We start from the raw sequence: 233,911 nt of genomic DNA on the forward strand, positions 1-233,911 counted from the left end.
TAATTTTGTAGTAAGCTTTTATATTAGGAAGTGTCAGACTTCCAACTTTGTTCTTCTTTCTCAAGATTGTTTTGGCTATTTGGGGTCCCTTGAAATTCTATATGAATTTTAGAATGGAATTTTCTATTTCTGCAAAACACTGTCATTGGGAATTTTGCAGCAATTGTATTGAATCTGTATATTGCCTTTGGTAGGATTGACATCTTAATTGTGTTAAGTTTCTCAGTCCTTGAACATAGGATGTCTTTCCATTTATTCAGGTGTTCTTCAATTTCTTTCAGCAATGTTTTATAGTTATCAGTGTACAAGTATTTACGCCTAACTATTTTATTTTTTTAAATAGATTTTATTGATTTTTTACAGAGAGAAAGGGAGAGGGATAGAGAGTTAGAAACATTGATGAGAGAGAAACATCAATCAGCTGCCTCTTGCACACCCCCTACTGGGGATGTGCCCGCAACCAAGGTACATGCCCTTGACCAGAATCGAACCTGGGACCCTTCAGTCCGCAGGCCGACGCTCTATCCACTGAGCCAAACCGGTTAGGGCTACACCTAACTATTTTATTCTTTTTGATGCTATTGTAAATAAAATTGTTTTCTTAATTTATTTTTCAGATTGTCCATTGTTAACTTGAAGAACACCTAGACCATCTAACCCTAATTTTTGTGCATTGACTTTGTATCCTGAAACTTTGCTGAATGTATTTGTCCTAACAGGTTTTTTCCATGGAATTTTTAGGATTTTCTACACATAAGGCCATGTTATGGGTAATCAGAGATAACTTTATTTCTCCCTTTTCAGTTGGTACTATTTTCATCCTCACTTTATAAGTTAGAAACTGAGTATACCAGATAAGAATGCATTCTGGAAGTAACATAATCTACTGGGGCTTGACAGATGAATTGTTTGTTTTTCTCACTGAATGAGAAGTCCGAAGTCCAGAGCTGGTGCAGAGGCTCCATAACACAGTTCAACTACTAGTCTGTCTGTTTTCCCTCTCCCTTCTTAGCATGTCGACTCTCTTTTCCAAGCCACGGGATGTTTGCTGCACCTCTAAGCTCATGTCAGCACCAGGAAGGAAGAGCAAGGAAGAGTTTTCTCCTCTCAGAGATTTGTCTTACATTTGGGATGGATTCTGCCCCACCTCACTCATCAGCTGATTTGCCCTTACATCTCTAGCCATAACTGGGTCACGGCCCACCTTTAGATTAATCCCTGGCCAAAAGGAAAGAGATACCTATGACCGTTCTTGACAAATCATGATTCATACCCTGGGGCTGGGTAAGATATGGGTTCATCTGAGGTCAGCGATGTCTTGCCAATACTATCTGAGCAGATTCATGTTCTGTAGGCAGACAGAAACTAAGAGATGGCTCTTGGAAGCCCAGGGTATCAGTGAAACTGAGGCACAGAGTAGTTAAGGGGCAAAACCAAGATTCTAATCCAGACAGTCTAACCCTGAAGCCTGCTCTTCTAACCAAATACACAGCGGAACAGGAGGTCTGGTATCCAATAAACCAAACCAAGACAATGATTGAGTGGGTCTTGTTATCTTAGGGCATGCATGGGAATACCAAGAGAAGTGGCGATACCAGAGTCCCCTGGAGGGCTTTTTCTGAACTACAGCTCTCCCCAGACATTCTGGTGTGACCCTCCAAAAACACATGTGGCCCATGGCCAACCCCCATGGGAGTCAGTGCGTTTGTGAGCCACTGCTATCAATAGTTCTGTTGAATTAGGGGAAAGGTTAAGAACCACTGTGATAAGGAATATGCAAACCATGCATGAATTCAGTGTTATACTTTTTAGTTGATTTTGAGAGATTTGCTTTTGTCTTTTTCATGCTGGGTGACACTTTTTGTTTGCAGGAGGAACTTCATCGGGGATGGAGGAAAATTCCAGCCAGTGGGTAGAGATGAGAATATGGTTTAGCCTCTGGAGAGAGAAAGCTGGCAAGAGTCCTAGCCATACAAGCAATGATTTATAGCTCTGCCATTCAGACCAGACATACAGTGTGGGTGACAGAGAAAGGCTAGAGTTGGTGGCTCCACTGGTATCAGGTTCAATAAATACCCATCTTGGGGAATGGCAGAAAGTCCAAATTCCTACCTGTGGTGCACGTGGGGCATTTCACATGCTACCAGGCTTGGTAAACATTGACTTAGGAGCTGAGCCTATGGGTTGAAAATCTTAGATCATACCCTTCGCATTCATGGATTTTTTTTTTAATTTTTATTTTTTTTTTAGTGGTGGTTAGCTTGTCGCACAGCAAAATGCACAGAAAATCAAATAACTCAATTACAAATAACAACAACTCTGTCTCTCCATGATACGAGAGGGAAGACAACAAGTAAGTGCAGAAAAATTTGGGGTAAAAGGGATAGGACTTGATGAACTTGGTTTTGGGAGTAAAGACTTTCTTGCAGGCACTGATTCAAGCAGGCTTATAAAATATTCAGTAACCATAGGCATCAGTGAAGAAGAGCTGTCTGTCTGTAGAGCACAGTAGTTAAGGCAGCATAGTATAATGATCACCGGCAAGAACTGCAGCAAGACAGCCTGGGTTCAGATCATGGCTCTGCCACCTACTGGCTGCTTGGCCTCGGTATTCCTATTTGCAAAATGAGGGTATAATAGTCCTAGCTCATAGAATTGTGATGATTAACTGGGTTAAATTTTGAAAAGAGTTGAGAACAGTGTCTGACACACAGTAAAAGTTCAAAATCATCATTAAGGCAGGGGAGAGAACCATCAGAGGGTCCAGAAAGTGAGAATATTTTAGGATCTGGTGAATTAATGAGTCATATGGCCCAAAGCAGAAAGGGAAGAAAATAAAATGAAGCCAGGATGGGAAGACAGGCTTGGTGCATAGGGGAAAGTCAAAAGGAAAAGAATGAGTTTGATAACCACAAGATAATGGAAGAGGTAGACCAATATGGGTATTTCAGAATTTTAGTTTCTAGAGATGACCCATTTGGAGAAATGGCAAGTACCAAGATGCAACGAGGTAAGTAGAGGTGGCCAAATGGATTGGAGATGAGTGTTATTGAAGCAGAAGAGCTGGGGGGAGGGGCGGAGAAGGGGGTCAAGAATCTGGGAGGATTGCCTGGCTGTGTGGCTCAGTGGTTGAGCATCAACCAGGAGGTCACGGTTAGATTCCTTTTTGGGGCACATGCCGGGTTTTGGGCTTGATCCCCAGAAGGGGCATTCAGGAGTCAGCCAACCCATGATTCTTTCTCATCACTGATGTCTCTCTCTCTCTCTCTCTCTCTCTCTCTCTCTCTCTCTCTCTCTCTCTCCCTCTCTCTGCCTCTCAGAAATCAATAAAAATATATATTAAAAAAAGAATCTAGGAGGTCAGGGATGTTAGGTGACTGGTCTAAGGTCTCAGTGACAGTAAAAGCAAAGCAATAGAAAGCCAATGCCAAAATTCGGTGGTCTAGCTTGCTCTTCCCACACGTGTCCTCCATCCTTCCCCCATTTCTAAGGCACCCGAGGATCACACGTGACATGTTAATAGTGTGTGAGCTTGGGGGTCAGGCTTGTGTCAGTCCTGACTCTGGCTGCTATTTATGTGCTGCTAACATAAATTTCTTCACATCTCTATTTTCTCACACGGGAAATGGGACTCATCATATCTGCCTCATAGAATTGTAAGAATTAAATGAAATAATATGTGCAAAGCACCTAATGCATAGTTAGTGCTGAGAAAGCAGTCATGCTCATGTTGTTCATAAATAATCTCACTGAACATAAATAATCTCACAAGACATTGGCACCAGACAAGGCCACTCTGAGACCATGATAACATGCGACAAAACAAGGTCACACTACAGCCCACAAGATACCAAACGTCCCCCTCTCTCTGCTAAAATGAGCAGCTGCTACTTTTTTTCTAATTACAGCTTTGTCCCCTGTTTTAATCTACCCTCCCTGGTGCTCAGATTTACTGAAATGCCCAATCATAGGACTGCCCCTGCTTTCTGACAACATCCAATCTAGAATGGGCCCTGGCTTCATTAGACCCTCCCCAAGATTACCCCACCAAAGCCCAAGTCCTAGAATAGGATCCTTCTAACGCCCTCCTACTGGGATGCCCACGGTCCCATGTGGTGTGTGTTCTCCCCGCCTGCAATGAGCGCTCAACACAGATTGTTCATCCACGGTGTGTTCCCGGTGTCCGAACCAGCTCCTGTTGCTGAAGGACATCGACAGTGTTCAATTCATGATAGTTATTATGTGGAGAGTTTGTTTTTCTTCCTCTTCTGATGTGGGAACTTGTTCACAGAATGTAAACATGCTATTTGTCCTGGGTGTTAAATTGGAAAATCGAAGTTAAGCTTAGCTCTGTGGTTCTGAAAGTCCGTGGTTCTAAATTTGACACTCCCAAAGATGAATTAAACTCATTAACTTATTCAATATTATTTGAGTTACAAGCATATAAAGAACAAGCAACTGCCCAACTGGCGTGGCTCAGTGGTTGAGCATCGACCTGTGAACCAGGAGGTCATGGTTCCATTCCTGGTCAGGGCACATGCCCAGGTTGTGGGCTTGATCCCCATTCGGGGGCGGGGGGGGGGGGTGTAGGAGGCAGCCAACCAATGATTTTCTCTCATCATTGATGTTTCTATCTCTCCCTCTTCCTTCCTCTCTGAAATAAATTAAAAAATGTATATTAAAAAAAATCTCACCAATATGTCCATGTGCAGCCACTGTTCTTAGATTTTGCTATAGTAAAAATAAATTTCAGAAGAGTGGTCGAACCCCTGTGTTCTACATTATGATATTGTGGGTTGGTTGTGCAAAAAATAAAATAAAAATAAAATCTTGGTGGTATTTTTAATCTCCTCTGGGGTCACTGAGTGCTGACTTAAAAAAAAAATCTCAAGGTATTGCAGAAAACATTTCTCTTTATCTAGAATTCCCTGCACAGCAAGTGCCAGATTATTATTTGGTTCATAATTACTCAGCCCTTGTCAGTTCAGTATGTCCCAGATTTGATATGATACCAAGCGTTAGCCTTGTTTGTGTAAAGGCCCATTCTTGAACCTAGTACAGTGATAGCCCCATAGGGCTGTAGGGACATGTTGGTCCCTTTGAGCAGGGAGGGAGCCAGTGACCTTGGCATTATGAAAGGACATCTGAAATGACTGTGGATAGACTGCTACCACTCCCACTCGATATTTTTTCTCTCATCATATCCACTAGAAGATGAGTAAGGTTCTTTCTAATTCTAAAATGCCAGAAGCCTAGTATTATATTTTAAGGCCATTGCCCTAACTTGATACCATTCTATTTTTTCTTCGCCTTACACTATGAAATAAATTCAGCAAACATTTGCTGAACACCTACTACATGCAAGGCACAATTTTAGGCAATATAGAGACTATAAAGATGAAAAAGACTTGACCTCACTCCAAACAAGCGAGAGAGTGGGAGGCTGGGGGAGGGTGGTACAAGGATGCAGACGGTTTCATGCAGAACGGGAAACGTGAGTGTGTGAAGGTGCCTTGTTGGAGGGAACTTGGTATTGGTTATTGCTTAGTTAATTGAAAAGAATTAACGAGAATATGGTATCATAAGAAAAATTATAAATCCCTTAGGCATTTTTTGAATTTAGGACACATCATTGTATATGGAGTCACCATTCAATTGACACACTATAGCCAAGGCCGTTTATTTGAATCTAGGTCTGTGATTAGAGCTCTGTATCATGTTTCTAGAATCAACCACGCTCATAAACCATTTTGTGGGCAGAATCCTTCCGCGGCTTTACTGTATTCCTCAACCCATTACACTAGTTTGCCCACATCTAATTTTGCAACACTTCCTTTTAGCAATTCACTTTCATGGAGTCTTCTCAAAACACTCCCAAGGCATTCAAAAGAGGTTTTGCAGAAACAAATCTCGTTTGGCACTTATATGACATTGGTCTGGTACGGCTTAATTATGTAATTATAATAAAAGGCACAACTGGAATAAAACAGGTCTGGGGCCAATTGCAGCTCAATGGGTGAGAACAGAAGTGTCCAGATATTTGACATGCCATTGGCATGTCATGGGTGTCTATCTGTATGTTTTAAGAAGTAATGGAGAGTTGAGTTCAATCAGATGGATGGGTTAAGTAGACGGGAGTTAGTCCTGCTTCTATGAAATATAACATGAGTTGCATTCTTAATAGATCCAATCTTGTGAATGTTCCTTTGGCTTTATCCCATTTAATCTTCTCAGCAATCAATGAAGTGAATGTCATTATTATCTTCATTTTAGAAGTGAGAAAATTGAAGCTCAAAAAGATTGTCATTTGTTCAAGGACCCACCAAGTTAGTACATGGCAGTAACCGAATTTTAACACAGAATGTCTTACTCCAAAACTGGTGTTTTTTACTGCTTCTTTAAAATATTCCTTTTTGAGAATTTTGGTGGTAAACCAGAGGACAGAGACAGGTTAGCCTCAGGGGTGTAATGTAAACACAATTGTTTTGCCCCTTGAGAATAGCACCCTGATTTTCCTTTAGGATAACACACCTTTCTTGTACCTCAAATAGGATCTACCTTGTTTCCATCTTAGCTCTAAGAGTCAATATGTGACCCAGAGATGTCCAATGATAGTATTGTACTTCATCCTCCTAACCACAGTGATTGGTTGAGAGATGGGCACATGACTCAAGTCAGTCCAATGAGTGTTAAGCCTAGACTGTTCCTAGCAACATTGGAAGAGTACTTTTCCACCCCTTACACTCCTACCCCTATGTTCACTAGCAAAGGACCACGGAAGCAGCAGACATCACTGCTGTTTGCAAAATCCTGTCTGACCATGAAGTCAACACAAGAAAGCAAAGCCAAGAAGTGGAAAGAAAGAGACCAGTCATTCATCAGTCATTGAGCCTCTGGATCCAGCCGTGCCTGAATTCGGACATACCAGTTCCTGATGATGTTCAAAACCCAGTTCCTATCCTCAAGGACTGGCGGTGGAACTCAGATCTCATAAATATGTTTAACTTATATCAAACAAAAAAATGTTTAAGTCATATTTCATTGTCTGTTTTTATTTACCTCCCTTTTTCCTTATACTTCTCATCATTCCTATTTTACCTTTCTGACTCCTCAAAGTGGATAATTAGAATTTTTTTTTTGTCTGAAAATACTGTATTTCTGGTCTAAGCCTACAGGAAGATGTATATGTACAAAACCACAAACAGTTTGGCTGTGGAACCTCTTTTCAAATGAAATCTTATCTGGAATTCCAGGATATAAAATTGTAGCTCTTCAGGTTGAAGGTGGCACAGGGGACCTGAGGAGCACAGACTGATGACCCGTGCTATGACAATGCTGTTGTCTGACAAGTCCTTGTATTTATAGTACATGATGGCAGGTCTTGACAAAGTACAGAATAGAATTTTAACAAACCTAACCATTTTTGAAAACTCTTTGTCAAATCTTGTCATACGTTATGAGGATCCATCAAAATGACAATTTGCACATTCTGCCACATCATTATTTCTTTAAAACAAAGAGAAAATTCATGCCATTAACTGTAAAAAAGAAAATGTAAAAAGACATGTCTAACATCATCTCTCTCTCTGTTTTAACAATTATGTGTCTTATAAAACAGAAGGTAGGTATGGAGCCAACACTGTAATTTTACTAGGGCAAAAGTTTCAAAAAGACTAGAGCAGAAAATAGAGCGGGGGATTTTTGGAGAGTTCGGGTCTGTATTTTAAGTCCCTGTGGCTGCAGCAGCAGCAGCAGCAACTCAAAAGAAAAATGAACAGCTGTAATGTTTTAGGGCAGGCAGTTTTAAGCAGGACCTTAACAACATCATCACCACCATCATTACCTTCATCACCATCACCATCACCATCACCACCGCCACCACCATCATCTTCTCGAATGTTTTGAGCTTGGAGCCTGTGTCGGACATCATGCTAAGTGTGTTGTGTACAGCAACTCACTTCATCCTCAGCATGGCCCTCCGAGGGAAATACTGACATTTTCCCTGAGTGATTAAGTGACTTGCTCAAGGTCACATAGCAGGTAAGTGGCAGAACTGAGACCAGACCTGAAGTCAATCTGGCCTCAAAGTTCTTCAACGCAGTCGAAGCGTGTGAGCAAATATTGGACTGTGAGGAACAAAATATCCCAATGCAGGTCCACCAGCCAATGCAGGCTGGTCTCACCCTCTTACTCACCCAAGGAGAACGGCTGTGAAGTTGCACGAGTCTGAGATTCATGACACCTTATGCGTGCCATTGTATAGTTCAAAGACCTGGAGCAAAGGTCCTCTCCTTCATTTTCTCAGGAGTTCTCTCAGCTAAGGAGAGATCGTTTTTGAACTCATAGAAATAGAACAGAATGGTGGCTGCCAGGGGCTGCAGATGGAGAAAATGGGGAGATGCTAAGAAGATACAAACTTCCAGTTATAAGATGGCATGGTGAGGATAGTTAACGATACTGTATTATATGCTAGGAAGTTGCTAAGAGAGTAGATCTTAAATGTCTTCACCCCTAAAAAAAGTGGTAATTATGTTAACAGACCTTATGTGTTAATCATTTCACAATCTATGCGTGTATCAAGTCATCACATTGTACACCTTAAACTTATACAATGTTATGTGACAACTATATCTCAATAAAACTGGGGGAAAAAAGAGAGAAAGGTTTTATTTCTTACACGTATTCTAAAGAAGAAAAAACAGAGACACAGGAGGTGGTGAACCTTTCCAGGCCACACAAGAAATTCTTACTCCTTATGCACATCTCTCTGTCATAAGCCACTGGGTACATGAGAAAGGACTTTTGCCCTGATCTCTGATCTTTCTAGTTCCAACTTTGTGTATTCCAGTAAAGGTGATGGCCAGAGGGAAGGGAGGGGCAAGGGCTGGGTAGAAATGGGGGTAGAGGAATAGTGTCAACAATAAAAATAAAGTTAAAAAACTTAAGAAAAAAATAAATGGGACCTTAAGAACATGATTATAATAGCTAATATTTGTTGAGCATTTACTATGTGCTTTATATACATTACTAGAGGTCCAGTGCACAGGTTCGTGCACCGGTGGGATCCCTTGACCTGGCCTGTGCCTCTCACAATCCAGGACCCCTCAGGGCATGTCGGACTGCTGGTTCAGTCCTATTCTCACAGGCCAGGCTGAGGGACCCCATCAGTGCACAAATCTGTGCACCAGGCCTCTAGTATGCATATAAGATCTTTGGTTAGCTCTTGCCAGGCATCCTCGTGGGAGTGACATTGTCTTTAAACCCTGCGTGGCAATCCTTGACACACCGCCGTGATGCCCAGGGAAGACAGGGTGACCTGGAAGTCCAACTACTTCCTTAAGATCGTCCAACGTCTGGATGATTACCCAAAATGCTTCATTGTGGGAGCAGACAATGTGGGCTCCAAGCAGAGGCAGCAGATTAGCATGTCCCTCCGCGGGAAGGCGGTGGTGCTGATGGGCAAGAACACCATGATGGGCAAGGCCATCCGAGGACACCTGGAAAACAGCCCAGCTCTGGAGAAACTGCTGCCTCAGATCCGGGGGAATGGGGGCTTTGTGTTCACCAAGAGGACCTCACTGAGATCCGGGACATGCTGCTGGCCAATAAGGTGCCAGCTGCTGCCCGTGCTGGTGCCATTGCCCCGTGTGAAGTCACTGTGCCAGCCCAGAACACTGGTCTGGGGCCAGAGAAGACCTCCTTCTTCCAGGCTCTAGGCATCACCACTAAAATCTCCAGGGGCACCATTGAAATCCTGAGTGATGTCCAGCTGATTAAGACTGGCGACAGAGTGGGAGCCAGCGCAGCCACCTGCTGCACATGCTGAACATCTCCCCCTTCTCCTCTGGGCTGACCATCCAGCAGGTGTTTGACAGTGGCAGCATCTACAGCCCGGAAGTGCTTGACATCACAGAGGAAACTCTGCATTCCCGCTGCCTGGAGGGTGTCCGCAATGTTGCCAGCGTATGCCTTCACATTGGTGGCCCAACTTTGCATCAGTACTCCATTCTATCACCAATGGGTACACGCGAGTTCTGGCTTTGTCTGTGGAGACTGATTACACCTTCCCACCTGCTGAAAAGGTCAAGGCCTTCTTGGCTGACCCATCTGCTTTTGTGGCTGCTGCCCCTGTGGCCACTGCCACCACTGCTGCTCCTGCTGCTGCTGCAGCCCCAGCCAAGGTGGAAGCAAAGGAAGAGTCGGAGGAGTCGGACGAGGATATGGGATTTGGTCTCTTTGATTAATTACCAAAAAGCAACCAGCTCAACCAACTCTATGTGAGAAACAAGGAAATAAAGCTTACTTCTCTTAAAAAAAAAAAAAAAAAATCTTTGGTTAATCTCTTCCCACTCTCCCCCTCCCCCATTCCCTCTGAGATTCATCAGTCTGTTACATGTTTCCATGCCAGTGCATTGACTGTCTGCCCCCTGGTGGTCATTGAGCATCATAGCTACCGGTCAAACAGTCGAACAGTCTAATGGTCGCTTAGGTTTTTATATATATAAATATCATTCATATCTCACAGCAACCCTCTGCAATAGGTACTCCTTTCCCCATGTTAGGAAAGAGAATATAGAGGTTTAGAGTGGTTAAGAAACTTGCCTTAAATGACACAGCTAGCTGGAAACAGCAAGGATTTGAATTCCACTCATCTTACTTCTCATTCCTGCTCTTAACCTGGTACAAATCAACCATGTTCAGTGTACACAAGGATTGTGTTATTTTCATTTGTTTTGACTTGGAACATGTTTTCTCATAGAAACAACTCCTAAAAGGACTCCCAGATCAATGCACCGAGGCCTATTTGTGCCTTGTTGTTTAAATTCTACCTGCAGGAAAACTAGCAGGAACAAGATGTTTCAATGATGGTAATGAAAGTAAATATGAGGGCAAATAAACAAGGGATTTTTTTAAATCTTAAATATCTATGTTGGGGAACTCCAAAATGACTATAAAAGGTGAAGGAAGAAAATGAACATTTTTGCTAAGATTATGAGAATTCCTCCCAACCAATTTCAAGCACTTTAGAAGTGATTACTGCTGGCCTTTTGTTTTGAATTTCCTGTTCCATGGTCCTGTTGCAGTAGTAGCACTAATCATGCGCCTCAAAATAGTAATAATAATAATAATAAATAAATAAAGATTTTTTTTCAATTTTGCACACAAGTGAAAATATGGTAGTATAAGAGAAAATGCATGAACTATGGAACCAAACACACAAGAATTAAAAATCAAATTTCTGCCAAATAGAGAAGCAATTAAGAAATCTCAGTCCCTTTATAGGGCATGAGTTTGTAAGGGGAAATACATTTTGGGTTTTCTTCTCATTTCTCTGAACAACATAGGGTTGAGAACTTGGGTATCATATGTAATAGATAGTTTGAGTAATTGGGTGACTAAGTAAAAAGACTGAAATACCATGAGAAACAGAACATGATATCTAAGTTAGGAGAAATGAGAACATTAAAAAAATCAACTCTGACTGTAGGCTTGAAAGAAATCCATCTATGAACAAAATGAATATAGTAATGAATGCTGAAAGGTGAGCCTGAATTGGGACTTTTCCAAGATGCCACATGAGGATAAGGAGAAACTGAAGAGTGGACCAGTTATGTTTTCTGGTTCTGGCTCCAACTGCTCTTATATCTCACCAGAAACCAAGTCTTGGCCCATGGCTTCTTAAAAATACTCAGAAAAGCCAGGCTGGTGTGGCTGAGCATCAACCTATGAACCAGAAGGTCATGGTTCGATTCCTAGTCAGGGCACATGCCCGGGTTACAGGCTCAATCCCCAGTAGGGGGCATGCAGGAGGCAACCGAACAATGATTCTTTCATCATTGATGTTTCTATCTCTCCCTCCCTCCCTTCCTCTCTCTCAAAAATCAATAAAAACATAGATATAGAGAGAGATGTCCTACTGTTTCAAAAAAAACATACTCAGAAGATAGTGTAAATCCTTTCTCAAGAACAATCGCTAAAAGTAGCATTCTTTTGAAACCTCAATACTGTAATCACCTATTTTTATTGATCCTTTCGCCTTCCTTTACAGTTCGTACTCTTGCAAAGAGGGTCTTCCATAATGTCAGTTGGGAGACTGATTTCCATTAAAATCCAAATCAAATTCTCACTCTGAGATTCAAGAACCACTCAAATGCAGATATTTGCAGCCTTCTTTTTTATTTCTATTTTTATTGATTGATTTGAGAAAGAGAGAGAGAGGGAGAGAAATATCAATTTGTTGTTCCACTTATTTATGTATTCACTGGTTGATTCTTGTATGTGTCTTGGCTAGGGATTGAACTTGCAACCTTGACATACCAGGACGACGCTCTAACCAGCTGAGTTACCAGGCCAGGATCTACAGCCACCTTTTTTGAAATACAAAAGCAATTTTAAATGCCACGGGACTTTACTCAGCATGTCAATAATATCTTAGTGACCTTATTGACAAAAAATAACATTGACAAAAAGACTAAAAAAAAACCTGTAAAATGTCCGTATCTTTTGTCTAAAGGGTACTTCTTAAAAAGATATTTCTTTTTTCCATTTGGAAAACAAACACACAAGTAAATCAAGAGTTGATATTTGGTTCCTGCTAGAGGTTTTGTGAAACAATGATGATTTTCTCTTTGGACAGCATTCTTCTTCCAGGGACAGAGTTTGTTATTTAGGAATGGGTGACACAGAGCCGCAAGCTGAGAAGAGAACATGGAGGTCTTTCAGGAGTCTTGAGATAAAGGAAACCTGCAACCTTCCTATCTCCTCAAGTCTCCGGCAAGGGGAGGAGGACCACGCCCCCAGCAGCTAAAAGGCTTGAGTTGGGGCTTGCACATAGGACTACACCACAGACTGAGGGCAGAGAGCTCTCTGAAGTCATCTGCCAGGACTTTTTCAAAAGGTGCTTAAAGCTCTGGGAATAACACTTGAGATTCTGTTTGTGTTGTATACTCATAATGGGGTGCTGACCTGACACACAAATGTGTGTGTCAGATTTTCTCCCGGTGGGGTTGGGAATACATTACACTCCCAGATCAAAGTACCCCTACTTATGCACTCAGTAAGAGGGTAGTTTGCCTGGTCTCATTACTCCAAGAATTAACAAATACAAGAGGAGGTGAAAATAGGTTTGCATATCAGCTAATTTGTTCAACACCATACTTGCAATCTATCCCTAAAAAAGGGGCTCTTTGCCCCATTCACATTATGCAAGATTTGTTCTTCAGCATGAAAAGGACCCAATATTTCAGGGGTAAATCAATGGAATAAATCAATTATTAAAGTCTAGCCAAGTTTCATCATTGAAAGTAAGGAAAGCTATTGTATTCTATTCTTTCCTTCTGGTTCCTCAGGGCTCTCCCTCCCTCATTTCCCCCTAATTCTTTGCTTGAATCCACTTATTTGAGCCAACAATCTCTTGCCTTCAGCTGAGAATACTCCCAGCAGTTGTTTTTGGCTTGTGTCTCTTCATTTCTAAGAAGTTTCTCTTTATCTGCCAAGATCCCAAGCAAGTTGCTTTCAGTGAGAATTCCTCAGACCATGCCTATACCCTCTTTTCTAGAAGGTTTACTCATTCCTTCTCCCATGTCTAATAAGACTCCGTAACCACCACTGGTACAGCATATAACACATTGTATTATTTTTATTGGGAAAGAAACCATTCTTTTTTTTTTTTTTTTTTTGTATCCCGGTGCCTAGATTTCTGGCATGTGTGTCAGTGCCACGCATAATGCTGGGCCCTATTTACTGAATTAAAAATAATACAGTGAAGTGTTGGGGACCTTACTTGAGGTCTCTGAGTATGAATATCATGGGGAGAAATGGATGGGTATTTGTGACAGAGACTTGTTTTCCGCAGTCATTTCCCCATTCCTCCACTCTGAGAGAAGCCCTGATTTTTGGCTGGGCATGTGGCAATGCAGAATACAGATTGAGTTTTTCAGCCTCCTTTGCAGCTAGGTAAGGCCATGTGACTCAGTTTTAGCCAATGGAAGTGTCATGTGGCAGCTTCCAGGAATTCTCCTTCAAAGAGAGCTGATATGTACGATACTAATTTTTTCTTTGGAGCTTCCTATTTCTTACTGCCTGGAATATAGATATGAGGGCTGGAGCTGAGCAGCCCTCTAAGGCCATGAAGTAGTGACCTAGGGAAGTTAAGTACAGTGGAACATCAAGACAGAGAGAGGAACTGCCTAAATGTCCATCAATGGATGAATGGATAAATGAAATGTGGTATAGATATAGATATATGATATATGGTATGTGATATATAATAAAATATTACTTTGTCCAAAAAAAAGAATGAAATTCTGCAATTTGCAATAATGTGGATGAACCTGGAGGGCATGATGCTAAATGAAATAAACCAGATAGAGTAAGACAAATACTGCATGGTATCACTTGTATGTGGAATCTAAAAAATAAAATAAACCAGATTCATAGAAACAGAGTAGAATAATGGTGCCAAGAAGTGAGAGGTGAGGGAAATGGGGATGTGTGTATCAAAGGTACAAGCTTTCAATTGTGAGATGAACAATCTCTGAGGATGTAAGGTACAGCACGGGGACTACAAGTAACAACAATGTCGTGTACAATTGGAACTTGCTAAGCCCGTAGATCTCAAGTGTTCTGACATGCAGACAAAGATGACTTTGTAAGGTGATGAATGTTTTCATTTGATTGTGGTAATCACTTCACAATGTATGTACATAGAAAATCATCAAGTTATACACTTTAAATGTATAAATTTTGATCTGTAGATTAAATGAGGCCCTCACAGAGGAAAGCCACCATACCAACCCTACACTACAAATTCTGGACTTTTATGTAAAAGAACAACTTCTATGTTGTTTCACCATGATTAGTTGAACTTGCTGTTACAGCTAAACCTAGTCCTGGTACTGTACTGCATCTTGCGCTTCGTGGTTGGTGTGTTTTGTAATTTCTCACATTAAAAAAAAAAGAATCTTCCCCCAGAGGTTTAGATGAGTCATATCTGGAATCTACAGACTGGAAAATTAAATGTTTCAATATCATCAATCAGGATGATGTGCACACAAGCACACACATTTTGGGCATCAATTAGTAGCTTTTGTTATTGAGTGCTTTCTGTATACCAGACACTATGCTATATTTATATGCATTATTTTACTTAACCCTCATAAAAACCTTATGATGTAGGGACTTTTATTATCTCCACCTGATCAGTGAGGTAGCTGTCGATTAGAGAAGCTAAGTAAACAGCCAGCCAATAGCCAAGGCAAGGTGTCTTCCCTCTAAGCCCATGCATTAACCACTCCAGGGTACTTGCTGCAGAAGGGGCTGCAGGAGAGACCCTGCCTCTGACCACCAGAGAGCTTTACCTGCAAATCCATTAAGCCCCATGCTGCGAATGCCAAGTTGTCCAGGAATGGAATTCTACCGGCAAGGGGACCATTGGGTACCCCTTGGGAGAGCGACGGAGAAAACTGAAGAGGAAGGAACTCCTATGCTGGACTCTCAATGAAGAGCCAGAGGCTAGAGAGACTCATGTTTTCATGAGTAAGTTGGCAGTGGGAGGTGTGAATATGGGATCGAGTGGGGTCTCACTGCACAGCCACACTGTGGCACTGAAGTCCAAAGTCAGACATAATGACACCGGCACTTGGCAACCAGAAAATCACATTTCTATATAATAGACCAGAGGCTCAAACACTTGAAATTTATATTCAACAAGAAAGGTATTCAGGAAAAAAAAGGATTTATACATTTTGCTACTCTGACCTCAATGATAACACCCCAAACATCCTAAAAGAGTAATTAATTTCCACTCATTTCCCCAAGTTATAAACACTCATTCATTCATGACATATGTATGGAGGCACTGCCGTGTGCGTGGGCTGTGCTAGCAGGGATTGGGACACACAGTGGAATGAGAGCCCCAGATGGCGCAGTCAGTGGTGGGAGATCCACCTGTAAACAGATCTTCACGGCGCAGGGTGCCATGTGCCCTAATGGAGGTATGTACAGGGCTGTGTGGACCCTAAATGAGAAGCACTCATCTCACGGAAGGTCATGGAGACGATGGAGCAGAGTTTTGAGGATGACCAGGACTTATCCAAGAGAAGGGGTGACAAGGAAGAGAGATATTGTTCCTGAGAAAGGGAAGAGCAAGTGCAAGGCTCAGGAGGGCCTGTCACCTTCCAGGAAATGTGCTTCCCTCTAAGGCTAGAGCCTTAGGGGTAAGGAAAGAAGAGGCAAAGAAGAGAGTGGTTCTTAAAGTGATCAGTTTAATGGTAAGCTGTATCAAATTTATATTCATGTAGTCGAGCAGCATTCATAGTACTTCTCTTTGTTTTTCACTGTAGTGGAAAAGGTAGTGGTTTCAAACCCCAGTCCTCCAAAGAACAAAACAATGAACCATTGTCTGCTAGTAGTGCCCAGGCCCCTCCCCCGCTAACATACTCATTTCCCAGCTCTTCACACGTGTCCACTCCTACCCCACGACTGGAGATGTTGCTTCATGTCCAGGTTCAGGGGTGGATTCTTGCTAGTCTAGGGCAGGGGACCGCCCATGGGCCTACTACCTGTTTTATAAATAATGTGTATTTGAAAACAACCACACCCAGCATTTCCTGTGGCTGCTTCTGCGGTGCAACCGCAGAGTTGAGTGACGGAGACTGTATGGCTAACAAAACTAAAATATTTATTACCTGGTTCTTTCCGGAAAATATTTGCTGACCCCTGATCTAGGCCAATCAGAACACTGAATTCCCCTGGCAGATCTTATTGGTCCAAAGGTGGGCTTGTTGCTTACACTGGCCAATCATATTAAAGGGAAGAACTTAGGTTTTATGTTTGCCGCAAGGATTCTCTCATTTCCCTCCATTGTTGCCCCAGTTGCTGCCATGGCTGTTCTGATGTTCATGGCAGAACCACGAGATGGAAAGATCTGGGTCCCTGATAGCACTGTTGAGCCATTAAATCAAGCAACCCAGCAGCCTGCCCTATCTCTGGACTTAGTGTCGTTTGAGATAACACATTTCCTTATTGTTTAAGCCAGTTTGAGTGAGGCTCTCTCTCACTTGGAAGTGAAAGCATCCATTGTTGTGGCCTAAGTAACGCCATCTTGATCAAAGGCACTCTCACAGGCTGGGCCCTAAAGCATAGTCACAAACCCAGAATTAAGCAGAGGAAATAATGGTAAGAAGTAAGCACCATCAGAAGCCTGTGCACACTGCCCTTGGGGAGAGTCTAAGGGCAGCCACACACCCTACCTACGGTTGATTGAAATTTTTTGAAAAATAAAGTTTCTAATTCAATAACTCAAGATGGTGTTCAAAGAATAGCAGTGTAGATATATTGAAAATTGGGGGGATGGGGAAGTATCTAGGAAAAGTGACAGCTGACTGCCTAAGAGGAAGGAGAAAGACAGAAGAAACAGATACAAACAAACGAACAAAAAACATAAAAGTAGATCATGCCAGTTAATACAGAGGAAAAAGCTCCTTGTAAGTAGCCTGCAATGGCCCCAGGAGTGACACTATGTTAGACAATCACAATCCGTGCTTATAAAAACTGGCCTTGACACGCCAAAAATAGAATTAGTTGTGTCCAGTCTATTCTGTTTAAAACACACAAAGAAGAATGAAGGCTCTTTTATTCCAAGATTTTCTGACTCTGCTCAAAAACGTTTTCTCTTAATCACAAAATGACAATTCAATGATATGGGAAACACACCCTGTTCCTCAAATGCTAGATCAAAGGAATCTTTGCAAGAGGAGTCCTGCTTCATGACCTAGTTCCACTGTGCCCTGGGCCAGCAGGATGGTACTTTTCTAACATCAAACATTGGCTCAATTATATAGCACCCCTGAAAGCAGGATCCAGGTATGGGATCTCACATTTGGTACAGAGGCCAGTGCAGTTCAGTGAACAAAGCACACACACTGGAGTCAGATAGATCTGAATCCAAATCTCAGTTCTGCATCCAAACTAGCTATGTGGATCTCTGCTTCCTAACTTATAAGACAGGAACAATGATACATTTCTCGCCTGCTTATTGTAAGACCTCAAATATATATGTGTGTGTGTGTGTGTGTGTGTGTGTGTATACATACACACACACTAAAGGCCTGGTGCACGAAATTCCTGCACAGGTAGGATCCCTAGGCCTGGCTGGCAATCAGGACCAATCGGAGCCTTCCTTTCCCCAGCTGCCAGCTGCTGGCCCGGGCCATCCTTTGTTTTGCACCACCCCCTGGTGGTTAGCGCACATCATAGAGAGCTGTCAAACTCCCAATCTGTCGAACTCCCAGTCGATTGAACTCCCAAGAGGACAATTTGCATATTAGCCTTTTATTACATAGGATATATATATATAGTTGGCATCTAGCGTAACACCTGACATGTATTAGGCCTCCATTTATGGAAGCTATTACTGTCTGTTATTGGTATTGGTATTATTATTATCATTCTATCCCAAGTATTCTAAAACATTGTATTTGATAGGCAAATTTGCTATAGAAATATTTCAAGCCAGAGAGGGACAATCCCAACTGCCTTGTTTAAACCTTCAGTGACCTTCCTTTGGTTTCATTGGCCCCAATGCATGGAGTGCAAGGAAAAAACAAAGAAAGAGGCAGACTGCTCCAGATTGGCAGGGGGAATTTAATGAGCAAGGGAACTTACTGGCAAAGCTTGTCTTGGGTGGTAGCAAAAGGAGGCGATCTCCACACTCACTGGCCAGAACCTTAACGTTTACACAGAGGCCTTCTCTGTGTTCATGTATATCATTCAGCGGTTCTCAACCTGTGGGTCGTGACCCCTTTGGCGGTCGAACGACCCTTTCACAGAGGTTGCCTAAGACCATCCTGCATATCAGCTATTCACATTACAATTCATAACAGTAGCAACATGACAGTTATGAAGTAGCAACGGAAATAATTTTATGGTTGGGTCACAACATGAGGAACTGTATTTAAAGGGCCAGAAGGTTGAGAACCACTGAGATGGTCTTGAGACCTTGCTCTCTCAGGCTGTGTCCTTGAAACAGCTCCCACTGTGGGAAAGGTGGGGGAGTGTATATTCCAAAGACATGGAGGTGTGAGGAGGCTCTGGTTGCCCAGGTCCAGCTCTCAGGTCAATCAGTGGCCATATCCTCCTGGGTACCCCCTCCAACACCTTCCGGGGAAGCAGAGTGAGCCAAAATGCTGTGACGAAGAGCTGCGTCCTCCATAACAGTACTTTATTCAGGAATAAGAAATCCATGAAAGCCTAGTTCATGGATTGGAAATGAGTTTAAGTGGTCATTGGATCCAGCAACCCACTGCCCCTTCCAATGTGTCAGAGGTCAGATGGGGCCATCATTTAAATTAATAAAGTGCAGTGAATGGCTGAGGCAGTTGATGTGGTCCATCTAGCTTCTAATATGCCCTGAATGGTCCCACACTATTCAACAGTAGGATCTTCAGAGGACCCAAACTATTCGACAGTGACCGCACTTAACAGAGGCGTGTGGAAGTTAATGATGGCCTCAGGAGGCTAGAAAGTCCAAGATCAAAGTGCTGGCTGATTCAGTTCCTGGTGAGTCCTGGCCTTCTCACTGCGTCCTCACAGGGGGAGAGGGGATTATCTCCCTCTCTTCCTCTGTTTCTATATAAAGCCACTAATCCCATCCTGAGGCTCCCATCCTTAAGACCTCCTCGAATCCCAATTACCTCCCAAAGGCCCATCTCCAAATGCCGGCACATTGAGGGTTTGGGCTTCAGCGTATGAAGTTAGTGGGGGCACACAATTCAGTTCATACTATGACCCTTTCGCCGCGTCTTCATCTAAAACATAATTTCATTCTCTATGTCATGAATAGTCTTTGAAGTGACTTTTCTCAGATTTTCCAAAATTTTTCTTCTTTTAGCCATGATTAAGCATAAAGAATTTCATCTCGGCTGGGAGAAGGTTGGAGAGAATCAGCTCTGTAGGAGTAAAGGATGCTTTTATAAAGGAAGCCCTCGTGACACTCTTCTCCACCGAAGAACACTTAGAAATTACATGAGGCCAAGGGAGGTCAGGGATAAGGGAAAGGAGGGTGGAAAAACAGGCTTATGTCAGCAAGAACTCAAGCATGCAAACAATGGCCTGCTCTCTCTCTCTCTCTGCTTAGCCTGAGCTGAGCTCTGGAGCCAACCACGCTCCAACTGAGGCTTTGATTACCAGATAGGGTCTGTGCTACAAGGAAATAAACCCCAAATTTGTGAGAGAAACAATTAGGTGAGGGGGAAGAGATTGAAAACAGTAGTCTGCATTTAGTGACTTTCTTGAGCCTAAGTGCAATAATCTCTGGAGTAATTTCATAAGAAGGCCCAAGCTGGCAGGGTCTAAAGGCTGGTTTTGTGTTCATTCTATGTTGACCTCTGCAGTGGTTGAAAACAAAACAAAACAAAACAAAACAAAACAAAACAAAACAAAATGACTCTGGCAAGATCAAACATCCATCTCTTGGTACCTGAGAATGGTGCAGAGAAAGAGAATCCTGAGCAGAAGGTGGAAGCAGAGAAAGTCTTAAAATATGTATGACTGATTCAGTTACCTCTTGGGAGGCACAGGGAAAGGAGGAGGAAGTAAATGACTTTTGCTGAGAGCCAAGGAGAATGTAAGGTCTTAGAAGGAAAGGACCCTGCCTGTCTTGTTTCCAATGACTTCCTAGCTCCTAACGTAGGCCTTGACGTGCAGGAGACACTAAGTATTTGTTTCAGGAAGGAAAGGCATGACCCAGAGCCCATTATATAGTAGGTGCTCAGCAGGTATTTTTGAAAGAATCAACTAATGAATGAATGCCTACTGTATGCCAGGCATTGCTTCATTCTTTCATTCAATTCACAGGGATTTTATTGAACCAGGTCTATCCTGCCCCTGAAGAGCTTACAGTGTTGGGGAGATAGGCACATGAGCAATGGCGATGGCGATGCAATATGCAGGCTTCACCAGACTGCAGGCAACATCGGAGAAGAGGATCTCAGTCTCCCTGGGAGAGTCAAGGCAGTCTTTACAGGGGATGCAGCCTTTGAGCTGAAACTTTAAGATGAGCAGAGGATCTCAGACATTTCAGACAAAGAGAATGGTGTGAGAGAAGATGACGAGAAGTTCATCCTTGCAGGAGGAAAAATTCAGGGGGCAAAGAAAGTGGAAGAGTACATTGAGAAAGGAAAGAGATGAGGCCTAGGCCTCACTCCATCATATAGGGTCTGGTATTTCATTTGAAGTAGTTTGAACTCACCTTCTAGAAAGTAGGAAGGAGGACCAGCTTCATGGACATGTGACCTGCTCAGTCCCACAGTACCCCATGCTCAGAAGGGCCCTGTGCTTGCTTTACTGCTCTGCTGTTGGCTGTCTTAAAATTCTCAATAGTTTTGTCTTTGAGTGTTTGTTTTGTAAGGAAAGTCCAATGGGACAATGAAGCCAGCCCATGAGCAGAGAAGGTATTTGCATTATGCATTATCTTGCTGCTTCATTCACATGTGGGATTCATGAAGGCCCGAGAGCACTGCATCCCCGCAGACCTACTATGGGTGGGAGTTGAGCAAGTACAAGGTAAGCATATTATGGAAGCCACCAGCTCCCACGGACTATTGATAGTATGTGTGCATACTAAGAAGTGAGATAAAACAGTTGGGTTCGTTTTGTGCAGGGGTCCTCAAACTATGGCCCACGGGCCACATGCAAATACAAATATTGTATTTGTTCCCATTTTGTTATTTTACTTCAAAATAAGATATGTGCAGTGTGCATAGGAATTTGTTCATAGTTTTTTTTAAACTATAGTCCAGCCCTCCAACGGTCTGAGGGACAGTGAACTGGCCCCCTGTTTAAAAAGTTTGAGGACCCCTGGTTTTGTGCAAAGGGCTACAAAGTACAAGTTGTATCACATATGAGTTAAAGGCTCCCATATTTGCATTTAAAACTAGCATTGCATAATATAAAAATGGACAATAAAGTTTGTGCCATAATTTATAATTTGAATTTTTCTTTACATAAAATGGCAAATAAGAACACCATGACAAGTTGAGAGAGACACTACAAAAAAAAATGGAAAGGAGGAAGTTTCATATTTTAATACATTTAATGGCATTTCTCCTTGCTTTCTAAACATTTTGCACTGAGTCCCAGAAGTTATGTAGTTGGCTTTGATGCAGAGCCATTAAAAAATCTCCCACCCCACCAGCGTGGCTCAGTTGGTTGGAGCATTGTCTCATACACCAAAAGGTTGCAGGTTTAATTCCCAGTTAGTACGGGAAGGTAATCAATGGATGTTTGTTCTCTTCTCTTCTCTTCTCTTCTCTTCTCTTCTCTTCTCTTCTCTTCTCTTCTCTTCTCTTCTCTTCTATTCTCCTCTCCTCTCCTCTCCTCTCCTCTCCTCTCCTCTCCTTTCTTCTTCTTCTCCTTCTTCTTCTTCTTCTTCTTCTTCTTCTTCTTCTTCTTCTTCTTCTTCTTCTTCTCTCTCTCTTTCTCTCTCTCTCTCTCTCTCTCTCTCTCTCTCTCTCTCTCTCTCTCTCTCTCTCTCTCCCATCAATAAGCATGTCCTCAGGAGAGGATTAAAGAAAGCAAAAAAACAAGAAATAAAAACTGTTGAGCAAGGAAGACACACTACAAGACTATTTTATTTTGGAAAAACAATTCTTACCAGAGTGTGTAAGTTACAAGAGAAGGAGATATAACAAGGAGAAAGGTTGATGAGGTCTCTGTGAGAGCAGGGTCAGGGGGATGGAGAGAAAAGGATGCACAAGGAGTTGGTGGGCAGAGTACTAGGGACAGTGATTCATTCCATAGGAGAGGTAAGCAAGGGGGAAGAATATAGCTTGACTCCCAGATTTCTGGCTTCAGCCCCTGGCTGTTGCCATCCACTGAGATGTGGAGTAGGAGGAAGAGAGAGTGTGGGATGGGTGAGGGAGGAGGTATGGGTTGAAGGTAAAGGTTGGTGTGGGACCTGGGGTAGATTTCTCATGCTTGGTCCATGCAGTGCTTCTCATTCCACTTCCTGATAACAGACCACTCCTCCTTTGGCCTCAAGGGTGTTGCTGTGACCTGGGCTGGGGCTCATCCTGGTTCTTGGCCACAGCTAGTGGTCCAAAGAGTGGGCCGGTAGATTTCCTAAACCAGGATTATCAGAGCCCTTCCCTAGGATTTTTCAAACTAAAGCTGGGAGGTGTCCCAGCACCAGAAGTGAGTGTGCAATTGCCAAACAACCTGGTTCTAGTGAGCCTGAGACATGGGTCAGAATGAAGCCAATACAGAGAGGATGAGCAGTGAACCCAGTGACTCTGAGTTCCTGGATCCCCCTTCATTCTGCCCTTTCAGGTAACAGGATCTAAGAAACCCAGCCTCTCTTCATTCCCCTCCACCCTTTCCCAGCCTTTTATGTTTTCCTTAAGCTAATTGGAGTTAGGGCTTGGTCACTTTTGACTGAAAGAGTCCTGATTAATATAGGACCCGTGCCACATGCCCATGAAAACAGTTTGTGATAGATATTATTCCCATACCATGGAGAAGTGAACCTAGGCTCAGGAAGGCTAGAGAACTGCCCAACCTCTCATGGCTAGCAAGCCAAAACTCGAATGCAGGTGTGTCTAACTCCAAAGTCAGTCATCTCTCCACGATGCCACACTTTCTTCCTAATCTGTTCTTTTTTTAAAAATATATTTTATTGATTTTTTTACAGAGAGGAAGGGAGAGGGATAGAGAGTTAGAAACATCGATGAGAGAGAAACATCGATCAGATGCCTCCTGCACAGCCCCTATTGGGGATGTGCCCGCAACCGAGGTACATGCTCTTGGCCGGAATGGAACCTGGGGCCCTTCAGTCCACAGGCCGACGCTCTATCCACTGAACCAAACTGGTCAGGGCAGCTCTTTATTCTTACTTTCCTTTCTATAAACTCAGGACTTCAAATTTAGGGACATTCACGCTACTGAACTTCCAAGTTTCTTGCTTCATGACACAATGAGACCAGATGATGAGTTCTCTGGAGCGTTTCCCAGTCTCTGACTATTCCCACTTTGAAAGGCACGGGTACCAGAAGGCCTACATGCTAATTTTGCAGAAGTTTAAAGTCAGTGGCCTATCACTGAAACCTTAGTTTTCTACACTTTGTCTTGTTTTATGAGTTCAAATGGAAATTCAAGTCTTAATTCCTAATAGAGTTACAAGGAGGTGATAACAAACGGAGCCCAAGGCTTCAGAACTTGAGCAGAGCTCTCCGTGACCTTTTCTCAAGCCTGCCTCTCTGTTTGTCACTGAAAAAGTTCTGGTTACTCCAGAACACACAGATAAGTGTCTATGGAAATAGCTTGCGTCCTTCTCCCCATTAGTCTTCAATGGGTAAGAGGCTACAGCTCCATAGAGTTCATCCCTTCTCTCGCCAAAGGATATGGCAGCTCTAAATTGCCCATAGTTGTACTTCCTGTCACCAACCTCACAGCCACCCAGCGATTTCAGACACAGTTGGATGAATGTTTGAAATCCATCCTCACAATAGTTTAATAGGGATATATACATACCCTTATTAACATACATAAAAATATATTCCCCACCCAAGGACGTGCTTATTGGTTTTATTTTTTTATTTTATATGTTTATTGATTTCAGAGAGGAAGGGAGTGGGAGAGAGAGATAGAAACATCAATGATGAGAGAGAATCATTGATTAGCTGCCTCCTGCATGCCCCCTACTGGGGATGGAGCCCACAACCTGGGCATGTGCTCTTGACCCCAATCCAAGCCAGGACCCTTCAGTCCACAGACCAACTTTCTGTCCACTGAGCCAAACCAGCTAGGCCGCGCAGTGGTTCTCAACCTTCTGGCCCTTTAAATACAGTTCCTCATGTGGTGACCCAACCATAAAATTATTTCCGTTGCTACTTCATAACCTTAATGTTGCTACTGTTATGAATCGTAATGTAAATATCTGATATGCAGGATGGTCTTAGGCGACCCCTGTGAAAGGTTCGTTCTACCGCCAAAGGGGTCGCGACCCACAGGTTGAGAACCGCTGAGGGCAACTTACTGGTTTTAAAGAGAGGGGAAGAGAATGGGGGCAGAGGCGGGGGGGGGGGGGGGGGGGAGGGAGAGAGAGAGAGAGAAATATCTATGTGAAAGCGAAACATTGATCAGTTGCCTTTCCGTGTGTCTCAGCTGGGTTTGAACCCCCAACATTTCAGTGCATGGGCACACTTGATTATGAAATTTTTCAAAATGACAACACAGGAGCCACGAGGATGAGACCTAATCATAGCGCTCAAATCCAGCTGCTGTGGTTTCCCCAAAGCGATTACGTCTGATTACCACAAATGACTTAGTCCTCCAGTTACCTGAAAACTAGGTGACCCTTCTGTCCTCAGAGCTGTTTGGGGGGCACTGAGATTTACCTAGAAAAAGTGTGCACGTGGAGGGTTTTCCATTAAAAAAAGAAGTGGCGAATCACAGCAGCAAAATCTGTTCGCTCCCAGGTCCTCGGATTCAAAGGCTTTCTGGGCAGCCACAGCAGATAAGGCCTTATCTTCCGCCCTCGGTTCCCTTCTCGGGCTCTCTGCACTGCCTGGCATATGCAAGGGGCCCCTAACCGCGGAGACCAACGCCCCAGAGGCAGCGGGGCCACCGGCGGGTCTGCGGCTTCCCGCAAAGCCAGGGCGCAGCGAAGGGGCCGCCACACTTCCGCTGCCCGGCCCGCTGTTGGCCACACTTCCGGTGGCCGGCAAGCGCTCGCCACACTTCCTGTTTTCCGCGCGGGAGGGGAGGGGAGGGGAGGGGAGGGGAGAGGAATGGAGGGGAGGAGAGGGCTGGGAGGAGGGCCGGGAGGCGGCGGCGGCCCCTGTGCAGGCGTGGCGCGCGCGGGGCGGTCGCGGGCACAGAGCGTCCGCCTGGTCTCCGGAGCCGGGAGCAGCCTCGGCGGCCGCGCCTCCTGCCCTGCGTCCTTCCACCCGGCCCTCGGCCCCGCCGCGCGGCACGATGCCCGCCGTGGACAAGCTGCTTTTGGAGGAGGCTTTGCAGGACAGCCCCCAGGTACCTCCCGCCGCCCGGCCCCCCTCGCCCGCCGGCTGAGGCCGAGGAGGCCCCTCGGGCCGCCCCGGGGTGGAGGCTGGGAGTGCTCCCGGGGCCCCCTCGGGGGCGAGGGGGGCGGGCCCGGCCCCGCGTCCTGAGCCCGGGTGTCCCCGGAGGGAGCGTCCCCCTGGCTGAGTGGAGGACCCCGGCAAGCCCCCCCGAGGCCCGAGCCTTTGTGTCCTGACCCCTTTCCAGAGTCCGCTGAACCCGAGGCTGCCCGGCCTGGACTCGCGCTCCGCCGAGCACTAGCCGGGTGCCGCGGGCACAGAACTTAACCTCCCGGCGCCTCAGTGTTGTCATCTGTAAAGTAGGGACATAATTACACCCGCCTCTCGGGATGGTTAGAAGTAAATAAGGAGACGCCTGTAAAGTTGTTAGAGACAGTGCCTGGTGCATTGTTAGTGAGGAGTCGCCTCTATTATTATGTCTCTACTCAGCGATGTCATGGGACCTGGTGGACTTAGGGCCGGAGTGAGAGGCAGAGCCTGGCTCTCCCCCGCGGTCCCAGGCCTCCCTTTGGCGCTGCTTTCCCATTTGTGAAGAGAACATTAACAATAGCAGCCCTATTTGTCTCGCAGGAGGACTTCATTAGCGCCCCGAGCTGAGAGCCAGGTCCCCTGAGCTCTGCAGGTGAAGGCTGGTGTGTGCGTGCGCCCAGCAGCTGAGTGCAGAAGGATGGCATTCGTTCGCGATTCAGTGCGCCTTCGCCCAGGGAACTCTTCTCCATTAACGTTTCCCAGCTTCATATCTACTCCCCTGCTTCTGCCTCCCTGGTTATTTAAATAAGTCTGTTCCCTGGAGTCCCAACTCCTGAAAAATTAGAATGAGATTGACCTCTTTTCCTTTCCCAGTTTCTCTTGTCTTCCTGGGTCCTTTCCTTTTCCTTCTCAGTGAATTGTAGTCCCGGGGTGATCGTTTGGGCTTAACCTATAGCCACCCTGCATCTCTCCAGTTCAGAATACGTAATCAAAGGGCCTGTGTGTGCGGGCTTAGCTGCCTTGTGCCCACTTCTTTGTGAGGCATTGTAAGCAAGCTGTGATTTCGTCTTTTTAATTTGCATCTGCTGGTCTGATGGACTTTTCAAAGGCCTCTTTGAAGTCTCCACACGTCTGGCATGTGCTGGGACCAGAGCGCTTGGTAGAAGTCATTTCGCCTGTCCTCACACATATTGCGTGGGGTCGAAGACAATAGTGTAGATTGTCTAACTAACATTTTGAACAAGGATTTTCATATGCTTTGAAGTTGGAGAAACGGAGGTGCAAGGATGCATTGCCTTCCTAACTGACCATGGCGATGGCTGAGCCAGTTTCGAGGGGTTGCACTAACTGTTGCTCTCACTGATAGGTTTGTTACCTGAATTTTTATCTCTCACAAGCTACTATTTTTGGGTGGTTTACAGGATTTTCTCAGCTGGGAGTAAGTAGAAAGAGGCCTGGCAAACAAGACAGGAGACCTGGGTCCTAATTCTGGCTCGAACACTAGCTTATCATGTGATTTGAGCAAGTCACTTACTCTGTCTCCATCCTGGCTCAGTTTTCTCATCTGCAGAATGAGGGACATGGAGCAGATAATCTTTAAGGGGCTTTAAACGCTTAAAATTGTACTGCATCTGCATGGTTTATAACTCAGCTTGTATGTGGAGGAGGAGGTTTAGAGGCATTGTCATTCCTGTTTAATGTTCCTCTTCATGTAGGGAATTTGTCATTGCTTTTGAGATTCGGGTGTCACCTCACTAGGTTTCTTGGTGAGGTTGTTGAATGGATGCTAACTTTCAAGAAGGTCTTTGGTAATCATCAAAGCAGATTTATTTAACATTTTTGGATGGGGCATGTGCCTGGTGCAGCTTTACTCCCAAGGAAACTCATAGACTTGAAACTGGACGGAATCTAATCCGGCTCCTTTGTTTTATGTGTAAAGAATAAAAACAATAGCAAACACATATATCACACATGCCAATCACTGTTCTAAATGCTTTACGTATATTCATTCACTTAATCCTCCCAACAACCATCTTCTGAAGTAGGCGCTCTATTAAAATTACCAAGGAGCAGAGAAGTTAAATAACTTGCTCAAGAGTATACGCTCTCAGGGGGCAGAGTCAGGATTGGAACCCAGGCAGTCTGCCTGTATTGTTCACATTAGCCCAGCTACCTAACACCTGGCTTTTCTGTCATCAGTGACCTAAAATGTTGTTTCACTGAAAGGAAAAGATCCTAAGAAACCACCTATTGTTTGTTTCCTCTAGTTTCCTGTTGAGTAGTTATGAGGGTTGCTCCAGTAACCTGGTTGCACAGGATTCATTAAATGAACACAAAAGCTTTTGTATTTGAACATAGTGACCCAGGAAGAGATGAATAGCAATGCCGGACCTTAACCACATCTACTCAAGTCCTCCTTTTTAGTACCGCACGATGTCTCATACGGCCGGTTTATGTGCATACACATACTAGTAGTATTTCTGGTTACTTCTGATGCATGACATGGAGAGTTTTAGGCACTGAGATACTTGTCTCCATTGCTATTTGCTAGTGAGCCTCTGCTTCTCGCCAGGCGCTGCTAGATGCTGGGGAGTAGTGACAAAGGAGATAAGTGTGCCTGCCCTCCGCCGCTTCACAGTCTGTTCCCGAGACCGATAAGGAGAGCAGCAGTCCAGTACAGTGTGCATACTGCTGTGATAGGGACACAAACGCAGCGTTGAGCGGAGGCAGCCCATACCTCTTCGGGGGCTTATTCTCTTTTGTGTAAATGGTCCACTTTTGAGATGAGGTGAAGACAAAAGCACTATTGCTTGCTGTTCGGTTTTAACTTTTTGTTTGTTTCCTTTGCAGTTGGCATAACCGAAGCACAGAGAGATAAAAGGCTTAGTTCTGAGATTGTGCAGTGAGTAGTCCAGCTGGGAATAGCCCTCTCTCACCAAACCAGGCCTGTCTTTAGTCAAGCAAGATGCCTCAGAACACAACATGGTGGTTATGTCTTCATTGTGGAGGGGTTTCCTCCCTCTCCCACTCTTCTCTTTGTTTACAGTACATTTCCTTTCAGTAGACAAGGTTCTACTGAGACAATTCGCTCCCTCTGCCAAATGTTAGGCATCAGAGCTTTAATTGTTTTCACCTTACAAAATACTTAGATATATAATTTAAATATATATATATTTTATAATCAGAGCTATTAAAATTATGCCATTATATAATTATATGGCTATTCTTTAGTAAGAAATGTCTAGGATTATTTTATTAGGTAACACCCAGTTCCTATAAGATAGAGAGATGATGTGGAGCTGAGGCTGTGTCCATAGGGTGTCAGGTTTTGTGTTTCTGGCCAGGCATACTCTTGAGAGTATAGGGTAATAGAAAAAGGATGGAATTCAGATCCTGATTCTGCCACTGTTAACCTTACGCAAGTTACTCAACCTCTCTTAGCTTGTGTTTTGACATCTCAAAAGTTAGAATAAAAATAGGTACTTAATGGAATTCTTCTGAAGAATAAATAACATATATAAAGTGTCTTCATGCTTGCATGTCATTGTAACTCCATAAATGATTGCTGTTATTGTCTTTATAAGTGATATGCACCAATATCTTTCTGATATTTTTGTAGGATTTTTGAACAACTGCTATATCTTTGCCTCGTCGTTGGTTTCATTCCTTCTTTATGCCTCAGAACATTCCTGTTCCACATACAAGTTTAAGCAGATGTGGAGCTGGTAAATGATACTGTTAGTGGTGATGTTAGACCTCAATTCTTGAGTTCTGCAAAGAATGAATTCAGGGTCAAGAACTCTAGCACAAGAAGTTGACTAACCTTTTAGAAAGAAAGTTACAGAGGCAGAAGCAGTGAACCAGCTGGGCTGTGTGGACTTGGGAAACAAGTCACAAAGGCAAAAAAGGGCCTTAGAGCTTAGGAGAAGGGAAGCAAAGATACATGCTGAGGGAAGGAGGGGGGTGGGGAAGGCCTGGGCACTGGTCCTTTGCCTTAAGGGTTTTTATGTGTTTTCCGAAAGGGGGGATTTTAGGAGAAGTCTCAAGGGAGGATCTCAAAAAAATATTCATCAACTTTCCAGGTGGGTTTTTTCAGGGTCACGGTCTCTACTGATTGGTTGGCACTAGGGTAGGGGGGGGTCACTAGTCATTGTATCTGGTCCTAATGTCAGTCATGGTGTTGCTTTGTCTGGTTTTGCTTCTTTTCTGGGCAGGGAGCTGAAACATAACTGAGGCCTAGATGTTATCTCTACTTTGACCAAAACTCTGTCTCTGTGGTCAACAGACATGAGGCTTTGCTCCTAAGGTTATTTAATGTTGATCAGAACCTCATTGTCCCTAGAGCTTAATGCTTAAGGGAGTGGTCCAGCAAAGGAGAAAGAAGCAGGTGAGTCAGGGTGCTGGATGGGGCCAGTTTAAATCAGCCATCTGTCTCAGTTTTCCCCATTCTGCTTGCCAAGGAATTTTCTTAACTTTGTACTATGTTGCCTAATATCCAAACAGTGTCTGAGATAGCTGGGGATATTCTTTTTCCAGGGGAGATCATGGCCTAGTTAAATTACAAAGGGAAGATTGGAATTTTCTTGGCAGTTTTCATGGGTGTCATGGTAAATATGTCCAAAGAAAGAAAAACAACACTTGCGATATGGTTCTTGGCAGTTATCGTAGGTGAGAGCATGACAGTAGCCGACCAAAGAGAAGCCAGCCAGACAGCCTTTATCCTGCCTTCAGGCAGGACTGTGAGATGTGGACCAAAGGGCATGCCCACGGGTAGAACTTACCCTGCTGGGGGACGGATGCAGCCTCCCACAGTAGAGGAAGCATGGCGGTTGGGGCCAGCCACACGGGGGTTCACATCCCAGGCCTGGGAGGCTGAGCAAGTTTCCTAACCTTGATGAACTTCAGTTTCATTATTTGTAAAGTGGGGTTGGTTCTCATCTACTTCCGTTAGTTGTTGGAAGTATTAAATGAAGTAACAAATATTTAGTGCTCAGCACAGTGTCTGACACGTAGGTACAGAGTAAATGGTAGTTTTAGTTTTCTATCTTTTTTTTTCTTTCCCTGTTTTTATTTTTTATTTTCAAGAAAAACGATTTTAAGTATAATAATGTTACATGCAATAAACAATATTTCAAGGAAAACAATTTTAAGGATACAGCCTCTATGCAGTCTCCGCTTTCGCTCCTCGGGTGTCAGGGTTCTCTCCTGCGAGTTTTCCGTTGATTATTCAGAAAGTTTTCCTGTATTTTGGTTGTAATACCAGTTTGTTCCTGGAAGCATGTCCATGCAGCATCCACTTACTCTGCCGCCATTTTTAATCTCACGTTCCCTTCTCTCGGTTGCAGGCTCCTCCTTGGCGCTGTTCCTGGTCGGGCGCACGTAGCTAGTTTTCTTTCTATTCTCTTCGTGGAGGATATTTACAGAAGTTCTCTCTTTTCATCTTACTTCCCATTTTCCATTCTATTTTATTCCTAAAAGCATTGAAAACAATAAATAGGACGCAACTAAATGGATGTCAGTTGTAGTAAAAAAATTAAATCCAGTTGTATCCCTCTCTTTCCTTCCCATTCTCCTAGACATATTAGTTATAGCAAAGAAAGATATTAGAATCATAACATTGGTGGGCTCCTACAGCACTGGCACCGGGAAAGGTCCTCTACTATTAGATGGCATTTATGGACAGCTGCCTAGATAACAGTGTTGCTGTAGTGTTAAAATGAAATCATACATGTAAAGCCTTTAGTGTCCAGAATATAATAAGCAATGAAAATTCATTATCTTTTGTGTCATCAGTATCGTTTGCTATCACTATATGTCAAGCACTGGTAGGTGCTTTATGTGCACTCATTATCTCATTAACTCTGCAAATTTGGATCCAGGACTGATAGGGTCCCAGGTTGATCCCAGGTCCTTTGAGAGGGACCAGCAGACTAAGCTCCTGGAGAATGTAGAGTTGGTTCTCATCACCTTTGAGTTTCAGTTCCCAGCACGATGGTTCACCAGATACTGGATGAAGGCAGAGCTGCATGTGTAAATGAATGAATAGAGTGATAGACCATCCAGTGTAGGTTCTAAGAATGTCCTGTAACAATCGTTTTTCCCCCCAAAATAAAAAGTATACTTTAAAGAAATGGAAGGAAGAATTCTAAACCAATGTTTTTTTATCTGCTGGTTGATATCCATTAATGGATGATTAGATCCAGTAGGTCACAACCGAGATTTTATTTACAAGTGGAACAGAACAGAATGGAATAGAAAAAAAGTCTGTGTGTATGCATACTAATGATATTCTTTGGTAAAATGTGTTTTGTACTGTGGATTTTAATTGTAAAAAGTTTGAAGAACTCTGTTTTAGCAGACAAATTACACAATATTTTCACCCTGTGATATTTTGATCTCACTGAAAGCTTTTAAAAAAAACCGGTCTTACATTTTCCTTATTCATTGCATTCTGGTCCTGTGGATAAGGATTGTCCTGAGAGAGTACAGTGGTCTCAGAGTAGGTATTTTTAGCCTCAGTGATTACCTGGGGCAAAGCCAGGCTAAGCGTGTACTGCTGTGAAGGGCACCAGAGTTTGTAGAACAAACTCTCCAAGTGCCTAGGTTTCTGCTCCAGTTTATTGAGGTGCTTTGAGGTCAGTTATTGCTCTCTTACCAGAGATAGGTTAGAAGAAGAAAGAAGGACTTGGAACTTACTTGTAGGGAAATAATAAGCTTTAATGGATTGTTCATAGTAAAGTGCTTTGCTATCACCTCATAAAGGCATTTCCATAACTTACTCTCCATTCTAGGTCTGTTTTCTGAAATAGAGATCCCATGATTATTAACGTGGTATTTTAAAATCCCACTCTGCTGGGCACATTAACAGAAGTCCCCTGAGTAGATATGGTCTCTTTTTTTTTTTTTAAATATATTTCTTTATTGATTTCAGAGAGGAAGGAAGAGGGAGAGAGAGAGAAAAACATCAATGATGGGAGAGAATCATTGATTGGCTGCCTCCTGCATGCCCCCGACTGGGGATCGAGCCCGCAACCTAGGCATGTGCCCTTGGCCGGAATCGAACCTGGGACCCTTCAGTCCACAGGCCGATGCTCTATCCACCGAGCCAAACCGGCTAGGGCTAGATATGGTCTCTTATCTGATGCCTTGGTACTTCTTCAGACACCATCCAATGTATAACTACGTCCTTACTGCTCAGCGTGTGTCAGATAGGAGATACCTTTCACCAGTGACATTGCTCCCCCGCTCCCGGAACACTGAGGAGTTAGTCTTCCCGAAGAAACTGAACTAGAATTCTTGTTAAGTTGCTGTTTGAGTATTGTGCCCAGATCTACCGCTGGTGGACCCAGGGTACACAACATTCCTGGCTGTGAGTTTGCAAATTGGTTGGATAATGTATGACGAAAGACATGGAAATTGACTGTAGTACTGTAAGGGGAAAGAGTGACAGCCTCTTGCAAGATGTCCAAGACAGCAGAAACCAGACTGATGGTTAGCTGCTGGTGATGCAGTGCTGGTGTCCACGCCCTGGGTGCACAGACAGGCCTGACGTGGTGTTCAATTTATGGGCTTGAAGGGAGAGGCTGCCCTTTTAACACTTTTTTTTTTAATTGGATGGACTTACTGGTGCTGAGGTAGAGACAGATACTAGCCCTGAGTCTTAATCTTTAAAAGACTGGCTTTCCTTTGCTGGCCCCAATACTCAAATTGTATTGTTTGCCCCGGTTCTGTGGTCTAAAGGATTAGAAAAGGAGTTCTAAATTAAAGCTTTAGGAATCAACTTGTACTAGTACCTAAAAGAATAAAGTCAGAGAACAGGCACCTTCTCCCCTGATTTCTGTGTATGTGTTTTCTACCTCCTTTGTAACTTTTCCACTTAGAAATAGCATTGTTCTCTTTTCTTCATTCCTTGCAGACTCGCTCTTTACTGAGTGTATTTGAAGAAGATGCTGGCACCCTCACGGATTATACCAACCAGCTGCTCCAGGCCATGCAGCGCGTCTACGGAGCCCAGGTATCCTGCTGCCCCCCACCCGAGAGGCAGAGTGGGGGCCCTCTGCCCTCATCTGGAACTTCTCTCAGGAGGTTGAGAAATTTGAAATAAAACACCATTTAAATTTTTGAAATAAAATCAGATTTGTTTTTCTCACTTCTGTCCACCTTCAAAAACTGAGGACAATCTGTTTTCATTGCTGAAAAAAAGAGGGTGATTTCTCTGTAACTAGTAGAAAGGGACCACATCACTCTTTCAATTTTTTAAAAAATTCAACCCCAAAGGGAAACATCTGAGTCTCCTCTTCCTACTTGTGAATGAGTGGGTTCAGTATTATGAAACATGCCCTTTGTCTGTCTCATAAGTAGGCAGTCTTAGATGTCAGTGCGGGTGGGTAAAGATGTTTTTTCAAGCGCTTCTCTGAAAAGACTTGAGTCACAGTTCTGAAACTATTGGTGGCTTCTTTGTTTTGAGGAACAACTATCTGTGGCTTGCAAAACCATGGAAAATAAATTGCTGAGTAGCAAAAGTGAATCTTTTTAAGATCAAGAAGTGCCCATGTATGTTACTTTTCAAGAGAAGACGAGAGTTACTTAAAAATAAAATTCATTATGTTACACATCAAAATGTTATGGCAACTGATACTTTCGATTATTGATTTTTTTTGCTGATTTATAGCTGTACATGTTAATGTTTCTTTTCCTCATTGATGATTTCTAAATAAATACCACATTCAGAACATAGTAGCAATATATATTAATACTCATGTATAGTCATTATTATACTAGAGGCCCGATGCATGAATTTGTGCATGGGTGGGGTCCAGCCAGCCCACCTCGATGGGGGCCGATCAGGGCGGGCTGGTCAGGGGGTTGGGGAGGGCCAATCAGGGGCAGGGATGGCTGGGGGGAGGGGCCTATCGGGGTCCCTATTGGGGCGGTTGGCTACTGCTGTGCATGTAATAGTGACTGGTCATTCCGGTCGTTCTGGTCGCTTGGCTTTTATATATATACATATACATATACACATACATGTACATATATATATGTATATGTAGCTCTTAATATGCTATATAATCATTTATTATTGTCATCATTGTTTTATTAGTCATTTATTCATGTCATATGTGGACTCAGTCCTTGCCATTAGGAGCTTACAACTGGGCTGGGAGACTGAACAATTACTTCAGAGTGTTAGTTCTAGGAGAGAAGGGGACCCAGCGGAATTGTGTTGGGCACCTAAAAGGAGGATGATGGTGAGAGTTGAGGTTTATTGAATACTTTTACATGGATCATTTCATTTAAATTCTCAGCAACTCTGTGAGGTGGGTATTATTCTTATCCTCATTTTATATAGGTCTAGAGCAGTGGTCAGCAAACTCATTAGTCAACAGAGCCAAATATCAACAGTACAAAGATTGAAATTTATTTTGAGAGCCAAACTTTTTAAACTTAAACTATACAGGTAGGTACATTGTTATTAACTTAATTAGGGTACTCCTAAGGCTTAGGAGGAGCCACACTCAAGGGGCCAAAGAGCCGAATGTGGCTCACGAGCCGCAGTTTGCCCACCACAGGTCTAGAGGATTAAGAATTCTGTTGATGAGTAACTTGTCCAAGTCCATCCCATTAATACATGGCAGAGCAAGTCAGCCTGAAGTCAGAGCCCAAACCCTTAATACTAAGCATGGGAATGGTAGCCTGAACTAGGTTAGTGGCAGTAGAAATGGAAAGAAGTGGATGAATTTCAGAGGTATTTAGTGCGCGGATCAGGAATTGATTGGATGTGAAGGGGTCGGGTGGGTAAAGGATGAATCAAGAGTAATGCCCAGGTCTTTGAATTGAACATCAGTGTGGATAGTTGGGAAAACACAGGAAGAGGGGTGTGTGTGTGTGTGTGTGTGTGTGTGATGGCTGGGATGTCAGTCACCCAGAGGTCAGGCCAGAGATGTAGATTTGCAAGCTAAAATGTATAATGCAACTATAGCTTACTAATTGGAACTAATTCTTTGACCAAACGAATTGTGTTGATTTGTAATGTTGCTTGCTTCTTTGGTATGACATGCAGAAAGAAACTGGGCACATACTTTGTCAATTTTTTTAAGCCCTATTTATATTGTTATGTCTTCGTATTTTTTCCTAATTATTCAGAATTGAAGAAAATAGAAAATTTTTTTTTTTACTGGGCTTGTATCTGAACTTGTTTGCTGTTCAGCAATTTAAATATTGTCGTGAAATGATTTGTTTTCTGTTTAAGGTATAAGAACACCAAGACTTAAGGGACTGTGTCTCTGCCATTCCCAGGGGTCTCTGCTCTGCCTTTCCATATCTGTCAGAGTCATTTGCTTGGAGATGTTCAAGCGCTCTCTTACGTGTTTTGTCTTTTGAGCCAGAAAACTACGTTTTGCCAAAGCTAAGTAGGTTTTGCATTCCAAAAGGCTGTAACTGGCTTTTCATTCACACCACATGACCATCACATGGGTTCTCCTCCCAGCCAGAAACCCTTCCTCCTGCCTCGGCATTTCCTGCAGCAAAGGCTAGCGGGAACAGCTGGTTAGTGCTTCCAGAATCAGCAACAGCACCAAGCTTTCACATCAGCTGGGTCAGGTCATTGGTTTCTCAGGTTTAAAGACTTAGGTGTTTTGTTTTGTTTTTAATTTAAAAAAAGAAAACTTTCCTGACTCCTCTTTGATGGGTTTATTTATATATATGTAGTATTATTTCCCAATGTTTTCATTCAACTTTTTTCACTAAGTTATGTTTTCTTAACATTGTTCTATAAATACTTTATATCTAAATCTGTTGAATTAGATTGATTGTTTTATTTTTAAAAACAGAGGTGCTTATTAGCAAGATGTAGTTTTTCATTATATTTTAAAAACCAGGTTTATGTTTCTGATAAATGATAAATGTTCATAAAAGATATTTTAAATCGGGCCACATAGTAAATTGCTGTATTCTGATATAGCAAATGCCCTTCGTACCTGTTTGAGGAAGAGGAAGGGCAAGGCAAACTAGAGGAAAGTTATGTGTGCAGTTTTGCTGATTGTGGCTGGTTGGGGGAGATTTTAAATTTTATTTGGCTTAAGTGAATGAAGTGACAGTCTAAGCTGTCTTCAGCATTTTATAGCAGGCCTGGAGTCACATCTGATCTTTTCACTGTCAGGTGTGCCTTTGCACTTGGTGGGAATGGAGTACTCCATTATATGTTTTTCGAATGAAGGAAGCTGTACGCATTTCTCAGGCATTAACAAAGCAGAGACAGGTTACTTAGAAAGATCTGCTATGTTTCCAACTATTGGCTAACTAAGTTAAAAACCTCTGTAGTGTCTGAATAGATGCATATTCTTACCTGGGCTAGTGCAGCATTCTCCTAAATGGTCTTCCTGTCTTCAGGGAGGTGTCCCCTTCAATCCCTGCACCCCCCTACAGCTACATTTATCGCATCCGAACCGCCCTTTCCTCCCTGGCTTCAGATGCCTCTGTGGCTTCCTGTGACAGCGCAGCAGAGGTTCATGAACTGAGCATCAGCCGCTCCTTGGCTCTTCTTTCTATGCCATTCCTGCTGCCAGACACCCCCTCCCCCACCCCCTCTCCTGCCAAATGGTCTTCCTGACTTTTAAGACTGACCTCAAGTCCGAGATGTGCCTGACACCTTCCTTTCTAACTTTTCTCCCTTCCTGGCCAGAATGCACCTGTGTGCCCAGGTGCCTGTGTACTTGTTGGTCAGAGCACTTACAATATAGCACGTGGGGTTTCCTTGTCCTTCTGCGGACTGAGCTCCCTGGGAGCAGACTCTCTGTCTCCCATGCCCAGCACCATGCCTCCCCCCTGAATGTTGGACACACAGGTGTCGAATGAAGGACTGAATTCAGAACTCCCCTCCTCGGGTCCTTAGCTAGGGCGCTATCATCCAGACTAGAGCCCAGTTTTCTTTGACTCCCACCTCCTTCCCCACTTAGAACATGCTGCTGTTTTACCTCAGGAATACCCCGCAGATCTCTGCCACCTTCGCCTCTTTCTGGTTCGGGCTCAGACGTTTGTATCTCTCGCTTGACTTCTTCAAGTGGTCTCCTGACCCTCGTGCCATGGTCCCCTTCAGTGCTTCCTTCTGCCACAGCCACTCATGATTTTTCTTCTGCTCATGTCCGATCGTGTCATTCTCTTGCCGAACTCCCTCGGGGCTTCCGTGTTGCCTCCAGAATCAAGGCCTGCCCCAAACTCAGCTTTCTACCTCCGTTCCTGCGGCACTCCCCCTCCTCCCATGTGCCTCCCACCCCGAGGTCTCCTGAGCTAGAGCGAGCCCTGACCCCAGCTCTGGGGTACGCACTGGCACATGGGACTGTCAGCCCCTTGGGTGTAGGCAACATTATGGCCACATAGTTGGAGTAGGTCAAAGCAGATGCCTCCATTGTGGCTGACTGTAGTGGGTTTCCTCTGCCCCTGCTCCCATCCTCTCCCTCACACTCGGCATGGGTGGCGCGTCCGCAGAGGCTTGGGGGCTTTCAGGTGGCCTTTGCAGTTGGGAAGCGCTCTGTGCCACCGTAAGGTAAACACTCCTTTGCCAAAAGCTCGGTTTTCCTCTCGGGGTTGCCAGTCGCCGGTCTTCCTGCCTTGGTGACAGCCTTGGGAAGTTCTGTTTAACAGGAGATCCTGTCAGTAAACCCGTCACCGGGTCACCTTTTTAAAGGATTCTTAGGAGGCAGCAAGGAGCACAGGCAGTAAGCAGATTGCTGTTGCAGAACATGGAAAGAACCTGACTCTCAAACCCACTCAGGATCTAAGAGGCCACCTCTTTTGCTGGACCAGCTAGAACAGTGTGGGATCTATGTTCCTATCACAGGCCCTGCGTGGCCTGCCCGCTGAGCACTAACTAGCTGTCGTGTGGGGTTTGGGTTAGAATAGCATGGTGTTAAGAACTTGGGCTTTGGGTTTTGAGTCTGCCAGGTCTGACTTAAGTCTCTGCCTTGCCGGTTACAAGTTGTGTGATTTTAGAAAGCTGTCCTTTCTGATAGTCCCGCTCTACCTCGTAGATGCATTGTTAGGATTAAATGTGATCGTATGAAAAACATTTAACAGCAATGCCACTTGCTAGGAAGAACTCAGTAAATGTTAGCAGCTTTCTTTATGATGATGATGACCAATATTTACTCTTTACTCAAGCTCGTTTTGCAAGTCTTGCTGCAGAAGTAATTGTGTGGGCTTACCTGACAGGGTGTGGGTTAATTAGCTGATGATGGTAAACATTTCATAAACCTTTGTCTACAGTACATTAAGGTGAGTCAGGTTACAGCTGGTCTTGTAAGGTGCTCTGTACAGGGAAGGTTTGTTTCTTTTCAGGATGCGTGACGGGCCATTTTGTGCTTCTGGCTTATTCCCGGTGAAATTGTGCTGATAGAACAGAATCTTGCTGCCTGAAGTCACACACATGAACACATACAGCGTCTTCATACAGGATTTCTAGGGGAGACGTGGCAGAGTCCGCTGGACACGGTGGTGTTGGAGAGCAGCTGTTGTGTGCTGTGCCCCGCTTCCCTCCGCTGTGGCGAGCGTGTGAGCAGCACACACGTGCTCTCCTGTAGCCTGTGTGCAGTCTGATGCTGGCAGCTGCCTGGCCGGTTTTTCCATTACATTTGCAGCGCTTACCAGAAAGCTCGAAAGAAGAGAAGAATTCAAGCAGCCCGTAGCCCTTGCTTGTTTTGAAGGCAGGGAGGGTGGCATCATCTCTGTTGGCCAGTCTCTAAAGGATACAGATATGAGGGAGTGATATTTTAGACTTAGCCAAAATAAAAAAAATAAAAAAAGAATGAGGTAGAAGAACAGAAAATGATTCTTGGATCTGAAATAGTGTAGCTTAAAGGAGAGCCTGCTGATGGAGCGGTGGCAGAGAGGTGGGCCTTCTGAGACATTTACTGTCTAAAGCAGGATCAGCAATATCCTGTCCTATTTTTATTACTATTTTTTATTTTGGTAAGTAGTGTTTTTGGAATGAAGTTACACTCATTCATGTATGTTGTTGGTTTGGCTGCTTTCATGCGACAGCCGCAGAGTTGAGCAGTTGTGACAGAGACCATGTATCTCACAAGCCAAAAATAATTACTGTCTGTCCCTTTGCAGGAAAAGTTTGTCAACTCTAGCCTAAAGCAGAGATCTTCTCTACTATCTCTTAGCAGGACTTGGGATTTTAGAGAGTACTGTTTAAGCATCAGGCAAACTTGGATTCATATCCCAGCCCAGCTGCTGACTGGCTGTGTGGCCTTGGACAGGTAGCTTAACCTCTCTGTGCCTGTTTCTTCACTTGTAAAACTGAGTTAATAATTAGAACCTGCCTTACAGGGTTGTGAGAATGAGCTAAGGCCTGGAATGCACTCAGGGTGGCATCTGGCATGAATTAATTGTAAACTAATTGTAAATGTTAGCTGCTGCTGTTAGGGTGATTCTGTGGGTCTATGAAGTGTGGTCTCTATGGTGCTACCCCAGGCAGATGCCAAGGTAGCTTGAACAAATCCATTTTAAACCCATTGCCACTAACTCAGAGGAGTAAGAGAGTCTCTGATGTAGCTGAGAATTAGCCCAGTGGCTGGGCTAAGACCCTTGTTCCCATGCACTCTGATCTTCAAAACAACACTGCTGAAGATGGGCTGTCTTCTGGCTGTTGCTTCATCCTTGTCCAGTCATTTGTGACGTTTCCTTGTAGGATTAGGAAGTATTTTCCTCCCTGACACCATGATTTCCTGGTATTGTTTTAAACTTAGAATTCAGATGAATCTTCTAAACTTGTTCATTCATTCACCAAACATTTGTTGAGTGCCTGCCGTGTGCTGGGAACTGCTGCACATCCCTGTCTGGATGCTGACACAGTGCTGTGGACCGGTCCCTGGCCTTCCTCCTGGCTGCCAGCTCTGGCTGGTTTTGAAAGGGGTAGCACCCCAGTAGGATGCCAAAGCCAGGACCTTTCATTATGTTTGCTTGGCTTTATTTTGGGGGAAAGGGGAGAGGGCCATATTTCAGGGTCCATTAATGCCTGTTCCTTGGAGCAACTGAAAGAATTCAGGGAAAGGGTTAGCCAGCTGGCTGTAAGGAGGGTCCAAAAAAGGAGGATGAGGCTCTGCTGGGTCTTGCAAAGGAGGACCGTGAAAAATAGAAAAGTCTCTGCAGAACTGAGGTCTTGCCCCTAATGGAACAGCAAACTCAGGAGAACCAAGGCCAGGGCAGGCCAGCCCCTCCTCTCCCCCACTCCCTCTCCTCCAGGCCAGACCTGGTGGCTCTGCCCTTCTGTTAGGAATAAGCCGTGAATCTAAAGAGAAGCTTTAACCGAGCTTGGGAAACATAAGACACGTTTTCTAGGCTGGATGCGTTGGTGGTGGGAATAGTTACAGAAAACTGCTGTGGAGCCAGAGATTAGAGGGATGAGTAAGAGAAGAGGAAAATGGACAGTGAAAATTGGCACAAAATGGGCCTCCCCGGCTTTGCAGCCGTGCTTCTGTGTTACAGTCCATCATTACCAACCCAGTGCTGTTGGGTAGGATCGGATCATGTCCTGGTGCTGCTGAAATCCCCATTGCACCTAGAATGAAGTCTGAATCTGGGCCACCGTGTCCTGCGTGCCCTGGCTCTGCCTGCCCTGCCAGCCTCGTCCTGCCTCCATGCCCTGCACCCCCTCCTCCACCCCTCTCCCTGTATAGCTCTTCCAACAGGCTGTGCGCTTTCCCCACAGGAGGTCCCTCCTGGAAAGCTGTCCCCATGGCTCACTCCCAGTCTTTGTTCAGGGTCTGCTTAAAGCATCTCTTCCTTACGGACCCTCCGGCTCTTCCTGTCAGAACCCCCTAATGCATCCAGTATTCCCTTTGCGGCTCTCATTATGCTTACAACTATTTTTTTGATGTCTGCTTTCCCAGTAAGCCCTGTGGGAACACAGGGACCATGTCTTTGTTGACCCTGTTATAATTGTTCCTTACATTCATTTATTGACTCAGTAACCAGGAGCAATACTTTGTAAATGGTTGGGGGCGGGGCACAAGCTTTAACCTTTTATTCTACAAATAATTTCTGAACAAAATAATTATTTTACACACATATTTTAAAGGAATTCTCTGAGGTGCCATTTTTCAGTGACTGTACACACATTGGACAAGTCTTACTTGCTTTTCTCTTCTCCGCAGAATGAAATGTGCCTGGCCACTCAACAGCTTTCTAAGCAGCTCCTGGCATATGAGAAACAGGTAACGTGATACTTATATGGCATGTGATGTTGTGCTCAGGACTTTCTTAACTGGAGTTCTTTAAAAGAAATTCTCCAAAGGCTTTTTTAAGAGACCTCTATCCTCCTTCCCCCTTCCCCTCTTCTTTTTTTCCATAATCCATTTCCATTTTTTCTTGCCTTTTCCTTTCCCCTGATAAATTCTCACTGGTGATTATCTTAGAGTCTATATGATGCCTTCTCACTAGCCTACAGAAATAATCAGCTGCCCTTGAGGGAGGGTTCATGGTCCCTGAGAGACTACAAATGAATTGACACTAACAATTCCAGGAAATAAATGCAGATACTGTGATGTCTGAACAGAGGCTGATGGCCAACGAAGGAATAGTTTGGGAGGGGCAGTTGTGTGCTAGACGCTCTGGCGTGCCCTGCTCTTGGGAGAAGAAAGGAAGTTGGTGTGGAGGGTATGTGTGGTGGGGTGAGGCCGTGGTGCCGAATTCCCAAGCATTCCACAATACCTGGCTCTCTTATTCTTTGGTCTTAGAATTTTGCTCTTGGCAAAGGCGATGAAGAAGTAATTTCTACACTTCACTACTTCTCCAAAGTGGTGGATGAGGTAAGTTAGCAACATGGCAAAAAAAAAATTGTTTTATTCATTTTTGAACTTTCAGCTTTTACTTTGGTCCGCTTTCCATATTTAGATACCTACTTAAATATCTGAGATGTTATCACAACTTGTTGATATTCCAAGGTTTGTTTCATAAAAGAGATTGTATACTATCATATGTTTCCAGTTTGAGGGGAAGGGCTTTGATATATATGAGCAATAAACCAAAAGAAAGATTTCCAAGAATTTAGTTTCCTAAGGAGGGTGCATTAGCCTCTCAGAACTGCTGTAATAAATTACAAGTATGTGGCTTAAAACAATAGAAATTTATTTTCTCACAGTTGTGGAAGCCAGAAGTGTGAAATCGAGGTGTTGGCAGGGCCATGCTCCCTCCGAAGACTCTAGGGCAGTGGTTCTCAACCTCGGCTGCACATTAGAATCACCTGGGAATCTTTTTAAAATCCTGATTTCTGGGCCTCGTCCTCCAGAAATTCTGTTTCTTTGTTATGGGGTGGGGCCACAACATGAGTAACAAAGAAACAGAATTTCCGGAGGACGAGGCCCAGAAATCAGGATTTTAAGAAGATTCCCAGGTGATTCTAATGTGCAGCCGAGGTTGAGAACCACTGCCCTAGGGGGTGGGGGGGAGCCTTCCTTCCTCTTCTGGCTTCTGGTGTTTCCAGATGGTTCTTGGCTTGTGGCAGCATCACTCCCACCTCACCCTGCCTTCCCGTGGCCTTCCCGGATTCCACCTCACCCCCATGTTTGTTCTCTTTTCTGTGTCCTCTCTTCTCGTAAGGACACTTGTCCTTGGATTTAGGGCCCACCTGGATAACCCAGGATGATCTCATTTCAGGACCCTTTGTTATATCTGCAGAGACCATTTTCTCAAATAGTCACCTGTTCAGGGTGAACATTTCTTTTGGGGAGCAGGATTCCACTCACTGAAAAGGGTTTCATACAAGTGTTCTGGTAGCTGTATCGTATAATCCTCTTGGAAGGTTTGTGGAAACAGGTATTATTGTAGGAAAAGTGCATAAATCCTAATTGTAAAAAAAAAAGAGAGAGAGTTCAGACGCTACTAGTGCTGGGCAGAATCCTCTGCAAAGTTAGGTAGATTTAAACTGTTTCATCTTTCAAGGAGTTTGCAAACTTGTCATAGAAAATCATGACAAAGAATAAGCAAAAAAAAAGAATATGCAGATGCCACTGAACTGTTGAATCATTAATACGAAGTAGCACTATCTTCAGATTATAAAATGAGAAACTAACATTCATGTAAAATTGTACTGATAGCATTTTCACTCATTCAGCAAATCAGTCAAGTTCATTCGACAACCGTGATTGACCACCTGCTGTTTAGCAGGTGCTGTTCTGGGCACTGAGGATGCACCAGAGAACAAGTTGACCGGTTCTTTTTTAGCTCCATCCTCTACCTCACTACTGTGACTTTCTTTAAAATGTGTGTTAAAATGGATGGATAATATAATTAGAGAGGAGCAAAAAGTAACTTTTTTGAAAAGTGAGGAGAAGAATGTTTATTAATTAACAGTGAATAAATAATCCAGGGAAAGAAGCAAAAACTACACCCACTAAAGCCATTTGTTTTCTTGACTGGAAGACAATGGCTAAGGACATGTGGGTAGTCGTCAGAACCAAGATTTCCAGATAAAGATATCTACTCGCAACCATATTTTCATGGGCAGAAATGATGATGATTTCAGTGGAGAGTGAATCACTCTCAAAGGATGGGGGCCTGGAAGTGTGACTGCCTGGTGTCATCATGGCCTCCTGGAAGTTCAGCACCTTAAGGCGTTTTCAGAGATGCAAGTGAGAGCAGTTAGCTCAGGGAAGAGGGGAGTCGCTTTTGAGGTTATTTTTCTACCTGGGCCTATACCAGATTGAAAACCTTTCAAGACAAGTAGTTTGACTCCGAAGTTAAAGAAAACTCCAAATAAAAGTAGTTTGTGTGGCTTTTATTTAATAGGATGTCCTGGAAGCAGATCTCCGTGTAGTGGCATGCAGAGATTTTGGCATTGGTGATTCCCCCAAAAGCAAGGTTTCTTAGTCACTTTCTTGGAGTTCATCTGAGACGGGAAGTCGTCGTCATTACGGATTCCATTGCTGAGTGGGTGTCAGGCCCTCTGCTCTGAGAGTTTTTTACTCACGTTCCTGCTTTATCCTCACAGCAGCTGTGCAGGGAAGATGATGGGCCCCCATTTTCTCTGTGACACTGCTGAAGTGCCAAGAGGTCATCTACACTCTGTCCACTCTCCTCAGAGAAGACACTGTGTTTAGAAATGGTTGTCCCATACCTCTCCAAAGCCCCAGGGCAAAAAGTGGGTGACACGCACCCTTTGAACCTTAAGAAAGTAGGAAGAAATGAGTAGCTAGGAAATTTGCTGTTCCTGAAGTGCATAACCATTGGAATGCCACTTATCTCCCTGAGTTTTGGGTTCTTCATCTGTGGGAAAGCCCACTTAATTACGACGTTACAAAGATTAAATGAAATGATGTATATCAGATGTTGAGCCCAGAGACAGGCACATAGTAGGTGCACTTGTTGACTTTCACTCGATTAACTTAGTAAAAAAACAGTCCATTTCTTTTTTTTTTTTTAATTAAATCTTTATTGTTCAGATTATTACATTTGTTCCTCTTTTTTTCCCCCCCCATAACTCCCCTCCTCCCAGTTCCCGCCCCACCCTCCGCCCTCACTCCCCACCCACTGTCCTCATCCATAGGTGCATGATTTTTTGTCCAGTCTCTTCCCACATCTTCCACACCCCTTTCCCCCCCAAGAATAGTCAGTCCATTCCCTTTCTATGTCCCAGATTCTATTATAATCAACAGTTCATTCTGTTCATCAGATTATTTATTCACTTGATTCTTAGATTCACTTGTTGATAGATGCATATTTGTTGTTCATAATTTGTATCTTTACCTTTTTCTTCCTCTTCCTCTTCTTAAAGGATACCTTTCAGCATTTCATATAATCCTGGTTTGGTGGTGATGAACTCCTTTAGCTTTTCCTTATCTGTGAAGCTCTTTATCTGACCTTCAATTCTGAATGATAGCTTTGCTGGATAAAGTAATCTTGGTTGTAGGTTCTTGGTATTCATCACTTTGAATATTTCTTGCCACTCCCTTCTGGCCTGCAAAGTTTCTGTTGAGAAATCAGCTGACAGTCGTATGGGTATGCCCTTGTAGGTAACTGAGTTTCTTTCTCTTGCTGTTTTTAAGATTCTCTCTTTATCTTTTGCTCTTGGCATTTTAATTATGATGTGTCTTGGTGTGGTCCTCTTTGGATTCCTTTTGTTTGGGGTTCTCCGCGCTTCTTAGACCTGTAGGTCCATTTCTTTCACTAGGTGGGGGAAGTTTTCTGTCATTATTTCTTCAAATAGGTTTTCAATATCTTGCTCTCTCTCATCTTCTGGCACCCCTATAATTCTGATGTTGGTACGCTTGAAGCTGTCCCAGAGGCTCCTTACACTATCCTCGCATTTTTGGATTCTTTTTTCATTTTGCTTTTCCGGTTGGATGTTTTTTGCTTCCTCGCATTTCAAATCATTGACTTGATTCTTGCGCTCCTCTGGTCTGCTGTCGGGCGTCTGTATAATATTCGTTATTTCAGTCTGTGTGTGCTTAATTTCTAGTTGGTTCCCCAATATAAGATCGAGGGTCTTATTAGTTTTCGTGTAGATCTCATTAAGTTTATCGGCAGCTTCTAAACAGTTCTTGAGAGACCTTAAAAGTGTGGTTCTGAACTCTATATCTTCCATTGACAATTTTGTCCTGTTTCTTTGTCTCCGCATTTTGTTATGCTTCCTTGGTGCACCCCCTAGTGGTCTTTGTTCGCAGTCTTATAGTTAAATCTTGATTGTTGTAGCTAATTCCAGGGAGGGTTTGACCTCCAGGCCAAGTGGCTATGAGAATCAGCTGTGTCAGCGGTGAGAGAACTTCTGTCCTCTAGGGAGGTGCTAATCTAGCCTTTGCCTGAGGCTATCCGGCAAATGCCTCTGTGCAGGGCTTGGGCGGGGCGGGTCGAACAGGATCAACAGGGTGGGCCCGAGAGAGCAGTTATGGCGGCTCTCAGTCCTGTCCCCAGGGGCTCTGCCTCTCTGAGTCCCAGCACCCGCTGCAAAGCTCGGAGAGAAAGCTGCACTCGCTCTGACCGAAGCCAGACAGTCCCGCTTCTCCCGTTTGAGTCTGGGTCCCTAAAGACTCGCCCGTATCTGGAGCTCAGAGTCTGCGACTCCCTCCCGATTGAAAACAACAACCTCGCCCTCCGCCGCCAGCCCGCTCCGCGCACTCCGCACCTCAGAATTTGACTTCAGCACTGCGCCTCCTCTGAGTGTCCGTGTGCGTTTCTCTTTCCTCCTAGTTGTAGGACTTCCACTCAGCCAGCGTTCCTGTGGTTCTGGGTGATGTCCCTTCCGTTTTTTGGTTTCACTTTTGAAGTAGTTGTTCAAAGCAGCAAACTCCGGCGTTAACCTATGCCGCCATCTTGGTTCTCCAGTCCATTTCTTATTATTCAGGAAAAATCATTAACACAGTCCATCCTGATGGCTAATTTAGAGGCATGACTATCTTTGTGTATTTCCAGCTGGACAGAGCTGCCATGCCTTGGCTTGATTGACAGATGGGGAGAACATTAGCAGCTCGGCCTGTAGCTCCTTGCCTGGCGAAGGGTCGACCTTGGGCAAGGCTTTAAGTTTATCAAAGCAGCCTCTGCAGGAATAGCCCTGAAGGACCAGAGGACTGGGGAGGCCTCTGTGTAGAAGGAGACTCAGATATTACTGAGAGAAACTGCCCCCTGTTTACTCCACAAAGTGACTGCTGGGTGATTCCCCTATTCACCCAGCAGGAACCCTGGGGCATCCTCAGTAACCTCTGCAAGTCTGGGCCCAGGGAAGATCCCTTCCACTGTGTTTGTTTCTAATTGCTAGTGTCTGGCTGCCAAAACATCTGAAGTTTTTGGCAGCTTTGTGAGCATGAAAAAATAACTCTATCTCAGACAGTGGAATGGGAAGAGCATGGCGTTTGGATCCCAATAGCCTGGGATTAAATCCCAGTCATGCCACTTACTTGCCTATCTGTAAAACAGGGATAATAAATAATACCTAACTCACAGAGCAGGTGAGACTGAGAACTAAAGCATGGAAAGCTGCCCTACAGAAAATGCTCCAAATGGTGGTGCTGATGGGGTTCACTTATTTCTCCTTAACCACTGACAGCGACGGGCTTTAGTGAGGCCTTAGATAGACAGGGAGAAAGAGAGGAAGAATCAAGAGCTGTTAGAACTGTCTGGTGTGGAGGGTCACGCTTGGGTACAGTCGTCTCATTCTTAGAAAGGTTTTTTTTCTAAAGAGCAGAGGCCTGGGTCTGGCTGAGTTGTTTCAGTAGGGAGCTTTCTTTGCCGGAGCATATTCCCAGGCCCACGCCCGCAGCTGGCTGTGGTTTCAGGGTTAGAAGGCTCCCAGCGGGCCTGCCTTTCAAGTGTGACTGCAGCCCTCAGCGAGTGAGAGAGCTCACAGTGGCCTGGCGAGGCTGTGACTTGTGCTGAGCGCTCCACCCAGTGAGCTGTGTTCACTGCCAGCCCATCTCAGCGCTCTTTCCCCCAGGGGGTGTGGCTTAGACTGAGAACACTGAGCCAGAGTTTGCACAGTAAGCAAACGAAAACTATGGCTCAGACTCCTTTAGCAAACTTAACTGGTCAGTTAGAACCTCACATTTAGCGTTTAATACCTCTAGGCCCCTGGTCGGCAAACTGCGGCTCGAGAGCCACATGCGGCTCTTTGGCCCCTTGAGTGAGGCTCTTCCACAAAATACCACGTGTGGGCACGCACATACAGTGCAACTGAAACTTCGTGGCCCATGCGCAGAAGTCGGTATTTTGTGGAAGAGCCACACTCAAGGGGCCAAAGAGCCGCATGTGGCTCGCGAGTCGCAGTTTGCCGACCACTGCTCTAGGCCAACATCATTTACTGCTTTAAGAGGGTATTTATTTGCCAAAGAAGTATAACTGAGCTCTCTAACCACTCGGAAATGTTCATAGTGATTCCTTGGTAAAGTAAGATAGTTTCAGTAAAATAGTGGATATAATTTTCTTCAATAGATTTTCTCTTTCTTTTAGCTTAACGTTCTCCATACAGAGCTGGCTAAACAGTTGGCAGACACAATGGTTCTACCCATTGTACAATTTCGAGAAAAGGATCTCACAGGTAAAGTAACTGAATTCAGTGCCAGTTACCTTTAAAATATTACTTCATTTAATAATAATTCGTACTGCATTAATTTCTTTAAATGCGTGGATTACTGAGAAATGCCCTTTCTTGTTGAGTAGCTCCGTTTAACTAACTTGCATTGAATCCCCACTGTGTTCTTGGCTCAGCTAAAGGAGGTCACAGGCTAATAAAACAGACTTGGAGTCAGACAATGGTAACATCATGTGATGAGGGCAGCGGGACAGAGACGTTCAAGGAATAGCAAGGGGGACAGAAAGACGTCATTGCCCTTTTGAGGACAGGGTGCCAGGGCAGGCTTCCTGGAGAAGGTGATCTCCTAGCAGGGCTTTCAGAGGTGAATTCGTGTTTACCGAGCACACAAGATAGCAAGGCTTGTATTACTGCCTGGAGCATTTGTGAAGGCACGCTATTCTTAGAGATGTAAGGTGGTGGGAGGCTTGGATATCATTTTTAACCATCTGTACGCCATAAGCGTCTATAGACGCAAGCGGCGGACCTTTTTTAATTAAATTCAAAATATCATGGCAGTTAACTGGTTAAAAGAAATGTTCTGGAAAGAAAATAATCATCCCCTAAGACCTGGGTTGCCTTTTGGTTTTGTTTTTTTGGGAAGCAAACCTGGAATTGAGAGTGTCTGCCCACAGCTTTGGTGACAGTGGTCTCATGACTCCAGGAGAGCTAAACATGGATTAGGAATATTTACCCAGGATGGTGATTATTTTTTTTTTTAAGGAGAGTATCAATGAAAAAAGTTAAAGTGTCCTTTTCTGATGACACCAGGAAAAATTTGAAGCGTTGGTGCAGGTCATACTTGAGTTAGCATCAGAACCAGTTTAGAATCTGGCGCCTCCCACCCCCCCACACCCTCCATCCCTGATGGTGGTGTTTCATTTTGCTGCCTCACTCGTTTGCCCACCAATACAAGTATGGAATCTGGATGAGGGCCGCACAAGAAATATTAAGAAAGCTATTTAAATTGGTAAGGAAAAAATCACAGCTCTGCTCCAATAGGAAGAAAAAGGGAGAGAGAAAGAAGGGAAAATGCGAGAAAGTATCCTGATATCAAGAAATAATATGAAGAGAAATTGAAAAGCTGGAGGCAGTTTTGAAGTAAACTGAAAAGCAGTGTAGATGATGTGAAAATGCTGGGCTTTGAGGAAGTAGAGATGGAGAGTGTTAAAATTGTAAAGCATCAATTTTGTTTAGGTGTCTGTGTTTTTAAGTGTTTAACCTTGGACTCCCATTGCTCTCATTGATGTTTTTGGGGGGTTGTCTTGGACTTTGTTTAGCCACCTTTGTATGTGAAGGGGTAGCGCCCACGTGGGGTAATGGTTGTTGGTGTTGGCTTGCTGAAAGTACAGTACACTGGATTGCTTCAGATCTTTTTCGTTAAAACAAGCACCCCGTGTTCTTTTGTCAGGTTTTAAAATGGCAATGACAGGAAATTTCTAGGGTTTGGTATAGTCAGGGCGTTCTGAGGAGAGATGTCTGAGAACACAGTGGGGGCTGAAGAGGCGGAGCTTATACATACACTCCAGGTCTCCATGCATAGTCCCTGCCACCGTGCCCTTCACCTGGTCCTCGAGTGCCCTCTCCTTCGTAGATCCTCACAGGCTGTCTGGAGAGAACTGCTCCATGCTCCATGGGCAGTCAGGGTCCCTGGGTGTGGGGTGCAGCTGAAGCCACAAGCTCCAGTGAGACCAGGAGTCCCAGCCAGGCCAGGGCCCCATGAGGGCCGAGGGCCTGAGGTGCTGGCAGCGCCTTCCCGTCCTCATGGACGGCTTTCTTTCCTTGGGCAAGCACGCAGCTCTGGACCGGCTTGCTTTGTTTCTCTGCTCTAAGACATCTCTTTTCTCTTGTGCAGAAGTAAGCACGTTAAAGGATCTCTTCGGACTCGCCAGCACTGGTAGGCACCCTCCCCATTCTTGTGTGTGGGTTTAGTGAGTCTGTGGGCAGAGACACCGAATGAAAGGTTCTTGCCTTTCAACCTGTCTGGGTGCTAACATGTCTCTTTACTTTTAGAGCATGACCTCTCAATGGCAAAATATAGCAGGCTTCCTAAGAAAAAGGAGAATGAAAAGGTGAGAACACCTCCCTTACATGTTCTCACTTCTTACGTCACTCCTTTTGTGCCTTCCCTTGTGAGTTGGTGGCATTGAGGGTATCTTGGTGAATTTCTTCTCTTTTTTCCTATACATAGATTTTTAAATTTTTTATTCTAAATCCCCTAAAGTAGATTTTTCACTTCCTAATTCTAGCTTTGAAAGTTAGTTTTTAAACATCAACTTGGGACCATTGTAAAATTATAGTCACACTATGATTTTAACGTAAGCTGGGCACCTCACGTGATTGAGTCATAGGCACTCAGGCACTTGTTGGCTCTGACTCTTTAACTCACTACTTACTGTAAATAATAATGGGTATTTTCAGGCACGTACCTTTCATTTCTGTCACATGATTTCCTTAGAGTAGTCTCACAGGGGACCCAGAATGTGTGTGGCCTTAAGCGACTGGCCATGTTGTTTTCCTAACGAGTGTGGCGCTGGGAGTGCTACCAGGAGAAGGGACTGGCTCCACCCAGTACAGCCTCACAACATGGACATGCTATCCCTTTACTATTTTTAATTTGGATATTTAAACACATGAGGTGGAACCTTATCTGTGCTTCATTCTCTTTGTTACAAAAATGGTTCTCATGTAGAAATCGGCATGGTTTGGAGCTGCGTGCTCTTACAGAATTGCCACGGCCGTTAGCCAAAGTGCCGTTTTCCTTTCACCTCTTAACCAGGTGAAGACGGAGGTGGTGAAGGAGGTGGCAGCTGCCCGGCGGAAACAGCACCTTTCGTCCCTTCAGTACTACTGCGCCCTCAACGCGCTGCAGTACAGGAAGCGCATGGCCATGATGGAGCCCATGGTGGGCTTCGCCCACGGACAGGTAGGCAGTCCTTCCCCTCAGGCGTAGGACGTACGCCAGCTGTGGAGGGCAGCGCGGCCTTCTGCTGAGGGAGCACAGGGGCCGCACAAGCAGCGTCAGAGGAGGAAACACGTGCACAGCCTCGCAGAAGCTCTCGGAAGCTCGGCACCTGGAGAGCTTGCGGTGGGCTGGACACGCAGGAAATGATGGCCTTGATCCCGTGCCTCCTGTGGGCAGGAGCTGGCATGGTCCTTGTCTCTGATCCAATGACAGGAGGCCGGGCCCGATTGTCTGAGAAGCAGCTGCCTGTGCAGGCTGCGGAGCCAGGCTCACCAGCTAGGACTCCGCTGCTCGGTGTGGTAGTCACCTCGGTGGGCTGTTCTCGTGATGTGTGGCTGAGGCGAATGCCAGCACCTGGGCCGGTAGGACGTGGGGAAATGTTGCCAGTGATTGATGAAATCACTGCAGAGTGTTTGTGTGCAGGGAGGTCCCAGGTTCAGGATGGGGCCTTGATTGTGGCACCAGCCTGGCAGGGACAGGAGTGGTGGGAATGTGAGGCGAGTGGCACCAGCCTTGCCCGCCATCCCTGCCCTGCGTTAGCCCCACTTACATTGACTCCAGACTCACTCCGGCTTGTGAGAAACGCATCTGGGAACCTTCTCTGATCTAGGAACAGAAAGGGATGTGAGGAAGCAAAATGTTGAGAAGGAAAAGTCAGCAACTTAAAAACTTACGTGTGAGCACCTATTATTTTCATAATACATTGAAAAAATACATATTGTTTTTTATGTTAATCCTCACCCGAGGATATTTTTCCATTGATTTATAGAGAGAGCGGAAGGGAGGGGAAGAGAGAGAGACATCGATGTGAGACACATCAATTGGTTGCCTCCTGCACACATCCTGACCAGGGCTGGGATCGAGCCTGCAACCAAGGTATGTGCCCTTAACCAGAATCAAACCCGGGACCCTTCAGTCCACAGGCCATGCCTCTATCCACTGAGCCAAACTGGCTAGGGCTAAAAATACATACATTTTTATTTATTTTGTTTTGTTTTGTTTTGGTTTTTTTTAATATATTTTATTGATTTTTTACAGAGAGGAAGGGAGAGAGATAGAGAGTTAGAAACATCGATGAGAGAGAAACATCGATCAGCTGCCTCCTGCACATCTCCCACTGGGGATATGCCCGCAACCCAGGTACATGCCCTTGACCGGAATCGAACCTGGGACCCCTCAGTCCGCAGGCCGACGCTCTATCCACTGAGCCAAACCGGTTTCGGCAAAATACATACATTTTTAAAAAGCACATCACTTTCATTCAGGGAAAGGAGGAACAAGAGAAGATTTTTAAACATCCAAATTCAGTTGTCTGTCATCTGAATATGGTTATTACCTTGCTGAATAATGCAGACACTAAAGTCAGCTTATGCCCTCTATTTAATAGAACAGTGTAATCTTTCGGTGTCATCTGAGTAAGCTGGGTTAAGCCAAAAACTAGCACTGCCCAGCTGTGGGCTGCAGCCCTCAGCAAATCCTTGGGTTGGTCGAGCTTCCTCACCATGGGCACTTGTGCCCACATGTGTGTCCTCTCTGTTGCCCCCTCTCTTCTTCCATCAAACATTGCACCTCTGCCCTGGTGGATATCCTGTTGTTAGAGAATGCCAGTACCCTCTGCTCTCTACTTAACACCTGGGCACGAAGGGCGTGGGGAAATGTTGCCAGTGCTTGAGGAGTCATCCTCCCTGGACTGACAGGCCTGGCCTTTGGAGCAGTAATCCCTGCCCATTAGAGCCCCAGGGTCAGGGAGTGTCTGGAACTTAGTCTCAGAAAGATGCACGGCTGCAGCCTGGGAGCCTGGGTGGAGGAGGGTCCCTAAAAGAGCTAAAGGATGGGTTTTATCCGGTTGCTTTCACTCTTCATGGCTGAGAACTACACCAGTTCCCCCAGCCTGGACCTTTGAAGCGAATGCTGCTGGCCACAGGGGGCATGGGGTGGGGGGTGGGGAGGTAGAGGGACTATGGGCACAGCAGCACGAATGCGGCCCATGCCTGGGAAAGCAGAACAGAGCACACTGTTGTTGGGGACTGAGGATGGCACATTTCATTTTTCAGATGAAAAGTGTCTAGATTTTAAGACACAAGACCAAATAGTCCCTCACCCTGCAGACTTTTTAATCCTGGTGAAACTGTAGTTTCTCTTAGTCCAGGTTGTTGTCTAACCCCTGACTCTTTGAATAATTCTGAAGCAGCCCTTTTAAATCAGCGTTCGTTGAGCATCACCTTTGCTGGCTGCTGATCGTTTGACCATTGTACTTCCCACTGCTCATGAAGGCGTGTGAACTTTGGTCTTTGGATGACTTTCCTCTGAATCAGACTTCTCACCACCACCCACCATAGTGGAGGTTGTTTGACTCCATTTCTGCCTTCCCTGGCCCCAGGCAAACAGGTTTTCAGTTAAGTCATGACTGGTCCTCCCTCCTGCAAACCAACTGAGGCGTTGTCAGCCTGTCCAGGTTTATGAGGGCACACAAATGAACTCCAACGTAGTATTTGCAGGATAAGCAGTATGTGACGTGGCTGTGGAAGCCAGTATCTCATCCCTGCCTTCCACCCATTCATCAGATTTTTGAGGGAATACATGAGCCCTGCCCTAGGAGCTTAGAGGATAGTGGAGGAGCTCAGACATGGACTGGTGTGTGGAATTGAGGGAGGGGAAGGTGAAGGAAAACCAGCATGAAGTTGTACCCTTAGAAATGCATAATGCTCATTCAGTGGACTTTGATATTTAACATTTCAAGGATTCAGAATGCTCCTCTCTCTCTGATTCAGAGATCACAGGGCCAGAACCTCTCCCCGCGTGGATTACTTTGCATTAGGGTAATCCAATCATCATCTGTTTCTGTGCTGTGAGAACTAAGGACAGGTGTGTGCATGCCTCCCTGGCCTCAGGGCCGTGCCGGTGACTCCTGCTAGTCTCCTTGGGGTGAGAGGTCAGTGTCTGTGCTCACCAGCCAGGCAGGGGCTGCTTCCAGATCAGACAGACCAGCTCTGACCTGAGCGGATACCCATGTCCAAGCTGAGTGTTCTCTCTTTCTCATGACAGAGGTTTGCAACCATCACTTCCCTACAGTCAGGGGTGCAAATGGAGCGGCTCGCACCACATTCAGACTTTTAATGGCCCAGCCTTACAGAGACGGAAGCTTGAGCTTTTGGGGAGGGATGGTTGCTGATGTCAGAAAGGCACAGAGGTAGTCCTCTTCTCTTTCCCGTGCCCCTGCCCTTCAGGGCTTGTCAGGGACCCCGGCCTTCTGGGAAGTGAATACCCAGGAATCACAGAAACAAGGAATTCCTTCTGTTGTTTCCCAAAAAGCCAGCAATAGCAGTTTCATTTTCAAACTGTAGTCCTCAGGTCTCCCCTGGGCAGAGAGAGCACCCACTGTAGACATGGGAGCACCATGCAGTGCCAGGGCCGCCTGCTTCCTTCACGTACACGTCCCCCTTCAGCTGATGTCGGGGTTGGAGGAGCCTTCGGCCCAGCTTTCCCTCTGGAATTCCGCAGCCGTGTCGCCCTGCAGCCTGTGCTCAGAGCTGCCCGTGGCTCGGGGTGGGCCAGTCAGATGGCGGCCCTCGCCTCTCTGAGAACCTCCTGCTGCTTGTCTGTCTCTTGTTGGTGCTGTGCATGTTACTGTCACACCGATGTATCCCCTACAGATGCAAAGGTGAAGAAGACCTAATCCTTGTCCTAGAAACCCACTATCCAGAATTCACACAGGAAAAAGGCTGACAATATCAAAATGACCAGTAGTGATTACTGACACACCTGGTATATGCCAAGTGTTTCACTTACATGATTCCTGAGCTTTACAGACTTTTTACAGAATAGCAGGTTTCACCATCCCCTTTCTCCACACGCACTCGGGGCTTTGGGAATAACTCTCAGCCGGTGGGGTGGGGCTCATGGAGATGCCGCCAGTGCTGCGGGCGAGGAGCCGGGCAGCCAGGGTCAGCCGCGCCCGCTGTCAGTCTCACAGTCCATGAACTCAGCCATCCACTTTCCTGAACGATTTTCAGAATATCGTAATTATATCTTTCAGATTAACTTTTTCAAGAAGGGAGCAGCGATGTTTTCCCAAAGTATGGACAACTTCTTATCCTCCGTGTCAGACATGGTTCAAAGGTAATGCTGCACTCCAGTTGGGGTCTTGGTGCTTTTGCTTTCTGCCAAATCAGCCTCTCCGGTGGGGGTGGGGGTAGGGGGTCCCCTGCAGCTGCTATCCACTCCCTGAACTCCCAGGAACAGCGCCTTCTTAGCTCCCGACATTTGTGAATAGTGTGGTTAAAGGGAATGATTTCTGCATTTCCCAGCTTATGTGGAGCCCGCAGTCCTATCCACTACATTTACAGATTATAAATCAATAAAAGATTAAAGGATCCACAGGGGTACTTTCCTATTAAGTCAGAGTCCTTCGGATCTTCTTCCGTAACAATCAGGTTTCACATGTCAGAAGCCTCAGTCCGGTTTGGACTTGCTGTGGAGAGAGTGCCTTGTTCCTTTCTTGGAGAGCTAACAGGTTAGCAGCCAGAAGTGCTGCAACGTTTTAGGAACTTCAGATCATCACACTAATGTATGATAAACAAGGCAGTAAGTAAGCCTTTTTGAATTAATTTAACAACCTGGAGTTCAGTCTTGCGATTGCTTATTTTTTTTAAAAAATGCATCCTCTCTCCAGACAGCCCTGCCACCCTTAATGATGCTGTGGCCGCTCTGATTCCCTTTGCCTGCTGTTGTCAGCGCCTGTGATGGTGAGCTCAGTGGAGGCTCCAGGCACCCCCAGCACCGGGCTTATTTCATTCAGAAGTCAGACATATGGCTCCTTGAGTGCTTTTCATTATTTCTGGGGTATAGAAATATGTCTGTCTTGTTGGTGCACATGAGTATTTCTCTGGGGAGAAAATTATTACCTTCATCGGGTCCTTAGAGTTTTATCCCCCACAAAAGCGTAAGAAACTAGGTGTTTTTGTAAAGCTTTGGCTCCCTCCCACCTTCCTTCTCTTGTACTGCTGCTTTTCCCGCATATTCCATTCTCCTAGCCTTGGCAGTGACAAGCAGGGGTAGCTAATGAGGGTTGCTCTCCACCTGGCGTGGCCCCAGGCCATCAGCCATGGAGTCCCGTCATTTCATTCAAATGTCAGAGTAGCCAGCCCGCCCCTGGAAGGCGGCTTGCACCCAGCTGCTGCGTTAAACACGGTGCAGGCGGCGGACCTGGGATCTCCTACAGCAGAGTATGAGCGTGCAAGCCCAAACTGCCTTCACTGCAGACCCTTTGAGAGAACATCCTGAGGAACTCACTTGTGAAACACCAGGCAGCTGGCCCCCAAGGTCCCCTCTGTTTTAACATCTGTGATTCTGTCTTACCTCCTTCCACACGGTGGAGAATGGAACACGCCTCTAAAGTTTGCTTTCTCCGATGGATGGGCCCTGTTCAGGCCTTTGTAGCCCATCCTGTCACCACCGGGTGGGGCAGGCATGTGGCTGTCTATCTTAGAAGGAAGAGCATTGCCCTGGCTTTGCTGGTGCACCTTGGTCCTACTCCTGGTCAGTTTCCCCTCTCCAGTGGCCATCTCCTGGCTCTTGCCTAAACCAAAGTGAGCGGGAATGACTGCTGTCCTCGCCTTTCCGGCCCTTTCACAGGAAGCCTGCATGTGCCTCCCCTAAGAATGGGCTCATTGAAGCTTTTCTCCTAACGTTTGTATCGGCAGTTCTGAGCATGACACCTTTGCCAGCAGAGCAACTGTTTAGCTGGGTTCAGGCGTTGTCCAGTGGGACCCTTGTGTTGTTTTAAAACAGCAATCATGTGAGCACAGAATAATGCATCCCGGAGTGTCTAAGCTCCGGCTTCCAGGCCTAAGAGAGAGGTGGAGAGCTGCGGCTCTGCCATCTGATGCCCAGCGCTGAGTGGCTGACCGGACGGACACCTTCTGTCTTAAGCATTCAGGTGGAACTGGAAGCCGAAGCAGAAAAGATGAGGGTGTCCCAGCAAGAGCTGCTTTCTGTGGACGAATGTGTTTACACGCCAGACTTCGATGTAGCTGCACCACCGATCAACAGGAACCTCATCCAGAAGGCCGGCTACCTTAACCTTCGAAGGTGAGGATGCCGTTGCCCGCCCCGCGGAGTGGCTGAAGAGCTGAGTGCCCCATGAGAGAGTGTTGGGGGGGAACTCCCACTACAGCACCCCTCCTGCCTGGGACGTAGGAACAGTCGTATGAGTAAGAACCCAGCTTGTGGACTCCAAGACACCACAGGCCACCCCTGTTCCTGGTCATCATGGCCGTTGGTGGGGACTCGGTTGCCTCATCCATAAAATAGAATTGATAACTGCACCTGCATTATAAAGTTGCTACAAGGGTTGAATAAGGTTGTTTTTAGCAGGCAGAAAGCACTCAAATGATCGCTATGACCCTCTTTGAAAATTATACTTATTGGGGCAGGAAACCTAGCGCCTCACACATAGTCACTGCTCAGTAAACACTGCATGGGTGTGCATTTAATCCCCCGCACTGGAGGGTCTGCGCAGAGGAACCGTCGGTGGTTTTCGTGCTGGGAAGAGCCCCCCAAGGGTTTGTAAGCTTGATCACAGGCCGAGTGATAGAAAACTCCACGAGGTCCTGGTGTTCTTTGCCGGGAACTGGACTTTCCTCTTGTAAACAGCCCACAAAACAAGAATAACATCCAGTTGGGACAAAACTGAGTCTTGTGAAAGCCCCCGAGATTCTTATACCAGAGGTGACCCTGGTGACTGTAAGTAGCTATCGAGCAGTGCAGCTCCATGTCTTAGAGAAGTGACCTTCCAGGTTTCCGTTCCAATGGTGACGGACTAATTCTGTTCGTCTGGCTGAGGGGCGGGCGCACCGCTCACTTCCTGGAGTCGGCCCTGGGACTGGCATCCCGGGTGAGCTGGCCCACCATCTCCCAGATCCTCCAAGCTCAGTTGCACATCTCTGCTGCTCTGTGCACTTTAATTATTTCCAACGCAGTTTTGCTTTAAAGGAACCCATTGTCAAATGTGACTGATCCCCACAGAGGGCAGCAGAACTGTGGGTGCCACTCACGTTTCCCGATACCAATGGGCTTGCACACATCCTCGCAGTAAAACAGGGCTGGTCAGCACCTCCTGGGAGCGGCTTTACTTCTTCACCCAAGGCGGGAACCTCATGTGCCAGCCCAGGGGAGCCGTGGCCGGCGGCTTGATCCAGGACCTGGACGGCTGCTCCGTGATGGCGGTGGATTGTGAGGACCGGCGCTACTGCTTCCAGATCACCACCCCCAATGGGAAATCGTATGTCACGCGGGTTTGACGTGGGTGGAGAACCAGAGTAGTGACCGCACCCCTGCCCGGGGCCTCCTGGCTCATTCCTCCGTGGGAGCGGCTGTCTGGGCAGCGTGGCCCTTGGGAGGGTGGTTCCGTGTTCTTTAGGCACATGACCCATATGGGACCCAACCTGCCTTCCACAAGGAGTGCCGGTGACCGACGTGTCAGAGTGACAGAGGTGGCTGTGTGTGGGCACAGGTTCTGTTCTCACAGAAGGCTGTGGGTAGGCCTCACCGCTCCTTAGACAAGCATCTGTGTTTGTATTGGTGGGAGGCAGGGACGAGGAGGAGTCAGGAAGGAAGGAAGACCTGCCTGAGGAGTCGGTGTTTCCAGCTGAAACGTGAACAGGACGTTCAGCTGCGGGAGGGTCACTCCTCAGCATGCTGTCCCCATCCACCCCGGGCCCCGAGGTCCTCCTTTCCCGATGGCAGCCTGCAGTCGTTCACGTAGACCCCATCCCAGTGGGAGCCCTCACTTAGAGCAGGGCTCTGGCGGTGCTCCAAGGGATGCAGAGCCCCAGGGGGTAGGAGGTGGGCAGTGCTCTGGGTTCCCCTGCCTGGCGGAGAGGGTGGCCCGTCCTTGTCAGAGCCGCCCTGCTGGCATTGGCTCTGCTGGGGTTGCGAGTTGAGATTTTATCTGAACTCTGGCATCGGGAGGGTGGGCAGTGTTGGTAGTGTTGACCGGTTCCTCTCCCACCCTGGCAGGGCATCTTCCTTCCTCCCTGAGTGAAATAAAGTGCAGAAATGAGCTGGGAATGAAGATGCCCGGAATCTAGCCATGCTCCTAGACCAGCCGTGGGCAAACTACAGCCCGTGGGCCGGGTCCTGCCCGTTTGAAATGAATAAAACTAAAAAAAAAAAAAAAAAATGACCGTACCCTTTTATTTAATGATGTTTACTTTGAATTTATATTAGTTCACACAAACACTCCATCCATGCTTTTGTTCCGGCCCTCCGGTCCAGTTTAAGAACCCATTGTGGCCCTCGAGTCAAAAAGTTTGCCCACCCCTGTCCTAGACAGTCACTTAGTCCTCTGGGCCTGTTTCTCAGATGTGAAATGGGGATGAGGTCCCCCCATAGATGAGACGGGGATAGAGGAACGGGATGTGGAGCCCTTCAGAGTTAAACCCCCACAAAGGCTGAGCAGTAGTTCTTGTCTGTATTCCCAGCCCTCCTTATGCAGGCTTTTCCGTTCTTGGGGAGGAGTGGAGTGGCTGCTGTTCCTTCTTTGGGTGTGGTTGGGAGGGGTGACTGGTGGCCTGGGATCATCTAAGCGGGGCCAGAGGATGGTCCGCACTGTGAGAATCACAGGCCTGGGCCAGTGGGTCTGAGCCCAGCCTGCTCAGTTTACAGATGAGAAAGCCAACGCTCAGGGAAGCGTTTGTTTGTCCAGATGACAGCCAGACCCAGAAACCCATTCTCTCCTTCCCATTTTGCTGCCTTCCTGCCCTTTCCCCTCGGGGCCCCAGTGGAGTTCAGTTTTGTGGAATAATGGTCAGTCCCTGCCATCTGGGAAGCACTTACTTGGATGCACTTTATTTCAGGGGAATAATCCTCCAGGCAGAAAGCAGAAAGGAGAATGAAGAGGTAAAGATTTTGTTTGTTTCACTTCCTTCTCAATGTAGTGGGGGACTCCGGGATTCAGCAGGTTTTTTAATGTCCTCCACAGTGGATATGTGCAATCAACAACATCTCCAGGCAGATCTACCTGACTGACAACCCCGAGGTAATGACCAGCCACTTGCCCTGCACCTCACCCTTTAATTAGCCTGAAAGGTAAGCGGCTGCCTCCCGGGACTGAGCCTGTCTCCCTGTGGATTTTTAGGCAGTCGCCATCAAGTTGAATGAGACGGCTCTCCAAGCAGTGACTCCCATTACAAGTTTTAGAAAAAAGCAAGAAAGTTCCTGCCCCAGGTAACTAACGGACAAAGGAAAGCTAGCTTTTGTGGAGCCGAATTAGGAACTTGACAGAAGTTATTTCATCCTCACAAGCCCCCGGGTGGTGTCCCGCGGAAGCAGTAACTGGTCAGGAAGGTTCCCGTGCGCACAGCACAGGTGAGTGCAGCCGGGATTCAGACCTGCCTGCCGTCGTCCAGCCTTCCCCTGGACCGCACTGCTGCAGCCCGAGCTCACAGGACTCGCCCGAGGGCCCTGCTGGTCAGGAGGTCCCCCCGCATGTTCTAGCAGCATCAGCAAAGTTATTGAGGAACCAGAACACACAGTGGAGCAGAGCTGAAGGCTTTGAGAACAGGGGTGGCATAGTCAGAACCAGAGTAGCTCAGGAGGCACAAGACTGTCCCTGTGACTTACTGAGAACCACAGGAGTGCAGAGGGAGAGCGTCAGCCTGGCTTGAAAGGTCTAAAGAATGACTAGGAATTTGAGCTGGTGTTTGAAGTACAAGAGGGTTGGGTGAGCAGCGTAATAGGGATGGAGACAGAGAGGAAGAGCATATGGTGTGCTTGCTGTAACTATGGGGGGGGGGGGGGAACGCATTAAGGGAGTGGAGAAGGAGGCTCCAGGAGAAATGAGAGCCAGGTTGTGGTTGAATGCTAGGCCAAGAAATATTATTCATTCTGTTAACATTTCTGCTATTACTAGGTACCAAGTAATAAATATTATTTAGCTATAACCCCTGCCCTCAAAAAACTGTCTCCCAGGGAGACAGATACCAACAGGAAACCAGTTGTAATGCGATGAGCAGGACAGCAGTGCAGAACGCTCTGCAGCAGAGCCACCTGTAGGTAGTGGCGAGATCTGAAGGATTTCAGCCAAGGAATGAAGTTTTCCAGAGAATACTTGTAGAATGGTGTGAAGGCCTGACGGAAGTCTCCATCAGCATTCAACATTATTCACTGGATTGTAAAGGCATAGGATTAAAATGGATTTATTTTTCCCCTCTTCTCTCCTATACTCCAGCCAGAACCTGGAAAATTCAGAGGTGAAAAATGACAGCACTGTTCCCAAAGCAGCAGTCAGTGTACCTGAAGCTGAAGAACTGATTGCGCCTGGAACACCCATTCAGTTCGATATCGTACTTCCTGCGACAGAATTCCTTGATCAGAACAGAGGGAGCAGGTATGTGCCGCGGGAGGCCTCTGGGAGAAATGAACATAAACATGGCCCCTCCAGAGGCTGCGGCCATTCTGCCTTAGAGCTTAGTGCTAAGTGTCCCCGCACTGACCTGAAGTGACTCTGACTCTGCTCCCCCCAGGCGGATGAACCCTTTTGGTGAGACTGAGGATGACGCATTCCCAGAGGCAGAAGGTACGTGGTGTTTGGTATACTTACTCTCTCCTCCGCACAGTGGCCAGGGCACTCAAACAAGATGTGACATCACGTTCTAGAGAGCGGGGACTTGAAATATGTTCGTTGTTCTCTGAGAACTCATTAGGACTTGGGTACAAACTGACGGGAAGCTGTTGCACCGCTAGCCACATTCACACCTTCCGCCCTCCTGCATTGAAAGTTGCCCAAACTAAATTTGGTGTCAATTACAAAAACAAATTCAGAAGATAAAATGATCGCCTAAAAATGCAGCCTGAGTCACACGTGTGCTATTTCATTTCAGAAAACCAAAACCACAAATCATTCCTTCCTGAATTTTAAGATCACATGAATGTTATTGGTTTAAATTCATATCTTGTTTGGTTTACATCCCGATGTACATCAGAACATACTCAGTTGAGCTGACCATAACCTCCTGCTCCACAGAGAGGACTCGAGTTCCCAGCCAAGGCAACTGAGTAGCTAGAAGAGCTGGAAAGACCTCATTGAAACCCAGCGGCAGGACTGGAGCCTGAGAACACCATCAGAATGAAGTGCCACTTACTTACATGTAAAAGGAGGACTTGAGAATTGGCACTTCTTAACCCTTTAGGCAAAAAAAAAAAAAAATGTTGCCTCAAACCTCTTCTCCACTTATGTCTAGCTGACTTTTAATGCAGTCCAGTTTATGAACAAAAATTTTCAAACTTGTAAAAACGCTTCATATGGGAGTAACCATTTCAGTTATATTTTCCTAGGTTATTTTTAGGGGCTAGGATACTAATGGGAGGGCAACTAGGCAAAAAGACTTAGTTTAAAATGGTAGGTAAATGAATTATTCTGAGAGAAAAAAAGAGCTTTTAAACTGTCTTCATGGTCTGCCAGTTACTTGCCGTCATTGAGTTTTGTCAGGTGATACAGTGTCATCAGGAAGCCAGTACTGGAAGTTCAGGGACTCAAATAAGCACACTTAGTTTGCGATCTCCATTCGTTTGTGGAACATATCACTGCCCTTCAATCATAAATAAGACCCAACGTCAGGTCTTATTTTCTTCAAATAAGTTTTCTTTTATAAGAGGACTTAATCCATAGGCCAAAGGAAAGAATTTCTGTTGTCCAGTGGAAAAAGCCTTTTTTCAGAGAAGAGATATGGTGCATATACTGCCACCTTCGTGTACGCACCTAGGTTTGGTGCAGGAGGCTGTTTACCTGGTACCATGGTCTTAAGACCATGGAGAAAAAGCAGGGCTTTTTCTAGTATAAGGAAGTAGTTCCAAACAGATAAAGCGTAGACAACAGGAAGGAGATTCAGAGCTTCGGCAGTGTGCGTGGGGCTTGTAAAATCAGAGTATTCAGAGATTTGGGTGGAAAGCCCTCCATAGAAAGCAGACCAGTCCTGAGTTCTGGCAGCTGCGCTCAGACCAGCAGCCCTGGTGCTGGGTGCAGGTCAGCAGGCAGGACATGAGTGTGACCCTGAGCAGAAAATGCTCTCTTGCAGATTCTCTTTTGCAACAGATGTTTATAGTTCGGTTTTTGGGATCGATGGCAGTTAAAACAGACGACACTACCGAAGTGATTTATGAGGCGATGAGACAAGTGTTGGCGGCACGGGCTATTCATAACATCTTCCGTATGACAGAATCCCATCTGATGGTCACCAGTCAGATGCTGAGGTACATGCGGTTTCACTCTGACTTTCTTATAGCTTCCTCAGTCCCCTCTGAAGGCACGTTCCCCCACCTGCAGCTCATAACTAGAGCATTTGGTTGGATTAAATGTCCATTTCGATTCTGTAAGATGTACTGGGTAGAAGATGCTCCCTTAATGATAATCTAGGAATTTAGTGGTGGGTGAATCCTGTTGTTTATAAGATGGCCATCATTTTAGAGTTACTCTCTACATCTCAGAACTTGAAAATGGAAGGTGTGTTGTTTTGTTTTTGTCATTTCTGAGAATACTATTTGTAAATAACAACAATGAATATAGGACATAAAACTGCCTGAGATAACTAGACCACCACAAGAAAATCTGCTCAGTATTTGTTGGACTGAAAGTAAAGAAATTAAACTACCTGGTTTGGGGGCTCAGGCAATAAGGTCTTTATGAACATGGCAAACGACGGTCAGGACATGGTTAACTGTAAGAGGCTTCAGGAGCTGCGCTGTCCAGTTCTGTAGCTACAGGCAGCCAGTCTGAACTGAGATGTGTTGTCAGTGTAAAAACAGGATATAGCAAATCTCCAAGATCTCGTCCTGACCCCGAGAAAGAATACAAAACATCTCATTAATTTAATATTTTAGATTAAATAATGTAAATGGGTGCAGGAAAAATGTATGTATGAGGTTTACATTCTATTTCTATAGGACAGCAGCATTGCATTAGCGCCAGAATGGCTGGGCTTATTTCCGGCTTTGGCATTTACTAGTTGTATGACCTTGGGCAAGTTATTTAATCCCTGTGCCTTGGTTTCTTCATCTGTATCTACACCTCCTAGTGTTGTCATGAGGAATAGATATGAAACATTTACAACTGCAACTGGCACACAGAAACTGCTCAGTAAATGTTAGCTTCAAAAAAGTGAACTGGGTGTTGGCAAAAATCAGTCCTTTTCCTTTGTTATAAACCTTGTAAGAATTGGCTTCTTAAGAATAAAACTTATATTTATTGACAGCTTTTCTCCAAGTATGTCCTGGATCTTTTATAGGCATTGTTGGTTCATTGTTCTTATAATTTCCACACAAAAAATCAGAGCAAATATATATAAAAACACTGAGAAACTATACTGCATCAAAGAACACTATTAAAAAAGTACAGAGACAGCCCCACACACTCTTCTAAGTTTATCCAACGTTTGTGACATAATGTATCTGTTAACATTTCAGGTTAATAGATCCTCAGACTCAAGTATCCAGAGCCAATGTGAGTATCCTCACACTTGCCAATTTCAGTGATTACTTCTATTCATCTTTGTAACCACCTTAAACACAAGTTAAATGACTGCCACTAATAGTGCACTTTTTATGACTTTTTCCATGGAGGATGACATTGTCTGTTGTTTAGTTCCAGTTTGTGGCGTGATATTCAGTCTATTCTTTCTTTTTCCAGTTTGAGCTCACCAGTGTCACCCAGTTCGCTGCTCATCAAGAAAACAAGAGACTGGTTGGCTTTGTGGTCCGCTTGCCTGAATCCACAGGCGGAGAGTCTCTGAGCACATATGTTTTTGAAAGCAACTCAGAAGGCGAAAAGGTCTTATTTTTTTCATCTTAAGATTCCATAAGATCTAAGTATAAAAGGAAGCTATTTAAAGGGCATTTTTTACACCACTGCCTGGATACTTAGTTGATTATTCTCCAAGTCCCCATTGAGTTTAGATAATAATACCTCCTAGGAAGGCCCCACTGAAAACTGCCTGGAAGTAAAATTTCCCTCGGGTAAATACGTATTAACTAAAATAGACTGAACACAGAAGAACTTTAATGCTGAGTAATAATTGTTTAGTAGACCTACCAGTAATTGTTAAAAGCGGTTCCCCTCAAAGCAGAAGTTACAATCTAGTCTCAGAGAGCAAACCAACGGAGCAGACATCAAGAAAGTACATCTAAACTGTTCTCTTGTTTAGTAGAAAAACTTTGTGACTGCATTCGCTACTTAGAATTAATCAAATTTAACCAGTCCTTTTAGCAAGTGCCTGTTTGCCACTATATGTGTGAGCATGCAGTGGCTAATGTGGCCAAAAGAAAAAGGGAACAGCATCCTGTTAAGAATTTCAAACGCTGGAGTAATTTCAAGTTCCACTGGCTGGGTATTTTTTGTACGCACAGATTGGCAACAGGAGACCAGGGACAGTAGACACTCATGTTGACATGAGTAGACAGTGACCTCATTGTACTTCTATAATCACATTCTCCCCACCCCCCTAAAATTCTTTATCCTTTTCTACCTTTGCCAAACACCACTTTTCTTGTGTTTTGCAGATATGTTATGCTATTAATTTGGGAAAAGAAATCAATGAGGTTCAGAAGGTAAGGTCCACTTTAGTGCTTTGTTTAGCAGCTACTCAAAAGATACCGACCTATACATGTCAGGGTGTCGCTCCAAACGGGAAATGATGCTCACTTGGCAGTGTGGTCAAGTTTGGGATTTCCTTTCTATGCATTCTAACCACATTCTTAATTGGCAACACGTGTGGAGTTCTTAAAAACATCACTTCTGTAGCTCTTGCTTTACTTATTTGTTGCTTGCTGCTGTTGCCTAGATTTCCTGTCTTTCAAAGTAGGATGACACAAGCTTAAGCATCTATCATGTGCTCCTAAGCCTTGTTCCTTAGTGGTCCCAGGCCGGCAGCACTGACACACATCATCCAGACTTACTAGAAATGAAGATTCAGACCTCCCTGTCTTTCAGCAGCTTACAGTCTCATTCACCCAGCAAGTTTTTAAGAGCCCCATTTATAAGAAGAAAAACCCTGGAATTAGAGCAGTGAGCAAGACGATCAGTTCTAGCACTGGAGGGCTTCTATGAGTTACTGTCCAGGAGAACTTTCTGCAGTAATGGAAAACATGTAGCTCGAATGTGGCTAGTGTGACTGAGGAACTGGATTTGTAAATTTTATTTAAATACTAACGTAGCTAGTGAGTACCGTATTCCTATGGTTCTAGTCTACAGGGAGGGCAGAAGGACCAAGGACTGAGACTGATGTACATGAAATGACAAGCACTGCAAGTTCGTATTTTATGGTCTAGACCAGATGTTGGCAGACCTTTTTTGTAAAGGGCCAGATAGTAAACCTTTTGGGCTTACTATCTGTCTCAATGACCTCAACTCTGCTGTTTAACACAAATGCTTCCAGAGATAGTATGGAATGAATGGGCATGACTGTGTTCCAAAAAAATGTTTACAAATACAAGCCAGATGGCCATAGCTTGCAAACTCTTAGTGTAGATTAAAAGAGAGAAAACAGTGAAGAGACAAAAGACAAAGATATGTTGTGAGGGAAGTCCTCTTTGGACTCTTTCTGGGAAGATTATTATGACTTAGCTATGTAGTGATATTTTTGGCTGAGAGGAAAACCAAGGCCTATTAGATTCTAGGAATAATGTAATTGAGTTTTTTTCAGAGAAGCAAGGAAACCCACCTGAAGGCACACACATGGGCAAGTAAGAAGGAATAAAGCTAGACAGACTACAGAACATGAAGCCAAGCCAAAGGGGTGCTAAGTGCATTTTAAGTGTTTTCTTTTCTCCTTCTTAAACTCCCATAACTTCAGGATCCAGAAGCATTGGCTCAATTAATGCTGTCCGTACCACTAACCAATGATGGAAAATATGTACTATTAAACGATCAACCAGAGGACAATGATGGAAGTCCACGCGAAAATACAGGCGCAGAATCTGAAGCATAACTCATGCGCTTTTGGGGGAAGAGCACCCAAGGAGAGCTACCTCCTTAAGGGTTTTCAACTTCTCTGATACACAGGCACACGAACTGATTTCAGAAAGCTGACAATCGCTTATGGAATGGACTCTCGATGCCTTGGTACTGAGACTTGGGAGGGAAACAGTAAGAAATGGTTGACAACAGTCCTACCCATCTACAAATGTTATTTTAGGTGCTTTGTGGTAAGTCCTTTTCTTAGATTATTATTCAGCGCTCAGATTGAAAGTTATGAGAAAATGCATCGTTCACTTTATTTGAATGTCATCTTTTTTCAGTTTCCAGTATCCTTTTTTAAAAATGGCAAAAGCCTAGATTTATAATTAAACACTAAATATTTCCTATTAATATACTCTATTTTTGTATTTTACTTAATAAGCTTTAAGTGCCTGTCATTCTGAAAATTGTATTTATAATCAAGCTTGTCTCATAATTGGACCTAATAAGCATTAATCTGTGCAGTTAGGTGCCGAGCCCTGCTCTGAGGCTCAAGCACTAGCAGCAATGCAGGTCTAGTTTTGATCATTGTTCCAGGCATCATGCAATAAAAACTAGCAGATGAGTACCACAAAAGATATTCAGTTTTACAGTGGATCCTTAATGAACCAGCATTCAGAAGTTTACGATCCTTTAGATGTTACTGTTTTTATTGGTGGATCACCATGAACAGCTCTGCCAGGTCCTGTTTCTTCTGAGCCAGAGCCTCCTCAAGGAAGGGGCCAAGTAATTTTAAAACTCACTTGAAGAGCAGTTGGTTTAAAGTTCCTATTTCCACTCTGGCATCCCAGCCCACTCCACCATTCCCTTCTACCCATGAAATAAGTATAATGATCTTGAATTGGTACAGTGTGTTTAATTATAACCAAGTTCAACAGAATGTTATTGTCTTTGTAATAAATTAACCTAGCAATAAATGCTAGCAAATAAATCTATCGTTCTGTTTCTTTTGCTTTTTGTGGTTATTTTCTAGAACATCCCTGGAAGAAAACTAAAGTTGGTTTTATAGCTTTAACAGTTTTATTTGCAAAAACTAGGGCAGAATGAAATCACAGCAGAGAGGATGACTATCAAAAAATACCTATATTCAACCTGTGTAGAGTAATGGGATCTCAATGCCAAGTTTTTAACAGGTGTTGCTTTTAAAATGATGGGTTAATAAAACAATTTTTGCAACCCCAAATTAAGTTAATGTTATATAGGATCCATCTGAGGAATCCACTTCTACAATGTGTACCATCAGAGACATAGTGAGCTGGTCCAAGTCAGTATGAAATGACACACTAATGCCTTACAACATACATATCATAATGATGTCAGGTCAGAAGTTCTCTAACAGGCCGCAAGAGCCACAGTCCTCTGAATTTCTTTTTCTTGCTTAGAACTGTTCGAGTGGGAGGGGAAGAATCTCAAGTCATGAACAATGCTGGAAACTAAAATCAAGCTTTAAAAAATAATTTTTGTTTAAAGAAAGAATGGCTTAACAAAGCCACAAAGCATGCAAATCCTAAGAAAAGCATGAAGACTGAATTTCAGTACAGTAAGACTAATCACAAAAACACCTGAGAGAATGAAAACAAAAAATTAACTGAGCTTATTAGCAAGCATGACCCACAAAACATTAGTATTCAGAATACACAATTGGGATAGGACAGTTTCTTCAGTAAACGATCTTGGGAAAACTGGACCACTATTGTATACCACACACAAAAATTAAGTCAAAATCAAGACAATATAAAATCTGAAATCATAAAACTCCTAGAAGAAAAACAGAATAAGCTCCTTGACATAGGTCTTGGTGGTGATTTTTTAAAATCTGACACCAAAGCAAAAATAAACGAGAGAGACTGACTACAGATTTTGCACAGCAAAGAAAATCAACAAAATGAAAAGACAACCTACTGAATGGGAGAAAATATTTGCAAATCTTATCTGATTAAGGAGCTAATACCCAAAACATATAAAGAATTCATAAAACTCAGCAGAACACTCTGGTTAAAAATGGGCCACAGATACATGAAAAGATGCTCTACATTATTAATCATCAGGGAAATGCAAATCAAAAATACATTTCACAACTATTAGAATAGCTATCATCCAGAAGGGAAAAAAAAGCACTGGTGAGAATGTGGAGACAAGTGTTATTGGAGGGAATGTAAATTGGTGTAGCCACTATGGAAAACCGTATGGAAGTGCCTAAAAAAAAAACCAGAACTACCAAAAAATCCAGCAATTCCACTCCTGGGTGTTCATCTGAAAAAAAATAAATAAATACTAACTTGAAAACATCTGCACCCCCATGTTCACTGAGGCATTATTTACAATAGCCAAGATATGGAAACAACCTAAATGTCCATCGATGGATAAATGGATTGACAAACTGGTATACCTCTACGAGAGAATAGTAATAGTCTCCAGCCATTAAAAAATTAAAAAATGAAGTCTTGCCATTTCCAACAACATGGATCTCGAAGGCATTATGCTAGGTGAAATAAATCAGAGAAAAACATACTGTATAATCTCTCATGTGGAATAAAAAAAATAGGTAAAGATGAAAGCTCATAGATACAGATTGATGGTTACAGTGGGAAGGGAGAGTAATGGGTGAACTTTCTGGTTTCACTTACATAAGTTGAGTTTTTAAAATCTGATTCATTAATGTTTTCCCCTCATTTTAAGGATGAGAGCATTGCTATACAACAGTGATGGCGAACCTATGACACGTGTGTCAGAGGTGACACGCAAACCCTTTTTTGGTTGATTTTTCTTTGTTAAATAGCATTTAAATATATAAAATAAATATCAAAAATATAAATCTTTGTTTTACTATGGTTGCAAATATCAAAAAATTTCTATATGTGACACGGCACCAGAGTTAAGTTAGGGTTTTTCAAAATGCTGACACGCCGAGCTCAAAAGGTTCGCCATCACTGCTATAGAATGTTTCACTACACACAGATCTTACATATGTGTTCTAGAATGTATAATCCTTGAAGATGATCCCAGAATTAAGACATCAGATAGATACTGATTGAAAAATAAATTTCATCTACTCTCCTGAGTATGTCATGTCTCCACTAATGGGAACTGGAGCTATCAAGTAAACCAGGTAGTGAAGAGCCAAACTATTAAAATAGAAGAAAAAATTTATAAACTTGTCCATATAGACTTACTACACTACATGTAAGAACTTACCATATGAACAACTCCAACTTTGCCATCACCATCTCTCAGTTCACAGTCCTATGACTTCACTTAATCTCTACAGATTTCCCACTTATTCTGGATTTTGTTTTTAACTGAAATCTTTGGCAACCTGTTAAACTGTTCCTAACATCTAAAAACCTTTGTGAGGTTTTTTTTACTGTAGCATTAAAACTTTCTTAAGAAATGGAATACCGTCAGTCTAAAACTTACTCAACTTTAGCTGGGAAAAGAACTAAAATTATTAAAACTGGTTAAAGTCTACCTTTTAACACTTAGCCAACCCAGCATAAAAGAGAAACATGATGATGTCTGTGATGGTATTATCTCATCTTTCTCACAATCTTAAAAATGTAATACCTCAGAAAAAGAACATCAATTAGACTTCACCGAGGACAGTTTCTGCTGTTATTTAAAAGGCTCGTGTCTCATCTCCAGCCTAATATTTAAAAGGCACTCACTGCTCTGGCTGGGTGCGCAGACGGAGCATAGTCCCGTACACCAAAGGGTTGCAGGTTCCATCCCGTCTTTGATTCCTGGTCAGGGGACTACAGGAGGCAACCAATTGATGTTTCTCTCTCACATCAATGTTTGTTTTTTCTCTCTCCCCCTTCCTCTCTCCTTTAAAAATCAATGAAAACATATCCTCAGGTGAGGATTAAAATAAAAGGCACTCAATTATTGTTTTAGTTTGATTCATTGTTTGCAAATGGCATCTCAGTTATTTCTAACATTAAACACTGCAAACTAATGATCCCTTCCCAGGATTAGGATTTTAAGTTAATCGTGTAAGTTCTTTTTATATGAAAATAGCAAGCAACAGAAAGATCAAGAAGGTACAAAGGAAAGAAAAAAATAGTCTTCATTTGGGATGCACAGAGAAGAGCCAACAATAATCATACTTCAAATTCCTTGCCTATGTGCATGCAAGTATTTTTTTAAAGGTAGAGTCCATATACTTTACTAGATTAAAGGGACTCTAAAAAGGTTAATGTTATATATTGTTTTAAGGTATTTAATTTTGAGGGGAGAAAAAGATTTTTAATTTTGGCCTGGCCTGCATGACTCAGTGGTTGAGGGTCAATTCCCGATCAGGGCACGTGCCCTGGTTGCAGGCTTGAACCCCAGTAGGGGACATGCATGAGGCAGCTGATCAATGATTCTCTATCATCATTGATGTTTCTATCTCTCTCGTCCCTTCCTTCCTCTCTGAAATCAATAAAAATGTATTTTAAAAAATTATACCTATTAAGATATTTAATTTTGAACATAAACATCCAGGGGAAGTACATTTTTGAAATTACATTTATTGTTTTATTATACATATTGTATTCTATTAGAACTGAGGAAAGGGGTGGCCCCACTCCAGTAACAAACTTGCCATCTTTTACAAAATTTAATTAGAACTGACAGTGTTATGGTTAGCATTTAATTCCTGAGATTTTGAACATTGTTTTCTGTGAATTTACAACAAATGCTCACACTAATTTTAAATTACAGTATGTCTGGAAAAAATGAAAATAGCATTAATATGTTAGCAAGGAAAACAATCATCCAAATGTGTATATTAACTTAGGCATGAAATTCAAGCCCTGTTAACTCAGCACTTTAATAACATTTAAATATACGTAATCTTTTCAGAGATTTTACTTCAACTATGTGAACTTACTATAATTTATCCAGACTGTAGTGACATTATTTTGACTAAAGGCAAAATAATAACCTATCACTTTCTTCTCAACTGCCAGTACCCATACAGTCAGCATGTGAATTCTATCTAGGATGGATAAAAAACTGACATGTGGGGATAATGCACAAAGACACCTGATTCTCTTGTAATTACATTTTCTATCCCTTTTATATGAGATGATTTTAGGTTAGAGAAAAAAAAACCCAGAAAAGCAATACTTGCTACAAAATGGTGACTAATTTGACAGAATCCAATGCAAGATCATTCATATAAACATTTACAACAATGAAAATATAAATTATTAATTATGCAGCATGCTTTAGGGCCACTTCTACAGTTAGAATGAATTACAAATATTAAATGCCTTTAGTCCATTCTCTGTCCATAATTCGGTAAGTCACGTTTACACAGTTAAAAAATATATATTTCCTACCTATTCATTTCTTCTGACTTTTAAGTGAAAGCGTTTATCTTGGGCTGGGAAAACAACCCTGACTGTAACCGTGAATGGAGGGGGCATTGTACACCTGTTCCAAAAGCTGGAAATCAAACAACAAGGTTAGAATTACTTACAGGATTTACCTGAAGAAATGCTTCATAGGCAAGTGCAATGGAAAATCAAACATTTCCCAAAATGACGTTAGTATTACATGTAAAGTTTTAAACTTCCTTGTTTTCATTGTAAATGTATGAGTTTTATATTAAAAGATTATAGGCCATGATTAATAACCATTTAACTATTAACTGACATAAAGCTTTACAAAAATAAATCTAGTAGCTTGCTGGGAGCTAAATTTACTCAAAATCTTTCTATATTTTTAAAGCAAATGATTTATTAGAAACTTTATTATCACAGTGGTACAGTGCTTAATCTGATGTCTTATATTATACTTGGTTTAAAGAAAAAGTCTGCCCAAGCCATCACCAAGATTTCAGTTCAACCTAATGAAGAAGAAACCTGAGTTTGGATGTAAAATAAGCAATCATTCATTTTTCTCAGGTATCATACATGTGCCTTCAACCCAAAGTGAAGCTTTAAGCAGAACTCTATGGCTTTATCTGAATTTTCTTTCATCCTGTGTATGAAGTAAATCTTAAATTTAAAGCGGCTGTTAGAGGTTAAATGTTCTCAAAGCAATGTAAACTGGTATAAAATGTCTCACCAAGACATCAGTAGCTCTTGTGAATCCCATGAAATTAACAATGAAATCAGTTTATATTGTACATAAAGGGTACATAACACACTGTGCCTCGTCTCCAGTATCAACTCCATCTTCATACAGTCCTTTATAATATTGGTATGTATGCTTCATAAATTTCAGGCTCAATTCCTTTTGTTTAAACATGTATTTACTGGCTGTACATAGCATATGCATTGAATTTCCAATGACTGGACAAATATGAATCAAAGACCTATGCAAATACAAATTCTAAACATTCATGTAGATTACAAGAGATCTGAGGTGGCAGTTTAGGAATCTGGGTTGGCCCTTTTATAACTCCACTTCCTAGGCACATCTGGCCTAAAGTCCAGGCAAAAATCCAACTTTAAAATCTCACTCTCAACCTTTGAAAAGTTGACCCTTTGGAAAAAGAATGGACTTCTCCTTAGAACACTGCCTTAAAGAGTCCCAACATATTTCCCAGAGATGTGGCCTAGGAAACACTTGGTTAGCTTACTAACATCCATGCCAGTGGCAATAGTAATGACATTCCCATGCTGTCACGGGCACCGCATACCATCAGTATCATTTGACAACACGATCTGCAGACACAGTGCTGTCAGACAGGTCTCCATTGCTTGTTTTAGTCTCTTCTGGAAGCATAAGTGAAAAAAACAACGGACATATTTATGTTCATGAAAAATTGAATTAAGTAAATAAAAATTGAGAAGAGCTGTATTGCTAAATTTCAAATTAAGAAAATGTTGCATCTATCAAATATTTCTCTAATATCACAAATTATATCTAGATTACCTTAATTTAAAAAAAAAAAGAAGCTAAATATTGCAATTGTCATGTTTTGACTGCTTCTTAAAGGGAGTATAGATTTGTGAGAGACCAGAACAGCATCGGGGGTTGACAATGCATGTATGAACTGCTATTACAGTGTAGGCTGTTACAGAAACATGGCTGCAAATTCATTATAATACTGTCCAGACAGGGTAACTTATTTTTGTAGTTATAATTTACTTTTAAAATCAATTATTATGATTGTGATAAAATGAATTCCTGGTTTTCAGTGTAAAATGTCACATACACATATTTCTTTAACAGCGAAAAACTATGTGACTAACGTATTCAGCAACTATGACTTCATCCTTGAGCAACCTTTAACTAAAATAGAACAATCTAGGCACATGAGTGATGTACATCAACCAGAAAGAACCCAAAGTTCCTTAAGTCCAGAGCAAGGTGTTCCACAGAGACTAAAAGGTTTATTTGTTTTGCGTTAATGCTTTAGGCTTTAAAGTATATTAAGAACTGGAGACAAGGTTCTGGCATCATACAAAGCCAACTAAATTCTTCCAAATGGCTTTGTTAAACATTATCTTAGAACCAAAACGTAACATATACATATTTTCATTTAATAAATACTATCTTCCAGGTAACAGCCTGAAATAATTTTTCAAAAACAATTATTTACTCAGTCTAGATTCCAAAAATGCCTGTGTATGCTCCTTACCAATAAGTATTATTTAACTTATGGGACTAAGACTGTTGATATAGTGGTCTATCCAATTCAATCACCTCTATTCAATGTGAAAAAAGAAATTGTAAAATTTGACAAAATAAGATTAATTAAAAACATCTTATTTTATGAAATATACGTTTTGTTTTGATTTATTAAATACAAATAAAAAGTAAAAGAGAGCAAACATGAAAACTTTCAACTCGGTTACTTACTATACCTAATTTTGAGCTTCCAAGTGAAAAGGAAAACCTAAATTATGTAATTTCCATGAAAAAAAGGAAACATCCATTCCTCAGGGAAGACAACTGTTCCTAAATTTCAAATCTGAGAGAAATGTCTCATGGTGGTTGGGGGAATGGTGTCCTTAAGTATGAAACACTGAGCAATGTTCTTAAACATTAAAATATACAGATTGAGAAAAGAAAAAAAAAATCATGGATATGAACAACAAGGGGTTGAGGGGAGGTGAAGGGGAGGTGAAGGGGAGGTATGGGGGGATAAATGGTGATGAAAGGAGATTTGTCTTGGGGTGGTGAACACACAAGACAGTGTACAAATCATGTGTTGTGGAACTGTACATGAAACCTCTATTATGTGTTAACCAGTATCACCCCAATAAGTTCAATAAAAAGGAAAAAAAACATTAAAATATATAAATACTTTCCCATTGTCCTGCATAGAATACAATGGATAGAATCCTTTCCTAAATGACTCGAGCTCATTGCAATGACTATCGGTGATTATGTCTGTATTACACTCTGACTCTCCAAGGCTGGCTATGGAGAGCAGGAAGCCCTGCCTGTGTCACTAAATGGCCCCTGCCACGTTAGACCTTCTTAATCACCACCTCATTCAATGTCTAGTTACCAGTAACTCTGACTCGAACAACGTTTAGTGTTTCCCCTCCAAATTGTTCCTTCTCACTGATACAGGGTGAGGGGTGAAAGATAAACAATAAGCTTGTTAATTTTATTTAAATTAAGAGATGAATAAAACTGAATATTGAGTTACTCCAGAATGAAATATATTACTATGGCACTTTCTTTTCAGTTTCACAAATGACCTATGGAGGTTTTATTTTTTAAAAAGACATTTCTAGTCTGTGTTATTTTTCAAAAGGTAAAAGGAGCTAGAAGTCTGACCAGATAAAATGGGAGATTAGTGTCTACTATTAAGGAAAGATCTGTTGGTTTTTCCCAAACGTAAGCCACTCACTGACCTTCCTTCTCTTTCTTTTCTTGGTTTTCTTCAGCTGCAGTCTTGTCAGCTCTGAAGAAAATTCTTGCACTGCTCAGTGAGAAATAGAGCAACTCAAATTCCTAAGTAAATAAAAAAATTTGAAATAAAAGCTGAAAATGCTTATTATAAGCAGAATATCCAAAGCATATTTAATGTCTTTTTTATTATTTCTAAAAAGCTCCAGTAAAAATCATAAACAAGAAACTGAACTAAATAACCAATCCACTTTTAAGATCTGAGTCAAACGGCTTCCAAATACCATTCATTTTAAAATATATTCTAATTACCTCTATTCATCTCACTTATTAAAATGGAGGTTTTCATATGATTTATGTTTTTTCAGATATCAAAACATCAGAGCAGATTTAACTATTACTCTTGTCTAACCTGTAGGTAGACATCCAGTCGCTTCTGGGTAAGATTCATGGTTTGCAGTAGTTTTTCATCTTGACAAGCTGACTGCACATTCTGTTGTTTAGCAACTGCTCTTATTTCCTTCAGGTACTTCTCTCTAACAGACTGGAACCAGTGAAGTGAGTCAAATTCCCGGTACTGATCCAAAAGCTTTAGAATGTAAGCCACACCTGCAGCCATGAGCAAAACCAAAGCAAAATACAATGAGTATAGAAGTTGTGTTGACTCTACCAATAACTACTGCTAACATTAAGCTAACCATTTTGAATTAATTCTCTTTTAAATTACATTTTACAGCATAAGTGAGTAATTCTAGAAATGTGGCTTAATTCCTCCTAAAAAAAAATGTGCAAGTATAAAAAATGAAAAGCAGGTCAAGCAAGAAGAAGAAAAAACGGACATGGCCAGCCATGAAAATCACCTGGAAACAACATATGGCTGTGCCGGGAGCCGGTCCATCCTTGCTGTTTCAAGGGACCTGGCGTATATGGCATACGGTTCTTAATATGTTTGCTCACCTTCTTGGCGCTGTGTTTTAACCAAGGTCACCTCTCCGAGAAAGGTTGCTTCCCCAGGTAGGGATTTTCCCCTGAAGTTAGGGAGGGAATAAAACCCCTCAACTAAGTGCCAGGCGGGTAATTAATCACTTTAACTATGAACAATCATGCTTAAGCTACATAATCTTTACTCCCTGGAATGGAGATAAGAAATGCCCTAACCTTTGTAATAGAGATTGATAGGATTGAATCAACTGGTATAAATACAGATGTAACAAAACAGCAAGAGACAGAACTTAGAACACAGAACTTAGAACACAGAATTTAGAAGACAGAACTTAGGAGACAGAACCTAGGCACAGAACCTACACAGAACGTTCTCTAGAGACAGAAGAACTTCGCTGGAGAGAGCATGGCAAAAGATCCTGGACTGAACCTGACTACAGAAATTGGCAAGAGAACCTGACTAGAACCTGGTGACTGAACCTGGCTGGAGAACCTAGTACAGAACCTGGCTGGAGAACCTAGCGAGGGAACATGGCTACAGAACCTCGCTGGAGATCCGAAGCAGAACCTCTCTGGAGATCCAGACCAGAACTTGGCTGGAGATCCAGGCTAGAGATCCTGGCTAGGCTGCTGATCAACTGAACACTGTCTCCGTGTCATTCCTTCTTCGCCGACTCCGTCCACACCTTTGGGGACCCCTGGACCTGCTGGGGTTGGACCCCGGCATCTGGCGCCCGAACAGGGACCCCTAGGTAAGCGCCCCGCACTCGGGACGGATAGGACTCCACCATAGGAAGAGGGTGGATAGTCTTCACTGACTCCGTCCACACCTTTGGGAACCCCTGGAACAGGATTCCCCTAGGTAAGCCCGCCCCCCCCATTGAGAACCCCACACTCGGGACGGATAGGACTCCACCAGGGTACTGCAGACCCCCCTATAGAGGATAAGTAGGGTAAGAAGGTGGATGGTACAGAACTTAGATTGAGAAGATGTGCCATACTGAGTCCAAAGAAAGAAGACTCTGTATTGATTCTTAGATTGAGAAGATGTGCCATACTGAGTCCAAAGAAAGAAGACTCTGTATTGATTCTTAGATTGAGAAGATGTGCCATACTGAGTCCAAAGAAAGAAGACTCTGTATTGATCTTTAGATTAAGAAGATGTGCCATACTGAGTCCAAAGAAAGAAGACTCTGTATTGATCTTTAGATTAAGAAGATGTGCCATACTGAGTCCAAAGAAAGAAGACTCTGTATTGATCTTTTAACACATATGCTTGCTAGCAGAGGAATTAAGGTTACTCCCAGTCAGACAGAACGTTTTATACAAGAAGTATGTCCATGCTTTTCTGAGGAAGGAAAGGTGCCGGAAAGGTAAATGTAGAGGCATGGGAGAAGGTAGGCCCAAGGAGCCTTATCCTTAACCCCACTGCAGCCTTTCCACCCCGGGAAAGTGCAGGATTGGCAAGTTCTCCCTGGGGTGATAGATCAGGACTCAGGTACAGGTAATAGCGGAAAGCGCCAATCCTACTCTTAAAATGGATACAAGAGAGCATTTGGGGTTTTTCTTTTTAGTGCCTGCTTTTAAAAAATAAAAAAGGGGGAATTTGCCGGGAGCCGGTCCATCCTTGCTGTTTCAAGGGACCTGGCATATATGGCATACGGTTCTTAATATGTTTGCTCACCTTCTTGGCACTATGTGTTTTAACCAAGGTCAGCTCTCCGAGAAAGGTTGTTTCCCCAGGTAGGGATTTTCCCCTGAAGTTAGGGAGGGAATAAAACCCCTCAACTAAGTGCCAGGCGGGTAATTAATCACTTTCACTATGAACAATCATGCTTAAGCTACATAATCTTTACTCCCTGGAATGGAGATAAGAAACGCCCTAACCTAATAGGATTGAATCAACTGGTATAAATACAGATGTAACAAGACAGAAAGAGACAGAACTTAGAAGAGAGCCAAGAAGACAGAACCTACACAGAACCTACAGACAGCAGAACTTCGCTGGAGATCCAGACCAGAACTTGGCAGGAGATCCTGGCTGGAGATCCTGGCTAGGCTACTGATCAACTAAACGTTGTCTCCGTGTCCTTCCTTCTTCGCCGACTCCGTCTACACCTTTGGGGACCCCTGGACCTGCTGGGGTTGGACCCCGGCATGGCTGTAAGGATGGGAAAGTTCCACTGCTAACTAGACAATGAAGGAAGCTACTGGGAAACCAGGAAAACTAAACACAAGATGCTAAAACTGTAAATAAAGCCTAACTTAGTCCAACTATACTAAGTGGTTAGCAATACTAAAGGAGCATGAAAGATAGTTACAAATTACGAAAAACAAGTATCAAGCAGATGACCCAGCTAAAAAAAATAAACCGTAAATACTGCTCGTGAAAAACAAATTTACAAAGAGAACACAGATCTATTCTCAAGCAAATCTCTCTAAAAATCCAGCATAGGTGAACATAAAACAACAAGTTTAATGGGAAGACAATTCCATTAAACTTACCCATGGCAAAGCCATCATCAGTAAAAGCAGCTCCAATTTTATTTTTTTTATTCAATTTCTCCTTGCAACTAATGGAATGCTCTACGAAGTTGAGGGTCTAAAAAAATATGACAACATATTAGAAAAACAACTGTGCTAAATATCTTCAGAACTTAATTAGTAAAACAGAGATTTCAATAGGTATAAATAGGGTCTCTTATGGGTTCCTGTCCTTTTGATTTGAAACATTTGCCTCAGATAAAGAGCCTCTTGGAGAGGTCACAATCTGTGCAAGTATTTCTCTCAGCAGCTCTTTTTTCTAAGTTCTTTAACCAAGAGCCCTCCCCTTCAATCACTGCTTCCCCAAGCACACTGCCTTTAATATCATGCAGGTTTTACACAATAGAACTAGGAGGCTTGAGAGGTTCGGTAACTGGCTATACTCCAAGTGAAAGTTGGGTTCAAAAAACTAGGCCTGCCTTACTTCAAAGCAGCACTCATAAGCATAGCAGTTCTTACTCCTGCCCACCCAATTCATTCCAAAATACCATTATCATATTCTTGGGTAAAAACGAGTAGTAGTCATTTGGGTAAATGAATGCCCCAAAAGAGCACTTCCCTAAAATTCAGCTCTAATACTTCTCTAATCTTATCATTTATGCAACAAAGATTTGCTGATGCTTACTATATTCAGTAATTACGATTACAAAATGAATACTATCAAAAAGTTCACGCTCTATAGCAACGCTCTCAGCAATGTCAGACATGCTATATATCTTGCAGTGCCCAATACAGTAAGCCCCTAGCTCGTAGAACCAATGAGCACTTGAAATGTAGCTAGTAAAACTGAGGAAGTGGATTTTTTATTTTATGAAATTTGAATTAATTTAATTAGTTTAAGTAGCCACTTATATCTACCTACATATGGTAGCACAGCTCTAAAAGGATAAAGAGAGACCTGTTTAAAATTATGATACAGTGTGATAAGTACTATAATAGCTTAGGCTGGAAACAAAGAATCAAGTTTCACTTTTAGTATTGCTTATAAAACTTACTTGGCAATTAACTACATATTTGCGAAACCTTTATCTACTGTTATTTTAGCAATCTCATTTATGTTTGTCTTTTTTCTGGGATGGATCATAGACTCAAGCACAAGAAGTGTCCTATACTTCTTTGTAGTGCTCTTAATCCACCTGGTTTTCTCCATCACTAACTAAATTCTGACAGCTGCCCTGAAAACTCCACTCTTCCCCAGACTCTCAATGATTCCCCATTACTGTTTACTACGGCTTGAGTATACTGCCTTCAAATTTTAAAAAAATAATGGCTTGAACTCATCCTAAGGTAATTTACACTGTTATCAAAGTATAACTAAGACAGGCTCCTCCAGTTTGACACTAACTTAAGTTGGAAACATAACACTTATCAGGTAAATATGGACATTTTTGCTATATGATAATTATTGTGATAGAACATTAATGATAAATGTATAAAAAACAGAAAATTCATGAAGAAAAAAGCTGCCAATAGACCATCAGCTACTTTCAATGGCTATAACATGCAAGAAGATATGTGTAATTCAGGCAGCAATATAAAAGTCATTACTCTTAAAGTTAACCAAAAGCTACTAGTATATCTGATTAGTGATATTTAGATTTCAGATCTATCCATTTTAAAAGCAGCTTTATGTAAAAATTTTTAGGGAAAAATAACTCTTACCACTAATATATACTTCTCTAATTTCTTAACTCCATTTTCCCCACTGTAACAATTGCTTTTATAATGCAATTTTGGGTAACTTGAGCTATTTTAGATGGAAACTATAGAATTAGAATAGAACACACTAAATACCACCGGTGGTCTGTGAGGTTCAAAAGGTTGGCAACCGCTGCTATCTATACTAATAAAAGGATAATATGCTAATTAGACCAGACATCTTCCAGACATCCTTCCAGACAAAGCCACAGTGGCGGGGGCCAAGGCAGAGGCAGTTAGGGGTGATCAAGCAGGCGAGTGGTTAGGAGCCAGTGGTCCTGGATTGTGAGAGGGATGTCCGACTGCCGGTTTAGGCCCGATCCCGCAGGGACATCCTCTGAGGGGTCCCGGATTGGAGCGGGTGCAGGCTGGGCTGAGGGACCCCCCGCCCCCCAGTCCCTGTGCATGAATTTCATGCACCGGGCCTCTAGTATACTATAAGGAAGCACTAAAAATTTAGTTTAGATGTTAGTATTTACTACTGAATAGTGAGAAGTTGTCCTCTAACACAATGCTTTTAAGAGATGTGGCAGAGCCCAGCCATTGTGGCTCAGCAGTTGAGCTTGGACCCATGAACCAGGAGGTCCTGGTTTGATTCCCAGTCAGGGCACATGCCCCGGTTTCAGGCTTGAACCCCAGTAGGGGACATGCAGGAAGCAGCTGATCAATGATTCTCTCTCATCATTGATGTTTCTATCCCTCTCCCCATCTCCCTTCCTCTAAAATCAATTTTTAAAAATTTTTTTAAAGAGATGTGTTAGAAATAACTTCACGCTGTAACATGATGTAATTAAAGTTAGTCAACATTAATCACTTAAAATGCTTATGTGATATAATTCAGCCCCAAAATGATATATATGTAATGGTATACACTCATGTAATTTAAATCACACTAAGTTTCTCTAGCAGTTATCTATATATATAAAAGCCTAAGCAACCGGCCGACCAGTAGCTATGATGCGCACTGACCACCAGGGGGCAGACACTCAACGCAGGAGCTGTCGAGCTGTGGTGACTTGGCAGCTGCGGTTCTAGGGTGACGCACCCAAAACCAGAGAGGAGGGAGCCCGATTCCGGGGTGCATCACCCAAGAACCGCCCTCTCACAATCCGGGACCCCTCAGGGGATGTCGGAGAGCCGGTTTTGGTCCAATCCCCACAGGCCAGGCCAAGGGACCCCACCGGTGCACAAATTCGTGCACCAGGCCTGTAGTTAACAAATAAGAATCTATTTTAACTATAAATAAATCTCATTCTGCATAGCTAGTAAGTAAAAACTCTAGGCCATATTCACTGAAATCACATTTAGTTTTATCTACAACCAGAAAGGCAGTAGTAATACAGTCTATGTGCATTCTCTGCTGCAAAAAAATTAGATCTACTTATTAATACTTTTAAAAGTTCATTTTAAATACTAAAAATACTCACCAGGGGGGGGACAATGATATAGAAATTTCGGAGATGTATATTCTTTGGCCTTCGAAATTCTGGTGCAAAAACATCTACAAGCATTTTGAAATACTCTGTGCCTTCAGCAGAATTTCGTGTGTGATCACTGAGGACTGAATCCAAATGCCTAAAATGCAAAAAATTAGTTGGTACCTTTCTCAAAAAAAGGTGTGACTTTTTAAATCCATCTCTCATCAACTTAAATAAGAGCATGCAAAAGTACAAAATATTATAAGACATTTCTAAGTAAATTTTCTTAAGAGTTCAGAATGAATTCATTTTCTGACCAAAGCTGATCAGTATTATTTAAACTTAGTCCCTAAAATAGGATATGTAGGGCATCTTGCAGTTGAAATAGTTTGAGTTTTGTATTTCTTCTTCCGACAAGGAGCCCTGTAGAACTCCATTTCATTTAAATAGAATGCTCTTCATCTTAAATCCTGTCACTAATGCTTCTCCTCTACAATTCCTTACCTCAACTGAAACCTTGTTCTTTTTCAAGAACTTAGAATCCTATTCAACCTTCAGAAATATCAGCTGCTTTTTCTCCTGCATCCTTCATGTAGAGCTACTTTCAAATCATATACCATTTTCAAATTATTATCCCCCCAGCATTAGAAGGTAAGAAATCTCTGAGACTCACATAATCCAACTATATCCAACTACCTAACTACTTCCTCCTGTAGGCAGGCATCTTTACTAACCTTTTAACCACTACCCTACATTAATTTATCTTGAACTCTGAAACCTACTCCAGTTCCCCTCATGATTCTGGAAGATTCACTCCCCATTCAGATCATCGATTCATCATGATAACCCCAGAGTACTTAACTTCACCTGCCATGAACTTTCCTTCACTTGATGTTAGTCATCCATTCCTTTGCATAGATCTGGACATCTTAAAAGGCAATATTCTACTCTTCCCTCAATGAACTGCTTCACAATATTTTTTAAAGGTCATCGATTTTTAAAAGAATAACATCACTTAATAAGAGGTAAAATGGTCTGATTTTCTTCTTTGATATACAAGCCACAAACTCTTTTAATCATTTTAGGGCATGTGATTTCAAATAGCTTATTATCTGCTCTTGGCTTCTTTAATTTGGCAGAGAAGTAAGCTATCTAGCAGGATATTTCAGAGCAAATCTTCTGTATGTGTTGGGACCTTATTCTCATAAAAATGCACGCATGCATTTTCCAGCATATTTTCTATTTTTACTTATAAAAAGTTAAGTCTATCAAAAAGTTAAAATATAGTATAATGGGCACCTGTATACCTTTCACTAGTTCACCATTTAATATTTTGTTAATATTTGTTTTCTTTTATCATGAAATATTTAGAAGTTGCAGACTTCATGTCATTTAGCCTATAAACACTTTCATATGAATCTATTAAGAAATAAGACATTTCCCTACAAAGGCATAATACATTATTATACCCAAAAATAAAATAAATAATATATAACACATGTTCAAATTTCCCCAATTTTCCTCAAATGTCCTCCTTTTATCACTATTTTTTTTCCTTATCTAAGATATGATTAAAGATCATCCACTGCATTTGATCATCAGGTCTCTTTAGTCTCCTGACCTAGAATAGTCTTCTAGTCTTTTTTGTCTTTCATGACACGTGATATTTTTTAAGAGTCAAGACTAGGTGTTTGGTAAAAGGCCCAACATTCTGGATGTCTCCAATGGTTTCCTCATAATACATTCAGAATAAGCATTTCTGGCAAGAATACAACATAGGTACTTGCTATTACATTTGCAACAAGATGCCACATAATGTCAGTATGTCCTATTATTGGTGATGCTAAGTTTGATCATCACTTGATGAAGGTGAAATATAGCAATCTCTCCTGTAAAGATACTTTTCCTCTTTGTTATTAATAAGCTATCATGGGATAATTTTTTGATGAAATACTCTATTCTGCAAAAATATTTTAGAATTCACTGATGATTTTTGTCTGCTTTCAAGTATTATAGTAGTGATTGCAAAACAATTTTTCTGCCTAAATTTCCTCATCCCTTCTTTGTTAGCATTCTTCTGTAAAAAGGAACTTTCCCTCTGCTCCTCTAACCTTTATCATCACTATGACGCATGGTTTCTATTTTTTATTCAATGTATTAATGTATTTTATTCAATATATTACAATAGATTTCTATCATTATTCTTTCTGAAATTCAAACTGTCTCCACCTTGCCTTTTCATGCCTGACTCAATAAACTGTTATAATCTTATATAATAAAAACCTAATATGCAAATCGAACAGCCAATCCATGATTCTCTCTCATCATTGATGTTTTTCTCTCTCTCTCCCTCTCCCTTCCTTTCTGAAATAAATAAAGGATATATATATTCTATATAATAAAATGCTAATATGCAAATTGACCAAGCAGTGGAACAACCAGTTGCTATGACGTGCACTGACCACCAGGAGGCAGACACTCAATGCAGGAGCTAACCCCTGGTGGTCAGTGCGCTCCCACAGGGGGAGCGCTGCTCAGCCAGAAAACGGGCTCATGGCTGGCAAGTGCAGCGGCAGTGGTGGGACCCTCTCCCGCCTCCGCGGCAGTGCGACTGCTGGACATCCCCCGAGGGCTCCGGAGTGCGAGAGGGCGCAGGCCAAGCTGAGGGACCCCCCCTGAGTGCACCAGGTCTCTAGTTATTAATAACAAAGCTTAGTTTTCTAAAGTATTTCTCAGTTCTGCATTCTTCTCTCAAGTTTTAAATTATGTTCCAAAATCACTACTGACTCAAGTCTATAGATCTGCAAAGTCCAATAAGACAGCCATTAGCTATTTATTTACTTTTTAATATATGTTTATTGTGTTCACAAAGGAAGGGAGAGGAAGAGAGAAACACCAATGGTGAGAATCACTAACTGACTGCCTCCTGTATGCCCCCCACTAGGGATGCAGCCTATAACCAGGCTTGTGCCCTGACGTGAACTGCTGGTTCATAGGTCAAAGTTCAACCACTGTGCCACACCAGCGCCATCAGGGCCCATTAGCTACTTAAATGTAAATGAAATAATATTTAAAATTCAGTTCCTCAGTCCCATTAGCCCTACTTCAAGTGTTCAAAAGTCACCTGTGTTCGCAGCTACCATACTGGACAGTGCCGATCTAGGTTACATGGTATTCTAGAACAGTGTTAGCAAATAAAAATACAAAAAAAGTAAAAAGAAACAGGTGAAATTGATTTTATTAACCAGCTATTTGGCATTTATTTTATACTTTACACTTTGGCACATTTCCATTTGGACTAGCTACATTTCAGATGTTAAACAGCTGGGTGTGGCTAGTGGCTACTATATTAAATAGTATGTTCTAGAACAGCGGTCGCCAACCGGTGCTCCATGGACCACTGCTGGTCCGTGAGGTCCGAAAGGTTGGCAATCGCTGGTTTAAGGAAACTTTTGGAGCAGCGATTGCCAACCAGTGGTCCACAGACCACTGGTGGTCTGTGAGGTCTGAAAGGTTGGTGACCGCTATTCTAGAAGACCCCTTTTTATTGAAGTTGGAAAGGTCTCAGAATACTGTAGTCTTAAAAAAAAACATTATATAAATTGAGACCATAAGTATAATAAAAACAGGAACATATGTTTATATAGGTTGTCCCAAAATTCACACAAGAAGTAATTTTGATAGAAAACACAGGTTTATAATTAAAAGTTGTAAATTTTTTATTGATTCATAAAGTATACAGTATAGGGTTATGTATGGAATAGCACATTGGGTAAATGGCCTCCACAGCTTTGCTGGCACATATGCAAAGCCGTGGACTTCATTGGTCTTCATTGTCCCTGCTCCTGGGCCATAATTGGTACTTGGTAATGCTTATCAAATTGAAGGGACTGAAATCAAAGGGCAACAGATACTAGAATCTGATTCAATAAACCAAGTAAAATAGACTTTTATTTTTTGTTGTTGTTGTTGTTAATGCTCATGCAAAATTCAAATCTTGCGTGAATTTTGGGACACCGTATATAATTACCCCCTAGTCTTTCTTCTTAATTTTATATAAACATATACTTTATAAATCTCCAAATATAGGTTATTCCAAAATAAGATTACCTTGCTGCTTTTATTGTTTCTTCTGCAAGGCCTTCTTCTTTTACTAATTCTTCAAAATTTATAATATCTTCAAGATCAGGCACAAATCTACATAAGAATTTGAGAAAGAATTTATGAAGGCAAGATAAATAGGTACAATTGAAACAGAATAGTACTGTTGGACTCTAAATTTTTCAACTACATATTTGAAAAGAACTTTGCATTTCAGTTATATTACTAATATCATCGTTTCAGTTCCAAAGTTGAATTTTATATATAAACTAGAGGCCTGGTGCACAAAAATCTGTGCACTCGGGAGGGTCCCTCAGCCCAGCCTGTGCCCTCTTGCAGTTTGAGACCCCTCGGGGAAGGACCACCTGCTGGCTTAGGCCCGCTCCCCAGGGGATTGGGCCTAAGCTGTCAGTCAGACATCCCTCTGGCAGCCCGGGAGCCCTCGGGGTATGTCCACTTGCCAGGAGGGAGCAGGCCTAGCTGCAGTCAGACATCCTTAGCGCTGCTGAGGAGGCGGGAGAGGCTCCCACCACCACCGCTATACTGGCAGCCATCAGCCTGGCTTATGGCTGAGCAGAGCTCCCCCTGTGGGAGCACACTGTCAACCAGGGGGCAGCTCCTGCATTGAGCTTCTGCCCCTTGGTGGTCAGTTTGTGTCATAGTGACCAGTGATTCCCAGTTGCTCTGCTATTAGGGTCAATTTGCATATTACCCTTTTATTATATAGGATAATCAAATTTTAATCTTTAAAATCACATAATCTTTAGAACCATTTACAAACTGTACTGAGAAAATAAATTAAAAGAGCAATAAAGATTTTCCAAAAGTCTGCTATAATCTTAAATTTTAAGAAAAATATTTTAACTAGTAGAATTAATAGTTTTCTTCCATTTTTTATATCAAATTACATCAACAAGAATAAAACCTTCTATACAATTCTAGAATAGATTTAAGTAACATAAAAATTTTAAATGGAATAAACAAAGCAAAAGTGATGTTTTATCCATACCTAATGGCATTGCTGCTACAATGAAGACCACCAGATCTTATCATTCGTACATAGCCCATAGCATTACCTTGAAAATTGCACACACAAAAAAATCAGATATAGTTATATGTAGTAGTAAACTACAAGGTGTCCACTCCTTAGTACCAAAAGATTCAGCTGTATTTTATTTCAGTTCTTGCTCCATAAAAATGAAACTTACATATTTGTACACTTAAAATATAAATATACATACTTATATACATCTATATTAACTAATTTCTTCCCTCTCATATTGAGTCAGTCTATCAATTATTTCTGCACCAACAGTCTAATCATGCTTGAAAAACTTTTGATAAGTTACTCTAGTGAAAGAAAGCTAAGCTCAGACACTCACATATTACGTTATTTGTATGAAATATTTAATATATGAGATAGATTCTTGGGATTTGTACTTTATTTCCCAATACTGTGATTATAACTTACCAATTTGGCTGATGAGTTGCCTGAACTGATCAAGGTAGCTTTGCCCTTCTGGGGTTATTCCAAGTTTTCTGATGCCTCGATTGAATTTTTCTGCTCTTTCAAATGGATACTAGAGAGATCATTTAAAGACTACTTTTAGTAATAAAGACCCCTAAAATATAAAATGCCTACCAAATCAACCAGGCCAATACCACTTTCCTCTCTAATTTTGTATTTCCATTGTGCTTAACAAATCACTCAAGTCTAATAAGAAAATTTATAGCACAAAAACAACCAATGTTTAAAGTCAGTATAAAATAATTTTTTTTACATAAGCTAAGGGGAATAATTATTAATGTCACCAAACTTAAGTTTCTCACCACCATTATTAGTCTCCAAACACCCAACTATTCTATCAGATAAATAAATGAAACCAACTCCTCCCTGGAAACATTTGTTCAGAGATGTGTGAACGCATTTCTGTGGGCTGAATAGGTATTAGGGACTTATATAAACACACTCTTCCCAAATAACACACATCGACCAAGCTAAAATTTCTGGTAGCTATCACCAATAAGAAATAATTTTTCAAGTCTTAGGTGATTAGAAGATATAGGAAATGACTCATTTTTATTAATAACAAATGAAAACAATTCTTACACAATAATAGCATGGCTATTTCTTTGTCTGAATACTAGTAATTTCTATTTCAATAAAAATGAAAGTTATTATAATTATCTGATAACTTTAATCTATAATTTTATCATTTTATAAGAAAGCAGTATTTTTCTGCTCTGACATTTAAGAGAACTACCATGTAGTATATAAGACAGTTGGAACTAAGTGATGCTTAAGAAGGGTAATTAAAATAGTTCTGGATGTGGCAAATCAAATATATGACCCAACTAAGGCAACTGGTTCTCTATCCAAGTGGCTATGTGCCTCTGTACTGTTACCACTTACAATTCTTTACCGCTCTATGAGAAAACTCAGCGTGGAAGATGAAGAAAAAACAGCATTCTTATAAATTACTAGAGGCCCGGAGCATGAAATTTGTGCACGGTAGGGTCCCTAGGCCTGGCCGGCAATCAGGGCCAATCGGGGCCTTCCGGCTGCCGGCTGGGGCTTCCCTTCCCTGGCTTCTGGCTGCCTGCTGGGGCCTTCCTTCATTCCACGCTGTCAGTACACATCATAGCAAGCGATAGAACTCCCGGTCTCCCGGTCGAACTCCTGTGGGGGCACTCTGCGCATTGGCCTTATATCTATAGATAGGTTGGGATGTCAATTGGTACAGTACGTATCCTAATTTTAAATACACATATTCTTTGCCCTAAAAATTTCTCTTCAAGGAATATGTCTTTCAGAAATAGTCTATGAACACACAGATAAGGATGCTACCTGTAGCACTGTTTGTATCACTGAAAAATGATTTTAAAAAACTAAATATTCATCAGTGGGAGAAAGTTAAATAAATTTCGGTATACATCTTTACTATCAACTCTTAAAAAGAATGAGGTGGATTTATATGTACTGACATGTAATAAACACACTGTAAAACAATATATATAGTATTACTCCATTTTTGTTAACCATTTGCTATACACACAACAGTTGAACTGAACTACCTTAAAAAGATTATGTAAAATACCTTATGATCATTTTGGTCCTTGATTTCCCTGAAAAATCGAATATCTTTAATCAATCTGGATTTGATATGTTCATCATACATAAACTGGCTAAATATATAGAACTTCTTTTTCAAAAACTGGTACGTGAAATTAACCTATAAAATTGGAAAAATTAATATAAAAATTAATTTTAAATCAATATTATTGAGTAATTATTTATATCATAAAGTCTAATATTTATAAAGTCTAATTTACATTGGACCTGAAATATTTAAAAATTTTTATTCCCTAACTTTACAGAACTTTCTATGAATTCCTCTTCAATATGTTTACTACAAAAGGAAAAGAAAGGAAGAAATGGAAAATACTTTCATAATAGGTCTAAGAACTATAGAAAGAATCACAATACCAGATTCAACACTCTTTAAATCATAAGCCAGTCAGAAGTTTCTATGTTTCTCCATCTATAAGATTACTTATTACTAACATTCATGTCTAGATACTGAAAACAGTAAACATTCAATTATTTATCAAATATTTTGAGCATTTCTTATATGCAAGTTATGTAAAACACAGTTCTCATCACGAAGTTTATAGTCTAACAGGAGTGACAGACATTTTAAACAAGTATACTTTAAAGAAGTTATTAAATCTCAACTGCAATTTCTAAACTGAGAAGTGTAGGTGCTTTGAGAATGAATAACAAAAGGCCTCAACTAAAAACGCTAAAAAACTAAGATTTGAGCTGAGATAAACTCAAAATAACATAATTAATTGTGACCTACAGATGGAAGTCCTGTACTAAATTCCATCCCTACCACCTTCAAATACTAATTGTTTTAGCACATGTATGCCATTTTTAAGAGTTTTTCATTTACCCTGTTATAGAAATGGGTACTTTCTCAGAACTTCTCGTGGCTTAGTAGTAGCAGTCTTAGTAGAAACAGTCTCTTCTTTGTCTTCCTCACTCTTAACACTGGGTAACTGTGCCAGCCTCTAATCTTCTTCTTTGCTAACTATATCATTATCAGACACCACGAATTTACTTTCATTAATGTGATTAATTGATTAAACAACTATATCCCCTGCCAGACTGTAATTACTAGGAGAGTAGGAAATGTCTGTTTTTGTCACCCTAATGCCTAGCACAGTGCCTTACATATAAAATGCCTTACATATAAAATATGTGCATAATTATATGTTATATGAGTACTTGATAAAGAGTTTATTTATCCTTAAAGATTCAGACATGGCCTTTACATGGATGACTCCCTTATTTTAAATTTGAAACTCTAACTTTCTGTCTCATTTCCGTACTGGTAACAACTAACACAGAGCTCCAATTGTATCACTTATCAACTCAAATACTTCAATGGCTCCCCCACTATATACTACAAAGGTCCCTATATACTTTCCAGTTACATAACTTCTATTCCCTTATTCCAAAATATGTTTGTAACATTTTACTATTTTAGCATTCACATTCTTTTTTCCTCAAGAAGAAATACTAGTAAGTATGCCCTGAAAACCAGGCAAATTCAAAGGCTTCTCTTCTTACACAGAAGGAAAAACAGCATACAAGTGAGTTCTTCAAGTAATTGATGCCCATTTCTAAGATTCAAAATACTTTGAGTAAATTGCTATTCTTATGGATATCAAATAATTAGTATGCCCCCCCCAAAAAAAGCAGTAGTAATACTATTATCAATGATTCCTTTTCAAAAGCAACTTTCAGAAAATATCAGACAATCCACACAGACATATAAATTTATGCTGATGCTCTCAAATCTGTATTGCTTTTTATAATGATGACCCTGAGATGGCAAGATATTGTAAAGTACATTTGTGTCAGAGCTTCCATCACATCCAACACAATTTTAGTGCCATATATTTTAATTATACCAATCAGAAAAATGGAAATTCCAATATAATATAAATAAGTAGTAGTGTATACTGACTAGAATATTCTATGAAAAAACTATTTTCCAAAATAACAAATTAAACAGTGGTCTACTACCCACCCGACCCCCAAAAAAGATTCTTACTGTTGTATTCATGATTCCTGTGCCATGTGTTCGAATTGAATTAGCAATATGCCGAATATTAATAGTGTTCAAATGTTTGTTATTGCTTGTTCGTTCAATAAAAATCTGCAATGAAATAAATTTATGCAAAATAACAATACAATACATAGCAATCCCTGATCAGTTATCAAAAAATTTCAGAATCTATTTCATTAAATTTAATTGGAAAGTTATTCAAGAAGATAATAAAATCAAAGCAAAGGAATAAACAAGATGAACTCTAAACAATTATTTTTTGCTTTATTTTACCAATTTTCACTATTGAGAATCAATTCTTTACCCTTCAGCCTTCCTATTATATAACCACACACATTAAAAAAAAAAAAATTCTAAGACCCACTCACCTGATTGTTGAGATTATAGAGGTATCGAGACACAAATATATGAATGTTTCTCATAATTTCTAAAACATCCAAGCCCTGCAAAACAATCCACAGAAAAGCTCTATTATTATTAAGATAATCAGTAACACTTATATTAATACAGTGACTTACTATTTATATTCATTTCCCAATATAGATAGATAGATAGATACTGGAGGCCCAATGCACAAAATTCCTGCAAGGGGCTTGGCCCTTGAAGCCATGGCGGCTTGCCTCGGCCCTCCAACCAATCACATCACACCCGCCTTGGCTGGTCCGGCGCCAGTGCGTGTCATAGCGTGGTCGTCTGGACGGTCATTCTGCTGTTTGGCCATTCGGTCAATTTGCATATTATGCTTTCATTATTATAGATAAATTTAAGCATTTTTCCTAAGAGATTAAAGTTTATGTATTATATCTAGGTTTACAATCAGTTGTGTGACCTTGACTAAACTTTTTATAATTCTGCAGAAATCACCTGGATATCCCAATATGTTTCTGGAAAGCTATATCAAAACCTATATGCACAGGCATACCTCACTTTACTGTGCTTCGCTTTATTGCACTTTATACATATTGCATTTTTACAAACTAAATGTTTGTGGCAACCTGCTTGGTCAAGTAAGTCTACCAGAGCAGTTTCCAACAAGCTCAGATGATAGCATTATTATAGCAAAAAGTATTTTAAATTAAGGTATGTACATTTTTTTTAGACATATGCTATTGCACACTTAGATTACAGTATAGTATACACATAACTTTTATATGCTCTAGGAAACCAAAAAATTTGTGTGACTTGCTTTACTGGGCTATTCACTTTTATTGCAATGGTCTAGAATAAAACCTGCATATCTCTGAGGTATGCCTGTATTTCAAATGTTCACCAAAAAGTGAAGTGTAAACAGGAAGCCTGTGGTAATTTCTCTAAAAAAGCAAATTAGCACCATCTAATTTTTTATTCTTGTTAAGTACGAGATTTTATAAAGCAAATATTTTCTTAAAAAAATAAAGATATAATAATAAAGTTTAAAAAACAAAGATTTCTTAAGAAATGTTATGCTACAATCAGAAACATTTTATACCTACCTGTTCCAAAGTCTGACTAGGAAGATGTGCCTCTGTCATAACCAATCCATAGCGCTGAGTAGCTAAATTTCTCATTTCACTGTAAGTGGCCCAGTCATGAAGAGCTACTGTTGTAAGATTGTAGAACGTCTTATCTAGGTAGTGAGTTACATAAGCTAAAAAAAAAAAAAAATTTTTTTTTTTTCAAAAAATTTCAGATTCATGAAATGATAGAGAAGAGAAATAAAACTAAAAAGGAAACAACCTGTCTTTGAACATTAAATTTTCCTTTTTCTAAATAAGATGCTAGGAAAATAAAAATACACAAACAAAAAGGAATTAAAGAATGGACTAATACTAAAAAAAGATATAAGCCCAAAGTTTCATTTTTGTTATTTGTTCTTTTATAGTAAGGGCAAAAAGATATAGAATATGACTTTCAGAAGGAAAGCAGAACACTCACCTCGAATGTCAATGAAACGATTGAAAAACCGAATTGGATTCAGAGAGAAAAAAAGGGCCAGGTCTTTCATGCCAACTTTGAAAGGGTTTCGGTCATCCAGCTTTAAATGAGTATGCACAGAAAGGCGCAGATCCTTCTCTATTTCTTTGCACAACTTGTCCAGCAAGTGCTATTCACAAAATAATTAGTATCTTAATTTTTCAAAATTCAATTATACTGTTCTGTCTATGCTTTAACCATTAGCATTTTATAACCAGTGCAATGATAAAAATTTTGTCAAACTGGTTTAAGATTCCAAATACTCTATGGTAAAATATTATTTTTATTGGGAAAGTGAAAATTACTTTGCTCTCCATTTGAAACCAATGATTTTTCTGCCCAGGAAGCAGTTAAACTCTAATTTTTATTTTAATACTTTAACACCCTTGAAAGAAAATCAAAAGCTAATGCCAATGGCTTCATTACAAGAAACATGAATGTATACTATAAAGCATAAGATTTATGGGAACAAGCAACAAAAGAAAAATCTTGAGAAAATGGAAGAGAAGAAATATTTTTAAAGCTTTCTTATAATAATCATTAAAAATCACAAAACTCATTGAGCTAAAAGTAATGATATTAATCATCTTTTCTGGTCTACTATGGAGTTCTAAATACTGTCAAGTCATATTTTACTTTCTAAATAATATGTAATACAAGAAATTATGAAAATTCTCCATAACTTTATCAAACCTGAATAAGGTTTATATTGTGAAATTCACTCATTTTTAATTACTCTTTCCTAATAAAAATATCATTAGATGAAGCTTTAATTTTAAAGATAACGGTGTTTTATAATACTTCATTCAAACAGGGGAAGATGCACTATATTGCATTTGAATTATTTCTGCTACACAAATAAATCTTTCAAATATATAATGTCCTCCTTTTAGTCAGTAGCGCTCCAAATGAATTTAATAAGATATTGACAGTTAAGTTTAATATTTAATAAAATATTGACAGTCTTAAGTGTATATTAGTAGTAGCATTCAATATTCAAACCAATTTTGTGTTTGCATTCTTCTAATAAGGAGAAAATTTAAATATAAATATACTATTTACTAAAGTAAAGAAAATTTTCCAAATTTCTACTCTGGATCTCTATATAAAAAATTAGAAATTAAAGACCAAGTTATCACAATAGTGATACTATAACTAAAAATGGCTTCTTTGCTCTAGACCAGTGGTTCTCAACCTTCCTAATGCCGCAACCCTTTAATACAGTTCCTCATGTTGTGGTGACCCCCAATTTGATTTTTACAAACTGAACATAATTAAAGCATAGTGATAATCAGAAAAACAATATGTAATTATATATGTGTTTTCCAATGGTCTTAGGCGACTCCTGTGAAAGGGTCATTTGACCCCCAGAGGGTCACTACCCACAGGTTGAGAACCGCTGCTCTAGATAGTGATTTATAAATGATTGTAAATATGTGAAAGCCTGCTTCAATCCAAAATGTTTTTCCAAACATTGCATTCCAAATACATGTTCTAAGTTTTTCAATCTCATATATGATGTTACCTCATTTAAAATTTCCATAATTTCCTTGTCATAGCAATCCAGAAGTATTTCATACGACTCTAAATGTCTTGAATGCATCATAGCAGGTACACAGTCCCGTAAAGCACTGAACATGTACTAAGAAGAAAATGAGAATGTGCATAAATTTATAAAAACCAGGTCTCTAATCTAAATATTACAAAAGTTAATTATCTATCTTGAAAGACAATACCTCACTCTGAAGGCTAATTGCTCTTTTTATACATGACTGTCTTCCTTTCCTAAATGAGTCAGATTTTAGTCTCTAAAGTACCCATTCACTTATTCTTTCCTATTTTGAGCATTCAAATACATTTCTTTCCATACAGAAATACAAAGGTCTAAATAATTGTGACATAAACTAAAATCAAGAAAATGAGAATGATTAGCAATATGAGGGGAAGTGTTAAATTGTATATTAAAATTAATTTACTAAGTATTAATATGAAATTTAACTATAGCCTATATACCAGGTGTACTGGTTAATAATGTGGATGTTTTTCAATAGATGGAATTACACATATGTTGACATATATGCAATTTGATATGTATGTTATTTTGTTGTATTGACAGCAAGCTTCAAAACTTCATATGTCGAGAACCAAGATGGCGGCATAGGTTAACGCCGGAGTTTGCTGCTTTGAACAACTACTTCAAAAGTGGAACTAAAACACGGAACGGACATCACCCAGAACCCCAGGAACGCTGGCTGAGTGGAAGTCCTACAACTAGGAGGAAAGAGAAACGCATACGGACACTCAGAGGAGGCGCAGTGCTGAAGTCAAATTCTGAGGTGCGGAGTGCGCGGAGCGGGCTGGCGGCGGAGGGCACGGTTGGCGTTTTCAATCGGGAGGGAGTCGCAGACTCTGAGCTCCAGATACAGGCGAGTCTTTAGGGACCCAGACTCAAACGGGAGAAGCGGGACTGTCTGGCTTCCGTCAGAGCGAGTGCAGCTCTCTCTCCGAGCTTTGCAGCAGGGTGCTGGGACTCAGAGAGGCAGAGCCCCTGGGAACAGGACTGAGAGCCGCCATAACTGCTCTCTCCGGCCCACCCTGTTGATCCTGTGCGACCCGCCCCGCCCAAGCCCTGCACAGAGGCATTTGCTGGATAGCCTCAGGCAAAGGCTAGATTAGCACCTCCCTAGAGGACAGAAGTTCTCTCACCGTTGACACAGCTGATTCTCATAGCCACTTGGCCTGGAGGTCAAACCCTCCCTGGAATTAGCTACAACAATCAAGATTTATCTATAAGACTGCGAACAAAGACCACTAGGGGGTGCACCAAGGAAGCATAACAAAATGCGGAGACAAAGAAACAGGACAAAATTGTCAATGGAAGAAATAGAGTTCAGAACCACACTTTTAAGGTCTCTCAAGAACTGTTTAGAAGCTGTCGATAAACTTAATGAGATCTACACGAAAACTAATAAGACTCTCGATCTTATATTGGGGAACCAAGTAGAAATTAAGCACACACGGACTGAAATAACGAATATTATACAGACGCCCGACAGCAGACCTGAGGAGCGCAAGAATCAAGTCAATGATTTGAAATGCGAGGAAGCAAAAAACATCCAACCGGAAAAGCAAAATGAAAAAAGAATCCAAAAATGCGAGGATAGTGTAAGGAGCCTCTGGGACAGCTTCAAGCGTACCAACATCAGAATTATAGGGGTGCCAGAAGATGAGAGAGAGCAAGATATTGAAAACCTATTTGAAGAAATAATGACAGAAAACCTCCCCCACCTGGTGAAAGAAATGGACTTACAGGTCCAAGAAGCGCGGAGAACCCCAAACAAAAGGAATCCAAAGAGGACCACACCAAGACACATCATAATTAAAATGCCAAGAGCAAAAGATAAAGAGAGAATCTTAAAAACAGCAAGAGAAAGAAACTCAGTTACCTACAAGGGAATACCCATACGACTGTCAGCTGATTTCTCAGCAGAAACTTTGCAGGCCAGAAGGGAGTGGCAAGAAATATTCAAAGTGATGAATACCAAGAACCTACAACCAAGATTACTTTATCCAGCAAAGCTATCATTCAGAATTGAAGGTCAGATAAAGAGCTTCACAGATAAGGAAAAGCTAAAGGAGTTCATCACCACCAAACCAGGATTATATGAAATGCTGAAAGGTATCCTTTAAGAAGAGGAAGAGGAAGAAAAAGGTAAAGATACAAATTATGAACAACAAATATGCATCTATCAACAAGTGAATCTAAGAATCAAGTGAATAAATAATCTGATGAACAGAATGAACTGTTGATTATAATAGAATCAGGGACATAGAAAGGGAATGGACTGACTATTCTTGGGGGGGAAAGGGGTGTGGGAGATGTGGGAAGAGACTGGACAAAAATCGTGCACCTATGGATGAGGACAGTGGGTGGGGAGTGAGGGCGGAGGGTGGGGCGGGAACTGGGAGGAGGGGAGTTATGGGGGGAAAAAAGAGGAACAAATGTAATAATCTGAACAATAAAGATTTAATTAAAAAAATAAAAATAAAAAAAAAAAATAAAAAATAAAAAATAAAAAAAAAAAAAACTTCATATGTTAACTTTGCTGAAGGTGTTAACATCATAGATATTTTTAGGCTTAAAAATGTTGAATTTCGTGCCAAAAAAGAGCATTTGAAGAAAGTTTTAATTCATTACTTTATTTTGAGGAAAAGTGCTGCTGAAAGCTTCAGGAAGCTTATGGTGAACATGCTCCATCTCAAGATACTTGTGAACGCTGGTTTAAACGCTTTAAAAGTGATGATTTCAAAGTGAAAGACAAATAATGTCCAGGTCAACCAACAAAGTTTGAAGACCAACAATTACAAGCATTATTGGATGAAGATGCATGTCAATCTCAAAAACAACTTGCAGAAAGATTAAACGTTGCTTAGCAAACAATTTCCGATTGTTTACAAGCAATGGGAAAGATTTTAAAGAAAGGAAAATGGGTGTCACATCAACTGAACGAAGGCAAAAGGAAAACTGAAAAGTCATCAGTAAAATGTTGCTTCAATGGCACGAAAGAAAGTCTTTTTTGCATCGAATTGTGACTGGCGATGAAAAGTAGATTTATTTTGAGACTCCCAAACGCACAAAATCATGGGTTGATCCAGGTTAACCATCAACATCGACTGCAAGGCCAAAGCACTTCGGAAAGAAGACAATGCTCTGCGTTTGGTGGGATCAGGAAGGTGTGGTGTATTGTGAGCTTCTAAAACCAGGTGAAACCATTAATCCTGATCGCTACCGACAACAAATAATCAATTTGCACCACGCTTTGATCATAAAACAACCAGAATGGGCCAGAAGACACAGCAAAGTAATTTGCTTCATGATGGTGCACCATCACACACTTCAAAACCAGTTAAAGACATGTTAAAAGATCTTTCCTGGGAAGTATTAACCCACCCATCGTATTCACCAGACCTTGCTCCTTCAGATTACCACTAGTTCCAATCAATGGCACACGTACTTTCTGAACAGCACTTCAAAACATATGAAGTAGAAAATTAGGCCTCTGAATGGTTTGCCTCAAAACAAGAAAAGTTCTATTGGAATGGTATCCACAAATTACCTGAAAGATGGGGGATATGTGTGGCTAGCTATGGACATTACTTTGACTAAAGCACTTTTGATGTTTCTCTTGAAATTATCATGTTTTCTTTGATTATAAAATCCGCATTGTTAACCGGTACACCTAGTAAATGCTATTAAATATGCCTACCAATGTATAAAACAGCATTAACATTCAATTTTAAAATGACTTATTAAATCAAATGATCTATTTTAAAACTAATTAGAATAGTTTGTACAGGGACTAAAAAGTGATGGGTTTATTCTTTATATTATCCTTTACTTACATGTAATCTGGCTGCGTCAACGGCATTTTCATATACATCATCTAAATAAATTGGGAAGACAGCTCGATGCCAGTATAAAAAACAACAGTCGCACTGTGCTTGCACTCTACAATGTAAAGGAGTAATTAGTGGTACCAAAATTGAAGTACTCCCCCAAAACTAACTCCTTACTCATTTTTGTGTCCCCCTATATCACTTAATCCAAAATTAGTACGGAAAAGCCACAAAATGTTTTAAATTGAACAAGGGTAACAAAATACTCTAATACCTGACAGTTTCAGAATTCTGCACACATGATTTAGTTTTAAAGAATATATGAAAAACAATATAACTTTTAAATAGAAGATTTTAAAATACATTTTCAATGTCATCTGGTATGTCTACACTTTCAATACTTGAATCACATGCACTTTTTACCTGTCTCAAAACTGAACAGCAAAGCCTTTTTAAAAACTGTGACCAAAAGGAAAACAAAAACCAGTTACAGTTAATATGTCTACAATCTTTGCAACTGACTAGTTCTGACCTTATGGGGCATCAAAATGATCATTAAATACCTTATAAAGAAGCCGATTCAGTATTTCTTCCAGGGATGGGCTGTTAAATGCCACTAACTACAAAAATTTCAGCTTCTCAGAACAAAAATATTGTTGTAAATATGAACATTAAATAGAAATTGTGCTGTAACCTTAATTTGGCTGGGAATTAAAATTCAGAAAACTCGTTTTCCCTTTAAGAAAACTGCTTACTCTTTAGTTAAAAATAAATAAATAACGTCACAGGAGTTACAAAACAAGCCTTCCCAAAATTAATTCATCTTAATGACTGGCTACCAACAATGTAATTCAAATTCAGATCTCAAAATAAAATTACAGAAGACTATTTGACATGGATTTCTAAGTCTCTCATAAACAGATGAAACCTTATAAAAAAGCAACAACTTTAAATGTCCACTGGAGATACCCATCACAACAATCACGATGAGCATCAGGGTCTTCCAAATGCTTTCACAGCTATCACATGAGGTCTCCTGTGAATTCTTCCAGGAGCTATATCCTTACTATAGGAGCAAAGCTAAAGAAACATGATTCCTGGTAACAGTCTAATTCTAGTCATGCTCAAGAAATTGCAGAGAGGAACTAATGGTCTATCTGGGTTACATTTCTCCTCTTGCTATGCTAAAAAGACAACTGATGTCTCCATTAGCCCCCGCCTGGGTTTCTGATCACCGTTCTTCCGTCCTTCCCCTTTTGCCTCCCATCAGTGCACCTATGTATGCAAATTAACTGCCATCTTTGTTGGTGGTTAACCGCCATCTTTCTTGGCAGTTAATTTTCATATTGCCCTGATTAGCCAATGGGAAGCGTAGCAAAGGTACAGTCAATTACCCATTTTGTCTTTTATTAGATTAGACCAGTAGGCCAGTGCACGAATTCATGCACACTGAAAGGAAATTAATTAGAAGAAGTATTTTAATATCGCTATTCACCCTTTCTCTCTAATAGTAGTGTCAACCAAATTCACAATCGACAATGACAGATCAAAACACACAGGTGCGATTGGAGCTAGCGAGAGCTTTGTACGTATCGCGCATGCGCGAGTCAACTTAGCCTTGTATAGATATAGAACAAATTTGCTTAATCAGACATGCTTTCTGACTTAGGTAAATGTTCTCCAGTCCAGTGAAGCACCCCAACTTCTCTTTCAGGTAATTGTCAGCAACACAGCAGTAAATATCAACATGAAGAAGATTATTATTATAAATCACACAGGGAGAACAAAGAGTAAAATATTTAACTGCAGCAGTGTTTGACTATATTCTGCGCAGTGAGAAAACCTGAAGTCATTTTCTTACTTCCTTTAAGTTGGGTCAAGTTTCTAAGCTTTCTAAATCTGTTTTCCAGCTAATGAAAAGAAAATAGGATTCTATCAAGTCTCCTATCTACCTATTCCAGGATTTCCATGAGGATCAAATGAGATGAGGCTCGGGAAAACACGTCACAGAAACTTGGTTACAGTGTAAAGTGTTTGCACCTGGCTATAAAGCAAGTCGTGGTCCTGGGCTGAAGAAACTGCAAGGAGGCTAGTTGTCACTAGGGAGAGGAAGCCAGGCGTTGCTACATGACATCATTACCCGGACAGAGGGAAGGACACTTAGCATATTAGCCTTTTATGTATTATTTTTTTGAAAGAAAGAGGGAGAGAGAAACAGATGTGAGTGAGAAACGATCTGCTGCTTCCAGCATGCCCCCAGGCATGTGCCCTGACCAGCAATCAAACTGGCAACCTTTTGGTGCACAGAATGACACTCAACCAAGCTACACAGGCCAGGGCATTAACCCCACCTTTCGAGTATCATTATAAATCCCTACTTACCTTTCTCTAAGTTCACTGATAAGATCCAGCTTTTTCAAGACTACTTGAAGTGGAAAGAGTTCTTCATCTTTAAATGTTTTCTATCAGGGAAGAGAAAAAAAGGCAGAGAAGTTGCAGTCAAAGTAAGAACAGGGTCAATGAGAAGAAAATTATGAAATCTCAGGTCTTATTTTTATTACATAACTAATAGCAATACACTTACCAATTGTGTGCCAACACTGAGTGCCAAAGAAACAATAAGGCGTCTTTGCTTTGTGCTTGGTCCATTTAGAGTGTTTTCAGCCAAAACTAAAGCAGAGAGCACATCAAGACGCTGTTCGCTATATTTTTTGTCAGAAATTACTCTTTTCTTAAAGATAAAAGAGAAAACAGGACATATTAGCTTTATTTCTGAGGCAATAACAAAAGATTCAGAAGAACATCTTCTCAATAATCTTTTCCATGATTCGCTTTAAGAGAGCTTCAACAATACTTTCCCTGTTGAGCGTCTTCTGACACTGTTGTGTGCTTTATTACTCCTGCAACATTATCGACTAGCACTGTTAGAGACAGCAAATCTCTATCAGACACACTTTAAGATTTCCATTATTAATTTAATAAGGAAATATTTTCTTTTAAAAAAATACATCATAATTTAAAACTACATACAATATCATTTTTTAATGTGTTTATTACATGCTACAAGTTCGGAGAAAGATAACCCTGAGCACTCTAGTAAAAATCACAAAATACTGTGGAGATAAATAAACAAGAATATTATGTTTGAAGGAATGGAGTAACAGGCTGAACCAGAAAACACATACAAAGCAACAGAAAAATAAACTAAACAGCTAATTATGCTGAATATATAACAACTTTCATACCTTGGCCACAGAAATGGAATTAAGAGCCTGATGTTGAAGGTGCTGTGTTATATGTGAAACTGAATCAGCTACAACCATGCTTCTCCTGTAGAACATATGCTCTATGGCCTAAAAAAGACCAGAAGTAATTTTGAAAAAATTAACTTAAAACTTTTAGGCAAAATTACAGAATATTATTATTACCTGGGGCTAGGTAAAGAACTTATAAATGAGATGCAAAAAGCACTACCATAAAGGGTAAGGTTGGTAAATTCAAGTATTATACAATTAAAAATTTCTGTTCATTAAAAACCACTATAAAGAAAATAAAAAGGCAAGCCAAAGTATGAGAAAATATTTGCCACACACAAGGGATTAGCAGTTAGAATATTAAAGACCCCAAGTGCATGAAATATTTTTAAAGACATAATTCAATATAAAAATGAACGAAAGACATGAACAGATTTTACACAAAATAAACAGATACTAAATTTTGAAAAGATACTATCATTAATAATCAGAAAAATAAACATTAAAGTCATAATCAAAACCATTTATATACACTTATTTGTCAAAAACAAATAAGCCTTATAATACCAACTGGTCAGCTGGGGAACAATGGGAGGTCTAATATATTGTGGGAGGTGTGTAAAGTGATGTAACTACTTTGGGAAATAATTTGGCATCATCTTGGAAAGTTGACAATGTACATAACACAATCCAATCCTATGAAATACCTCAGAAAAACTCTTGGCACAAGTACACCAAAAGACATATACAAAAATGACAGCAACCCGAAAATTCATCCACAGGAAAGCTGCACAGCAATGGAAAGGTCAGAACTACAGCTATTCATCTCAATATGGACAAGTTCAGATACAAAATTTTGAGTAAAAAAAAGTTAAGTCAAAGAATAGATGAAGAATTATTCCATTAATATAAACTTCAAAAACATATATAACTGAACAATGAATGATCTATAGATTCATCCTTATGTGGTAAACTAAAAATACAAACAAGAGAATGATAAGCATAAAATTCAGGACAACAGTTTCCTGAGGGGACAGGATAAGATGCAATCAGGAGAGATAACACAGGGGGGTTTGAAAATATAAATAATACTAGTATTCTATTTCTTAATTGTGATGACAGTTTTTTAGTATTTATTATCTTTAATTAGCTGTTATACATTTCTGTATTTATATTTCTTAAAAATTAAATATAGCTGGTAACATTTCCTTAGAGAAAAAAACTAAAAATCCAAAGGCACAATTTCCAAAAAAAATCTTTTTCCTAAGCCAGTGATGGCGAACCTATGACATGCGTGTCAGAGCTGACACGTGAACGCATTTTTTTGGTTGATTTTTCTTTGTTAAATGGCATTTAAATATATAAAATAAATATCAAAAATATAAGTCTTTGTTTTACTATGGTTGCAAATATCAAAAAATTTCTGTATGTGACACGGCACCAGAGTTAAGTTAGGGTTTTTCAAAATGCTGACACGCCGAGCTCAAAAGGTTCGCCATCACTGTCCTAAGCTAACCTAAAAGCATTACTAGCAGAAATGTACAAGTATCTCTTAATTTCAATTTTTAAAAGAGGTTATGTAGACTCTTCTGCTTAAAGGGGCTTTTATTTTGAATTATATAGAGCAAGCTAAGAAATACTTTACCATATTTCCAGAAGTATACTCTGGTTCTTAATTTATTTGACCACTCCTATAAATACTACTAGACAACTATTCAAATCAGAAGATTACAGCGCTTCCTCTAAATTACAAAATAAACAGCCACATGTTTACTATCCTCATGTGCACTTGAACACCACAAAATAATGGATAATGCTCCATGGGTATTATTTTTTTAACTCATACAACATACTTAAACTTCCACAAGTAAATCCTTACTAATACTTAGGCTAACCTTTTCATTTTCTTTCTTTTCTGTCTCATTACATGTGAAATTTTAATGTAGTTTCAATATATTGGTCATTCATAGAATGTTTTTTGTTTGTTTTTTTTTTGTTTTATTTTAATATATTTTATTGAATGTTTACAGAGAGGAAGGGAGAGGGATAGAGAGCCAGAAACATCAATGTGAGAGAAACATTGATCAGCTGCCTCCTGAACACTCCCCACTGGGGATGTGCCCGCAACCAAGGCACATGCCCTTGACCGGAATCAAACCTGGGACCCTTGAGTCTGCAGGCCGATGCTCTATCCACTGAGCCAAACCGGTTAGGGCTAGAATGTTAATCATAAATTTATTTCAGTGGCTAATTCCTTTATCCAACTAAGAGATAAGTACATTTTCCCATAACTTGTTATTCTCATATAATCAGAATGTCAAATTTTAGAGGATCATCATAATTTAAGCCCGGGGTCATTTCTAAATTATAATGGCAAGGTAAAATAATCTAAAACCTACCTTGAGAAGTTCAACAAGCCTGCATAATGCCTTAACTGAGGTTTTGGTCATTGGCTTTTGCATGGACATGTAGAGATTCATTGTGGTTTTAATAATATTACTAATACTATATGCATATAAGAAGCCCTATAAAAATAAAACATTGATTATAATCACATAAAAATATTTCATTTCTTCACAATTTCAATCTCTATGTAATAATTATTCATCAATTTACCAATAATTAATATTTCTACATGTCATTTTAAAGTCACCTCTTATTTCTAAATACTCTTCATCCCCCAAAATGTTATACATTGTGGTTAAGTTTCAAGCAGCCCTTAGAAGATTTTTTAATCTATCACATGCCAGAAATTTAGTACTGTTGAAATTATAGTATATAATCACAGTTAAAAGAATCCTTACATTAAAAAAAAAAACACAAACTTCAGAAAAATTATTATAATGTCAGGAAGATACCTCTTCACCCATATCTTATCTGCCACACAAGAAGATAAAGGCTCCTATCTGCCTGAAGCTTAAGACAAGAGCTGAGGACTCTAAAGAACTAGGAATTTCAAAATGCTCTCTGGCCAATAAAGAAATACAAATGTATTTCTCAGTTTGAAACCACTGCCCCCTTTCCTTTTCACCTGGGCCAATACTCACAGTCCACCTGCTACCATGTTCCCTGCCTACGCTGGTGCTACTCAGGACTTTCTCTCCTCCCAGTCCAGTAAGAACAAACTCTTGCCTACCCTTCTATTCATGAAGGAAGCACATGGGTCTTTTGAGGTTAAAAAAAAAAAAATAGTGCTAATAAATCCAGGGAAACAGTAGGGCATAAGAAAATGGGACAAATATTTACAGTCAGACCCAAAAAGGACACAGAAACACAAAGATAATAATGGAGACTCTTTGAGTTTATAAAGGACTAAAAAAGATACACTTACAGGTTAGAGATGAACCTAAACTATACTACTATGGACATGTCCATGGAGCTCAGCTGCAGCTATATGCCAGTGATTCTGAACCTCTGTCTCCTGCCCTACCATATGTGAGATCAAGTACTCTCCCATCAGTAACAGTGGCTCACTAAAGGAGTGACACTCAATGTGGGGTGGGGGTTTCTCTGAACCAATAATAGCTTGGTGGTAAAAAGAGGTGCTAAATTAAGAGAATTAAGAAATGAGAGGGTAACATCCTAAGAAAATTGGCAATAAGACCAAAGCTTGGGGATTCATGCAGGACAGAGCCACAACCTTTCCTTGTCAGCTACAAGACTATAATACCAGACTTTGCCCTAGAGCAGTGATGGCGAACCTTTTGAGCTCAGCGTGTCAGCATTTTGAAAAACCCTAACTTAACTCTGGTGCCATGTCACATATAGAAATTTTTTGATATTTGCAACCATAGTAAAACAAAGACTTATATTTTTGATATTTATTTTATATATTTAAATGCCATTTAACAAAGAAAAATCAACCAAAAAAATGAATTCATAGGTTCACTATCACTGCCCTAGAGCAACACTGGGAAAGGTTAAAAAGCAGAAACAAGAAACAGCAAAAGCATAACTCTAAGGCAGGGAGAAAAAGGGGGGGCTATCTTTTGGGGGTAAAGAGGATACAGAATTCATGGGCTGATATCACACCACTCCCAGATAGATGGTCAATAATTTGTGAAGGATCTATATCAAAGCCCAGCGACCAGAATGGCAGAAAGACCGGAATGACCGGCGGCTATGACATGCACTACGGCAGCCAACCAGCCTGATCTGGGCTCCAATCGGCCAGCAACACCTCGATAGGGGGTGGGGCTGGCCGGCCAACTGCCCGCGGCCCCTCTCCCTGGCTGGCCTGGTGGGCCCCTTTGGGGTGGGCTAGCCGAGCCCCACCCATGCACAAATTATGAATTCATGCACTGGGCCTCTAGTATGTGTGTGTGTGTGTGTGTGTGTGTGTGTGTGTATGTATATATATGATGTATAGTATTTTAAAAGTATAAATGGGGAGGGAGATGTCGTGGGTCTGGTTTCTTTTAACAGCAGAATAAATAATTTGGACCAACTTTCCCACTGACAACTAGAAAATCCAGGAAAAACATTTTTAAAAACTTCTTGGAAGGCATTAAAGCTATCAAGAAAAAAGGAAATGTAAGACCAAGATCTGGGAGAATAAAGTGAGAGAACTGAGCTTGGTGATGGAGGCTACTTTCCCTTAGAGCAGTAATTTTCAACCAGAGTGCCATAAGAATTTTTAAAACATGCAATACTTATTTGGTCAGGGGCACTGACCTCTTTTCCCTTAGACTGTCAAATAAAAAAATGACAACAGTCAACACAGCACTAGCCATCCAGTGTGAATAAATCAAAAATTATATCTATTTTTTTGTTGGATCGGCAATATATTTTTTTGGTATGCCACAGAATTTTAGTAATTAATTAATGGGTGCCATGAGACAAGAAAGGTTGAAAATCACTGCCTTAGTGGCTTCTGCACATTCCAAACGAGGAAAATAAAGATAGAAGCCAAACATATCTTTCAACATCTCACAGGAAGGGAAAGAGAATAAAAGTAGGAGTTCATGGCCCATAGGAGTGGAGAGTATCCCGGTAAACCACTAGACTCTGGGTTGGGATCTTGAAAAACTACCCCTAAAAGGTAGCAGTGAACTGGGGGGGAAAAATAAACAAACAAACAAACAAACAAAAACAGTCATCATAGGTCCCACTTCAAATCATCTCAATGCATGACTGGGTTGAGATGACCTGTGTGACTAGTTGTCCTAGACTAGATGTGAAAGATAGAGTAGACTAGAAAGGTAACGACTCTCTGAAGGAATAAAAACAATATCCAGATACTGAAATTATATCTATAGTTTTTCATACATAATGTGTAACACTATAAAATAACCAGGCATACAAAGGTAAGACAAATCCAAGAATAAGAGAAACAATAGCTAATAGAAATACTGTATCCAGATAAAATTATTAGATAAAAGCTTCAACATAAATATGCTAACTATATTGAAGGAAATAAAACAAAATTATTTCATAAGAGAACTGAAAAGTACACAAAAAAGAAACAAACTGAAAAGTAAATTGATTAAAATTGAGAACTCCATAGATGAGCTTAATAACAAAGTAGACATAGCTGGGGGAAATTAGAACAAAGAGAAAATAATAGAAAAGTATTTGAAAATTTAATGGCTGAAATTTTCCCACAAATTCCAGAAGCTCTACAAATCCTAAGCAGCACAAACACCCACAAAAAAAACCCACATGTAGACGCATTAAAATATATTACTAAAAACCAAAAAGTAAATCTTATAAGCAATTAAAGAATGACATATATTAACAAAGCAACAAAACTGACAGCTGACTTCTCAACAAAAACAAAGGAAGCCAGAAGACAATAAAATGGTACCTTTAAAAGCTGGGGGGGGGGGGGGGGGGGAGCAGGGGAATTCCTACCATCCTAAAATTCTACATGTAGCAAAACTACCTTCAAAAATAAAGTTAAAATTAAGACATTCAGACAAAAAACTATGATTAACTCATCAACAGAAAGTCATTTTAAGTTAAATACTAACAGGTATTCCATAAATAGAAGGATGAAGAGATGCAGAAAGGAAGAAAATCAACAGAATGGGAAAAAATTGGGGTAAATCTAAATGAACACTGACTATAAAAAACAGCAACAGCAGCAATAATACCTTGTGAGGTTTAAAACATATAGAGGAACAAAGTACAGAGCAACAGCACAGTGAGAGGATGATAAAGAGAATTAAAGTGGTTTAAAATCCTTACACTGTCTGAAAAGTGGTAAAACTACTACTTTACGTTGGAGTTGAATGAGTAAATCGTGCATCTTAAAATCTCTGCAGCAAGCATGTCAAACTCAAAGGCTAATACGGACCAAATAAACGAGGCATGCGGCCCATGGGCCGCGAGTTTGACATGCTTGCTCTACAGTAACTATTTAAAAAACAGTATTCAAATTCAAAAGACAGCAAAAAAGAAAAGGGACCTAGAAGAAGTGAGACAAATAGAAAGCAACTAGTCAGGTGATAGTTTTAAATTCAAATACATCAGTAATAACATGTACAGAAAACAGTTTAATGAAAAAATAAATATGATCAGATTGGGGGAAATGTATGGTGCTTATAAAATACACACATTAAATATCAGGAGCCAAACAGGTTGCAAGTAAAAGAACAAAAAAAGACATACTATATAGACCTTAACTAAAAGAAAACTGTTACAGGTATGTTATAATCACACAAAATAGACCTACAACTAGAGAAAAAAAAGGGACATTTCATAATTTAATTCACAAGGAAAACAATTCTCAAAGTTATGCACTTACTTAGTATCAAACTATATACAACAAAAACTGACAAAGCTACAAAGATAAATGGACAAATCCACAGTATCAGTGGGAGAGTCTACCCCAATTCTCTCCATAACTGATAGACTACGTAGCATTAACAAACATGACCTATTTGACATATACAGAACAGTATAACCAACAAACGCATTACACATTCTTTTCAAGTGTCCATGAAATGTTTACCAAAGCTACCAAAGGCTGGGCCATAATGCAAACCTCAATAAATTTCAAAATACGGAAATTATTTTAGTACTGCTAAAATTAATAAAAAGATAAATAGGAAACCCTCATATACTTAGAAACTAATAAATCTCTTTCCGAATAGCCACAGATCAAAAAAGAAATCACAGCTCTAGCCGGTTTGGCTCGGTAGAGCATTGGCCCATGGACTGAAGGGTCCCGGGTTCAATTCCAGTCAAGGGCATGTACCTAGGTGGCAGGCTTGATCCCTGGCCCTCGTTGGGGCTCATATGGGAAGCAACCAATCAATGTGTCTCTCTTTCTGTCTCTCCCCTCCCTTCCACTCTCTCTAAAAATCAATGGAAAAATATCCTTGGGTGAGTATTAGCAAAACACACACACACACACACACACAAAAAAAAAATCACAATAAAAATTATGAAATATTTTGAACTAAATGATAATGTAAACACAACACATTGAAACATATATACAGCAAAAAAAAAGTCTCACTTTAAAGAAAATGTAGATTGAAATGCCTATTAGAAAATCTAGATTACAAAAAATAAATAAAACAGACCAAATGTAACCTATTTCAATTAAACACACACACACACACACACACACACACACACACACACACACACAAACGTATTCTATCCTTTCCAATTTTTTTGAAGTGTAACTTCTGTGAATTATATTAACAAATAAATGAGACCCAAAATATTCTAAGTAAGAGGATGCAACTACCTGTATAAAAACATTACATCTACTGGTGAGGTCTTCAGCAAATTTATCCATTCTTTGCTCTTTAGATAAAATAGATTCCATTTTCATCATCCATGAGCTCACAAAGACGTAGTAAGACTGTACATCTCTAACAAAGGAAAATATTGGGGTTACTCAGCACAGAAAATAAAACTTACTTCCATTTATTTGTATTAGTTGGAATATTTCCTTAAGTAGCCATTTCATCTTTCTGGTTTTCAAAATACAGATATGACATATATATATATATATATATATAATTCATTCACTCAACAAATATTTATTGAATGCCTATACAAGCCTATGCTGAGAACAAAAATGAGCAGTAAAGAAAATAGGCAAAAATCCCTATCCCCATGAAGTTTACATTCTAAAAAGGTGCATTGTTTAATAAAGAAGTCAATAATTAAACTCTAAGAAGTCAAATGATATGTGCTATAGAAAATATACAGTCAGCAAACGAGATAGGGACTGGGATAGTGGGTACAATTTTAAATACAGTGATCAAAGAAGGTCCATTGAAAAGACGATTTTAAGCAAGATTTGAAGATGAATGAGTAATCTATGCAAATATCTGAGAAGAAAATTCTAGTGAAGTAACCAATGAAAAACATGTTAAAACAGGAAGTGTGTCTGGCATGTTCAAGTAATACCAAAGAAGTCAGTGGAGCACAGAGAGCCTGAATGAAATCAAAAGGAGATCAGAGAGGTAGAGGGGTAGGAGCTTGGGGGAGCAGGAAAAGTGGAGAGTGGGGCAGGCCTTGTAAAGAGTAAGAACTTCAGTGGAAACTCACTAGAGGATCTGAGCAGAGTGACTTGATTTAACTTTGAAGAGGATCAATACACATTGGCCGATATGTTGAAAGGAAACTATAAAGGGAATGATGATAAAAGCAGGAAAACCACTTAGGATGCTACTGTGATAACACAGAAGGGGATGGCAGCTTGAACCAGAATGGGAGTGGAAATGGTCAAAATCCTATATAAAACCTAATATGTAAACCGACCAAACAGCAGAACGACTGGTCGCTATGACATGCACTGACCACCAGGGGGAAGATGCTCAATGCAGGAGCTGCCCCCTAGTGGTCAGTGCACTCCCACAGGGGAAGCGCCGCTCAGCCAGAAGCCCAGGTCATGGCTGGCAAGTACAGCAGTGGTGGCGGGAGCCTCTCCCGCCTCCGGGGCAGTGCTAAGGACTCCTCAGGGGGTGTCCAACTGCTGGCTTAGGCCTGCTCACCTCAGCCAGCAGTCAGACATCCCACGAGGGTTCCCGGACTGTGAGAGGGCGTAGGCCAGGCTGAGGGATCCCCCCTTCCCCCCCCCACAGTGCACGAATGTCGTACACCAGGCCTCTAGTCTGACTATAAAAGCCAGTATTTATTGCATGCTTACCATACGCCAGCCACTGTTCTAAGCACCTGACACAAATTAACTAGTTCAATCCTCACACTAACCTTATGAGGTAGGCATTATGATCTCCATTTTACAGTAGATCAGTAGAGGAAACTGACACACAGAAGTTATGTGCCCAAAATCATATAACTAATATGTGAGTCAAGATTCAATCCCAAATCTAGGAAGCTTTCCCATCCTGGAAAGACTTAATTACATGCAGGTTGAATACAAACACTAAAGCACTGTACCAATGCATCTCAAATCATTCAAGACAGGAACTTTTAGCCCACATGCTGTTTAAACTATACTTTAAAATATAATTTTAAAAAGTTAGTGTGCAAAAAATGAACAATTCCCCTTTGTGAGATCTGACTTTACCAACTCTTTTTAAAAACCATCTAGTTAGATAAGGTTGAGAAATGTCTGAGTACTGCCAGTCAGAATTACCTAAAGGACAGTACTTCGGGGCAAGAGACAGAAGAGACCCACTTGATTAAGATGAGAATCCCACAGAGGTTGTTGGCCAGCCATACTGCCAAGCAACTGATAATCTCAAAAATTCTGTTAGTCTGAAGAGGGATTATTCCAAAATTTATAATAAATGTGTTTTAAGTTGGTGAAACCTCACCACCAAATCTGAGAAAAATGACTTCTACTGAGACAGGATTTCATTATACAAAAGACACCAATACTGTACTCTTGGCTTCACCTAGAATGATGCTAAAGTGTATTATCTGACTTGTGGGTGAGTCAGTGTAAAAGTCTGGAACACACAGAAAGAGCGGGGTCCTAAGGCAACACCTCCACTTCTGAGGAGGAGACTATGATCAGGACTCAGCAGGGATACAATGTAGAGAAGGGAACAGAAAGGTTGTGAACAAAGACAGAAGAAAGGGGCCTAGACTATGGAGCTCTCCCAGACAGCAATCATGTCAATAACATGAAGAAGAAAACTAACACAGTATTCACTCAGTTTTAGATCAAAGTATGCAGGATAAAGCAGAGGTTTGTCTGTCACCCCTACATGCAGACACCAGATAATCTTGGTCTGGGGTAAATATATACAAATGAAGCTGCTTCAAGTTTTAAAAAGTTAACTGACAAATAAAGTCCAAAAATGGCCAAGGGTTCTGTAAGACTATCAGCTTAACTTCAAAGTACAAACAGGAAAAAAAATAAATCTCCTACCCCAATATAAAGCACTAAACAGTGTCAACACAGAGTTTAAAGCAGTGCTTCTCAACCTTCCTAATGCCCCGACCCTTTAATACAGTTCCTCATGTTGTGGTGACCCCCAAACATAAAATTATTTTCGTTGCTACTTCATAACTGTAATTTTGCTACTGTTATGAATTGTAATGTAAATATCTGATATGCAGGATGTATTTTCATTGTTACAAATTGGACATAATTAAAGCATAGTGATTAATCACAAAAACAGTATGTAATTATATATGTTTTCCAATGGTCTTAGGCGACCCCTGTGAAAGTGTCATTCGACCCCCAAAGGGGTCGTGACCCACAGGTTGAGAACCCCGGGTTTAAAGCAAAGGTTAATACCTCTATCCTCTAACGTCAGTATTCCCAGTGTCAAAATAATTGTGAATGAAAAGCAAGATGCAGCAACCTACAAACCTTGAACCCCAGTCAAGAAGTGGCTGGTGCACTTGGCTAGTTGGGGTCTATTGTATAGTGAGGGGCAAAACAACTGTCCCCAACTGCTTCTTCCTCACTTACATAATGAACTCTGGAGCATGACTGGGACAGCTTGGTTACCCCTTCAACTTTTTTTAAAATGTTAGACAAAACTCATATTGATCACACCATCTCCCGTCATGGGTTTCACTACAGTGGAGTTTCTATGACAGAATTGAAGGACAATGAAAAAAGCACTCTCCCCTTCAGGTCCATTGAATTCTATAGTGACTGTATATCTTTAAAATCAAAGAATTTAGAAACATAAAACCTTAACATGTGGGAGTCTTTGAAAGTCAACTTATTCAACCTCCCACCTATCAGACTCACTTCCCACAGCACCTTGGACTGATGGTCATCATACTCTGCCTATGTAGGTCTAGTGAAAGTGTACATTACCTCTCAGAGCAGCCTACACAACGTTAGCCGTTGCAAAGGCTCCAGGGTAGGATCGGCGTATGTTTGCACGCCCTCTCTGACATGTACTTAGCTGTGTGACCTGGCAAAGTTCATGTCTCTAAGCCTCATTTTTCCTATCAAAAAATGGGATAAAAATAGTACTTCTGAGGAGTAGTTAATAGCTTATGCTGTAGAGCTGGACTGCCAGGTTCTGCCACCTGCTAGTTGTTTAAATTTGGGCAAGTTTAATCTTTCTGTACTTTACTTTTCTCATCTATAAAGTGGTAATAACAACCATATCTACCTCATATCGTTTTTTGATGACTAAAGATGATACATTATAAAATTCCTGAAATAGTTGCTGGCTTATCAAAAGTACTGGACAAATATTAGTTGTAAGGTTTATTACTTTCCACATAAGAAGATTGTTACAGGTTTTAGGTAAGATGCTGTATAAAGCCTTTAGCATAACGCCTGCTAAATAGTTAAGAGCTCGATAATGTTGGCAATTATTATTAATGGCACTTTCATCTTTTGGTTCTAGTTCAACATTCTGAAGCCACAGAGATCATATCTGTTCCCTCCTGAACCTGAGTGCCACTCGAATACTTAAAGACATCCACATCTTCCTCAGATTTCTCTTTTAAAGGCCAAACCATAGACTCTTCAGTGAGTGTTCAAAGAGCATGGTTCTCAGATCTTCTGATATCCTGTTCAGCTTCATCCACGAATGCTGCAGTTTGTGACCCTCTTAAAATGTGGTACCACCAAACTCCAACTATGATCTGATCAATAAGAATTTCGATGGAACTACCAATTCTCATGGTCCAGATATTATAACTACTACTTACCATAATCTGGGTATAGTTATTAATGTATTCTAAGTATGTATTGGCATTTTTAGCAACTGCATCAAACTGTTAAAGAATATTCAGCCTCTGATAACTAAAACATCCACATCTTTTTTTTAATTTTAAAAAAATGTATTGCTACTAAAGTTGATCCCTGTCTCCCCATCTTAGGGAATTCATCTCTTTAATCTAAATCCCAAATTAGGTCTTCTTCCCTCCTCAACTGTTTCACAATGTATTAGAGCTCTAAGTCTCTGCCATTAGTAGTCCTGTCTGAATTGAGTTGCTGTCATTTTCCAGACTTTAATCACAGATTACAAGAGTACTAAGAGACGCTTTAGGTGATCTCCTAAATTCGATATACTCCTCCTTTCCCCACTGTACAGCACTGGCCCAATTTTTCCTCAATAGTCAAGCTCATCAGAAAGTTAAGATCAACAAAAAGTGGGTAAGTATCCCTATTATCCTTTAAACGTATCACAGAAAGAAGCTGTGTCAGGCACAGGGGCCAGTGGCAGAGATCTGTGTCACTTCCCTTAAAATCTCCGCCCCAGTCAACATGTGATTTTAGCACTTGTGCTTAAGTAAGAATGTGCAGTAAATTTAATTGCTGATGCTAGGTGATGAGAACACTGGAGTGCTTTAAAATATTCTCTCTATTTTGTGTATATTGAAAATTTACAAAATAAGAGAAACAAAAAACAAGAGGTAAATATCACAAGAAACTAAAAGTTTAAAGCATTCTTTTAGGGAAGACTAAGATACAGGGAGCTAATTGTTTTTCCCTTTAAACCTTTAGTTTTAAACTTTTTAAATATGTACAGACATTACTTTAATAAAAATAAAGAAAAGGAGTGTATCAAATTAAAGTCAACTCCTCCAAAAATCATCATTGAATCATGGACATACAATATTTTAATGTCAACAAATGACACCTACTCTAGACTGCACTTTAAACAAAAACTATTTAATGCATCTGATAAAAAGTATGTGTACATATATATGTGCATATATATGTACACATGTATATACATGTATATATATACATAATACGCACACATATATCTCCAAAAAGTATAATTTGCCTAAATCTTAAACTGAGTTGAAGCCTAAAACCAAACCAAACAAACAAAAAACCTCCTAGAAACTGCCCAACCTTTTCTCTGGTAATGATTAAGTATGTTTCATTTTATAATTCAAATGCTTTAGATCTATTTGGAATCAGTGTAAAATTTTAAAATATAAAATATTTGAATATTTCCATTATGGGTACTTATTATACCTACTTGGTAAGCGATTGAGCTTTCTGCTGTAGGAAAGTATCTCTGTGTATTTTAATGGCTTGAAGACTTTTTCTGTCTAGAAGTTTGGCAGCTGCTGGTATTTTCTGGATCAAAAAATTATCAGGAAACCAAATAATATTAGCAGTTAAAGTGATGGCTGGTACCTGAAATAGTAAATATAAGGGGAAATAAATCATTAAATGCAGGCTAAACAAGTTATTTAATAGTTCTACAATACACAATAAAAGACAATTGTTTATTTGAAGGAAAAGTAACCATGAAAAATACTCATTAATATATTATGAAACAAATTATCTTACTATGGTACAGAGTTAAGGCATTCCTATATCTGGTAGAGAGCATGACAAGAATTTTATCCTGCCTAAATATTAAATAACACACACATATACATACTCTCTTTGATTTTAAGATGAATAAATATATGCAAAAATAACAGAAATCTTCATGATCTTCACTTTCACTCTATATTAGAAAAAAATAAAAAATAGGGGAGAAAACCAAGATAGCGGCATAGGTAAACACCGGAGTTAGCTGCCTCGAACAACCACTTCACAAATACAACTAAAAGACGGAACGGACATCGCCCAGAACCACAGGAAGACTGGCTGAGGGGAAATTCTTCAACTAGAAGGAAAGAGAACAGCATACGAGACTCAGAGGAGGTGCAGTGCGGAAAATACAAAGGTGCGGAGGTACGCGCGGAGCGGGCTGGTAGCTGAGGGCGCGGTTGTCGTTTTCAATCGGGAGGGAGTCTCAGATTCTGAGCTCCAGTTCTGGGCGAGTCTCTAGGGACCCAGACTCAAACGGGAGAAGCGGGACTGTCTGGCATCAGTCAGAACTCGAGGGCAGCTTTCTCTCCGAGGTTTGCAGAGGTTGCTGGGACTCTGAGAGGCATAGCTTCTGGGTGCGGGACTGAGAGCAGCCATAACTGCTCCCTCCACCCGATCTGTTAATCCCGTGCGACCCGCCCCGCCCAAGCCCTGCACAGAGCCATTTGCCAGAGAGCCTCAGGCAAAGGCTAGATTAGCACCTCCCTAGAGGACAGAAGTTTTCCCACTGCAGACACAGCTGATTCTCACAGCCAGTTGGCCTGGAGGTCAAATTCCCCCTAGTATTAACTACAACAATCAAGGCTTAACTACAACAAGACTGCGCACAAAGACCACTAAGGGATGCACCAAGAAAGCATAAAAAATGCGGAGACAAAGAAACAGGACAAAACTGCTAATGGAGGATATTGAGTTCAGAACCACACTTTTAAGGTCTCTCAAGAACTGTCTAGAAGCTGCCGATAAAGTTATTGAGATCCTCAAGAAATCTAATGAGACCCTCGATATTGTGATAAAGAACCAACTAGAAATTAAGCATACACGGACTGAAATAACAAATATTATACAGACTCCCAACAGCAGACCAGAGGAGCGCAAGAATCAAGTCAAAGATTTGAAATGCGAAGAAGCAAAAAACACCCAACTGGAAAAGCAAAATGAAAAAAGAATACGAAAATACGAAGATAGTGTAAGGAGCCTCTGGAACAGCTTCAAGCGTACCAACATCAGAATTATAGGGGTGCCAGAAGATGAGAGAGACCAAGATATTGAAAACCTATTTGAAGAAATAATGACAGAAAACTTCCCCTACCTGGTGAAAGAAATAGACTTACAAGGCCAGGAAGCGCAGAGAACCCCAAACAAAAGGAATCCAAAGAGGACCACACCAAGACACATCATCATTAAAATGCCAAGAGCAAAAGACAAAGAGAGAATCTTAAAAGCAGCAAGAGAAAGACAGTCAGTTACCTACAAGGGAGTACCCATACGACTGTCAGCTGATTTCTCAACAGAAACCATGCAGGCCAGAAGAGAGTGGCAAGAAATATTCAAAGTGATGAATGCCAAGAACCTACAACCAAGGTTACTTTATCCAGCAAAGCTATCATTCAGAATTGAAGGTCAGATAAAGAGCTTCACAGATAAGGAAAAGCTAAAGGAGTTCATCACCACCAAACCAATATTATATGAAATGCTGAAAGGTATCCTTTAAGAAGAGGAAAAAGAAGTAAAAGGTAAAGATACTAATTATGAACAACAAATATGCATCTATCAACAAGTGAATCTAAGAATCAAGTGAATAAATAATCTGATGAACAGAATGAACCTGTGATTATAATAGAATCAGGGACATAAAAAGGGAATGGACTCACTATTCTTGGGGGGGAAAGGGGTGTGGGAGATGTGGGAAGAGACTGGACAAAAAATTGTGCACCTAGGGATGAGGACAGTGGGGGGGTAAGGGCAGAGGGTGGAGTGGGAACTGGGTGGAGGGGAGCTATGGGGGGAAAAAGAGAGGAACAAATGTAATAATCTGAACAATAAAGATTTACTAAAAAAATAAATTAAAAAAATAATATAAAAAATAAAAAAAATAAAAATAAATAAAAATTAAAAAAAATAAATAAATAGGCAAGGTGGTTGGGTTCTCATGGTCACAGATTACTTGATTCTTCACACAAACTAAATTTTCAGTTTTTAAGTCAGGTGCCACATCATGGAAATAACAAAAATACAGAAAAAAATTTTTTTTGATTCAATAATGAAAATGAGTGGCAACAAGAGGAAGAGGGTTGATGGGCCCAATGGGAGGGAAAAAGTGGGATGTCTGTAATACTTTCAACAATAAAGATAAAATTTAAAAATAAATAAAACAAAGAGCTAAAAAACTAAAATAGCAAATGTAAAAAAGAGATAAAAGTAGTAATAGAAAGTTAATGTATAGAAGAAAATGTGGGGGGAAAAACACTAATATGTATTTATATTAAGTGGAATTATAAGGTATTTTCATTTACTACGTTACCTATTTCTGGAATGCTTGGAGATTTTAAATGAATAAATATGTAAACAGAAACAGAATACATTTTAAAATATCCACTTTTATCCAAAATCTTTTTAACCTACTCAAATTGAAAAAAATAAAAGTTCCAAGGTCTTACCTTCTTACAAATGTCCAATAAAGACTTATAAAACTTTTTATCAATAGTTCGAAAAATTTGAAAATGTAGTACAAAAAGTCCACAAATTCCAACATACTTGTCTCTCTGGTCAATTTCAGAAGGCTCTCCTTATAAAGTGATAACATGAGAGAAAAACAGAACAACTATATTTAAAATTCTACTTTCAAGAAAATGCAAACTTTATAAACAAAAAAACAAAAAATGCACTTTACATTACCAAGTCTGGCTTCAACATTTGCAAAAATTGAGCGAATACTATGTGCAAATTCTTCCGCAAAAGTGCTATTTTTTGACACAGATACTCCTCCATTGAGAGAATCAAACTGCTGCTCTATACAGGCCTAGAGAGGAAGCATTTAAAGAGAAGTTTAGACTCTCAATAATAAGAAACAGATTTAAATACCCTGTGTGTGATAAACAGCTACATTAATCATTTTAATTTTACTAACACTGAAGTTCAGGTTTTTACCCTTCATCTATTATCTAAATCCTTTTCAATGGAAAATTTACCTGTACTTAAATAACTGAGTACTAGTTATCCTATATAATAAAAGGCTAATACGCAAATTGACCGAGAGGCCAAACAACCAGCGCACTGACCATCAGGGGGCAGACACTCAACGCAGGAGCTGCCCCTAGTGGTCAGTGTGCTCCCACAGGGGGAGCACCGCTCAGCCAGAAGCCAGGCTCGTGGCTTGTGATCTCAGCGGCGGTGGCAGCAGCACTAAGGATGTCCGACTGCCAGGCCTAAGCCATCAGTCAGACATCATCGAGGGGTCCTGGACTGCAAGGGCGCAGGCCGGTCTGAGGGACCCCTCCCCCCCAACCCCCGAGTGCACAATTTTCGTGCACCGGGCCTCTAGTGTGAAATAAAACTGAACCAAAAATCTATAATTCAATATAAAGAGATACACTCAGTGATGTATAAGATGTATCTGATGAAGCACTGGAAAGCCTGTTTTATTATTTACTTTGCACTTTTAAAAGTAGAGTTTACTGTCCAGCCAGCATGGCTCAGTGGTTGAGCATCAACCTATGAACCAAGAGGTCGCGGTTCTATTCCCAGTCAGAACACATACCCAGGTTACGGGCTTGATCCCCAGTGGGGGACATGCAGGAGGCACCCAATCAATGATTCTCTCTCATCACTGATGCTTCTATCTTTCACTCACTCTGCCTTCCTCTCTGAAATCAATAACAAAATATATATATTTTTTAAAAGATCAATTTTGATCTTAATAAAAGTAGAGTTTATTTTTTCTGTTTACAATTACTTTCCTAGCACTTCATTACAGCATGTAATAAATGTCTCCTGGAAAAAGAATCAATGACCAAAAAATATGCCTTCTGGACCTGTCACTATGGCAGCTTTCCTTCCTAGCCATGGAAGAGCATTTTCTTATTTATTGGCAAAGCTGTCACCATTTAATTGCTATCAGATTCTGACTTGCACAAGTAACATTCTTCACTTTTAAAAACCTGAAGGGTGCTGAGTTATTGCACAAACATCTGTTTTTCAAATGTTTTTGCAAAGTTGAACTAATTGTTGCAATAGGTGATGGGAAATATAAAAGATCAAGAAATCAAGTTATGTGGGTGAAGTCTCCTGTAGCTTCCTGCAGTGCACAGGACAAACGTGATTTCAAGTCAACAGCTCCAGGATTGAGTGGGAAATGATGTGATGGGAACAAAAGAATGTTCTGGAAACTACAAAGGAAGTATTTTCAGTATAGGCCTGAATGTTTTTTAAAGTAGTGAATAAGTGAGTGCTTGTTATAATTAAATAAAATGCTTGGGTCATCTGGGGGGGAAAAAAAAAGACAAGGATAACCCAGCAATTCTAGCAGCTCTCTTCAGGAAAAAGCCTGTCTCAGGCAGAGGGCAACGAGCTATTGTATATGTTCCTTGGACTAGAGCAGGAGTAAGAAATTTAACTAAAGGTTTCCCTGACCCCAAATGGGTTTGCAAAGGAATTGATTTAACTTAGAACATATGACCCCAGCTATTCTGACCTATTTCAATTAATACACCTTCTGGTTTCTGAGACCAGAATAGCTGAGTAAAGTTTGCTGGCATACTCCTGCAGAGGATTTTTTTAAATTAAATTTAATGGAGTGGCACTGGTCAACATGAACATATAGGTTTCAGGTGTAGGTTTCTCTGTTACAAGATCTGTATACTGCACCATGTGCCCACTACCCAAAGTCAAATCTTCTCCTGTCACCACATATTAGGACCCCCGTCTCCTCTCACTTCCTTCCCTCTGGCAACTACCACACTGCTGTTTGTGTTCACAAGTTTCAGTTTTGTATCCCACGTATGAGTGAAAGCATGTGGTTCTTGGCTTTTTCTGACTGACTTCTTTCACTTAGCATGGTGTTTTCAAGGTCCATCCATGTTGCAAACTCCTCGAGGATGAGAAAATGCCAATATCAAATGGACACAACTATCCTCAGATATCACCAAGGCCTGTATACCAATTGGGAAGTAATGATTTTAAAGGAACTTCCACAAGAGGAAAATATTGAAATTGAACGTTTGTTGCAGGACATTCCAATGCAACTTTGGGCCCTTTCCAGTAGATATTGATAAGATCAAGTCCTGTTAAAATAACTATTGAGCCCAAACAGATTGTCAAATTGCAGCGGGAAGGCCAGAAAGGGTTGGGGGGCAGGAGGGAGTGGGGTAAGAGATCAACTGAAGGACTTGTATGCATGCATATAAGCATAACCAATGGACATAAGACACTGGGGGGTAGGGGAGGACGGGGGATTGTCAAGGGCAGGGGAAAAAAAGGACACATACGTAATACCCTTTGTAATACTTTCAGCAATAAAACTTTAAAAAAATAAATAAATAACTATTGAGCCCGGCGAGTGCGGCTCAATGTTTGAGCATCAATCCATGCACCAAGAGGTCACCGGTTCAATTCCCAATCAAGGCATATGCCCTGGTTGTGGGCTTGATCCTAAGGAGGGGCGTGCAGAGGCAGCCAATCAATGTTTCTATCACATTCCCTTTCTCTCTTTCTAAATAATCAATAAAAACGTATTTCTTAAAAATTACCTTCTGAATCTAATGGATTAAAAGTTAAACTGATAAAAATGAGAGTTGAGATGAATCTGTTAAAATTGTGCTCATGTAAAACAGAAATTAAAGGTAACCTTGAAGTAGATATTACATGGAATATAATGCAATTTCTGATAGATACTATCCAAACCATTGCTGCTCAATGGAACTTTCTGTGATGATGGAAATGTTCTATATCTGATATGATGGCTGGCCACAAACTACATCTGGCTATTTTTTCTCCCAGCCTGTTGAAATATTATTGACATATAACACCATTTATGTTTAAGGTATACAGTGTAATGATTAAATTACATGCAGTTATTAAGTGCTTCAAATGTCACTGTGGCAGAGGAAGTGAATTTTTTTATTAATTTAAATTTAAATAGTAACATATGGTTATAAGCTACCTGGACTATGCAGACCCAAGTCATATTCTCAGGAGAATTAAACAGACTTTTAAAAAGTAGTCTTATAAACTTAAAACTAGAGGTTAATAACAAACACAATATTTAACACAGCTGCTTAAATGTTAATCCTTGAATAGCTTTATCCTTTTACATACTTACAAAACAAACAACCTTCACTCCAAATACAACTAGTACACTAATTTTTTGCTATTAGATAATGAAATAATTACATTTTAGTATACTAACAATGTTTTAAAACAAAGCACTTTTAAAGAAAAATCTATTCAACAGTATGCTGTAGAAGTATCTATCTATCCTATCTAATAATAGACAAACATGGTAATTAACCGTACCTCTGACACACTTCCCATTGGCTAATCAGGGCGATATGCAAATTAACTGCCAACCAAGATGGCGGCCAGCAGCCAGGCAGCTGAAGCGAACAGGAGGCTTGCTTGCTCCAGTGATGGAGTAAGCCAAGGTTCCCCGCCTGCCGCTGCCAGCATCTGAACTGCACTCTAAGAAACTATGTTGCAATTATAGAAGCTAAACAATCCCCAGAACCCTGCTTTCAGCCAGCCGGGCCTCAGAGCTGGAGTTGCAACAGTGTTTCAATTATAGAAGCCCAGATACCTGCTTTCAGCAGCCGAGGTCTCAGAGCTGGAGCCAAGCCTCAGAGCTAAAGCCAGCTCTCAGCTCCAGTGACAGCCATAGAAGGTAAATAAATCCCAGAATTAAAAAAAAAAGAAAAAAGAAAAAAAGGAGAGGTTGGGAGCTTCAGTCACCCACCAGCCTGAAAACAGCCCTCAGCCCCTCACCCAGACTGGCCAGGCACCCCAGTGGGGACCCCCACCCTGATCCGGGACACCCTTCAGGGCAAACCAGCCGGCCCCCACCCGTACACCAGGCCTCTATCCTATATAGTAAAAGGGTAATATGCAAACTGACCCTAACAGCAGAAGGACTTGGAATGACTGGTCACTATGACACACACTGACCACTAGGGGGCAGACGCTCAATGCAGGAGCTGCCCTCTGGTGGTCAGGGCACTCTCACATGGGAGGAGTTCTGCTCAGCCACAAGCCAAGCTGATGGCTGCCAGTACAGCAGTGGTGGTGGGAGCCTCTCCCATCTCCTCAGCAACGCTAAGGATGTCCGACTGCAGTTTAGGCCTGCTCCCCACTGGCAAGTGGACATCCCCCGAGGGCTGCCAGGCTGCCAGAGGGATGTTTGATTGCCATCTTAGGCTCAATCCTCCAGGGAGCAGGCCTAAGCCAGCAGGTGGTCATCCCCTGAGGGGTCCCAGACTGCAAGAGGGCACAGGCCGGGCTGAGGGACGCCCCCTCCCGCCCGAGTGCACAAATTTTTGTGCACCAGGCCTCTAGTATATATATAAAAGCCTAAGCGACCATTCGACTGTTAACTATGATGTGTACCAACCACCAGGGGGCAGATACTCCGACCAGTAGGTTAGCTTGCTGCTGGGGTCCGGCCGATCGGGACTGGGCGAGACGGGCCAGACAAGCCCTGGAGACCTCCCGCGGTCCCTCTCCAGCCCCAATCAGCCCTGATTGGGACTGAGTGAGACAGAGCCCTTCCATGGTCCCTCCCAGCTGGCTGGCCCCAATTGGCCAGACATGCCCTGGAGCCCTCCCTCGGTCCCTCCCCAGCCCCGATCATGCACCGGTGGGGTCCCTTGGCCTGGCCTGCACCCTCTCACAATCTGGGGCCCCTTGGGGAATGTCGGAGAGCCGGTTTCGGCCCAATCCCCACAGGCCAGGCCAAGGGATCCCACCAATGCACAAATCCGTGCACCAGGCCTCTAGTCCTATTATAATTCTGAACTAGGTCAACTAATATAAGCCCATTTATTCTACTCTAATTCAGCTCTCATACCTGAAATATCATTCCATCAAGTAACTGCCCTTCTAGCTTCAGCAAGAACTTTTCAAATGGCTTTAGTTTTTCTTCCTGAATTCCAAATTTTGAAGGATTGTGATGGACAGATTTCAGTAACCTTGTGGAAGATCAGAAGAAAGACCATAAGTTTGCCTAATAAATTTTTAAATTAATTTTTTTTCCAGAAATCAAAATTTTATATTTGTATTTCTTTTTTGCCTCTACACATTTAAAAATCTAAACAAAACAAACAAACAAACAAAAATCCCAATACATTTAATTTTTTAATCATGCTTTTTTATATTATTTTAAATTTAGATATCTGGTGCTCTCTAGATACCAGACATTTAGTAATACTTATAGATGGAATAAAATAAAATGCCTTGACTTAAAAAAATTTTGAGAGTATACAATGAAATAAAACCAAACTCAGGAAAAACAACTGTCACTTAAATAGAACCCAAGGGAAAAATAGTATGAGTCCTAAGGTAGTCAAGACTTAGGATGCCTGCCTGGCTGTTGTGGCTCAATTGGTTGAGCATCATCCCATGCACTGAAAGGTCACCAGTTCAATTTCCAGTCAGGGCACATGCCTGGGTTTCAGGTTCAGTTTCTGTCAGGGTACATGCCAGAGGCAACCAATTGATGTTTCTCTCTCCTCTCCCCTTCTTCTCTCTCTAAAATCAATAAAAACACGTTTGTTAAAAAAAGACTTAGAATGCTTTATACACGTGTATCATACTCTCAAACAAACCCATCTGAAATTAAAGAATGGTTACTGTTTTCATAAAAACATCTGACCTGAGATCCTTCTAAATATATACCTTCAGGTCTTTTAAAGGATCTGCACTATTTATATTTGTTTACTTTTTACTAATACAAAGAGAATATTTTAATTGGCTCACCTTTTGTACATAGTCCAGTGGTCTTTTAATGTGATATGATTATCAATAATTTCATCCAGGGTAAGCAAAACTGTTAGCAGCTCTCCCAAGTGCTCATACATAGTCTGTCAAAAGACCTTTAATGATTACCATTTAATCACTAGTTAGAAGTTAAGGTTCATGTGGATTTTTAAAGTTCAACACATTTTTAGCTAATTATTAAATTAGTTAAAACAGTGGGTAAACCAGTTTTATTAAGCTACAGATTAAACTACTGATCCTCAGATGGAATAATTAGCTTTAAATACATAAACACTTTGCCCAATATCTCATCCTTAATTATGATATCGCAGATTTGTTTCACTCTCCACTCAACTTGAAGAATCTACATTGGGCTACTACTGGGAAAGACTAAGAGTTACACTGATAGTGGGTCAGTGATGCCTCATCAGCTTCACAAATGAAAGAGAACCAATTCAAGAAATAACCCTTTAAGAGTGTTGCTATACTTGTACTCCCCGATCACACAAACTCCAAAGTAAAATATAGTAAAAACTAGTTTTACAGATCAAGTTAAATTACTTTTACCTGAAAATGAACTCCAGTTGTCTCTATAATTTTGGGTGCAACCCTATAATAAAATAACACTGAAGTTAAAAAAATATATCTTTTTTGTCATAGTTCATTTTAAGGAAAACATATAGCAGCAGGAGCTCTTGGGATTTTAATATGAATTTAACTTTATTTAGACTTTAGTCCATAAAATTTAAGAGATCCAAGAAATTACTACCTTTTCTACTTTCCCAAGAAGGAAATAACTTATACATAAAGAGTCTGGGCTATACCCAACTCAGTGGGTAGGGATATGACAATATGTGGTCCATGTATAATTTTAGTCATTTAAACCAAGCCTAAGAGGGAGAGAGGGAAATAACAAAACTGATATTCATTTCTTTCTAAACTATTAGATTTCCCAATTCCCAACTAGAATCCTTGTTATCCTACCCAAACTAGCACCTGGGAACTAGTCTTCTCTTCAGACAGGTTGATTTCTGAGTTGTTATCCCTACTGAAAAACAGTGCATACAACTAGGATTATGTCAAAATCAAAAGTCCCAGAATAATTCAATTTTACTTCCTAGAGATTCCATTTACTCAACAATAAATAATTTAAAGTAGTACTTATAGCCCTGACTGGTGTAGCTCACTTGGTAGGGTATTATCCCATGCACCAAAAAGTTGCCAGTTAGATTCTTGGTCAGAGCACATGCATGGGTTGTGGGCTAGATCCCCAGGAGGGTACATGCAGGAGGCACCCAGTTGATGTCTCGCTCTCACATGGATGTTTCTCTCTCTCCCTTCCTCTCTCTCTCTAAAAGTCAATTAAAAAATATTTTAAAAATAGTGCTTGGATATCAAAGTACATATATTCCACAAGACAGAATATCTTAACATTAAACACACAATCAAATTTCATCTTTCTTGAGCAGGGCTGTGGTGGGGCGTTACAAATCAGGTACTGAAGTACACACTAGATACTGCAGTGCAGGGATTGGGGAAGCTATGCTCTCATTCCCCTGTGCCATGAGGAGAGTTTCAATGAAAGGACAGAACATAAATATCTGGCTGAGGGGAAAACATGAGAATGAAAAACAGTTAACACTGTCTTCCAGTTTATAAAAGAGAGTTAGGATATAGCATGGTATGTAAGAACAACAATGAATGGATTAGTGAACAAAAGAATAGTACCTAAATAGTGATGGAATTTTGACAAGTAATTCCTCTAGGCCTCAGTTACCTCTTCTCATAACTGAGAATCCCTAGTCACATACCTAAACCAAGTTTACCGTAAGGTTTAATAGTCATGTGCTTAAGCACAGAGATACAATCTGGGAAAGGCATCGTTAGGCAACTTCGTCATTGTGCAAACATCACAGAGTGCACTTACACAAACCTAGATGATGGTACAGCCTACTCTACACTTAGGCTATATGGTAATGCCTACTTCTCTGTAGGGGAGAAAAAATAATTTTCCCTCTATCTCTGGGTTCTTGGCTGAAACATCCCTCTAATAATAAAAAACAAAACAAAACAAAAAAACAGGTTTTATTTTAGTAGAGGGAGTGAGCCACTCTTACAAATGGAGATTCCCTTACAAATGTAAATACCTTTTACAAAGAGTAACTTTTCCTTGGTTTTCAGAGCTTCTCCCATGTCTGTTGTTTTTTAAAATTAATGAGCCTAAAATAATCCTTATGTCAAACAGGCATACTTCAGGGCAGTGGTTCCCAACGTGGGGCATATGCCCCACAGGAGGGCAATTTGATTTTTAAGGGGGGCAATTCGAGAATGAGTTATTAACAGTGAATCTTTTGCATTTCCTATGGTTCTAGGGGCCTCATATACAGTATATAAGTATATATTGTGACATATTTATACATTTCAGTTCTCTATTACATGTTTTGAAACTTTGCTATTTTTTCATATCACTTCATATTATTTTTTTATTTTTTTTACAATTTCTTCCTCAGTACAACTGTCCTTTCATTCTTTTATTTTTCTCTTGCATGGATGCCATGTTCTTTTGGAAACTTGCTTATACCATGTTAATGGCCTTTTAGGCTTCCTCCACGTGAATGGGAGTTCACTTTTTGAATAATAAAAATTATATGTCACGGGGGGCATCAGGATTTTAGAGATGCTTAGGCGAAGCATGGCCAAAAAAAGGTTGGGAACCACTGATTTAGGGTGACAAATTGTTCTTCTACAGTCCCTAGGCTACCAACCTAGGATGTTATGTACTGAATACTATAGGCAACTATAACACAATGGTAAATATTTGTGTAATACATTGTGCTACGACATTACTTTGGCTACGTCACTAGGTGACAGGAATTTTTCAGCTCCCTTAAAAGTTTATGGGGCCCACCATCATATATGCGGTCCATTGGTAACCAAATGTCATTATGCAGCAAATGACTATAGTAAGTGGGGAAAATTTTAAGTATAAACTATTAATCATACAAAATAATTATTTTTAGTAATAACAAAGGTGAGGACTATGGAAAATTTAATCATTTTTCTTTATATAAGGAAGTAGTCCCCAAACTTGGAGGATCAATAGAATCACTAAATTTGTTCATATACATTCCCACTCCCAAAGATTCTGTAATGAGTTAGGGAACCGTCAATGTAAAGGAAGGAGGAAAGGCCTAAGAAGAGAAAATGTGGTATGTTGCCTTTTTCTTAATAATCAAATGTCCTTATGATTATTCTATACACATTCTCATTCAGATAGATAATGAGTTTATTCACAATGACAGAAACTGTCTCATTAACCTATCATTTTTCTATTACACACATCAAGTAGTATTTAAAATGAGTGTTCAAAGGATGCTGAATAAGTAAATGAAGGGATGAAATGAGTGAACAAAAAACTATTTCAGGTAATTAGCTAGTTTTAGAAAAACATTTCCTATATCTCTATTATAAGTGCAAAAATATTTCTAAATCCATTACTTGTTATTGATATAGAGGACAGCCAACTGATGGACTACATTCATCACCACTTCATAGCACCTCGTAACAAAACAAGACAGTTCCTGAAATGACAAGTTGGGTATATGTTACAAAGTTGCTTTTTAAATGTCACCATTTCTGACTGAATTTTAGGCTAACAATGTTAAAAACAGTTTTCAAATAAGAACTCATTAACTTGCAGCCAACTTCAAGCATCCATCAAGCAATCAACTTTTAACTCATCTCTTACACCCCAAGGTCATTTCTACCTGTCTGACCCCACATTTCATTCATACTTCTATTTTAAGTCTTCTGTTTTACTCATGCAATTCCTAAATAACAGAAACAGTCTCATTCCTTCTTTGAATATCCACTGCCTAGCACAGTGGCTAACCCTCAACTGCTTCTTAATATGTATCTGTCCTATCAAATGAAGAAATGAATGAACATCTGAATGAATGAAAAAGCACAAAAGCTGCCAGTTTTAGAAAGTATGACAATGAGGGGAAGGAGTTTCCAGAAATCACTCTGACATAACTTCAAATGTTTACCTTTAACCTTAGTTATAAACAGACTTGGCACACAGCAAGTGAAACAGTATTTATGCCAGGAATATGTTTGTGACTAAATAACAAACTTGCATCTATCGTGTCTCACACCTCCTAAAAATTTTTCAGAACCTCTCAATTTTTAAACCTATAGAAACAGATTATCCTAACATACTTAAAACCTGAGTAAACCTGTAACTGTTCTAAATTTTATGCTCCATGAGGGCAGGAATTTCTGTTAGTTTTGCGCACTGCTATATCCCAGCACCAAGAATGGTTTGTAACATATGCTACACTCATAAAACATTTGTTGTACGTTTAAAAATGGAATTTTATGCAGCTGTCACTTAGATCCAAAAACAGTAACATTTTTTTAATGAAAATAACGCATTTCAATTTTACTTAAACAGTCTAACTTCACATTTCTTAATAAATTTCTAAAGGTTTAATAAAAGCAAAAAACAGAAAATGCAAGACAAGGAGCACAAAACAAGAAGGCAAAAACAAGTCCAGATATATAATAGACTATATAAGACAGAAATAGAATAAATTAGACAATTAAAAGATAAAGATTTGCAGGTTGGATAAAAAAAAAAAAAAACCCAGATACATACATGCAGTTTTAAAGAAACACAACTAGCCCTGGTCAGAGAGCTCAGTTGGTTAGAGCATCTTCCAATAAGCCAAGATTGTGGGTTCAATCCCGGTCAGGGCACATACAAGAATCAACAATGAATGTATGTATAAATAAGTGGAACAAATCAATGTTCCTCTTTCTCTCTGCCTTCCTCTCTCTCTAAAATATTTTTTAATCACCTAAAACATAATGACACTGAAAGATTGATTGAATAAAGAAAGCTAAATCAAGAAAATGTTAACTCAAACAGCTGGGGTAGTGGTATTAATATCAGACAAAATAGACTGTTTGCATTATTACAGCTAATTACTATAAATAATATATACTTATATAACTACATATTATATACATAATAACTATCATCATAGTTTAAGAAGGTCACTATATGGTGATTAAAAAATTCAATTTAGCCCAGCTGATTTGGCTCAGTGGTTGAGCATCGACCTATGACCAGGAATCAAACCATGCCCTCTTGGTTCATAAGTTAACACTCAATCACTGAGTCCTCCAACTTTTATGTAACCAATTGTAAACATTGTATCTCTTCTTTTGATATATCTTGTGTGAACTGTTTTCTGGAATGGACCTTGACTGACCCATATCATAATACAGGATAATTTCAACAAAATGCTCTCAAAATTAGGCCAAGTAGACCAAAGAAAAGTAATAAAGATATAAAAGATCTGCACAATATATTAGCATTCTTGATTCAATGAAATAATCAAATCTTGTATCCAACAATCAGAACGTAGGTGGAATTTTGGGTATTTTTACCTCAGCTCCAATTTTTGCTTTTATCATATTGTACGAGCATTGCTCTTTAATGGAGAAGAAATGTAAGTTATTTCATTCTTTTGAAAAAAATTAAACCAAAAGACCTAGAATAAAACTTTGCAGTAATATCTAAATTGAAACATTTGGTTAGGAGCATCAAGTGCAGTTGCTTTAAACACCTCACCATTGCTCATGTAACAGCTTAATCATCTCCATGAACAACTTTTCCTGACATAAATGATTTCTTCCTACCTAGTACAAAGTTTAAATTATTTTAAAAGGTATGATCTCCTAAATTATAATCTAATGCCAACTAAGTGACTTACCCTCACAGTACAAATTCTTAGCATTTGAAGGTTTCAGAAATTTTTTAATTATGCGTAATTCACTCAAACTTTTCAAAGAAAAACTTCAATAAGAAGTAAAAATCAATTACCTGTAAGAATGAAATAAATCTCCCCATTTGAATTTGGCAATCACCTTCCACCATGCTAGAATCTGTGACTTTAAAAGGCAACATGAAGAATTGTATTTCAATTGTTTATATATAAACTCAATCAACACCAAAAACTAAAACTATGATTTTTATTCATTAGTACATCTTCTAATCTGTATAACATTAACAGAATTTTTACACTGAAGAGAAAAATGAGAAAATCATTACTTATACAATTGAAAGTAACCATCTGTTTCACTATTTAATAAATTCAAGGAAAATTCTTATGTAGTTACAGTGCTTTATCCTATACTAGAGGCCCGGTGCACAAAAATTTGTGCACTCGGGGAGGGAGGGGGGGTCCCTCAGCCCGGCCTGTGCCCTCTCCCAATCTGGGACCCCTCGGGAGATAACGACCTGCTGGCTTAGACCTGCTGCCGGGTGGCAGAGGGCAGGCCCAATCCCTAGGTACAGCCCCTGGTCGGGCTCAGAGCAGGGCCATTTGGGGAGTTGGGGCACCGCCCCATGTCTTGCACAGAGCAGGGAGGATCAGGAGGTTGCGATGCCACCCTCAGTCACGCTCAGGGTAGGGCCGATTGGGGGGTTGGGGCACCGCCCCCCGTCACACTCAAGGCAGGGTCGATGGGGAGGTTGCGGCGCAACCCCCTGTCACGCACAGAGCAGGGCCAGTCAGGGGGTTGGGGCGCTGGCCCCTGTCACTCACAGAGCAGAGCCCATCAGAGGGGTTGGGGCGCCGCCACTCTCACACTCATGGCAGGGCCGAAGGGGAGGTTATGGCTCTACCCCGTCACACACAGAGCAGGACCCGTTGGGGGGGGGGGCGGGGGTTGGGGCACCACACCCTGTCACACACAAAGCAGGGCCGATCAGGGGGTTGGGGCACTGCACCGTCACACACAGAGCCGCAGAGCGATCAGGGGGTTGGGGAGCTCCCCCCTATCAGGCACAGAGCAGGGCTGATCAGGGGGTTGGGGCGCCTTCCCCTGTCCTGAACAGAGCAGGGCGGATAGGGAGGTTGTGGCCCCGCCCCCTGTCGCACACAGAGCCGCAGGGCGATCAGGGGGTTCAGGGGGTTTGGGCACTGCCCCCTGTCACACTGATGCCGGTGCCAGGAGGCCTCGCGGCTCCGCTGATCCCCTTGCACTGGGTGTGTGTGTGGGGGGGGAGTGTCCCTCAGCCCAGCCTGCCCCCTCTCACATACTGGGAGCCCTCAGGCATTGACCCCCATCACCCTCCAATCGCAGGATCGGCCCCTTGCCCAGGCCTGATGCCTCTGGCCTAGGCGTTCGGCCCGGGCAGCGGGGACCCGCAGCTGCAGCGGCCCCACGATCGTGGGCTTCGCTTTAGGCCCAGGCAAGGGACCCCTAGCTCCTGGGACTGCCAGCTTCGACCGTGCCCAGCTCCCATCACTGGCTCCACCCCTACTTCCTGCTATCACTGGCCAGGGTGGAAAAGGCACCTGATTCTCTGATCATGGCTGGGGGGCAGGGCCAAGGCGGCCCCAGGGCCGCCTTGGCCCTGCCCCCCAGCTCTTAGCTCCCCCCTGGGTTTCCGATCACTGTCAGTGGCAGGGGGCTTCTTCCTGCTTTCCCTTTGGCCTCCCTGCATTGTGCCTACATATGCAAATTAACCACCATCTTGTTGGCAGTTAACTGCCATCTCAGTTGGCAGTTAATTTGCATATAGCCCTGATTAGCCAATGAAAAGGGTAGCTCGTATGCCAATTACCATTTTTCTCTTTTATTAGTGTTGATAATAAAAGCGTAGTATGCAAATTGTCCCCTCAACAAGAGACCGGAGTTCTTTCGGGAGTTCGACCAGGGAGCGGGGTGGCCAGGGGAAAGGAAGGAGACCCTGGCAGGCAGACACTAGGGACCCTACCAGTGCACGAAATAAACATATCACAAATAGACGTTAGAGAATTTGCTGCTGCTTCATCACTCAGGTTTTCTTATCACCTGTTCACCAAACGAGCAAACCAACAAAAAATCTGAATGCTTATTTTCTCACACTAATACATTATGGTAGTCCTAGAATTGTCTGTTAACTTTTTGTTCATTTCAATCTCAGTATCACAACACTACAATGTGAAATTTTAAAACTTACCTCCTTCTCCATAGAACAAGAGACCATTATAAAACTTAGTTTCAGCCTGTTTTAAAAAAAATAAAATAATTTTACAAGTTGCTCTTTTGTTTTTAAATTACTAGGCTCTCTTAGTTATCCATATTTATAATAAGCAAAGGACTACATCACTTATGCATAATTTCACTCAAAAACTGCTTACAATTCAGATACATCCAATTTATCTTTGGAGTACCAGAGTATTATTAATAGTCAAAGCTATTTCTGGATTTCTTTAGCCTTTACTTTGTATCACATCCTCCCATTATTTCATGGGAGAACAGAAAGCAAACACATTATCAAAAAGGTAGAGAAAAAAAAAGGAAGTTTACCAACTTCTTTCAGAGTTTTGATTGCTCAGGGGCAAGAAAACCCAAGATATTTTTAAAATTCAAAGCTTTTTTTAAAAATTAGTTCTGGCGGGGCTAGCATGTCTCAGTGGTTGAGCGTCAACCTATGAACCAGGAGATTATGGTTCAATTCCCAGTCAAGGCATATGCCAGGGATTACAGGGCTCAATCCCCCAAGTGGGGCGTGAAGGAGGCAGCCGATCAATGATTCTCTCTCACCATTGATGTTTCTCTCTCTCTCTCTCTCCTTTCCTCTCTGAAACCAATTAAAAATATATATATATTTTAAAGTAATAAAAAATCAGTTCTATCTAGAAAGCAAGTATATATGTCAGGTAATATAGACTTTGAAGGTATGCAGACCCATACTCAAAGTGTTACTATCAGTAAAATGTTAGGCAAGTGACACCCTCTTTAAACCTCAATTTCCCCATATATTCCTCACACACCGCCCCAGGCTGTTATAAGTATTAACAGGGTTAACACGGAATTTGGTACATAGTAAGTACTCCATCATTATTACTACTATTACTTTAAGTAAATAATTCATTCAACATTCAATAGATATTCAGGCACAATGTACACATATAAGCACATATTTGCTTTTAAATCATGTTTTAACATCTTACGAATACAAAAAATTACCTCGTATTTTAATTTCTTGATTTCACAACAAAGTGCAGCATAAACTGTGATGACTTTGTTTAAGACCTAGTTTCATGAGTAAAAAAATTTAAAAGTTACAAAAGTACATTATAGTGGATAAAGCATTTTTTAAAAAGATTTTTAGGTTTAGAATTCTGTACCTTGTTTTCAGTCTTTATAAGCTCCAAAAGGGAAGACTGCTCATAAGGCAAAAGCTGTATAAATAAGGAAAAAAATATTTATTTTTAATTTGAAAAAGAACAACAACAATGAAATCTTAAATACACAAATTAAGACTAACTCTATTCTATTTAATCTTGTGTTAGAACCTATACTCTGCAATAGCACCATACCAGATAGGGAGTGACTCCTAATGGGTATGGGATTTCTTTTGGAGGTGGTGAAAATGTTCTAAAATTGGCTCTAGTGCTGGTTGCACAACTTTGTGAATGCACTAAAAACCAAAGAATTGAATGATATGTGAACTATATCTCAACAACCCTGTTATTTAAAAAGTCAATATGTGACTTAGGACAGTGTCTAGCACAGGGGTGGGCAAACTTTTTGACTCGAGGGCCACAATGGGTTCTTAAACTGGACCAGAGGGCCGGAACAAAAGCATGGATGGAGTGTTTGTGTGAACTAATATAAATTCAAAGTAAACATCATTACATAAAAGGGTACGGTCTTTTTTTTCAATAGTTTTATTCATTACAAACGGGCTGGATCCGGCCCGCGGGCCGTAGTTTGCCCACGGCTGGCTCTAGCACATAATGCATGCTCAATAAATTTTAGTTATTAAGTGGTAACAGGCTATAGTTATCACTTAATAACTAAAACAAGATAGAACTACCTTGAAATGGAATAGAGCAAAAGTGACCTATTTCATACATTAAAAAATTACTCCCACATTAAAATTCCCTAAATAACATGAAGAGATTTTTAGGAAATGATGAAACTATTCTGTATCTTGATTGGGTATGAGTTACCTGGGTATATGTGTTTGGCAAAACTCATTGAAAAGTACATTTTAAATCTATGCATTTTACTGTATATAAAATAATATCACCAGAATATTCTATTCCAACCCTCTTCGTTTTCTTATTGATGAGAGAAATAAAAGCTAGCTCAAAGAGTCTGTCATTTTGACACTAAAGATTTTGAATTTGTGTCACCCTTTAACCAGTTAACTGCCACAATATTTTGAAAAAAATATTTTTTAAAAAAAGTTCCGCCACTTGTGTCTACAGATGCTTATGGCGTACAAATGGTTAAAAACACAAAAACATACAAAAATACCTGTATGGCTTAGAGAAAAGGAAATTAACAATTTTTCTCCATGTTTCTTTTACTTCTCTAGATCCCAAATAATATATGCTCCATTTTTAGCAGTTAAGTTTTCAAGATAAAGCATGTCCTGAAAATATATGCATAAAGTTTTTAAAAAATCAAACCTTTAATGCTATAGGATCAAGATTGAAATCCCAGACATCTCCAATTGAATCATCCAGTGCATCCTCAATTCTTCTCAATTGAGACGTATACTCCTCAAGAAATTTCCCATAATTCTTAAGCTGAACTTCAGCATGAATTTCTAAATTTAAATTTTAAAACAGTATGTGAGCAGCACAAAATTACAGGACATTTACTTCAAATAGTCTCAAAAGTCACAGCAAAGTAAATACTAAGCATTGTGAAATGTATTTAGGAACATCTTAACTTCTTGGAAATAAAGTTTCAAAGCTAAACAATAATTCAGCTTTCAATATTTTCCAGATAGATAAAATAATTTTAAAAGCAGATGTTGCTATATGAAGAGATATATATCACTTTTTAAAAATATCTTTTTATTGATTTCAAAGAGGAAGAGAAACATCAATGAGAGAGAAATATTGATCGGCTGCCTTGTGCATGCCCCCTACTGGGGAGTGGGCATGGAACCTGGGCATGTGCACTTGACTAGAAACCAATCTGAAACGGTTCAGTCCACTGGCCAGTGCTCTGTTCACTGAGCCAAACCAGCCCTCAGGGCAAAGAGATATACATGATTTTGAACCTAACTTGAAAGTATTATGAAAAAGTCACAATATTATTTACCCTATAATTTAGGGCTTTTTTTTTTAATATATTTTTATTGAATTTTTACAGAGAGGAAGGGAGAGAGACAGAGAGTCAGAAACATCGATGAGAGAGAAACATCGATCAGCAGCCCTCTGCACATCTCCCACCGGGGATATGCCCGCAACCCAGGCACATGCCCCTGACCGGAATCGAACCCGGGACCCCCCAGTCCGCAGGCCGACGCTCTATCCACTGAGCCAAACCGGCTTTGGCTAATTTAGGGCTTTTAAACATAAAATAATTTCTCAGACAATTCAATGTCCTGACTCTATGTTTTAGTCATAAACAACATTGGGGGAAGAGAGGGAGTAAAAATTCATGACCTGAATCAAGTGCAAAATTGTGTGTTGTCATTCGAGCAAAATTTAAAAGCATAATTATTAATTCCGTACACAGTACATTGCTTAAAAACACACTTATATATTGTTTTTAAAATAAATTTAGACCTGCTTCATCATCATATTATTCTGTACTGCCCCAAATTCACCAAGATATTTTATTTTACTATCATAATAGAGTTGGAAAAGCCAGTAAAGAACAGTAAGTATAGAATATTGGGTTGATATTTACCGAATTTACACACTAACAGATTCTAAAGAATCACTGGAATAAATTGAACAATAAAGGTATACATCAATATTAATGAAAGTAAATATTCCACCTTATACATAAGGATTGATTAAAGGCAGCAAATTCAATTCCGACTCAGTTTTTTTTAACATGAATAATTTTATTCAATCTCTGTATTCTAATAAAGGTAACAATTTTCCCTCCTCAAATTAGCAATGCAAAGCAAACTTTAAGATAAAGTATCTTCTGATTTATAAAGGATAAAGATCTAGCTCCCCATCCTCCCTTATCTTGCAACTAATGCAGAGTCAGGTGGATCAATTTAGTTCATTAAGGTTCCTACCTCATTACAGCATTAACCTAGTCCTAGGCAATTTTGAAAAACAATTAGTCTAGATACGATTCACAGTCCAAAACTTAATGAAAATCGGGCCCGGAGATGAGAAGTCATTTCCCTACAGCTTAAATTAAAAACAGCGTCAGGCTCTCCAAGTCCCAAGTACGTACACGTCTAATTCTCGGTTACATGGAAAATTACGGTCGCTGTATTCAACCAGCAAATGAGTTCTTAATGACAAAACTACAAAAACATGCCAATAAGTTACTCATTTCGTCTGCCTGGGAATTCACAAAGTAGCAGGCAACAGAAACCCTGTAAGAACTTTTAAGTTTCTTGTTGGTAAAAAATAAGGAATAGCTGTCAAAATTAGTAAAAGTTAAAAAGACTTGAAAGAAGAACTACATGGTGATTCTTCAGAATGAGATTTCAAAAACTCACTCACACGCTTCTCTCTCTGAACAGACGGCATTCTTCCTTCTACCTCTGTATCCCTGATGCCGAGCACTGTGCCCGGGACACGGGAAATGCCTGCTGGATAAATCTGATCATTCTCCTCTAAGGTGAACCGCTTTTTCAAACCCAGGAACGTATTTTTATCCCTATTCTTGGCGGACGGAAGCAAAGATTCCACCTCACGCATAAGAATTCATTACTTATTCCCAAGGCAGAGTCGGGGACCTTTGTCCTTAAAACTTCACAGGTGACCAGGTGCAGCTCACTGTCCACCAGCGAACACAGGATCCTCTCCAACTCGTATTCATCTCATGTGGCGTTTCACTGGAATCATTAGTTTGGCTTCTAAATTTTGCAGCATGGACTTGAATGTGTTGGGGGGGGGGGGGGTAATGGGTGTGTGTGTGCGTGTGTGTGTGTGTTTTGCTGGACTTCTAACTTAAATCAGGCAATTCGATCTTCTGAAACAAAATCGGAAGCAGATTTGCTGTAACTTGTGAAACCTTTCTAGCTGCGATGGAAACTGCAGGACATCACTTTTATCGAACGTGGAGAAAAGGCTGGAAGAAGAAGATGCATTAGCATTCACGTGGGGCCTGGGGGGTGTTTTGTTCCACGTGAAGAATTCTTTTTCTCTATATTCTACGATTATAAGAGTAAAGAGGGAAAAAACACCAAACTTCCAAAAAGTTGGCTGGGGAGGAAGAAAAGAAAAACAGGAAACCGAAACAGGAACCGGGACCTCAGCCTCTCCTAGAAGCGAACGCTCCGCGGATCCGGCGAAAGCCCTGAGCGCCCTGACCGGGCCTCCCCGGACCCGCCCTCGGGCTGCAGGCGGTGGACGCCGCTCCCCCCGGGGCACCGCGGGTTTTCCAGGGGTGTCGCCGCCCGAACCCCAAGCCCGGTCCGGGCCGGCCTGGCCTGCCATTGCTAGGACCCCACCACCAACAACAACAACCCCGAAAGTAACGCTCGAGAGCGCTTCCTCTCACACCCCAAGGGGCAGAAAGTGCCCCCAAGCAGAGGGCTGCGCAGCAACCACGACGCAGAGCCCTCCCGCAGGAGCCCGCCGGGGCGGAAGCCCGCGCGGGAGCGTCCCCGCGCCGCTCTCTTACTCTGCGAGCCGTCATCAACGCGGTCGAACTCCCAGTCCGGGGACAGAGTCTCCACCGCCATCCCCGCGGCACCTCCCTCAGTCACAGTCCCCGGCAGCCGGGATGACTAGGGCGGCCTCACCCCAGCGGCTGTCACGGCACGTGACTTCCGGCCCTAGCCCCGCCCCTGCTTGCGAGGGTCGAGTGGGCTTAGGCTCCCGCGGCCGCGGGGGCCGCTGGGAAAGCGAGTCCTTCGCGGCGACGGGGTTGGCTGCCATGGTGGCGGCGGTGCTCGCCGGGTGCTGTTTTTACGTGGGCCTCGCCACCGTTTACTTCTCGTCTCACGCCGCACCGGTACCCTCAATTTCGCCCTGCTGTGCGCCGGCCATGTTTAATACCTGGGGAGTTGTTCCCGCAGTCTACCCTGGAAAGGGCAAAACTGATGGGGAGGGGGGTTCCCAGGAAGCTTGGTCCTCTCGGAAGTCGCGGTCCAGGCGCTTCTTCCAAGAAGCCGGTATTTCCGACCCCCTCCCTGTCGCCACCATCAGAGAGCTTCCAGCTTTCTTCCTGCAGGGTCTGTGCGATTCCTCTCGAGAGAACACTGCTGTGTGAGAGGAGGAGGTACTTTACCAACACCAGAGCGAGGAATTTCACTCTTCAGCCTACATTGCATTCGCCCGCTCTCCACGCCCTCCTCTCAAAAAGGTGGAGAAAGCGCTGTTAAGCGTGTGTGTTGTTTTGTTTTTTGTTTTCAGAGAGAAAGGAGGAGAGAGAGAGAGAGAGACCAATCATGAGAATCATTAATCGGCTGCCTCCCGCACGCCCCCTACTGGGGGTTGAGCCGCAACCGGGCATGTGCCCAGACCTTGAGGCTCAACCACGAAGCGACCGGCCAGGCTAAGTGCATTTTTAAATGTTCAGGCTAAGTGCATTTTTAAATGTTCATACCTGGTGCCTGACCTTCCCGCAAAAAAGAATGTGTTACCCAGTAACTCTCTAGTAATAACAAGGTTCATTACTGCCTGATTTTTAATACATACTAATGGAAAAGATCTAAATGTCCATCAACAGGGAATAATTACAGAGTTTAATCATCCATACTTTGAAATACTATACCAGATAGCTATTTAGAGAAATAAAGTAAATGAATAGAGGCATGAGAAAATGTTAATTTCTTCAACCAGTGTTTAATCAGGACCTCTCCTGGTCGATATATCACAGTGACTGAAATCCTTCAAAGAGCTCAGTTGTCTGGTAAGGGAAATTATTAAGATACCTTAACTTGGGAATCGACAAAGTATAGTTGGCAGACCTGCACTTGCTTTTGTAAATAGTTTTATTGGAACACAATCATGCCTTTTTATTTGCATATTGTCTATGGCTGCTTCACAACAGAATGTAAGAGTGGAGTAGTCACAACAGTAACCATATGGCCCATAAGCCTAAAATATTTACTACTAGAGGCCCAGTGCACAAAAATTTGTGTACGGGGGGGGGGGGGGGGGGGAGCGGGCGCCCTCAGCCCGGCCTGTGCTCTCTCACAATCTGGGACCCCTCGGGGGATGACCACCTGCTGGCTTAGGCCTGCTCCCTGGGGGATTGGGCCTAAGCTGGCAATCAGACATCCCTCTGGCAGCCCAGCAGCCCTCAGGGGATGTCCACTTGCCAGCGGGGAGCAGACCTAAGCTGCAGTTGGACATCCTTAGCGCTGCTGAGGAGGCAGGAGAGGCTCCCACCACCACTGCTGTACTGGCAGCCATCAGCCTGGCTTGTGGCTGAGCAGAGTTCCCCCATGTGGGAGCGCCCTGACCACCAGAGGGCAGCTCCTGCATTGAGCGTCTGCCCCCTGGTGGTCAGTGTGTGTCATAGTGATCAGTCATTCCTAGTCCTTCTGCTGTTAGGGTCAGTTTGCATATTACCCTTTACTATATAGGATAGAGGCCTGGTGCACAGGTGGGGGCTGGCTGGTTTGCCCTGAAGGGTGTCCCGGATCAGGGTGAGGGTCCCGCTTGGGTGCCTGGCCAGCCTGGGTGAGGGGCTGATGGCTGCAGCTGGTCATACCCCCTTCAGGGTGGGGGTCCGCACTGGGGTGCCTGTCCAGTCTGGGTGAGGGGCTGAGGGCCGAATTCAGGCTGGCTAGTGACTGAAGCTCCCAGCCTCTCCTTTTTTTTTCTTTTTTCTTTTTATTCTGGGATTAATTTACCTTCTATAATTGAAACTTTGTTGCCATCACTGGAGCTGAGAGCCGGCTCCTGCTCGCTCCCAGCTCTGAGGCCACGGCCTGCTAAAAGCAGGTATCTGGGGTTTGTTTAGCTTCTGTAATTGAAACTTTGTTGCTTAAGGAGCTCAGAGCCGGGCTGTGGCAGGCAGGGAACCTTGGCTTCCTCCATCACTGGAGCAAGCAAGCCTCCTGCTCGCTTCAGCTGCGTGGCTGCCGGCCACCATCTTAGTTGGCAGTTAATTTGCATATTGGCCTGATTAGCTAATGGGAGCGTAGCGAAGGTATGGTCAATTACCCTTTTTGTCTTTTATTAGATAGGATAGGTTTTTTAAGAAAATGTTTGCCAACCCTTCTTTCATCTTCAAAAGAGAAAAATGGGCAAGAAAAAAAAAAAGAACAGCCGAAACCGGTTTGGCTCAGTGGATAGAGCGTCGGCCTGCAGACTGAAAGGTCCCGGGTTCGATTCCAGTCAAGGGCATGTACCTTGGTTGCGGGCACATCCCCAGTAGGAGGTGTGCAGGAGGCAGCTGATCGATGTTTCTCTCTCATCAATGTTTCTAACTCTCTATCTCTCTCCCTTCCTCTCTGTAAAAAATCAATAAAATATATAAAAAATAAAAATAACAACAACAAAAAGGGAGTCTTTCTATACAAGTTACGGTCTACAAAGTGGGTTGAGATAACCTAATTTAAAAAGCATAAATATCTTAGAAAAATCTTATAATTAATGTAGCAAACTAATTTACAAGAATACCTCTATGTCCTTGTAAGGAGGCAATGGAGACCTACTTGCAGTTAGTAACTAGTAAAAGTAAGCAAAATATAATGAAAATAACTTTTTAAAGATCTGAAAAAGAACAAAAGCAGGTAGAAACCACAAGAAAATTTACTCAGCAACTGGGAATAATTATGAGTTTGTGAATTTTTTGCCTGACAGTATCCCTCACCCCTTCAAATCCATGAGTGAAACGCCGCAGTCTTATTGGCCTCAGGTGGTAGCAAACTACATTCAGGGTTGTTGGAAGAGAAACTGGAAATTGGGCAGTGGGGGAGAGGTTGTACACTGAAGCAGGAGACTCGCCCAAGGGATGGGGTCTAAAATTCGAGTATAAACTCTGCCAAATCTCTGACTGACCCCTAAACTGCATGCAGAGAGTCTGCCAAAATAGCAGCCAGGAGTCCTTGAGAAACAACTACACTTGTTACAGTATGTAATTTTTAATACATCTAGTGGCGAAATTGGCCTGCATACCCATCCAGTTTCAGGATACAAATGATCTCAGATCTTAGATTTTTACTGTTTCTTTCCTGTCTCCCCACAATTTTTGCTACATTCTTTAGGTTCTGTATGGTGGGCCTCGGCAGCTTCAGGCTCATCAGCACACCAAATCTAGCATGAGAGAGAAAAGAAGCACACTTAACCGATAGTTCAAACAGAAGTCCCAGAATTAAGTCTTGCTGGCCTTGATTAGCCTTACTAGGACACTGTGCACACTGTTGAATCAATCCTTGTAATTGAGAGGATGGGCGACATGCACCCGTTGGCTTTTTCTAGGTCATGTGCTCCACCCCTGGATCCCAGGAGGGATGGGGGATCTGAAGTAGTGGGCTGGTTTAACAGGAGTGGTGCTACCTGTATATCACACTCTTTCCTAGGGTGATGTCTTCTAAGGGTATCATTTGAGAACCTGGGGTGTTTATTGGACTGCTTTCTTCTTGGCAGATGTTGAACTCTTTTTTTTCTAGTTTAAATAAATAAATGAAATGAAATATATCTCTTACATAAAGGCCAATGATAATCCCCAGAGTTACTGAAAAAACTAGCATTTTTTTGTATCCCATCTTTTAAGTGCAATCTGGTGGTGTGCATCAGTGTTTAAACTGCTACCTTTGGGTTAGAAACAGACCTCTGTACTCATCTTAAAGACCTGACTGGATCCTTTGGTGAAGGTTGCTCAGGGGAGAGACTAGAAACAACCTTATGTCCACCAGCAAGGATAGGTTAAGTAAATAACATGTATGACACTCCATGGAGTGTGGGGCAGATATTAAAAATGAGGGTGCAGAACTTCATATGCAAATTTCTAAAAATAAAGCAGTTAGGTTTTTTTTTCATTTACTGCAATTTCTGGCATATTTAAGCTTAAACCTAATATCTTACTAATTTCCTTCCATGTTTGCCGGGAGCCGGTCCATCCTTACTGTTTCAAGGGACCTGGCATATATGGCATACGGTTCTTAATATGTTTGCTCACCTTCTTGGCGCTGTGTTTTAACCAAGGTCACCTCTCCAAGAAAGGTTGAATCCCCAGGTAGGGATTTTCCCCTGAAGTTAGGGAGGGAATAAAACCCCTCAACTAAGTGCCAGGTAGGTAATTAATCACTTTAACTACGAACAATCATGCTTAAGCTACATAATCTTTACTCCCTGGAATGGAGATAAGAAACGCCCTAACCTTTGTAATAGAGATTGATAGGATTGGATCAACTGGTATAAATACAGATGTAACCAGAGAGAGACAGAACTTAGAACACAGAACTCAGAACACAGAACTTAGAATCAACAAGACAGAACTTCAGAGACAGAATTCAGAAGACAGAACCTACTCGGAACCTGGAGATGGAGGAGCTTCGCTGGAGAGAACATGGCAAGGGATCCTGGACTGAACCTGACTGCAGAGGCTGGCAAGAGAGCCTGACTAGAACCTGGTGACTGAACCTGGCTGGAGAACCTAGCAAGAGAACATGGACACAGAACCTCTCTGGAGATCCAGATCAGAACTTGGCTGGAGATCCTGGCTAGGCTACTGATCAACTGAACGTTGTCTCCGTGTCATTCCTTCTTCGCCGACTCCGTCCACACCTTTGGGGACCCCTGGACCTGCTGGGGCTGGACCCCAGCACATGTTTTTCCACCTATTTCATATTTCTTTTTCTCACCTTTCCTGCCTTCTTTTGGATTGATTTTTTTAAAAAATAATTGTCTTCTTGATAGTTTTACATTCTATTAACTTGGTAGTTATACATAGTATTACTATTCTTTTAGAGGTTATACTAGAGATTATAATATGCATCCTTAACTTATTATAGTCTAACATAAATTAGTATGTTTATTATTTCTAAGACATTGCTATAGCCTTAGAACACTTCAAGTCCACCTTCCCTCCCTAAAACTCAGATACTATTGTTGTCATATATTTTAATTATATATATTTTTGAACTCTATAAAACATATTAGAATTACTTTAGACAATATTAACTTGAATCTGTCCTTATATTTACCCTTTCTATTGCTCTTCATTCCTTTATCTCTGAACTTCTATCTAGGATTATGTCCTTTCTGCCTAATGATCATTTCATTCCTCCTAGCTCCCCAAACTTACCCAACAATTTTTATTGTTGTTTGTATATTTTCATATATATATATATATATATATATATATATCCACAAGATTTTATTATTATTGTTGTTGTTCATATGGCTCATGTTCACTTAAATTCACTCACATATTTGCCCTTTTTTTTCCCCATTTCTTCCTGCATTTGAAAGCTTCCATATGGGTAATTTTCCTCCTGCTTGAAGGACACTCTTTAATATTTCTTTTATAGTGTGTCTGCTGATGTATTTCATCCTTTTTTTTGGTTATATAAATCTAGATTGGCAGTGCTTTTTTGTTTGTGAAACTCTCTAATTGCAGCTGGTCTAACCTCCAATTATCAAGAGAACTATACTTTTGGTTCTTACAGAAGAAAATCTTAGTCATCATATTTCATTGTATCTGGGTGAACATAAACTCATTTTCTAAAGTTAGGAGTTGGAGTATAGAACTATGGAACCCCCATTCGGGAAAAAACCACACTCCTTGCCCACCCCTCCCAGTTTACACAGATCAGAACAAATAAAATGAGTATCAGTATTTAGAAGTTTAAAAAGTCAAGAAATCACAAGATAAAAATTAAAAAAAAGAAATCACAAGATACTGTCAGGGAAATGGATTGAATAGGCAAGGGGCAGTTCCCAAAGCAAAACCCTGGATGTTTGCTGCAATTCTCCAAGCTTTCAGGATTGTTCTTTTTTCTCTCCCTCTTACCTTCCTAAACATATTCATTCCTTTATTCTCTCAAGTACGTTAAAAGCTCTTTTTAGTGATAGATACTGTAAATCCTTATAAATCAGAAAGGGCCCATTTTGCAAGGAGCTTCCAGTAGAGAAGATAACAGGTACATAAATACCAAGAACCAATTAAGATGTCATAAGAGATGCAAAGACAAAAATCCTTCCCAGTTCAGAGGAGTAAAGGATTAGTTTGGGGGAATTAGGCTGTTAGGGAGAAAGAATCAGGAAAAATGCCTCCAGGAGGCTGTATTTGAGCTATACCTTTAAGAAGAGAAGGAATTTGGTCATGCAGAGTTGGGGACAAGTGACAAGGGCAGGTGACAAGCTCTCCTAGGAAGCATTATCCAGGGAGGAATTGGCAAGCACTACCATTAGACAGGATTACATGTGCAAAAGAGCAGTAAGTAATAAGAGCAATACAAGGCTGCAGATGGCTTTGCAGGCCAGCTAAGTTCTCTTTGAGACAAGTGCTCAGCTAAGCATGTCTGAGTAGCAAAGGAATCTACCTACCTACCTATCTATCATCTATCTATTTACCTATCTATCCATTATCTGACAATCATCTATTGGAGACTAGCCCTGTGCCAGGTCTTTTGCCATGTGCTTTATACACAGACTTTAATTAAATTTTCCTATTGGACTGTGAGATAGGTATAAGGATCCTTAAATAGCGAAGGTGCCCCCATGCCTTCAATTTCGTAACTCGATGCACACTGGCATGCCTGTTGCCTTCTAGGATTGTGTATGGACGTGACTTGGAGTGGCAGCTTGAACGTTAAGGTAGATCCCTCTATACCGCAGAGGGTCTGAGTTAATTGGTAGAAGGTCCCACAGCCAGTGAGTACCTGGAACACGACTGGAACCGAGCTAGCCCCAGGGAGCAGTCCCTACCTCTGGGCACTCGCTCAGCACCTGGCCTGGGGCCGCCGAGGCACCAAGCGGGCCAGCGCACGCCCCGCCCAATCTCACAGGATTGGCCCCCGAGCCCTGCCAGCTGGAGGGGGCGGGGCTGGAGTCGGGGGCTGGAGCCGGGGGTGGTTGCAGGGGCTTACCTTGCCAGCCAGCAGCTAGCGCCGCCGCCCGGGGCTTAGAAGCTGCATACCGCGCCCGCTGAGCCACCCGCCTGCCTCCCGCGTCTCCGCCCGCGGAGCCGCCCTCGCACGAGCCAGTGTCCAGCCAGAATGCTGCGGCGGGGCAGCCAGGCGCTCCGGCGCTTCTCCACCGGCCGGGTGAGTCCCGCCCTGGCCAGCGTCCCTGCTCCCACCCCGGACTAGTTACTACAGTCTAGAGACCCTGGGCTGGAGCGCCGGGCGGCGGGGTTGGGGGTGGGCAGCGGTGTTTAGACAGCTAAAAACCAAGATCACGCTGTTAAAACTGGGAGACTGCAGAAGAGAGTTCGGGAGGGTCCCGGATGGGGCTTGGCCAGCGTGCCGTGGCCTTCTTTGGGGAAGGGGCTTTGGAACTTCCAAGGTCTGGCTGGGATTGACGGCTGGGAACGGTCACCAGGCAAGGGGCAGCGTCTGGGGCTTCCTTTCTTTTTTCCCTTTCAATCGTGAGATTCCCTGGTAACGAGCTGCTAGACGGAGACGATCTGCTGGAGGAGAGCGCTATCGAGTCAGCCTGCTGCTCTTGGGCGGCCTGAGAGGCATGAGCGCTCCCCACTGGCTCGAAGGGCCCGTTCAGAGAGTGGCACTTATTGCTGGTGGCTGCGAGCTCGTTATTCCTGAGCTGCAGGCGGCAAGATCTCTAGGGTTACTAAGCGCTGCAGAAGCAGCCACTCTGGAACACTCGTAAACTGTAGCAAGAACCCAGCGTTGGCCCAGCCTTGGGCCTTGGAATTGCATCAGCACCTCCAGAAATGGAAGGAGAGCCCACACGTTGCGTGGGGGGGGCACTGCCTTCAGCACTTTTGGGGGCCTCTGGAGAGATGCCACCTTGTATCTTAGCAGACTAAAAGCTGCTTAGGGAAGAGGAAAAAAACCCACATCCATCCCACTTACAGTATCTCTTAATAGGAAGTGCATGTTTGCTGTGTTGCACAAGAATTTGCTTTCGATTCGTCTTTTCTGCCAAAGCCATAATTACATGTGTGCAGATTCAAATGGGAACAGTTGGGAGCTGGGAAGACGTGTCAAGTAGCACCAAGAACTGATCCAAAGTGGCCTAAGTGGAAAAGCTTTATCCTCCAGACAACGCCAAATAATGAGCACTCACTTTACCCCATGCAGGCGGTGCTAGTTATGTTGGAAGCATCCATCTTTTTTAAATTAGAGAAAAAGAGATCTGCGGTGGTGGAGCTTCTGCTCGTTCTCTGGAGCAGTGCGCTGGATTCCTCCTCAAGTTCCTCCCGCCACGTGGCACACGGGAATCTAGGTTGGATGGCAAGAGAGCAAGGGGCCTGTGCCAGCCTGTTTTAGTGGCCTCCTCTGTCAACACCTTTCATTGAATTTTATTTTTTGGAGAGCAGAAAAAAGTCTTGAAGAGCAAAAAGATTATTACGATAATGGGGTTTACATAAGATTTGACTAGTAAAATCTGAACGTCCCAGGTGGCAAATAGCATAAACAAAAACATGTGTGTGGGGGAAGCACCAGGCAGGGTGAGGGGTCAGGGGCCTGAGCCTGGCTGCACCCAGGAATGCTGGTGGAAGAACAGTGACATGTGGCTGGGGAGACGGCAGTTTCTTCAACGGCCAAAAGGAAGGCATGGGAGAAGTGAAGCATTGGGTGTTTCTTGCCCCACAGAAAGTGAGGAGCCACCCTTTGGACTGTGTCCTATAAGAATTGTTCAAAATCAAGCGCGGCTGGTGGGAGTGTAAAATGGTACAGCCACTTTGGAAAACTGGCAGTGTTTGTTTTTTTTTTTAAATAAAGTTAAACATTTTATGGCCCAGCAATTGCACTCCTAGGTATTTGCCCATGAAAACTTTTATTCACACAAATACCTACTTATGAATGTTTAGAGAGGCTTTGTTCCTAGTCACCAAAAATTGGAAATAACTTAAATGTCCTTCAGTTGGTGACAGGATAAACAAACTGTGGTATATTCATCCAAACAATGGAATCCTACTCAGAAAAGAAAAGTAGAAGGGGAATGGACTACTGATACATACAACATGGATGAAACTCAAATATGTATGCTAAGGGTAAGAAGACAGACTCTAAGGGCTTCCTATTATATAATTCCATTTATCTAACATTTGGAACGAGTAAAACTTAGTGATAGGCAAAAGATCAATTATTGTCAGGGGCTGGAGATAGGGCAAGGATTGATTACAAAGGGACATAAAGGACTTTTGGGGGCTGACGGAACAGTGTTTTATCTTGGTTGTGGTTATATGACTGTGTGTTTGTTTAAACTGACAGAACTATACACTGAAAAGGGCATATTCTGTATATAAATTATACTGTCATCTAGAAAAAAAAATCACAGCACTTTTTATGAGTTTGGTATTAAAGCAAAATGGGGGGAGGGGAATCTCTCTGGATGTAGCAAAATCCAAGGGGAAAATTACTTTATAACATTCCCTGATAGAATATACTTTTCCATTCTCTGATTTAAAGAAATGGATTTAGAGCCCTAGCCAGTTTTGCTCAGTGGATAGAGCATCAGCCTGCGGACCAAAGGGTCCTGGGTTCGACTCCAGTCAAGTGCACGTACCTTGGTTGCAGGCTCCTCCGTGGCCCGGGCCCTGGTCTGAGCTCATGCACGAGGCAAACAAGCAATGTGTTTCTCTCACATTGGTATTTCTGTCTTGCCCTCCCTCTTCCACTCTCCCTAAAAAATCAATGGAAAAATATCTTTGGGTGAGGATTAAGAAAGAAATAGAGAAAGAAAGAAATGGACTTAGAAATATTTATTGATTTCAGTTTAGTGAAATGACTGGATCTTTTTAACTAGTGCAATGACGGGTCAACCAGTCGCTATGACGCACACTGACCACCAGGGAGCAGATGCTCAATGCAGGAGCTGTCCCCTGGTGGTCAGTGCACTCCCATAGCCAACCTCCCACAGCCCCTCCTGCCTCCCTCTTCCCACCAGCCAACCTCCCATGGCACCCCCCCTACCCCACACCAGGCCAGCTGCAGCCCCTCTCCCCCCAGCCCACCGGCCAACCTCCCACAGCCCCTCCCCCGGCCAGCTGGCTCCCCCAATAGGCCTGGATCGCTGGCCAGGCAGAGGGACCCCACCCATGCACACATTCATGCACCAGGCTTCTATTACAGTAATAAAATCCTTTGTCAGTTACTATTGTCCACTCTCTTGCCTGGCTCACTGCTTCTTAATTTCTCCTCATGGTGGGGATTAGTTAGCCCTCATACTTATTTTGCTTCCTCTGCCAGCGTCTGGAACAAGTTTGGCTGGTGGCTGTGGGTTCATGGCCTGATTCCAGGACTTGAGGTGATCTTAGGAATCACTGAGAGGTTGGACCCTTCTTTGCCTCCTGGAACCAAGTTCTGGCTTTATACTCTAGTTCTAGCAACCATGTTCTTAACTTATTTCCTTATTGCCTGACCCCTGCTTTGGTGTCTAGTTTGCTTTTAGAACCTCCAAATTCAACCTCAAACCATATTAGATAATGTATTATATCCTGAGCACTACATGCTGAGGAAATGATAATGATAACATTGATATAGCACTTAGTATGCTATTTGACTCTGGGCTGTATCTTAACTTCTCAGTTTTAATTTCTTTATCTGTAAAATAGCTTAATAACGCCTGTCTCCAAGAATCACTGGGCAATCAAAAGGAAGTGATATATATGAAACACCTGGCATATCTTAGGATCTCATTAAACTGTTTGCTAATATTTCCACCCCTTTTTTCGGGCGGAATCCAAACTCCCCAGGGCGGAATCTTGTTTGTAGCTGGCAGACGCACACCCTCCGTAAATCAGAGATCCTCCGACTCTGTGTGCCTGTGAGTCAATGAAGAGCTTGTTAAAATGCAGCTTCCTGGGCCTCAAGCCTAACTCAGTAGATCTGGGTGGGGTCTAGGAATCCACATTTCTAACGTACGCCCAGCTGAGTCTGCCAACACTGTCAGTCAGCCTTCCGGTTATACTTGGAGAAATAAGAGTAAGGTAAAATATCCCAGTCCAGTTTTCTTTGGAATTATGCTAACGCATTATAAACACACTTAAAATCTGAACATTTCTCAGTGTTAGAAACTCACCTTTGTAACTTCAGCTTAAGCACTGAGCTCAGACGGTGTTTCGGTGAATGCCGTATTTCCAAAGAAACTGGCACGGTTTCCTTACACACTGTCTTTTTGGAGGCGTGTTGAATGTGAATTTGAACTCCAAATAATGGGTGACAGCTGACATTGAGTCAGCTCAGCCTCCTGGCTCCTTTGTTTTAAGAGTAGTATTTTAGATGTTTCAAAATATCTGGCATTGGTAATGGCATGAGGTAAAGCCACCTTTTGTAAGATAGCCAACATGTAAGTTCTATTTCAAGCCACAGCATTAATTATAGGATTTGAAGACAGAACGTTTACAGAACATTCAGATTTTTTTTATGAGAGGCAATGAATAGTCACATGGTTTCCATAGGCAGAGTTAATATTTGCTTGTGAATATCTGTTAGACGTTGAAGTTCTAGGCTCTTTAAGGATAGAAACTTCCGCTGGTCCTGGAAAAGGATTTTTAAAACCTCAATTGTTTAATTATCAGCTCAATTGCAGGGAAGGTGTGAGCCTGTATACTGTTAAGTTCATGCCTAAAAAGGCGACCTATGAACCAGTAGGTCACAGTTTGATTCCGGTCAGGGCACATGCCTGGGTTACGGGCTCGATTCCCAGTGTGGGGCGTACAGGAGACAGTGATCAATGATCCTCTCTCTTCATTGATGTTTCTCTCTCTCTCTTCCTCTCCCTTCCTCTCTGAAAAAAAACAACAAAACATATATGTATATATGTACGTTTTGTGTTTTTTTTTTAAAAAAAGAATGTTCCATTAGATCAATCCAGGTTTTAAGAACAAATGAATTGGATCCACTTACCAAGGATTTTGGAATTCTAGGCTTTATAAAACAAACAAACACATAAACCAGTGTTAAAAAGCACATAAGTAGTAAAATCTTTAAAACATTATTAAAGTTTTTACTTAAGCAGCACTAGGTGTCAGACACTGCACTAAGCCTATTGCATATTAAAGTCATGTACTTCAAAATTGTATGAGGTTGGTGATGTTATTATTCCCATTTTACAGATGAGAGAAAAAGCAAACAGAAGTTAGTTACTTGCTTAAGGCCACACAACTAATAAGGGGCAGGTGACACTAGGTTTGGATCTCAGATAGTCTAGGTTCAGCGTATGTCAGTAAAAAATGTATTTAGTAGATCTTTGAGCCTTGTGTTGTCCTCAAGTCATCTTGAATGATTTAAAAATGAATATTACCCATGTGTCTTCTGTCCATGCTAACATCTGTCATCACTGAATTATTTCCCAGGTTTATTTCAAAAACCAGCTGAAGTTGGCCCTTATTGGTCAGAGCCTCTTTGGACAAGAAGTCTACAGCCACCTCTGCAAAGAGGGCCATCGAGTGGTGGGGGTGTTCACAGTTCCAGACAAGGATGGAAAAGCTGACCCACTGGGTGAGTGTATCAAGGACTCTGAACTGGACTTTCAACTATTCAGCCTGGGGCCCACTCAGAGCCGGCATCTCTCATTAGCATTTCTGTAGTTCCACTTACTTGCCACAGGCCCGGAAGACCTAGATTGCATGCCTCCCTTCTGGGCTCTGCGGCTTCCACCGGACCTATTGAAAGCCTTGTCTGGCCAAGTCTATTGGCATGGTGGACATAAGAGTCAAAAATTCTCCCTTCTCTGTGGGTCCCAAGACAAAGCAGCAGGCACCTGTTGTACTGAGTGTCTCCACTTATCTCCATGGTAATCGTCAGGTCCATCAGCGGAATTTCCAGGCATATATTTTTTTTCTGAGTTACACTTGTGACTTTTCAAAGAATAACACTTGAGGCAGAGATGCCAAAAGGAGTACAGGGAAGACCACACCCAACCATAGATATTGATGTGGGGTCATAAAGAAGGCATTTGTCTCAGAACAAATTATAGCTGGGGCTGCTTGGTGATTACGGTAGGTAAAGAAGACGGCCGTCCTCAGAACAAGCCTGCACTGTGTTTCTTTTGCTGTTGTTGTTAATCCTCACCCGAGGATTTTCCATTGATGTATTTTATTAGAGAGAGTGGAAGAGAGAGGGAAGCATCGATGTGAGAGAAGCACAGATTGGTTGCCTCCTGCACGCACCCCGACCAGGCCCTTGACTGGAATCAAACCCAGGACCCTTTGGTCCGCAGGCCGACACTCTACCTACTGAGCCAAACTGTCTAGGGCTGCAGTGTGTTTCTGATTTGCATGCTATGGTTAGGTCAAGAAAGGGTGCAAGGCCCTGGCTGGTGTTGCTAAATGGTTAGAGCCTCAGCCCATGCACCAAAGGGTCTCAGGTTGCAGGCTGGATTCCCGGCAGCCAATCGATGTGTCTCTTTCCTGTCAATGTTTCTCTCTCTCTCTCTCTCTCTCTCTCTCTCTCTCTCTCTCCTACTCTTTCCAGAAAGCAATGGAAAAAAAATATCCTCAGGTGAGGATTAAAAAAAGAAGAAGAAAGGGTGTAAGACACAGAGATAGAAACAGTCTACAAATAATACAGGTCAGGAACAGGACCAGTGCCTAGAAATCTTGGCTTATGACTTGGACTTCATGAGTCACTGGTATGATGCAACATGTTGGTTGGAAAATAATATACCAATAACCCTGAAATTTTACTTTTTTCTTGAAAGAAGCAGCTCTGGGGTTTTTCCTCATTCTTGTTATTGCTTTTAACAATATTATATTTTAATATTATTTTTCAAGAGTCAAACTAAAAGAAAAGTTGGGCCAAGAACCCATATGCACATGAATTTAATCACTGATTTAAAAATTGTCCTTGTTTCAGAAAAAGGTTTCCTCAACCTGGGGAATTCTGAGGGAACCTGCCTCATGCATTTTTATATACCTGGCTCCAACTGCTTCTTTTTGAATGATTCCTGTTGCTAGAACTATCTCTCTATTTTCACTAGTTCTGTGTGGGGTATTTGGGAAGACTTAAATTTAGGATATCAGCCGAAACTGGTTTGGCTCAGTGGATAGAGCGTCGGCCTGCGGACTGAAAGGTCCCAGGTTCGATTCCGGTCAAGGGCATATACCTGGGTTGCGGGCACATCCCCAGTAGGAGATGTGCAGGAGGCAGCTGATCGATGTTTCTCTCTCATCGATGTTTCTAACTCTCTATCTCTCTCCCTTCCTCTCTGTAAAAAATCAATAAAATATATTTAAAAAAAATTTAGGATATCAGATTTTCTGTTGTATCAGGGGGACCCCAAATAATAGTAGCTTGAATTAAGATAGAAGTTCATTTCTCAAGTCTGGGTTGGTCATCTGAACTGTTGTGACAGTTCTGCACTTATCACATGAAAGCTCTTTCTGTTGTTTTGCCATGGACTTGCATCCCATGGTCCAGGTAGCTTCTTCCGCCCTGACTATCCAGTCTGCATCCAGCAAGCAGCAAGACAAAGAGAAGTAGAGGGCAAGTTTTTCATTAAGGGCATAATCTAGAAGATGCACATATTATTCCTACTTGTGTCCCATTGGCTAGAATTTACTTACAGGTCAAATCTATTTGCAGGACAGGCTGAGCCATACACATTTTATTCAGTGTGGCTATGTGTTCAGCTAAATTATAGGAATCCACTCATAAAGGATGAAGGGGGTCAACTAGCAGTCTCTGCCATGTACATGAACTTCAGAAGAATTGCAAGCATGTGATTCTTAGACCTTTCACAATTTTCTCCCAATTTAACTCTTTTTTTTTTTTTTACTGTGTATCTATTTTCCTATTACCTGACATTTGAGTTGTTTACAGCTTTTGAGCATTTTATGAGTATTTACATTTTATGAACATCATTATACTGGTTTCTCAAGTTCTTCCAAATGGATTGATCAAGGCATCACCTTGATGGCCTTCAAGACCATCAAGGCTTTGGAATTGAGGCTTTGTGGTGTAGGCATCCCATCTGGAATCAATGAATATTGATGATTGGATTAAGAGAAGGAAAGGGAACCAAAAAATATATAGGTAAAAAGCCTAAAATGTAGTTACTTTGAGTTACCAATGAAAAAGAAATGTACTTAATATTTTAGGGTATATAGTAGTAAAACTGAGATTTTATTATGGAAAAAACATGCTTGCGCTGTCTGCACTTTGAGGGCCAGTCCATTTCACACAGAGGTAGAATGGAGTCATTCCTTTTATTTTATTTTTTTTAATATGTTTTTTAAATTGATTTCAGAGAGAGGAAGGGAGAGAGGAAAGGAGAATCATTGATCAGCTGCCTCCTGTACACCCCCTACTGGGGACTGAGTCTGCAGCCTGGGTCTGTGCCCTGACTGGGAATCAAGCATGACCTCCTGCTTCATGGGTGGACGCTCAACCACTGAGCCACCCTGTCTGGGCAAGAAGGGACACTTTCCAGGACAGAGCCTAGGATCTGCTCCAGTATGGCCGAACCCTACAGGGCGCATGTGTTCTTCAGTCTTGGCCTCTCCTCCCAAACTTATCTGACTGGTGAACTTGGGTGAAGGAACTTGACAGGTTCAGCTCAGCTCCTTTCTCCCTTTATCTTCTGGGCTCTGCCTGTTTGGCAGAGAGAAGGTGTCCTGGTTTACAGTTTGCCCTGGGATTAAAGGGAGTCTCCTCAACCAACGGGCATAGGAAGAAACTTGAGGTTTTCCAACTGTGCCAGAGACTGAGTATGTCTAATTTGGATGGTGATGTATTGGCACCTGGCTCCAAATATTTAAAAAAAACAACAACAAGCAAATGTTCTTTAAATGGTGGGATCAGTAAGAGAAGTACAAATTTTGATCCATAAAAGAAAGCCTCAGTTAAAAATCTCAAAAAAATGTTATCTAGCTACAAATGTTTGAGTTCAAACATTATACCTTAAATCTATATATATAAAAGCCTAAGCGACCATTACGACCGGTCGACTGAACGACCAGTCACTATGACGCACACTGACCACCAGGGGGCAGACGCTCAACACGGGAGCTGCCCCCTGGTGGTCAGTGCACTCCCACAGCCAACCTTCCATGGCCAGCCTACCTCCTGCAGTCCCTCCCCGTGGCCGGCCGGCCCCAATCAGCCCTGTTCAGGGCTGGGTGAGACTGCTCTGATTGGCAACCAGGCCAAGGACCCTACCTGTGCACAAATTTGTGTATGGGACCTCTAGTACATAGATAAAAATCATAGTAGAAACATAAATGGTCATGGTAAAATTATAGCAGGTCAAATCCTGGCCAGAATCTAAATTGTTCTTCGCCATGGTTTATTTGTAAATGTTTCACAAAGCTATAAAATTACAATGTGTAGCTCTACAGCAATATGAAATTACGGCTAAAATTATTTTTAATGAAAAAAATCTTCTCTTTCATGCTCAGCTTTGGCTGCAGAGAAAGATGGGACCCCTGTGTTCAAGTTCCCCAGATGGAGAGTCAAGGGCAAGACCATAAAGGAGGTGGCAGAGGCCTACAGATCCGTGGGTGCTGAGCTAAACGTGCTTCCTTTCTGCACACAGTTCATCCCCATGGATGTAATTGACAGCCCAAAGCACGGTTCCATCATTTACCACCCGTCCATCCTTCCCAGGCACAGAGGAGCCTCTGCTATCAACTGGTGAGATGTTTTGTTTTATTTTTATTTATTTTATTTTTAATTAAGTTCAGAGAGGAAGGGAGAAGGCAAGACAGAAACATCAATGATGAGAGAATCATTGATCAGCTGCCTCCTGCATGCCCCACACTGGGGATCGAGCCCATGCCCTGGGCATGTGCCACTGAGCCATGCAGGCTAGGCTGGTGAGATGTTTTTAATAACAGAGTAAATGAGCCTATTCCTATTGCCCACAATCTTTCTGTTTTTTACCTAGATGATCAAGGAAGTAGGTATGCTTGAACAATTGTGAGGTCCTGTATGGTTGCTACTGTTGCATGAACTCTCCTGAGAGTTAGAGGAACTGCATAAGACAAAACAGCATTTCCCAAGAGTGGTCTGTAACCAGGTTACAAGAATGGGCTTCAACTAGGTTTAAACAAAGGTTCTACCATCAGACAAGCTTGGTTATACTGGATTTTCTTATCACGGGACTTGTTAGAGCTTGTAATGTTAGCATCATAATCTCCTGGAGGGAATCTGAGTACACAGTGTTACCAAAATTATTTGATCATAGAACTTTTTTTTCTTTTGCATAGAACATCTCAAGCACATTTCAGGAAATGCTGAGTTACCTGAAATTATCTTTGTTGTCTGTCTTGCCCCACTCAACTTTAAGCTTCTTGAGGGAGGGACTGTGTTCTATTTTATTGTTGTATTTCCCAGAATCAAGAACAATGCCTGGTACACTGTAGGTACCCAATGCCATAAGTCAGTGGTTGGCAAACTGCGACTCTCGAGCCACATGCGGCTCTTTGGCCCCTTGAGTGTGGCTCTTCCACAAAATACCACGTGCGGGCGTGCACGTACAGTGCGATTGAAACTTCGTGGCCCAGGGGAGAGAAACCAAGATGGCGGCATAGGTGAACACCGGAAATTGCTGCCTCATACAACCACTTCAAAAATACAACTAAAAGACAAAACGGACATCATCCAGAACCACAGGAAGTCTGGCTGAGTGGAAATTCTACAACTAGAAGGAAAGAGACAAGCACACTGAGACTCAGAGGAGGTTCGGCAGTAAAGTGCAGAGGTACGGAGGCGCATGTGGAAAGGCCTGGTAAGTGAGGACGCGGTTGTCTTTCTCAATCGGGAGGGAGTCTCAAGCTGCCGACTGCTCTGAACTCCAGTTCCAGGCGAGTCTCTGGGGACCCAGACTCATACGGGGAGAAACTGGACTGTCTGGTATCGGTTGGAACTCGAGGGCGGCTTTCTCTCAGAGGTGCTCGCAGCAATTACCGAGACACTGAGACTCGGGGCCTCTTAGGGTAGGACTAAGGAGCAGCCATAGCTGCTTGTTCCACCCTGTTGATCCCCTGAGACCCCGCCCCACCCAAGCTGTGCCCAGAGGCTTTTGCATATGAAAGGCCTGGCCCTTTGCAATCTGAAAATTACCTAACAAACTACAGCTGAGTCAGAGAGACCCAGAACTTCCAAAAGAAGGCCCAAGGCCCCACAGCAGCTTGCATTGCTTCACAGCTGGGCCTCATCTGGGCACCTCCAAACCCCAAAGAGAGAAGAGGAATCTGCAGATCTCTCCATAGCTCCTGCTGGTCAGAGGCTAAATTAGCACCTCCTTAGAGATCTGAGAGCCAGTGTACCCAGTGGTCAGAGTGGGACCATCCAGATTACAACTCCTCAGATCCATAAGAGACACACTCAGGGGGCACCAAAGCCCCACTGAAGCAAGTCTTGCCCCATAATGGTGTCTTCAGCACAGAAGTTCTCCTACTGCAGACACAGCTGATTCTCACAGCCAACTGGCCTGGAGGTCAATTCCTCCCAGTGATACCTACAATAATCAAGGCTTAACTACAACAGGACTGTGCACAGAGCCCACAAAGGGGTGCACCAAGAGTGTCCACCTCAGGTAATTGGGGCGGCTGAGCCACTGGGCTCTAGAGGACACCTAGCACAGAAAGCCACTCTATCAACACAGGGAAGCATAAAAAAATGTGGAGACAAAGAAACAGGTCACAAATGACAGAAATGGAGGAAAGCAAACTACTGGATATAGAGTTCAAAACCACACTTATAAGGTTATTCAAGAATTTTCTAGAAACCGCTGATAAATTTAGTGAGACCCTCAAGAAATCTAGTGAGACCCTCAAGGATATGAAAAAGGACCAAATGGAAATTAAGCATACACTGACTGAAATAAAGAATATTATACAGAGTTCCAACAGCAGACTAGAGGATTGCAAGAATCAAGTCAAAGATTTGAAATACAAAGAAGCAAAAAACACCCAACCGGAAAAACAAAATGAAAAAAGAATCCAAAAATATGAAGATAGTGTAAGGAGCCTCTGGGACAGCTTCAAGTGTACCAACATCCGAATTATAGGGGTGCCAGAAGATGAGAGAGACCAAGATATTGAAAACCTATTTGAAGAAATAATGACAGAAAACTTCCCCTACCTGGTGAAAGAAATAGACTTACAAGGCCAGGAAGCGCAGAGAACCCCAAACAAAAGGAATCCAAAGAAGACCACACCAAGACACATCATAATTAAAATGCCAAGAGCAAAAGACAAAGAGAGAATCTTAAAAGCAGCAAGAGAAAGACAGTCAGTTACCTACAAGGGAGTACCCATACGACTGTCAGCTGATTTCTCAATAAAAACTATGCAGACCAGAAGGGAGTGGCAAGAAATATTCAAAGTGATGTATAGCAAGAACCTACAACCAAGATTACTTTATCCAGCAAAGCTATCATTCAGAATTGAAGGTCAGATAAAGAGCTTCACAGATAAGAAAAAGCTAAAGGAGTTCATCACCACCAAAACAGTATTATATGAAATGCTGAAAGGTATCCTTTAAGAAGAGGAAGAAGATGAAAAAGGTAAAGATACAAATTATGAACAACAAATACACATCTATCAACAAGTGAATCTAAAAATCAAGTGAATAAATAATCTGATGAACAGAATAAACTGGTGAATATAATAGAATCAAGGGCATAGAAAGGGAGTAGACTGACTATTCTCGGGGGGGAAGGGGTTTAGAGGGTGTGGGAAGAGACTGGACAAAAATTGTACACCTATGGATGAGGACAATGGTGGGGGGGGCGCAGTAAGGGCAGAGGGTGGGGTGGGAACCGGGTGGAGGGGAGCTATGGGGGGAAAAAAGAGGAACAAATGTAATAATATGAACAATAAAGATTTAATTAAAAAAATAAATAAATAAATAAGAAACTTTGTGACCCATGCGCAGAAGTCGGTATTTTGTGGAAGAGACACACTCAAGGGGCCAAAGAGCCGCATGTGGCTCGCGAGCCGCAGTTTGCCGACCACTGCCATAGGTACATCATGCTGTGGGCCTTGCCCACTTTCTCTACCTTCTTTTCTTTACCTGCACATCTCCCAGATATCTCTCAGCGTCAGATTATTGAACAGACAGAAAATCTATACTTAACTTAAGTGTGATGAACATTTCATTCGTTGTATTTAAAATCTGATTACATAAATTGACTTCTTTTTGCTCTTTAAATAGTACTGTAATGCATATCTGTGTACTTAAACTTGTGGTGTGTTTTTTTTCATTTCACATTGCTTCTACACGCAGAATCATTGGGTCAAAGTTTATGAATATTTTCAAGGATCTTGGTAACATAAAGCCAATTAATTCCACAACATTTCTGAAAAGAGTGATTGATTGATTGATTGATTGATTGATTTAGGTCTGGCTTGATTAATTGCTCAGAGAAGTAAAAATTATTTTGATTGTGGACATGGCTGATCTACTACTTGATTAGCCTGCTCTCTAATATGATTTTATTTGTCCACATACCCAGTTCATATGTATTATGCCCCATAGGTAGGGCATTTTCTCTTAGGCTAAGCTTTATAGAGCCCAAAATACAAATGCTAGTTGAATTAATCAACCATCTTTTACTAGAATTTATGCAGACGTCTAGCTCTAAATGATGCTTATTCCTGAATTGCACAACTTAAATTAACAATCAGTTCTCCTCTTCACATTGCACTAAGCATCCTTAGTTTTATCTCCCATTATCTTATTCTGCCTAATACAGGGTCAAATATGAGGTAAGAATTGAACCCAGGTGGGTAAAATTACTTGATGCTGCTGTAGGAAGCCGACACCAGGTAGCCAGTGAGTGGTAGTAATGATGGACTCTAATGCCTTTAGTAGACTGTAAGTCATTAGTATGTGTTAACAAGACTAGAGATGTATGGATGTATAAAATAGCAGTACCATTAAATATTGCTTTTTATAAGTGGTGACATTTCCCAGCTCTATTATTAATTTCTCACAGCCCAGTGGTGTGGCTTAGTGGTTGAGCTAGGAGCCAGGAGGTCACGGTTCAATTCCCAGTCAGGGCACATGCCCGGGTTGCAGGCTCGATCATCCCCAGTGTGGGGTGTACAGGAGGCAGCCAATCAGTGAATTCTCTCTCATCATTAATGTTTCTTCTCTCTCTTTCCCTCTCCCTTACTCTCTGAAATAAATCAAAAATTATTTTTTTAAAAAATCTCACAGTATCTTCATTCACAATCAACTCTCCATTGTAACGACCTTGTGCTTTACTATCACTAATTCATCATTTTATGGTACAGTTAACCAAACTTTTAAGTTGAAACTCTTTATTTTCACAGGACTCTAATTATGGGCGATAAGAAAGCTGGATTTTCTGTATTCTGGGCTGATGATGGTTTAGACACAGGACCCATCCTTCTTCAGAGGTCATGTGATGTTGAACCCAATGATACAGTGGATGCACTATATAATCGATTTCTTTTTCCTGAAGGAATCAAAGCCATGGTCAGTACACTTATGCCATCAAGAAGAATTTAGTAAACCTTTAGAGTTTTGAAGATATTTTTCTTTTAGGAATTTTTTACTAAAAATGTAAATCCAAATAAAATGAATTTTTACATTTACCAGTAGGATAGTGTATTTAGGGTGGATATCTGAACTTTAAAATTTCTAGTCAATGAAGCTGATTTGATCTTCTGAGGGCAATGATCAAATGGATGACTAGCAATCAAACTGTTTCAATTATTTTGCCAATTACTTGAATCTCCAACCCTGTTTATAACACTAATTGTAAAGAAGTCCAGAGAATCTTAAGAAATTGTGCTATGTAATTTGGACTTCCTGTAAAAGTATTTGAAATCAGTCTATATAATGGGGTGAAATTTGGTGTTGCTCTTTTTGTTCAGATGTGCTCAGAGCATGTACCCCACAAAGTAAGACTATATAAACCTGTAAAAGTATTGAAAGGTAAGTTTTACTGTTATTTAATGTTTTCCAGAGTTTGATACAGTAGAAGTAGCAACACAGAGATGGACAGTAATATGATATACAGCAGCAGCCTTTGATTTCAGAGGGAGAGGAGCAGTATTCTGTTTGTATCATTTAATGATTTGTTGACACCAAAGTTCTCATTCTATCACATATTTATTGTATGACAATGGGCAGGTCACTTCGACTCTTTAGCCTTGGTTTCCTTATCTATAAAATTTAGATAATACTACCTGATGGATAGTTGTTGTGAAAATTAAATGGCATTTGTGTAAAGCACCTGGCATACAATAGGTGCTCAAAAATGATAATTACATAATACAATCAAAATCGTATTGTATGTGTTCAGTGGCATTTTTTCCAATCTGGCTCTGGTACCCAAACCTAGGTGATATGATAGCTAGAAGTGGGTAGAATGAATGAGCTGTAAACTTGTCCTTGTTCCCAGGTGGTTTCCTCCATGTGCTCTTGGGAGGTTGGTCAACAGCTCTGAGAGCTTAGAGAGAAATCTGAGAACTTGAGCTCACATAGGCCTCCCAGTGAAGGAGAGAGGCTCTCAACTCCAGACAAACTCCAAATAAATATAAATATAACATGGAAGAGAAAGTAGGACACACCCCAAATGCAATCAAACTCATGGGTAGATGTTAACTTTTTAAACTTCCAGGTGTCCTAAGCTAGAAAGCAAGTTGAATGACTTACATATAGCAATGTATCACTGTCTGGAATCATCATGATGATACGAAATAACCCATCATGACTTATTTTGCAATAATATACCTGAAATTTCCATTGAATCGCCCAGGTGAGGTTGAAATTTGTTTAAAGAAGGAAGTACAGACTTGATATTGGCAGTAGATAGACTTGGATGCAGATCTTTCTTCTGACAACCTACAGGCCATCTCTGTAATCTTGAGCTAGCTGCTTAACTTTTTTAAGCCTCGGTTTCCTCATCTGTGAGACAGGAATAATAATATCCACCTTGCAGGATTGGTGTGAAGTTGCAAGGGGTATTTCACACGAAGTAACTACCACACTGCCTGGCACATAGACAGATCTGAAGAAATGCTAGTTATTATCATAGTCTGCCTCTCTGGACAGATTTATAAGCAGTAATTCTGTAGAGCAGAAACTTCAGTTAAACAGATCATGCTGTTGTTGCCCACTGGACTGTGACACAGGTAACGTTTCTGGCTTTAGGTGGAAGCTGTTCAACTCATAGCCGATGGAAAAGCTCCTCGGATTCCCCAGCCAGAAGAAGGGGCAACCTATGAAGGCATCCAGAAAAAGGAAAATGCTGAGGTATTTATACCAACTCAATAGCACATTTCAAAATTCATGACCCTCAAACTCTGAGTGGTTCCCAGTGTACTATTTTTTCGCCCAAAGGCAGATCTCCAAGCCAGCCAGCCCAACCACTCCTACTTCTACTTCTGAGGGACAGAAATGTGTCCGTTGCCTTTGACGCTGTCATCATCAAGAGGTTCAGCCTGTGCTTTGTGCTTTCCTAGATTTCTTGGGATCAGTCTGCTGAAGTTTTACATAACTGGATCCGAGGCCATGATAAAGTCCCTGGCGCTTGGACAGAGATAAATGGACAGGTATGTTCTAGGGACCACATTTTTTATTTTTTAAAACAGGTTTGAATGTTTCTTATGTTAACAAGGCCTATATTGGAAATACTTTCCCTACCGTTTCCAGAACATTATTTTCTTCCCGTAGCGTCATTTCCCACTCAATCCTGGAGCTGTTGACTAGAAATCACATTTGTCCTGTGCATTGCAGGAAGCTAAAGGAGACTTCACCCACATCACTGGATTTCTCGATCCCTCATGTTCTCCATCACCCATTGCAATAATTAGTTAAACTTCGCAGAAACGTTTGAAAAATAGACCTTTGCGCAATAACCCAGCCCCCTCCAGGGTTTTTAAAGTGAAGAATGTTACGTGTGCAAGTCAGAATCTGATACCAGTTATGTGACAGCTTTGCCAATAAACAAGGAAATGCTCTTCCACAGCTAGGAAGGGAGACGGCCACAGTTGACAGGCCCCAAAGATGCATGGAGTAGGGACCACGTTTTTTGTTGTTGTTGTGTGTTTGTTTTTCATTGTAAGAGGTATTACACGTAAGTGTAGGCTTCCTCCGGTCTTCCCTGGGTCATGAGGAGGGTCTGTGATTCTAGGTGCGTGTGACTCAGCCCACAGAGAGCATCTGCTCTGGAGCAGACAGCAGGCACAGCCCCTGCTCTCATGGAGACTGCGGTTTTATGGAAAAGGCAGAGAAGTGAATAAACACTCAAAATGCAGTAAGACAAGTGCTATACATCCCTGAGGCCCAGATTCAGGTGTGGTAGGAAAGGCTTCCTGGAAAAGCTGACTTATTTGATTGCACGTTGAGAAAAGGTCACAGGTAGAGAATAAGACAAAGTGGTGAAGACCCAGGGACAGAAGTATTACCCCAAAGTCACAATGAAGCCGGAGCCCCAGGTGTGGGCAGCAGGTGTGAGAGGCAAGGGGAGAGATGAGGCGGTGGAGGTGGGCGGAACCAGAGCAGAAAGGGCCTTCTCAACTGGGGAATCCCAACTCAGGGTCTCAGGTTTCACCTCTTCTAAGAAGTTTCCTGTCCAGCCTGGTGAGGTTGAGGGTCCATCCTTCTCTGTTCCAACAATACCCTGCCTACCTCTGACGCAGCACATTATATATTGTGTCTCTTTATTTACCCAGCCCTTCTCCTCCACTAGACTATGAGCCGTTTAGGGGTAAGGGCTTCAAGTTGTTGTCTTGATAACCTCAGCACCGAAGCAGGGTTCTTAGTGCATATGAGGTGCCAATAAAAATATGTGGGATCATGCCCTGCTGGAGTGGCTCAGTGGTTGAGCATTGAGCTATGAACCAGAAGGTCACGGTTCAATTCCCGGTCAGGGCACATGCCTGGGTTGTTGGCTCGATCTCCAGTAGGAGACAGCCGGTCAATGATTCTCTCATCATTGATGTTTTTATCTCTTTCTCCCTCTGCCTTCCTCTCTGAAATCCATAAAAATATATATTTAAAAAAATAATAATAAAATAAAAATATGTGGGATCAATGAAGGGCCAAGGGAGGAAGTTTAGTGCAGTGAGTGTGGAATCTGGAGCTGGAATGTTTCAGTTAAAATTCTGGCTCTGCTATGGAACCTGGGGCAGGTTACTTAACCTTTGAGTGCCTTGGTTTCCTTATTGTAAAATGGAATAATAGTGCCTCCTATATAGGTTATGGGTTATCTGAAGATTAAATGAGTTAACACATGTTCATTCATTTAAGTGCTTGGTCCCTGCCAAAAGTATTCAGCAAATGTTAACTTTATTGTCCTCAAAAAAGACAGAGCATAGTAATAGAATTATAATAACAAATCAGTTAATAACAAGGTCTCTTGGTTATGGTCTAGATCAGCGGTTCTCAACCTGTGGGTTGTGACCCCTTTGGGGGTCGAACGACCCTTTCACAGGGGTTGCCTAAGACCATCGGAAAACACATATATAATTACATATTGTTTTTGTGATTAATCACTATGCTTTAATTATGTTCAATTTGTAACAATGAAAATACATCCTGCATATCAGATATTTACATTACGATTCATAACAGTAGCAAAATTACAGTTATGAAGTAGCAATGAAAATAATTTTATGGTTGGGGGTCACCACAACATGAGGAACAGTTTTAAAGGGTCGCGGCATTAGGAAGGTTGAGAACCACTGGTCTAGATCCAGTCCTATTTCCATGAACTACCCTCAAAGTGCCCTGTACTTCCCATCAATCATCACAATACATTGGAATACACCCCCCGCCCCCCCCAACACCTCCATTCCCTTCAAAAACCCTACCTTCCAGCCTGGAAAGTCTGTGAGAGCTTCTCCTCTCAGTCACCTTTGTATCAATGTGAATAAATGACAAATGTATACTCATGTTGTTTGGATGTGGGATATTTTTGAAACTCTTCAGTCCTATAGTTGCAGACTATCTCTTGCTTTGTGTCATCTCTACAGATGCTTGTTACAGTCTCTCACATGGGGATGTCTGATTTTATCATGAGTGATAATTCCAGCATTTTTGCAGAGAGTACTGTTGGCACACACCCGTTCAGAGGTGCAACTCCCACACTTCACACTCTGGGTTTGATCTCTTTATTAGATGGTCACGTTCTATGGCTCTTCACTACTGAATAGCTCCGTGCCGCCTGGAGAACCCCTGGAAATTAAAGGTGCCCGGAAGCCTGGCCTTGTTACCAAAAATGGACTTGTTCTTTTTGGTAACGATGGAAAAGCAGTGAGTGTTCAATACGGTCACCTGTATACTCCCCCCCTTTTTTATTTCCTTCTATACCCCAAGCTATTAAGGGGATATCTTTCACAAGGTCATCTGGCTTTGCAGTGAGATGTGAGAGGCTCAAGATACCTGTGCCCATTTTTCTCTGGGGATGAGCCACCTCGATGTGCCTGGATGAGAACAAGGCTCCCAGGATGGCCCTGAGGACCTGAACAGCCAGCTTTGCAATGCAGTAGAAAGAGCATGAAATTTAGTCAGAAAACGGGATAGAAACCCCTGCTCTGCCATCTACTGGTCTTGGGAAGGATGCTTCTCCCCTCTGGGTCTCAGTTTCCCCATTTATGAAACAGAGAGAGTAATCCCATCGGTCTGCCTTCCCACCGCCAGAGTCTGGGAGGATCAAATGAGATGGATGGTCCTTTTTTAGATGCTCATTGCCTCTCCCTCACCAGGCAGGTGCCCACCACCTCCCTGTGCTTGGGAGTGTGGGCTCTGGCTCCAGGGGGCTCTTGGGAAGCTTCCCCATGAAGAAAGCAAAAGGGAATTTGCCACATGACAGATATTCTCCGCTAGCTTGCAGGATAGATCAGCTATTAATATTGCAGGCTTTAGGGTCCAGCTAGTTCTGGGGTTGTAACCACAGCTCTGTTACTTACTAGCTGTGTGGCATTGGGCAAATTACTCACCCTCAGTAACCTCATTTTCCCCATCAATAAAACAGAGCTAATAATGGTGCCTGCCTCCATCAGGACTTAAGAGATTAAATAAGATACTTCCGCATATGCATACTAAGCATCCACGTACACACATGTGCATGTTAAGTGTTCACATGATGGCAGTGGTGGTAGTTATAGCAGATTTTAGTTCAAATTCCCACATCAAATGTCAATTTTTCAGGAACTTATTATCCATTTTGAGATGTATCTACTCCTAGACTTAACTGTCTCCTGTCTGCTGCCATTGTTAAAATACTGCTTCAGTCCCTTTACACATAATGGCAAGTCCTCTTCATCCATATGTTTGCATTTGCCAAATAATCTACTCCTTAAATATATGATTCCTTCTTCCACCAACCTCACTTTTGAATTGCCCGAACCCTCAATTCTCCTCCTTATTTTGTTGCTATTTTGTAGCTGATGGTGAGAAATCTACAGTTTGAAGATGGGAAAATGATCCCTGCCTCTCAGTACTTTTCAGCGGGTGAGACCTCAGTGGTAGAACTTACAGCCGAAGAGATGAAGGTGGCGGAGACCATCAAGGTGAGCATGTGATGTCCTCACTGTTTCTCCTACCTGGGAAAAGCGAAGCATTTTTGTACCTGGTACCATCGGTACTCAAAGTAGTGGAGATGGAAGTTTATTTCCTCTTCTTTTGTATTAGCTACAATAAGAAATCAACCCCAAAATTTATAGGCGGATTTATTTCTCACTCACATAAATAATCCAAAGCAAGTTTCAGGTTGGCAACGGAATTAGGGGGAAAGCTGGAACCTGAGGATTAGGGATTGACTTATTCAGGGACTCAGAGGTTCTGCTCTCTCCAAGGTCATCCTGGGGGTCACCTCCATTCCAGACAGCCAAGAAGGGCAAAAGAGCAGAGAGAATTGTGTGAGGGAAGTTTTTCAAGGGCCAAGACTGGAGTGCAGATCACTTCTACTCAGATTCATTGGCTGGATGGCAGTCTTGCAGCTGCATCTAACTTGAAGAGACGCTGAGGGAGGCAGTCAAGTCCTGTATCCAAGATGAAGAGGAAATCGGTTTGTGAGGAGCCAGCCAGTCTCTGCCAGTGTTCTACCTGGTACAGCCCTCAGAAAAGTTATTCTTGTTGTCTAGGTCATCTGGGCTGGAATTTTAAGCAACATTCCTGTTATTGAAGACTCAACAGACTTCTTTAAATCTGGAGCAAGCTCAATGGACGTTGTCAGGTAAAACCACCACCTTACTCATTCACACCTGTCCACTAGGGATTCTGAGTGCGACTTGGAAAATAAAATCTAAATCCCTTGTTCTGGATGTTATTACTTTATCCTACCTGGCTGCTATGTTTCTCTTCATCTTTTTTGTTTGGTTTGTTTCCATAGTCAAACACACACATATATATATTTGTTTCCTTCTCTTTGTTGTTAACCAGAAGTAATTTTCATATCTCCTATATTCCCAGAAAAGCAACCCTTCTAATTGTTTGTTTTCTTTAAAAATGTGTCTTTATATTTCTTAGCTGATGTTCCTCTAATTTGACATTGGAATTGGGATGTTCCTGGTGAAAATGTTAATCGGGAATTTCCTACATAGTTTGATCCAGAAGGATACCTGACCTTGATTACACTTCCCACCAAAATAGTTTTTTCCTATCCTCCCAAATTGCCCAGTAAGATCTATCTAGAATGAGGATTACCAGGCTACTTGTGAGAATAAGGATCATCAACCTATAGTCAGAATTTCTCTACAGAGGATTACAGCAAGTTGAAAAGGCTAGAATCCTAGAAATCCACTCTTTGGAACAAAGAGTGTACCAAAATCCTAATAGTGGAGAGTTGCAGAGGTGTTGTTGTTTTTATTTTTATTGATTTCAGAGAGGAAGGGAGAGGGAGAGGAAGATAGAAATATCAATGATGAGAGAGAATCATTGATCAGCTGCCTCCTGCAAACCCCACTCTGGGGATCAAGCCCACAACTTGGGCATATGCCCTGACCCGGAATTGAACTGTGACCTCCTGGTTCATAGGTTGACGCTCAACCACTAAACCATGCTGGCCAGGTTCAGAGGTGTTTTTTCTTTGACACAATAGTCACTAACTAAATAAAGTAAACAATGTCACTCCTCTTGATACAACCTTTCATGTCAACACAGCGAGTGTGTTCTTGACAAATATTCTGTTTGCTCATTTATTCATTCATTTATTTAACAACATCTATTGAACACTTACTATATATCAGGAACAGTTTTTGTTTGTTTTTTGCACTAGGGATACAGTCAACAAGACAAGATCCCTTCATTCATGAAGCTTTTGTAGTTCAATAACCAAAAATGATCATCTCAAGAGGAAATGACTTTTTATCAAAAGTCAAGAGTTTTGGTTCCTCAAATTACAAATTTCTCAGCTATGACTCAAGACTTCCCAGAAATTTCTAACTTGCTCAACTAAAGATTTCAATCCTGTACTTTTAGTACTTTTTTTTGCCAGCAAAATACTCCTGCAGAAATTACCCATTTCCTGTTTGAGTGTCTGGCTTACCATAATCATCTGATATTATTATCTTGAATTACCAAGGCATCTCATCTCTTTTAGAGGATAAATGACTGAACAACAGCTGTGGTAGGCTTTCTATAGTGCATCTAGTTCACCATTGGTATTCAAGAAATGTTAAATAACAGCTGTATTTTGAAAAATCAGCAGTGAAAAATCAAAGGATTGGAAAAGATTTCAGATATTATATTGAACTATGGTTCTAATTAGTACCTACATTAACCATGTGATACAAACAAATGTTTGTTTTATTCTTACATGCAATCTAGAGAAAATATTCTACAATAGGACTTGTGGAGGGGCGCTCCCCTCCTGCTCCCTCTCCTTCTCTCCCTCTCTCATCCTTGGCTGCATTCGAACCTCAGCCCCATCAATCCCCAGGCCGATGCTCTATCCACTGAGCCAAACCAATCTGCACTCCTCTCCTCTCTTTTTTTTAGGGCCTAAAGCAGAGGGTTTCAATCACCTTTTTTTTTTTTTCCTGGTAGATTCAACTAAGACCACTTGTTGAGGCTAAAGCACTCACATTTGCCTCTTGCTGATCACTGAGAGAGAAAGAATTCTACAGGGCCCCTATAGTTAAATTGTGAAATCCCTACATGAGGAGAGAGAAAAGGAGAATGTCATTTTTTTCCATGTCTCTAATATTCAGAAATATTCCCCCGAGAAAATTGGGGAGAACAGACAGAACAGACAGGGAATAAGGTTGTATGCCTAGCTCCTGATAAGTCTTCTCAAACTCTGAAAGGATAACAGGATAACTCCCTGTGGACTAAAAGGCATCTCTGGTCAGCCTCGGTCTTGAAGAAAGTCTTGGCTTAATAGTCCTTTTCCAGAGAGCAGGTTGCCTAACTTAGGCAAGAAGTCACACTATGTGTATGTTTTCCATCCCATTCCTCTGACCTCATCCTCTTAGATTTCTTCTCCGCAAAGCCAATTTAACAGTTGTATCTCAGACTCAGGCTCAAAAACCTCTCGGATGAGTTGTCACACCTGTATCCCACTCTCACCTTACCCTAGCATAACCACGTGTACATGTTTATGTACATTAAAAGATGGTGAGAACATCAAGAGAGAATATTGGGAGAGAGATGGGCATATTGACTACTTACTATCTCATCCTAATCTCTAATTTACTATGGCAGTTCTTCTAGAACACTAGTATTTTGCTGTGCTTTGCCCTGAAGTTTTCCCTGCCCCTGTACTTCACCATTGACTGCACCCACTCTACAGGGACTGTCATGTGTTAAAAGCACAGTGTAACTAATAGAAATAAACAGCCTCCCCCCCCAAAAAAATATGACTTGTGTTCCTCATAATCTTTACAGCTAGGAAATTTCCTTTATTTTATTACTCCTTGACTGCATTTAAAAGATAAAGGAACTGATTTTATGAGCCCCTTATTATCTTGCTTGTATTGCAAGTAATTAAAATATTTTTGCCTTGCATTCTTTTCTCTTTAAGCTTATAAAGAACTGCCATTGTCTTCCACACAGCTTTTTAATTTTTTTTCTTCTGGTGTTATCAATTTCTCTGATTGCTATCATAGAAGACTTCATAGATATATATAGGCGTGTGACATGTTTTACTTTGAAACGACAACTATAATAACACAGCTCCCCTAAATCCTTTAATAAATGTGAGTAACACGAGCTGGTTCTTGCTTTAAGGCTGGTTGAAGAGATCAGACAGAAATGTGGTGGGCTTCAGTTACAGAATGAAGATGTCTATATGGCCACCAAGTTTGAAGACTTCATCCAAAAAGTCGTGAGGAAACTAAGAGGAGAAGATCAGGAAGAAGAGCTAGTAGTGGATTATGTAAGTCTATGGTGTTTAAAACCTAAATCATTAAGATTCCTATACTATTAAAAATGCTACATCTTTCACCCACTTGTTTTTAAAATAACAGTTGTGTTAAGATATAATTCAGTCCAGCCGGGGTTGCTCAGTGGCCGAGCATCAACCATTGAACCAGGAGGTCATGGTTCGATTCCCAGTTGGGGCACATAGCCAGATTGCAGGCTCAATCCCCAGTAGAGTGTGTGCAGGAGGCAGCCGATGGATTATTCACTCTCATCATTGATGTTTCCATCTCCCTCTCCCTTCCTCTCTCTGAAATCAATTTTTTTAAAATCTTTTTAAAAATGATATAATTCAGATTCCATAAAATTCACCCTTTCACAGTGTAAAATTCAGTGGTTTTTAGTCTATTCAGAGTTATGTAACCATCACCACTATGTGATTATGGAACATTTTTATCACTCCCAAACAAAATCCTGTATTCGTTGGCAGTCATTCTCAGCCCTCCTCCTCTGGCCACTGGCTCCTGGCAACCATTAATTTACTTTCTGTCTCCATGTTTGCCTATTCTAGATATTTTATATAAATGGAATTATACAATATGTGGCCTTTTGCATCTGGCTTCTTTTACTTAGCATAATTTGTTCAAGATTCAACCATGTTGTAGAATGTGCTACTATTTCATTCCTTTTTCTGGCCAAATAATATTCCATTGTGTTGATACACTACGTTTTGTTTATCCATTCCTCATTCCATGTACATATGGGTTGTTTCTACTTTTTTACTATTACAAATAATACTTCTATGAAAATGAACGTGTAAGTTTTTGTGTGCACATATATTCTCAGTTCTCTTGGGTATATATTTAGGAGTAAATTGATGAGTCATATGTTTCACTTTTTGAGGAACTACCAAACTCTTTTCCACAATAGCTACACCATTTACAATCTCACTAGTAATGTAGGAAAATTTAATTCTCCATGTCCTCACCAACATTTCCTATTTGCTATTTTCTGTCTTTTCTATTTCAGCTGTCCTAATGGGTGTAATCTGGTATTTCATTGTGGTTTTAATTTCCATTTCCCTAATGACTAGTGATGAGCATCTTTTCGTGTGCTTATTGGCTATTTGTATATCTTCTTTGAAGAAATATCTATTCAGATCTTTTGCCTATTTTTCTTTTTTTTTTTTAATTAAATCTTTATTGTTCAGATTATTACATTTGTTCCTCTTTTCCCCCCCCCCCCCATAACTCCCCTCCTCCCAGTTCCCGCCCCACCCTCCGCCCTCACTCCCCACCCACTGTCCTCATCCATAGGTGCACGATTTTTGTCCAGTCTCTTCCCACATCTCCCACACCCCTTTCCCCCCAAGAATAGTCAGTCCATTCCCTTTCTATGTCCCTGATTCTATTATAATCAACAGTTCATTCTGTTCATCAGATTATTTATTCACTTGATTCTTAGATTCACTTGTTGATAGATGCATATTTGTTGTTCATAATTTGTATCTTTACCTTTTTCTTCCTCTTCCTCTTCTTAAAGGATACCTTTCAGCATTTCATATAATCCTGGTTTGGTGGTGATGAACTCCTTTAGCTTTTCCTTATCTGTGAAGCTCTTTATCTGACCTTCAATTCTGAATGATAGCTTTGCTGGATAAAGTAATCTTGGTTGTAGGTTCTTGGTATTCATCACTTTGAATATTTCTTGCCACTCCCTTCTGGCCTGCAAAGTTTCTGTTGAGAAATCAGCTGATAGTCGTATGGGTATTCCCTTGTAGGTAACTGAGTTTCTTTCTCTTGCTGTTTTTAAGATTCTCTCTTTATCTTTTGCTCTTGGCATTTTAATTATGATGTGTCTTGGTGTGGTCCTCTTTGGATTCCTTTTGTTTGGGGTTCTCCGCGCTTCTTGGACCTGTAAGTCCATTTCTTTCACCAGGTGGGGGAAGTTTTCTGTCATTATTTCTTCAAATAGGTTTTCAATATCTTGGTCTCTCTCATCTTCTGGCACCCCTATAATTCTGATGTTGGTATGCTTGAAGCTGTCCCAGAGGCTCCTTACACTATCCTCGCATTTTTGGATTCTTTTTTCATTTTGCTTTTCCGGTTGGATGTTTTTTGCTTCCTCGCATTTCAAATCATTGACTTGATTCTTGCGCTCCTCTGGTCTGCTGTCGGGAGTCTGTATAATATTCGTTATTTCAGTCCGTGTATGCTTAATTTCTAGTTGGTTCCCCAATATAAGATCGAGGGTCTTATTAGTTTTCGTGTAGATCTCATTAAGTTTATCGGCAGCTTCTAAACAGTTCTTGAGAGACCTTAAAAGTGTGGTTCTGAACTCTATATCTTCCATTGACAATTTTGTCCTGTTTCTTTGTCTCCGCATTTTGTTATGCTTCCTTGGTGCACCCCCTAGTGGTCTTTGTTCGCAGTCTTATAGTTAAATCTTGATTGTTGTGGCTAATTCCAGGGAGGGTTTGACCTCCAGGCCAAGTGGCTATGAGAATCAGCTGTGTCAGCAGTGAGAGAACTTCTGTCCTCTAGGGAGGTGCTAATCTAGCCTTTGCCTGAGGCTATCCGGCAAATGCCTCTGTGCAGGGCTTGGGCGGGGCGGGTCGCACAGGATCAACAGGGTGGGCCGGAGAGAGCAGTTATGGCAGCTCTCAGTCCTGTCCCCAGGGGCTCTGCCTCTCTGAGTCCCAGCACCCGCTGCAAAGCTCGGAGAGAAAGCTGCGCTCGCTCTGACCAAAGCCAGACAGTCCCGCTTCTCCCGTTTGAGTCTGGGTCCCTAAAGACTCGCCCGGATCTGGAGCCCAGAGTCTGCGACTCCCTCCGGATTGAAAACGCCAACCGCGCCCTCCGCCGCCAGCCCGCTCCGCACACTCCGCACCTCAGAATTCGACTTCAGCACTGCGCCTCCTCTGAGTGTCCGTGTGCGTTTCTCTTTCCTCCTAGTTGTAGGACTTCCACTCAGCCAGCGTTCCTGTGGTTCTGGGTGATGTCCCTTCCGTTTTTTGGTTTCACTTTTGAAGTAGTTGTTCAAAGCAGCAAACTCCGGCGTTAACCTATGCCGCCATCTTGGTTCTCTCTTTTGCCTATTTTTCAATTGGGAGTTTGTCTTTTTAATTTTTGAGGTTTAAGAGACCTTATATATTTTCACCCTAATCAGATATATGATTTGTAAATATTTTCTCTCATTCTGTGGGCTTTCTTTTTACTCTTTGATAGTGTCCTTTTACACACAAAAGTTTTAAAATTTGATTAAGCCTAATTTATCTATTTATTCTTTTGTCACTTGTGCTTCTATATGTCTTGTCTTATGCCTTTTTTTCTCTATACTGTCTTTACTGCTTCCTTTTGCATTAAAAGGATATTGTCTAGTGTGCCCATTTAATCCCTTACTGTTACTGTTACTATATATTTTTGATTATTTTCTTAGTAGTTGCCTTGAGGATTACAATGGACATTTTTGCTTAAAACTTTCCTATTCAGATTAATTCCAACTTAATACCAACAGTATAGAAAAACTTTGCTGCAACATACTCTGCTCCCTAATCTTCAGTTTTGCTACTATTGTCATGCAAATTAAAACTTTATACATTATAAAGTCACCAACATCGTTTTATAATTACTGCTGCATGCAGTCATTTCTTACATTTATTCTGACTTTTGTATTTACCTTTATCAGTGTTCTTTATTTCTTCATGTAGACTTAAGTTACTGTCTTGTGTGCTATCATTTCAGCCCAAAGAACAACTATTAGTACTTTTAAGGGTAATGTGATAGCAATGAATTCTCTCGGTTTTTGTTCATTTGGGAATGACTTAATTTCTCATTTGTTCTTGGAGGGTATTTTTTGCTGTAAATTGAATTTTTGGTTGACAGTCTTTTCTTTCAGCACCTATTAGCTAATTGTGGAGAGTGCAATTTAGGCAACACATGTAAGAGAGAGAAAGTGGAAATGAGGAGGAACATTGGGAAAGAAAACTCTAAATGGCACCAGTGTAAAAGGAAACCTATTGATAAAGGCAATTTCAAGGCTTCAATAAAAGCAATGGCTGCACTCCATAGCTGTTGCCACTAGATGGTAGTGTTTCCATTATCTGGAGGTCCTTTGTGTTAATGTTTCTTCATCTGTGTAAGGAAAAAAATCAGATCTTATAAAGCCCAGCCTCAAGCACTTCCATCATCACCGATGCCAACCTCCTGCCTCAGTAGCCAGCCTGAACATCGTGAGGCCCAGATCTTACATATATTTGTCTCTTCGGAAAGTAGGAACTAGAATCCCACTGACTTAACTTCTCCCTCTGCACGAGGGAATGGCTTCTTTATTGCTAGTCAGTATCAAATGGGTAAGCACAGAAATCCATTGAATCTATTACTATAACTCTCTCTTAGGTTTCCAAGGAGGTCAATGAAATGACAGTAAATATGCCATATCAGTGTTTCATAAATGGACAGTTCACAGATGCTGAAGATGGAAAGACTTACGACACTATCAACCCAACAGACGGCTCTGTGAGTAATCGCTCAGTGGGCATAGTGATCATGGATTTTTAGTTTATACACAGTTGTCGGACAGACAGTCTCAAGAAGTTACTTTATTCTATCACTCTGCCTTTGAGCACTTCATATAAATGTACTTCCTGCATTCTTTTCAACTATTCAGTTCCGGTCCTGGCTGCTGTTAACTACCGTAGCCTATTTTATAGAATGAATATTTATGATGAATTTAGACAGATACATATACACATCAGAGGCACACCTACACAATAAAGCTGTGGGGAAATTTTTCAAACTTTGCAAGCTCCGTGGCAAGAAACTCAACTTCCCTAAGGCACTAGAAGAAATAGTTATAGTCGTCCTAAATGAGTCTTTCCATAATGTAGTGTGACATGAGAAATACCAAATTTCAGGCTCACAATTTTCATGTTAAAATTGTTTTGGGGGTCTCCTTTTTTTTGTTACTCTATTACTGGATGTATTGGGTTTCCATCATAACATTCTCTGGATTTTATAATATAACTAGGGGCCCGGTGCACGAAATTCGTGCACTGGGTGTGTGTGGGGGGGAGTGTCCCTCAGCCCAGCCTGCCCCCTCTCACATACTGGGAGCCCTCAGGCGTTGACCCCCATCACCCTCCAATTGCAGGATCGGCCCCTTGCCCAGGCCTGATGCCTCTGGCTGAGGCGTTCGGCCCAGGCAGCGGGGACCTTGAGCTGTAGCGGCCCCACGATCGTGGGCTTCGCTTTAGGCCCAGGCAAGGGACCCCTAGCTCCTGGGACTGCCAGCTTCGACCATGCCCAGCTCCCATCGCTGGCTCCACCCCTACTTCCTGCTATCACTGGCCAGGGCGGAAAAGGCACCTGATTCTCTGATCATGGCTGGGGGGCAGGGCAAAGGCGGCCCCAGGGCCGCCTTTGCCCTGCCCCCCAGCTCTTAGCTCCCCCCTGGGTTTCCGATCACTGTCAGTGGCAGGGGGCTTCTTCCTGCTTTCCCTTTCGTCTCCCTGCATTGTGCCTACATATGCAAATTAACCGCCATCTTGTTGGCAGTTAACTGCCAATCTTAGTTGGCAGTTAATTTGCATATAGCCCTGATTAGCCAATGAAAAGGGTAGCTCGTACGCCAATTACCATTTTTCTCTTTTATTAGTGTTGATATTAATTCGAAGAAGCATATTCATATATCTCACTATAAAATAACCTTTAGCCTATTTTTACTCATCTTGAAATAGACAATATGCAAAGTATCCTATGCTTCTTTGGTGGATGTTGATAAAGCAGTAGCAGCAGCCAAAGATGCCTTTGAAAGTGGTGAATGGGGAAGAATGAATGCAAGAGAAAGAGGAAGATTGATGTACAGGTATGTTTTTTTAAACCCAGTAAGAGGGCAAGGAGGCCAAGTCTGCGAACTTTGATATTGACTGACATTGCCAAGATTTAAAATATTTCTTCAAAGCATCCTAATATTCACCTATTATATAACATGTCTTCTGTTATTTATATCATACAAAATTTCATATATGTGAGTTCCCGATTTTTGTATTATTTTTTGTACCATTCAAGGTCCCAGTAGGAAAAGAAGTTTAATAAAAGACTATTTACCAAGGCGTAGGCAAGGTCAAGGGATAATGAAGTACCCAGGCAAGGGTAGCAACAGGGGGCAGCTACCACTACTCCAAGGACAGAGGAAGGGGCTGGTACTAGGAAGGGGCTGGCAAGGTCTAAAGCTATAGAAGACCACACTATGGTGGTTTTGGTTGGGGGACACAGCAGCTGCTGAACCACAGCCCATCTGTGAGGCAGCCGGGGGATTCCAATTCCTGACCTCTTTTGCCTCTAGTTCACCAGTCTTCTGGGAGTGCCGCCCATTGGACTCTCATTGGCCAAACCCAGCAAGAGGGGATGTAGTCTATGAAGGTCATCCTCCCAGGCCACAGAGCAGGGTAGAGAATGAATAACAGCCATAAATGAAGAATATCCAGCACCCTGTTATTTTCTTAAAAAAAATAAAAAAATATATATATATTATTGCTGTCAGAGAAGAAGGGAGAGGAGAAAGAAATTGAAACACCAATGAGAGAGAATCATTAATCAGTTGTCTCCTGCACACCCCCTACTGGAGATGGAGCCCGCCACCTGGGCATATGCCTCAACCAGGAATCAACTGTGACCTCCTGGTTCATAGGTCAATGGTCAGCCACTGAGCCACACCAGCCGGGCCCTGTGATTTTCAGATAAAAATTAAACCTCCTTTATGTGCAGGAAACAAAAGGGATGAAGGGAAATACTAAGGCCTGAAAGGGTATTATAAGTTGATAACTGAGTATCTCACGAGTAAGTCAATTCTATCATAAATTAAGTTTTCTGCTTATCTAAGTCAAATAACTGGCCTTGGTCAAAAGATCTCTTAGAGTAGGATCTGGAAAAAACACTGGGGTCGGGGGATTTCATGCCTGTCTTTGGAACGGTCCAGAGGGGAAACAGCTCAGACAACTACTATAGGAAAGCAAATAGCCAAAGTGAACAAAAAAGATGAATTTTTACTATTTCATAGTCATTAGACAGTCCTATAACTTATCTTCCCACAGAAATTGGACACCACACAGAAATCTGTTGTGGTGTCTGTAATTTGTTCTATCTATCTCTATCTTTTCCTTTTCAGTTAGTGTTCGAAATAATCCTGCACCAACCAGAAATCCTCACGTGTTCATGGATTGCGGGGTGTGGGTTGCACTCTAACATCTCCCTGTATGTTCATGAACTGTCCACAAGCCCAATGATTTCTACCATTGATCTCCTTGGCTCCGTCACTGTTCTACCTCTTGTACATTTATGAGGCAAATTGTACAGGCCTCCAACACCCTCTTCTTCTCTTGTAACTCTTGAAACAAATGATTTACGACATTATTTGTTTAATGTCTGTCTTCTTATATTCTCCATGAGGACTGAGATCTGGTCCAGTTATGTTCACCTCTGAATTCTCAGCCCTTAGGAGGGTGCCTTATACAACATAGGGGTTCAATCAACATTGTTGGATGGATTTCTTTCACTGACCATACAGACTTGCAGACCTACTGGAAGAGAACCAAGAAGAGCTGGCAACTATTGAAGCCCTCGATTCTGGCGCGGTCTATACCTTGGCTCTCAAGACTCACATTGGAATGTCTGTGCAAACATTCAGATATTTTGCTGGCTGGTGCGACAAAATTCAGGTGAGCGCAGATGTTGTTTCCGTATAGATCATTCTGAAAGGAAAAGGGATGGACATTTATTAGTTGATAAGGACACTGTGTAAGAGCCACCCCTTATGTAGATTTTTGTCTCACTTTCAAGGAGTCCAAAGGCAGGCAGTCCGGTCTAGTATGTGATATAAAGGTCCCCTCTCTCTCTGCTGGGCCATCCTTAGGACCCTGTGATCTTCACTCCTGGGATTGTCTCATGGTCTCAGGATAGTCATCGCAGCGCCAGCCATTTCAGCAACATTCTGAGCAGGAAGAAGTGGGAGGAACAGAAAAACAGCACTTGCTTGAACTGTGCTCTTTCCCCTCTCAATGCCTTGTGCTTACATCTTCCATTGACCATCCCTGTCCTCTATGAAAACTGGGCAAGTTTCTTATCTGAGCATATCGCCATCCCCATCATTACTAAGGAAAAAGGGGATCATGAATATTGGGCAGGCAATTAACATTCTCTACCATGCCAAGAAATTGGAATGGAGGTGAATAAGTTAGAATTATGTTTATTCTCCCATGCCTGGATATGAAATGAATAGAAGTTCCTTTCTTGATGTGGATATATTTCTTATCAACTGAACACTGTCTATTCCTGTAAGCGAGGCAAAACAAGAGAGGCAGACAGGAAATGGATTCTTCGAGATTACAGGGAACAAATGTTAAACCACCTATGATAGCCTCAAGTCCTCATCTATTCTGAAACAGGTTAAATGTACTCATTTCAAAGAGTAAAATAACCATCCACCTCCTTTGTGTCTTAGGGTTCTACCATCCCTATCAACCAGGCCCGTCCAAATCGCAATCTGACCTTCACCAAGAAGGAGCCACTTGGGTAAGGCAAGGGAAGCAAGCGTCTCTGAGTGACTTATGCTGCTTCAAGACAACCAAGGATGTCGGCTTTCTTCCTCCGCAGTGTCTGTGCCATTATCATCCCCTGGAACTACCCGCTGATGATGCTGGCGTGGAAGAGCGCCGCCTGTCTCGCAGCAGGCAACACCTTAGTGCTCAAGCCAGCGCAGGTAAGACGCCAGGGGCTGGTTGCCACAGCACCCCCTCTCCCGTCTACTTAACATCAGAGACATGCATTCTTTGTACCAGTCTTGCAACTTTGCTGTAATTATGTCAAAATAAAAGAAAACAATAAAACGAGCCCTAGTGCGGCCATAGGTGAAAAATTCGGGACTGATCTAAGGGCCAGGACAGAGTCTGAAGAAGGTCATTGCTGTCTGCTTCTGCTCAGGTCACGCCCTTGACTGCTCTGAAGTTTGCAGAGCTCTCTGTTAAAGCTGGCTTTCCCAAGGGGGTAATCAACATCATTCCGGGCTCAGGTAAGCCACCAAAAGACCCTTTTCACTCTAGTTAATGAACGGTACAGGGGTAGCTGAGTGGCTGTTTTCCCACTGGAGTCTGTCCTGGATTATAACTGTATTAAACCTAAACACTGTTTACCAAACAGTTAACTTAAGGATAAATATACTGACCATGCCCCAAAGTCTTAAAATGGAAACAGAATGGTGCATGAGTAAGGTGGGGGGGGGGGGGGTTGGGCGGGCGGCAGAAATAGTACAGCATTGTAAAACTACCCTAAGGTGGCCCGTGGCCCATTTCAATTTTTAAAAACTATTTTGGAAGTTTGCAAACAACAACAAGGCTGTCCCATCTTTTTATTTTATTTTATTTTATTTTTGGGGGCAGGGGAGGGGGGATGACAATTTCATGGAAGACATTATTTACATTTTTGTCAGTTTATAATTAATACCGAAAATGTAAAACTAAGATTCAAATGAGAGTTTAGAAATCTCCTTCACTGAATTCAAAGCCACCCTGGCCATCAGACCGTGACTAATGTTTGAAATCACGTTTGATTCCCTAATTCTGCAGGTGGCGTGGCAGGACAGCGCCTCTCTGAACATCCTGACATCCGCAAACTCGGTTTCACCGGTTCCACGCCTATTGGCAAACAGATCATGAGGAGGTATTGGTTTCAGTATGTCGGTTCGTTGTAGAGGCTGCCAAACCTGGTTTTTGGTTTAGCTTTTGCTTCTTGGAATAGGGTGCTTTGGGAGGAAGAAAAATCACATCAGATTTAGAAGAGAAATGTACTTACCACTGCAGGGCAGTGACCTGTGTGAGTATAATAAAATACCTTCCAAAGTGGAAAAGCCCACAGTCAATAAAACTAGAGCCATAGTGAAATTCTACACCCGACTGGCAGCTTTAACAATCCAGCACAAAATATTTTCTGTACTAGATCTGTGGCCCAAATTGTTTTGGGAGCATAAGTAAGAAACCAAAAAGACATATAAATGACAAATCTGGATGATTAATAAAATAAGTGTCTAAAAAGCAGTAACATTGTTTTTTAAAAAAAAATTACAAATAATCTCCTGGGCTAGTGTGGCTTGGTTGCTTGAGTATCATCTTATGCTGGCTCCATTCCGGGTCAGGGCACATACCCAGGTTGTGGATTTGATCCCCGGTCTCTGATCCAGGTGTATGCAGGAGGAAACCACTTGATGTTCCTCTTTCATCTCTCTCTCTCTCTCTCTCTCTCTCTCTCTCTCTCTCTCTCTCTCTCTCCCTCTCCCTTCTTCTTTCTCTAACAAAAATCAATAAAAACATATTTTTAAAAATTAAAAATAAAATTTTCAAATAATCTGCCCAGCCAGTGTAGCTCAGTGGTTGAGTATCGACCTAGGAACCAGGAGGTCACTGTTCGATTCCTGGTCAGGGCACATGCCCAGGTTGCGGGCTCGATCCCCAGTAGGTATGCAGGAGGCAGCCAGTTGATGATTTGCTCTCCTCCTCGATGTGTCCATCTCTCTCTTTCCATTCCTCTATCTGAAATCAATAAAAACATATTTTAAAAAATTTTTAATTGCAATTAATCTAAATGTTAAAAATAAAGCAATGGTTAAAGGAAGTCAACATAACAGAATACTGTACACTCATGTTCATGGAACATTTTAATAACAGTAAGAAGTGTTGTTAAAATGGTAAATGGAAAGGAAAATAAGCTATAAATTGTATATATTGGGTGATTCCCAACTATGTTAAATAAGGCAAAGGCTCTGGTTGGGCACTGACCAGAAAAAACTATCAAAATGGTAAAAAAAAAAACAAACAGTAATTGAGCCATGGAATTGATTTCTTTCCCTTCTTTCTGTATTTCTTTAAAATTTAAAAATGTTTTAAATAGTACTTCTGCAAGAAAGGGAAAATAAACAATTTACTTCTAAAAATATATATTTATATATTTTTTTCCAATGCTCCAGTAATCTGGTTTGAGGCTAAATTCCTTGCCAGGCCTTTATGTAACCAAAATTATTATACCTAAATAATCTGAATTTACCTATCAGGATCGCTAGTCATTTTCCACAGAATTTAAAACAAAAAGTTCATTATGGAAAATTTCCCATATATTCAAAGCACACGAATAGGATAATGAACTTCCATGTGCTCACCACCCAGCTTCAACAATTATCACCATTCAACCATTCATGCTTTGTCTTTGCATAAGTTTCTGAGGCTCAATTATGTTTTCCATGTCAAGTGGTAATTTATGGTGGAAGGAGAGAGAGAGAGAGAGAGAGAGAGAGAGACTAAATGCTCATTTCCCATTTATTTTTCTCTAGTGCTGCGAGCAACTTAAAGAAAGTTTCTCTTGAACTTGGTGGCAAATCCCCACTTATAATATTCAATGACTGTGAAATTGACAAAGCCGTGCGAATGGTAAGAGTGGGTCAAATCCAACTAAATACGTGCCTATTTCTAAAACACATTTCACCTCATTGCTTATCAGAAATCTTTTTTTTTCAAGTATACAATTTGTATTTATTTACAATACCCTATAAAAATGTAAATTTAGAAACTTTAATCTTTATTAACTAGAACCAAACAAAAAAGCACAGAGAAGAAGAAATACTAGACAAGTATTCACTTGATCGGTGGAGAAGTGGAAAGGCAGGAGAGGTGCCCAGCGGAAATAAGTCATTTGATAATGGCAGAGGGAAGCTAGTAATGTCACTGGGAAGCTCACCAGAAATCTTAAAGTGAGATCTAGCCTTGTCAGTCATTGTAGAAACTATCCTCTTTATGCTTAGATTTTTGGGACACTCGGAGCACTTTATTTTTAAAATAATGTCTTTATAATTTGTCTCATTAAGGTGTTTTTAAAACATTCACGACTTATACAAACTAATGTAGAGATCTCAAAAGCAAAATCTGACATACAGGCATTACATTTAAATTTATAATCTAGACTTTCTTGCAACACAAAATCTGTTTCTTAGTGGTATGCTCTTACTTTTACACACTTTTTTGTTAAGTGCTCATGGACCAAAGGAGGGAAAGGAGAAACAAAACCCCAAAAGGCAGGCTAGATCAAAGCGGGGTATCTTCAGCAGCGCTCATCACCACCTAGGCCATGGAGTCATGTTTGTCTGTGACCTCTCTGTTGTCTGCTGTCTTTCATAGCATATATTCTCAGTACGCGCAATATTATGACAACCCCCACTTCCCAAGTAATGTTAACAATCTTTTCTCCTCTGCTGCCCAAGGGCATGGGAGCGGTATTTTTCAACAAAGGAGAGAACTGTATTGCAGCTGGGCGCTTGTTTGTGGAAGAATCCATCCACGATGAATTTGTGACAAGAGTGGTAAGACGCCTTTAAGTTGGCTCCATGAGTCGAACAGAAATTGCTTAAACTCAAAAAGTATTTCTGAGACTTAGTGACTTTTTAGGTGTGACAATAGTACTGTGCTTATATAGTTTTAGAAAACAATTCAGTCCTTATCTTTTCGAGCCACTTTGTGACATATTTATGGGTTCAATTATATAATGTCTAGACTTTGCTTCCCTCCTGCTCCCCAGGAGGGGAGGAAGTGAGGGGTGGAATAAATTGGCCATGAATTGGTAATTGTTGAAGTTGGGTGATGGGTACATGGAATTTTATATTATTTGTCTACTTTTATATGTGTTTATAATTTTTCATAGTAAAAAGTTATAGGTCTGTATAAACAAAACCCTTAAGAGCTGTTATTACCTATACCTGGCTCTGCATTTATAGTCTATTAGAACCATGACACTTGATGTTTTTATAAACCCCTAAATTAACTATGAGAGATACACTGTTCAATCCTTACAAATCCTCAGCTCACAGTTAACAGGACAAATACCATATCCTTCATCAGGACAGATGAAAGAGAGAGAAAGGTCAGGAGATAGACGGATGCCCACTATTGATTGGTCATGGTTCTGTAAATATAGACTAAAAGTCACTTATAGAACTATTAAGATGAATTCTGTGACTAAAATAAACTCTAAACTAAACTACATTATATTATTACTAGAGGCCTGGTGCACAAAATTCCTGCACTCGGTGGGGGTGGGGGTGGGGGGCGGTGTTCCTCAGCCCGGCCTGTGCCCTCTCGCAGTCCAGGAATCCTCAGGGGATGTCTGACTGCCAGCTTAGGCCTACTCCCCGTGAAGAGCAGACCTAAGCTGGCAGTCAGACATCCTTAGCGCTGCCTCAGAGGCGGGAGAGGCTCCCACAACCGCCGCTGTGCTCGCCAGCTGTGAGCCTGGCTTCTGGCGGAGTGCCGCTCCCCCTATGGGAGCGCACTGACCACCAGGGGCAGCTCCTGCGTTGAGCGTCTGCTCCCTGGTGGTCAGTGCGCATCATAGCGACCGGTCATTTCACCATTGGGCCGAAACTGGCTCTCCGACATCCCCCAAGGGGTCCCGGATTGCGAGAGAGCTCAGGCCAGGCCAAGGGACCCCACCGGTGCATGATCGGGGCTGGGGAGGGATGCAGGTGGTTGGCCAGCTGAGAAGGGACTGTGGGAGGGCTCCAGGGTGTGTCCGGCCCATCTTGTTCAGTCCTGATCGGCTGGACCCCAGCAGCAAGTTAACCTACTGGTCAGGGCATCTGCCCCCTGGTGGTCAGTGCACAACACAGCAAGTGGTTGAGCAGCCTTAGCATATCATTACCGGACGACCAGACACTTAGCATATTAGGCTTTTATTATATAGGATGATGGTAATAGTAATCATAAGTCTGTTTTATATTTGAAAAACCAGCACCCAGCTTTATTTTTTTCCAGAGCCAATTCCCTGACCCTACCCCCAAGAGGCAAACACCCTTTCTTTATGAGAGTAGAAAACAAGGAAGTCAGATGGAGAGACACGTTGTGGGCAGTGGCTGCCTCCTAAATATCCCTGCAATGCAATTTTGTGCCTCAGGAAAATAGTTATAGTACCACGTCATGGGTTTTCACAACTATAACTTGTTGAAATTTCAAATTCTGAGACCAGAAATGTTAAGGATTTACTATATCAATCCATCAACACACACGTTTTATACACATGCAATTTATATTCATTCATTCATTCACTCATTCATTCAACAGGTATCTTTTTGAGCACTTCCTGAGGGATTATTGCCAGGTCTAAATTCAAATGCATGGGCCTGTGGGGTCCCAGTTACTCCCATTCTTCCTTCCTACTAGAATTGGACTTAACATTAGAAAATGCAGAAATAGGTTACGAGAATTGAGGTGCACAAGAAGTGATTACAAAGACATGCCAGTGGTGAACACCGTTCAATGAAGATGGTTTTTCATCGGAACAGTCCAGCAATTCCTCTGGCATGGCCGTGCCATGAGAATTTCACAAGGCCAGTCTGCCACACTTGGGGAGAGAAAAAGAGATAACAATGTGGCCATTTGGAAATTCTTTTGTCATGAAGAGTGTAAGCACACTGCATTTTTTTTTTTAAAAAAATATGTTTTTATTGATTTCAGAGAGAGAAAGGGAAAGGAAGAGTTAGAAACATCAATGATGAGAATCAGAAACGGGCTGCCTCCCCCACACCCACTACTGGGGATTGAGCCTGCAACCTGGGCATGTGCCCTGACCGGTAATCAAACTGTGACCTCCTAGTTCAGTGGTCGGCAAACTGCGGCTCGCGAGCCACATGCGGCTCTTTGGCCCCTTGAGTGTGGCTCTTCCACAAAATACCACGTGCGGGCGCGCACGTACAGTGCGATTGAAACTTGGTGGCCCATGCGCAGAAGTCGGTATTTTGTGGAAGAGCCACACTCAAGGGGCCAAAGAGCCGCATGTGGCTCGCGAGCCGCAGTTTGCCGACCACTGTACCTAGTTCATGGGTCGATGCTCAACCACTGAGTCAGGCTGGCCAGCTGGCTGTGAACACACTGTACTAATAAAAATTCCAAAACATCAGATTTACTGTTTTAATGGATTAACATTCAGGATAATTTTTTTTATTGCTGATGCTATTACAGATGTCCCCTATTTCCCTCCCCCATCTTTTGCCCACTTTCACCCAGCCTCTGCTCCCCCCTACCTCCCCCCCCCAATCTTTATCACTCTGTTGTCTGTGTCCCTGAGTTATGCATATATGTTCTCAGGATCATTTTAAAATAGTGTATGTAGCTATGTTCTGTTAAAACCCAGTAGTTAAGAGCTTAACAAAACTATAGTATTTGGTGGTTGTGTGCCCTTGGGCAAGTCACTTAACCTCTCTAAGCCTCAGTTTCTTCAGCTGTGAGATGGAAATAATAAATACCCATTTCTAATGCTGCTTTGAAGACGAAATGACGACAGATCTTTTAACAGCTTCGTACAACACCCGCCACGTGGTAGAAGCTCAGTCAAGGACACCCGTTATTATTACTAACAGTCCGTTGTGCTTTGTGAACTGGGTGACATACAGGTGGAAGAAATTAAAAAGATGAAAATTGGTGATCCGCTTGACAGATCTACTGACCACGGGCCCCAGAATCATAAAGCACATCTGGAAAAGCTTCTTCAATACTGTGAAGCAGGCGTGAAAGAGGGGGCCACCCTGGTGTGCGGGGGAAGACAAGTTCCAAGGCCAGGTAAGACAACCGCTGGAGTTCACAGAGATGGGAGCAGCTTTATAGCAACCCCAGCCTGCCTCAAACGTCAGAAGAATTCATTTGTAGCTCCTGCTTGGCCACTCATAAGCTGTGGCGCCTTGGACAACGCAGGTTTTCTGACCCTCCCGTGTAAAATGGGATGAAGTGTGCACATGCTGCTAGATGAGGCTATGAAAATCCACTCATGAAATAGATGTGACGGGCCCTTAGCTGTACAGTAAGCAAGGGTAGTGGGCATCTGTGTTGCTCAAGAGCTGCTGACCTTTCTTCCTGACACTGTGAGATGTCGTCACCTTAGCCAGCAGAGCCTGGGAACGAGTCATTCCTCTTGTCTGAAGCAGTACTTGTTACTGAAACACACGAATGGCTCACTGTTATGACACCCAAAAAAGAGAAAAAGACAAACAACTGCAAAAACTCGTTTTTTACTCCTGTAGGTAGATTGTGTGCCAGCATCCTACTCTGAAAATTGGCAATTAAAAGGGAAAAATTCAACATTTATCATGTGTTTTCCTGTATGAACTGAATTTCTGGATAACTGAGTAGGTGATAAAAGAGACTTTTTTATTTTCGCGAAAGGATCCCTGCTAAATAATCTAGAAAAATATAATAGAATAAAAAAATTTACCATCCTGGCTGGTGTATTTCAGTGATTAGAGGATCCTCCCCTCCTCCACCCAACCCCACCCCCCCATCCCCTTATTTACCCCTGCACTGAAGGGTCGCAGGTTCAATTCCCAATCAAGGGCACGTACCTGGGTTGCAGGTTCAATCCCTGGACCCAGTCGGGGTGAGTGCAGGAGGCAACCAATTGATGTGTCTCTCACATCAATGTTTCTCTCTCTCTCTCTCTCTTTCCCTCTCTCCCTCTCTCTCTCCCCCTCTCTCTTTCCCTTTCTTTCTCCCTCCCTTCCAGTCTCTCTACAAATCAATGGAAAATATATTCTCAGTGAGGATTAACAAAAATCAATCAATCAATCAATCACCAATTTGCACTCCCTAATTGAATGAAATAATTGATTCAGGCAATGATCATCAGAGAGGCTAAAGTTATTAGGTAAAAGGTTGATGGGGACCTGAGCATTTGTAAGATACCAAAGTATCACCCCCAAGCTCGCTTGCCAGCAGAAGGAGAAAAGCACAACTTTGTAATGGAGGGGTCAGGTTGTCACCACTTAGAACCACTGGTCAATCTTAGCAGCAGGGAGAGCAGGGCGACTGGATACGCTGTGTCTCCTATAAGATGCAATGGGCAACACCTCCTGTAAAGTATTCTTGCCCAAAACATTTAACCTGAACCTGACCATGCCTGTAGGTCAAATTTTCCATTTACAAGAAATACGGGGAAGAACAAATTAAATACCACCCCAAGGAAGCAATGACAAATCTAAAATGCAAGGTATTCTATAGAACGAGTGACTTGGTCTGTTTAACACATCAATGGCATGAAAAATAAGGGGCAGGGATAAAGGGGAAACATTCTAGATGAAAGGACACAAGAGATCTAACAACCTAATACAATGTGCAGAACTTATTTAAATCCTGAATTCAACAGGTCAACTGTAACAAGATCTTTCCAGACAATCAGAAACTGAAGTATAAATTATGAATAAGAAATTAGCATAAACTTGTTAGGTATGATAATGTATTGTGCAGTATGTAAGAAAATGTCCTTATTTTTTAGACTTGTACTGAAATAGTTGGAGGTCAAAGTTGTGATCTCTGGAATTTCCTCTAAGATATTTCAGCAAGTAAAAAATGAATCAAATATAGCAAATATAAATAAATAATTATTTTACTATTCATGATACTATAGTGTCTATTTTTATATATGTTTGAAATGTTTGTAATAAAGGCATTATAAATATAAGAACCTAGGAATGCTAATGCCAGATAGGAAAATGAAAGTTTTCTTGGTTTTACTGACCCAGAGGGAAGAAAAAGATGTGTAATGTAATTAAATAAGAACTGTTCATTGAAGATCAACCTATAATTGACGTTCTTTTCCTCTGTTTTTCAAATAGGCTTTTTTATGGAACCGACTGTGTTCACAGACGTGGAAGACCACATGTACCTGGCCAAAGAGGAATCCTTTGGGCCAATTATGGTCATTTCTAAATTCCAAAACGGGTATGTTCTCTGGGCACAATTTAACGAGTTTTGACTACATACGTTGTGGGATTTTTATTATTATTATTCTGTCATTGAGCTATATACAGAGCATAAAAATCAATGAACATGTAATTCTCTACTATAAGAATAGTCAACTTAAATATCGAGAAAAAGGTGCTAACTAATGATTGAAATATACTTTTGCTTCCTAAATTAATGCTGACAGGGGACTTTAGCTGACTAAATTTTCGTTTTTGTACAGTTGACACTTGAAATGTCTCTGGAACAAGGTAAATTACTGAAAATAACAGAACCAGTTTCCACATTTACATTCCTAGGGAAGGCAGCATCTGTGAAATCTGATTTTGTCCAAAAAGGACTGCTGCCTTCCTAGGGGATTATGCCCCCAAAAGCCTAATACTTAGCTTCTTATAGAAATAGCCACAATCACCATGTAATCAAATGTAAATGATATCCTGATGTGTTAGAGCACATGAAATTTTCCAAAGTGTTCAGCATATCAGAGAGGCTATATGGTAACTGAGCTCCTATGAGAATGTTTAATACCACAGACTCATGAAATACGCCACAAAATTCTTCTGAATTCTAACTTTAGATTTCCTTCAACCCATGACAAGGTGGAAAGAAGCAGAATATAACGTTCAGACGAACTTCTTGGTCTTTAATAGACATTGTAAAAGACCTTGGGGGACACTAAGTATAGTGAGTAAACTTTGACAAACTGATTCAAGGATGCCATTACCTTCCTTTCGTTATAAGTTCCCCCACAGATAGGCCTTGTGTTAAACATGCAGATAGAGGAAGCCATGTTTTGGGGACATAGGCCTAGATAAGTCGCAGTTCTTGTCCTCAAGGAGCTTACCATCTAATGGGAGACAGACCAGGAAATGAGCAATTAATCACAGAAGGCCAAGGGCAGGATTGTACAATGGGCAGCATCTGTCCTGTGGCCCCACACCTGTCTACCTCTGTGGGCTTGGGCCAGTTATTTAATCACTCTGTGCCTCAGTTTCTTTACTTGCAAAATTGGGCTATTAATAGTATCTAACTTTTGGGGTCATTCTAAAGATTAAATAAGTGAAGTGTTTGCTATTGGTGTGTTGCCACTGTTATGCTTGTTAGTATTCTAGACGTAAGCAAGATATACTAAAAAATGATGCCATCTCAATCATCCTCACAAGCAATGGCATAAAGCCGTAGTCCAGTCTATAGATAGGTGGGGCCCTACCATGTGTAACACATGAAGGAGTGTGAAGTGTTAGGGAGCCTCAGTGCACGCCAAGTTAGGTTCCAAATCTCTCCTGTGAGTTTAAACTTCCATGTAGTCAAGATGACCGTTGAAAATACCTTCAGCAGGCGCCACATTCAAGCCTTTGCTGTCTCTTAAAAAAGCCAGCACAACTTATTTTCCCTCCAGTTTTGGGACAGATTCTGTTTCTTTGCCGGAGCACCAGATGAAATACTTGGCTTGCGTCTACTGACCATATTGTAGAGAATTTGTGCCTTTTTAAGCATTAGGATGACACTCAGAAAGGTGAGATACACCATGGCAGGCATGTCGGAAGTGAGTACATACTGAGACAAATGGCCGGGAAATCAGGAGATCCATGTAAGAGATTATTTTACTCTCCTTTTGTTGAATTAACACAGTAACTGAATTCCCTCTCATTTGCTGATGCAACATCACGGTGTAAAGAGGAACAAGATGTTATCCTGCCCTCTGGGAGCTTCCAGTCTGGTTAGGAGGTGAACCATAAGTACACGAAGAGCTCATGCAAAATCCTGAGTTGGAAGAACATGTGTTCCCTGGAGAGCGAGAGAGAGAGAGAGATAGAGAGATAGATAGAGAGAGAGATCCAACTTGCAACCTTCCGGTATATGGGATGATGCTCCAACCAACTGAGCTACACTGGCCAGGGCGTTATAGCCGATTTTTATTGAGCATTTACTAAGTTCTAGGCACTAATAACTTATTTAATCCTCACAACAACAAGACAGGTACTATTATTATTATTTCCATTTTCACAAGAATAAAAGAAAGCATGGGAAGAGGAAGTCACTTGTCCAGGGTCCCCCAGGCAGTCTGGATGCAGAGCCCTCCCATTGAGTTCCTACCGTCTAGGCCTCGATGTTGGCAAGGGTGGGCACTGGGAGGCTTCAGGGTGAGACACTGAATGAGCCTGGAGCTGCGTGTGTAAAATCTGAAGCGATGGAGGGAAGTAGGGGTTACTCTGAGAACACATCTAGAAGTGGGACTCAAGGGAGAGGAGAGGGAATGAATAGGCATAAAGGAGAAACAATTAAGAAAATTGAAAAGATGACTTTAGCCTGGCTGGTGTGGTTCACTAGCATTGACCTATGAACCAGGAGGTCATGGTTCAATTCCCAGTCAGGCACATGCCTGGGTTGTGGGCTGGATCCCCAGTGTGGGGCGTGCAGGAGGCAGCCTATCAGTGCTTCTCTTTCATCATTGATGTTTCTATCTCTCTCTCTCTCCCTCCCTCTCCCTTCCTCTCTGAAATCAATTATATATATATATATATATATATATATATATATATATATATATATATATATATATATTGATTTTTTTGGTTTTTTTTTTAAAGAAAAGATTATTTCAGATCAGATTTTACTTTATTATTTTTTTAATTAAATCTTTATTGTTCAGATTATTACATTTGTTCCTCTTTTTTCCCCCCCATATCTCCCCTCCTCCCAGTTCCCGCCCCACCCTCCGCCCTCACTCCCCACCCACTGTCCTCATCCATAGGTGCACGATTTTTGTCCAGTCTCTTTCCGCATCTCCCACACCCCTTTCCCCCCCAAGAATAGTCAGTCCATTCCCTTTCTATGTCCCTGATTCTATTATAATCACCAGTTCATTCTGTTCATCAGATTATTTATTCACTTGATTTTTTGATTCACTTGTTGATAGATGCATATTTGTTGTTCATAATTTGTATCTTTACCTTTTTTCTTCCTCTTCCTCTTCTTAAAGGGTACCTTTCAGCATTTCATATAATCCTGGTTTGGTGGTGATGAACTCCTTTAGCTTTTCCTTATCTGTGAAGCTCTTTATCTGACCTTCAATTCTGAATGATAGCTTTGCTGGATAAAGTAATCTTGGTTGTAGGTTCTTGCTATTCATCACTTTGAATATTTCTTGCCACTCCCTTCTGGCCTGCAAAGTTTCTGATGAGAAATCAGCTGACAGTCGTATGGGTATTCCCTTGTAGGTAACTGAGTTTCTTTCTCTTGCTGTTTTTAAGATTCTCTCTTTATCTTTTGCTCTTGGCATTTTAATTATGATGTGTCTTGGTGTGGTCCTCTTTGGATTCCTTTTGTTTGGGGTTCTCCGCGCTTCTTGGACCTGTAAGTCCATTTCTTTCACCAGGTGGGGGAAGTTTTCTGTCATTATTTCTTCAAATAGGTTTTCAATATCTTGCTCTCGCTCATCTTCTGGCACCCCTATGATTCTGATGTTGGTACGCTTGAAGCTGTCCCAGAGGCTCCTTACACTATCCTCGCATTTTTGGATTCTTTTTTCATTTTGCTTTTCCAGTTGGATGTTTTTTGCTTCCTCGCATTTCAAATCTTTGACTTGATTCTTGCGCTCCTCTGGTCTGCTGTCAGGAGTCTGTATAATATTCGTTATTTCAGTCTGTGTATGCTTAATTTCTAGTTGGTTCCCCAACATAACATCGAGGGTCTTATTAGTTTTCGTGTAGATCTCATTAAGTTTATCGGCGGCTTCTAAACAGTTCTTGAGAGACCTTAAAAGTGTGGTTCTGAACTCTATATCTTCCATTGACAATTTTGTCCTGTTTCTTTGTCTCCGCATTTTGTTATGCTTCCTTGGTGCACCCCCTAGTGGTCTTTGTTCGCAGTCTTATAGTTAAACCTTGATTGTTGTAGCTAATCCCAGGGAGGGTTTGACCTCCAGGCCAAGTGGCTATGAGAATCAGCTGTGTCAGCAGTGAGAGAACTTCTGTCCTCTAGGGAGGTGCTAATCTAGCCTTTGCCTGAGGCTATCCGGCAAATGCCTCTGTGCAGGGCTTGGACAGGGCGGGTCCAACAGGATCAACAGCATGGGCTGGAGAGAGCGGTTATGGCGGCTCTCAGTCCTGTCCCCAGGGGCTCTGCCTCTCTGAGTCCCAGCACCCGCTGCAAAGCTGGGAGAGAGAGCTGCACTCACTCTGACCGAAGCCAGACAGTCCCGCTTCTCCCGTTTGAGTCTGGGTCCCTAAAGACTCGCCTGTATCAGATCAGATTTTAATTGGTGCCGTATGACATGTATGAAACTGTTAATACTGGAGTTGTAATATTTCATTGGGTTTTCTTTTGGTATAAGCCTGGAGAGTTTCATTTATAAAAATGTAAGCAGGTTAGCAATCATGTGTTCCTGTTTCTAGCACGGAGGGGGAAATGTTAGAACATAAAAGGGAGAGCTGTGCCCTACACTTAATGAAGTTTTATGTCTTCCTAAAAACATCTCATAGGGACATCGATGGAGTGTTGCTGCGAGCAAATAATACAGAGTACGGTTTGGCCTCAGGGGTTTTCACAAGAGACATAAACAAAGCGATGTACATTAGTGAGAAACTTGAAGCGGGGACCGTGTTTATTAACACATACAACAAGACGGACGTGGCAGCCCCCTTCGGCGGAGTTAAACAATCTGGCTTTGGAAAAGACCTAGGTATGCTGTACTTTCCTCCTGTGCGTTCCTGTGTTTTCACATCCAGTCTGCTTTGTGCTTCATGCCACACCCATGTACTGTGCGTTTTGTGGTGGTTGTTAATCCTCACCTGAGGATATGTTTCCATTGATGTTTAGAGAGAATGAAAGGGAGGGGGAGAGACAGAGGGAGGGAAAACATCAATGTGAGAGAGACACCAGGGTTGGGGATCAAGCATGCAGCCAACATACTAGTACATGCAACCAACATACTAGTACATGCCCTTGACCAGAATTGAATCCGGGACCCTTCAACTGTTATGAGTTCAATCAGCGAGATAGACCACCGACTCAGAATTTAAATTTAGGAGCTTTATTAAGCTGGCCAGTGACTGCAGCACATACCTCCTCGCAGGGAGCCTCATAACTACAGTCCCAACCGAGTGTGCAGCAAAGCTTTTATTTGCAAAAACTACAAAGCGTTAACTGGCAGGGTGAAAGTTCCGGAGGAAAACGGGGTCACACCTGGCTGGAGCATATCATAACACTTTGTTTCTTAAGACAATCAGTAATTTTTCTATGCCACGGTCCCTGCCCCTAGCACATTATGCCCCAGTCCATGCCCCTAGCACACTAGGAACTTGAGATAATTGTGCTGTCCTGGTTCCCAGGTACAGAGGAATTTGCTTTCCAAAACCAGTAAGATCACAATCAATGGGATATTCACATTACAATCAATAAGGCATTCAATCGAATGGGATGACTCATACAATTCAGAAAATCAAACTTTTCTATTGTTAAGCCAAACAGTAGGGTTAGAGTTAAACTACAGTTTCCACCTGAGATGATTGCTACCATACTTCACAACCAAACCGGCTAGAGCCCCATGTACTGCTTCAAAGGGCATTCTGGCTTTACAGGGCACTAAGTTGTTTGTTTGTTTTATTAATCCTCACCCAAGGATATTTTTCCCATTGATTTTTTTAGAGAGTGGCAGGGAGGGCGAGGGGCAGAGAGAGGAACACACCAATGTGAGAGAGACACACCCATTGGTTATCTCCCACACACACCCCGACCTTGGCTGGGGCTTGAGCCTGCAACGGAGGTACGTGTCCTTGACCAGAATCAAACCCAGGGACCCTTCAGTCCGCAGGCCAATGCTCTAGCCACTGAGCCAAACCGGCTAGGGCAACTACGAATGTTTGAAAATATTAAACGTTCTTTTGAACATACAAAAAAGTACACAAATAGTGTGGGAAAGTATTTCCTTTTAAAAGAAGAGTAACGATGAAAGGAAAAAGAACCTCTGACAATATCTTTTAACTAAGATAGGGTCATTTTTGGTTTTTTGGTTTTTACTTGACCTTCAGCATGAATTTGGTTTAGTGTTCATGGGAACCAAGACAGGAAAAATGGATACAGGGCAATAACCAGCTATCTCCGAGAATCAATCCTGTCTCTGAGTTGCTTGGCAAGCTTTCAGGGTCAACACTGCAACCGGCACGGTTTTCTGGGGATCTGGGAACTTGGATTTGGAGTTTGTAGAAAGCCCAAAATGGAACTCATTATGGTCAGTGACACATTTCAGTAGCAGCTTACTTTGAACACTAAACCAGGCCCTGTTCTAACTGCTTTACCTGCGTGACCACAAACAATCTCACAATAGCTCTGGGAGACAGGTGCCATTTATTATCTTTATTTAATGGATGAGGAAAATAGGGGCTCAGAGAGGTTGGGTAACTTGCTCAAAGTCACACAGCCAGCCACTGGCAGAGAATTCAAAGCCAAGCAATCTGGCTATGGAGCCCAGGTTCTTCCTCCCCACAGTCAGTCTAGCATGTTATTTCAAAAACTGAAATATTTGTGATTTACTGAAATTATAGCCCACTAATATAAGTTTGGTTAATTTGGGGCGTTTTTACACTTTTCTCTTGACGACTTTGGGCAATGTATTTGCAGCAATAAACGTAGCTCTCATTTTAAATGCCATTGAGGTAGAAAGTCTTTTTTTTCTCTCTTCATGTTATTAATCCAGCTTTCATCCCTGCATCCAAAACACAGTGGGCGATTTTCTTAGAGAAAATACTATTTTAAAGCAAGGAAACAGTGTCCACTTGACTTTGGATAGAATATAATGGCTCAGCTTCAGGTCTCTGTTTTATTATAAAACAGCAGAATTTGCCCAATAGTTTCTTCCTCTCCCAATTTTAAACTCCCTTGGCCTGGTGGTTCCCAGTGGCACATTGGATTAGAATCACCAGGGAGCCTTAAAAAATACAAAGATGCTGATGTAATTGCTCTGGGGTGTGACCTGGATCAGGAGTTTTAAAAGCTCCCCGAGGTGATTCTAATGTAAGGTTACAACCCTTGTTTTAGCTCAGCTGTCAGAATCACACACTCATTAGCTTCGCCTGTGGCACTCATGCCCTTTAACTGCTAGAAGTTGATGGTTGTCTAGCTCAGAGTAGGAACAGAGAGCAAGACCTATTTGTTTTTGCCTGGATATGGCTTTCTCTGTTCCCAAGATGCTACATAAATCAGGAAAACTGCATTTTCCTTATCTTAAAATATGATTCGTACTGAAGACTGTAGGCAATCGTAACATAATGGCAAGTATTGGTGGATCCAAACGTATGTAAACATAGAAAAGATACAGTAAAAACATGGTTATAAGAGATAAAAAACGGTGCACCTGTACAGGGCACCTACCATGAATGGAGCTTGCAGGACTGGCAGTTGCTCCGGGTGGCTCAGTGAGTGAGTGGTGAGTGATTTTTAGGGCCTCAGGCATCACTGTGCACCACTGTAGACTTTACAAACACTGTACACCTAGGCTACACTAAATGTATAAAACAACACAAGATTAAAGCAAGCACGAGAAAAAAGGATGAAGTCAAGAGATGCAGTATGTGCTAAGTGAAATAAGTCAGTCAGAGAAAGACAAATACCATATGATTTACTTATATGTGGAATCTAAAGACAGTGTACATAGACAAACAACAGAAACAGGCTCATAGCCCTAGCCAGTTTGGCTCAGTGAATAGAGCATCGGCCTGTGAACTGAAAGGTCCCGGGTTCAATTCCAGTCAAGGGTACATGCCGGGGTTGTGGGCTCCATCCCCAGTGGGGGACTTGCAGGAGGCAGCCGATCCATGATTCTCTCTCATCATGGATGTTTCTATCTCTCTCTCCTTTTTCCTTCCTCTCTGAAATCAATAGAAATATATTTTTTTAAAAACACCCACAAATGTGTAAAAAAAAAAAAAGGAAACAGGCTCATAGATACAGAGACCAGACTGATGGCTGTCAGAGTGGGGGGGTGGGGGGGAGGGGTGGCGCGAGGGACTAGGTGAAAAAGGTGAAAGGATCAAGAAGTACAGATTGGTAGTTACAAAATAGTCATGGGCATGTAAAGTACAAAAAAACGGACTATCTATAATAATAAAAGTGTAATATGCAAATCGACCCAAGGGCAGAAAGCAGAACGATTGTCTGAACGATCACACTATGACATGCACTGGTGCCAGGCCAGCCAAGGCGGGTGCAATGTGATTGGTCAGGGGGCCCCGCCATCACGCCACAATCACCCCACAGAGGGAGGCCCATGCTACCTGGCCAGCGATGCTGCAGCAGGGCCTCCCTCTGCAGGGCGATCGATGGGGTAGGGGTACTTCAAGAGGGCCCAGGCTGGGCTGAGGGACCCCCCCCCCCTCAGTGCATGAATTTCGTGCACCGGGCCTCTAGTAGTCAATAATATTGTGATAACTATACAGTGCCAGGTGGGTACTGGAAATATTGGGAGGGGGAACACTTTGTAAAGTGTATGATTGTCTAACCAGTATGCTGTACATCTGAAACTAATAAAAAATATTAAATGTAAACTGTAAGTGAAAAAAAATGTTTTAATTAAGAAAAACTTTTTTTAAAGAGAGTGACACAGTAAACTCAATGGTGGGACCTAGACCATTTTTAATTGAATGAGAATCTGTAGTTTCACAGAATCGTCAGGTGATTCACATGAATTTTAATGTTTGAGAAAGACTGGTCTGGGCCACATTCTATTTGCTTAGTGACCTAGACACCCACACCTGTGTCTGAAAGTCTGGTGACATCACAGCCACCTATGAACACTGTCCACCAACAGTTTTTCTCTTTCCTAGGTGAGGAAGCGCTAAACGAATACCTCAAAACCAAGACGGTGACGCTGGAATATTAGAGCAATGCCACGACCAGGGAACCCTCGGCAGACAGCACCACTCCTCCATTCCCGACATGCAGAAGAGGGCTGGGTGTGCCGAGGAAGGCGGTGTCAGCCACGAGCCAGAGTCACACGTGGACCATGAGACCCTCAGGCCACATGTCTAAGCATTATACCTGTGCCTGAGCTATTTACCTTCTATATCTTATTTTTTCATATTTTGAAATAAGATATATTTTTGTGCCTTTGATGTTCTATTTTTCAATCCCCTGTGATGGGTGATCAACCCACAAACAGTTCTTGAGTACTTACTGGGTACAAGGTACTATATTATGTCCTGATGAGTATACAAAATTTAATGACATGACCTCTGACCCCAAATAGTTTAAATTCTAGTCAATAGCTTCTAATTTTTCAGGGGTGGAGAACACTCAACCTGTCAGTAGCTTTTAAAGTAAATTTTACAATATGATATATAGGTGTGGGCAAAAGTAGGTTTACAGTTGTAATACAAATAAATAATACAATAATTAATAAATAACACAACTAGAATAACTTTCGCATAGTCACAACTGTAAACCTACTTTTACCCACCACTATTGTGTAAAGTACATAGCTTTTGGAGGCTGATCTTGGTCCATATCATACCATCTTACTAGCTATGTGACTTTGGGAAACTTATGCAACTTCTCTGAGCCTCAACTTCCTTATCTGTGAAATGGGTATAGTAATGCCTCCCTCAGGAGCTTTTTGACGGGGATTCAATGCAATACTGTAAGTAAAGCACCTCACACTGTGCTTTGTCATGGTAAATACTCAATAAAAGAACTGTTTCCACCATCACTATTTAATCAATATGTTGAGATATATTAAGTAGATGGATTAATTCATTTGCCGACAAGCCTTTTCAGTAATCTCGGGTTCCTGCACTCTTTCTCTCACCCATGTCCTGACACGGTGCCCGATTCAGCAGCACTGGAAAATGCCACAGGCGAAAAATTACGATGGCCGGGGAAAGGGGGTGCTTTCCTTTCTGCAGCTCACCCATCCTCCAGAGGACATCTTGTTTTCCGTTTTCTATTTACTGGTTATGCTGCTCGCTGGCTGGGTGATCTTGGGCAAGTTAGTTACCTATCTCACTCAGAGCCTAGGTCTGGAATCTATAAAATAGGTAAAGTCCCTGTCTCAGGGGTGTTGGAGGGATCCAATGGCATCATCCACATAATACACTTAACAAGGTGTTTGGGCCATAGCCTGTGCTCAAGAAGCGGGAATTATTACAACTCGCACATGATTCATAGAATTCATTGCCTGTTGTCAGACAAAAATAAATAGGTAGGTAAACGATCATCCTTGTATGACTAGAAGATGGTCAGGACAATTCACTTCTATTATTCCTCCTTTTAAAGTAAACTTTCAGCAATCTCGTTGGCTTTGAAGAAGCCCTTAGGGCAGTGATGGCGAACCTTTTCAGCTCGGAGTGTCAGCATTTTGAAAAACCCTAACTTAACTCTGGTGCTGTGTCACATATAGAAATTTTTTGATATTTGCAACCATAGTAAAACAAAGACTTATATTTTAGATATTTATTTTATATATTTAAATGCCATTTAACAAAGAAAAATCAACCAAAAAAATGAGTTCGCGTGTCATAGGTTCGCCATCACTGCCTTAGGGAATGGTTATTACTATGAAGACTCTGGCAGCCTACATCAGGGGGCTGTAGGAAATCAATAATCAGTAAGAAATAATAAAATCAAAGACGGAAAGCACTCAAAAGGAAGACTATCAGGTGATCCTGGCATGGCCAACAGAGCGAATCTTGTCTAAAAGCACTTATTATTATATGGTGGCTCATTTACCATCCGAGCTTGGCACAACTGAAGTTCTCAGTTGGAATGAATGTTCTCAGGGTTCCTATTTGCATAAATGACAAAGGCCTTATTATAACGGAACCACTTTTAAATGCAGTGTTTGAACTGCTTTCATATGATTTAAAATATCATGTTACCAAATATTTTCATGATAGATGAGATGGCAAACAAAAACATGCCCGTTCTTCTAGGCTATTTTTATCTTCTAATGTGACTCTCAGACTCTCAGTAGCAGTGTTTTTAATCTTCTTGGGTCCATAAACTTCCTTGAGAATTTGATAAACATGGAACCGCTCCATTTCACGTCTACTTCCCAAGTTCACTGCACACACAGAATTCTGTAAATGTCTTCATGGGATTCCAGACCTCCTGAAACCCATGCTTGGGCCTCAGATTAAAAACTACTTTTTTCACAGCGAGTTCTAAAGTTCTTACCGGCTGGAGTTCTTATGTTGATCAGAATCAAAGGCTCCATGGAATTCATAAAATTACCAGTGACTATGAGTTGGAACCTAACGATCCACAGACTCCTGGGTGACTTAATTAACACACCGAGTAATTAAATTATCACTGTTCCTTCAGATCACTGATTCTTTTGCTAAAGGATAAAGCTGAGATCTGTTTGTCACCGAACTGGGGAGGTGTAGACACTTTAAGCAGTTGGACATTTCCTCTAATTCCCTTTCCCCAGGCCCTCGCTAAAGCCCCTCTCAAACAGCCTCCCTGGCCTTCCTACCCCCAATTTGGCCGAAATGTCTCTCCTCTATGCTCCCACTTGTCTGGAACACAGTACTTACCACTTGTTGCTAAAATTATTTGCCTTCCTAACCAGATATGAACACCCCCTCCTCACTCCAGGATTGGCATTCTGTCAGTAAGAATAACAACAGCCTGGCTGGCGTGGCTCAGTGGTTGAGTGTCAACCTATGAACCAGGAGGTCAAGGTTTGATTCCCCATCAGGGCACATGCCCAGGTTGTAGACTTAATCCCCAGGAGGCAGCCGAACAATGACTCCCTCTCATTATTGATGTTTCTATCTCTCCCTCTCCCTTCCTCGCTGAAATCAATAAAATTATTTTTTAAAATAATAACAATAACAACAACAACAACAATAACAATAAAACAGCTATCATCTATTGCTGGCCTCCTGTGTGCTAGGCCAATGTTAAGCACTTTTTAAATGTTATCTTAATCTTCAAAATATGTGAAAAAGTGAATAAATTGAGGTGCTCTTCTTACTACCTCTACCTCTACCAAGCCATCATCTTCTTTTATCTAACTTACTAGGGGCCCGGTGCACGAAATTCGTGCACTGGGTGTGTGTTGGGGGGAGTGTCCCTCAGCCCAGCCTGCCCCCTCTCACACACTGGGAGCCCTCAGGCGTTGAGCCCCATCACCCTCCAATCACAGGATCGGCCCCTTGCCCAGGCCTGACGCCTCTGGCTGAGGCGTCCGGCCCGGGCAGCGGGGACCCGCAGCTGCAGCGGCCCCACGATCATCGTGGGCTCCGCTTTAGGCCCAGGCAAGGGACCCCTAGCTCCTGGGACTGCCAGCTTCGACCGTGCCCAGCTCCCATCGCTGGCTCCACCCCACTTCCTGCTATCACTGGCCAGGGCGGCAAAGGCACCTGATTCTCCTATCATGGCTGGGGGGCAGGGCAAAGGCGGCCCCAGGGCCGCCTTTGCCCTGCCCCCCAGCTCTTAGCTCCCCCCTGGGTTTCCGATCACTGTCAGTGGCAGGGGGCTTCTTCCTGCTTTCCCTTTCGCCTCCCTGCATTGTGCCTACATATGCAAATTAACTGCCATCTTGTTGGCAGTTAACTGCCAATCTTAGTTGGCAGTTAATTTGCATATAGCCCTGATTAGCCAGTGAAAAGGGTAGCTCGTACACCAATTACCATTTTTCTCTTTTATTAGTGTTGATTGCTGAGTTAGATAAAATTAGTCTTCCTGATTCCTCCCCATATGGTTTTGTTCAGAGCATAAGTCAGATGGTGTCACGCCTTTGTTTAAAACTTCCAATGGCCTCCATTTTGCTTAGAATGAAGCCCTGTGTACGTTCATGGCTTATGACGTCCTGGCCACCTCTGACCTCATCTCCTAGCCACTTCCCTCTCATTCTGCCTAGCCACCCTGGGTGCCTTGATGTTCCTCAAACACACCAGGAACACTCCTGCCTCAGGGCCTTTGCGCTTACTGCTCCCTCTCCCCAGTTGTGTGCTGGTAAATATTTAACAAATGGCTCTCTAGGGGGGAGAATTCGTAGTATTTGCTGATTTCTGTGTGTAAATGCTCTCATCAAGGCTGATTTCAAGCCATCAACTCTACTTCACTGAACACAAGTTTGGGAAGAGGTGCATGTACTCAGATCAAATGCAAGCCAGCGCCAGCAGGCCACTGCCTCTTCCTGAAACTCTCCCCCGACACACCACCTCCTGGCTGGCTGCCTTATTTTCTTTAGGTCTCTCCTCAAATATCACGTCAGTAGAGATACATTCCCTGACTACTCTTCCTAGCACCTATGTACCTATATTCATACCTCATCAGCCCTGTCATTCTTTCTTCTCCTCATCCTGTGTTATTTTCATAACATTTATCATAACCTGATTTATTTATCACCAATCTCCCCCGATTAGAATGTAAGCTTCATGAATAGGTGCTTCTTTTGTTCAATGCTGCATCTCTAGTGCCTACTATGTAGAAGCTCAATAAATATTTGCTTTCAAATGAAAGAGGTTAAGTAACTTTCCCAAATCACATAGCTATTAGGTGGCAGAGCAGGCACTTAAGCAATGAAGCTGGTGGTCTTAACCAAGCTGATGTAGCTTTTATTGCCAATGCCTAAATCAGGGCCTGGGTAGTGAACGGTAGGCCCATTCAATGTCCAACTAAAAAACTAACCCAGCCAGCATGGCTCAGTGGTTGAGCATGAATCAACCAATGAACCAGAAGGTCACGGTTTGATTCCCGGTCAGGGCATGTGCCCAGGTTGCCGGCTCATTCCCCAGTAGGAGACAGCCAGTCAATGATTCTCTCTCATCATTGATGTTTCTCTCTCTTCCTCCCCCTTCCTCTCTGAAATCAATAAAAATATATTTAAGAAAATAAACTAGCCCTAGTTGGTTTGGCTCAGTGGATAGAGCATCGGCCTATGGACTGAATGGTCCTGAGTTCGATTCTGGTCAAGGGCATATGCCTGGATTATGTGCTCGATCCCCAGTAGGGACATGCAAAAAGCAGCCTATCAATGATTCTCTCTCATCATTAATGTTTCTATCTCTCTCTCCCTCTCCCTTCCTCTCTGAAATCAGTAAAAATATATTTAAAATAAAAAACTAAACTAAAAAACTAAGCAGAATGGACATTATCTGCAAGAGCTTTTGTGGAAATAGGTAGAGACAGGGTGAGGAACCAAATTTGGTTCCCCCATACCACCCCTCCAAGAAAATAATAGCTATTGAGGGAAACCTGGACCAGAATATCATCATCCATGAGACATTATGGATAGGGTGGATTATTATTACTACTTTGCAAATAATACCCAAGTGGATTTTTAAATAAATAATACTGAATTATGTAAAAATATGTAAAACAGGAAGGCAAGACTCACCATAAACTCTCCACACAGAAATAACCAGATATCACTTGAGATTTTCCAGACTTTTTCTAGGCATATACTGTTTTACAGAATCAATATAATAAGTGTACATGACTTTGTTGCCTGCTTTTTCAATTAACCATCTGTAAGCATCTTTCTATGCCAGTGATGGCGAACCTATGACACGTGTGTCAGAGGTGACACGCGAACTCATTTTTTTTTGGTTGATTTTTCTTTGTTAAATGGCATTTAAATATATAAAATAAATATCAAAAATATAAGTCTTTGTTTTACTATGGTTGCAAATATAAAAAAATTTCTATACGTGACACGGCACCAGAGTTAAGTTAGGGTTTTTCAAAATGCCGGCACGCCGAGCTCAAAAGGTTCGCCATTACTGTTCTATGCCAATAAATGTTCCTCTGCATGTTTAGTGGCTTTTATCTTACTAATTTGTAAGAGCCTTGTTTATACTAATGCTCTCTATTGTGGAATATTTAGGTTTGCTTTTTGCTATTTTAAACATCACAATAACTCTTATATAGAAATTTGTGAACAAAGCCATACTTATTTAATTGGATACATTCCTAGGAGTGGAATTCCTGAGTCAAAGGATGTAGGAATCTTTAATCTTACCAAGTTTCCCCAAAGTCTTTGCTCCCATTATGTATTATTCCGATAGCATACATTTACTGTTCTCAGCATATGCTATTAATTCATTTTATTAAGACCCCTCGAGGGAGACTGTTATTCCCATTGACAGATGGAGAAACTGAGGTGTGGCTGGGATGGGCTCTGATCCAGGCGGCTTCAGAGCCTGTGCTCACAGCACAGTGACTAGCAGGCCGATGATGGCGAGGTGTGTGACTGAACTCAAATGTACTTATTGCGAAGCCATAGGAAATCTGCTTAGCATCTCCATGCCAGTTTTCTCATCTGTGGAATGGGTATTAGCAGAGTATCTCATAAGGTGGTGGCCTTTTTTAACAATAAGAAAATTTGTCTCAAAACAAGAAACTCAGCAATAGTTCAACCTAGAGTTATGCAATGCAGTGACTCGATGTCCTTGCTTCTTCTCTCTGCTCTTCTTGGTGTGCTGACTGTACCTCAAGAATTGACTTGCCAAAGTCGGTTTGGCTCAGCGGATAAGAGCGTCGGCCTGCGGACTGAAGGGTCCTGGGTTCGATTCCGGTCAGGGGCATGTACCTGGGTTGCAGGCACTTCCCCAGTGGGGGATGTGCAGGAGGCAGCTGATCGATGTTTCTCTCTCATCGATGTTTCTAACTCTCTGTCTCTCTCCCTTCCTCTCTGTAAAAAATCAATAAAATATATTTAAAAAATGTAAAAAAAAAAAAAAAGAGTTGACTCCATTTATGGCCACTAGATGGGAATCCCAGGAATCATACGCAGTTATAAGTATCCAGTCTTTTTTCCAGAAAGGACCCAGCTCCTCATTAGGAATGAGAAGTACTTGCCCTTCCCGAAGTCTACCAACAGGACTTGGCTCATGCCTTATTGGGGAGATTCACATCCCACATCCATACCCAAACCAATCACTGCCAAGATTTTTCCATGAATGGGTGGTGAGGAGTCAACCACAAAGATTCCAACATTAAACTTTTGGGAAAAGTCTAGCAATCATATTTATCCTTCCCCTTCTATCCCCCAAGTTTGTGAACCACTGATATTTAAGATGAATTACTTTATTAACATAAAGAGAGAAAAAATAGTTCAATGAACATTTATTGTACGTTCCAACCGAATGAAAGGCACTATATATACTAGGCACTGAGGGAAATACAGATGAAAGTAAGACTCAACATTTGTCCTTGTCTTTCCTACCATAGTAGTGGGTACAAACACAAGAATACAAACCACAAACTACTTTGCAAGGCATTTTTTAATAATATTTGATGCATGATTAAAGTGTTACGAGAACAGATGGCAGATTCATTCAGAGTGAAATTTTTGTGTCAGGGACCATTACACCGAATTTTGCGATTTCTAACTGTCACAGAGCCATAGACGATACACTACCCGACAAGTTCGAAGAGAACATTTCATCAACAGAGCTGTTCTCCCAGTGGCTGCCATCATCTCTCACCTCAGCATCCGGCAGAGAGCACAGGGTCAGACCAACCAAAGCACAACAGTGGTTTACTTTCCAATAGACTCTAAGGCGAACTGTTTACAAACAAAACAGCTTTTTAATTAAGGTATAACATACATAAAGTGCATGAATGTTAAATGTACAACTCACTAAATTCTTATATACATATGAATGATGGTAACTCTTAAAAGTAAAAAAAAAATAGTGGTTGACACACAGAAAGGGCTCAGTAAGTACTATTGTTTCATCTGCTGATAGGTAAGAGATACAATCTTGGTTTCATTGGCATTTCTTTGATAAATCTGGTTGAACACTTTTGTTACTTGTTTAAGTCCTATGGTCTTCTCACTATTGAGATATTAAATTGATTTTTTTTTTTACTAATCTGTAAGAGCCTTGATTATACTAATGGCACTCTGTCTTATGTTGCAAATATTTTTCCCAATTGGTCTCTTGCCCTTTAAATTTGCCAACTAGGTTTTTATATTTATGTGGATGAACTTTCTATTTCTTTTCTTAACTTTGGGCTTTAATGTTCGCTTTTTAAAAAAGCTTTTGCCCAATTACATTATTAAATATTCTCCATTTTAGTATGGAACCGCTATAACTTTCTTTCTTTATATTTAAATCTTTAATCCATACAGAATTTTATCTTAGCACATTGTATGAGGCTAGAATCTAATCTTGTTTAAAATTAGCCAGTCCTGACATTGTACATTAAATAACTATTACATTTTACACTTGCTTAAAACGACATCCGTATCATATAGTAAATGCTAATTTTTTTCTTTTTCTTCTGTCACAAAAATGTCCAGAGGACCTGAATTTAGTTAAGTTCCCCAACTGTATAAGAAGCCTAGTTCTATTATATGCGATAGCCATGGCAGGAGAAAAATATCTAAATTATACATACTAGTATGTATTTCTAGACTGACCAGTCTTTTATTGATCATTCAGTCTACTTCTACTTGGATATGTATTTCCTGTAAAGTTACACCTTCATATGCCCCTGCCTGGAGCAGCCTACCATGGCTTAAAATGTCCTCATACACCTGTTAATTGATTTATTCAGTGCCTACTGTGTACCGCGCACCATGCTAAGTAGTGAACCAGGCAAATGCAACTCTTCCCACAATGTAGCATAATAAATTATCTGGTAGAAGACAATCTTTAAATATTTACACTAATAATTCATCACAGTGTGTTTGGCGCTATGAAGTTTAGCACAATAACCTTTCCAGCTTAGAAGTTTTATTTCCAGATCTGTTAGCCTCTTCCTGCATCCACGAGGCACAGTCTGGGAGATGTGGTTCCAGTTTCCAATGGGAAATACCAGAAAGAACCTTGGGGATTATCTTTAGAGTATTTACAAGGCTAGTGTGAGGAATAAGAGAAAAATATTTAAAAGAAAGCTCTAGAACATCAGAGGACAAAATACCCATATCCTCAGCAAAGCCAGCCCCATGGCTGATGAGCTCTGAAACAGTTTAACAAGGTCAAGAATGAAGCAGAAAGTCCACTTCAGTGGACCGTTTTTGCCTTTGAATGAGAAAACAGCTGTTACCTGTTTTTATTCTGTGCCGTTTTTTTCCTGCAGTGTCCCTAGTTTCTACATTTGATAGGTTTCAAACTGTGAGCAACTGTGTAGCTGAGAAAAAAATTTGCTTTATGAAAAAAAGAAAAAAACAACAAAACATGAATTTTTCCAACCAGTACACTTTATAGCCATTGAGTGGCTGCAGAGGTACCGACAGTGATTAAACCCACAGAGAACCAGCTTCCCAGCTCAAACTGGAAACAAATATATTTTTAAATAAGAGGAGATATGCCTGAGGGCAGCTAAATCTAGGTTAATTCTTTTTATTATAAAAGGATTTCTCTTAAAAATTTCTCCCCCACTTTGATGCTAAGAAATAAATCTGATGTTATAATAAAAAAATCCACCTAGGTCAGTGGTTGGCAAACTGCGGCCCCTTGAGTGTGGCTCTTCCACAAAATACCACATGCGGGCGTGCGCGTACAGCGCGATTGAAACTTCGTGGCCACACTCAAGGGGCCAAAGAGCCGCATGTGGCTAGCGAGCAGCAGTTTGCCGACCACTGACCTAGGTTGTTTTATCTGAGATAGTTTAAAATGAACAGGTGACTCACATTTTTAATTTAAAACAAGTTTGAAGCCCTAGCCAGGTAGCTCAGTTGGTCAGAGCATCGTCCTGATACATCAAGGTTGCCAGCTCAATCCCGGGTCAAGGCACATATAAGAATCAACCAGTGAGTGTGTAAATAAGTGGAACAACGAATTAATGTTTCTCTCTCCCTTCCTCTCTCTCTTTCTAAAAAAAAATCAATAAGAAAATAAAAATAAAATAAGCTTGGTAAGTCTGAAGTCTATGCTGAAGAAAAAAGATGCCAAAAAATTCACTCATCACCCAAAATAGTTAAGCTTTCTAAACTGAATCTCTTCAGCATGAGGTCAAAGGCAGACTTCTCTTAGAAGATCCCCAAATGCTACCTATTCCAACTACTTAAAAGTCAGCTTCTGTTTCTCCAAGAAACAAAACACATCCAATGTGACATAAAAGCACCATCGACCTGAAATGCATAATCACCAGCAAGCCACATTCTTTTCCACAGAATTAGCAGGCGTAGATCACCTGCTTCTTGGATCATTTATTTCACTGTTTCTTTTTTTTACTGGCAGGACTGTCCAAAACTTCTATCTTGCCTTTTCCGTCTTCTGAATGAGGAAGCTTGATGTTATCTATGGTGACTTCAGAAGAGCTGCTGTCATCTTCGTCCTCGGATTCGGAGCTGTCCTGTGAATTCTCTTCTGAACTGTCCTCATCTTTTGAATCAGACTGATTCATCTCAAACAAGGCCACGTCCTGCAAAAAAAACCACATGAGAAATTTATTTCCCTAAAAAGTTACAATAAAAACACTGGGAACAACCAACATTTAGCACAATATTGAAACACAAAGGACATGTTGTTTTTTTCAATTCTCATCCGAGGATATGTTCTTATTTATTTTTTAGAGAAATAGGAAGGGACAGGGAGAGATAGGGAGAGGGGGCAGGGAGGGAGAGGGGGCAGGGGGCAGGGGGGTGAGAGAGAGAGAGAAAGAGAGAGAAACATTAATGTGAGAAAGAAACATCCGTCGGTGGCCTCCTCTAAGCACCCTGACTGGGGATCAAACCTGCAACCTGGGTATGTGCCCTGACCGAAATAGAACCCTCAATTGTTCAGTGCATGGGATGATGCTCCAACCAACTGAGGCACACTGACCAAGGCATAAAGGACATGTTTTTAATACAATATGGCGCTTTTATTCTTTTAATTGCCAGAGTCCACCATAATGATCTACATTTACTCTAAGTCTGAAAAGAACCCCATAACCCAATTCTCTATATCACTGAACAACTATTAACGTGAGCCAGGCACCACACCAGGTACTGGAGACTCAACAATAACAATAAAATCCTTGCCTTTGTGGAGCTTCTGTTTTTGAGCAGGGATTGGTGGCCTACAGGCCAAACCCAGCCTGCTACCTGTCTGGGTTTAACTCATGAGCTAAGAATGATTTTTATACTTTTAAGTAGTAGAGAAAAAAAAAATCAAAAGAACAATATTTCATGAAACATTAAAATTATATGAAATTCAAATTTCAGTGTCCATAAGTAAAGTTAGTAGAATTTGCCTATTCATTAGGTCTCATCTACAGCTGCTTCCAGGCTACAACGGCAGAGATGAGGGGTCAGGACAGAGACAGCGTGGCCCACAGCCTAGAGGATCCACTATCTGGCCCCTTACAGAAAATGTTTGCTGACCTCTGTTCAAGTAGGGAAAGACAGCCAAGCAACACTTACATATACAGCATGGTGCAGGATAGAGAAAAGAAAGAAAAATAAACCAGAATAAGGTAACAATAGGGTCACTGGAAGAGGTGACAGTAAGAGACAGAGGGAGTCAAGATGCAGAAACCCAGGGAAGAGCATTCTACAAAGAGGGACAAGGCCTGGAGTCAGGGGAATAAATGCAAGCGCAGACAATGAGGGGACTGGGCAGGAGGCAAGGTCAGCGAGCAGCGGGAGGCAGGATCGCACAGGCCTGGAAGGACTTGGAATTGATTAGGAATGAGACGGGAAGGCCCTCGCTTCCCAAACGGTGGGCCACACACACTGTGAAGAACTGACTCTAGGGAAGAAAGGGTGAGAGCAAGGAGACCTGTTGGGAAATTATTCCCAGAGCCCCAAGAGAGACCGTGATTATTAGACCAGGGCCGGCAGGAGTGGAGCTCATGCACTGCGGCTGGATTTGGGATATATTCTGGAGGTAGAGCTGACCAGATTTGCTGACGAATTAGATATTACCCACAATGGTGTCAGCTCTGTCCAGACACAACTGTCGTAACAGAATTCCAGTGCAGATATAAGACCTGAGTCTAAACTGAGACCCTTTCCACACGTGGCTTATGTAATGTGTTCTGTGAGATAATGTATTCTGTTAAACATATCATTAACTTTTGCGTTTTCAATGGGTCAGACTATGATTACTTCTTTGGGTCTGGGATAAAAAAAAAAAAAAGAAGAAAAACCCAGTTAGGACATTTACTGAATGAATGCTTCAAGATAACAAATATATTATTTGACTTGGAAAAGCCCTCCTATGACTCTATATTATTTAATCCCTCAACTTCACCCAGAGAAGCTTACTAACCTATATATATGATCCTTAATCATTAAATGACCAAGTACCTATGCAGTACTAGAAACATGAGCTGACTTACCAGGAAGAAAAGTAACTGTGAATGAAAATGGAAAAGTTCTCGCTCTTTTTAGGCGATGAGGCACACTGGTAATTTTATTATATGAAATGAAAACTAAGTATAGTTACCATTTGTATAATGTTTCCAAGAGTCTCATCAATATTTTCAATATTGAAATGACCAGGTGGTGCAGCTGCCATTTCTTTTCTTAGCTTTTCATTCGCCTGAGCCATCTGTGGGAGAAAGGTCTGTACCTGGTCCAATACTAAAGAGAAAAAATACAGTTTATCAATACTTACATTAGTATTTGCCCGAAGTTCAAATTGTAAAATCCAGAATTTTCTCTAAAACATTTGTGAATTTAAAAGTAATAATAAAAATAATTATACTTTAAAAATTTTCATATTCCTTTCATTTAAAAAATCTCCATCCTCTTCTGAATTCCTTTTTAAAAAAATATATTTTTACTGATTTTAGAGAGGAAAGGGAGAGAGAGAGAGAGAGGTAGAAACATCAATGATGAGGGAGAATCATTGATCAGCTGCCTCCTGCACACTCCCTACTGGGGATCTAGCCCACAATAAGGGCATATGCCCTGACCGAAATTGAACTGTGACCTCCTGGTTCATAGGTCAACACTCAATTACTGAGCCATACTGGCCGGTCCTGTGACGAACACAATTCAGCAATTATTTACCAATAATTTGGGTTTTTCATATATCCCTAGCGCTGTAACCTCCTAAAACAGCGGTCGCCAACCTTTAGGACCTCACGGACCACCAGTGGTCTGCGGACCACCAGTTGGCAACCACTATCCTAGAAGGCTGGCATTCAACAAATAATAAGTAAATAAGGAGGCCCCATGACTTAATAGTTAAGTGCACCAGGTGTGGTGGCAGACCAACAAGGTTATTAATAGAATCCCAGTTCCGCCCCGACCATCTGAATTGCCTTGGGCATGTTAATTAAGAGTGTTTGTTTTCACCTGTCCAACACCTATTCCCCTTTCTAATAACATAACCCTGATTTCATCTGTCACTCTTAGTCACTCCTGCCCCTCACCCTGGATGTGCCTACATGCTCTGCAACCTTGGCCACCATGAGTTGGTTCAGTGGCATTCACAGTGACACCATGAATTGGTCAGACCAATAAGAGGTCACCCTGAAACATGGTTTGAACTGTTGAGGGGGGAAAAAATCCTCCTTCTGAGTGAGTGAGTGAGTGAGTGAGTGAGTGAGTGAGTGAGTGAGTGAGTGAGCGAGCTGCTGAATTTAAGCCCAGGGCTGCTGATAAACTGGCCAGCTTGCTAGAGGTGGGAGAAGAGCCTGTTCTAGATTAAGCCAACAGCTAGGAGAGAAGAGCTGAGATGCAGAGCAGAGGACCCCTGATGATACCAGGCACCTGGAAGCAGATGTATCTGAAATCACTGGGTTTTATCCAATAAAATGAGCCAACAAAATTTCCTTCCTTCCTCTCTATTTTCCTTCCCTTTCTCCCTCATCCCTTCCCCTCCCCTTTCCTCCCTCTCTTTTCTTTTCCTTTGCCTCCTTCCCTCCCTCGCTCTCTATTTCTATCTCCCTCCCTCTTCTTTCTTTCTTTTTCTTTTTTGTTTCTGTTTGTTTCTTTCCTACTTAAGGAAATCTGAGTTGGATTTTAGTCATTTACAGTAACAGGAGTCCTAACTAATACATTTAATTTAATCACTGGAAACCTCAGTTTACTCATCTGTAAAACAGGGGTGATAACAGCCATTGTGCTACGAACAGGGGAGTCAACAAACGGGATAATAGTTTCTTACTCTTGTGAGGCCCAGCACATCACTAGCTCTCAAAACATAGTCACTGACACAGCTACACAACAGGTGATACATGTCCAGAGTGCAGGAGAAAAGAAAATGGTGGTTAAGGTCAAGAAAGGGCAAGCCTGCTGATGTGGCTCAGGAGGTCTCAGTTCAATTTCTGGTCAGGGCACATACCCGGGGCTTCGGGGTCCATCCCCAGGGGAGGGTGTACAGGAGGCAGCCGACCAATGAATCTCTCTCATCACTAATGTTTCATCTCTCTCCCTCTCCCTGCCTCTCTGAAATCAATAAAAAAAAACTTTTTTAAATGAATTACCAATGTTATATGAATAAAGTCTGAGTGTGATATATATTTATGAGTGTGCAGTACAGCAATACTATGGAGCAATTAATGACCAGAATTGGCTGTTATGTCATGTTACGAGTAACATTTACCATTTAAATAATTGTGTTCAATTTAACAGAACGTGGTGGTGTTTTCTTATACATGTGTATTAAATTTGGGCTCAGTAACCTCTAAAAAAATTTTCCATCCCACTATACCTCCTCCACCTCACCCACACCCCTCCCCCCTGCAATCACCACACATTAATTTTGATTTCCAAAAATTCATCCCACAAAGTTTTTCTGGGAAAAGTTATTACTGTTTTGGAGCAGGAGAATATGTAAGGAATTCTATCCTTGTGCACAGACTTCACAATGTAAATCCCCAAGTCAGACCTTCTCCGCTGGACTCTGGTTGAATATCTGACCACAAGGCAAAGAATGTCCCACCAAATAACTGCTTAATTAGGCAGAATTAACATCAGAGAGGGTTCTTGAGAGAGAGGAAGAGGGGGAGGGGAAAGGATACTTACAGGGACTCCTCTCTATTCGAACTGTTTGAAGACTGGAATTCTTTCTGGAATTAGGCTTGGGGTTGATGAGCAATCTGTCCCATATACCTGAAAACATACACAAACGCACAATTTATTAATGGCATTAAGAAACAGGAGCCCATCAGCAAACTTTCTGTGACCATTCTCAAGTCTTGACCATCCCACATTTCCCAAAAACGCTTTTAAAAAGAGAAGCACCCCAAGTTCCATTACAACATGTTAGTTCTTTACATGGATTCAAACCTGTACAATCTATCTTCCCTTTTGTAAGCCTGTCTCGTACATCTCTGTGTCACCGGTGCTGAGTAAGTGCACCCTAAACTGCACCTTTCTGGATCAGAAACCCACGTGTGACTAAAGCTGCTCTGCAATGACAGAATGGAGGAAGCGGTGCAGGTACAATAACGGTGCAGTGAGGCCACTGGCTGTTGTACCCGGCAAATTCCTAACCTCCTTGAGCAACGCCGGCCTGGTTAGTTCCCCTTCATTAAAGATGCCCAACCTGAACCAAACTGCCCCCTGGAGAAGTTCGTGCCTCCACTCCGTCTACTCCGTCTCTATTCACTACTCCTGGAGTTCCCCGTTTCCAATACCTGCAAAATCTCCTCCCTCTGGTACCAAAACCCTGTCTACCCACCAAGCAGAGCCCCACAGTCATTCCCTGCTTCCTACTTCAGGCCTAGCGGCTGGATTAGCGTCTAGAGCGGTGGTTCTCAACCTTCCTCATGCTGCGACCCTTTCATACAGTTCCTCATGTGGTGGTGAGCCCCAACCATACAATTATTTTCGTTGCTACTTCATCACTGTAATGTTGCTACTGTTATGAATCGTCATGTAAATATCTGATATGCAGGATGTATTTTCATTGTTACAAATGGAACATAATTAAAGCATAGTGATTAATCACAAAAACAATATGTATGTGTTTTCCGATGGTCTTAGGCGGCCCCTGTGAAAGGGTCGTTCGACCCCCAAAGGGGTCGCGACCCACAGGTTGAGAACCGCTGGTCTAGAGCTTGGATTCTGGAGGCAGACCGACTGGATTCAAATCTGTTTTGTTCTTTTCCAGCCACGGGATCTCTGGCAAGTCATCTGTATGATACACCATGGCTGTTTCCTCGTCTATAAATGGAGATAACAACCTTCTGCACAGGGTCTTGTGAGGATTACATTCTCTCGCAATAATTCTATAGGGACGGCTACAAAATGGGGGGGTTGAAAACATAAGCAACTCCCCTAAAGTCCCACAGCTAATTACTCGTGGCGCTGGGATTCGGATTGGTGACTTTTAATTCTCTACTACGGTGTCTGAAATCCCGTGTGGATTCCCCGGACCTGCCTTTCCCTCTACACACCTCCCTCTACAAGGAAGCGGCACGAAGGGCTGGTTCTCGGAGTATGGAGGGGTGTGGGTGGGATGGTGGGGTGATCCATAACCAGTATCTGCTCCCGACCTGCCCACTGCTGGCGCGCAGGGAGCCGACCCCAAGATCCTCCCCTTAGGGAGGCGCGTGCTCAGGCGCTCGACAGAACGGGCGCTCAATACCACGCGGGAAATAAAAGCCACACACCTCCCACCCCACCCCCACCCCCGGCCCCGGAGCTCGGCGCACGCCCTCCACCCGCTATCCCTGCTGTCACCCCGGGGCCCCCCTCCGGGACGCCGGGCCTGGACACAGCCCTGCGGTCCTCCCCGCCGCTTCAACAGCGCGCCCCACGCCGCACGTGCGCGCCCCACGCCGCAGCCACCCGCCCGTCACCTCCGCGGCCGCCGCTCCCCGCCGTCAGCAGCTCCTGGGACACCGAGACCCCGGAGCCGTCCTGGGGGGACGAGGAAGAGCTCGGGCTGCACTGGGATTCGCCGTGGACCTCCATGCCGCTCGCGAGGCGTCGGAGCCAGCCCACCTACGCCCGGATGCAGGAAAGAGGCTCGGGAAGGGGCGGGGCTAAGGTCGCGATTGGAGGAAACTAGCTGGTGGGCGGGGCGAGGGCGGGGCGAGGGGCGGGGCCTGGACCGGTGGAGAGAGCGACACCTGGCTGAACCTGGAGGTCTTTGCTTGTGTGGGAAAAGGAAGGTTGCAATTCTTGAAGCGCTGTCATTGGAGAACTGATGGCAAGGCTCCTCGGATTTTTTTTAATTTTTTTTTTAAGCTAAACAAATTCGAATGTGAAGAGAGCACCACGGGTTGCTCTCCTCTTTGTTCTTAAAACAATTTTTTTAAATTGTGGTAAAAAAAAAAAAACCATAAGTTTTACCATCTTAACCTTTTTTTAAGTGTTCAGTTCAAAAATGTTATATCCACAGTGCTATATGACAGATGTCTAGAATTTTTTCATCTTGAAAAACTGAAACTGTATCTATTGAGCAATGCCTTCATTGTCCCCTGTCGCCAGAACCCTGGCAGCCTCCTTTAAATGTCTGTTTCTATTAGTTTAACTACTTCAGATACTTCCTATAACTAGAATCATACAGTAATTCTTTTTGTGATTTACGTATTTCACTTACTATAATGCCCTCAACATTTATCCATGCTGTAGCATGTGACAGTATTCCCTTCATTTAAAGGCTGAATAATATTTCTTTCTATGTATATACTACATTTTCTTTCTTTAAAAATTTTTTTTTTCTTGATTTCAAAGAGGAAGGGAAAGGGAGAGAGAGATAGAAACACCAATGATGAGAGAGAATCATCACGCCCTGCACGCCCAACCAAGGATTGAGCCCTCAACCCATCCTGAACCACTGAGCCACGCTGGCTCGGCTACTACATTTTCTTTATCCATTCATCCCTTGGTGGACTTTTGGGTTACTCTTACCTCTGGGCTTTGTAAATAATGCTGCAATCACATGGGTACGCAAATATATCTTCGAGGTCCTGCTTTCAGTTCTTTTGGATTTATACCCATAGTGTGATTACTGAATATATAGCAATTCTATTTCAATTTCTCCACACCTTCACCAACAGTTGTTATTTTATGTTTGTTTGTTTTAATAACGGTCACCCTAATGGGTATAAGGTGATATCTCATTGTAGTTTTGATTTGCATTTCTCTAATGATTAGTGATGTTGAGCATCTTTTCATATGTTTACTGGTCATTTGTATATCTACTTTGGAGAAATGTGTGTTCAAATTCATTGCCCATTTTAAAAAATATGTTTTTATTGATTTTAGAGAGAGAGGAAGGGAGAGGGAAAGAGAGGGAAATGTTGAGGAGAAACAACCATTGGCTGCCTCCTGCACATCCCCCACCTGGGATGGAGTCCACAACCCGGGCATGCACTCTGAACAGGAATTGAACCGGGACCTCTTCGTGCATGGGACGATGCTCAACCAACTGAGCCACACCAGCCAGGGCATTCGTTGCCCATTTTCTCAAGTTGTTTTGTTGGTGTTGAGCTGTAGAAGTTAGTAACTTATATATTCTGCGTATTAACCCCTTGTCCACACTAATAAAAGAGAAAAATGGTAATTGGCGTACGACGATACCCTTTTCATTGGCTAATCAGGGCTATATGCAAATTAACTGCCAACTAAGATTGGCAGTTAACTGCCAACAAGATGGCGGTTAATTTGCATATGTAGGCACAATGCAGGGAGGCGAAAGGGAAAGCAGGAAGAAGCCCCCTGCCACTGACAGTGATCGGTCACCCAAGGGGGAGCTAAGAGCTGGAGGGCAGGGCAAAGGCGGCCCTGGGGCCGCCTTTGCCCTGCCCCCCAGCCATGATCGGAGAATCAGGTGCCTTTTCCACCCTGGCCAGTGATAGCAGGAAGTAGGGGTGGAGCCAGCGATGGGAGCTGGGCACGGTCGAAGCTGGCAGTCCCAGGAGCTAGGGGCCCCTTGCCTGGGCCTAAAGCGGAGCCCACGATCGCGGGGCCACTGCAGCTGTGGATCCCCACTGCCTGGGCCGAACGCCTCAGCCAGAGGCATCCTGCAGGGGCAGGGGCGGAGCCCACGTGATCGCGGCGCCCCCCGCTGCCACCGCAGGTCCCCGCTGCCCGGGCCAGACGCCTAGGCCAGAGGCATCAGGCCTGGGCTGGGGGCAGAACCAGTGATGGGGGGAAATGAGGGTCCCCTGCCCAGGCCTGACACCTCTGTCAGAGGCGTCAGGCCTGGGCAAGGGGCCGATCCTGCGATTGGACGGTGATGGGGGTCAACGCCTGAGGGTTTCCAGTATGTGAAAGGGAGCAGGCTGGGCTGAGGGACACTCCCCTCCCCCCCGCCCCACACCCAGTGCACGAATTTCGTGCACCAGGCCCCTAGTCAAATATAAATATAATTAGCAAACATTTTCTCCCATTCCATAGTTTGCCTTTTTACTCTGTTGATTCTTTTATTTCCTCTTCCTTCTTTTAAAAGTATTTACACCCACAGTATGCCCAGACCCTTCAGGTACAGGATTCAAAGGAAAAGCAGAAATCTTGGTCCAACCTTTTTCTGCTTATTTCTGACAGAATAGGTGGTCAAAGCCAGTCAGACCTGCATTAAACCCAGTCCCAACTACTCCCTTCGTAGCTGTGACTTTGGGCAAATCACTCTCTGAGCCTCATTGTCCTCCTCTGTAAAATCAGAACAATCATACTTCACAGGGTATCCTGGGGTTCAAAGGCTATCCTGATGAGATTATTAAAATGTATATAAGGATCCCTAGTGAGCGTTGGCCTGCGGACTGAAGGGTCCTGGGTTTGATTCTGGTCAAGGGCACGTACTTCTGTTGCAGGCTCCTCCCTGGCCTGGGCCCTGGTCGGGACTCACGCAGGAGGCAACCAATCGATGTGTTTCTCTCACATCGATATTTACCTCTCTGTCTTTCCCTCTCTCTTCCACTCTCTCTAAAAATCAATGGGAAAATATCCTCAGGTGAGGATTTAAAAAAAAATATATATGTAAGGAAACTGGTAACTACATTATTATCATAATAATAATTTAACATCATACCACATTATTATCAAGTTATAAAACTTAGGGTACAAAGGATTATGGGAGAAATGACCATAGATGCTGAGGAAGAAAACACCGATTATTGAGTTGTAAAGGCTACTTTCACTCTTTCTAGTTAAAGCCGACTATGTCTGCAAAGCCTCCAGGTAAGGGACAGCACCTTTTCTTCTTTGTGTTGCCAGTACCTCACCTGGAGTTGGGCACATGGTTAATGATTAACTCAGGTTTAACTAATGAATGAACAGAGAGAAGTTAAGCAAATGAATAATTGTTAATTGTTTCAATGATCAATTGATCGCCTCAGTAAACCAAGATTCCACCCCCTAGAAATGTCCTCTATTTTTATTGTGTATGAATTGTTGACTGACTGAGATCAGAAGCATCCCACAAGTAGTACAACACTGTACAAAATTAATGGAGCATTTCTGGTTTCTTTACTTATTTATTTTTCTTGCGCTTTTAATAATATCAGATGCCAGAAATCTGGGAAGGTGACAGGTAAAAACCCTAACATTCACCTTCCCCTTAAGCTCATTAGGTGTAAGTTGTCAGGGAATCAGGGAAAGGGAATGTGGGTAAGGAGCACAAAGGGGGTTCTGGTGATTTGTGGTCCTGGAAGTGGAGCCCCTGTGGGGGTGTTAGGTCTTGATGAATGTATGTATTGCTGGTTCCGGGAACAGGATGACCAGCCTTATGAAACTGGTCAATCGGTGATCAGGTCATGTCATCCCCGTGTTTCTCAGACCTAATGGATCCTGGTGGTGAGGCGTGTAAGTTCCGGGCTGGGTTAGAAGTCTCTTTGTTCTTGCCGGGTCATCTGAGAATAGATTGGCAAAGATTAAAACTTCGATAAAGCTCCTTCTTATTGAAGTTATAAGGAAACTAGTGGCCTGGTGCATGAAATTCATGCACATAAAAGGGGATTAATTAGAGGAAATATTTTAATATTGCTATTTGCCCTTTCTCTATAATAGAATTGTCAGAGATGAAAGAAAATTAATAAAATGTATATGAAAATCTTCCTCCTGTCAGAGTCTGGGGTGCACCATGGGACCCAGAGTCAAGTCCCCGCGCACAAACATGCGCCTCAAAATTGTGTGAGACCCAGACCAGGCCCCCCCCCCCCACCCCACAATTGGGCTAGATCCAGACCCAGCTGGTCCCACTCTTGTGAAGCCCCACCAGGTGGGGGGGGTGGGCACAGCCTCAGGTCCCCTGGCCTGGCGCCGGGGTGGAGGGTGTGGCCTCGGGTCCCCAGTCAAGCCCTGCTGGGCGGGGGGCGCGGCCTGAGTTCCCCCAGCCTGGTGCCGGGGCAGGGGACATGGCCTGAGGTCTCCCGTCAAGCCCCACGGGGGTGGGGGGGGCGCAGTCTCAGGTCCCTGCTGATTGCTCGTTAAGGCACTTTACGGGAACTCGGCCTTCGCTGTGACGGGTCAATTTGCATATTCCCTCTTTATTATTTAGGATGGGCAGCCATGTGATTGGTGGATTTGTAAATTGGTATGGTCTTGGAGGCCAATTTGACAGTACCTGGCACATGATTGTGGAGCCGTGTTCAGAGCAAGGGTCACTACCTGTGCAATAATCAGGTCCCGATCCCTTGGTGATTACTCCAGAGTCTTCCTTTGCTCTCACTTCCACTATTCATCAGTCCTCATATGCTTTCGAGCATGTCTGGTTTATAACAATAACTTGGAGATTAAGACATTCATATCTGGAAAACAAAATTTTTTTTGAAAAAATCAGCAATATTTTGAACAAAGTCATAAGAATAATAATTATTCTCAGTTCACTCAGTTCTGATAATTTGCCAGTATTTCCATGAATCTAGTTATTCCTTAGAGTTCTATAAATCTTTATCTACTTCAAAGACATGACTTGCTTAGAAGCCTGTTTCTAAGCTAAGGATTTAAGTAATAGGAGAGAGATTCTGGTTGGGTTTATTCAACAGGAAAATGATATATGAAAATAAGATGACTTTTTAAAATTTTAAGATATTTAAATATATATACATATAAAAAACTTGTTGGTTGACTTGCATGTATGTTATAGTTATTGTATTGGGCAAGTTCTAATCATAACAGAACTAAAGGAGTACTTGGTTGCTGATTGGGTGTGTTAAAGAGAATCTAGTCAATCCTATATAATAAAAGCCTAAAATGCAAATTGTCCCCTTGGGCGGTTGTTCGACCGCTCACTATGACATGCGCTGACCACCAGGGGTTGGTGCAGAACATGGTGGGCGTTGGCGATGCAGCACTGGCAGTGGGTGGCAATGGAGGCATTGTCAGCCCGGATGAGCCCCGACGAGAGCAGGACCGCAACAGGATGATGGAGCAGGTGAACAGGCAGCGCCAGGTCAAGGCGGGTGTGAGCAGAAGCCCATCACAGACAGTGACTAGTGGTGGCAGTGGGGCTGCCACCTGGCTCCCAGACACTGAGGGAGCCAGGCGGGGGGCCAGGCCCCAATCGATCACCCCACAGGCAGGATGGTGGAGCAGGTGAGGGGGCGGCGCCAGGCCAATGCAGGGTGCCAGGCAGGACTGTGGGGCTGCAAGGCTGGGGGCACGAGCTGGAGCTCAATCTCTGCAGGCCAACCCAAGGGACCCCGCCTGTGCACAAATTCATGCACTGGGCCTCTAGTAATATAATAATTATGTATGGTGTCAGATGGGTACTAGACTTATCGGGTTGGTCACCTAATAAATTATATAAATATCTAATACCTATATTGTACACCTGAAACTAATATAGTATTACTAGAGGCCCAGTGCATGAAATTTGTGCACTGGAGGGGTGTCCCTCATTCTAGCCTGCACCCTCTCCAATCTGGGAGCCCTCGGGGATGTCCAACTGCCGGTTAGGCCCGATCCCTGTGGGATAAATGATCGGGCCTAAACCGGCAGTCAGACATCCCTCTCACAATCCGGGGCTGCTGACTCCTAACCACTCGCCTGTCTGCCTGCCTGATTGTCCCTAACCGCTTCTGCCTGCCAGTCTGATCACCTCCTAACCACTCCCCTGACAGCCTGGTCACCCCCAACTGCCCTCCCATGCCAGCCCGATTGCCCCCAACTGTCCTCCCCTACCGCCCGTTCGCCCCAAACTGTCCTCCCCTGCCAACCTGATCGCCCACAACTTCCCTCCCCTGCTGGCCATCTTGTGAAGACATGGGGGTGGCCATCTTGTGATGACTTGAGGGCGTGAGGGCCACCTAGGCTTTTATTATTATAGATATGTCACCTGGAATTAAAAAATAAAAGACTATTAAAGAAAAAAACAAACAAGCTCAAAATGGAATCACTTTTGCCGAGTTCCACAAAGACTTAATACTTAACCTAACTGTAATTTCAGTCTTTCTCTGGAGTGGAATTTTAAACCCATCAGTCTGGAATTTCCTGATCATCACTAGTGAAATAATCTGCTTGTTAAGATCTCCTGCCTTCCCAGCCTAAGGGAAAGTGTCCTTACCTGAAATAATCCACTTTTAACTTCTTCTTCTTCTTTTTTTTTTTTTATGTGGAACGCTTCACGAATTTGCGTGTCATCCTTGCGAAGGTGCCATGCTAATCTTCTCTGTATTGTTCCCATTTTTAGTATATGTGCTGCCGAAGCGAGCATCACTTTTAACTTCTTAATCACACTGTCTTTCTGCCTATACAAACCTTCTGTTTTGTACAACTTGTCAGAGTACCTTTCTAGTTGCTAGATAGAATGCTAACTGATTCATGAATCACTTAATAAAGCCAATTAGATCTTCAAATTTATTGAGTTGACTTTTGTTCTTTAACAGGTATTGCACTGGCTGGTGTGGCTCAGTGGTTGAGTGTTGACCTATGAACCAGGAGGTCAAGATTCAATTCGCCGTCAGGGCACATGCTAGGGTTGCAGGCTAAATCCCCAGTGGGGGGCATGCAGGAGGCAGCTGACCAATAATTCTCTCTCATCACTGATGTTTCTATCTTTCTCCCTCTCTCTTCCTCTCTAAAATCAATAAAAAGATATTGCTGTCTGAAAGGTAAAATGCTAACCTAACCAACTTGAGTCATGGGCCCACCTTTGGACTAGCTGAGACAAGGAGAGTGAAATTATCCTAATTGATTTAGGCCAATCAGGGCCCACCCCTGTAGCTGGGAGTAGAAGTGGACGGGGAATGGAGGGGCTGTCAATACCATCCAGAAAGCAAAGCTGTCATGGTTGGGAGAGGGTGCAAAGAGAATTGAAGAGGCACCCACAGTGTCAACTACAGCCAATATTGTATTAGGAATTCATTATTTTGAGGACTTTTTAAAATGTAATTTTTATTCTTTCAGGCTCATTTCCTCTCCCCATCTTCAGCAGACTAACCAAACTGATTAGTTTTGCTGGTAACTTCAAATTGCTATTACCTGGCTCCCAGGCTCTTAGGAACAATTATCTACTAATTTAATGACACAATTTTTGCAAATCAAAACTATTTTATCGCTAGAGACACATATACTTAATGCTGAAAATGATGGTATAATATATTTTGCTTTGCCTCTTAATTAACCTATTTTAATCCTATGGACAAAGTCAAATGTTTGTGTCTAAAAATGTGTTGTTTTTTCCCAGCGATGTAAATTTTTACTGGGTGGTAGAGGGAGTGGATTTTATTTTTAGTGAACTAGTATTCTGAAAGGTTGCCACCTTAACCTGGAGTTACCTTGATTTTCCTGCCTCATCTGCTAGAATTATTAAAATTGTTTTTATATTTTTCAATTCTAGTTGACATTATTTTATACTAGAGGCCCGGTGCACAAAATTTGTGCACGGGGAGGGGGGAGGGTCCCTCAGCCCAGCCTGCACCCTCTTGCAATCCGGGACCCCTTGGGGGATGTCCGACTGCTGGTTTAGGCCCAATCCCTTAGGGCCTAAACCGGCAGTCAGACATCCCTCTCGCAATCTGGGACCGCTGGCTCCTAACTGCTCACTGGCCTGCCTGCCTAATCGCCCCTAACCACTCTTCCTGCCTGCCTCATTGCCCCTAACTACTCACTTGCCTGCCTCATCGCCCCTAACCGCCTCTGCCTCGGCCCCACCACAGCAGACATCCAGAAGGACATCCAGAATGATGTCCGTAAAGTTGTTCGGCTGTCTGGTCTAATTAGCGTATTATGCTTTTATTATTATAGATAAGTTTCAGGTTTATAGCATAGTGGTTAGACATTTATATAATTTATGAAGTGATCTCCCTGATAAGTCTAGTACACACCTGGCACCATACATACTTATTACAATATTATTGACTATATTCCCTATGCTGTACTGTTTTATAACTACCAATTTATACTTTAACACCTCATCTTTCTTACCCAACCCCCGACCGCCTTCCCATATGGCAATCATCAGTTTGTTCTCTGGATCTATGATTTGTTTCTGTTTTGTTTTTTTCATTTATTTTGTTTTTCAGATTCCACATATAAGTGAAATCATATAGTATTTGTTTCTCTGTCTGACTTACTTCACTTAGCATAATATCCTCTAGGTTCATCTATGTTGTTGCAAATGGCCAAATAATATTCCATTGTATAGTATGTAACCACATCTCTTTTTTTGTTTGTTTGTTCATCCTCACCCAAGGATATTTTTCCATTGCTTTTCAGAGAGAGTGAAAGGAAGGGAGGGAGAAGGGGGTGGGAAGAGAGAAATATTAATGTGAGAGAGACACACCAATTGGTTGCCTCCCGCACATGTCCTGATCGGGGCTGGGGATTGAACCTGCAATCCATGTGCTCACCTTTGGGAGTCAAACCTGCAACCCTTCAGTGTGCAGGCTGGTGTTCTAACCACTGAGAACACCAGCCAGGGCTGACCACTCTTCTTGATCCAATTGTCTATTAATGGGCACTTGTCTTGCTTCCATATGTTGGCTATTCTATATAATCAAAGGCTACTATGAAAATAGACCAAATGGTGGAACAACCGAACAACCAAACAACCGGTCGCTATAATGTGTGCCGACCACCAGGGGGTGTGCGCGGAACATAGCGGTCGTTGGCAGCAGGCGGCAGAGTGTGGAACATGACAGGTGTCAGCCATGGCGGGATGGTAGAGCAGGTGAGCGGGGGCGTCAGACCAAGGCGAGGCAGGGCACTGGTCGCTGTCATCAGGGTGAGCCTCTGATGGTTACTGAAAATTCTTTGCTCCCATGCGCCCGGTCCCACCTGGTGTTCACACCTGCTGCCAGAGTCGGCCCTGCTCACACCCGCTGCCGGTGCCTGGCACCAGTCCCAATCACTCAGCACCATCAGCGGGTGTGAGCAGCATCTGCCGGCCCCAATTGCCCCTGAGGGCTTCTCCACCTCCCCCTGCTCCTGAGGGGCGATCAAGGCAGCAGCAAGGCAGCAGCCACTGCTCACACCACTACTGGCGCCAGCCCCAATTGCTCCATGCAGTCAGTGCATGGGAGCGGCGGCGGCGGGAGCAGGTCTGCAGGCAGACAGAAGACCTGGGGCCTCGGTGGGAGGGGCCAGACAGGGGCACAGAGGATGGGCCAAGACCTGCCCCTGTGCCCACCGCAGCCTCTCAGCCCACAGTTCCTTTCAAGGTGCACAAATTCGTGCACTGGGCCCCTAGTTGTAAATAATGCTGCAGTGAACATAGGAGTGTATATATTTTTTTAAATTAGTGTTCTGGATTTCTCCGGCTTAACATCCATAAGTAAAATTGCTGGGTCATAAGGTAGTTGTATTTTTAATTTTTTGAGAAACCACCATACTGTTTTCCATAGTAGCTGTACCGATTTGCATCTCACCAACAGTGTAAGAGAGTTCACTTTTCTGCACATCCTCACCAACATTTGTTTGTTGATGATATCCATTCTAACAGGTGTGAAGTGATATCTCATTGTGGCTTTAATTTGATGATTAATGATGTTGAGCATCTTTTCATATGTGTATTCGCCATCTGTATGTCCTCTGGAGAAATGTCTATTCAGGTCCTTTGCCCATTTAAAAAATATATTTTTTATTGATTTCAAAGAGGAAGGGAGAGGGAAAGAGACATGGAAACATCAATGATGAGAGAGAATCATTGATCCACTGCCTCCTACATGCCTCCCCCTCCCCCCACTGGAGATTGAGCCCCCAACCCAGGCATATGCACTGACCTGGAATCTAACTGTGGCCACTTGGTTCATAGGTCAATGCTCAACCACTGAGCCAGGCCAATCTGGGCTGCCCATTTTTAAAATTGGATTGTTTTCTTTGGTCTTAATATGTAATCACAAGGGTTCTTAAAAGTGTAAGAGTGAGGTAGAAGGAGAGGGTCAAAGAGATGGGAGGATAGATGGAGGGTCGGAGATACTTACTATACTGTTGTCTTTGAAGTTAGTGGAAGGGGGCCACAAGCCAAGAAATGTGGGTGGCATCTGGAAGCTAGAAAAGGATTCTCCCCTAATGTTCCCAGAAAGAAATAACCCAACTGACACCTTAATTTTGGTTCAGTGAGATTAAAATGGGACTTGTAAAGCACTTTAAGATAACAAATATATTGTTTTAAGCCACTAAGTCTGTGGTAATTTGTTACAGCAGCAATGGAAAATGGACATGCATAGTATGTGTATTCTTTGTCAGGGTGCTCTCTCTCAGCAGAATGTCAATACGATTCACCCATTTTGTTGATTGTACCTGTAATTTGTTTCATTTTATTGCAGAGTAGTATTCTATTATATGAGCTTATCAATCTTATTTTTCTCTTCTCTTATTATTTCCAGTTTTAGACTACTATGATAAAGCTGCTATGAACACTTTTATATAATTTTGTTGTTGTTAATCCTCACCTGAGGATTTTTTCCCCCATTGATTTTTAGAGAGAGTGGAAGGCAAGAGGAGAGACACACAGAGAGAAATGTCAGTATGAGAGAGATATATATCACTTGGTTGCCTCCCTCACATGTCCTGACCAGGACTAGGGATCTAGCCTGCAACTGAGGTATGTGCTCTTGACAAGAATTGAACCGGATACCCTTCATTCCTTGGGCCAATGCTCTAACCACTGAGCCAAACCAGCTAGGACTATATAGTCTTTTTTAGGGGTTCTGTATATGTGAACACCCATGACGAGAATGGTTATGTGGTGGGCAGTTAGACAGACATGAGCAGAGCAAGGACAATGGGCCAGGCACAGAAGTCGCCGGGTTGGAAAGCCCCAGGTGCCTAACAATGGACATGGTAGTGTGGGACCTGAGTCTCAGGGTGACCTCCCCCCTGACCTTGCATATTGCTGGCTATTCACTTTAGAGCCCCTGGCCTTTCCTCCCTAGAGATAATATCTAGGACTCAGTTGCATGTCAGCTCCAGGCCCAGAAAATCAGCAAAACCAGAGAAGCTACTTCACAGCTGTCCTCAGGAACAGCTGCATTCAATAACACCCAGTCAGTGGAGACCTAGACCCCAAAAGGACACACTTGGAAAGCTGCTGAATATTCTATTGAGATCTTCCCCTGGGACCTCCCCTAAAATCTCCACCCTTAAAACCTTAGGAAGAAAGACCCAGGACCTCTCCTTCCTTGGAAGAGCCCTTCCCTCTACTCTCTTCCTCCCCCATCCCCCTAGGTGCATCACCTTTACCTTCCTCACTTACAAGCACCATGGGCTCTCCCTTTGCCTCTATAACTTGTTTCCTAAGCCCCTCGGGGGATGTCTACCTGCCAGCTTAGGCCTGCTCCCCAGGGGATTGGGCCTAAGCTGGCAGTCAGACATCCCTCTGGCAGCCTGGGAGCCCTCGGAGGATGTCCAACTGACAGCTTAGGCTCGCTCCCTATGAGGAACAGGCTTAAGCCACAGTTGGACATTCTTAGCACTGCTGAGGAGGCGGGAGAGGCTCATGCCACTGCTGCTGCACTCGCAGCCATCAGCCAGGCTTGTGGCTGAGCAGAGCTCCTCCTGTGGGAGCGTACTGAACACCATGCACAGCTCTTTCATTGAGTGTTTCCCCCTGGGGGTTAGTGTGAGTGATAGCAATCAGTCGTTCCACTGTTAGGGTCAATTTGCATATTACCCTTTTATTATATAGGATTATTGACTATGTTCCCTGAGCTGTATGCTACAACTCCATGGCTTATTTATTTAATTTTTATTTTATTTATTAATCCTCATCAGAGGATATTTTCCCATTGATTTTTAGAGAGAGTGGACGAGAGAGGGAAAGACAGAGAGAAACATCGATCGGTTGCCTCCTACACTCGCCCTGACCAGGGATTGGGCCGGGGGGCGGGGAGCCTGCAATTGAGGTACGAGTCCTTGATGGGAATCGAACTTGGGACCCTTTGGTCTGCAGGTGGATGCTCTATCGACTGAGCCAAACCGGCTAGGGCGTGGCTTATTTACTTTATAACTGGAAGTTTATACCTCTTACTTCCCCGTTACCTTTTCACCCATTCCTCCCTCCCCCAATGTGTTATTTTTAAGTGCTGTGATCAAGCCTTTCACAGGCTCTTGTGGAAAAAAGAGGAAAGACCACCTGGAGGGTGCAGACCTGGGAAGGTTTCTGGGAGAATGGAGTGTCCTAATTAATGAGAACAGCAAGTCCAAAGTCCAGAGGCAGGAACTCATGGTCATGGTTGAGGACCGACAAAACCTGATGAGTAATCAAGAATAGCAAACCTCGGCCTTCTCAAAGATACAGCCTGAAGACACTAGGAAGAGGGAGCCCTTGAAACATGGCCAGGTGTTTGTGGCGGAAACCTCTCAATAGGGACCAATCAACATACAAACATACTGAAATTCTTTCGATTCCTCCAAACCCACCGCCCCTTTTTGCACAAGTAGTTCCCTCTACCTGGAATGCTCTTTCCTTCCTTTTCTACACCCCATCCAAAAATTTCTCTTTGCTTGGCTACTGACCCTTTAGATTTCAGCCTAACATCATTTCCTTTTGGAAGTCTTTCTGAGCCCTGCCTGTCTCCTCTACCCCCAAACTTTAGGAGATGTTTCTGCTTTGTACAACTATATAGTCCCTCAGACTTTCCCCAATGGACTCTAGATGTTGTTGTAATTGTTTATTGAGCTGACTGACTTCCCTGATAGACTATGTAGTAGCAAACTCAATAGGATTATTATCTCCACATTACAGCTGGGCTCTGAGGAACACTGTAGAGTAATGCCTCAATTCCTCATCTGTCAGATAGGAATAACAACAGTACTTACTGGGTTGTTGTGAGGACTGAATGAGTTAGTACGAACAGGTGCTCGGAACTTTCACTGGGTGATCTCATACCTGTCTCTTCTGACTTTCTCCTCATAGTGTTTCTCATTTCAGCGAATGGTAATGCCATCCTGCCGGGGTCGTTCTCAGCATCTAGAAGGGTTCAGGAATCTGGAAAAGGGGCTGTGCTCAAATGAAAGAAGAGGCTAGAGAAGAAATATGAATTTGGAAGGCATTTTGGAGGGCCAGACGGAAACTTAGTTCTAGTGACTACGCTCCTGGAATCTCCGCACCCAGGGCTTTTTATTCACACATTTTGCCATCTAGCAAAGCAGGTATACATATCAAAGGTAAGGCCTGGTAAACAATAAAAAGATCATCAGGTTGGGGGAACTTCCTTCGCTGTTCCAGCAGCAGGTAATAACATGCAGATTTTCAGCCCTGCTGTAGGTGTCCAACATTTTGATGGACCTCCTGCATTTATTATGCTAACTACTGTTCCCAGCCTCCAGCACCATCCTTCCAATTTCTTGAGGCAAAGCTTTGGAGGCATCCTTAATGCCTCCCCCTCTCTCACATCCCTCATTCAGTCCATTAGCACATCCAGCCTGTCAGCTCTACTTTCAAACATAAACATTCAGAGTCCAGCCTCTTCCCATCACTTCCTCTGCAACCACCCTGCTCTGGATCACCTTCCCTCTCATCTGGGTTATTGTAAAAGCCTCCTTTCCAGCCTTTCCCATTAAACCCTAAGTCAGGGGGGCCATTCCTCTGCTCCTCAAATCCTTTTAGAGGCTCCTGTCTCACTCAGAGTGAAAGCAAAAGGCCCTCCAGTGGCCTACAAGTCTCATGACCTGCTTCCAGCTGCTTCTCTGACTGCACCTGCTACCACTACCTCTTTGGTCATTTCACTCCAGCCACACAGGAGTCTTTGTTGTCTCTGGAACACAATATACACACTTCTGTCTCAGGACCTTTGTGCCTGCTGTGCTCTCCCCAGATAGCATAATTGCTCCCTTACTCCTGTTGACAGAAGAAATGTTCAAACCTGTAGAGAATTTTTATAAAAATTTATTTGAGCTAAACAGAGTATACACCTGGAGGCAAGCTCGCAATAGACTGAGATAAATGCTTCAAAGAGTAACTGTTGGCAGTTTCTTTTCTTTTTAAAAAATATACATTTTTATTGATTTCAGAGAGGAAGAAAGAGAGAGAGATAGAAATATCAATGATAATAAAGAATCATTGATTGGCTGCCTCCTGCATGCTCCACACTGGGGATCGAGCCCACAACCTGGGCATATGCCTGAGATTGGAACTGTGACCTTCTGATTCATAGGTCAGTGCTCAACCACTGAGCCACACTGGCCAGGCTGGCAGTTTCTTTTGTGCATTTGAGATTAAGGAGGGCATTTAAGGAAGATTACATGAAAATGGGAGGAAGGTAGGATGGGATTGCAGGATAGTTAAGACTATGTGCTCTCTTGGGAGTAGTTATATAAAAGGTGTGCTAACTTAGATGCACGGAAACAATGGACAGGGCATGCTTAAGTGGTACGGTAGACAGTCAGTCAAAGGGGCACAGAAAGATTCTTGCATAGAGCATGCCAAAGGCTAGAAAGATGAATGGATAGGGCCTACCCACACCAAAAGCTAGAAAGAGGATTGGATAGAAAAAAGCCCTAAAAGCCCTCCCCTCTCTATTCCTATAAGAACCTTGGGTTTGAGCAGGAAGATGAGATGGTCTTTGAGACAGAAGTCCACCATTCTCCTAGGTAGCAGCACCTGGAATAAATCCCTTTCCTTTTACACTAGCACCTGTTTACAAATTGGTCATAGTAGCAGCAGGCAGCCCAACCTACTTCTTTGGTTACATAAGGAAAAGATAAAACTTTTACTAGAAAGTTATATGCCTGGGGCATGATTACTCATCATGACCTGCCCCATTAAAAAATTGATGATCAGATTACCATGTGAGGTTACTTTTCATAGAATCCCTTTTTTTCATCCACACTTTTTTCTGCTCAAACCAGCAAGACCTCCCTGGATCAATCTATATACATTAGTCTCTCCTCCTCTTGATATCCTCCCCCACCCAATACTGCCCCTAAATTCTCCAATCCTATTTCATTTTCATAAGTAGTTATCATTATATAGGATATACACCTATTATATATTCACTAGAAGCCTGGTGCGTGAAATTCATGCACTCATGGGCGGTGGGGGGGGGTGTCCCTCAGCCTGGCCTGTGCTCTCTTGCAGCCCAGAACCCCTCGGGGGATGTCCTAAGCCAGCTGTTGGACATCCCTCTCACAGTCTGGGACCCCTCGCTCCTTACCGCCTGCCTGCTCGCTGCTCCTTACCATTCAACTTGCTGCTCCTTAGCACTGTACTCGCCAGCCATGAGCCCGGCTTCTGGCTGAGCGGTGCTCCCCCTGTGGGAGCACACTGACCACCAGGGAGCAGCTCCTGTGTTGAGCATTTACCCCCTGGTGGTCAGTGTGCATCATAGCGACTGATTGTTCTGCTGTTTGGTCAATTTGCATATTAGGTTTTTGTTATATAGGATACTTTTAACCTAAAAATAAAAGGCCAACGTGAGAGACAACATTTATTTCAAAACATAACTGTTCCAAAAGCATGGATTCATGCAAAAATCCAAACAGTAGACCAATTAGGAGGTAAAGGCAAGGGGTATTTATGAGAAAGGGAAGGGAAAGGAAGGAATTTCTATAGGTACAGATAAGCTAACAATGATATGAATTTCAAATAATTTACTTAATTTTCAGTCCTAGTCCCAATAAATGGTTGTTTGGAACACAACGCTGTTTTAGGCCAACTTCAAAGGTTTATTTGCCCAGTTTGAACATTCCAAAGGTTTGAGGAATAAAACCTGCAAAGCAGTTTCTCTGGGATGCCAGTGACTCCATTTAAAAGTGGCCCCGTTTATATTATTTTGTACAAGCTCGAGCTAAAAAGCTAGGAGTCCTTTTTTTTTTTTTGGCACTTTTTTTTTTCACTCACATATAGTCAAAGATCAAGTCCTTACAGTTCTAACCCTGATCTATTTCTTCAACCCACCATCTTCTCCTAATCTTCATTGCCCACAAACTCACAAACTAGTCTTTACACATCCGCTGTTGCTTCCTTCTTATTCATTGCCCACACTGCAGCCAGAAATGTCTTTTATGTCTGATCATGTCCAGATGGACCCTCTCCAGCTCTTTAGTGGCTTCCTTTTGTCTTTAGGTTTAAGTCCAAAGTCCTTAGCATGGCCCTCCAGGCTCCTGCCCACCTCCCCCTGCAGAACTGTGAATCTCAGTCCAGTCAGTAGGGCTTCCCCACCCGTCCTCCAAGGCCTGAGGAGGCGGAACAGTTTCCTAACAAAGGGCCTTCAAACCTGAAATTTCAACGTTGCCTGCACTCCCCACTCTCACACCCCACCCTTTGTGGCCTGGCCTACTCCTTTTCAGTTTTCTAGGCTCAGATTAAATGCCACTTCCTCTTTCTTAGTCTGTAGAGCAGACAGGTCCCTTTGTTACACACTCTCATAACTCCCAGGCTTTTGCCTAGCAATCATCACAACAGTGATTAATACATACCCACAATTCTAAGCCACTTGCTTCACATTTTAAATTGCCAGTGGTCAGGCAGAAGATGAAATAATAATGTGGTCGTTGCCTAAACACAGTAGGACCTAATTTTTCAGAAGGGGTTATCTCTTCCACCTTGAGCTATTTTCAGGGTAGAAATGTAATTTTTTGTTTGTTTTGTTAATCCTCACTTGAGGATATTCTTTCCATTGATTTTTTAAAAAATATTTATTGAGTTTATTTATTTCAGAGAGGAAGAGGGAGAGAGAGATAGAAACATCAATGATGAGATAGAATCATTGATTGGCTGCCTGCTGCACACCCCATACTGGGGATTGAACCTGCAACCCAAGCATATGCCCTGACCAGGAATCGAACCTGTGACCTCCAGGTTCATAGGTTGACACTCAACCACTGAGCTACACCGGCCGGGCTCCATTGATTTTTAGAGAGAGTGGAAGGGAGAGGGAGGGACACAGAGAGAGAAACATTGATGTGAGAAAGACACATTGATTGATTGCCTCCTGCGCACCCCATCTGGGATCTGGGGTGGAGCCTGCAACGGGACCCAAACCTGAGATCCTTCAGTCTGCAGACTGATGCCCTATCCACTGAGCCAAACTGGCTAGGGCTAGAAATGTAATTTAAATTTAGATTCCAACTTGAAGCTTAAAATACCTAAAAAATACACACTATGCTGTAACATTCAGAATGAAGAGCACTGCATAAGTAGGTTGCCCACCACATGTCAACTAATGGCATTTAGGGCAGTTGAAACTCATCAGCTCTCTCAGAAAAAATGGTGGTAGAATTTTCTTTCTTTCTTTTTATAAAATTTATTGATTTCAGAGAGGAAGGGAGAGGGAGAGAGAGACAGAACTACCAATCACGAGAGAGAATCATTAATCAGCTACTTCTTGCACTCCCCCACACTGGGGATCTAGCCTGCAACCCAGATATGTGCCCTGACCCGGAATCAAACAGAGACCTCCTGGTTCATAGGTCGTTGCTCAACCACCGACACACGCTGGCTGGGCTTTTCTTTCTTTTTTAAATTATAAGAGAAAGTTTATTTAGAGTGACAAGAAATGAGCCAGCTGGGCTGCACAGGCTCAGGAAACAAGTTAGAAGCAAAAGAAAGACCCTTGGAGCCTACGAGAGGAAAAGGCAAAGGTAAGGCGCCTGGGAGGAGAAGAGGGGTTGGGAAGGTGCTGGCACACTCCCAAGAGGAAGAATTTGCAAAACCTGGAAAGGGTGGCCTCTCCTACATATACTTAGTGCAGAAACCTTGAAAGGCTGGATGGCCCACGGGAGGGACACTTATTTGATTGGAACTTTATTTCTGGCAAAATGTCAAGAGCAGCTGATTACCTTCGAGTGATGTGTAATTAAAAACCAGAAGAACAAAACCACTGGCCATACCGTCAAAACAGTGTTTTCCTATTCCTTGCCATTACACTTTCATTCCTCATAGTGTTTAGGGGGCGAGGAACACCTGCATGGCCATTTTATTTTACTTACGTTGCATGGGCCGTTAAAAAAAAAGCAAGACTACAGATGGCCAGGACACACAGAAGCACCGTTTACCCTGAAGGTGAAGGTCAAAACTCTGTTTGAAACGCAGAAGGAAAAAAACACCTGGATAAATATATGCCCTGGCATCCATTGGCACCTGAAAAGCTGCTACTAAATCACCGGTGTGCCTTTGAGTTGATGGCAGCTTTAACGTGAGGAAGAGTGTCATTAACTGTGTAACCTTTACGGGACAGTCTCTCCGTTAGAATAAGTACCTGAGGACCAACGCCTGTTTTGTTCACCGGAATATCCCATGGGGGTGTAGCCCATTACCTGAACCATATACAGAAGGTGCGCAATACATAGTTCAGTGAGTTCTTGGTTTTACACTGCAAACTTTGGCTCTCTTTTACCTGGAGTTAAAAACAAGTGTGGGCCAACTTGAGAAGTCTGGCATCCCAGCCGCCTCCACAGCGCCCGTGCACTTGGCCTGCACACCCCTCTCCCACCGGAGGGTGCTAGGAGCTGCCCGGGATCTCTCCTGCTAGTGGTCCATTCCCTTCTCTCCGACTGGCGCTGCGGAAAGGCATCCAGAGTTACGTGTGCCTCGGTTTCTATCTGTCTGCGAGCAAGAAAAACGAACCCCGCTCGCTAACCCTTGGTCTGAGAACATAGA

At 42.0% G+C, this 233,911-nt stretch overlaps 4 protein-coding genes, 3 non-coding genes and 1 pseudogene across 14 annotated transcripts; 4 read left to right on the top strand and 4 right to left on the bottom strand.

Annotated features, from left to right (window-relative positions):
- Window positions 1-9,240: 9,240 nt before the first annotated feature.
- Window positions 9,241-10,328, top strand: LOC132227079 (large ribosomal subunit protein uL10-like; annotated as a pseudogene).
- A 15,447-nt stretch (window positions 10,329-25,775) lies between these two features.
- On the top strand, window positions 25,776-69,025 carry APPL2 (adaptor protein, phosphotyrosine interacting with PH domain and leucine zipper 2). Of its 4 annotated transcripts, none has more exons than XM_059681782.1 (22): window positions 25,776-26,028; window positions 33,961-34,059; window positions 37,434-37,548; window positions 42,200-42,259; window positions 42,782-42,853; window positions 48,981-49,068; window positions 50,957-50,998; window positions 51,115-51,173; window positions 51,881-52,027; window positions 56,103-56,185; window positions 57,998-58,156; window positions 59,160-59,348; window positions 60,925-60,967; window positions 61,050-61,106; window positions 61,206-61,294; window positions 62,298-62,456; window positions 62,593-62,645; window positions 64,144-64,318; window positions 65,528-65,564; window positions 65,751-65,891; window positions 66,620-66,667; window positions 68,121-69,025. In XM_059681782.1, exons 2-22 carry the CDS (start codon window positions 33,992-33,994, stop codon window positions 68,145-68,147), a joined length of 1,911 nt encoding a protein of 636 aa, XP_059537765.1. In that variant the 5' UTR covers window positions 25,776-26,028; window positions 33,961-33,991; the 3' UTR covers window positions 68,148-69,025. The 4 variants fall into 4 exon arrangements, with proteins under 4 accessions (XP_059537765.1, XP_059537766.1, XP_059537763.1 ...); XM_059681780.1 differs by having other exon boundaries at window positions 25,777-26,028; window positions 67,912-69,025; XM_059681781.1 differs by lacking the exon at window positions 37,434-37,548 and having other exon boundaries at window positions 25,778-26,028; window positions 67,912-69,025.
- A 3,541-nt stretch (window positions 69,026-72,566) lies between these two features.
- Window positions 72,567-139,769, bottom strand: WASHC4 (WASH complex subunit 4). 5 transcript variants are annotated; one of them, XM_059681775.1, is made up of 33 exons: window positions 139,615-139,769; window positions 136,470-136,609; window positions 135,177-135,230; window positions 135,016-135,081; window positions 134,003-134,048; window positions 131,876-131,943; window positions 129,481-129,563; window positions 126,550-126,592; window positions 125,983-126,086; window positions 125,075-125,195; window positions 119,917-120,040; window positions 119,679-119,806; window positions 116,672-116,832; window positions 111,025-111,151; window positions 105,722-105,847; window positions 103,314-103,421; window positions 102,653-102,799; window positions 102,451-102,530; window positions 100,075-100,180; window positions 96,197-96,313; window positions 94,633-94,801; window positions 94,191-94,345; window positions 93,087-93,161; window positions 92,704-92,808; window positions 90,679-90,813; window positions 89,052-89,160; window positions 88,590-88,656; window positions 87,590-87,676; window positions 83,489-83,636; window positions 80,325-80,421; window positions 77,290-77,486; window positions 76,883-76,982; window positions 72,567-74,785 (listed from the first exon to the last, which is right to left on the bottom strand). In XM_059681775.1, exons 1-33 carry the CDS (start codon window positions 139,673-139,675, stop codon window positions 74,718-74,720), a joined length of 3,522 nt encoding a protein of 1,173 aa, XP_059537758.1. In that variant the 5' UTR covers window positions 139,676-139,769; the 3' UTR covers window positions 72,567-74,717. The 5 variants fall into 5 exon arrangements, with proteins under 5 accessions (XP_059537758.1, XP_059537760.1, XP_059537759.1 ...); XM_059681777.1 differs by lacking the exon at window positions 105,722-105,847; XM_059681776.1 differs by lacking the exons at window positions 131,876-131,943; window positions 134,003-134,048.
- LOC132229001 (small nucleolar RNA SNORA24) lies at window positions 121,036-121,163 on the top strand. Its single transcript, XR_009451582.1, has one exon. It is a non-coding gene; the product is annotated as a small nucleolar RNA SNORA24 (small nucleolar RNA).
- A 7,206-nt stretch (window positions 139,770-146,975) lies between the features above and the next one.
- Window positions 146,976-198,829, top strand: ALDH1L2 (aldehyde dehydrogenase 1 family member L2). The gene is made up of 23 exons (XM_059681784.1): window positions 146,976-147,160; window positions 152,383-152,527; window positions 156,427-156,661; window positions 161,314-161,479; window positions 163,163-163,264; window positions 163,474-163,563; window positions 166,133-166,267; window positions 167,401-167,526; window positions 168,100-168,191; window positions 171,185-171,332; window positions 175,714-175,833; window positions 177,054-177,181; window positions 178,883-179,033; window positions 179,816-179,886; window positions 179,968-180,073; window positions 180,295-180,382; window positions 180,936-181,029; window positions 182,690-182,786; window positions 183,614-183,712; window positions 186,794-186,959; window positions 189,005-189,110; window positions 193,616-193,815; window positions 197,954-198,829. The coding sequence occupies exons 1-23, from the start codon at window positions 147,113-147,115 to the stop codon at window positions 198,007-198,009; spliced, it is 2,769 nt and encodes a 922-aa protein (XP_059537767.1). The 5' UTR covers window positions 146,976-147,112; the 3' UTR covers window positions 198,010-198,829.
- LOC132229000 (small nucleolar RNA SNORA24) lies at window positions 163,900-164,027 on the bottom strand. The gene has a single exon (XR_009451581.1). It is a non-coding gene; the product is annotated as a small nucleolar RNA SNORA24 (small nucleolar RNA).
- A 6,359-nt stretch (window positions 198,830-205,188) lies between the features above and the next one.
- Window positions 205,189-214,946, bottom strand: NOPCHAP1 (NOP protein chaperone 1). The gene is made up of 4 exons (XM_059681785.1): window positions 214,779-214,946; window positions 212,998-213,084; window positions 210,467-210,603; window positions 205,189-208,457 (listed from the first exon to the last, which is right to left on the bottom strand). Exons 1-4 carry the CDS (start codon window positions 214,891-214,893, stop codon window positions 208,248-208,250), a joined length of 549 nt encoding a protein of 182 aa, XP_059537768.1. The 5' UTR covers window positions 214,894-214,946; the 3' UTR covers window positions 205,189-208,247.
- A 6,527-nt stretch (window positions 214,947-221,473) lies between these two features.
- Window positions 221,474-221,581, bottom strand: LOC132228913 (U6 spliceosomal RNA). The gene has a single exon (XR_009451519.1). It is a non-coding gene; the product is annotated as a U6 spliceosomal RNA (small nuclear RNA).
- Window positions 221,582-233,911: the final 12,330 nt, after the last annotated feature.

Source organism: Myotis daubentonii, chromosome 2, assembly GCF_963259705.1.
Source record: "Myotis daubentonii chromosome 2, mMyoDau2.1, whole genome shotgun sequence".
Lineage (NCBI taxonomy): Eukaryota > Metazoa > Chordata > Mammalia > Chiroptera > Vespertilionidae > Myotis > Myotis daubentonii.

Bases quoted from the DNA above. Each gene is read 5' to 3' on its own strand.
- ALDH1L2 (XM_059681784.1), top strand. From the start codon at position 147,113: ATGCTGCGGCGGGGCAGCCAGGCGCTCCGGCGCTTCTCCACCGGCCGG. The intron at 147,161-152,382 runs GTGAGTCCCGCC...ATTATTTCCCAG, and splicing joins GGCGCTTCTCCACCGGCCGG to GTTTATTTCAAAAACCAGCT. The intron at 181,030-182,689 runs GTATTGGTTTCA...ATTTTTCTCTAG, and splicing joins GGCAAACAGATCATGAGGAG to TGCTGCGAGCAACTTAAAGA.
- WASHC4 (XM_059681775.1), bottom strand. From the start codon at position 139,675: ATGGCGGTGGAGACTCTGTCCCCGGACTGGGAGTTCGACCGCGTTGAT. The intron at 94,802-96,196 runs GTAACATCATAT...TTTTGTGAATAG, and splicing joins TTATGGAAATTTTAAATGAG to CACTTGCTGGACAAGTTGTG. The intron at 94,346-94,632 runs GTGAGTGTTCTG...TTTTTTTTTTAG, and splicing joins TCGTTTCATTGACATTCGAG to CTTATGTAACTCACTACCTA.
- NOPCHAP1 (XM_059681785.1), bottom strand. From the start codon at position 214,893: ATGGAGGTCCACGGCGAATCCCAGTGCAGCCCGAGCTCTTCCTCGTCC. The intron at 210,604-212,997 runs GTAAGTATCCTT...TTTTCTCTTTAG, and splicing joins TCGAATAGAGAGGAGTCCCT to TATTGGACCAGGTACAGACC. The intron at 208,458-210,466 runs GTAACTATACTT...TTTTTTTTGCAG, and splicing joins TTGGAAACATTATACAAATG to GACGTGGCCTTGTTTGAGAT.
- APPL2 (XM_059681780.1), top strand. From the start codon at position 33,992: ATGCTGGCACCCTCACGGATTATACCAACCAGCTGCTCCAGGCCATGC. The intron at 61,295-62,297 runs GTAACTAACGGA...CCTATACTCCAG, and splicing joins CAAGAAAGTTCCTGCCCCAG to CCAGAACCTGGAAAATTCAG. The intron at 64,319-65,527 runs GTACATGCGGTT...TTAACATTTCAG, and splicing joins GTCACCAGTCAGATGCTGAG to GTTAATAGATCCTCAGACTC.